The sequence below is a fragment of the Myzus persicae genome, unplaced genomic scaffold, assembly GCF_001856785.1.
Source record: "Myzus persicae strain clone G006 unplaced genomic scaffold, MPER_G0061.0, whole genome shotgun sequence".
Taxonomy (NCBI): Eukaryota; Metazoa; Arthropoda; class Insecta; order Hemiptera; family Aphididae; genus Myzus; species Myzus persicae.
Window position 1 is genome coordinate 72,537 of NW_019102267.1, and position 288,358 is coordinate 360,894.

The window sequence follows — 288,358 nt, forward strand, 5'->3', positions numbered from 1 at the left end:
AATCCCGATGCCAAAATGTACAGGGTGAGCACTTTTCGTTTCTCGAAATTATTTAAGAAAGCAAAAGTGATGGGATAATATAGAAATCGTAAATGGCACTCTTCCACCATGAGTCGAAATGTTTTACAGCCAGGTGTAGATAGCAAGAAATTTGGGATCATTGGCTCCATGTATTTGGTCCCGATTATACTGAAAACTTCATCGATAAGAAGTCATTTATATGACGATATGCAATTTAATTCAAATTTTAACCAGCACCCATTAGTTACAGTTACGTGCTCAATGAAGAGGTAAACTTAAAGGCTAAATCAGTAAAATCGGTTAGTTATTTTTGCACACCTTAAGTATCCCAGTTCTAATCCTATAGTACATAATAATAAAAATATTGTATTCCAAAAATATTTCATAAATTATATGATATTCTATGTGCATGATATTAAATTACATGTAATTAAAACAAATTCCGGGGGGGAGCAATGGCCCGTTAACCCCCCACGCAGGCGCCCTTTTAGTTCCGGTTGCTAAGGTTATGCCTCTCCTTGATGACGTACATAATATTGTGCCATTTGTGTCCTGACCATTACTATTATTTATTAAAAATAATAAACGGACATTATGTTAATCGTTCTACGAAAACGGAAAAAAAAATGGCATATGATTTATATTCCAATAGCTCTTCTGCTAAACCGGTGACGTGGTTAATGGTCGTATCTCTACGCGTACAACACATGTATACCTGCACATTGTAATAACAATATGACTAAATAGCAAATTGTCCGAGCACATGTATTATATCAATTTTATACTTTAGTATTCGTTTGATTCCGGTCGTTAAGTATGGATCCTCGATCGTCATATTATACGAAAACATATTACTTCTCAATACGTATTTTATATTATAAACAAGCACTTTCGTTATAATAATAATAATTAATAATACTTATATATCATGTAATTACATAATTTGCTATCTGTGGCACGTCCGCTACGAGGAAATGGCAATCATTCACTGGCGTCATAATACGACATAATAATATAAATACATATAAATATAGTATAAAACAATGTAATTTATTACATATACATTAATATAGTATCAGACTCTCAAAAACTGGTTTTAAAATTAGTAATTATCTATAGATAACACTATAACAGTGGACAGTGGTAATGGCTAATAATATTAGGGAGTCGATGAATTTTTTTCTTATTAACAATCAAATAATTTGGATTATAGACTTTATGGTTTCCATCGCTCAAAAAGAGCATCAAATACCATCATCAAATTGTGCGTTTTATAAAATTTTTAAAGGCACTTAGGCATTGTTAAAATTCATATCAAATTAAATTAAATGTCTTACTGTATTTTATAGTAGCGATTTCTTCAGTGTTTATGAAGTTTTAACGATTATTATATTCATTTTATAACATCGGATGGTCAGAAGATTTTAATGCACATACACTACTTGTTTATCTTTATATAAAAATGTAATATGTTCCTATATCAATAAAAAAATATTTGTAAACTAAGATAACCCTAGGCTTCCACACGAGTTTTTCTCAGTGAGGCCCAAGTAATCTTTTGATATTAATTTAAATAAATAAAAATAATGATTGATAAACATACCATTTGTTTATTATTTATGAGAATTTCAGATTTGGATGAGCATATAGTTATACAGAGAAACAAAAACCACTGTGTTCTCGAAGCTAAAGAAAATTAAAGGATTACTTATAAATATTTGATAATATACTTTTGAGTTTTAAAGAAACAATTCTATATTATAGGAAAGTTACAAATCTAAAGACTGATCTTTAAAAATTCAAAAACATCTACAGCGACGATAAAAATTATAGTATTAATATTATATTTTATCATAATATATATCCTTCAAAAATGGCCTATGTAAAATAATTTTTAATTTGTCATGTCTGTTTTCTGTCTTTAAATATATTTATTTTCAATTGAACTATAGGGAATAAACAATAGATATTTTATATATATTAAGATTTATGTATTAGGCAAATATTTTTTTAAATTGCAAACATTTCAATATGCAGTACTTAATTTGTTGCTGTCTACAAAGATTATGTTAAATTAATTTTCCCTGGTATAATTGTAGACCAAATATTCATGTTCAAACATTTTTTTTTTTTTTGGTTTATAAGTTAGCAACAAACTAACCATTTATATTGTATCCATTGACAAATGTCTACATAATTATGGGAAAATGTATTTTGTATACAATTGTGTTCTTAAATAAGTTAATAAATTGACTATTAGGTAGGTACAATTATTTGTGTAATATAGTATTCTATGATATTGTTCAAAAAAAAATTACTAAGAAAATATTAAATATATTTCAAAGTGCAAAAATTATACATTAATTATACAAATAACTCAGACCGCAAAAGCAAATACTTAATGATTATTTAAAAAGTATTGAGGTAATCGTAAATCCGTATAATATTAAAGATGAATAATTGGTTACCTATCTTCTTAAACTATACACACAAACCTTCAGGATAAATTTCAGAAGAATAGTTTATGTAAACAATTTTAATGCAATATTAATATAACCATGTAGGTACACCATATACCTAATTGTAGTCAGATAATTAAAATCTTTTTGTCAAAATATTGGATAGCTTATATTAAATTTTGGCAAAATATTTTGTTGGACAAAACTAAGAACTAAAGGATTTTCTAAGAAAAAAAAAGTTAAATGAAATGAATTTATCTCTCGTAGTCTATTTGTTTGTGTCTACCAGTTCCATCAGCAGAACAACTACAACAGTCGTTCGAAGACATATTATTATTATACGATGTATCAGCGAAATGTGCGTAGGCCGAGACCGGTCGTGGCACCATTCATTTCATCGTTATCGCCGCCGTGTGTCACATTGTCACAAGTCACAACATCACGGTCACCGCCGCCGTCGTCGATTTGATCGTTTCGTGGCTCTCCAACAACTAACAACTAGTTAGTAGAGACTTGGAAGTCTACTAAACCATACTGCTGCAATACAAATCTGACGAAATGATTAAATACGATTATGGAATACAATATTATGTATTACTATATTTAATATTTATTACTTGACTAGTTGTCTATATTAAACTATTATAGGGACACAGACACACAGTATTACACGATTTCCAAGCCTGCAACTCCTAAACGAAAAATGATCAAGTGCCAAATAATGACACTAAGATCAAAGATTTGGTAGGATGTTTTAAGCTCTGTCTGCTGTAACATACTTATATATGCAACTGGTTTGGGGGCTTAAGATAGGCAATTTGAAGATTTGATGGTTGTAATGTAATATGAATATTATGATTTATGAATTCAATGGCTTCAATGCGAAATTATAAAAATAACGTTACTTCTCAAAAATGGTTTTAATTTAAGGGTGCTGGTTGAATATTTACCCTGAAGCTTGGGAATTTTTGAGTGTGTGTTTTTTGTTTTTCAAAATTCTGAATGCCGTACAAAAAATATTCATATTTTCAGCGTTTTATACGTGTATTTTATTTAAGGAGTAAATGAGTTTAATTTTGATTATATTATGGCACTCACTATATAGGTACTTATATGTGTAATAATATATTATACTCCGAGTGCACTGTACTTTTTGTCTAATCATTTTAGGTGCATGAGCTTTTTTCTGGCAATTCAGACAGAAATATTAATTTAATACTAACTTGACTTGGTTGGTATTAAATATTATTGATCATAGAAGTATGGAACTACAATATTAAAAATACGATTGAGTGTGAATGTAGCGACGTTTCTTTTAGGACTAATAAAAGTTAATTTCATTTTTCCCTGCACATAATAGATAGTATTTAAGGGAACTTAAGTGGAATATAAAAGGTTAAATATTTATTAATCATGTATACTCGTATTGTGTTAATGTTCAATAATTATATGTATCATTGGAGGGGATAATATAATATGGGTCCCCTCTGTTGGGGATATCCAGACATTTGTTTGTATGATTACGGGGTTGGGCGCTAAACCATTGCTAGAACATTCAATTTTATAACTGCCTCCCTAATCATTTTAACATTGAGCTAATTATAATAAAACGTACCTGTCGTAAATCTTGATCTTCGGCACGCCTCTATCTGCACATCATGACAAGATTTCAGGAGTATTCTGTATATAATCATATTATGATTTATGCAGTCTAAAAAAGAACAGCCGCCGGACTTAAACGGATTAAAAAAAATTGAGTCGGGTCAGTTGGCCGCGACGGTCTATATAATATTATAATACGCGAGTTCGATATACCAACAGGGTTAGGTCAAATCGGCGACAGTCTGGCACTAAGTCACTAACACTATATACATATACACTGTATAATGCACTATAGTAGGTATATAAATATATAATATTATAAGCGTATACAGGAGCCGGCAAATATGCACGCACGTTTACATTCGCATACAACATTTTATTTCCCGTCACAACCTTATAGTTAGCTGGGTCGAAGAGGTGTGCCGTCGAAATTTGTAAGTGTGTGTGTGTGTGTGTGTGTGTGTGTGTGAAATGCGTATAGTATAAACACGTCCACCGTCGCCGTTTTAATGGCAACGCGGCGGCCTCGTTCCGGCCGATTGTGTGTTTTTTCGACAAATCTCAAGCGAGCTTTTACACTCTAATACTTAAAAAATCGTTAAAAACCATATAACTTTGCACACGCGTTATTCTCACCACATGTTTTATTATTCTTCGTACAGGTAAAAATAAATACAAATATACAATCTTAAATCACTAGTCAGTAGTCACTACCATATATTATATTATTAATAGCAATCGCACTATTATGACCAATTAAAAAGTTGTTTACATTTTAATAACACAATAAAAACGATCGTAAGTTATATACATTTTTTTTATGTAAAGGAAAGGCTAGAAAAATTATCTTTCTTCAATCGCATGCAGTGATGGAGGATTCGCATACTATAATATATGCCTACACACATAGGACATAGTTACATATTATATTGTACGTTACAGCCAAGTGTCTGGAATGCAGCTGTGGGAGTATGTAAAAGTTGATAATATATATTATATGACAGTATGACACATTTGTAAATCGTAACTAATATTATGTTTTCTAAAGAAATCATATTATTTTGCATTATAATATAATCATAGTCGCATACTAAATAAACTACTTGTTGATGTTAATTTTAAAGTAGTCAAGTGGTTACTGACTTAATATATGTGTATACATATATATATAATGTTTATACTATTTAATAACAATACAAGTTTGTATATAACTTGTTGATTGCAGATGAAATATTTTGTTGTTCTTTTGTATTAATTTTTTTTTTGCATTCGTTATATATTTTAAATAAACTGTAAACACAAGTAGCGAATATAATTGTAGTAATAATATATTATTATAATAATATTACATTAAACACAAACCGGTTAACGTTTCGTGTTTGGCATTATATTTTATTTTGTGCATATATCCTATCTTTTTATTGTACATACATGAATAATATAAATTTATTCTTAAGGAGTCATAAAGAGTTGGTATTGTTGCAAAATTTAATTTCTAGTTTAATTGTCCATTGTATATTATATTATAAAAATTATATTTATACTATTGATAGGTACGTACCTTCATAAAATTATTACTGCACAACATAGTATCCATTGTATTAAAATGTTAATAAAATACTCGGTCTCTGGAGATTTATAATAAGTAGTCACATTCATTCACTGTTCGGATATGTTTCCTTGCGTTGTCCCTTCGTTTGCAATAGTATAGATATATATCTCCAAGTACATACGAATTTACTCGTGTAGGCGGAAACATAATATTCATTTCTATTTGTAGAAAAGATCAACTTTTTCACATACATACGTGATATATTTTCGTCCATAACCATATAATACAGCGTGTAGTGTGTATACACACATAAAGTAATATTTTTGCACTCGCTGATTATTAATTCATGTACTCCCGAACGGCGTTGTTCATGACGTCCTCATTTCTTGTAGTCATTGCTACCGGTAATGCTACATTATTATATAGTTGTATATATTTTTATGAGATTTCATTCTTTATTTATTCGCACGTGATTCTTGCTTACACGATGGATGCTTTATATACACTGCAACTCAGGTTGTATAATATAATAATAAAAATCTAATGTATTGTAACTATAGTTATTAATACAACAAAAAAACCAGTAACTCTGGATAATTAAAATTTTTAAATTAGAAAATACGCCGTAGTATATAATATTATTATATACGACCGACGTCTTCGTGTCTGCTCAGAGGATAAAAAGAGCGCGAGATATTTTTTTTTTATACCGTTAAGAAATACCGAGAGGAGTAGAGAACTGCAGTCGTCTCTTTTTCGACGACGGGGTGTGATGGAGATTTCGTTACGTTTGCGAAACTGGTAGATATTACATTGTTATATTGTTATAAAGGTTTATATAGGAAGGTAAGTCGGCGACGGTACACACACACATACACAGATACACTGACACATAATATTCCGTAATATTTCGACTCGAAGGGCGCAAATGGGGGACCGAGTCCGGTGTGTCTGTATAGGTTCGTTAAATATAGTTGCGAAATGTTTCCATTTCAATGGGAATTATGCGGTCCGCCGGGCAGCCGTCTCGTGCGTCGATAACAATATTGTACTTCGGCCATAACGACTGCCGCACATAATGTTTTACTTTTTCCTGTATATTATAATAAATTTTATAATACAACTCATGTGTGGACTGCACAGACCATATGGGTGAATATAAGTTTTTCTACAATTTTGGGTTTTTCAAAGCAACAAATTCGGTTATTATCCATAAAAACAAGCTTTTTAAAAAATAGGTTACTTAGATGCTTACTTCTTGGTAGTGCGTTATCTGTACCTTAAGTGATTTTAATATAAAAACATTTATGGATATAAAATATATGTACCTATATTTATATATACATATAAGTGTATAAATACACTATAACCAGAGAACAGTTTTATTGGGTGGAGGAGTCTTATAAATTAATATTATAATATTTTGAGTGCCCTGATATTTCTTTCAAACATTTTGGGATCCCTTATACACCCCAAGTGCACCCTAGTGACGAACAACACTAATAATTAATGCAATAAGCGAATCGAGTTTCGTTCTATAGTACCAGACAAAGGTTGTATTGAGATTACAATGCAACATAATACATAGTATACGAAAGCGGTCATATAATAACGCGCTTATACACATATATTATAATATGTTCATATAATGACTAATACGATTATTATTCGATTGTCAAAACCATCACACAACACCAATAACGATAATAAAATCAAACGACCGTCGTGTCATCGTGCAGAATGAATGTAGAGAATAAAAATATTATATTATTAAATTACGAATTAGGTGCCTGCGAACCGAGTCACGCGGAGGGACGATGACCGTCGGATTTCTGAACAAACCTATATTATATGTTATTATGATCGTTTGTGCGTTGTGCTGTGCATGCAGTCCCGTGGCATTGGACTTAGAATGTAACCTACCTATATAATGCTGCGGTTTCTGTTTTTTTTTTTTTTACGCGCAGACCAATAACGTCCAACTTTACTCGTTATCATTATTATATTATTGTGTGTATTTCTTATTGCCCACACACAAAGTTTAATCACAATAAAACTTGTGTTCGAACTGCGGCCCAGCAATTCATTTCTGCATGTCGCATTCGGCTAATCGACCGTTAAGAACGAAGTAACGGACTGCACCGTGCTTACATATATATAAATATATAATACACACCAATCGTGAGTGTGTGTGCGTGAGCGTGCAACTGCCAGTGCCAGGGACCGCTGTCAAATGCCGGTTTTAAAGGCAGCCTTTGATACATTTTTATCGCAAAAACCTCCCTTTCTCTTCCTCTCTCTCTTTCTCTCCAACCGCACTTTCTGGTCCACCACCACATGTGCGTAATCCCATTGCAGCTACTTTTGGGCTGTTTTATTACGACAACCCCGCTGCCTCAGAAATTGCCTCCCCACGATATCAAAATATATATACGTATAATAGGTAGAAGCACGCATATAAACCTAGTGAGTTTTTTACTGGTGTACACTTTTTAGCGTACAAATCGCTCGGCCCTCAGAAACATATAGCAAAACGGACGGATTTCCACTATATACACCATTCTACGACTACATTTTTTTTCAACGTTTACACTGTTTTGTGTATTATATACATTACTTCAAAGCCGGAGTTTTTCATTTTTTTTTTATTCCTGCTCCGAAATGTGTAGGTACACACATATATACATATATATCATAGCGAGTATTTTATGTATAGCTATATAATATTATAAAATATGTAATGAGATGTAATATTAAATATATAAATTATAAATACATACTGGTTCCTACATACCTTCAAAGGATCTTATGCATTGGTCTACTTGTAAAATAAGTATTTGAATTATTATGCACACTGCATCGTTTCGTTTTTTTGTGCCTATTTAATGTATAAATATTTTAAGTAAATTACTGCTAGATGTGATGAGAATATGAGATACTATATAACTATTATAACTATATTAAGTTATAACGATGATTTATTTCATTTATAAGGTTTTAACTCTGCAAACTTTCAAAATCACTTTATGGTATGGACTTTCAATTGGGTACATTAATATTGAACTTTTTATCTAATTTTTATAAATTCAAATAATCAATCATCTAAATGTGTACTATATCAGTTGCATTATAGATAATGCTTGTGATTCCTAATATCAGACTCCTTTGATGTACCTACCGACTACACTACTACGGAGTAATAATTACACCTTTGTATGTGGTCAGTATTTTAATTTTAATTACCTATATGTTTATTTTTAACACTCTTTATGACTTTAATGAACTGTTAAATATGTTTATTAGATACAAATTACAATTAACCTATATTCAATGTTAGGTATAGGTACCATAATGTTGTAAGCTATAAAGAAAGTACAATAACTAGTATTAATGCTTGTTAACTAATACTTAGAACTATGAATTTAAATTGAATGTAAAAAGACGTATAGTATTATGAAAAACACATTGTTCATAAGGTTATAGCATTTATAACTTATAAGTAAATATAATGGTATTTGATTCAATGACACTTTTAAAAAGACAAACTCGGGTTAGTATAATATATAGAATGTTTAACTAAAATAATTAAATAGTAACAAAATAACATTTAAGCCTCCATACATACATATAAGACGATTAGAAATGTTACTCATATTGTAGAAGTAACATATATTTTAATTGCAGTACCTACATTACAATCGATAAGTTGTTTATAAAAAATAATAATAAAAATAAAAGTAATAAATGGGCATAATTAACAAAATAGCTATTCGTGTAAAATATAATAGTTAATTTATACGTATTTAAATAATTACTTCTTCACATAAGATATTTTCTAGGATAAACTTATCAACTTAATTTCCTTTATTGGCGGGTCAACAAGTCAACAATGATGATGTTAGTGTTTTTATGTTTATTATCAGTGAAATTAATTTAGCTCGTTATTCAAAAACTATTAAATATGCTATAGCTGAATAGCTGATGCAGATAGGTCATATTTGTGGAAGATTATATTTAAATATTTTAGCGTAGAGTAATGTATTAACAATGTTATATTTATAGTATATGGTATTACTAATATATGACTGATGACGGAGTGGCCAAATGAAATAATATTGGCGTAAGTGCCGATGTCGTAACGTCGTCAATTCGAAGTGTTCGAACCGGTCACGGGAGGTCATTCATTTTACAAATTTAAAAATATTAAATAATAACAATATAGTAATAATATTATAATATTATGATTTATATTGATTGAACAACCCAGTACCTGGCAGAACCTGGTTTCAGAATAAATTTGATGTGTTATCAGTGGTTACCAATGATTTTACTTTACCAATGGCCCCTGCTTAGGAAAATTCTTAGGTAACAATTAATTGATATACATTATGGTACAATCGGTAACAAATAAAATTGTAAAAAGTCAACATGCTGCAATGAAATCATAGCACATATTTTTAGTTGTAATTATACTTATTTGTATACTACATGATGGTGACTATAGAAAATGTTTGTTCTGAAATAAACGGAGCAATATAGGGCTGGTATAGGGCTGTATATTGCGTACTTACTCGTACCTATACATACAGTTTCAGTAATTTCAGTATAACTATGACAATCAACATGATTATAATATAATAAATATTACTGCAGGTACGAAAGTATACCGAAAATATTTTTTTACAGACCTATTTTATTCTTCATTGAAATTGTGGACTGTTATAATATTTTTTGATAGTAAACTAATTATTTTGTATCATTGTAGGGCATTGCGAATACCTACTAAATAACCACTATGTATAGTGCCATATTTTTCCACCAGTAAGGGCGTAGTCAAGGGGTGGAGGGGGACATTTTCTCCCCACATATAACAAATATATTAATGTTTAACAAAATTTTAAATTATAGTATAAATTTAAAAGAACACTTGATTCCCCCCCGGCCCCACACTGATATTTAGCAAGACAAGACCTTGTCTACCACTATACAGTTAGGGTAAATAATAAATATAATATGATATATTACACAGTTATTTTTATTGGTCGATAAAGAGTGGTTTGATAATTTAATAATTGTATACATACTATTATTGTGTTATAATTATGTAATGGCTGATAATTAACATAATCGTTCTTTGGTTTTTAGGACATATTTTTTTGTTTCTTACGTTTTATTTTAGAATCAACAAGTTTCATTTAGAAGGCGTGAAAAAAAAACAGTTTTTTATCATTTCGGCAGATTTAAGAACCTTTTAGTTCTCTATATTTTTTTTGAATAACACACCGGCATTTTTTACAGCGAATTACATAATATTAATTATAGACCGTAAAAAATTTAACTTAAATGTATAAAAAGTGGATTTTCAAAAAAACATAGTTACCTTTATTATGAGTTATGACCATATTAGTCTTGAACCTGTGAGTTGGTGAGTCCAGATAGTATGCCTATAATATAGGGTACAGAACAGTGCAGTAGCAAGATAGTAATAATAATTATTATTATTACTATTATTATGGTATCGATCTACGTGCATTTTTTTTTATTATTTATATTCTGTAATTCAGAAAATGTATTTATTATCAAAAGTGTTGTTTTTCTCGTCCGTCGGATGTAATAATATTAGTAGGTACATTGCGTTTGCGTATAATATTATTATGATATACATATTATTTTGATTATTTAACGCGATATTCGCCGCCGCCGCCGCCACCGCCGCCACCGCCGTAATCCACTGAGGCCGACCGGCAACGCCCCCAAGTGTCGGCCGTACAAGACCGCCGCGCCGTCGGAGCATATGGTACCGGTGTACGGTCCGGGCGCGCGCGTACAGACCATTAGTCCGTGTTTGACGTCGTTGGCGCGATCGTGTTTGGATGCGTGTTCTCTGTTTGGTTGTTTATTATTGTTTTAATTTTCGTTTCGCGTAAATAATTTTAACACAATATTTTTAACCGTCTCGTCGCGTAACTACGTTTCGTTTTAATTATTTCAATGCTTTGATTTTTAAACGATTGGACGACTATTTTTTATATACTTTTAGTACAGTTTTTATCGTTTTGTTTTTAAAATTTTATTCTTTTCACGCGACGTGTGTTCATTATATTAATTGGCTCGTGTTTGCACCTATAAAAACGGCAAAACTATTTTACTATAATATGGGTGTAACTGCGAGTGTAATGAAAGGTCGTCGAGAGCAGCAGTGAACCTCGAGAAAACTGTCTTGTCTTAAGTCGTATTTGGAAAAGTTACAGCGAAACGTAAGTGAACAAAATCAAAATTAATATGCGCCACGCGGTACCTTTATATATAATATAAATTTACTCGTACATTATTATAATAATATTATAATATAACTTATGGTTTAAGTCGTCCAATGATACCGGGATGTAATTATAACATTATTATTGCTATTACCGCTGTTGTAGTACCTCGTTAGGAACGTCTTTGGCGAAAAAAATTGTTAACGATACCCACGTACCTACACAATAAGGATCATCGCAACTGGAAGTAATAAATTAATATTTAATGCTGCCGTCGGTGTTCCTATCCGCAGGCTTCATGAATTTTTATAGTTATCAAAAAGACGTTTCGTACAGTTTTAACGATTCTATTATTAATGTCCGGCCGCGTGCGTTTCAATCCATTATTTTTTTTTCGCTCCCCCGACCGTCCGTCATTACTTCATTCGGCAATCGTTGCGTGCGCGCAATTCCAAATGAATTCGTCCAGTTCGGACGGGCGGCGGCGGGACACACATTAATATTATTACTCTCGCCAGTATTATACGTACCTATACATGTGTACATGACTACCTGACTGCTTGTCGTGGCGCGTGTATGTAATGGCACAACCACACTGCGGGTAGTAACTAGTTAATATAACAGTGTGTGGAACAATGAGAGAAAAAGAATCGTGTGTAAAAAAAAATACAAAATTGATTAACCCGGTAATAGAATATCCGTCGAAGCCGTACAATTTTTTTATTATTTTACCGATATGCGCATCCTGTGCTGCAACTTATTCCGATAATGGAGGATAGACACAAAATCAATACCCTTACCTATCTCGAAGCACCTCAACTCGATGATTACGGGGTTTTTTTTAATTTTTAATTTTACGTATCGGCGTGCCATGAGCGGCCGTGTAAACTCACGTCATTTTAATCCCCTCGCGTTGATTTCAGCTTGTAATCGATTCGAAAACATCCACGTGTAACACCGCGACGACATACCTATATCTTAATAAATATATTATATTATCACAGTATTCCACGATTCCGCGACCCACAAAGTATTATTATTTTGGTACGAAGTAAACATTCTCCACGTACCGTCCCTCACTACTACGTATAGGTATAATAATATTCCGTTCTTCGAAAATCGTGCTATCGCGCTTAATTGTTTTGTTCTATCAATTCCTAACATAATGATATTACCTATTCCTGATTATTTTCCTAAAATTAATTTCATGCATGGTTTTCCGTCACAAACGCTACCTATAAAAGTTGTTATTATAAATGTCAACAAAAAAGTAACCCTTGATGTTATTGTTTGATGTAAAATCATACTATATACTATGTCAGCATGGTAGGTATTAGTAGTAGTGTTTAGGTAACACAAAGTATGTATAGGTGTTGTACAATGTACAATGTACATGTAGGGGGTACCTATAATATTATTTTATTATGGTCTCTATATATTTTAGTTTTTTTAGTTCCTTATCGAATTTCAAATTCCCGATAAAATACCTCCGGAAACCACCCAACGCCTGCCACGGTGAGTAGATGTTTATTCAAGAAAGGAATTAGGTACCTATGCATAGTATACACATATTATATAACGACGTTCGTATTTGAATATTGTTTGTAATTTATTGGGTCTTCAATCATTTGTTTCATCTTGGTTCTGTCCAAAACTCCCTTATTTAAACATTTGCATAGATACAAGTAATGCTATTATACCTCGTATTATACTTATCTCTTATACTTTTGTAATAGTTAAATACCGAGACAGTTAAAATAGTATTATATTCAATAAATATATATATCTTTTATAAGCCTGCTGTTCTTTATAGCATTGTTTTCAAATATTATTTAAGGATATTTTTGTATCAGTACTGACAACCGAATATGTTGTAGCTGAACATTAATATTTCATTATATAGATTAATCCTTGACACTAATCCATAATAATTATAATTGTTATCAATCTATCGTATAGTGTTCAGTCTATATATTTATAGATTATTTACAATTAAATAGGTACAGATAACTATAAATTGCTGGACAACATTTATAGAAATGATTATCTGAGGTCATTTGAAATTAAAAACTAAAAACAAACATAAAAAAAATATACATTATATAGAGTATAGAGTATAGACTAACTTTAATTCTTATAGACATTAGTTTTTTTTTTTTTAAAGACATCGCTGTTAAATACATTAAATATTTTTAAACACTCAATTCTTTAGGCAGAAAATTACAAATAAATTGATAATATCAATAAAAATATATTTACCTAATTTTCTGCCTAACATCCTGATTATAAAAATAATTATATAATAATAAATAATATACAATAACTTAATCATACATATATGTATTTGTGACCATCGTAACCATTGTCTGCCTCGACACGTTATGTTGGAGCTGAATTTTAAGTCCACGTGCTGGTCGTGATCGATTGCTTATAATGTTTTTGAAAACTGATAGGTAAAAAATTAAACAGGCAATTTAAAAACTAACACTGGGTTCAAATCTTGCGGATATACGAATGAATGATAATGTTTGGACGTGACAATATACCTAGTGCATATGTATAATGTATGATACTATAAATTAAAGTAACTACTAGATAGTATCTGATTCCATAAAACCTTCAAATAACAATTTTTGTTTTTAACTCATTTGAATTTGTAATAATACAAACGCTATAGATACCCGTTCCCAGGAAGAACATTATTACTCTATAGTCAAAGGATTTAACGTTTTTATCTACTAAAGTCTAAAGCATAAAAAACTCGCCAAAAGCTCCCGATATTGCAAAGCTTTCTTTCCCGATATTAAAATCAGGCCAGCCGAAGTTTTGAATATGAATAGAGGTAGAGCGTTTTGTTATAGGGGGAATGTAATCAAGAGAGTAGGAATGTTGATAGTAATAATTATGATGGACGATAATAAAACAATTAAATTGAAAAATGCCTTTCTTTAAAAAAAATATAATATGTTATGTTATATAATGTGTATAACGTATAACTATGTAAAAATAAAATTGTATTATGATAAATAGATATATTCATATTATATTATGTTTATGACTTATGTATACCAAATAGTTATATATGGCTATAATAGATGAATATTATAACTTATAATTTATAATAATATATTCAATAGCTGAAGTCCGAGTGAAGTGATTTTTTGGTGATTAATGATTGTATATTATATTATTTACAATGAATTAAAATATATCATAGGAAGGTATCATGTATATGTAATATATTAATATACATTATATTTCCCGACAAAGAAAATTACACTTTTATAAAAATGTTGAAATCTTTTCTCATTATTGTTATTAATTTCTCTAAAATTCGCATATATGTATCAAAAATCAAAATGTATTTAGTAGCTTAAGCTTATTTGTGTATAATAATAGTATGTACACATATTAGTAATACTATTTATATTACATATAAATTATGTATGATATTGTATAATAAAGTGGAATATAGAATTTAAATAGAATTTAATTTGTAGTCAATAGCGTTTCACACTAAATAAAATTGTGATGAACATATTTCAGAGGCAACAGTTGTTTTTTTTTTAACAAAAATCAATATATTTGGTATAGATTGGACTTGTTCAGATTGTAACCCTAAGCAAATAATGTTTCTGCAGGCTGACGTTTAGGAATCCAAGATAAGTGACCGAAGTGTCAACGAGATGGCCGTTATCAAACGTCACACCCCACGTCAATTTATTATTTTTTTCATAGCTCAACAAAGATAAACAAAATTTGTATGTGCCGTCGAAGTCAGGCGTGGTCAGTTAAAATATGATAATATGCTTGTATTCCTCCACATTACAATACAAAGAGTAGTTGTAAAGAATTTCTCTTATTTTTTACCTAAAAATAATAATTTAATGTATAAAATATATTGTCTCTACATAATATATATTATACATCAGTTTTTTATCTAGATGGTATAAATATTTTTTAAAGGGAGGTTTCTCAATTTTACATATAATTGATGGTTACTTTCACAAGAAAAACTACCCAAACATGTTGTTAGTGGTTTTAATTTGAGCTAATCTCCAGATTCCAGCTCAAAATCGTTTTTCAAATGTGACAATTTATTTTTGCAAATGCACGTTTTGAAATTTAACATCGAAATCAGTCCATATGACTATGTGGAAAGTGATCGAAGTGAAACGAGTGGCTAAACACCAACGTTCGCTGTATCTTGTCTGGTTTTTTCTTCGTATATTATTATAGTCTTGAATAAACATTGATTTTGTATTAATTTCAAAAACTGTATATTGTATAGATCATGAATAATATTATTTCAAGTTATATATGGAATGTTATGTTTAAAACTAAAATATTTTCTTCGAAAATTCAGTATATTATTTTAAAATATATTTGAGCTGTTTAATTTTACCTGAATAGCTCATTATAATTTATGAATGAAAGCTGTTCTAAACATATTTCTATTATTTTAACATTAAACTTTGAATTTAACGCTGGTAGTGTCCTGCTTACTAGTATAAAATTAGGCTCTATTGAAGTTGATATTCATTTTACAGCAAAAAAAAAAAATAATAGATATCGTTATTTCTAGGTGTAGACCGAGTTCAACAAATATGCCGTTAAAAATTCTACTAATATTAATTAGCTTTTTTTGTTATTTTGGGTAATAACGATTGACGAGCCTTTAATAATTTATACAAATATTTTAAAAACGACATTAATAATAGGTATTGGATATGTATTATAGGTGTCAATTGTCAACCATACAAATGTATACTAAGTTGATGAATTGTTAAACTTATGTCCACAAATAAGTCTATAATTACTGTCGTCACTATATTTATCATATGTTAAAAGTTACTAATTGGCATGGAACAAATGAAACCAGCTTTTTCAAAATGTTTTTTAGATAATATAAGGTAATATAAAATTTAGTTTCAATCATTTTTTTTCTTATTGATGTAAATAATTCTTTATACTTTTATTAAATAACCATTTTGAAGGGTATGAGAAATTCATTTTAACAGAATAAAACATATTACCCTATTATAACCTTATTATAACCTTATTGAGTAACATGCATATCAACCATGGTTGACTATATGGGTAGTTTGTCTATACGCAATACGTAAGTAAAGTGATTAAAACGTACAAGTCAATACTAGTAGATACATCCACGACAAATCTACCTGTAATACCTAGTATCTATTCTGTAAAAATTGTTTTTTCCCAACTGTGGCAATAACTATTCTTAAGTATAGTGTTCATTTAATTCTTTTTCCGTCCACTTTAATTTTTTTTGTCTTTGTTTTCTTAAATGTTGGTATTATAAAGCTATTTAAAATTACTATTTATAATGTTTAATTATGGTTTATACTATTGTTTAAACTCGAAGATCCGGTGGATATTTTTCATTGACGTACATGAATTATGTATGCCGCGTACGTTTCTTTCGTAGAATTAGACCATCTCAATTGAACAATTACATAAGTGCCATACGGTAATATATATATTATTACATGTTTTTGTGTGGGTAGTGGTGTGTGTATTATAGTGTTCATAATATTACACCTTATCTGCGTACGAGTGTGTGGTGAAGATGTGTGTGTGGAGAAAAACTTAATGTTTACTGTCTGACGCCTTTGTCGAGGGGGACTCGAACCTTGGGCCAATATTTGAGTTTTTAAGATGACACGTCCAAGCTTATATGAACTCCAATACGATAATAAAAGTTGGTACACATACAACAATTTATTGGAATAGAAATGCTAGTTGATTTTATTAGTGTTTTATTAGTTTCTCGCCGAGGCCTGGTTTTACAACTTTATAGTATAATAATAATAATAATAATAATATAAACTAAATTCCAAACGCAATAAATAATGTTGACATCGTTGCATAATACCAGAAAGCAGAAAATGATTTTTTTATATAATTTATTTATTATTATTATCCTACTCGGTCATGGAGACGGGGAGTTAACAATATTCTTGGATTATCAACTAGTTCAAATGTCGATAAAACAATAGAGGATTCTACTCTTTTTTTTATCTTTAGCAAGCATTTTTTTTTCCATTTGGAATTATTTATATAATCATTTGTTTTACATTGCGAGGTTGCATATGTATATTATGTAGGCACTAGGCATATATCATATGCAATATGCATTATGTACGGATTACGCGCACATATTGTGAGATTTTAGCGTGCGTTTGTCTGACCCGAGATCCCGACTATACACGAATTTCGATACGACCAAGTCAGAGGCCACACGGAAGCCATCGGAGCGGCAAATCCGTGATTGCGCCCGAGACGTTTTTCTAGTAAAACCCAATCGTTTCCTAAAATCATTGGCGTTTCTTATATTCACCGTCCGTTGCGGTTTTCCGCTATACCTAGTTCCGGTTCACTAATACCTCTCGAGTATACCGCTCGCCGATGATATTAATATTACGATCGCCTATCGTGTGTCGGCAAACAATTTGTCCGCTGGATATCCCGCCAAAGCGGATGGTGTATAGTAATATGTGCTATTTCGGGCGGTCTGGCGCGCATGTCTGAAACAAATCACTACGTGCTGGGCGTGACTTGCTGTTGCGTGGTAGTGTGGTACACTCTTAATTAGCCCGAATGATTGATGAGTTCCTTAGCAATCGTATAAAGAAAACACTGGAAACGTACCAAAAAATATGGGAAAACATAAAACATGCGCTTCGGATGACGTTTGTGTGTTATATATATATTAATATATTACGTATTTGTTGCACTGCTATTGTTTTATACCTTTTATTATACCTTGCCGCGTGTAGTGCATCTTGCGTTGTTTTACGATCATCGTAAAACTGTTTACTGGCAGGCGTATACATAATATTTTGTCGGAAGTGTACACCGGGCGTTACTAAAAAATCCTATGTAAAAAAGTATACGTGCCTATATATTATAATATATTGTTTCACAACAAATATATTTTAAACACAGTTATTTTTTTTTTTACGAAACTTATTATTTATTTTGACCAAACTCGAGTTTGGTTTCTCGAAAACGTATAAAACAATAAACTACGTATATAACGCTTATTTTATTTTTGACTTTTACCAGTTAACTATAGGCTATATACCTACAGGCTATAACCTATTATAATGCCATTCAAGTATTGCAATACTTCGTATTATAACACACACCATTTACGATTACATACGAACTGTTGTGTTTCAATTAATGGCAAATGATCAAAATTAAATAACAATTATAAAGATAACAAAACTAATTTGATTAATTTGTTCGTTGTTGAATATTCCGTTTTGATTGTTGTATGATTTTAATTCTCGGATAACCTCGTTCTGGTTTAATAAAATGTAGGAAGATATTAATGAAAAACGGCAAATAGAATATCAATAGTTAAATATTGGTGGAGCTGCCTTGTAGATATTTTAGTATTGACTGCAGAACTATATTGCTCCCTTTGAAGTAAAACTGTTTGAATTAACTTAATATTAAGATTTATAGTTAGTATGTAAATGAAGAGACAAACCGAAATAATCCACATGTTGCCAATCAAATGACATAATATTTCTACTGTAGTTCTGCAGTGATTGATAACGTTAGAATTGAATTCTGCACAGCACTATTTCTACGTAATGTGCAAACTCCAGACATAAATCAGCTAACTTTGCACAAGTAAAAACTGTTTGTTCGATGTAGGTACCTGGGTATACATACGCGTCGTTATTATTATTATTAAATTAAATATGATTTGTTGCTAGGGACACGCCTACACGATTAGTGAATGCGAATTACAAAACTAAAGAAAAAAACATGTACAATGCTATACTGGTCCACCTATAGGTATAGTCGAACAAAAACTTGGCGTAAGGGGAAAAAATTCACGAGGTTCAGCCGAAACGCAGTCTCATCATTTTGATCAACTGCAGCAATACGCTAACCGCGAATAAATCAATGTTTATCTGATTACTTTGTCTGTTTCGGACCGATTGTGGAACACTGGAAGCCATACACGCGGTATTTCGAAAACGATTATTATGACTCGAAGGCATAAGCAATAAAATTATTATTATCTGCACATACGTAGGAATACAAAAACAAGTAAATATTGGACATTATAAACGGCTGTATAAAAAAACCCATTAAATGTCCGTACACCTTATTTTATGTTACCGCAACTATTATCCCAATTTTTTTTCGCTTTTACGATCACCTTGTTTCCGAGCTCCGTATTTTGAGTGATTCCCAATAAGAATTTACGACTGACAACCGCTCATGACGTGCACAGGTCGGACTCGTAAATTCATCAGCGGTAAACAAAGGATTGGTAGTGTAATTCGTGTTCTGGTGACGATGGCATCAATATTTATTTTTTTTTTCTTAAAGGAACGACGAAAATATTAACCGAGAAACTTACCAGATTACAGTTTAACCCCTCATTAAACATTTATCTGTTATCGTATAGACTATCCTCCTATTTCAGATAACGCGTAGCGCACCAGTGCGTATAGTAATCCATATTGAATAGAAACAGAATATTTACTTCATGTCCAAAGGGGGCTGATATTTACATTTCACTAAAAAATGGTATTTCCACTTTAAACTGTAAGATAACTGTATTCTGTTACAATTTTTCCTCCCTTTATCTTCCCTACATATTATTACGTACTATATATCATTACTATGTTTATGCTCGTTTGGGTGGGTATATGTTGAACGCATATCATCGCCGGTGTTTGTTGTGTAACGAGAGGAACCGGCCGAGGATTGACGAGATGCACACGCCCCGACACCACCATCATTCTAATAATAATATAGCTTATGTAAAACACGGAGTTAAAAAAAAAAACACGCGATATCTTTTATATAATATTAATAATTATTAACTATTATAAATTATAATATAGAATTGGATACATATTATATTATTACTCATACCAAAATTCAGTAATGATATTAATCAATTTTTTTCGGAGATTGTTAAACGTGTTTTGTAGTTAGTTGTAATTATCCCTTATCTGTGTAATTTATTATAGTTTCGAGAGTCAAATTATGAAAATTATAAATAATAAGAATTATAAAAGATTGACAGGCCATAGTCTGCGCGGCGTATAGGCTAAACGTAGTATAGTGACAGTTCTTAACGATATTACATCATTATGCCACCAAATCACTTCTTGGGAATTATTTCAAATTATAACTCGTTTTATATATAATAATATGTAGTGCATGAGAATGAAGTATACGCAAGATTATTACTAAAATATTGAAGCTTATTAATATCATTAAATAAATATTTTTTTTTTTTGAAATCATAGGAACCGAATGATATGTAGTTAGCGAGAGGATGCGTGGATAAATGGGATAATTAGTCAAAGTTAATATTTTTAAAGAAACGAAAAAAGTGTGTATTGACTGTAATAGTTCTTAGTTATTCACAGATAATTATTGTTCACAAATATTATGAAAATTTCGTAAAATGTTTATACGTATTTTCAACAAAATACCATATTAATAAATTAATCGAAATTCGGAAAAATTAGCTAGGTATTGCTTTTTAACCATGCACCATCCAATTATCAGCACAATTAATATATTACCTATGTATTCGATACTATTTTGAGTAAAATATTTTTATATGAGTGTTTGATTTATTTTTTTTACTTGTTAATTAAGACGGTGAAACTATAAAAATGTTTCCTTTTTACTTTTTTTCACGGAATTTTTTAATATGTGTAAAAAAATACATTATCATTAATTTGTCGATTAATAACGTCCATTCAGCTTCACTAACCACGTAACGAGTAACGGACCGAGTAAAACCAAATCATTTAACGCACTGCTACCTCTGTACACAGACGTTGGTATAATTTCCCACAATGTTTTAATCGTTCCGCAGTTGGTATCGATAATAATAATTAGCAAGTATTGTGCATGGCCGGATTCGGCAAGTCATCTAGACAGTGTGGGAATTAGATGCAGTACAGATGAAATTAAAGTTCACTGAAGTTGGGGTGTAGGTAATGTTATATTATACTTATATGTATATATCGGGCACATATTATTTCTATCGACCGGATATAAGCTTATCGTCCGAAACCTATTGTAAGCGCGGGGGAGCAGAAATCACACAATCATCGTACCCAGCTGCGATATTAATTTATTTGTGAGTGGTGTATAATATAATGCACGATATATCGTATTATAAATTATTGCATGAGGGCAGGGAATTTTTTTGTCATCGATAGATTAGAGGGTGCATGTACTAAGTTACATTTTTAAATTTCTATTGAAGAATTTCTTTCCTGCAATAGAGATTTCATAGGACTATAGTAGTGCATGCAACACTCTGCAGTTGACGAAATGATAGTGTTTTTTTATCCTTATGTATAATATTATAAACAGTCATTTTATAATGGAATTCAAAACTATAGTATTGATCATACTTAAATAATAGCACAATTAAATCGATTGTATTCTGAATCCACTTTGCGCTTATACATTATTTGTACAGAATATTATTCATTTCCTAGGTATAACCACTTCATATTTTCTTTTTTGATAAATATTAATATGTTATTTGAAACATAAAAAACCCTTTTTTTTAGTAATCATAATCAAGTTGTAAGTACTATCCTTTTAATTTAAAAAAATACTTAGTCATGTGATGATGGGGTGTCAATATCTAACATAATAATTTTCGATATTGTACTTGATTCTTATATGACGTATTATTTAGTACCCAGTTATATTATCATTATTTTTTATTGCTTTATTCTTATGAACAAATTTTTTAATTACCGACCGGAAACATTTCTATATTTAAAAATATTTTATATCTATTTTAATAAAGTGTATCGTTGAGATTATTTCAATAATAATTTTACGTAGTCTACTCAATGATTTAAAGGCTTCTTTTAATGATTATTTTTTTGTTGTTGCCTAAACTCGAATTCATTGGAATACATTACATTTTGATTTTGATAATACTGTTCAATGTAATTGTTATATTATTCAGAAACAAATACCATATTCTTTTTTTTATGTCTTGTGCGATAAACATAAATGTCACATAAATAATGAGCTGTTTAAATAGTCTTAAAAAATAATGATTACTATACATATTTGAATGCATTGACAAAACATAAAATTTATCAAATTAACTAAGTTTATTGCTTAAACTAGTTAAATAAAAACATATTTGAGTCACAGATATATTGAAATTGTGGCTTTGTTGTTATATTTAAGCAATTATTAATCATCCAGCGTTCTAGACAGCCGATGTCTTCATGTAGAAATATGCATATTTATCAATTTTGATATTGTTATTAAGCGAGATCACTAAAGCCGGTGTATCGTTGAGGTACCCGCCCAGATGTCAAAATATGTATGCCAGTCATTAATCGATGGATACGACCACGGTAGACAAGCTAGCAACCTCTACTACTACTCCTTTCGGAATCCTGTCATCGTGCGTAAACGAATGTTCGATTGGATTATTGTAAATCGGAGTCGGGTTTCTGTCGAATTCCTGGAACTTTTTGTTGAAACAATATTAGGGATACAGAATACCTTTAAGAAAATATTGAATTAAATTCAAATAACATTCCAAATAATAGGATTACAATCATTTAAAATATATAGGTGGTATTATACAAATTTATGTGAGTTATTATAAATCTATATTTATTTTAGACAATTAGTTATTCAATCGATAAGACAGTACCTAAATTAGTTTAAATTACTCTTTGTGACTCATATACGATATTTTTTATGTTAAGTCATAACTCATAATAATTATTGTTCACAAAATGTGAATAATGGCTGTTTGAAAATGTAGAATATAATATACGAACTGTTTGTATGTAAACATCACAACTCATAAGTGATTCTTTAAAGAAGACTAGTAATATTTTGAAGTGTAAAAAAAATAATTATTAAGTTCCAAAGACGCGTTTTAATGACTCATAAAATAACATCATAAAAATTCCTTAAGATCTTAAAATGCATTAAAAACCTTAAAGTTGCTCTTTATATTATATTCTTAAAGTGCACACTTTTATTGCACGACGATGTGAGTTAATCTGCTTTGTTTATACGCCCATTGTACAAAAGAAACTTATCACAGTTTTTAATATTGGTACCTAACATATTATTATCATGTACGTTTATTGCTTAATACTGATACTTTTTATGTATTGATTTTCTTACACTAAACTATCGCTATTGTGAGTGTATATAATATTTTTATTTGTTCAATTCTATATAATTGTTTACTAACTAATTTTGAAACAAATACGTTTATAAGTTATAGGTTATAACCAATTTCCTTAGCGTTTGCTCACATTGTATGATATGCTTTCGGTTCTGAAAATATCATTACTTATAGTAATCTTCAAATTACTTTTCATCATTTCGTTATTAATTATATTACCGTATCGGCTTGTAATAATATCACGTCCCTAATAATAATTGCGGTGATATTGATTTTGTTAATCTCACAAGTAACATGTGTTCAATAAGTTTGTTTAACTACACCCAATTAAAAAAAAAAGGAAAAAATATTAATATTACGAAAATCGAATCGGTATAATATCTAATGTAAACGAATTCGAAACAAGTATTTACATAATACTCGACGGCCCTACGCCACCGCCGCGCCGGTTCGACGGTATTAGCTGAAAGTAACATGTGTTCGTGGTTTTACAATAATGAGTTTATCGGTACACGTCCCAATGACAGATTAGATCGAAAAACATGGGTTTAACGGGTACCCCAGACGGTTATGTGGTATATAGTATAATATTATACCACGTAAGCTTCTTAAAAAAAAAATTCCACCGACACATTATCATCCAAAAAGCTATTTAAGCGGACATACTAATAGCATAAACTATCATAAACCAGCTCATGAGAGATATTATCGCGCCTCCACAATTTCGCGCGTATTATAATTCCGAGTAAAATTGAATTACTATATAAGATACATTATAACGGGTATAGTATCGATTTTGCGATTTTTTATAATATAATTTTTTTTTTAATGTTATTCGTTTGAAACCCCTAAATATTTTGGTATACACATAATATTGTACAGCGAGAGTCCACGCCGGGTGCGTGTGCGCAAAAAACAGCGGGTGGCCCACGAAAAGCGCGTCATGTAGTCAAATTAGCTTGTGCCGAGCGTGAAAGGTGGTGGTGGTGGTATATACGGTGTGTCCAAAGACCCTTCCGGCGGCGGTGTCGGGGGCGGCGGGAGGGGTAGCACGAGAGAAGGGTCGCGTCTGGGGTCACGTGGCCGCCGTCGCCACACAATGGGCACCGCGCTCTATATGCACGCATATTATATTATACGTCGTGCTCCTCGTGTGTGCACGACACAAGAAGGGTCTTTGTGGGGCGTGGAGTCCATCGGTGGCAGCGGCGGCTGCCAAGTATAATCAAACAAATGTACAATATTATTACACATATATATATACCAAATACCTATTACCAAGGTATATACATCGATAAAACACGTTTTGGTTGTAGCAGTACTTGTTTGAACGGCGTTTTTGGTCTACAGCGCTGTACATTTTAACTAAATAGTCCATGTACACATTAAATTATTCTACCCAATTATATTATTGTTGCGAATTCTATTATATTATTATGCAGAAGTCGCGATTTCAATAATGTAATCTGCTGATGTCTGATATAATACATGTATTGTATGCTTGTTTGGACGAAAAGTCTACATTGACGAATAAATCTACATCCGTCGTGCTATTAAATCAAGTTTATATTGTTGGCGTCTACTTAAAGGCATCAGTACATCACCAATAGTAATATTGTATCCAAAATATTGTGTATCTTTAAAATGGTTTACCTATATGCTAAAACGATGAAGTAGGTACATAGAAAGTAGTGCATCTCAAAAAATCAAGTAGTGCCAACGTTTATATTTTTACATATTTTAATGCAATTTATTTCGTGCTGTCATTGAGTTGTACGTTTCTAAATCTCTTGTATTTGAATTTGTAACAAAGGCCATATAGCTTCAAATATGTATGATTTAATATATATATGTTGTCTTTGTGTCTGCTTAATTTGCCCCCAAGTGACCTATAGGTTACGTACAGTAATGATGATGATGTTGCATAGTCTATATTTTGTGTTCAAACAAATAACTGTTTTATTGTTCGTTACTTTCTATAAAGTATTTGAAAACAGTAAATATTTACCAAATACAAACAAAATTGATCCAGTTTATTAAAAATTATTAATACTCGCTTATAATTGTATTTATAGCGTACCTATTTCAATTTGTACATAACTTAAATACCTATCCTTTATTTTTTTCCTTCAAACTATATAATTGTCTATAAATTGTAATAATATTTTTGTTTTTTTTTTTAAGATATAAGGTGAATCTAAGTATTTGACACACGATCATCAAATATCAGTAAAATAATTTTATACTGTTGAGTATGCCGATATACCAACGGCCGTGATGTGTGATCTCGCGCCCCGTATATATAATAATATATATTATTTGTATGGATTACAAACGAGTAGGTACGTTTAAAAACAACTGTTCGGAATAATGTGCATTAGTGTGTCAATCAGACGGTCGAACAAAACGTATTTTACCCCAATGGAACTCACAAAAGCTCATATTATTCGACCAATGTTGCTTCCACAGCATTGGCAAACAATTGGCAAACACGCGCTGACCGTTCGATAAACAAACAGCAACAGCGCACGCGGGACTATACGAACCCTAAATTTTATATTGTCGGTAAATTGATTTGCTCCTGGCGTATACGAGTCGGGGCCGCGACAAAAGATTCAAAAGAGCGGACGTAATGTTTAAATGTTTTCCATTTATTTATTTTTTAATTAACTAATGATCGTAACCGAGACGTTTCGAGTGTGTTAGCCATTATATGTCCGTATATTATAATATGGGTCCGAGAATAATAACGCTGTTCAAATATTACAACGTTTCACGTAACAGTTGGGGGCACATGTGTGCCGGTGTATTCACTTGGGAATCGCGCTGCAACACTCCCACACGCGCGCGGCTTACAAAACGTATTCGGGGTGGAGCTTTTGCATTAGGAAAATAAAAATGAGATATAACAACCTAAAATGAGAACGATGGTAACAACTTACGGTTTGTGTGGCACGCGCGTTTATTATGTGGAACTTCTATATACATTGTATGTTTGAAATTACACATAAATATACGGCCGAGGGTGGAAAAAAAAATTGCAATAAAATCTCGAAACAGCCGATTGGCTGGTAACGAACGCATGACGTATGTATATATATTTACACAGGCGATTGGAATAATGTTTACAAAAGTCTATTGTATTTATATCCATGTATTTCAAGAGGCAGTAAAAGTAGCTATATAAACACGCCTCTTCGATTGGCCGTCCATATGTAGTTTTGGACGTTATCCAAAGGAAACAATTTGCGGGTTAGAGCTCGGTTTCTTTTTCGTTTATTTTTATTATCATTTTTTTTTCATTCTAAGGGAAAAAATATAACGGCTTTTGAACTTTATACAAAGTTTCGAGGACCCGTGACTGTTGTCGATCCCGAATGACATACGGCTTGCGTTGTTCAAGATGTGCAATAAATCTGTTCCCCTCAGCGCCTGCTATACATGTATATAGTAGGAACACTATACGAACCCAGAGAGGATATTGTATGAGCGTGTATTTTTTTAAAGTAGTGAAGAAACTGGTTATCTGTGTGATACGCCAACAACAGATGTATAAAATATGTATATACCTATACTTAAACGTAATATCTCGCGGGAAAAAAATGTTGCGAAAAGGTCCTCTTACATAACGTAGACATTTGAATAAAGGATTTCAATCACTATACTGGTCCCGAGGCAAAGTGAAATCTACATTTTATTAACTTTTTTTTCTTATTATTTTTGTTTCGTATACAGAAGATAGAAGCGATAGCAGTAATTTATAACGGATTACTTACGGATGTTGGGGAGAAAGGGGTACAGTAAAGTTGGAATAATATATCGCTTTGTCCCCCGAGTATTCAGGTATAAAATAACTACTGTTGGGGAGAAGGACAAACATTTTCCCGAAGGCCAGCATTTTTCTCATTTTCAACCGTTTATTTACGAGGCTTTTTAAAAACAAAAGCGCTTGCTTTACTTCACGAGCATTTTTATTTTTTAATAGGGTATTTATTTCAACCGAAAATTCCTAAAAACGAGTCATATATAAATAATATAATAATTTACAAGACCTGCAATGTAATAACAGTAGCGAATCGAATAGGTACTTCGTTGTACATTAAATACATTTTGTATGTTTCTTCACAATTAATAAGTTGCCAAAGTTATTTATGATAGGTAAACTAAGACAATGTATAAGGTAACCGATATGTTGAGTAGGTATACTCGTAGTTGGCTTACCGTTTATACCGATACGGTTGAATTTAAAAAGCAACTTTTGTATTCCCGTAAATATTATTTTATAGTGCCTACCTTTATATTATTATATTGGTTGCTTTTAAATTGATATTTTATATTAAATTGTATTGGTCAATATGGTCCTATATTGGATTTATTGCACTGGTCTATACTACAGATTTATAATGTTGGGTTTTTCAATAATCGTGTTCATTTTGGTTAAACGGTTTTCTATATTATGTGCTGAGAAACTTTATTTTATTATTAAGTATCTACCATTTTTCGTTTCGGGACATTTGTTTTTCAATTCAATAAAATGCCTTTCTTTGTACAAATAATAAAGGTACCTACGTCTGAAACATCTAAAATGTATTTTCTGGGTTTAATGTTCAGATCATAAAAATAAAATGGTTTATCCAAATATCCAATTGACCGTATCAAAGAATTAACAAACATACTACATAAATGCATTTTGAAGTTTACTTCTTTACAACTAGGTTTTGAACCTATACATTAAAAATAATGTTTTTTATTTCTTGTCAAACAAACATTGGGAACACGTTTTAAATTTATTTCCTGCTATTGGTTCGGCAATGTAGAGCAACCACCAACAACTGCTATTTCGACAGTGAATTATATATCTTGAAAATCGGTATGTGTTTGGGCAACAGGTCAGAGGGATTCAAAACTAATGGATTTATTCGCAAAACGGGATCCAATCGTTATTTAAAGGTCCCGACGTCTTGCACGAGCCAGATTTCCCTTTACTTTTTATCCGGTCACAGGAATTCTCTGGAGAGATAGGCTTATTTCAAAAGCTCATCCGTTTTAGTTCTTTTTTTGTTTTATATCTTGATTTCAAACAGAAAATAATAGCACGGTAGTTTTGTAAATGTTTTTTTTTTAACTTTTAAAGAAACAATTGATTTAAAAGGTATATGAAATTTAACTACGATGTTCTACTTGAGATTTTAAATATTTGATAGGGTTGAAATATAAATTATGTATTAAAGATAATAATGAGTATAGTTATATAGGTACACCTACTTATAACATGCAGCTAATTAATTTATTATTATTATTATTATTTTTAAATTGTATTAGTAAAAATAGTGATCATGAATATAATATACATTTTATATTATAATAATATGACATTCGTCCGAGGTTTGAAATATTCGAAAACATTTGTATAAGTTTACTTTTATAAGTTAAATACGATACGTATATACGTTATACAGAACATAATATAATGGGATGGGTATAATCGTAATTTGGAACTTTTGTTGTGAAACAATATGTCAGATAAAATCCAATAATTACTGAGTAGTCATATTATTGCTAAGTTTTCGTGTAAAATCATCCACTCCATGAATGTTTAATAGGCACCTATATGCGCGTCGATTCACGTTTTGTTAAACACGTAGAAATGCGTTTCTGAAATCATTGAACCGTTATAAATTAACCATATATTTTGTACATTATTATTTTATTATTATTGTTGTTGTTGAATTGTTCGTTTGAAAGTCATCATATGCATCGTTTTAATAAGTATAATGTGATGTTATGATACAGCTAATTACACTTTTATCGTTAAGGTGTCGCCCGTGACGTGACGTATACCAGGAGGTAGCTATAATAATATTATATTATATCGTACGATCGTATAAATTATATAATATTATTATATTATTGTGTTCAGCCGGGTCGTCTATATACACATAATACCTACTGTTTAAAAACATAATAATATCGTACACGTTTCGGAGGCATTTCTCGTCCTGAAACAATATTTGGATTCAATTACTGCGTAAATTGTTGCGAGTCATCGGGGCGTGCATTGTTATTGCTACACGGACACGATCAAGAATCGTCTCTATTTAGGGAGGATGGCTTCTGTGTGCGTATATTATTACGACGATGTACAGCAGTAGTAGTAGCAATAGTAGTAGGTAGCCAGCGCATATATTATTATACAATATACATAATGTTATATTATTATAATCGAACGTATGTGGTGGCTAGTCGACGTAGGCACAGGCGCACTGTTTGTGAATGTGACACAGTTTCATTGTGTATATGAGATAGCCAACAGAACGCGTGCTCGACATACGGACAACGACGACCATAGAAGGCCATAATATATGTATAAATTATGTAGCAGGGGGTGAGCACGTTATAATAATATTATAACATTACATATAATGGTATTCTTGAAACGACAACGTGACGGACCAGAAATCCGGAATAGATCGAATGTCTGGTGCGTTCACGGATGGGCGCTATCATTTATCCCAAAATCCGGATATGGAATTCTTTTGTGAAAATTGAAGAAAAATGTCTTCTTAACGATATACTTGCTAATTTGCCCGATTTTTTTTCAAACGCTCTGCGAAACGACATATTGTGTTCGTTGTAAGACTAATCGACTAATCAATTTGTCCAAGTAGTGTGTAATATCCATTTAATATGGCTTTAAGACACTTTTTATGTTGATGGTAAATCATATATATAAGTACCTACTTGCAATATTCCAGATCAGACTATCACATATTTGTATATGCAACCTCAAACGTATAACATTTAATAATAGTAAATGTACATAAACAGTGTGAATATTATTTATTATGGATAATACGACGTGTCGATCCTCATTAATCGTAAAACTTTTAATACTAAAGATCAATTGATACTCGTGATGGTAATGATAATAAGTAATAACATAGTATAGTAGTTTTCCATCATTACTTTCCACCGTGTTTCGAGATAAAATAGTAGTTCGTAAAATAATAATTAGGTACACGGAATTATAATTTTATTGATTAATTAAATATTATCGTGTCTGCAGGTTACCGCTGAATTATTAATAACGAACATTATCCCTGCAGTACCTACTATGCGCGCGTTGTATCAGTTGATTAAATCTTACTATGTATTATATGATATAATATTTAAATTGGATTCAATTAGAAATTGTAGATCCCGAGCCTAAGGCGCATAGATGAAAATCGATCTTTGTGTTCGATTCAGTGGAAAAAAAGATTGTATAGGCCCACGCATCATCGTGCGTTATTATTAGATAAACGCTGATAGTATAATTATTATAATAATAATATGTATTATCATAATATTTGTAACAAATAAAAATTTCTAACCGTTTTCAGTTTGTTGCATACTAATAATATATAATTTCTCTTATGAATATAAGAAAAAAATTAAGAATCGTTTTTCGGATACAACACGCACTTCTTGTGCGCCATAATAATACATCCATATTCCATAGTAGTATACCTATATACTATATAGGTTAGGTACCTTATGTTATGGGCGTCGAAAATGTTACCGCACACATAGGCAGCAACTCACCAACGTTGAACTATATTCCTATCGCATATTGTCGATCTCAATTAGTAATTACCGTATCAGCAGATTCGCCTGCTGTAAGATATTATAATATTTTATAGGTTTCTTTTTCATCTCAATCCGCACCGCCCGTTTAAGGATTGTAAAATATCGTTGGCAATATTAGGTGTACAAAATTATATCTTGGCCGTCGACGCAACCGGACGAAACCAGTTATTTGCCACATTATAATTCATTTATCGTGTGTGCCGAGAGAACACGTGTTTTCCGAATCCTTAGGGAAAACGAGGCGAAACACATCGCGTGCAGAGTGTAACCGTGTGTTTTAATAGCAATTACGTGTAATAAAAGAATTATTATGTACGCTTGTCGAACGCGCGAGCGGCGTTGCACACTGCTCTTATCGATACGGTCCGCACAATATACGGCAGGTCCATATTATTACTATTATATTGTACACGTACGGGTACTATACCTAATATGTAAGACTACGGTATCCGGTTACCACCTCTTGACTTGCAGCCACCTTCGATACAATTCCTGCAGCCTCTTTCTCCACGCTCAGTGAAAACAGTCGATGTTGAGGTCGGGAACAAGTGGTCTCGTGGGAGAGATTTATGTCCTCCTGCCAATGAAGAGCTGCGCGCCTCCACAGGGATGGGTACATATTCGTTCATCCTCGATCTTCCACATTGTTGTTGTATTGTAAATATTGTCTCGGGTTGTCCGATTCAACGTTTTTGCTACCTAGCGGTTCGTTATCACGACAATCGTGCGGTTGCTTTTTTCATTTCCAGGAACCCCCGCTTACGTCATCCACGTGAGTTTTTATATAGTTAAATTATTATTGTGATGACAATATCAAATGCAAATTAATGTCTTATCTGCTGGTTGTCGATTAAAAAAAATTACTTTCTGCCGGCTATTATGATGCTGAAGGCGTTGTAATATAAGTAGTAAATACCCACCAGCTGTTTATGGAACGTTTCGTATTAGTAGGTACGTACTACGTAGTATTGTTATGTTCCCTTACAATAATATCATACAATATAGGTATGATTATATTACATACAACTGATTTGTACGGTCTATCGAAGGACTGTGTTCAAATGGTTTAGCGTAGGTACTTATCATATTTAATTTTCGTATAAATTATCGATTTTGAGTTTTGTTCACAGTTTTCACTTCTATAATTAATAATATTATCAAAAGAAGTAAAATAATACCATGGTGGTTTTACTTTTCTCGCGATTGACCAAAAGATGGATCCATACAATATAACATTTCAGTGTTTTGCCCCTTCTATTTTTTCCCGTGACACGTACAGTGAAGTGTCAATACCAATACACTGCACTCGACTTGGTTTAATGAAAGCTCGTCTTCGCCTCAGGGGAAATTTTTCGAAAAGCTCTGTCGATGTTTTTTCCCCGTTTTTCCTCTCCTGGACGCGATGACAAAAGCCTAAGTATTAATTGCCTTCAGGGCGTGCGAAACCCCATCAACCGCACAAAATATGATACGTGTCGAAAATAGCAATAAGCTCTCTACGAAATACCGAAAATACAACTAATTTTAAACCTCTGCGTATATTAACCCTGCCGCTTCTACTGTAATAAGTAATAACCATCTCTGTCTAGCTGTGTATTCGCACGTGTTCATTATTATTGGTGGTTAAAATAATAATACCGAGGATAATACTTACTGTTTGTTTTTGTTTTTGTATTCTTAGATTACTATCGTGTCTGCTGTCCTATACAACATCGCAATTTCATCGTCGTCCTTTCGAATACTTCAGATCAGGTAATAAAACAAACAAAAAACTCAATTATTCGTTTTATTTATTATGATATTATCATATTTATGTATAAAGAGGCGTTAATGAAAATTCCCAATTTTCCATGGCACACGTCTTATTGTCACCCTTGTGGTGTACACTCGACGGTTGATAATAATATATGCATAGCGCATTATGAATGTCATGTTCGCAATAAACGTCAAGGCACGGGCCTACGACGAAATATTTCGTCCAAAAAGGGGGGTAACCGGAATCCCTTTGTACGGGATAATAATAATGCGGCATGAGCTAGTATAAAAAAAAAAAAAACATCTGCGATTAAATTGTCAACGAGGGCAGCTGCGATTTAGAGACCATTGACGAATAAAACCAAAGCCTTTTGTTTCTCCAAGGGATCCCTTTTTTTCGGTCACGGACCCACGTGGGTTACGTTCGTCCGTATACGTAGTAATATAGATTTTTTTATATTGGAAAACTGCCCTTTAGCTTTTGTTCGTAGTTTTTAGTTATATTTTTTACGAGTGGGTCTGGTGGCTGATGCATTACGGTAATAGGTAGTCGTTCAAATATTACTTGAAGTCACTAACCTTTTCAATTTCAAGCAAAATATGAATAAACATAATTAATTGAGCATACTATAGGTATATAGAGCTTGTTTATTGAAGAGTAAAGGGTTCTCATCGCTGTTTATTTAAAGTGGCAGTGTAACGTAAGAAACAATTTTTGAGGATTTAAAATCACTTGTTTCATTATATTTATGTTTATTATACGATAAATAATTCCTTTCAGAAATGAGGGTGAATTCTTCATTTAATACGTTAAAATAATATTATCTATACTTCCGTATGATACTTTAAATAGTCAATTTCCGTTTTGGAAAATAAATTTATATAAATTAATATTTGCTTTTTATTCATGGATGATAGATTAGGTTCGGAAATAATATCTGAATGATTTGTAAATTATTAAAAATTGACTTTCGAAATATATTATGTTTAATTAAAACGGTTACAATTAACCGATAAAATTATGTTTATTTTTTATTTTTAAGAAATAATGGGTATTTAGTTTCAATAAAAAAACATTTCTTTCGATTATTTACTAAGCTTACTTAATCTTCTCATTAATTGTTTTGAATTATAGGTACTAGACAATCTAAGATTTTCTCTATTAATTTGATTGTTATTATGTAATTGAATTAGTTGTTTATTTTTATTTACTTTGTGTTTGTACTAGTACTGTGAAGAAAATAAACAAGGTAAAAAAACTGTTACGAAATTATCGAAATTATAGTAAACATTACATATTTACATTATTAGAAATACTTATATTTAATGTGCCTGTTGATTGAGTTGAATTTTTGATGTTTTAATTCTACCATAGATAAAGAAACACCTCTACATCATAATATATTATATTCTAATCTGTATAACTAATTTGTTAAATTTAAAAAAAAGTCAAATTATTGGTTTGATTTGTTAAGATAATTTTCTGGATAGTGTCATGTCATATATATTTTTTAAATGAAGAATAATACATAATTATTTATTTATCAAATTATAATCGGCGAGAGGTAATTTATTATATTTTGTGAAACCTCATTCGTTTTTCGACAGTGGTAACATTATTCATAACAGTTGATTAAAATTAATTATGGAAAGCTTTCGCATAAAAAAAATGCATAAATTACTTAATTCCAGCTATGTAAATTTGCTGAGTCAGTTGAATAAAACATTTGTGTATTTTCTTCCGTAGCAGTGCCTAAAATATTTTCAGCTAATTTTCTAATGCCATACTATTCTATTCTATGCCATCGTATAATGAGTAATGACACTATACACATTACACACATTCGTATTATCGTATGTACAGTAGGGTTGTCATTTTTCTGTTCTTTCTCTATTTTTTCAAAGTAATGAATGATGTGTATAATAATAGTATGTACGCGAAAACATTGTGCCTGGAGGGGCCAAACACAATAAATGTAGAACTCGAAGCAGAACATGCATAGTCAAATCCATTCCATTGTTGGGGTCTATGTAATAATTTATGTCTGGTTGTACGTGTGAGCGTTATGGTGGAAATTTACGGCATTTAGCCCGTGTTTTGGCGGTTCAAACGTTACCCTGGGGCGTCACTAAGCCCGATGTACCGAAAGGTGTTGATATCGTATGGGGAAAAAACAGCAACATCACTACGGCATAATAAATTAGACATAATCCAATGGAATCGCAAAAACGGACACATCACGGTAAATTAAAACCACTAGCGAATTCGTTCAGTTTAGTTTATACTGGGAAATTAAAAATTACAACGCTGTCCGATTATCATTGACGCTTATGATTCATTTTAGTCGATTAGTTTTGGATTATTATAACAAATAAAGTAAAAAACATATTGCGCTGCATAATTTACGACTAGATATTATAACATAATAATTAATATTATTAAATCGACATTAAAACTTCCGAGAATCTAAATATTTATTGAAATAAAATCAAAGGTAGGTATAACAGTTTCATCGAAGCAGCCCATCGTAGTATGAACAGTAACTATTTTAAAGTTTTAAAAATGCCATAAGCGGTATTGTACAAATGTGGACTCGGAGTTCGGAGTACCTATATCCGAGTATACTTCAAAACGACTTCGGTTGAAGCGACCTTACAGGAATTTATAAATCTAAGCTATTTAATATATTAATATTGAACATTTGTACCATACATTATTGCATCGTTCGTGATTATTATACCCGACACAATGGGGAAAAAATCAATTTATCAATGTCGTAGGAAAGGATTGTACAGCGTAGGAGGAGGTCCTGGACGTATTGAATCCCTTTGACTTGGTATGATGTCCCTAGAATGCTATCATGTTGAACGATGTAAACGCACTATGACCCTCGGTGGGCCTGCTAGTGACCCCTACTCTTCGGCCAATATTCCGACCGGTGGGCCGGTGGTCAACCCGCATTTAATCTAATAAAACAGTTTCATTGTAAACATCGAGCAGCTGACACCCAAACTAGGTGGCCAGCCGCCAATAATAATAATAATAATTCTTTGGAACCTTTAGAATCGATTTGACAACGAACGTGAGATATGTTTTTAGGAAAATAAAAGAACCCCGGGACGAATTGAATGTGAAATGTGAAAAATATATATTACGGTGATAAATATATCAATTACATGTATACAATGATTTGTGTGTCTGGTTGTCACAATGTACACGAGTTTGGAGCACACGTCCAATGTAACTCGACGCAACTATGATTTTATTGGGGTTATTGATGATTGCATTTAGATGTTGACCCATACCATCCGACAATCGTCGGTACCACCAAATACCGATAACAATAATTTATTCTAGAAAATGTAGGTAATAATTCTTCAAGTCGAAAATCATACTATACGCACACGTGCATCTACCTATATCTTAGAAAATATATTTAATTCATTAAATATTTTATCGCAGTTGATGTTTTCGTGACGTGAATATATTTTGTTCTTAGTAAACGAAGTTGAAACCAAATATTGTATATAATATTATGACGTGCCTGCCTATATCGTGTTTAAAAAAAAGTACATTATTTACATATTATGGATTTTTAGTAAGTGCAGATGTTATTACAATGGTCAGGTGCTTTGTAACATACTATATATTTTCATTAATGATTGCCTGTCGTTGTTCCTTTTGTTGCTTAAGTCGTAGCAGAATCTGTGGCAAAATGAAATATGTTGTATGTACCTATAGGTATATATTATACCTAATATAATATAATATTTCTAAAGTCCTAAATGCCGGTTCAACGCAATCCAGTTTTTAAACTAGTTTATTAAAAATAAATCCTTCAAACCCGGATAATACGTATAACAATATAATATTTAAACATTTTAGACAGCATTTTAGTGCAATCTGATGGAATTAACAACTCTTTGTAAAAGTATTAGGCCTACTCAGAAAAACAATTTTTTCTATTAATTGCAACATCGTTTTTATTTTTATTTTTTTTTACATTTATGTGAACGACCTGCTGATTTATAATAATATTATATTTAATACTTTTTGTTAAACAATCGAAAATCAGTTTCAATTTAAATCAATAGCTAATAAATTGTTGTACACAAACGACAAATGTCACAGTAAAAAAATTCGTCGATTGACCGATGTATAAATAATATAATATACATTGTAGTATTGAATATAATAATAATAGTAATAAATTGTAGAAAAACGTATACGATTCATGGTGTCTGATCATTTTTGATTGTGTTATTCATTTATGTCGGGGTGTAGGACTGGGGGTCAGTACGAGGTTAAAATAATATTATTCGGACCGAGTTTTTTTTTGTTAGGCGTACATTATAAATTATCACAAATCGTAATATTGTGCGTCGGCCGCGTCGCGACGTTATATTACAGTTCAATTTGCATAAAACGTCATTGCTATTATTATTGTCAAAACGATTGTATCTCAGTGCGCGCCCATGAGCACACGCGGCAACAAGCAAATCGCGTGTAACGAAATCCTCCAACGCAAAAGCGGTGTGTTATATACGAAAAACGTATGTAATATTTTACTTGAGATGTGATAAAAACGCAACGTTGAATTATTATTACTATCGATACACACGAGATTATTTTTTATTATCTTTATCTCCACGTTAAAAAAATGTATATTATAATAATATCACAATATTATATATTATGAATTATTATTATAAAACGCCCACGCGGGCACCACATGCGCGCACCTTCGGCGACGATTAAGTCCGTTTTGTAATGCGTTCGACGACAACGGATAAGTACGATATAATGCGCCTATCATGAATGTCTCGGACGGTCGGACCAAGTCATCGGTCGTATCGCGCGTATTGCGTCGTCTATAATAATAATAATAATAATAATAATAATAATATGACTATTAGGTATCGCTAGCTTGTTTTCTTTCATCGGTCCACCATTTTTGGAATAAAATAACCATTACTTATGTCGTGCTTTTTTACGCCCGGCTTATCGCGTTCACCGATCGAAAGTTATGTTCATATTCAAATCAAAAAGAATTATATTTTATTAAGATGTGTAAACCGTTGTTATCCCTCCTCCCTGTATTGCGCCGACCACCAGGTTTGTTTAAATCCCGTAAATAATGTTTCTTAATGAAATTGTCTTGCAAATTTTATTCATAAATAAACTGGAATTCTTATTTTTTATTTACTACTTTATTTTTTCATTTTTTTACGTCCACAAATCCCATGATTTGCTATAATGCAGCTACGCATAATATATATCGTAGTGAATATTATATAGCACTCGTTTGCTGTGTGACAAAACGCATAATAAATATAATATAATATCTACTAAAAATGACAAATAAAAACACGATTTTCGTCTTATCTGAAAATATTTAGTAGTAGTTTAAAAAAAATATCTAATAATAGTCCGAACACTCCGAACAGTTATAATATGTCACCGAGTCACTTATATGCTTATGACTGTACAATGTGTGTTTCATGAATGTTGTAGGTGTTCCATTGATTGTCTGGTGCACTGTTTTCGGGGTTCGATAACACTATTGTTTATATTATTATACTTATCAACACGTTCATTATTTTATGTGTTCGTAGTATCAAAAATATACATTTATTGACCATATTTTTTTCTATTATCACCGGATACGCAGCCCAAAACCTAATATATTTTATCTTGACATATTTTTTATAGTTATTTCAAATATATAATTTAAACATATTAAGCAATATAAACTACATAACATTATACTACAGAGATTTATAATATCATTATTTTACATCCACTAATCATTAAACATGCTCAATTTGATTATTTTATTGTACATTTTCAAAACACATACTTCATTTTGTTTTGAAATTGTTTGACTGTATAGATATATTAAGGATGGCTGTATTTGTTTGTTATTGATAATAATGGTATTTGAAATAATAAGAACCAAAAATACTAGATATTGTGATATCTAGTGTCTACCCGATATCAAATGCCGGTAACGACCTGTTTATAAAAATATCTTCTGCTCTGGTACTAAAAATACCAATAATATATAGGTAGATACATATAATTGTACTCATTTATAATGTTAAACAAAAATATTTGATTCCTGTCGATGGATAACTATTGCATATACTTGGACTAAGGTTTTATTTTTGCCTGTGAGTATTTTTGTAGATTAAACTATTTTACAGTTTTTAAATTAATTAAATTTCACTTTGTGATAGAACTTATGTACACTCTTCGATAGAAAAGTATCTTTAGTATTCGTTTCGAGTGTTTCTTTTTAAAAACAAAGGCCAAAGTGGATTAATACCATTAACTAGATGGCCGATGGACAATAGAAGGTGTGTGTAGCGGAATCGACGCAAAAGTTGCTGCCGTTACATTTGTAAAGTTCCCTAGGAAAAGTGCACCCTTGGGGTCGGCCAACAATGGGCGAACCGCTAAATAATTTGGTGTAGGGGTGAAGGTAAATGACTGCTATGTACAACTGCTCCGCATCAACATTGCCAATGTATACATTTACACACACACACACTGACTGGCATATACACATATACGCACACACACTAACGAACGTTCACACGAAGCTTTTTCTTTTGGGTAATGCGTTTCGATCGTTCTGAACGGTATGGGAAAAGCAACCCCCCCACGATGAGAATTTGGTCATATGTCCGCAGTAGTATTGTTCTGTCCCACACATACATGTATGGTGTATTATATACCAAATTCATTTTAACTCTCCTGCAATCTTTCCCCCTTTCAATGTAATTCGTAATGGGTTTTGGTTATGCAACCTCGAAAATTTCATCGAAAATATTTTAGGAATTCAAAAAAAAAAAATGCTATAATATTTATGTAACGTTTCGGAAATTCCACTTAAATAACAATGATTTATGTAATGCAAAATATTGGCAATTAGGTATTTGAAATTTGTTTTCCCTCAGTGTTTCAAAAATGTTTTTACTTTCCTAGGAAGTCAATCGAGAACCTTTTTCCATTATACAAACCGTATATATAGTCTTATGAAAGTTTAATGGCGGCTATCCCGTAGTAGGTTTTTACCTGCGGAAAGAGCGTGAGGGCCGTGTGGGTTCTATATATATAATGTATACATATATATGAGCGTGTGTTGGTAATAAAATATTCCAAGTTTGAAAGTGTGTAGGAAAAAAGTCGGGGAACCGTAACGTTTTAATGGGCTCTGGAAAGATGTGCACACAGGGGCGAGAAGAAGCAATCAAACGTGTCGGGGCGGCTGTTATACCCTCGAGGGAGAAAGCCGCTGGCGCCAACGCCGCTACAAAAAGGACGGCGACAGAAATGAAATTTCCCTCATAGCCGCGTGTGGCCGCGTATAGCCAATATCACCGAATTCCACCGTATAGCAGCGGTATATGTGCGGTGTGAAAATCAACCCCACAACTAGAATCCTAATGAACCGCTGCCTGCTCGTCCCCTTCAAAAATCGCTTGTAAGACATTTTTTTTTATTTCTTTTCATGTGCTTTGGTGTAACCGTTGACGGCATCTCGAACCTCCGTGTTTTCCGTTTGTTTTGTACGACGATTTCATCGCCATTGAGTGGCTACTGTATAACACGCGTAAGCGTTATTAAACCGTCTCCAAAATGGCGGTGACGAATTAAAACAATCAGATAAACAAAACAATAGAAAATAAATACCTAAATAAAACGTTTGTCACAGTTAATGAATTTATATAAGTAAACGATATTATAGGGTGACTTATTTTTCATCGAAATCATTCCCAGTCGCAAGTGTTTATTTAACAATTTAAACTGATTTTTCTAATATATTTTTAATTTATAAAACGAGTCTAGGTTTTAACATCGTTATGGGGACGGGGTGTGATATTCCGCTCTTTCATTTTAATATTATATAAAGTAAAAGAAAGGTGAACAAATAAAGGTGCATTGATTGTTTGTTTCATCCTGAGATATCTGAAGTTGTCGAGATTAAAATCAACTTTTGACTGAAACCCTTAACTAAAAATAATAACATGTCCAAACACCTGACTTTTGAATCACTAAGTATAATATTATACAACCGTCAGCGACACACAACACGCTTTTGCTTTTGACATTCAGCAACGATTGTTTATTACCTAGTTAATGCTTTACTAACACTCGTTTATGGTGGTACACATGAGTCGCTCGAAAATAATATTGTGTAAAACAAGAATTTGTCTTTTTCTTTTTTATTAAACTTTCTTTTTGTATGGAACTTTTTTTCAAACAAAAATATGCTCGCTCAGTTTCGTGGAACTCTATTCAATCAAAACAAAAACTTATCTTTACTTTTATTTATAGGTAGATCAATGCAGTTGTCAAAAACAACTACCTTAAATTGATGCCATAATAAACTATATTAATTAATGGATGCTTCATATACATGTATTTATATGCTGAATTTCTTAAAATTAAATCGTATTAAGTTTTCAACACACATTAAATTTAATTTGGTCACATTTCATGTAAATATTACTTTAGTTGATAATATGTAAATCACCATTTTCGTAAAAAAATACTATTATAGTTTTTAATTATCACTATATGTGCATATCAGCATATTAGTTTTTGACTATTCACAAAATGCAACAATTGAATGTAAATATTTATAACTTTATTTTAATACCTTTAAATAAATATGAATATTTAAATTACAAAGTTTTGAACTAATAATTATTATGACTATATGATTAGTAATATTTCATGTGTGTGCCCGTTTAAATGATTTTATGCAAATGTGGTGCATAGCTTTGTTTCTATTTATTCTTGTGGGATGTAACTTATTTAAATAAATAAATTATATTATCTACCATAGGAACCTTTGTATTTGTAAGAGTGTACGACTACAAGAACTTGTTGATAGAAACAACTGTAGGTCCAGTCATAGATAATACTCGATAACTGTTTAGCAATATGCATAATCATGTATATAGTCAATAGACAATAGTCTTTCTCACGAGGGGGTTCTATTTAGAGACAATCATATTAATTTAAAACGTACAAGTTCAACCGACAGACGAGTGAAATAATTGTCAGCATTTATCAATTGTTTCTTGAATTAATTTCCACGTAACAAACGGCATTGGTTTTACATTGACTATCGTACAAATATGCACTGTAATAATTCAGTTTAAAACGCTATACAAAACCTTTCCTATAGAAGTTTATACAATTTAAAATCTTATTTTAATTTCGACCTGCATGTTTCATATTTTAGAGGATGATCTGTTGCGGTGATAAACCTCGAACACACAGTGATGTCGAATTGGACCCCCGGAGAGCTTGGCGTGGGCGCTTGATCTCATGTAATCTGATACTTCTCAGCTACTTATTAATATGAAATAAACAGCTTTGGGTGTATAACTTTAATATAAATATAAGTAACGCGTACCTATGTTATCTCTAAACCAGCGCCTACAAATAAAAATATACGCTCACCCTCAACGGTGAGACCAACACAATAATTCACATATACGTTTATGCGTGTTATTTAGAAAAATAAAACTGATATTCATTAGACGTTACTATAATAGTTGCACTGTACCCGAGATCCCGGTCCGTAGGAATAGTTTTCAAGCCGACTATACTGCAGTGCAGTCTGTTTTGACACTCATGTAACACGAACTTTTGTAATTAGTTCTGGTTTAGATGCTACAGTTACCAAATAAGATATTTTCAGGAAAAAGTATTGCATTTTCTTATCAACGTTAATTATAATCACACGTCAAACTTATCGACATAATGCACCGAGCGTCGCTTCTCTTTGTAATTTACCTTAGTACTTAAGAAAGCTAGAGAGAAAGCTTAAATGTACTTGAATTAAAAATAATTTATTATATTACTGGGTTATAGTAAGGTTATACTCTCTGCTGCCCCCAAAATATAACAATTTTGTATATAATTGTATTACTACAGTCTATAAGAAAGCGCAATGCTACAATTCATAAATAATAAAGTACTATTTACCAGCTTTTATTTTTAGGATCGATACTTGAATTTTGATTTATGCTATAATTGTTATAGTTTTAAACTATTGATTTTGCTCGAATATAATATATGCATTTATCTATATATAGATAATTTTTTACGTATACAAAACTAAGTAATAATAAAATAGTATTAACCTATATGTTAAATAAAATAGTAAAATCATTAGTTTAATTAATAACATAATATTAGCTAATCTACGGGCCGAACAGAATATTGTTTATTAAAGCAGTATAAACTATACAGCAGGGTGCAGTAATAACGAGTCACTTATGTATGTGCTGTGCACTGCTGTGCTTAGTAGACGATTATTGAAAATCTGTACAGAGTTATCCATTTCACGCAAGAGTGTATGGTTAATGCCTTACGTTAAATAGATCACCCAGTATAGTGTTAAGTATATGCACTTATATTTAAACGTGAAATTTGTCAAAATCTCTTGACGTTAAGACGTGTCGCTCAGTATAATTATATACTCCCCTGTAATAAACATAAACTAACACATAAAGGTGTGTATAATATTATTGTGTATACACGTCGTAGTCGATCGGAAATAACCGCTAGGAACTTAACGAAGACTGCAACAATTTCTAAAATAAAAACTTACAGTTTTTTTTACATTTATATGAACGTGGTGTCAAACGTGTTAGCGCTGTAAATGTTAAAACGTTGGCTGAGGCCCACCATCATCACACATACGGTCGGAACGACTTGCCGATTAACAGCGACATATATTATGTAAAAGTATAAAGTATTGAGTTTCCATCGGTGTACAAATATGAAATAGTGATGTAGCGTTAGGGTTCTGACAGCGATATAAGAGAAGAAAAAATAATATATACCTTCTCTGAATCCGTTATTGCGGCACGACAACACATACTTCGAGGATGACATTATATTATACTACAATAATACTGTGTACTATCATATAGTAGTATCATAGACAGAACAGAAACAATCGTCTCGACTAATGAGTAAATTCATTTTTTTTTATACATCTAAGGCGTGCCCGGCGCGGTCTGCTGACTGAAAAGAAGAACCCTTTTTTTTGTGTTACGCTGCGTGGAAATGACACAAATTAAAAAGAATCTACACATAAATGCTTCATGGGAGAGGATATCATCTCGTCTACATATGTCAGATTGGACGAGAGGGTAAAAATCTGGAGAGAGATCGTGTTTCACGTCACGATGGTTTTTAAACATGGCGTGAAAATGTGTCTTTATTCCTTGTATATGATAAGTCGCAACTGTGAAAACAAGAGGGTAGGTAGTAATTTTGCAATATTATTGTGTAAACAAAAACAATATGTCTTTTCAAATCAAATCTCGAGTATCTAAACAGTGACAAAAGTGAACCGGACGGTTATTAATATAATATCCCCGAGCCTGAGAAGAGATTTACACAAACACACGTAGGTACATTATGTATTATATATACATACAGGTACAAACATATTATTTTTCATAACCGGTCGTTTTAAGATTTGATCAATGCTATTCGAGTGTTTGGATGATGATTTTTTTTCGGTTAAAAATACCGTCGATTATTATCGTGAATATTATTAATAATAATTTTTTAATAGCCGTGTAAACGGAGGGCTGTTAAGAGTTTGAACAAAAAATGAAAAAAAAAAAATCCCGACAAAGTTTTTTAAACGACGACGTCGACGTGTGGGCCAGAACCAAAGCTAGTAGGGCATTAACAGATAACGTGCAACCCATTAACGTATATAGCTATGACTACAACGCTGTGTCCTCATGTCTGGCGATACAATCTTTACTCCTGTGCGTACCAAATACGCTCTCCTTAATTAGATTCACAATGTTTCGTTGCTCTTATCTGGCGGACGTTAGCTATGAACGCTGTTCGCCATATCACAGCGGCGGAAATACAAAACGCGCATGCAGGTATCGCCCACGTGGTGAATTCCGATCGTGATAACTGTGTTCGACAAGACTATACATAATAATAATAATAATATTACACATAATAACAATATATAATATTATGTAATATACGGCAGACGTTCGCCATTAAGCGCATACAACAGTAATAATAATAATAATAATAATAATAATATCCATAGTGTAATACATTAAAGCGGTGATGATAAACTAATACTACCTATATTATGGTAATAATATTAATATGTCGCGAGTTCAGACAAAACGGATGTCGGTCCGGTTAATTTCCGCTGAAAAGACACTATATATATAATACGTAGGTACCTAGGTATACAATAGTATAATATATTATGTATTTTACGGTTTCGATGTTTCAGTCCGACGGGTTGTCACGCGCGTTTTGTTTAACGTTGTGCGATCGTTATTACAGTGTAACATAGATTCGTGTGCTGCAGCCATCAGGTCTGTATGATGTATAACAAAAGTTTTTGAAAGTTTTTTTTTATTTTGGTAGCTGGAGCAAGGGGGTTACGCAAATGTTACTTTTTCGATTGTTTGTTTCGAAACGCTAATTTAACGTCCGTAATCCTACAAAACAAACAGTGGTTAGTCACGGTTTGTTAATGGCCAAAATATATTTAGGAATAAAAGCTCGGTAAAAAATTGTCACTACCTCGTATTCATTTACGGGCCGTTTTATTACTCGGAATACATTTAAGAGCGGACGTCTGTGTAGTGTTTATAACCATATTATGTGTATACATTAAACCTAACCTCAGAGTATTTTTTTCCACTAGATTTGGTTGGTTAATAAATATATTTATGAAAATATATTTTGTGTAGTTAGGTAATGGTTAAAAATATATGCTTGTGTCAAATAAATGTATAGTAATTAAACTTATATCAAAGGCATAATATAAATTAATGGCAGATGTAGAATTCTTTAAGTCTTTACTTACTATTAAAAAATCTTACGATATAGATGAATCAAACAAATTTTTCTTTGTGGGTGATAGAAAAACTTCAGAGTAGTTATAAATTCTTGGTTTTGGAATCGTGTCAGACCAGTGATTTTGAAACATTCCTTAGGGTTATAACTTATACCACTATACTATGTGTGTGTGTGTGTGTGTGTTCGGTCGGCCCTTTTCCGTAAAATGATTTCTCACCATCACGCAAATCGCAATCCTTGCCCCTCGAATTTCCCAAAGTTTCTGTGGACTTTTGGGGGTCCTAATATGCACTATGTAACCCGCTTTGGCGACATTCCCGGAGTGCCTTTAGCCCTTCCCAACTCTATGACAAGAATCTCCGAGAACCAGGATAAACACGCTCACATTATATATGTATGAATACAATTAAAATATTCTCCCCGCTGAATCCTATACCAGAACGCACCGTAGCGAACTTCAGCCGAGAAGAACGGAGCGAAAAAGAGAGGGGGAAATTACCCTCGTTTTCGCAGCCAATTCCTACCACACGCGCGCGCACACGATTATGCTAATGAAAGTATGAAAATGTCCGGGTCGCACACGGTCGTGTGTCATAAATATTTTATTTCGAGTGAAATTTCAGACTAACGAAACTTGGTCGGTTTAAATATTATCATATGAATTTATTTTTTCCTCTGTGCATTAATAAGAGAGAAAAACCTACGTTAACATCATAAATATCGTAGCCCGTGTACCGTAAGCCCGGCGGCTGCATGATTTTTTTATTTCCGAGTTCATATCGAAACTGAGAAAGTATAGTGGGCAATAAACTAGTATTGTTTCAATATTGTTGTCTGGAGCCCATAGAATATATAGATATTGTAGTTATATATTATCTCCGCGTGGTCGATGCGTATAAGTAGAGTCTATACTCATAGCTTATACATTTTATTTTTGAACGGATTGTTTCGGTCGTTTTGCATTATGAATAATATCAACAATACAGTAAGGTGCATAATGTACACGGTTTTATTATAGACTTATATAGAAGTTCTTGAAATTAATAATTGTATTATTAACAGTTTATGTGTAACGTTTAAGATGAAACAAATATTGAACTGTTTGAATATGTGTATGAGCTTTATTGTCTTTATAATATGGTATACTGTTATATTTTTAGTAAATTGTCTTGTATTTAAATTTTTAAATGACATTAATATGTATAACACATCATTGTTCTAATATTTTTAACAAGTTTACCTTGAAGTCAAAATCTCTAAATGTGCATTATAGTATATATTATATATTATATTATTATATATTTATATCACATATTATACATATACATACACACATCGTCGAAGAATTATTTCTCAATTTCTTGATCGCGTGTAAATTCAAAAAGAGTAACTTTGAAATTTGACTTCATCACGTTTTATATTATTTTTAACACCAGCGTGTGGGATTTTTACTACTCTCTCTTCCGCAAGTCACAACATGTGTGTGTACCATCGTTGGTCCGTTACTTTGTCTATGATGGTATTAAATTGTTATTACGTACCAGTCATACGTTTATGTGATTATAACATTTTAGACGCTTATAACTCTTGGTTATAGATTTGAATTTGGATTTCGGTGTGGATATCATTTCACAACAAGTTGTTTGGTAAGGTGTGACCAACAAGTGTTAGATTTCCTACGAGGCGTCCGGAAGAACCATTAAAGCCGAAACACGACGCTGTGTGTTGTTGATGGGGTTTTGAATGCATAATGTGCGGTGGCGGATGGCGGTTTTTGAGGTCTTCTCCCTTCGGTTCCCCGTGCTTCACCGCCGCCGTATATATAATATGTATATGGACGAACCGGCGGCGGCGGCGTCAGCGGCACTACTGCTGCATAATGGAAACAGTCGTAAATATGTAAAAGGATAGATTGAACTTTGCGGAACACCCGAAATTCAAATTTTCTTTTCCCTTAATGGAATATTAATACCTCTCAGAGGTTTTCAGCATTAAAAAGGTGCCGCTATCGAGTGACTAACGAAAATAAATGGGGGAAATACATTATTATTCGCGATACCGTAGAAAACTTCGACGTTCTGAGAGTATAGCACGTCCTCCGCTAGTTATTACGGGAAACTAAATATTTTTCTTTATAATTCTTTCCTTTTTTTCTCTCTTTCCTTTATATTTTTTCTTATTTTACTTTCTCTATCATATTCCCGTGTCCGTTTTAATTATAATCCAAGATGCAAACACTCTCAATGGCGCAGCGCACCACGTTATGCTTCCGTATTGATTCTTTTTTCTGTATCTATTATATTGAAGTTATTGAACTTTTGAAAACTTGGTTGAGAGGTTCTTCGGTCGGTTTAGCTGTATATACTGACTCGATGAATGGTTTTGCAAACAACCTGACTAATAAAAGACGTGAACTGAACAATATTTGATTAATAGAATATATATGTTGTATACTTATAAGTTATAAACTAAAAAAACAGAAATATGAATCATATGATTATAATCATTTTACGCATTACCTACTTAGTTCTAACGTAAAACATGACAACTTAAATGTTGCAGGTATACAATTTATATAAGTGTATAATATTTTATATTTAACTCATTATATTAATCACCATTATTACACACCATATCATCTGTTTAATAATTATCTTTTTTCTCTTGAAGTATCACAAAAGCAAAATAATAACACTAATTGTTCAGCAGGCCTCATACATATACATCTGAAAAGAACTATAAATCGTTTAAGTGAAATTCTATAATTATAATTTCAGCTTTTATAGTTGTATAACGAATCAATTTAATAAATCCAACGCTATAACATGATGCATGGTATTTCGTAAATGGCTTAGAATATTTTGGCTACGTTAATTTTCAGTTGTAAGTCAATATTGTGTGATAGAATATTATAATATTTTATAATCGTAAGTATTTATGTGTATATTTACAACATTTTAAAATTTTATATTAATTTGTGGACATTACATATTAACTACGATGACTAAAATACTGGCAAATTTGAAAGAATAATCGTGTTTTTAACCTATAAATATTTTACGTCAATACATACTCGTATGTAATCATAATAAACGTAGATTTTCAGTGAAATTAATTTAACTTCCTTTAACTCCTAATATTTTGAAATTATATGGATAATCATTGAAAATCTTGTGTACATTAGTTCAAAATTAAAAGTCAAATTATATTTAAAAAAAATTTTAAAAATGTTTGTATCGATCGTTCATAAAATGATACTTATACCTATTACATAATATATATATATAATGTATTAATATATGTGCAATAAACATGTATAAATATAATATACGTATTATTCGGTAAAAAACGTTAACATTTTATTTGAAGAAAACCTTTATATTGCCATATAGATTATTTTTAATAAATTGTGTTACTTAGATAAGTAAATATTACTTAATATTATATTAAGCGTAATACGTATTCCATAGGCGTTAGAATATGTGATCTGTACTCCATTTGCACTAAATATTTGTGAAATACTAACAGTGCCATTAGTATAATAATGATACGAAATATATACGATACTTTATTCTCCATTATTTGGAGAATATATATTATGATCCCTCTCCCTTCAATACTTATTATATCAGATGTACATGTCCTTATTGAAATTTTTAGGGTTTCACGATATGAAATGTGTGATGAACCCTGCTCTTGAATCTTGACCCTTATTCGATTGTACTTTTGATGGTTATCACCATTTCTCCCCAAAAAAAAAAAAAAAATGTATACAAAGTCGAACCACTCTTGTTCATCATTATGTATACCAGTTCATTGTAGAAGAGTGTCATCGATCCCCCTCGGTAGTTTTTAGTTCATAAATTTAAATCACGCGTCACCGGATCCGCAAAATAAATGCAAAACTGGGTACAAGACACGTTTTTAGATGATTCAGCTGAGCGATGGTGATGCTGGTGGTTTCGTTACACAAGGCGGCCCCATCGCCAGGTAGGTAATAAATGCAAATCCGACCAAGTTGATAGCAGTAGTCCTCTATCTCTCTCCCCCATGCATATATATATATTATAGTACCTATATATACTCCCCTTTTTCAATATATAATGCCACTAGATGCGCATACACCTCGGTGGTTGAACGGAGGGAGTTATTCAAATGTCCCCGTCCTGTACGTATATCGTGTTCGTAATTTAAGCTCTCCTCCCGGTTACATCAACATAACGCATATAATACAGTACATTCGATTTCAAACGTCATCCACAAAACGAACTTACTCCAAAGAATTTACCGTTCAAATGTTCAGTTGGTCGCAATAAATTCAGCTCTTATATTATTCCAAATGCCATAATGTCATTTAATAGAAAATTATAAATACCTCTAATGAATTTAAAACTCAAAATACTGCAACATGATTATTTGCCTGAATGCAAGATTACGGTCTTAAATGTTTTGCAAATAGACATAATATTATATATGTTGTACACTTCCGGAAAGCTGTTTGTATTAGTTTAGTATTTGAGTATCAGTCGTCAGTTAAATATATAAGATTATCGATATAATTATTGAATTATTAAAAAAAAAATCGCTGTAACCTCGAAGGAATGTCAAACCAGCGAAGAGCAGCTACTTGTTTGAAAAATAGTTTTTTTTATTACTGTGAACACCATTTGGTATTATAATGTTTATGTATTATTAAATGACGTGCTCGTCGTAAGCCGTGTATACGATTAAACTTTAAAATAGAACATTTGACACGCACTATTTAAAAATGTTGCATTCTGACAGTTTCAAGTACATCTTGTCCTTCGTCAAACCATTCATCTCCTTCTCTTTTTATAGTTGCTATAATATTCAGGTTGTTTATTCGATAATCGTTCAGTTTATATTATTTATACATTTCAATAAATATATCAAATGTCTTAGGATGATAAAACAAACTTATCGGGTTTGCTTGTTTAATTTAACACAAGATTTAATCTGACGTCTAAGTAGCCCTAAACATCTGAACCAATCTTGGTCTATATACTATAATATATGTATATATTATATACTAAATACTAAGTACTGCTTAAATATAAGTTTGATATGTGTAGTAAATATTATGCTAACAGAGTACGTTTAAATTAATAAAAATTATGTTTTTGTTTACAGGTAAGATTTCGACTGACTTTTAAAAATATAACGTTATCACATTAACCCAGGTAAGACTAACACTAAATATTATGTAATTGTGTTTTAGAAATAATTAATAAAATAACTGTTTAATAATTAAAAACAAAAACACCGATTAACTCATAATTTATAATCTGCACTGCTTGCATTTATGGAAAATTAGTTTCGAAATATATTCTGTTGTCGTGTCAGTGTGCCGTGTACCGTCATGACTCATGATGGTCTTATCATTATATTAAATGCACAATCTATGAGTTGTCGCCACAGCACCGTACAATGCCCACCAAATCGGTCCGTGAAGATTAGAACTCAACTACTTCGGATATTGGAGACCGTTTATAGTGCATAACTGCTGTGGTGATTTAAACGTACTCGCGGTCTGTAGACAATAGGTATACGAGTGTTTTAGTTTATAATATAACAGTTATAATAACAATATAATAATATATTTAGACGCCGCCGGCGGTGTACTGTATACACAAATAATATAACTTGGAGAGATGATGACGACCACGACCACGAGTGCAGGCGGGAGAGGAGTTAACGCTGTCGCTGTTGTAATGTCAAGGCGGGCTGGTTTATTGTAATTGGAATTTAAATTAATTAACATCCGTGTAAAATAATATATTATGTGTGCGTGTACATTATATGTGTCCGTTTAAAATACCTAACGTTGAATTGATAGCGTCGCGTTTATAGCATGTAAACGTGAAGAGTATTTATTTAATAATGAATAATGATAATAATAATCGTAGGTATATACAATACCTATATATTATATGCAATACCTATATATTATATGCAATTGGCTGGCTCCCGTCGCAAAACCCAAACAAGACTGGTTCGTTAAAACGACACTTTTGGAAGGTGTGCGTGACAAACGAACAGAAAAAAACACGACTCCAAAATCCTAAGACCACCAATCGTCCCAGTGGGCAATCTGCAGTGGGTTTTTGGTTGTGACGAGTGCGGGGGGAAAAGTGATGATTATAATTATATGTCCAGGAATTCGTTGAACACAACAAGCCCATATTATGTAATATATATATTTTTATACGTGCAGTATATTTCGTAAAAATTTCGTTCGTACTTTGTCGGTCAACTGTGGTTGCTTTATTTTTTTTTGCCACTTAAAGATGGTTATCTTAAATCAAACAATTTCCTACTGTTCCTAATTCAACGTTCTTCAATTAAAATAATATTAGACCTAGGAGAGACTTGAATCCAACTTTTGAGCTATTGCCATTATTAATATATAAATTCCTGCGATGGTTATCACGTAGACATCCACCGGCTTGAGAAATTAAATCGGGAGCATTCTTCGCCGATGCTGATGAAACCGATAGGATGGTCCATTAAAAAAAAGTAATAATAAATCTGGTGGGTCTTTGACCACGTTTCGATGCAAAACTAAGATTAAATACCGACCGTTTTAAAACAGACTTCCGAATAAATTAATGGGAAAAATTATTACCCCGATAAAATGAAACAATAGAGGTTGCGACAGTTGTCGAGAAAAACGTTTCGCAGCGTACATTCAAATCAATCAAGTAAAAAATAAAATAATCACATAAATAATACTAAGTCTGGGTCTGGGTTACGAATAATATATCAAGGACGAAAAAAAAATATATATCGCTAGAATCGGTTAAATTTATATTATCCCACATTCTCACGAAATGAATCGGTCAATTATAATATTATGTACCTATACGTCCTACATAGGTAGTATTGTATAATGTGTTCTGGTTTAAGAAAACAAAGTAATATAATACGTAACAGTCATTTATTATTATGTATTACCTTACTAGATACTTACACATTATTCTACATTAAAGCATTTAGTAATCGACTGTAAAAATGTAAATGGTAATTTGTAAATTGTATATTATTATGAGCCTCGTTCGAACGCATACTTCATGTTGTTCATAATAACATTTGTAATATCTGTTATTTTCAATTGGGATTTATTTCATATTTATATTCTAATTAGTAATTACATTGACATATTGTTTTCGATGTTAGGGTAATTTGAAAGCCTTAATGCTGTCAGTTAATCGACATTTAGATTTAATTTAATTTTATACTTACAGCTCATTGCCAATACTGTACTTACTTAATGCTCTTGAATAATACAACTGTAAATTACTACTCGCACCCTTCTTCAATCGCTAAACTCATCATTAAACAGGTAGACGAATCCGAAATGGTTGAAGTTTTTTTCCCCTTTACAAGATTGTATCTTCCGATCCACGGCACATCTGTTCGGACAAAGAGGCTTTCTAAACAAGGATTCTTTGTCCCCGCGGAGATGATCATCTGCGAGGAAACCCCATTTATTTTCAACTCGGAGGGTTCTTACTTTTTCGTATTTCGTATTTCTTGTTTTTTTTATTATTCTTTCTCCCTAGACCACCTCGTTTGTTTACATTAAGTTGAGCGACCTAACGCCGAAATCTCTCTGAGCACTCGTTACTTGTGATTTTTACTCTTGAGCACGTTAAAAGAAAGACCTGTAATTTACTGTGCGTTTTTATATGTAGGTGGTATAAACTCAAAAAAAAAAAAAAATATTAGGTGAAATATTACAGACGACTCCCTTTGGACCTATTAATTTGGTTCTCTAAAAACAAGGTATTTATCGGTTTAACTCCGTGACATATCTAAGACATCGTGGCTAAATATGTGCGTGTGTTTTTTAATTTTATTATTATTTTTTTAATATATATATGTATGAAATACTTACGCGCTGCTTGGAAGCCAAAGGAACGGAAGCACGTGGTTTCAATTTGGGATGTTCGGTGTCACGTATAATCGTAGATACCAAACGGTGACACGCGTCATATTACTCACATAGAGGCCAACAACCCTATATACGGCTTGTAGAGTCTAAGGGATACCATGTATGTATGTATGTATGTATGTATGTATGTACGTACCTATGTATATATATATGTATGTGTTGTCGCACAGTAAGCATTTTCTCATTTCTGACAATACGGAAATATTATGTTTTATGGCTCTGGAGTCGATCGGAATCTATTTACGAGAGTATTATATTGTATATATATATATACGTTTATTTATGCGTGTTCTCTTTGAGGATTGTCGGAATACTAGTAGCTTATTCAAATTTCGGACCACGGTTGTATTACTTACGGATTTAATACATATTGTGTTTACACTATATAGGTACTCTCATGGCAGTTACCGTTTCTGTGGAGTATTAAATCACCGATCTATGCGACTGTTATGACCGATGCTATAAATAATTTAGCGCGGATATTATAAATAATTCATGGGCGCGTACTCTTTAAGACTATTAAGCTTTCAGATCAATTCTATACAGATACATAAAAAGATCAACAGCATCGTTCGAACATTATGTCCAGCACATTTTAAAAGTCATTTCAGTCGAGGTGCGTGCGTGTAAGAGTTAATATTGTTCCTTGAGGTTAATATTCTTACTTCTTTTACCATCGTTACCTACATTTAAAGCTGTAACTAGTCTATTTTTTACCTCTGTTACATTTGTTGTATATTTCTCAGTTAGAAATATTATAATGTCCAATGTTTGAAATTGTTTGTTTTTACTTATTTAGTATTAATATTAAGTGTATACTATAATTGTTTAACTTATACCTAACATACAAATATGTTAAGTAATTATTTTATTTTATTCCGCAACCTATTTCGCTAATCTATCTAAAAAATAATTTTTTTTATCCCTGAAAACGAACAACTTAATAAATTATTCTATAAACGTATGCTATTATAATAATATTGACTAGCTATACCACCAAATATGGATGAAGCACTAAACGAAAATAATATTATTAAAACTATCTCTTTTCTAACTCAAATCCACCTCATAAACAAACTTTAACAATGTAAAAACCCTTTCCATAGTCATTAAGCCATATTATTTTTTGTCTTGTACTCTTAATCTAAGCTAGGCTAATGACCTGTGATGTCGAAGCCTTATTTTCTAAATAAAAAAAAAAAAATAATATGGACATGAAAACTCAAAGCAATTTCGGATCATTAATTTCTATAATATATCTATTGATTTGTACAATCCAGGTATTGTTGATTAGTATAGTTATGAATTTAACTATAAAATATATAGTATTGCAAATTATAATATAATAAACGTTTTCATAATTTGCATTAATTATTGAAACCCTCACACATGTATAAGTAATAGGTATGAGATTTTAAATAAAACCTATTGAAACGTACCAAAAGTAAATTCCTGCAAAATACAATTTACTTGATAATCTAAAATAATATTAAAAATACAAATAAAATGATTTATACAAAATGTGTAAGACAACTTATTCATTATTGATGAAAAATGTAAAGTAGGTATAAAAAAAAGAATGTATTACATTAATACTCAGTATCGTTTATGATAACTGATAAGCTTTTCCAAACCCCACTGTATATATTACTGTAACTAATATTTTCCATTCGATTTACCATTTTTTTTAAGATAACAGAGTTAAAAATGTTTTATGTTTTAAGTTGGTTTCTTATTTTTTATTTTTATCTTAAAACTCTGCTGCGTCGACTACTTGTTTGATGATCGGCTATTACCGATTCCTTATCTTGCCAAGAAATAGCCTGTGTGTTTGTTACTGTCTGACGATATTTCATGCGAATCGTTTCCTGGTTTGGAAGTCGCGTGTTAAGGGACGGGCGGGCGGTCAGTCAGACATTAACGTCCGTCTTGGCGTTTCCGGGCCAACGGGCAACGGACGACTTTCGGTTTTCCTGACGCCACAGATGCCAGAACCGCAAACGTTGATGAATGGGATCCCATCGAACGTCCGCCACTTGGTCACAGCCACTACTATATAATAAAGACCTTTTTCCACGGCTCCCTTCATACTCACTCTTAAGAAAACTCCGAATAATACGTTACGTGTATTGAGAAAAAAAATCCCAAAAAAAGAATACATCTTGTTGTTTTTTTTTGTTTCAGTAGATTAGTACACCGTCCGACAGGTATATCGCAGTTTAGAATAAATTATCGATTTCCGTTGCCGTTTACCCTCCACCGGTACGCGTTTGGTCCTCCCCCTAAACCGTGGCGGCCTATAGAAAAATGTCATGTGTGTAGATATTATAATCTATATAGGTACTGTAGGTATATATGTTGAATAGCGCATGTGTGTCCCCATTTATTCACTTGCACTTTGTACGAGTATGTGTTCGCGTATTGCCGGGCACTTTGTGTCCCCCGCCTGCTAACGGACAGAGAGGTGGCAAAACACACTCGTAAATTTCATCTCGCGCATAACGTTTGTAAAGCACGTACGTAGCGGGGTGCCGAGCCGAGAAGGAGGTCGGCAGTGGTGGCGTAAAAACGCGCGTTCCAGACGCTGGGCGGGAGAGAGGAGCGAGAGGCAAAGATATTATGTGCCCACGCGAGTAGATTTGTCAAACTCCTTTAAGGTTCATTAAAAACATGTTTTTCAAAAAGAAAACCGGCGGCGGAGTGCCCGGGTGTATATTAATAATATCAGTTGGTATCAAAACACGATTTCATAACGACAATAATAATAAAATACAATATTGTCCCGGCCTACCTGCGCGTGTATATAATATAGGTGTATATAATAATATATCGGGCCCGGGACAATCAACTTGTCGGCTTATCGGGATTAACTATAGTAAAAATTTATCGCCAGCCTCTTTCAATTAAACCCATCTGGCGGCGCGTACCTGCATTATAATAATATAATATTATTATAATCTCGGCTTGTTGTTATACGTATATTATATTAGGATGTGCATTCAATTCGAACGCCGTAGTTGTCGCATGCACGATGCACCTATATAGCTTATGTAGGTATACATTTACATGTTTATACTGTATTCCTATACCATAACAGTGAATATACATCTTATCAAATCGCGTTTAAAATAAATATTACATTTTTTAATGCTTATCTATATTATATATATATGTACCTATATACAAGTTTTATAATGGACTAATTGATTTCTTCTAAATTTATTGTAATTACCGTCTGCTATTAGACGCATTCGTATCATATGGTATATTGTATATGGAAACGTCGCGTTATCAGCTGTTTATTACAGTTTTTATCGACTACACGTTATTATTGCCTATATTATCACTCCGATCACGAACATATTCTCACACTGCCATTAAACATAATTTCCATGTGTTTGTATGCCAGTTAAAAACGATAAAAATGTAAATTTTAAAATCGGAAACGCGTCGAAACGCATACAATTTATTAATGTATTTATTGTATAAGCGTTAAGAAGTGTTTTCATGTAAGACGTTCACGTGACGAAAACCGTCGACCGGAACAGGTCGCGGGGTAAAAAATAAAATAAAACTCGCCTCCTACCGACGTATTATATACATTATACCATAACCACAAGCTGCAGGTTACATTATTTGATAATATTATAGCAGAAGTAGAGTCGAAAATATATAATATGTCGTTGAACATATTTTATGGAATCTTCGCTTCGACAAAGATTCAAAAGGAATGTGTGCAGTTGCTCACAATACCTATCATATGCAACCACTGCATCATCGTACCTATACGTCAAAATGGCGTGCATTTTAGTCAAACGAGTATAATAATATGCATTATATAATTACATATCATACATACTTAACAAAAAATTCTCAGATGCATTCCGAAAATCCTCGGCAGCTTGCATGTTCTATCTGCTGCTGCGTGACACGCGTATACTGCATACATACAGTCGTGACTTCAAAGGGGAGACGCGAGCTGGTGTCTATAGTTTATAAATAGACTTTATCGGTGCTATAGGTATATCATTTGAACGCGCACTATTCGCAATCCGATCGGACTATTTCTATAACTTGAACAAAATAATAACAATAGAGTGGCGCATACAACCGACAATCATGTATGCGTGAATTATCGAAACTAAATGGTAGAGTAAATCACGAGTACTTCGCAACACTTTATTATACAATCAATAAGCAAACCGTTATTAATATCCACCAGTAATAACACTATTTTCTAAAATAAATGTTGGTGCGAGTCATCGTCTCACATAACAATTTTTAAGGATGATCGTCAATCAGCAAGGTGCAAACAAGATACCTAACCTTCTAATTTGTACAGTTTTCCTGCTCTAATTGTATACAGTTTATTAATGCGATGCCAAATATAGACCCTTGTACCAATTTAATTTTTTTTTTGTGGTCGTGATATATTTTTGTACTTTAAAGATGAGCCATGACCAGATACAACGGTTTCTGGAAGATTTTATGATTCATTATCATCTTAGAGGTACTGTTTTGCAATATTTATACTGCAAATTGACAAACACAACCAGCTATAGATTATAGTATAGGTACCATTGTATCATTATAATATTATAATATATCACTTGCGTATTAAAGTACATTAATCATCAATATATAAACATTACCACGAAAACATATATAATAATATGTACACGCACACGGCCAATGGTGTCTCAACAGCTATGTTGCTGGAAATCAGGTGGCGTCCTGAACACGCCACATGTACCTGTATACACGCGCCTGTTCGTTATAATATAAATAAATACAGCAGAGCTCGGTCGGTCTTATCCATTTTTCGCCGTGTGCGTCGGTATACTCGCAAAACTATACGAGGACGGTTCGGTGAGCGTTTCAGCGACGGCGGTGCATTGTGTGTCAGTCAACGAGCGCCGTTCCAGTCGCACACGCGCGGGCGGTGAAGAGCGTAATACGCGTAATACCTATACACGAACACTGGAGCCGGCTTTGTCCTCCGTATACGGTACACGCGTATATTATAATATACATGTATCGTCGTGTGTACATTATAATATCGGGAATTATTCATGCCGGCAACGAGGTGTCTTGCAACACACGCGGGGCGGCGGCGACGATCGACGTCGGTCGTATTGTATATATATAATATATAGGTATACCCTGGTATATCTGGTATATACCTATGCGGATTTATGGGCTCTCGTCGTCCCGTCGTCTGTTTCGCGGTTAATTGAATACACGTGTACGTGTTCCCCGACGACGACTACAACTCGAAAACAAACCGCCACGAGATCTTTTTTTCCCACCTACTCCTCCTCCTCCTCCGAGCTAGCGAACAGCCTCTCAAACGGCGCGGCGGCGGTCCATACGAGCGTATGTGCCCCTGACGGACCGCTGACAGTGACACCACGCACACGTCGTATAATAATATACTATATTATTATAGAGGTTTATTATAATAAATTTATAGTAGCCTGTAGCTGCACGCCAAGTACCTATATGGTCTAGTCGTCATTCGACGAGGACAGTTTACAAAACTCGAAGGAAATTCATCGCAGCTAAACCGATTTTCCGCGATTTCAAAACGATTATGAGGACATATTTTTTTCTGACGTACATTTATCGGGTTAATGCACGTGGTTTCAACGAAGTCTTAAGAAAACAGAAAATTTCAAATATATAATACCAATTAAAGGTATAACTCCCATATTATTATTTAATCGTGGATTTATTGTTAACTATCAGCATTGAATTTCTAATATTATAAAATTATCCAACGAATATTCGAAATTGAATATGTAATTTATTTCTAATCAGTTCATTATTTTTCATTTTTATTTCTATTCATTTTATATCATTATAGCCTTAACAACATTAGGTTATTGTTGTATTTCTAACATTATAATATTATTGAGCCACCGCTTGTAATTAGAAATTTAAAATTTAATTATTTAATTTAATTAATAAACAATTTAGTTTTATCAAAATACCCAATAACATTATTGGATAATCACTAGAAATTGAACATCAAAATTTCAAAATCAATTATTTGCAATATCGTTTAATCCTTATTTATTATCTTTTATAAGATCATTGCAATTATTACATATTCAAATGTACAAATATTAAAAATAAAACTCAAAATATTATAAATTAATCAATATAAAAGTATAAAGACAATGTTGCTAAAACATTTCAATTTCAAATTTAACGTAAGTACTAACCATTATAATGTCTTAGCTTGGTCACATTGTTTTTATCAACATGCGTCCAATATCCATTACTATGTGTAATAATTAAATAGTGACATTATAGCCTAAAGGATTGCTGACTGAGTATGTCATCATGAACTACTGATGGTTATTACGTAATTTAATTAATACTATGCGTTATAATGTATAATACATTGACACAGATGCTTCGATTGCAATTTTAGAAATTAAACACTTATTATAAAAATACTCTCATATCGGGTTTTAGCTACGTTGAGTAAATTTCGTGAGATTTAATTGTCTAAATTTACTCGTATATTTATTTTCTGTTTTTTATTTTTATATACGATTGTTACTTTTTGTTAAAATAATGTTCAAAAAATAATGTAATGCGTCACGCAACAACAGTGATCTTATCCTTAATTTTCATAATAGGTATTTTATCTTCATATAATTACAGCTCAAATAGCAGTTATTGCCGATGTGTGTTGACGTGTTCTTGTATGTGCTTACATACCGAATATTGCTGACCGTGAGAAACATGCGTCCGCAACGACGAACATAGGTGCGGGGTTACATCTCAAATGTTGGGTGACAATAATATTATTTACGAATATTCACTCTTGCTTTCCCTTCGTTCTGTGCCTCCAGGCACTTCATAATATACACTACATAATAATATCACATTAAATCGACCAAATGTAAGATTACCGCCGTGTCGTGTCGCTGCTGTATCTGGCGCGTTTCGTATGTGTGCGATATCACAGCCGCAATAATAGTTTGTGTTGTTTACGGTCGTTTCGGCTTCTAAATAAACCCATTTGACTTTTACAACTCGGCCACTTTGGGCCTGTGTATGCTGCAACGTTAATTGTCCGAGTTTCTCGCATTTACTTCGTTTTGAATGGCTCATTAATCCTGCCCACAAACCGTTGTACTATACTGTGTTGGTGTCGTTAAGACATTTATTAGTCGTAAATCTGGATACGTCCCCTAAACCGTAATTCACGTCTGGAGTCTGCATGAAGACATTTTGTATTTTATCCATCCAAGCGAACGTATCTCGCGAAAAGATTTAATTTCGCGCACTTAAATATGTATGTAACTCATTATAATGATGAAAAAATAAAATAATAAAATAAAATGCAAATTTCGCATAATATTTAGTTTATTTCACCGCGGAATCGTACCATTATATCCTATTTGGTTGAAACTATAAAAACAACAAAGACAACTCAGATAGTAACTAACATCGCACTTACATCAGTTAATATTTTGTGTACATTTTTTATCAGTTATTATAAGTTCAATCAACGTCATACAATGACTTGTAGTTTATTTAGTGAAAATTATATATTGATAAAGAGCGAATAATATTGGATGTTTAATGAACAAAAATGAATTATATGTATACGTGTGTGTGTATAATCTATTTCCTTATTTTAGGGCAATTACACTGCGGAGTTCTCGATCATTTAAATTTGTGTGTATATACGAAGTATCAAAATTTACGGTACATTAAAAATGTTTTAAGACATTTTTACTCAACTAAATCAAGGCAGTAAAAACAGTGTATAATATACGGCTGTTGATTTTTATAGTGAGAATGTTTAAGTGTATTTTCTATTTACTATACAGTGTACAACTAATTTTGATTTTATTCATTAATAGTAATTTATTTGTAGTTTGCCGTGTGTGCATGTGTTAATGCAAACAAGATTGTTATAATATGGACATGTTCCAATGCGCATTACACATGTTAAAAGGTTTTTCTCCTTTCCATTTAACGGAACTGTAACTTGATCACGAAACAGTTTTGCATTCAATGGCGATTTAATGCAAATGTTTTCGTTTTTCGAATACATCACATGAAAAGAACTGATGAACGCAGTATAACTACAACTCTAACGCCGTATAAGTTTTATAAAATGTTTATTTCATCGGAAAAGACAAGGACGTCGTTTGTGCATTCCGTATCGGTGCATTGTTAACATTAGCCGAGGACAAGGAATTGAAAGCAAATAATATGTACTCAGCGATGAACGATTATTTGAAGAACAATATACGAGTATGCCTTATAGGTATAAATAGGCAGTGTAAACGGTATTTGTACAGGAGATTTATCGGTAAAAGTCTGCAAGACTGTGTGTGTGTGTGTGTACCAATTTATACGTTTGTTATTATTTAATATTTTTTCATGGACCATTTAGACAAGAGGTGTAAATTAAAAACAGTGGCCGACCCATAAAATGCGGTCAATTAGTCATTTCTACTACGTGCAACGGACGGTATACGGTCATTTTTATTTATTTATTTTTTTTTATTATACGCCCTAAAATTAGTATACACACTCTCACACACGCATTAAATGCATATACCTACATATATGATAATATATTCAAGGGATTGCCTCCGAGGGAACCCCCAGCGAATTTATTACAATTTACAAGCACTTCTTGTTGCCACTTGCCACTGTACCCGGCACGATAACAATAAAATATATAGGTGCATATTATGTATTATTATACCAGCCGAGTTTGTGAATCATCTGTCCTGTAATTAATAATTATGGTGCCTATAATACGAGTTAAGTGTTTTCGTCGTGTATGTAATTACATACAGTCAAACCGCGGCGGTCAGAAATCAATTATTCTATAAGTTCAGAGCGTATATAGCTATTATTACATATTGTATATCTGCGGTGTTCCATATATATTAAATATATATTATATAGTGTAGGTAATAGGTATGTATCAAACCTATAAAGTCTTCCCAGCCGACTTGAATTAATCTTGTTTTATGACATTTCAGAGGGGTCATTTATACTCATATTATAATAATAATAAAATATCTGGTCGGATATTATATGCGTTTTACCATTGGACACCGCACACATCGCCATAAATCTCCTCTGTTCAGTGTGTATACGAGCAATAACCCCGTCCCACACTTAATACGCGTCGTTGCCGATAATCGTTTCGAACGATATAATATGTGTACACATATGCGCAGTCGTTGTTATAATGTATAATACCATCGTCTCGAACTGCACGTGTGTGATTTTTGACGAAGAAAAAAACCACTGCACACTCATCGACGTGGTGAAATCCGAAAGTCCTTCGCATCGTGCGTATGTCGTCCGACCGACCGAGGAGTACACCCCTTGTTACCCTCGCGTCTGTGAGAAAAACCTTTTGAAAACCTTTTGGAAAGGTTTGCCTGAAAATGTACCCCGTGCATTTACCCACAGAGTCTATACTCGAATAAAATACGAAAACAGTGAACAACGTTACTGCGGTACAGCAGGCTGCAGGTATATATATTATAATATATTTCAACCGCCCCGACAACGATCGTTTGTATAATGTTACACAAGTATGATATGTATAATTGCGTCGGACTCGCGCGATAGTACCTACCGTGGTCGATTTTTCGAACGTTTCCCACCGTGAAGCCAATATGTACTTACACACGTGCACGCGATACCAATAACTCCTCCACTATGTCGGAACCAGTTTCTCCTCCCAGCGGTAACCCTTTACAATATTAATCGTCTATCCACAGTCCACACACACACACACACATATGCAAGCGTGCACACACAGGGTCGATGAAATATGACGTGCGTATATCGTATATAATATAATATATGGATGTATAATACCGTCCGCCGCAACGACCGTTTGTCTTCCGCGATTGCCAGTTACGTCGTTAAGTTTGTTTTTTACCGACCTTATAACGCCGCCGCCGCAGACGAGACATACGCCGGCGCCTACAGTTTGGGTAAACACCCCGTAAATACGAACGGAATCATAAATATATATATATATTTATTTTTATATATACACACATAATAATATATTGTACGCGCTGCCATGGCGTTGGAGTGGAAGGGAATCGAAAAAAAAATGATTGTAATAAAACACACTAGCTCTATATGAATATATATATATATATAAATGTGTGTGTATGTGTGTGTGTGTGTGTGTGTGTGTGTTTAATGTTATATAGCTGCTGTTAATGATATAATATATATTTTTATACATGTACAGCGGGACCCATATTATATTATAATGAATTCTCTGCTGGCCGCTCGATGCAGACCTTTTTAACTTTTGAAACCACAAAATGAAAAATAAAAACTGACCGTTTTTTTAATGAACCGGCACAATAATGAGCAACGGAGACTGCGTCTGACGATAGCTGCAGGTATATTATATGGATTTAATATCAAGCGTATTACATTTACGCAGGAACATGTATAATATTGTAACAACAACTAAATATATAGCTAAGGTAGTTATAACTAATATAATATTATAACAAGTGATAAAGTACGGGGGGTACCGCATTTTTTAATAATAATATAATATCTAAGTGGGTCGGGTCGATCTATTAAAATAATACGATTGTTATAACTTGTGCACGGACAGGGATTAATCGACCGATTATTGTGTATGGGGTAGTTATATCAACTGTGCAGTGTAATGACGTTATTATAGTATTATATAGTTTCACCGCATCTGCTCCATCGCTACATCGTCGACGTGTAATACGAAACGCGTAATTAGATCAATATATACGTGACTATGCGTAGGTAGCCCTAATTATACTTAATATTATAACCGTATAATAATTTCACGTGTTTTGTATACAAAGGCAATTCTTCTGTGAGCATAAACCTACTTTTTATCATAATAATATGGTGGTGTGCAGATATATTATACCTACGCACTTTTTTTTCTTCAATATTTATAGTCAGTACCGTGGTCGTAAAAAAGAACGAGTGTATAATATACTACACCATTATTTGTTTTAGATTTTATTTTTTATTTGTGCCTTTATATGTTAGGTAGGTATATGTATATAAGTTTATATATTAATATACTTGTGTCTTGCATATACCTATCCATATGTTCTCATTCTCATTTCCCATATATCATATTATCTATATATTAATATACAATTAGATTAAAATCATTTCAATTTCCTTCTCGGCTAGCAAATACCAGGACCATAACTCATAATGCCCAATTAAAACTTTCCAAAATAATATATAGGTATGCCTAAGCAGTAAGATGTTATCTACAACTCAATGATGGTTTGAAATATTATCATTTTTCAGTTCATTAGATCGATTTTAATGATGGAAGTGTCTCATAATATTATTTTGTCTACACTTTTGGTCGCCAAAATATTGTATCCAAATAGATTGTATATATTTTTAACTGGACTTGTTTGACTAAGGTATTCCACGCACCATAGGATCATTTTAAGAAAAAAAATATATTTAGACTTAAAATATAAACTCGAATTGTATTCTATAATTCAAATGGATTGGTTTTACAAAATATATAATATCGTCCCAATTATAATATGGTGTTATTTTTTCTAAAATTGATTTTCCCTTTTTTTTTATTAATATTTGCTAATTACATATTTTCTAGAAGTCTACATATTATATTATTATATTCATTCGATGGTTCAACGTCCGTGTAACTTTTGTGTATGTTCATAAAAAAATATTTTATCCTCATTATTGGTAGGCATATTTCCCATTTTTGTTTTCGTTATATCAAAACCGATTTCCACACGTAGACGTTTTAAAACACATGTTCAATAACAATAATTATAATAATAATATGTATTATATGTATATTGTATAATGTATATATACAATTGGTGCATGCCGTGTATTCTTCGGCTCGAACCAGGTATATAATAAAACATTAATCGTCCCTGTCTAGGCCACCGTTTTCAAAAACATAGGTCGGTTAACATCACTCTGTATAATTAACGGCTTGTAAATCAACCGGTAGACAGTTATATATTTTATATACACTCTTATAGTAGGTACATCTGTACATAAATGCCTCTAAACTGACGTCCGTTTCGTTTTCCCACCCGTTATACCATGCATTGTTTTTGGATTTAATAATATTATATTATTGTGAACCGAACAGCATTATGTTCATGTTTTCGAGGTATTCAATTAAATAGTATTACACGAATCATACGACTAACTAAAGCATAAATATAGTTGTGTTAAACGATACACGATTAAATTAATATAATCGTGTACTACCGTACTATATTATACCCGATATTATACTATATTGCTTTTGTTATTGTTTATCGATTTTAAAACAAAATATAATATAATACATGGCATCTCTGATGAACTCTCGTTTTCAATATTAAATATGATTTCCCAATAAAGTGTTATTGAAATTTTTAATACCGTTCGAGGGTGGTGTGTACACATATATACACGTTTTAAATTTAAAACAACTCTCTGTTATTCAGCTGTCGTCGTCGTCCCTTTTCAAATTGGATTACGGTTATTGGATCAATTCAAACGTCAGATCTAAGCGTTAAATTCAAAGTGACGCGATGTGTTTGGCCTCGTCGACTGTGAGGTTTGGTAAAAAATAAAAAAATAATTTTCTTTTATCATTCACAATTACCCCCCGCTCCCGTGGCCATCGGTCCTCCTAGGCCAACGATTTCGAAATGCGCACCGACACAAACTCTCGCAGTCCGGGATCTAGAAACGATAATATAGCATTGTGTTCCCCGGCGGTGGCCCAAACACTAAGGGGGCTGAAATAAATCTCAAAGGCACACAAACATGCGCGTGCGCTCGCGGAATAGAGTATAATAATAATAATAGTAGTGGTAATATGGTATTGTATAGTGTGCGAGCGACTCGAGTGGTGGACTATATATTGTTAGGTATAATACCTACTGCATGAGTGAGTGATCCTCTCTGTCCTGATCCCCGTCGGTACTTGGTCGTATATTTACACTGTACCAATACACATATATATATTATAAGCATGCGCACATTGCTGGCAACGTTTTGCCCAATTAGGTTCATTATACGAGTACACGCACACATACACACTCGTACCGATATACACGATATATTACGCAGGATGGGCTCCATTCTCTCCGTCCGTCTGTCTGCGTAAAATGTCCGTCCGATTCCACTACAGCAGCCAGGCAGCTGTGTGGATATTTGGCATTATTATTATATAATATTTGAAATACCCTTTCAAGTGCACGCGGATATTATATTATGTCGAAAATCTTCGAACCGACGACGGGCTCTTGTCGCTCTTGATGCACATAGTTTTTCGAGTACCGCCCTAACCGCATGCACGCGGTATCCGTGTACGCATTTTTGGCATCCGCCTAACAACCGTCATCGTCTTTTGTCCTCCGAATAATTATACGATTTTCTGCCCCAACTAGTTGTTATAATATATATGTATATAGACATTTTGTTTTTTCATCACTCAACAGCCTATATATGTTTTACCATAGACTATTATAATAGTATATAATACACTTTTGTGTGCACCGCAAGTCTTATACCTCAATTTACACACCGTATGATTCGACTATGAAATATTACGTCCCTCGACAAATGCAATCATACGGAACAATGGTAATACTTATGTATACATAAAGTAGGGAGAACAATATTATATACAATTTACTATTTTCCTATATATTTATATATATATATATATATAGTGACGACTAGTCGGCGACCGATGCCTGAGCTTTATCGCAGATATACTTGTCCGAGAAAAGTAGCTTTATGATTTTAATATTAACTATCATAATACCTATTATGCGTATAGTATTACGTCGTCCAGTGATCCGTGCCGCCGCTCCGGTGCGACTGTATTTAATAAATCGCAATACGCGTGTCTCCGTCAAATTCGTATAATATTATATAAGGTATATACGTGCGTCACGGTGAATCGCTTGTAAAATAATGGTATGTGTGCGCTGAGAGTGTTTTATTTCAGATTTATGTACCGGGAAATCGTATACTCAATAAAGTAGTAGCCCGTATCCAACGAAATACATATTATTATTTATTTATAAACGCTCGTTCCTTACAGACAAGCCGCCGCCGCCGTCTGCACCGTCGACATCGTCGAGACGTCATTCGTAATATTATGTCGGTAAAGTAATGTGTGTGATGATAATATGTGTTTGTGTCCCTTAGTTTGTGTAATTTATAATACATTATATATACCTACCTAACCGACGGAGGGAGACGTATCGCGGAAACGGCCTTCTCTTTGAAAACCGTTCCTGTATTATACACGGATGCTGCGTTTTATTAGAAACAGATACGAATAACAAAATATTTATTATTATGAGTCATCAATCATTATAATATTAGCCATGGAAAGACGATATTCACCCTGGCGACATAATATTAACAGGTACCTCACTTCGTACTCATCAACTCTATAATACAACACGCGTTTTTAACGAATTGTTTTATTATTACTATTATACATACCTACCCCTTCCCCCTCACTGCTGTATAATTTCGATTACGATAGCGGAAAAGTACAAAAGTATCGTTTTTACTTGCTCGTCTCGGAACGCGTTAGAATAACAATATGGTACATTATTACGTCTTTGGAATTGTTAATTACATAAAATAAAAAATACATTTCTACAATGTTATCGTGTAGACATCGAATAAAATATTTTAACCATTCGAAAATTCGGTGTAACGTAAAAATAAAAAAAAAAGATATCGGGAGTTTATTTATTTTTATTTCAAGAAAAGCATGACGTGTGCGCACATATCAGATAATACACATCTATAAATAATTACACTATAATAAATGATATTGGATAGTAAAAGATTTTCACTCGATCGCAATGACGGCACTAGGAACTGTATAACGCTATTCAGTTACTTTTCAAGGTAAATATTTAAATACGAATTGTATTGATGGGAGCCGGCGCAGTGATTGGAGGAAAGGGGGGGGGCAGTAATGAAATCATAATCGTCACTGTTCAAGCAACCCCGTGGGTAGCCGTCGACACGAAAAAAGATAACTATGTTTATTTTGAGTCGTGATGATAGCATTATATGTGGCCAAAGGTATCTCTCGAAAAACGCCACCGCCGTGTACCGGTATAATACCTCATACGTCGTATAAACTATGATATTATATTATCGGTTTTCGTCGGCGGAGATCGCGTGACGCTCGCACGTCATACGTCGTGCAGCGTGTATTAATAATGCATAGCAGTACAACAATAATATATATATATACATATAGTATTATATACGTGTACCATTATAGCGTATGTATCGCGTGACGAAACCCGTTCGAGCTCGATCGATATAAATCCGCTTTAACGCCACCGCCGCCCTCACGCGGGCGCATAATAATATATGTACGTACATGCATGTACGAATATCGCACCGTCGACGTATTATTATAGTCGGAAGTTTTTTACTATCGTCATCTCCTCTAGTTGTAATAATATAATGTATATATATATTACTATTTCTGTATACAAATTGTATCGTGCGGGTACACACACACACACACACACACACACACACACATCAGTGACGAATTAATTACGTGAGCCGTTCGTGTGTTCGTCACTCGACCGTGACATCACAGCGCACATGTATGATATTATTATTATTATATCTACTATAATTCAAAACGATCTTAACATACGGCTTAAATTCAAATATATGTATGTATAATTCATGTGTGTCATAATAACTACGTTGTATAGACGTTAATATCGATCCTTTGCAGAACGCACTCGGCGGGTGTGTTTGTCGCGGGCAAAGTTTTCGCCGGATATCCCGCCGTGATCACCGAGCGTCATTCGTCATTCAAACATTGCCCGTGTTTTTGAGCTTCGGAAATACGATTTTCAGATCTTTAGCGCCTGCAGGAGACTGCAGCGATTTCATATCCACTGTTTTTTTTTATATACGGCCGGAAGCCGGCGCACATATTACTTTTTTGTATTTCCGGTCTGGTTTGTACGCGTGCCGTCGTATTTTGTCGGATCGGCCGTGGTGGGATTATTGTTTCTACAAGCGACGAAAACAAAAAGACGTCGTAGTACAACAATCGAAAACCGATCGGCTGCCCTTCGAGTCTCAATACGTGCTCATACAATATATTATATACTCCTATAATTCTATATATATATATATATATATATATATGTGTAGTACGGGTGAATACGTCGTCGTGATGCGTTTAATTGACCCCTAGCTGCACCAGCCAGTGTGTGCGTGTGACGGTGGTCATTCATTTTATTGTTACTTTAGCGTCCAACATCTGGCCATAGACGGACTTGACATAGGATGGAGGAGTAGGTATAGCCGAGTAGGTAAAAATACAGACTTTATTTTTCCGCCAACGTTTAATGATAATTTTAGTGCCGAGCAGACGTAAAACAACTCTAAAATCAGGCGTTCGACATGTCCGATATATGTGCGATTTAATACGGAATCGATTTGTCGCAGCGATTAAAATTCACGATTTTGGAAACGCCTTAAAAATGTATCCCGTAAAACCACGGACAATAAAAATCGATAGTTTACAGTGTACGTGTACAGCCACTTAAATTCGTGTTTAAGTTCTGCGTTGAAAACACGATTTCAATGCATTTTCAATGAACGTAAAAGTTTTATTAGGTATTATTATTACTATTATTATTTTGGCCCGAACTCTAGCTCACTAACCGCAACGTATAAAAGTTAATCGTTAAACCCAATTTATTTTGCGAACACGTGGCGAATAAAATGGATCACGGTTAATGCGGGTCTTGTATCTTAAAACGAACTTGACAAATTGCGGTATTTTACACTAAAACCCTACACCGATACTTAATATTTTATATAAAAAAAGCAATAGAAATTTTCTTTAAAATGAACTCTGTTGTATGATATTCGTGCATTTTTATTTTTAAATTAAACCCCGATAAAGTTTTTTGGACCTCTGAGCTATTTAATTATAATTATATGATTTCAAAACGGTAACATTTGCTACAAAAAACCAAAATTCTCATGGAATATTTTTCCCTCGGGTTATTTAACAGACAATATATTATTATTATTTTTTGTTTTTTACTGCGGGTTACAATAAAAAGCACTTTTAACGAACTATAAGCACTCAGTTCAAAAGAGAACACAAAAACTATTTGCTGAAATAAATATAACATCTTTTATGCCCTTAAATAATCTCGGTAGTAAATCCTAAAGAATCTATAGTAAAATGTATTTTATTTTTATAGAAATATATTAAATTTATCTATTTGATATACTATGTCACTATGGTATAGTCGTTACTACTATTTTGTTTATTATCTCTGTATACAATTTGTAGTGGCGGTTACCTAAATTTTGTAGTTTATAAACGGCATTAATGAAAATGCGATGATCGCTTTCTGTAGCGGTATTCACATGAAATACTACGTTCGTGGTGTATATAGAATATAGATAAATGATAAGCATTTGACATTTGCGGTTTAATTTCGAGAAAAAGCCGGACTGGAGCCTTTGGCGAGGGGGCGCCAGATGCATTGGGGAAAGAAAACCGATTAAATTCGTATATGACCAGAAATAGCTATAGGGATGTATGCTTGTGCGTGTATAGCTATATTATATATTGTGCGACCCAAAAGCGATCAATCATATATTATAACGTAACCTCCGGAACCAGTATTACTACCTCCACTCCGCGCGTCTAGGGTGAAATAATAATATATAACTGTCCGACCAAATTTTGCGTCCACAACCTCTGTTTGATTATTTCGCCGTGCTTACATGGGTACATCAAGCCCACCAAGGTAACCGCGTTATACGTTTATTATATCGAGGAATATCGAACCACTCTCAAGCGCCACTGAAATATCGTGATTTCGTATCAATTCCAAAAAAAACGAAAAAACGATATTATATAACTCTTAAATGCAAATATACGGTCTGAAATAAATTCAGCGCTCGGTGGTAGGTATAATATGTACCGTATATAATAATATATGTGCTTAGGTATACTATATACTACCCGGCACGGCACATAACGGTTACTCTGCTGTGTCTGATGGTTTCCCCAAAAGCGTATACCTACTACATATTATATATTATTATTGTGCACTGCAAACAGGCATGGGACGTAAATCCTTCCGAGCTGCAACAGCGATCTTATCCGCAAAACCAGGGATACCGTGCCCCGAACACGTCGGTACGGTATAATACTGCAGAGACGGCACGGGGCTTCGTTTTGTTTTACATTTTTCCCCTCCCGTTTTCCTTCTCGTTACGGACTCCTACGGATTTCCGAGACGACGTCCTACGATAATAATGATCATAATATCGTATTAGATACTACTTGTGTCAATACTATATCGTCTTGCCCCCAACGAACATCGTCTCCGTCATTATTCGAGACAAATATCACGAACTCAAATTTATTATTATTACTTACATATCAAAATGCATCAGAAATATTAGTATGCCTATAGACTACAGGCTACAATACACTATATCATGGGATATCAAGAATACGTGCAGTATTAAAACCATCAGTTTATTACTAATGTTATTCAAATTATAACACATAATTATTATATTATACATAAGGTCTATATTTTTGAAATATGTGTTTTCAATTTTATTAGTCGTTTTATGGTGATTATTTTAGATTATTTTATTCCATACGTAATTCACGTATAATAACACAATCATTATTATATTAATATATCTACGTGACCACAATATGTAATATGTTTTATCGAAAGTCATATTTAGTTGCTACAGTGCATGGGCGGTATGTACACATAATAACATTTATTGAATGTATAATATATTTTTACCTATATACATTATACAGTGTGCAAAAGTGCGCAACTTGTTACTAGACACTATTATATAGTTGTAATCTCAAATAACAATCACACAATATTCGGTATTCGGTACGATTTCTACACGAGTGTACTTTAATTCAATAATTATTATCTATACTATGCATCACATGTATATACCAAATTACCCATATAACTTGTATAATTATTTCGATATTATTTTTCATACATTGTTTTAAAAACTAAATCAAACACCTGTATATTATGCTCGCTAGTTGTATAGTAACCCGTGCTTCAACTAATGTATATAAACGCATTAGCTGCAGTATCGATTTGTTCGAATCACTATGCTGTGATCGCTTTATATATATATATACTTACACGTGGTATAAAATTAACTGCACAGTCGGCCGACGATGATCCGCGCTCAACGCGACAACACCGGGGAATTCGACTGAAAACATTCCACCGGCTCGTCGGACCGAATCCGCCTCGCGACACGCGCGTTTAAGGGCGGCGAATGTACGGAAGAGGGCAAAATCGCGAATGCCGAAACGTTGTTGTTGCAGTACAGCCGGATTCTTGACTTGGGTTCAAGTATTTTCCGGTGGCGGTGCAATGTGGTGTCGGTCGTCTCGCATACATCACGCACGCACGCACGCACGGACACAATATGAACAAATTATACCGCCGAGTCGACTACATAGCCGTCCGCGAAAGTACCGGAACCGATGTACTCTGCAGCACAGCATCTGTATAGCTGGTTTTCTGCTAATGTGTTTTTAGGTGCATCGCGAGTTATGTTTCAGATCTGCCGGATAAACTGCACATCGTTATGCGATGGTCCCGATAACGACAGTAATATTATACAAGCCGAGTGAATCGTACAAAGTACAAAACAATAAGGAGATACATCTCAAACTCGTATTATTAATTATTATATTGGTTGCCATTCTCGAGTACCTATACCTATACCAAATACTGCACACGTGCGTGCGATGGCAGTCGACTAAATATTTACTAAATATATAATACGTCAAGTTCACGTCTCCCGCGATCTCATCCCTAGTTCTAAGTATAGACGCGAGGGTGGAAAGTATATAGTCGCTGCAGTGCTGTGCGGCGGAACGATTATCCGCGTCGGGGAAGCTGCAGGCAGGCGCCGGTCGGTGACGACCCGATGCGCACCTCATTAATACTGTGTGTTATATTATATTATAATAGTATGCCTATTATTATTTTTACAAGAAATACGACCACGGCTGTCTCTCTCGGAAGTCGCTCGGATTTATACTCTCGACTGCAGTGGTATCCGCGAGACAACAAATAGGTACCTACGATTTACCGCCGACGCGTACAGATGTGCAGTGGCGTCACATTCCGTAATGTTGATGGTGTTTATATGGACTGCAGTAGCGATATTATTATCCTATATATGAACCGTATGCATGAAAAAATAATAATAACAGTACGGTTCACGATAAGTTCCTGATCCCACCGGTCCCGGAAATGTATTCGGTATACATAATTTATTATAATATAGGTAGGCAACACAATTAATATTATATAGCATCCGTTTTGCCGAATATCGTGGATAAACTAGTATTAGGTATTATTATTATTATTATTATTATTATTATTATTATTATTATTATTATTATTATTATTATTATTATTATTATCATACCGTAATGGACGACTTGTTTTACTCGTAGATAACATATTAAGTATGTATATAATAACCACATGTTTACTCGAATGCATTTATGAGTAGCTACTAGCTATAGTTGCGAAATATATATATTTCATATATTTGCTTAGTATACAACGGGAACGAGAATAACGAAGCCAAAGTAATTTTAATCGAAAGTGTGTTAAAGAAATAAAATTATCTTTGCGTGCCAACAAAACGCGTTAACGACGAGGTTCAAAAAGAGCTCTAGGGCTTTTTTTTCCCGATGAGTTTAGATTATCATTTAGAAGCGATTTAACACCGAATTAACGTTTCCGGTTGTAAAACGTTTGTCATGCTGGCGGCGACGACAGTTACTCAAATTCGTCCAATTTGTCTGTAATTCACTGACCGAAGATATATGCATCGATACCATCTGGTTTATGTTGCTCTCGTATAATTACTTATCCTTGTGTTTATTGTAATAATAATTCTACGATTGCTTTCGCACGACAACTGTAATCCGCCCACATTTATCGCGACCGGTCCGAAATTATTTATACCGGTGTGAATGAGTTATGAATTTTACAATAAATTTCAACAAACACCTCACTTAAGACAAATTAACACAATAATAATTGTAATTTATGTTTCTAATTAAAATTAATTTAAGTAAAATATACCTAAATGAGTTTTCAACTTTAATAAATCCACTTAGAAGGTAATGAAAAAAAAAACCATTTTTTTTCGTGCTTCTAGTTTTATTTTTATACATGTTTGTTCGTTTAATATTATGATTTTACGCTCATAACAAAAATTAATCTAATTTAATTAATTAATTTTGTTTTTTAATTTTAGAATACCTACTATTATAATCCGAAAACATTAAACGGTCTCTTTTAAAATCAGTTAAGACAACAAATCATTTTAAACTTGATTAGTTACTGAGATTACCAAAAATTGGACCAATTCCAAAAACGCTGGCAACTTCCTCTATTTCTATCATTTGCTCAAAAATAACGATCTGTTTGGATAAAATCGGTTTATATATAAAAAAAATAATATTATTATTGTGTATTCGGGTGGACACACTAGCCGTCTTAATAACGCGTGTGTGGGAATACGCGACCGATTATAAGAAATCCTTTACCTTTCGGCCGACAGGATATGACGTGTTACGCAAACAATTGAGATCCCAGATTGTCGACCTCCACCTATTGTGGACGTTGTTCGGAAATTGAATGGAAGGCCAAACATCAATCATTGATTGTGTCTTTGGGGTTTCGTACAGGAGGGGATGGGTGGGGGCAAATAGATTTTACCGCCGAATTCTTATTTTAATGTATACTGACCAGTGTCCGGCGTACTAATAAAATTATAAACAAATAAAACTATCCTGTTAATATATTAATGTATTTGATCACAATCCCCTATTTTTGACCCAGCCCGTGGGTATATTGGTGATTCGTTTCGGCGTTTTCATAAGTAAGATGTATACTTGAAGAACCGTAAAGGGGCGGTAGAAAATGATGCATTATTCATTAGGGCTGCCACCAGGTACGTAAATTGGCTCTTCCCTATCTCTTTCTACAACCCCTGTCGTCTGCTTCCATCCCGATATAAAAGTTTTTGTCTTGCCGCTGCACCTCTATAGTGTGATTCATAGACGACAAACTTCTTGGTCGTTCAGGGAAACTTCCGAGAACTGAAATCTTTCTGGAACGTCGAATGAAACCATTACCATGGCGGTTTTCAGCTGCAGAAGCAGTGTACCAATAATCGATATATTAAATACATTTAATGTATACATACTTTTATTTGAATATTTTTATTCTCAACATACTATAATAATTCAAATTCGTAACGGACACTGCAGAACTAGTAGCTCGATGAGTTCGGACTATACATTAATATTATTATGTGTACATTCGACAACTAGGTATATTATGTGTTATTACTTTATGTTTATAATGTAATTTATATTTTTTATAGCTCGTTCGTCATGCTAATAATATTATGCTTCAAAGTACAAACTGTTTTTTTTTCTTTTAGATTAGTGCGTTTCTATATACTTACAATTATTAATAGAATTTACAAGTATCTTTACATTCAGTAGCAATGAATTTAAAAATACCTACTTTATTCAATGCCCTCTGCTGTTCCTACAATACTATAAAAACGTATAACTATAATGTAGACATTATTAAAGCATAAAATTGAAATCAATGTATGCACGTTGCACACATAATATGCTCATTAACATATTGATGTTCATGTTACATTATCATTGAAAAAAAGATGTTTATTTAAATTTAATGAGCTAGTTTTATCACATAAAAATTTTAAATTGAGTGTAATTTTGGCATTCGTTTCCGTCTTGCACAACATCTTAGGTTGTTGATCCAGTTTTTAGTAACTCGCGTTCGAGATCACAAAACTATTATCATCTGCCTGTATATGCGGTAACCATCCCACGCTTAGATATTATAACTATTATTTATACCCCTTTTGTGCTGATTGAAAACGTACAACTCTTTGTGCCAAAGGGGCCGGATATTTTAGGTATATCACACGAAGTGTTGAGATGATCGATCTACGGTGGGTGGGTTATTACGATAAATCAATAAACACAAATACTTGTTGAACACTCCGGGAGAGCCCATGGGGCGGTTTCGGAACGTATATTTTTCTATCTTTCGGGACCGCTTTCTTTCGGTGTACGGCATCGATGGTAATCTCCTTCTGCCCCGGGCCTTATATAATGTAGTTAGATGGCCCAAAACATGGATAATTTATGCGTTTTAATTCAAAATATAAAGTGTATATGCATATAACAAATATATGTGCGTACTGTCTATAGTTATACCAACACTGTGGCTAGATGGTTGCTAGAATTTCAGAATTTTCTTTTAGTTTTTTATGTAGGTATACGTATGACTACTTTTCGACCTAATTCGCTTTTGTTTCTCAGTTGAACTTCAAAATTGATTTCAAAATTGTATGAACCTTGTAAAATATATAAAATGTGTATTGTAAGTTGTAACTTATTTTAGCCGTAAACGCAAAATGTGATATAAAATATGTCCGTTTAAAAATATATTAGTACGATTAAAGTGATCATAACCAAATTTCGAACATCAACAATATTATATGTATTTTGTAGAAAAAACGTTGTTGTCATTGAAGCGGTTTCATAAATTATCAGAACATTATCTAACGTAAATTAGTATATCGTATATATTTATTTGAGGCCAAATCCTGCATGTTCAAAACTTTGTTAGTAGAAATTACGTGTTCCGATGGCTGGTTTCCATATAAATGAACGAATTGAACAATGTTTCAATTTTATCCAAAAAAATCTTTTAAACAGGTTTTATTGAAATAGGCCTTCAACAAAATTTGCTCAGTCACAAAATATTCTCCAAACATTTATTAAATTGTTTCTATGGTAACATTTGTTCAAAATAATGTAGTCATATTATTCGGAAAGAGATTTGTTTGCATAGTAACAGGGATTTATGATTAATTATTAGCATCTTATTTTTAATTTTATGTTTTCATCTGGTTCGGTATTTAAAAAAAAAATACGATTACATTTCAATTTTCAAGCTGTACGTCGTACGGTATAATTTGTGTAATGCACGTGGACGTCGTCTTGAGCCGTCGTCGCAGTGCTGTTACTTTTATCGCCGAGCTCAAGTTTAACAGCGTCGTAAAATTAAAAAAAAATATTAACAAAAACGTATAGTTCGTTCAATCTCTTATACAAAAATTAACCCTTTATGTGTGATAATGAATATAAAAATTCATTTTTAGTTCCTCTGTAGTTAGTACACATAGCAACATATTTTTAAGAACTCAATGTCAATATGTCATACTAAGTTCATAATAATCAAAAACCTATTTTAGTTATTGCACCCTCATAAGAAACAATAATATTATAATATGTATATTTTATAGTAAATAGTACACATTGATTTTTATACTGTTATTAAATTATACTTTTTAAACTTCTCACTTTTAGGCTGTTGTAGTATTGTTTCGACTTTATATAGTGCTAAACGAGTACCTAATGAATTACTAAAATTCAGTTATTTTAAAACAGGTAAAAAGTCACATACCTATTCAATGCTACGTATGGTAATAAATTATTAAAATACAATTAATGTTCTTCAAACACGTCCTAATCAAGAATTCCATAAAATAAATACATTTTTACACAATTCATGCAGCCACACATACGTACAATATACCTAGCTGAATATGGAATTTTTACCCGTCGATGCTTTGATCGTATACATTACGCGTATATAAAGATTTCCCAGTGGACCTTAGCTGGATCGAAAACCGCGTTAAGTCTTATATTTATTTATATATATATTTTACGATTCTATCCGATATTTTTTTATGAGCAATGAGAGGGTCGCAAGGCCTATCGTTTTCACTTTTTACGTTTTGCCTTTTCGTTTTTTTATTGCTTCGTTACTGTTCAATTTATTTATACTCACCACGAAAACAAAATGACTAAAACCCTCGGCTACCGTTGATTTTCGGTCTACTCGGTTCGGGCGACAGATGGACGGGAAAACTCTGAAGTGAATCCATCACCGCCAACTGTTCCCACACAGCCTATGTCAATGTGTATGTCAATGTTCTTGCACAGGACTGTTTGATTTCAAATTAATTGCTTGCGTTTGTTATTCGTACACTATATACAATACACAAAATGTGGACAAATCGTTTAATAATCAACTCCAGTGCTCCATAACTAAGAACAATATGTATTACAGTCCCTGCGCGCGATGTTCGCGAGTATAGAATCAAACTTTTATTTTATAAAAATAAAATTAATTGTCCAATTGCAATGTCAAAAACGTTTGTTTGAAAATTGGTGATATTTTTGTGTTATCTATACATCAATTTATAATATAATAGTTTTTAATTGTACTTATATGACACATTTCCCCAAACGTACATCACAGAATCATCCAACCTGCCACGAGTGTTAGTAACGTAGTTATGTTATGTACACATTTCTTTTCTGTGACAAAACGTTTTAAAATATTAAACTAAAGACGAGCTTTTATGCAATCCAAAACCTTATATCTTATTTTACCGAGAGTCGACTTTGATATTTTAGTATAATAGTTTGTGTTTATATTATTTGCCAATAGTTTGGCAGTTTATGAAAAGTTAATGCAGCTACATTGTTTTTGAATTTTGTTTCAATTGTAAAAATGATAATATCAATATTCTGAGAACCGATGTCGATGATTCTCGATCGATTAAACATGATTCCATGCAATGGATCCATTGATGATTAGGTCTATCTATGTATTGCTGTTTTTCTAGGGAACTGATCAATTCTAAAAACAATTTATTTGTTACTTTAAATGTATGATGTATATGCATGATTAAATGTAACATTATGACGTGTATGACTACTGCTCGAAATGGAAAATATAATCCATATACAATTTAAATGCATCTTTTAATATTAAAAACTCACCTCTCTCGCAATTGTATGATGTTAAACCTAATATTTTTTTATTATTATTATCATTGGGAGTAGTAGTCGTAGTATAGTAGTAGTAATAGTAATAGTAGTAAACGTACCGGTGCGGTGTGGGTGCCGGTCATATATATCTCACTCGTATACGAATATAAAAAATAGTAAATAATATATACATAATATAATATGCGCTCCCCAGAGGCTAGTCAGTGGCGGCAGCTAACCAAACGTCCTACAACGTTCCAGCATATAAGCGTGTGTGTACGTCATATATATATTAATATGTGTGTGTGTGTGTGTGTGTGTGTGTGTGTGTGTGTGGTGACTGGTGAGTATATACTCTTTGTAACGATAATAACACTTCAGCATAATATATAATGTTATATTATATCTGGGTGCAGAGGACCGGCCGGGAACGCCTGTACAGTGCATACGGTCCTATTGCTCGTCTTCGTATTATATCGCGTCGTCGGTAACATAAACAAAAATCCGCCGCCGAACTGCGTATACTCATATATTGTATCTATATGTTTCAACGTAGGTATATAGGTATACAGTGGTTGTGGTATACAAACTATATGCTCGGTATACCGTGTAAATGTATTATATTACCGCGTATATAGGTGTACGCGAGTTTTCTGTTCAGCGACAATAAGTCTCGAACCACGAGCGAGGCGTTTGGGTAAATACGTAATGGTAATAATATTATTACTGTTATTTTTTTTTTTCACAAAATATCATAATATTTATATCGCCGACGAGACACCCACCCACCGACGCCTATATACATGCTTGTGTGTACACTCGTATGGTAGGTCCTCGGCACATTTTTATCACATATTACACCGGTTACATACTACGCGCACACGCGATCTTATCTCTCCCCCCCCCGGATAGAGTCGATATATATTATTATACATTACAATATAATATACGAGGTATTTACACGTGTTTCCAAACTGGGTAAGGCGAGGAGAGTGGGGTACGCCGCGTGTCCGACGACCATACTGTATAGGTATGCGCGATTAATATCATCGCTGCGCCGCGCGCCCTATCAAAACGAAAATACTGGTCGTCGTTTTTGGTTTTCCGTACTTCGATGAAAAACCCAACTGTTATTTATTTATTTTTTTAACAAGTCGACGCCGATCTATATTGTTTTGTTTTTAATTTTTTTGTACATCTTAGTACGACATACAAACGCCCGGCGCGGCATTGTGCACATGAAAGGTAGTCGTTCGACGGTTTATTTATCGCCCCCATGCACGTTAGGCCAACACAATATTTAGCCTAATATATTATTTAGTATATAAATAAGAGCTTATAGGTGGATACAATATAATATGATTGTTTTCCTAACGACCTCATGTAAACGGCACGCACGATTTTAGCGAATCACTTTCGTTATATACCTATATATTATATTATATGTACCGCCGACCGCCGTCTTGCAGTATGAACACGATGTACCTACGCGTATCTATAAAATATTATGTATACATAGATTGGGTTATGTATATATGCGTTTTTCTTATTTTGGGAAAGCGCAGAAAAGGGTTTTGCTGATGTAATTGAAAAGTTCGGAAAAACAGAAAGAAATTCGATTTCGTTATGTATTCAAAGCGTGCATGAGCTCATTTTACATTCAGCTCGCACGCCAGACATCTTCGGTTGTCGAATGTGCTCACGCACGTGTTATAAGCTGATTTCTATACCGCTTTCGAGTAAATAACTTTTCTATTTTAAACGATTGCCGGGTGTCCTCCACAAAAATTGACAACACCGTAATTATTTTAAAATGCGTATAAATCATTTCAAATTGCTGCAAATATACTAACAACACACTATAACAATCGTATTCACACAATACATAGCAGATATTAGCTGCTACTGTGGTAAACTAAATTTATACTTATATATTCTTATAAATCTCAAATACATGGGCAGAGATACTGAATTAATACTTTTAAAATGATGACGGGGATTGACAAAAACGCTGTACGTACGTACAAATGTCATGGAAATTGTATAAATAATGGTAAAATTATTATGTGTTTGAATAATACAATCGATCAAGAAAGTAAACACTGCAATCGCAGCAGGGAAGTTCGGGCATAAAAGTCGTCGTGTATAATGCATCTATGTATAGTTACCACGTGTGTGTGTATATACTGTATATGTGTGTGTGTGTGCCTATATAAAATATTAACAGCCGATGTGACTTTTCGAGGGGAGACGAAAAATAATTTCAAAGATATACGCTCGCGATATCGTATGATGTATAAAATATATCATTATTTTTATATGTTTAGCTATAGTTCAAAAGTTATTCTAAGTGTTTCGTAAATACGAAACATGGGTGGGTGTGGTATTAGGGTGTGGGTCGGTGTTTGAATATCGGGAGAGTTGTGATAACGGTCGCTGAGGTATGTAAGGTCGTCGCGGGAAGTAATCCCGGAAAAACAAAAGCTGTGCTGAAGTGTTTCGGGTGGTCGTCGGGGTATCGGCGAGGTTAGTATATAGTGGCAGATGGGTGGGGGAAGGGTGCTTGTCGTTGTGTGATGGAAAAATAACAAGCAGTCGTCGAGTCGAAAACATTTTTTCGGTAATGGAAAAGTAATCCAATATGTATACGTTGGATGGCAGAGAGAGGGTTAACGGTATGGGCTGCAGACGAGATGAGGAGGAGCTGTATAGCGGTGAATATACGAGGTTGGAGTGTGGTAGTAGTAGTAGTAGGATGTGGTGGAAGAGGCGGTGTCGGAGACAGTCGGTCGGGGTCAGAGCGCGGTGGTAGACGCGCGCGTGACGTTAACGAAAGACAAATCATGCGACAAACGGGTGACAGGTGAAGGTGACAAATTACCGCCACCACCGACTGCAGACGTCTCGTCGGCGGCTGTGGCGGGGCGCGCTCTCTACGGTAGTCTTGGTTAATTAATATTATTTTCGGACAGACCTTTCGAGGCGAGTGAATAATAATATATTGTTCTATATAAGAACTGTACATGTATACCGCTCGCCATACTGGTTGTATTACTGTTGGCGGATTTCCTATTACATTTATATAACATAATATACCTATGCAACTTCCGTGCACTGACGTCGATAGGACGAGTTAGAAAAGGCTCGACGGAGTGACACGAGCATTCGGGTTTGGTTCAGATTGCCAAAAGCTGATTTGTTCTGGACGGCCGGTAGAAAACTTGGTAAAAGTGCCTACCTATATCACTATTATAGGACAGAAACCTCGTGATTTATATAGATTTCGACGAAATGACGTGCGTGTTACATCATTTGGACGAAAATAAAACAAATTCTACCGCAGACATGGCTATAACTTAAAAATCAAGAGGGTCACCCCTTTTACACTTATTACACTTTATCTTCCTTAAAATATTGCTTACACGGGGTTTTATTTACTGCAACAAACCACATAATCATGGTCCACTACGCAATCGTCCCTTCACTTCGAACGGCTTTGGAACTACCTTTCAAAAATACTTACTTCACCACGCCACCGTAAAATATCAGTATGTGCGCTGTGTAAATATTTACATTTGCTTTTGTTTACCTTTCTATATTATTGTAATTATGACGATATGTCGTTATTGCGGTCTCGGCGTGTACAGAGAAATAAAACCCTGCATATATTGAATGGCCGCGATTAAATGCAAATACGATTGGGACAATCAAAGGAGATGAAAAAACCATCCATTGATGTCTTTGGTATTGATATAAATACAATGGACCATGGTAGATTTTCGCCTAACAGTACTCGAACATATTAAATATTGTAGTCGCGTCACTGCAGTGATCGAAACGCGTCAATATCGGCAGATACCCGACTTGCAGGTGAGGCGATGAGAGCACTCGGCGTATCCCATACAAATAAAAGTATAAAAAAAACATCTCGTTGCAGGTTCATTAAAATTTGACGTCTGTCCAGTATAAACTACGTATGCGCCTCCACATACGAGTTATTCCGCTACATGGCATACGATGATATTATTATTATTATATGATGTAGACCGCGCTCTCGTGCTTATCCACGCGATTTAGTTTATTCAACGCGCTTTATATTTTATTTTGTATATTATATATTATTATATTATATCGACACGATATCCGAATGTGCGCGCGGGGCCAGACGGATAAATCATTAAAACCGTCCGGTCATGCGGAGGAACGAGCTCCCCGCCGAGATTACACCACGGTTATATAATGTTTTCCAGCCCTTCGAAAAACCGTCGTGTAATATTTTTTCTTCTTCTTCTTCTTCTTCTTCTTCTTCTTTTTTTTTTTTATCTTAAAGACAAACCGCCGAGTGTACGCTCCGCACGCATCACGACGTCCACTAAAAACAAGTCGTTAAAATAATCGATAGGATACGAAGGCGTAGATTTACGGCGGCATCGGTCTTCATCGCCGTAACGCCCGTCCCCTGCTTATACTCGTTGTTGTTGACCCCAACGCCGCGTGTTCGCCGTCTGGCTAAAAAAACATGTTTGATAAGTAGTATTACTTGAAAATGGAAAAAAAAAACTAAGCGCTTTGGACAGTACGTCGTGCATGGTTGTTATCATATCGCACGCGTAAAACAATGTACACGCGACTGCCGCGAGCGCCGAAACAAAAATGGGCGTTTGAATACGAAACGTCCAAGTTGGCCGCGTGCGAGAAAAACGTTTTCATTTATTTCCCTCATCAAATCGGACGCCCGTGTTTCTTCGATCGGCCCAATCAATAATCGTCTCGTGCACACGTAACATTTTATTTTATTATTACGTTCAGACGATTTAAAGGCATCTAGTAGACCGGAAATTGTGAAATAAGGAAGAAAAAAAGCAGAGTAAAGTACAAAAGGTTATATCCCCCGTTTCGACAGTACTTGGTTTTATGTTATTATTGCAGTGTAGGTATGTCCGTCGAAAATAAATAGTATTTTATTTTTTATCGATTATGTATACTGCACAAATAGCAGTCGATGCAATGGCATGTGCCATGTACTTAGGTATATAGGTTTATTATAAGAGGTGCCTATATACTGATATACATAATATAAACAGAGTACATTGTAGACCGTGGTAAGGCGTTATGAATATTCCCGAAGATGCGATGGAGTCTTGTAGAGTATAATATATCGTGACTTGAAAAGCCTCGAGGATTATTATTTTTTTGATATACACCTAAGTATATTATATTATACTCCTGCGTATATAAAGGATACCTGTACAATAATAGTGCACATATATAGTAATAATATATTATGTGGCGGTGTATTATAGGTATATATCGAACGGGTATTTCAGACCTCGGTCCTCACGACGATATATATATATATGTATATTATTATTTATTTGTACGCTGTTTTAGAAAACTTACCGGGCACCACCTATGTACTTATACACCTATACCTATATGTATATTATTATCCATCGCGGGGTATACGTGAACCGTGTTCTACAGAAGGCGTTCTTTAAATAAGCGCGTGTTATCTAAACTTTATTTTCGTACACCCCGAGCGTGTTTCGTCAACATCGTTCAGACTTTATGGCGCGTATCGCGTACCTATGTAATAAACGTATGCTCGCGCCCACGACATTATAATCTGATTATATATTATCACCGCGCCGCTCTAATTATAGACCGAGTTAAAGATTAGTACGATAATAATATCGTATATACGGAGGTGCAATTAGAGTTGGTCTATACGTGTGTAATTTCCAGAGGGTTTTCATCCGCCGCATGTGCTGCGCATACAGTGTGCCACGTTGAAACAACGCGTCGTCACCGTTGCTCTACTTACTTATCAGATCATCCGGGTACAAACACGCGGCCGTGTCTTGTCGACAGCAGCGAGACGAACGGAATATTAATAGGGGTGAAACAAAATAATAATAATAATAATGAATGAAAAAAAAAAATACACGTATTTCATAACTCCCGTGTTATGCGTGATGCGGGGGTCCGATGTCGAGACTAGAAACCACGACGAAAATATCGTCATATCCCCATGCACTCTCTTACCGTCTCTCCCTCCCCTCTAGGTGTACACGTTTGACGATCGGAAACGGGTTGTATATGTATATGTGTATATATATGTGTATATTATAATAAAATGTATGTATGGGTGTGCGGCGCTGCAGCACACGACACTCGTGTGTCTTAACGAGGTGATCTTTTTTACGTAATATGACACTCGTTTTCAGAGACGAATTTTGTTTTTCCAAAAAATCGCCGTCACGTAAAATAGCTGAACACTTAATTAATTTTTTTGAGAATTACGTTTTGCATATGTTTCCATAGGTAGGTGACAAGTTATAATTTGTCTTTGTATCTGGATTTGAAAAATATATAATATGATACATATTACTATTGTTCGTGTATCGGTTAGATGAATACTGAAATCTGTACCCTAATAAATGCATCCTCATCATGCAGAGTAGTCGAGTGCCATGCACCCGCATCGAAAGGCAGACGAATAAACGTGGGAAAATCTAAAACAACCAACATCATACAATATCATATCATATTGTCTTTGTAGATACCGATGTAATGGTCGGAAGTTCTCTTGAAATATAAGTTCTGCATTGGATCTTTAAGTGCGTTCATCTGGTATTATTGTATGAAGTACGTTTAATCTGGCTAATAATTATTAACACGAGGGGTGAATTAAACTAGCTGCGAAAAACTCCGGACACTAGGGTTTTTTTTTTACGTTTTCTATTAATTGTCCGTCCAATCTATAGTTTCATCCTATTTTATAATTCCCCAGAATTTTCAGTGCCCATGTGCCATGTAGGTATATATACATATTGACCCCGGGCGTACATATCGTTACACACGCGACAACGTGCGTTGGAGGTGTTTTCCAATTATCTTAAAAATTATCCATCGCGACCTGTCTGTCTGTCGGCGGCGTTGTCCAAATGGTTCACGTCTAAAAAGGATAATTACAACAAAGAAATTTAATTACCGCAGGTGGTAAACACGGTTACTCCTTCGTATTATAATCACGATTATGATTATTATTATTTTTTATAAACGAAAACGTCCGAATTTCGTTTACCCCTTTCGGATGAACTGGTGTAAACCGTCAATTAGACCGGGCGGTATCCTTTTTCATTGAAATTGGGAAACACCTCGTCAATATAACGTTTACCCTGGTTTGCCACTCTCTCTGTCCGTATAATTACGACCCGTCGCTGTCAGGTATCGTACACACCCAAATACCCAATAATAACAACATTGACGGTCGTCGTCGGCATCACATTATAATAATAATATAATATAATCGAGCAACCGTTTTTGAAAATCTCAACAATGACCGCTGGGCCAGAGGTGATATTTCGTGCGCATTGTGATCGATTTAAGTCGGCGATACAATATTATTATATATTATAAATATAATATTAATTCTCGTGCACTGCACCGGTGAAAGTTCTCATCTGAATGGCTGTGCACAGTATGTAATATTATAGTGATATACTACCTACTATACGTATATTAACATGATGCTCATACGAGTAGTTCAGATTTAATCTCGTAATCGAAATTGTTTTTCGGAGCAGACCGTAATATTGTCGATTCCTGATTTGCTGCACGTACTGTTATATTATTACTATTTTGTAATATTAAACGAAATATTTCGTACGCTAACGTACTATATTCTAGGCACTATAGCTATAATATCACTGCGGCAGTGTACCTACCACACCGCCGATGCCTTTCATCTTTATTCGCATCCGAATACGAGTACCTACCTACGCCGACTGATCGTATATTGAAGTAATCTTGATTCGGTTCACACAGTAGTTTTGTATTACAGCGAAATATATACATACGTGTACGTGTGTGAGTCCGTGGAGGTATATAATATTATTACGAGTACTCTTCTCGTTCCAACCGTGTTATTAGGTGACGTGTTCCGAGTAGGTACCTAGTACTACCTACCTATATAGAAATTCGTTATTTAATAGATATATAGTAATGTACTGTGTAGGGCATTATATTATATTTTATTATAATGCTCGCACCCATTCCATCTGTGAACAATCGTATAGTGCGTACTCACAGGCGCCGCACAGTGGAGAGCCGTCTCGTTTTCGATAAATTAAAATAATATTTCAACCGGTCCGAATGACGATGACCGTTTCCTATATGCACATTTCTGTATAGGTGCGTATACGCACAATGGGGACCGCACTAAATCTTTCAAAACATCCCCCTGGCCGCTACAATAATAACAATAATACCCGGTCAAGAAGGTTTAAAGCTGGATTAAATCACAAAATAAAACAAAAGGGTATTTAAAAGCTGAGTTTTATTAAAATTTAAACTCCGTTCATTTGCATATCACTGAGGTACGGTATACGTTGTGGAACAGCGCTTAGAAACTTGTTATTGTTTTAACAATACACTCGAAACATGAAAAAATATATAATATACGTGCGCGGAGCGAGAGAGAGTGGTGTAGCGCACGGCACAAAAAGAGCACTTTTGTATTGTGTATATATTTTTTTTCCTAGAGTGTAATTGACCTTAATTTTCCATATATAGAACGTTTGTTTTCCTTTTTTTCCGTTTTCGTGTCGTAATAACACAATGAGAACGCACATTATTAATACCTGTTGGTCAACACACATATAGAGAATTTTACAATATATAATAATATAACATATATTATCTGCTATACAGAACACACACACACACACACACACATACCAGCGGGCTTGTGTATAATATTATTATTAATACAATGAACGAGCACCCGTATAAAGGGCGCACAGCAGAGACGTGTATGCAAATGTCATCGGCACTTTATGTATACAATATAAAATGTATATAAACATATAAGAATAATCAATATATAGAAAATCAATTTACGGTAGAGCAGCACACCGGTGTAGTGGAGATAATTATAATGAGCGAAAAAACAACGACGGAAACACAATCCTCATTGTCGACGTGTGTGCCTATAATATATACCTTCAATATTTTAAGGAGTGTGCCGATTAGAATCTCATTGATCTTTACTTTTCTTATTGTTTCAGGTCTTATTATATGAATTGGTAGTTGCGAAGAGTCTGATGGCACAGCAGCAATGATGTCGATCAATTTGGTTTGGCTGTGTTCCCTACTGGCGTTGTTGGGTTACAAATGGACCGACGCTACAGATCTATGTAAGTATAACATTCTTGTGTGATAATACATAGGTCATAAAAGCATGGAATTTTCAGTTTCCCAATGATGACAATTTTAAAAAAAAGTCGTTGTTTACTTATAACTTATAAAAATAAAATCATACAATCATAAAAATGTAATATTAATAAAGAAAAAAGTAATTTAAGTATTACTCTAAATATATATTTGGTGTGTGGGATATATTTAATTGAATGGATTATATTTATTTTATTTTGAACCACAACATGTTTTTGTCGGTCTGCATGATGACATTATAGTAAAAGAATCTTGTTAACGTACACGCTGATGAAATGCGTGCTATGCGAGGATGAACATTCACTGACGACATTTTAATGTCGCATTAAAAAGGCGAAAAAAATCAATGAATATATTTAAACGACTGAAATGTAAAATTATTTTCCTCTCCAATAAACATTTTATTAGCGATTGTTATATCTGAGTGATTCGATCGGCACGGTGAGGTATGGAAAACGCAATCCATTAGTTAATAACTTTTCGGGTAGGGGTTATAATATATATATATTAACATTGCAATATATTAATGGCTGCAGCTATACGTCATATAATAATAGCAACTTACACTTAACTGTAGTCCGTAAATGTAAAAATAAAAGTAAAATGTTTCACCTTGCCTAATGCACTTTACTTTACTTTGCCGTGACACATTTTTTCTTTCATATAATCGCGTTACGTGTTTATACAATGTATTTAATTATCACCCTCGCGTGTGTAATATTACTAGCCATGATGGTACATCGACAAATATTATGTGTAGGTATACGAATAATTTTGACTATAGTATTAATAAATGATACTCAATAAACCAACATTCCTCGTTTCAAAAACACAACGGATTTATCGCTGTTGTATCGATAAAAATTTTGAATAATTCTTTCCAAGATTATTAGTAATTTATTATTATATGAAATACATTTTTATAACTTATATTAAGATAATGAAAATGTACAAATAACAAAAATGGAAAAATGAATTTGTTAAGATATACACAATAAAAAAGACATCTCTTGTATTATGTGTTCAGCGTACACCATAGTCGTATATAAAATTATTATAAATTCGAATAGGATTCTGAATGGATATCGATTTGAAATAGTGTTACAAAAGTAAGTCATTTTTTATACATTTCAAGTGCTATTTATCTTTTGAATTACTCCAGAAAACGTAATAACCCAAAATAAATCGATTTGTTGAAAACCACACATTTTTTTTTCAATATTGTTCACAGTTTCCTTTATATTTATAGTTCTACTGCCGAGTGAGTTGAAAAATTACTAATTTTAAAAAATGTCATAGTCGTAGAAGTATTACATAAATCTTTTCGATTTATATTATCAGAACAAGACTTTCTAGTGTTAAATATAAAATGTCGTAGTACCTAAATCCAATAAATTCTTTTCCTTCCTATAATCAGAATCTAAAATATAGCCAAAAATTAATGGAACCGGAACAATTTTTTTTAATGCAAAACGCAGAAATTTCGATAAATTTAAGAATTTTGATAAAAATGAGCTAGAAATACTATCGTATTATTTTCAAAAAAATCAAAACTATAGTCTATGATAGTTATATAATATTTACATTTATACGAATGTTAAAATTACTCATCTGGAAAATATGTCTGGAAAAAATAATATTTTATATAGTAAAGAGTTGTGCCAGCGAAAACGATCTCAAATTACATAACAGTCATCGTAAAAATAACCATTGCAATAAATATATAATGTGTGTAGGTAATAGGTATGCTGTATGCGTCTTTGGCCTCTGCTATTTCAGAGTTAAAGCATGCAGCGGTAGTTGGTCTGTCTCAATCACAACTTACCGGACAAAAACCACGTCGACCACCACAATGTTATATGATGCACTCGCACTACGAACCGAATAGACGACAAGTGGCGATTGAATTGAATAAAGATTATTGATTATAATAGTTAAACAACAATACTAATACAACGACCATAGCTTCGCGTTTTTTTCAAGCATATTCCAATAATAAATCGTTTTATTTCGTGCTTAAACGTATGTAATATATTATGTATATTTAATATTACTAAGCGCTCATCATTTCCGCAAAAGCTTCGTTAAGTGTAGCGCGCAGACATTTTAGAGATGCCATAATAATGAAAAATATGCTATGCACAATATTCGTATTTTAATATTTATAGCATTATATAATATTGATATTATGTACGTTTAGTGTGCAGGGGTTTCAAGTTTTTAGTTGTTATCAATCGCAGTAATAATTATTATCGCATTCAAATCTGTTATATTGTGTTACGAGTTCGTCGGCTTTCATCGAAGTCCCAGGCGGGGGGGGAGGTCTGCGGCTGGGGGCGGTCGGCGCTTACCGTTCTCTCGGTGTAAGCGCGAAGGGATTCCAATTAAAAGTTGCGGCAGGTGAGCAGCGCCGAGCGAGACGCGGGCAACTCTGCAACGACGGCGGCAAAAACTATTTTATGTACACACCGACTTCACCGTTTGTGTTTTTGCGTGCGTGTGCGTGTTTGTGTGTGCATACGTCAGATAATTAATCGGAGGGGGCGCAGCTGTTCTAATTATACGAGTGCACAGTTTATGCCTCCTCCCACGCCGTATGTTCCGGTCGTGTGCGCAGACGGATAGTGAGTGTGGCTGTGGCAGCGGCGGTGGTCCGATTAATTTTTCAACGTCGTGCGCACGCCACGCTGGATTTTCGGAAATTCTCTCTGCAAATTTATTTATCTGTATATCCATCAATATATGCTTAATATGGATCGAGTGTGAGAGAGATGATGTTATGATGTATACGTGCGTGCCTGCGGCTAATAAGTTTCCGTTTCCGCGGTTCGCCGCAGCTGACCTGCACTCTCGCACGTAATATTCAGATATTTATAAACATTAATCTCGAGAATAATCGCAGCTTAAATACTGTGTGCGGGTTGCGAGTCGTGCAAAAAAATGTCGACGTATTTTTGACATACGTCTGCAAGTTTCTTGGCTCGTGCCAGTGCGTAATTGTTACTCACGATTTCTACCCTGTATATGCATAAAAGTGACGGCAATGTCCGTTGCGACGGTGGAGGGTGGGCTGTACATTGCCAAGAGCAAACACACAGCCGCAGCCAACCACAGTCGTCGAAAATTGCCGATCAGCAATAATTATTAGTGTATACGCGTGATTTCCCCCCCACAAAGGGTAAGCACCTATATATAATATATACATATTATATTATACGTATATTTTGCAAAACGTCTTATATGCAGAGTACCTACTACGTATAATAGCTCAGCTGTATGCCGTATACCTACTTATTTGTATTAATGTGATTTCGACGAATGACATAGGCAATAAACTTTACAAGTAGTCAACTAATAAACTGTTCGCAAAGCTGATTATAAAATGTTGAAGTTGGGGAAATATTAATTATTGTTATTTCTAATCGTGTATTGATTATAATTGTATTACAAGATGGCTCCTGCATTTTGTGTAACACGAAAATTAACAGGAAATTAGGTATACCTACGGTTTTTTTTTTTTAAAAGAACTCGAGTTGTGTTTTCTAAATATTCATCAAATGAGACAAAACAATTTTACTAAAATTAATTTAACATCATATAATATACATATACATATACATATATATCATAGTATCATATAGGAAGGTACTCGATGTAAGTTTAATTAAATAATATATTATCACAATATGAAAGTGGTGTATCTAAGTTGCCTACTCATAACGCCGTGTAATCTAATGTTTTTATTGAACTAAGTTTACCAAACCTGGATTTTTGACTATCTATTCTAACATTACTGTTGTAATATCATTATTATACATCTACCAGTTGTATCTGAAGTACACTAGATGAGTTTTCGCGACTTCAAACTTGTCAGATGTTATTCTAAAGAGATTGTCTAGAACCGTTTTCCAGCGTCTGCTCGATTATATAATTTGTTGGTCACATCGGTAAGACGATAGTCGATAACGTACTAATCACATTTAGTTATGTGGTATAAAATTAGTTGAAATGCTGTGAATGCTAATTTTACACTCAATATATTTCAATATTTGTATAAACTATTGTAAAATAAAATGTATTCATATTGCATTCATATACGACGTAAAATAAATTTAGCTTACTTAGAAAAATAGTACTACACAATCAAATACACATCGATCTGTCTGTATTAAGTAGCTAGTATGATAGTTAGGTCCATATCAATTTTATAGAGTCGCTTAGTACGGTAAACCGTATATAGCAGCCTCCTTGAAATCTCATATCCATCTTCTGTTAGAATAATAAAAAAATTATTGTGAAATTATTTACCTTTTTTTTTTCATTATCATCCATACTATAAAACCGTCGCAGCTGCATACATTTCGTACATCGCATATGTAGCATATCATAATAACACCGGCGAGTGCATACTAAATTATATATTATAATATGTTTTATTATTTCTGCTTGCCAGCAACATACCTACCATAAGCGCTCGCGTCCTGCACTATATCTTTATTTCATAATAATATAATAAAAAATTCAATATACTAGCATAGTGTATCATACAATACATATATCGCACTGGCGCAAAGTCACGCCGCGTTCCCTCTCAGGTGAAGGGTTACGCCCGTGGCCGGCCGGAATTCAATCTTTTTACGGGTGACGTGCGTGCGCATATATGCACGTGTACTCACAGTACATAATATATGCCGCAGCCACAACCCTATCGCAAAACAAACATTTGCGAACAATGGATAAACTAACCGGAACACAACGCTGCCGGTCATTGATAAGCTTTTCCCCGACGCAATATTTTACGCATTCTGCTGCCGTTGGTTTTATCATCCAAAGCGAACGCCATGTTATATATCGGCGGAGGGGGCTCGTCCGCGCACGCGACATTTAATAAGCATATCATTTAAAAATATGCTACGAGCATATTGTATTTACAATTAAAAAAAAACCTCGGGGAAGTAGCTGGTTAGGCGTCGAGTGTACCTCGTCGTTGAGTAGGTCGCACTGTATAATGAATGTGTTCGATTTGAATTCAACGATAAATCGCATTGTACCCATACGAAAAAAAACGATTTTGAACGTAGACGGGTTTTCAGCCTAAATGTATTAGAATATTTTACCATATTGGATTTATATTAGTCATTTATTTTTGTTTAGATGGTAGGTTGAACTAATTTTTCCCAAAAACCAATAACATAGCTAGTATATTATATAGGCAATAATTGATTTTTATAATTTAGTCGTTTTTATTGTCAATACAATATGTAAATATTTTTGTCATTCAATTATGACTCAGTACCAAGAACCGTAAAATGGTGTAAAAAGGTTATTCTTGGTATAAAAAAATTAAAATGAATCTAAATATTTTGAAAAAAAAATCTTGTGCATAGTACCTAAATAAAAAATAATAATGTACGTAGGTAATGGCCAAAAGTTTTAAGTTTCTACGAACAATATTTATCAAATCACAATAAAATAACTAAATTCTTTAATTTTTATTCAAATATAAATTTTTGTCAAAATTGTTATGTCTTGACAATAATTAAAAAATAGTAAAAATTTGTAGGTTTGAAGATTGAAATATTATTATGACCCCAAAGGGTAATGACTGGTGACTGACAAAAAAAAACCATAAACCATATATTATTATAAATTTATATACATTATCTATCATTTCAAAACCTAATACTAGATAGAATACGTGACACTTCAATCGTAGATTTATTAAATAACTATCCACTATTATAGAATTGTGTATACATTACTGGTTGACACCCTGTTTCGCGATTGTTATTATATTATTGATTAATTTATATTCAATATACTGTACAAATACCTATGTTCGTTATGGTATCAATCATCAAAATTATTATTCTCCAAATGATATTCGCAAACTAAACTTCCATCCTACAATTCTGCTTGCTCTACTTCTAATTAAAGAAAACACGAAATTACATTTCTTCAAAAATAACATATATGACTAATGCTACTCATAAACTCTTATAACTAAATTATCTATTCAAAATGTTAACAACATCAGAAATAATATTTAATATATTGAAAACAACCTACACATTTGTCATATTGGACACTTTTTCAATCTAAGTCAGAAAATAATCATTTTCCCATAGATAAGATTTTTATATTCATCTGATATGTATTATATGACAATGAAATATTTTTATAACTGAAACAAGTTATATAAAACATATAATTTTTGATTTAAATAATAATATATTGAATCTGAATAGATTTGAATTAAAAAATATTAATATTATAATAAAAAGAAGTATATAATATTTAATCGGAATATTTTGCGTACATAAGTTTGCCTGTATTATGCAAATTTATAATGTTGATAAAAAATAATCATATTTAAAAACATTCATATTATAGTTAAATAATGTACATGATACTTATTTCATATCATTTATTGTACGTTTAAAACAATCGGTACAAATAAAATTTTACCATCGGTATTCAAATCCAGGTTAAAAATTTAAGATCGAATCAAATTTGTTTTTATTATCCGGTTGTACATTGATGTGTTCATTGTGATGCATGAATCTCTGAAATCACTGCACTTATAATTTAAAATTCATGAAATTATGAAGTTTCAAACAGGTAGAAAACTTTAAGCTACAAAGCTAATCCTAAATCTTACATATTTTAATTTTTGACAGAAAGCCGAGAAACTCGTAATTTTACAAACGCGTTCAGTGTAGGACCATATCGTGTTCCGTATACTTGGGCCGGGAGGGAAAAACACTTTGATTGATTAACGTGGGTAACTCTACGAGCAGTGTAATTATTTTTTTTGTGCTACGATGAATCGCTAACTAACGCGTGTGCGTTCGATTTCCGCAGAAAACTTTCAACAACAAAAAAGTTTTTATAGAAGCATCTGTTTTAACATATTTTATTATAATAATGATATTGCTTTCGGAACGCCGCCAGAATTCAAATACCTCATCTCGGATAAATGCATAATAACTATAATATTACATAAAAATACTGTCAATTTTATTCATTTATTTTTTGTTGTTAAATTGCTTTTTACATTCTTATAGTAATATTTTGATGCGGTGAAGCTATTTCGCATTAAAAATAAATTAATTTTCAAATCAGTTTTGCATCTGACAATCAACAAATTTGTGTAACATTATCATACTTGACGAGGAAGAGCCTTTTTGGTTAAAACTATACTTTCGACTTTTTCTTAAATGCATTATTATGTATTATAAATGTTTGTATTATGTTCCATTCAGATTTTTGAACATAAAAAACATAAACCTACTTATACTAATTTTGTGTTAATCGGTTACACTACATAAAATAAATATATAATTACGTACAAACCATAAATATTATGAATTATACATTCAAATACATACATCGTCTGTTAACTAACTTAAAATGTGGGCGTTCACGTGTATATATTATTTATAAATTGAGGTTAAAAATATTTAAATACGGAACTCTTATGGTAATGCTAAATGTAATATAGAGTAGGTATTAAATCAATTGAAATAGCACAGTCCCCATTATTCGAAATATATTAAATTTAGTTTTCAAACGTCAAAAGATTGCATTGAATTAATTAAATTAATTAGCTTCCCTTCATATTGATATCGATATGATTTAACAATAATGTTATTTTCAAAGAAAATTTAAAATGCAATATAATAGGTATAATATAGATGTATATAATATGACTTGGAAAACATTTATGTTTTAATCTTTAAGAAATAATTCTATTAGCGTCAAAAGTCGTTTTTCTATGAACACACATTTGGTCCTTTGAGGTTTTTAAGAAAATAAAATTAATTGAAATTATCACTGCACGTTTAATTGAACAACTTTCTAGAGTCCAGCAGTAACACGGAGTTCATGGTTTTCTTATTATTATATTCGTCTTGTTCGATCAACGAACGCCGGTTTCTCAGTCCAAATGCCTGCAGGACTATGACAACAACGATGGTAATGATGGCGATGATGATAATAACAACAACAATAATATAAACTTTAAAGTGAAAAGTTCAAAATCCAATTTCAAATTCTATATATAGCTGCAGTACATTGAATCTGATTTGTAAGTTGTTACCCTTCCACCGTCGACTTTTCAATGCCCTATACTCCTACGATGGAATATAATATTTCATTATAAAATAACAATACACGTTCGCCTGGCTATTATATATAATTTAAATATGTAACAATAAAATCTAGATAACGTCAGTTTCACCACCGACGACGACTCATCGCTCCAAAGCCGCACGTTATCGGACCCACGTGATGCTGCATCAGGGACGTATATTTCCTTTTTTTCTCTTTCAATTTTATATTTTTTTTTTTCCATCCGGTCGGTGCTGCAAGCATAATAATAATAATAATAATATATAAAATTGTTCCTGTTGTACAACACATAAAAACATATTTTTTTTACGTCCACGACGTGACCGAATCTTATTCGCATAATTTATTTTATATTATTATGACTATTACTATATAGTGCTCGATCACCGAACACTCGCACTCGTGCAATGTGTATGCACTCTGCATGTGTGTGCTATAATTGAACGACTCGTTACGCGCGACTATATGGCAGAGTGGCTGCAGGTGGGTCCCGGAATAATGCGATTTTGCACCGTCATACAATAAAATATATTTAAAAACAATAATTATTTCACGGATCACCAACTTAAGGTTGTATAATAATATGTACTTTTCTCCCACACTCGACCATGATATTATGAATATAATATAATAATAGTATATATATGTGTTATCGTTAAGGCGATACTTAAATCAGGTAAATCCGACGATAATGTTTCTACTGGAGATTTTTACTTATCACCGACCTTCCGTTACAGCGGGACAAAGGACGAAAATATTATGAAGTAATTTTAATAAAATTATAAAATAGAAGGATATAATCGACGAATAAATCGTATGCGTTATATTATAAATTATAATAGCATACACCACTACCGAGCCTTCAGAACGCACCATTCAAAGTTTTTTTTGTTTAGTATTCAAAAAATAAGAATCCCGATAAATCGATTATTCGTCACCGTTCGTGAAATGCTATGTTTAATGAAGCAAAACGCAAAAGCGTTCGGATGGTGTGAGGTTCATTAACACTCGAACAAAATTTTTTTTTCTCCCTTAAAAAGAGTAATATCCGCAAGAACGCCGTTGTATGAAAATGATCGTGACACGAGAGTATAGTGATGGTTGAAGGAAAATTGAGGGTGGGAAAAAATAAAAATAAATAAATACGTCTCGCGATTTCTAAAGGGGTGGAAAGTCGTCTCGGGGACAAAATGAAGCGGAAATTCGGTTTGGGCGTAATGACGCGTCTGGAGCGGGGTTGGTAGGAAACGGATTTGGTTGTCCAAGCGGAGAGGTGCAGTGTGGGCTGCCGTCTTCGCAGACGTGCATATACAGGGTATAAGAACATCCCGGTGGTGAACATAAGACGAATCGAGATAAAAACAATCGAGGAGGTTCGACGCACCCTGTATACGTAACATGCGCGAGAGTTTCTCCGAGTTTCTCCGAGTTTATCGGAAACTAAACAACGCCGCCGGTGGGGTGACTTTTGCCCGGCCGAAGAAATCGCAAGGGTAAACAAGAGCGCTTGCTGCAGGGCGCTCGCGTATAAAATGGATTATTTATAACGGCTAGTGCAGTCGTAACGTCCGAATCAAATATCAGGTGAATTATACTGCCCCAGCGGCCGGCACCATAATCCCATTCTATGGATATTTAAAATACGACTTATGTGAAAGATCTTTATTTTATATAAGCCCCTCCAGACCTAAAACGCCACAACTAAATATACGTCTTAATATTATTATAATAACTGTAGGTACATAATCGAAGGTAGTGATAATAATTTTGACGCGATTTTTGATTTAGTGGTTCTGCCGTTTTTTTTCTACTCATCTCAAAAAATACATCGTCTTGCACAAAATAAATATAAATAATTTTCACCTTCATACTATTATCGCTATCGCCTCGAGTACAGTGTCGCTCACGTAAACAGTAATAATATTGCACGACGTACGTATTACGAGTATATTATTATAATATTATATTCGGCGACCGACGACGACGGCGCAGTGGTTGATTTACGATCGGCTCCACACCTGCAGCCTGTAATATTATAACGACGTTTTAATGTCGACGGTCGGAGGTGCTAAGCCCAAATACTTACGTACATTATATTAACATCGCGGCGTACAATCATTATCATTGCGGTGTCGATAGAACAATGATACAGAGCTGCAGCTATTATATATTTTGTTATTATTATTATTATTATATTGTGTACGGCCGCGTGTGTAATACACCGGCGAGAACGACTCGCCTATATATATATATGCGTATTGTGTGCTCGAAAAAGAGTTCTATTATACGCTCGCGCATTATGCTATAATATCGTGTATTATACTTGTATATGGGTACCTACGCGTTTCTTTTATTGAAAAAATAAAAACCTCACCAATCAGATCGAGGTGCGTGCGTATAGAATAATAAACGCGCGTGTATTGTACGACTGTATAATATAATAACACGTTGTAATACATTATACAGCCGCGCAAGAACCTCCGCCGCCGCGATAATTGTCCGTTATTAATCAGAGTATTGAATTTACGACGCGTTCTTAATGCTGTTATATAGTGTGTGCGTGTGTCATACGATATTCTGATTCCCGCCGCTCACCGCTACCGCGGTTAGAATGCCGCGCATATACCGTACAGTTTCGTGTAGGCTGGTATACGTTTGACCACCACAACTTTCACTCCCCTCTCTACTCCGCCTTCCCTTACAGGTACGTAGTACCATGGTGAGCGCGTAATTAATAATATTATATTATGCTCACACACGCGCACACACATGTATATATAGATTATATTATAATAATATAATACATTTCTTCGATATGGGGTCCGCGCGTCTGTACTGCGGACAGTATATTATGTTTGTATGGGACTCGGCGACGGGTCGAATCCTTCAAATTGCAAAGTCATATTATGAACGTCATACGACTGCATTTGGACCACTATTATACCGGTGCATCTCTCTCTCTCTCTCTCTATCTATATACATATAGCAACGGTCTACTTCAACGGGTGCAGCGGTCGTTGCATCGCGCATGCGGTTCTTTATTTTATATTATATATAATACGAATTCGTGTCGACCCGGCAATCAACCGCGTATTATGCAAAGTGTAAACGCATACTATAATAGGCCTCGTTAATTGAGAAACCCGGTATAAAGTTTTAATTCCACAGTTTTGTCTTCTGAATTAATTCAGCAATTTTGCAGCTACCTATATATTTATAATATACCTACTGTACAATATATGTGTGTATTTTACGTCCACCGCACGTATACCACCACATTAATGAATTTTAATTTTGAAATTATTATATCTATATTATATACCTATGTATAAGTTTGTGTGTAAGCTATTATATGCATATCGTCATATAAATGTAAAAGTAAGATATTTTTGCTTTTCCTCCTTATTTTCCTTATTTTATTTAAAATCAATGTGGGTAAAATACAATCTTTGATTTTACTATTAATTTAATCCATTTTTTGTATTGCTATATACATAATCGTCTGCATTATATTATTATTATTTGTAATTTAACGGGGTTGTCCTTTTTTTATTCTGTGCTTAAAAAATAATTTACAATCTATTTACTATGTCTGAGTGTATAATAAGTAAATTCGATCGCATACTAAATTTGACATGAAATGTGTGAAAAGGAGGAGGGCCAGAGCTGAGTCGCCCTGAACAGTAGACACGAATTATTAAGTTTTAATTACATGGTTTTTTGTTTGTTCATTGTTGAGTAATAGTCTCCAGACATGTATGGTTTAGGCGCCGTCTTGGATTGCGACATTGTTTTCTTTTAGAACTATTTGTAGTTAATTTATGTTATTGATGATTTTGTTGGAATTTCATACGAGTACTATACATTTTTATACACGAATATGGTTAAGCTTAAGAACGTTAATTTTTTTTTAGCGTCGTTGACTTATTCACGTAATCGCGTTTGGCTACACTTTACAGTAACGTAATATCATTATCACGGTAAATTAATTCCAAGGTAATTAATTTTATTTTTATTCACATATAATCTGGCGGAATACGTTTCTTAATTAAACAAATACCGCAGTACTGCACTTGACGTTTATATTATTCGGTTGTTGCTTGTTGTGTATACCCACGAAATATTATTTTTTTTATATAAAGTGTGGTTACTTGCTGCACCTGTATTATTATTAATATAAAACGCAAAAAGTAATGCGTATTATGCATAAAAATAAAAATCTTATTTTTCCCTTCTTTCGTAATCTCGTTTATAACGGACGGCGCATAAAACTTTGTTAATCGATAAACGGCGTTCTTATACATTCTCGTTGGCCAAGTTTTTGAACATAAATAAAATAAAAATGTACAATATATTATAATATTATATTTGGCAACTTTTGCAGTAAAAATCCAATACAATCGATTGTTTTTCAATAGAGGTTCAATGTAGTTGCTGATATCTGGTCGAGTTTTTTTCCCACATAATAACACATAATATATATTATAATGGTTTGCGAAATTATCGTAATAAATTCACATTGTCAGACGGCGGTAGCGCGGCGGCGGTTTCTCTAGTCTTATTTATTTACATATTTATTTTACGATCACTATGATATTATATTGTATTTAAATCCCCCGAGTTTGATCTCGCGTATAATATATATATATTTGTATATATTGATATATTGGTCTCTATGGTTGTTGTTTAACGTGTATTATGTACATAAAGCATAATAATCATTTTAATAAGGATGATTCCTAAAAACCATCGCTGATGTCCGGTCCGTCGTGGTCGCCACCGCCGCTGGTCATCCGGATGGATGTTCGTAATAGGGACCGCTCATTATAAGTTTTCAATAAACCCGAAACCTAGGACCATATTGGATGACCACCGTTGCCGCCACCGAATCGACTTACAACCACGTTTGTTAGATCGTTGAGCATCATTTCTGCATAGTCGTCTATAAACTCGGGGCTCTTGATTTCTACTGTAGCCCATTAAAATATCATAATATAGATAATATCCAATAATTATGGTCCTTCGATGTGACAGCCACAAAGATATCGATGTTACCATAATAATAGCGTACGTTGTGCTGTTTTCGGGATTGTATAATATCGTCTAATGGCTAATATAAATGACAATACAGCACACAATTAAATGTTCTTTCATTAGTCTAAAAGCTTGGGGACCCAGTGATGGTGTCTATTTATTAGAAGTACATCCGCCAGCCATTGTTTTAGCAGTTTAGTATATCAGTAGAAAAATGTACGCTAATAAAAACTGTGCAATGACGTATGATGTAGTAATCATTGATTCTAAGTTATATGTTATATATTATATGATGTATATAGAGTGCAAAATTGACCAATCGATCAGGTACTCTATTTGCTTGAAATCAAACGTTTACCTTGGCATATATACGTAATTTGCTTAACGGTGACGGTTCTCTTGGTTTACGTGTTATGGCTATTCGTTAATGTTAGAATGATTTCAGTGAAGAATACATACAATAAACATATATCGTAATAATAAACCGAATGACATAAAGCTCTTTGCCGACAAACAGACAATATTATAATGCTCGCACTCTTATTGTCCGCCGTGCTCAAAATCGATTTATATTCATTTATTCTAGAAAAATCTTTGTATTTATAGTAAAAAAATAATAGTAGGTAGGTGCCTATACTTGCGTATATAGTAAACTTTCAAATCCATATTTCCGTCGGACGAACCATTCTGCTTATATTCACTGGCGGGGTCGGACGACGCGACACCCGGCTCTATCGCCCGTACCTATATATATGTAGGTATTGTATATATTTGGCGAATTTATCATTCGGCCGTGACAAATATTATAATAATAATATCGTCTACCGTGCAAATCTCCGTGGAAATATTTCACACGTGCCGCGATTTTACTCACCCGTAATCCCGGCTGCAGTTTGCGTCGGTTTATTGTTTTTTTTATTTTTTATTCTGTTCACACCCTGGCCTGCAGAAGACGACAGACCTTCGCTGCAGCAGTGGTGTCTTCCATAACGATTTTCCGGGAAATAGTTCGCGCGTTTATCATTTAAGCTGCTACTATACGCATAACCCGTATTAAATAATAATATATTGACCTTAAACACTCATAGGAAAGACGTGTATAACAACAGCGAGTGATAATACTATTAATAATAATGTATAGGTAATGCACAAGAAATATTGTGTACTCTGTATTTTCATTTGAGTCACACGCCCACTCGCACTTGTACAGTCCGTAGTGGTTTCGTCAACGAATTTCCTTTCCAATTCCGAATTATTATGGGTACATTAATATTACCTATATTATATAATTAATTTTTATGTCATAGGATATAATTGTAGGCAGGTAAAGACGTAGAGCGTTAAGATGTCCACGACCATCGTGTAATATTATATCATAATAATATTATGGAGTCACGATAATATATTTTAAATATTTTATAAGTCTACTGTAATATTTTAATGTGTATAGCGATGGGTTTATTATGCGAACACCGACACGGCCGGAACAGTGAAACCCGATATGCTATCAGCAGGGTTCTTTCCCCCTCCCATGCGTATTGAATTATGCGTTCATGAGGTCATCGTTTGTAAATTTATTTTATTATATTAAAATTATTTTTATTCTTGTTTTTTTTTTCAGCTCAATGCATGTCGGCACTCGGCATGCAGTCCGGAGTGATAAAAGACGACGATTTAACCGCTAGTTCTTCTTTCGAAATTGGAAATGTCGGACCGCAGAACGCCAGGTGAGAGCCGTTTTTAAACAACAACGCGCGTTACACAATATTTCTCACGCCCCGTTTGCACGCGAAACGCGTACAGAGGGGTATTTTTTTTCTTCATAATACAACGACGTCTATTTTGGGGTTACACTATACGCGTTATTATATGTTGACTGTTGGACGTGACAAAATGTTTATAGTGGCAATTTCTACTGCGAATATTGTCCGCTAAATGGCTGTTTTCCTTATTCTATGAAAGATTCGGTGCAGTTTATGCTCTGTATTATGGGTACACTGTAAACTTTGAGTTTACGGCGTTTTCGGGGAATTCTTTTTGAAAATAGGCGACACCTATATGAAATTGTTTCCATTCTAGCATAAATCCTTCTCCTTCCGATGGAATAGCTATAGGGGACAAAAACAATTTTGCACCCTCCTGCAGATATGTTCATTTCACCTACCCTCTTCTTTTATTGTCGTCGTTCTAACACGCGACAAAAGTACACCTTCAGGCCACCATTTAAAGACCCTCAAGATACTTCCGATACGTCGATAAAAGCTCAGGTGGTTCAGTCTCCCAGCAGCTTAAAACGTTTTTTTTTCCTTTTTAGTACTTTACATGGAAATTACTACGCTTAAAGTATACATTATCCACGTGGTATGCGAAAATAAATTAGCGAACATTTTTTCTTACACGTTTTAAAATATATTTTACCTTCACAGTATACATTTTATTAAAATATGTTTTATGTATTTTACAACTGTGTTATGCTAATATACATATAAAGAATTTCTCCAAAATAGAAATGAATATTTTTTACTTTTGGTTTAGTTTAGCTTAAAAGAAAAGAAATATTCCTATATAGACGTACGCGTCGTTATTTTTCTTAAAATATATATATTGATAGGGAAATGTGTAATACCCCGTTGGTATATATTATGTGCGTATATATAGGTATTCTAACTGAACTTCCCTTTACTGGCTTGCTTGAAATATATATATATATATATATATACACGTTAAACTTATACATATATAAAGTAAGTTATTGGCGGTTAGAAAGGATTGGTGTGAACAAAATGGAACCCAGAGCTTTGTGCTCTTGGTATGGATTTAATAAACGAGAGGGTCAGAATCCCTTGTTTTGAACTCTGACCACTAGTGCCCGAGGAACTCGTTAATTGGAACTTGCGTGTGACGTTTCAATTTGTTTTCATACATTGAGTTAAAGATGGATTAAAAGTTGCACGGTTATATTTTTCCACACGAATGTGTTGTATGTAACAGAGTAGACTATAAATGATAATTAAATCTAATTAAGTAACAAAAAAATACAAAATGTACCTAAACCCATTAAAGACAGCAGCATAGAATTGATGTCTTAGCAGTATGTAAACGTCACTCCAAGTTTCTGTATAGCTGCGAAATGTGCATGTGTGTATTTATGTGCGATGACGTTTTATCCTGCAAAATTAAAATTCAAGAAATATGACTGTCCTACATACATTATACTACTTGACATAGGTAGGTACAACGGATAAAATATTTTCCCTTGAGATGTGCCGCTTGTTAATCCTATATTTAATAATAAACAATATGATACCCACATTATATTATATTATAATACTTCGACGCTGTGATAAATTTAAAATTTGATTCAACCATAATAATACTTTTAAAATTATTGTTGATGAAACAAAATTAAAAATGAATTCGTTAGCAGTCAGTTATTTTTGATTTTTTTACTATTGCTTGAATAACATATTCATGTTGAGTTATACCCAGAATACATTTTATGACATTTCAATTGAAACATTTTAGTAATACTTTTTTTTTATATATAATTTTATATTTTTTTCATTTGCTACTTTTAAAGTGTTATAGTAACGATCAATATTATAATTCCATACTTTTCAATACATTATTATATATATAACAAGGTCTTTCATGATAGATACTTTAAGTGAAACTGGACAGAAATGAGTTAATTTTTTCTTGTTTTTCCTTTCTCGGAAGAATTAAATGAAACAAAGTTGTCATGATTATGTTTCGGGCTCTAAAAAGTTTTTATTAGAGACACGCTGTTTTTGAGCATTATTACTAGTAGATTTTCAGTGAATAATATAATACCGAAATATTATACATATGACAGAATATATATAGTCATATTTAACTCATACCGTTGTCGCACATCAAAAAATATAAAATATACTGTAAAAGGAATCCTTTTCTATCCTTTTGTTAATATTTGTTTTGCTCAAGTCACGACTTTTGTAATCCTTGAAATGTGTATGTGAGTGAGTGAGTGACATCAAAAGAAAACTTTACTGTGAATGGCAATCAGAGATAACTAAATATTTTAAACGGATTCTATAACGCGTGTTTGTATATAGTTTATACATATTTAAAGTGACTTTATTTTAAATTTTAAATCAACTTAAAACAATTAATAACAAAAATAAAACCAAACATTTTTTTTTTTTTACATCAACGGTTACTTTTCTTTTTTAATACGCTATTTGATATGAGTGCACAACAGCTTGAAAAAAAATGTTTTATTTCAAATGTTTCAGATATGTGACATAGGCCTTTTGCTTCGCAATTTTGTCCCTTAGAATGAAAATATTTCAGTTTGCTTTGCCATCGGCTTGTCTGATTTATTTTTATCACAAGTCTTTCAGTATATATATACATTTGGTATTGGGTATGAAAAAACTCAATATTTTTTGGTTGCCCGTAGGCGTCGTGCACATACAGTGAAGTAGCGAAAAGTTTCGTCTAATGAATATTAATGGTCGTTACCAGTTATCTGTATAGGACGAGACCGGTAGAAAAATAAAATAAGAAAAAGGTTTCTTTCTAGTGTATTTTTTACTTTTATTTATTTTTTTCGGTCGAATTACGACTTCAAGACAGAGAAAGCTAGTTTTATCGATACGAACTTTATATTTTTATTCTAACGATCTTTTTCGAATACAAGAGGTTTTGCTTCCTTTTGCAACGTCGTGAGAAAGACAATCAATCAAAACACTAGAGATTTTTTAGGTCATAATTTTTATATATTTATTTTTTAAGGGGAGCTCTACTGAAGGGGTTTTTTTTTGTGTGCACCTAACGACAATTTATCTTCGATTATCGCCTGTTGACGTTTTTGTCGCTTTTTACCAACACCATTACTTGAGCACATGAAACAAAAATAAAATATTGAATCACAGCTAACTGATAGGTTTGATTATATTATGATCTATAAGCTAGTGCTGTATAAACATTAATGGAAAGTGTTTGGTTGTTTTCGAGGAATTTGTTTTTGTCAATTTGTAAGTCACGCACAGGTATAAGGTGTAAATATTGGTACCTAGCTATTTTTATTTCCCTTTTTCGTATGTTTGGTGTTTGCTCCAAGGAAACGCGTCGTTTGCAGAGTAAATAAGACAAAATGTAGCATCGGTGAGGAAAGGAATAAAATAAATATTTCCTGTGCCCGTGATTTCGAAGAGAGATGAAAGTAAAAAGTTAAAGATTACGGCACACGGCGACGGCGGCGGATGGATAAAAATATGTCTGAAAAACTTTCTCAGCCACATATATATACTCGTACAGGATATATACTTAAACTTGCTACTTTTATTTTATTTATTTTTTTCCACCACCATGGGAATACCATGCGTTGACCGCGTTAACAGAAACGAGAAAAAAAAACATCTGGGAAAAAATCTGCCGCGAACGAATATAAAAATAAAAGTTTTCGCCGTGCGGGTATATTGTAATATCGGGCCGACGAACAAGCTGGAATGTATAGGTACACAATGTACATTTAATATAATAAAATGTTGTGATATAAACCTCGTTAAATTCGTTCTTCCGCAATCGGAGCTCTTCTATCGTGACAAGTCTCTCCCAGTGCGATTAAACACATTTTCGGTGATCGTGTGCAGCAGCAGCGCAAAACCATCCGCTCGTCCACACACAATACTGCATAGGACGTAAATACACTCTTTGCGGCTCCCGGCGATCGTTTTCCTACATTGAAAATCCTATTGAATTTGTACCCAATCGGTTTCCATGATTACAGCCGCCGTGGTTGGTAATGAACCCCGGTCACGTTTGATCCGCAGGCATTATCCCAGGACAACAATTCGTTTAGCCGAATATCGGCTGGGTCGATGATTACGAGTGTGTCCAGATTTCCCTCTGTTTCTGCGAGAAGAAAAATAATAGTTCCCCAAGTGAAATAACTCGCGCATTATTATGTTACGAACTTATAACCAGAAACCGTAATATGCAAGCAGTCAGTAGATGTATAGTGTGAAAATGCGAAAATTGTACATTAATTTGTACTATGGAAGGAGTGTTTTCCGAATTTCGTAAAGATATACTTCATGAGATTTATTCTAAACGCATTATGCGGTTTGTTGTAATTAGGTAAAATATTTGAATCAAAATATTATATTAAATTTTGACTTAATTTTACCTTAGTCACATTTTATAAGTCGGTAGTTGATAGATACAACTGTCTTATTAAATGTTTACAAATCTATGTACATATCCATTTTAATTTCAATGTTATAGTTCGTTTGTCTCACGTAATCTAAATAATTTATTTCTTGCAAAAAAAAACAACATTTTTTTTAAAATTACTCGTCTTCTGTATGTGACAAACTTCTTAACCTACAAATCATTTTGATATGCAATGTTTATTCCTGGTATATATGCTATATTCGTGTTGTACAAAATGTAAATTTAATGGATTATGATAGATTTACAATCCATTTACAAATATATACTTTTTACCAAGTGTTTGTTTGTAGTGGATCTGTGAAAATCTGGAAACATTAAGTTGAACTATCTTTCAAATCTATTTTACGGTGTTCGCTGTATCGGTACATACATATCTATATACTTCTATATCGATGTTGTAAATGGATTTTATATGATAGCATGATCGTACACATATATTATATATAAATCTATGTAAAAAAACCAAATTGCCACGTATAACAGAAATGGGTTAACTGTTTGATAGATCATGATGATATATTTCAAAGAATATTCTATCATACCTATAGTAATTCGATAAAATTTATTGCATGGTGTAATAATGTATATAACATATAGAGGCCTCATGATTACAAAAGTTATTCATTCTTTAGAAAATAACTTGTTTGATAATTGATACCAATTTTATTTTTATGCTGTCAATTACGTTTAATAAAATAATTATGTTTCATTAATATTCAACATTTAATTAATTGAAATTTAATTAATTAAATGAGTGTTAAAAAATTGGTTGAAATGTCAAAACAAAAAATTTAGCAAAGAAAAAAATGTTGAATAGTATTACAAATTATTATATTTACATCATTAAATTATGCTGTCATTTTCTATTTACTACAGATACCGATATCAATAGTACCATTTCATTCAATAATATTAGTTCAACCGTATACCCGAAATTTAAATTTGATGAATCACAAATAATTTAAGAAATAATTAATTTATCGTAGTTTATGGAACATTAATATAATTAAGATAATTAATCTGATTAATATTATTTTACAATAACCTACGTATATATTTAATTTATTATGTCCTTACATCCATTAACACTTAAAAATATAAATAATTGGCAGTGGAGATTTTGGTTCACTGAAAACTTTTTATTGTACCTACCTTACAACTTTCAGATAATATTTTTAAAACTTTACCAATTATTATTCATTTTAGTATTTTGTAGACGCAATAAAATGTTCAAAATATATAGACCATTTATGGGATTCTGTAACTTAATTATTTTAATACAACTTTTAGCTCTAGTCGTATTAAGACTTGACATATACACCTATTTATATAAATTTTAAAACATTGAAACAATACTTTTTTAAACCGAACTCTGTTTTTTGTTTTTTTTTTTGAATACAATGTTCTATTAAAAATATACTATATAGGATATCAATGTTTTCGCGCTCAATCGTCAAGACCATGCCATTTTTGTGGTATACCTACGTTCTTTTTTTACTTTTTTTTTGTTCATTACTTTCTTTTCAACAATTAGCTAATTGATTTTTAGACTATAGATCTGGTTTATAGTTTTGGAATGTTAAGTTACCTATACTCCAGTCGCATTTCATTTAAATTGTACACATTTTGTCTGTAGACAAAATGCAATTCATTTGAGATGATTTGGCTTATGCAAAATAATATTGTCAGTGAGATATTACTGTCATTGAAAAATGTTGTCTTAATATTCGCCCTGTGGTGATTACGTGTATGATTGAGCGCCTCTTTAGGGTTGCCAACGGATGACGGAAACGATGCCAACAAAAACGCCCAAGTTAATTTGCCATCCAAGTTTTTATTATTATTTTTGGGGGGACGTCTCCAGCGGTTTATAAAAAAAACATAAAAAAAAAAATACCGTGACTGACAAAATATGGTCGTCGATCCGTTTTGGCTGTCATCTAGACGGGTTTAATTGGTTCCTTGATCATGGGCATCCTCAGTGTTGTAAAAAAAAATTATGTCGTTTAAATCCAACGCAAAGGCGGGCGTATAATATTATTGTGTATACGTTTGTGTCACGTATGTGTTTGTTAAAAATAATATACGTCGCTAGTCGTAAATTATCATAATAGTCTGGCCGTATACAAATGTGTACGAGTAGTGTGCACGTAAGTTACCCGATGATAATCGATTGTCAAGAGACAGTTTTCACATGCATGTTATTGACTATATACCCGTGTAGCATTTGGTCATTGCTTTAAAAGCTGTAAATAAAAGTCGTTCGAGCAAATGGAACAAAATTCGTAGGGCTTTTAAGGGAACTGGAGGTCCAGTAGCATTAAAAAAAAAAAAAAACAGGTAAAAATTCCCCTCCTTACACTCTAGTATATAGTTACAACCGTCACCGCCGTCTACCCATTATTTGGTTGTGCCTTTCAAAACGGAACGAAAGAAAAGGACTTCAGCCCATCAGTTCTGTATTAGGCGTATATATATATATACATAGGATAAAAAGAAGTCTACTCTAAAAATCAGCTTTACGGTCGGCCGGTTTTCTTAAGCCCGGCTTTGTACGGTATTGAGTGAGAGGACGTAGGGTGGGGAGGACTTAATTTCGAACGGACCGATTGTTGTCGCCTTTAAGCGTTTATAAAGCTTCGAATTTTTTTTTTTTATTTCTACTCTTCAGTGCTACAGTTTCCAACAGTCGACTTTACTTATCGTAAAAAAAAAATACAGTGAATTCAGCATGCGTCTCACATGAGTTTAGTGTTGCCAATAGTAAATGGATTGAAGGGGACCGAAAAGAATACCAAAGTAGACAACATTTTATTATCGATTAAGGTATGTGCTTTTTACTATGGCGTAACGCCGTTTCATCGCACAATGTTTTAGTAATCAATTTATATGTTCGACCTGTTTTAATTTATAAAGATGACAAATACCATACTTAAACGTCTTCAATAGTTGTCAAAATTATAGGTACTTATGTTTTCTTAGTGTAAGTATAATACTGCATTATATATAATTTAGTACTATTGTATATACAATTGAACGTCGTTTCTACAATTTTATTTTATTTAAATAAATGTCTTTGAGTGGATACATCAACTAATTTGTACTTGTAAGCTTCTACATATATCTATGTCATGAGTTACCTGGTTTCGTTATTCCCCCGCAGCGATTTTATTCAACTATAATGTATTATAGCATAAAAAATATACGATAGCTGCACTATCTGATACAGCGTGACATAAACATAATCATAATATGTCTTGGAGAATTAAACGAGTTGTATGTATAATGATTTATACTAAAATTTTAACGAAATGCTCTCCGTAAAAGTTTATCAATTTATTACACAATAAGCGTACAGCAAAAGTTGTTTTCGATTAGATGTAATATCTATGCGTATCGCATATTGTTATGTATATCTATACTAGTTTATCCTATCTAAACTGTATAATATGTATGTATATATTCGTTGAATAATATATTAGTCTAAAAACTTTTTATCGTAGTCTTCTCGGAGGAGGAACTATATAATGTAATTGATACTTACTGTTAACGAATAAAACATTTAAAACTGCTCAAATGTTTATAGAATATATGTATTGATTTAACTGGATATCATATTACTACTACCCTGTACTTCTATAAAGATTTTTATTTTTAAGTATACCTACTTTTCAGTATAGTAAGAATATGTTTAAAACATTTTTACACGGCATTCATAAGAACTTGGCGAATAATTTTTCAATATGTTATTAATATTAATGCGTGCATTATATATGCAACTAAAATAAACTACAGCTAATAACCGTTGACGAAGCTCTTAGTGAGTGGAACTTGTGAATAATATTGTGCATAGGCTGATATGTGTCTCACCTTGATACATTGCCCTCGGCAAATCCCCCGGAAAAGCGTGCGGCGACCGGAAGTGTGGAGGTTCGCAAATATTGTATGTATTGAATTCTATAGACTCATTTAGCTGAGCTGGTGTTGTCGCACTGCACAACTGCACTTTGTGCAAGCGAATTGTTCGGCAGCACGTCTGGACGTGAAAAAAGGCTGTCTACCGCGTTTTCTTTGGACTCTGACTAACCGGAAACGTAACTTAAAATTTGTTCGGTTACCATCACTCGAGTATACGATATAATATAATTGTTTCCAATGATCAGTCGCAGAAGAATCATTGTTTGGGAATCGTACGGCTCATTGAAAAAGTGAAGAAAAACGGTCAACCGCCGTTTTCCTTTAACTCCCACCTACGGAAAATACCATGCAATTAACCGCTCTTACCATATATGGTAAACTAGTATCGTTGATGTGCCTATACCAGCAATTTCAGACGATGCATAATAAGCTATACACAATATAATATTATAACATACAATAATTATTCAGGACGGCATAATATACAATTCGTGACTCTGTACTGAACATCGACGCTGTTCCGTTGCCAAAAGATTGGTGTCCCTCGTCATCTGTATAGTCGATAGCGTTACCGCGGTATCCGTATTTTGCTAGGCAGTCATCTCGACTCTAAACTCATTGTAACCTTTATACACGGTTGACGATTAAATGATTTTAAATTGATTTAACATCTAATGGAAATAAAATTATCGTCGACCAACATTTGAGAGGCTAATTACCAACGAGGGAGCTAACCTAATTTACGTACTTGTGTCATCTGTTGGTCGAGGGCCATTAAAATATTTTTCCACCAGACCTCAAAACTGTGATCACGACACTGACGCGTTTTCGATTAGGTCTTTAGGCGAATTACACGTAAATTGATAAGGTCTGAATTAAATGTAAATACGCCTGTATATTATAATATACAGCACAAAGTTATATTTTTACCAAGATCGTGAGGTCTATGATTTAACACCGTGGTATTTAAAAGTAATAATATAACAATAAATTAGTATTCATAATTTGCCACGTTTTTCGAAAAGTTCAGCACGCACACATTTTATGCCGAAATACATTTGTTTTATACTATATATAATATATATATATATATATAATATAATATACATAAATATATATGTGTGTATACATATAATTTGACCCTTAGAAATTTACATGTTGGTCACGTACAACTTTTAGCTCCAAACAATAAGGCCAATAATAGCAGGGAAGGATTTTTTTTGTAGCTCAGCTGTCATAAAACGATGAAATGGATTATAATGTCAGCAGTTGACTTTTTACCGATACGGCAGAAATCCTTTTGACATTTTCAGCCTCTGTTTTTTTTTTGTTTAACACAAACTAGGTCACATTTTAACGATCGCAAAATGTAAAGTTTAATATTTTTCGTTTCAGGGTACGCACAGAAAGAGAAGGGGGTGCTTGGTGTCCAAAAGAGCCGGTCACTAGGGAACCCACCGAATGGCTTGAAGTCAATTTACACGTGGTGAGAGTGATCACGTCAGTAGAGACTCAAGGAAGGTTTGGCAATGGACAAGGTCAAGAGTTCACCGAAGCATTTCTGATTGACTACTGGAGACCAAAGCTTGGAAAATGGGTCCGGTACAGAAACATCACCGGACACGAGGTAAATAAAAATAATATACTAAATTATAATTTATAAATTAAACAAAAGTATAAGCATTTAGGTATTACCTATATAGATACATAAAAATATATTAAGAGTTTAAACTTAAGATGGACAATTTCTTTCAACGGATGATATAAAAAATGGATTAATTTTTAGACACCATTTTAAAAACAAAATCTTTAAAGCAGAAACATATACATATATATTATATTGCTATAATTTATAAATTCAATGTATTATCATTGCCAGTACCTACACACTTGGTATGGTATGTGAAGTAGTTATTAAACTATACATAATAAATTGTAAAGTGTTAGTTTGTTACATTTATAATACACTTTGTAATTAAAATCGTATATTACGTTGTGCCATGAAGTGTGTTTAATTATTCCTACTTTACATTTATTTTAATACAAATTAAAAGTACTCTATCGTACCTATTATTATGATTTTTTTTTCAGAATAAATTAAGATAATTCGGGTTTAAAAAACACCATTTTTAATGATTCACTCTTTCAATCTTTCATAATTGAACGACTAATGAGATTTGATGCCTTATTTTCTTAAATTTTATATCAATTTTATATGCATACTTAATAATTATTTAATCGATGAAAATTTCGTTATGGTTTATATTTATCATGGATCATCAGCATTTTATATACAGTCTTAATAACCATTGCATTAGCTAGTTTGGCGAGACTAAGTCAGTTCATTGGTTGACAAAATATATTATGAATATACTATTGACAGTTGTATTAACCTAATAGACAACTTAAGAATTTATAAATATAACACCTGATAATAGAATATTGTAGTATTGATTGACACCCATTGAAGTTCAAATGTTTTTTTGTTGTTCGTAAGTAGGGGTATATTGCGTAAAACAAGCCAAATTACTGTTTAAAAAATTAATTACAATTAGTGGTCGAAGTGTTGTAAATGAGAAGATTCTATAATAATATTACCCTTTTACAGTGTTTGAGCCTTAGTACGTTTTTCCAGACTTAAATATTATTTATCAATGTAATTAAAATAATGTCTGACATTAAACGCTGATTCACAATGAAACTTAACGGAGCTGTTGATTTTAGAGGCCATTATCTTTTGAAATATAGCACGAAAACAATATAAAAATCTCCCCTGAAACAACTCAACCGTGGGGTTTTTTTTATACATGCAACAAAAGACGTTATAAACTATATATCCTTCCCTGCTATATAGTCACAAGTATACAAAGTTTATGTAACGGTAAGGTTTTTTCTCTTCTATAATATTTCCGAGCTATTGCAGCATTACCGAGTTAATATCCCTATACATTTTAAATATATATACATAAGTCTTACAATAGATATACTAAACAAACAATGATAAAGAATGTCCTCAAACAATATTGAATAAACCCTACAGACTATAATATAACATTATGAATAATTTAAAAAAATCCCCTGATATGATATTTATTTATTCGTCGTAGATCGTTAATGCGACGGGTAAGTGTGTGTATTACGTTATGTACCTAAATACATTATATAACGTATATACTATATCATAATATATAAACTGAATTATATACATATATATATATGGGTATTGACATATGCGTATTTCACCGTCAAGTGATTTCTCGAGGGAAATTCATTTTGGCGGGTCTAATTTGATTATATCCATCGCGATTAATTAACGGACCTTGTTAACCGAGTATTTTCGAATATTAAACATACCCCACGCACTACAACAGTAACATTTTTACGTTCCGAATATTTAACATTAGCCAATTTTAATATTATATTTTTGTATAATATTCATGTACCACTGTATATGCATATATATATATGTATATATAGGAGGTATACACCATAGAATATGATATATTATTCGTACGCATTACGACAGCACTCTGTATTTATTATAAATTATAATACACCCCGCGAGATGACCCATACGATCACTCCAATCTATTTTAGTGTATAACTTATAACCAGTACGTCGAGAACGAATTACAAGACCACTCTATATACGCTCGTATTATGTCCATATTATTATTAGGTACGTGTTTGGAAACTTACAATCGTTTATGATATTCTAACAGTCAGTGTAAATTCGTATAATTTTGTATTTTTGTATTTTAAACAAAAATTGTACCTAAACTATACTAATAAGTAGTATTGAAAATGAATAATTGTAAAATAGATTACCTATCAAATATAATTTTTTTTTTGGAAATATTTTTTTAGCATAATTATGTATTCAAGTTTTTAATATAATATAGTATATTGTACATTGTATAAAAGCTACAAGTTGAAGTCAGAAATACATAATATTATATTAGGACTATTGAATTTTTTTTCAAATGACGAATTCGAAACTTCTTAGTGGCGTCAAAATATGGGAATGCGCTTAAATTTAGTCTATTTCACTCTCGTCACAAATACCTTAGTGACTTTCAGACAGTTATTCCTACTCAAAGTATTTTGAAACGTTAAACGTTGAATTGTTTCTATTCCTATGCATACATAGTTTCGGTAGGTACATGTATACATAATTAAATATGGTATACGAGTATAATTAATGTTTCCGTATTTTGTAATTAATTTGTGTTTGGACTTCCATTTTATATTTTAATTTTTAATTGCAATTAAAATGTCTAAACTATTATTAATTACATGGTGTAAAATGTTTAAAAAACAAAGTTGTAATTTTACATTTTAAGTACCTATGTCGATTACGGTTTTATTCAAATGAGTAATGACCGTATAATTTGGGAGGATAAGAAATAGTTATAGTGAACATTTGTCTGCCCTGTTTTGTGCGCTTACATTTCAGGGATCCAGTTTACCTATGGTGAAAATGAAAATAGCAAAAAAGTTTCGGGAAAAAGTTTTTGTGTATGTATGTTTTCCTATAAATAATACAATATACATATACGAATCAAAACAATAGTAGAGGAAAACTGTGTGACGTAAAATTTCAACTTGTTAATTGTTATTATATTTGCAAAAAAAAAAAAACAAATTAAAAAACTTACATTCTAACAATTCAGGAATAATTTCAAATTATTAGTTTTTAATTCCTATGATCTTTAAATATTCTAAAGACCGATATAGTGTAAGCATACAATACAAATTTAAGTATTTATTATAATTGCATCAAAAATACCTGCAACAACAATATAAACAAAGTACCGAAATCTAATCTCCGATGTTATTGTAATATTTCGTCACGACAAACATTTGTTTAGTTCTTATTTTCTCTCTAATATTATATTACATCGTTCTTTTATCAGTGCAGCTCTTCTCGATGATCTGCACATCACGAGTCATATGTATATACATACGTGGTATATTATATATGGATGTGGTCGTTAGACGTTTTAATTCGTATATCCAGATCGGATAGGTAGGTACTCAAAATGTAAAATTAAGACTGATAGGGAACGGTTCTAAAAACAAAATTCGAGGTTTCGCCTTATGACGTGCGGACGAGCGGGGGCGGAGTGTGTAAATGATTGAGTAGGTATTCACAATTGCAACTTTTGTGCGTGTGTGAATACACCCGTCGATCAATAGGTATAATATAATATACCTCGTCGACTACACACACACACACACACACACACACACACACACACACACACACGCATAACCATTACACAATGTATAGTAGTAGTAGTAGTAGTAGTAGTAGTAGTAGTAGTAGTAGTAGTAGTAGTAGGATAATAGTAGTACAACACTAGCAGTGGCGTATTTACGGGGGGGGGTCCAGGGGTACTGGACCCCCCCCAGAACCTCTCATAAAAAAAAAAAACTAAAATTCTTACATATTTGCAGAACCCGATTTATGTAAGCACGCTCGGTCGCGCGGATATAGTTTTTTCCCGTGAACAAAATATAATAGCATGGTTTTAAGTAATAAGACGTATTATAAATTTATAGTAATGTTATTCTGACGACAGTTTTTCTATGTAACGACCTTATACGAAGTGCGATAAACCGATAAAATTAATAGGTATCAAGTACCCGTATCTTTGAAATATAAACTTTATCACACAGAAAAACGATTATGGATGGATTTGTGTGTATAGCAATTAGCAATATTTGTGTAGCCAATAGCCATATATGGATAGGTATAATAAAATATAAATTAGTGGCTTTTATAAGATATTACACATTTTCTATTAGTCTCATTTTGCCTTCAACAACTATACGAGTAACGTGTGAACCAGTGAACAAGTGTTTATTGTATTTTGATCAATATTAAGTAAGTACACAATATATTGCTTTTATTATGTCTCAGCAAACTTCGTTAAGCCAATTTTTTAAAAAATCAAATGATACAAATGTTCTACAATTTGACCATCACAAATCTTCAGTTTCCGTAACTTCTCCAAATAAACGACCAATTTCACCAAATATAGATAATAATGTCAAACGTATCAAAATGTCAAAAAAATCTGACAATACTGAAACAGAAAATGAACATAATTTTAACAATTTCGATATTGGATTTTATTTTAACCGCTCGTTAACAGATGTAGAGAAAGAAGAAGTTCTTAAAAAAATTTGGAAGCCCGAACCTACTTTTGAATTCCCTAATACTGTTATATTTAGTGGTAAAGATAAGCTGTATTTTATGAAGAAGATTTAAATGGTAATAATTCAATAATAGAAGAGTTCCAACTGTGGCAAAGAAAACTTAAAAAATTGGAAATAAAACCAAAAAATTCAATTGATGCACTGAAGTTGTGTAATGCAGACATATATTCAGGAGTTAATAAGTTATTTCAAATTTTGTCTACACTTCCTATATCTACGGCTTCAAACGAACGGACTTTTTCATCACTAAAACGAATTAAAACATATCTACGAAATACAATATCTGAGGTAATAAAATATTATTAAGACATTTTAATTTTAAAACTAATATTTATGGTTGTTTTGTTTTGTTTTGTTAGAAAAGACTTAACGGATTGGCTATGTTAAATATTCACAGGGATCTTGAAATCACTGTTGATGAAGTGATAGAGGAGTTGACAAAAAAATCTAGACGACTGGAATTTATTTTATAACAATACTTTTCATATGTAGTGCTTAATACAATATATAAATATATAATATTACATAAGACTATACTATTATATATTTTATTCAACTTCCTCCAAAAACTTCATAAGGACGTAACTATTATAAGATATCATTTTTTATATTAATTATGTAAAAACTGAGGACCCCCCCCAGAAAAATTTGAAAATACGCCACTGAACACTAGTGTATCGTCGTCGGGTTAAAAAGATCAACGAAATCATTACTCTTGTGTGTGTGGTCGCCGCACGGGCTCTCGTCAATGCGTATAGACTGGCTGGTATCATTATAATATATGTGTATATAATCTAAGCCCCCCCCCCCCATTATTCTTTTCTGATCGAGTGGATCGCTTTTATATAATTTATATATTTTTTTTTTCGTACTTCCCTTCGACACGACACAACGGCTAACAACCTTTCGCAGAGATTAATGACACGGGGGGGCCGCCAATGCCGCATGCGTTATATGCACACTCTCGGGACCCGTAGCGCTTAGTACAATATTTTACAATATTTGTTTATTCGTAAACAGCGTGTAGGCAAGTCTTTATTTGCCAGTTGCCACATGAGTTCACAAATCTACGAGTCGTAAGACGGTATATCATAGGGCGAGAAGAAGGAAGGAGTCGATAGTATAGGGAGACCTATATGAAGTTGTTTGTGTACACGGACGTGTAGGACGCTGCACGTGATCTGTCCGAAAATAATTTGCTGTTTTTTGTTCTCGGTTTTCCTCTCTATTTTATCCGGACAGCGGGGGAAGGGGGGAGCAGTTTAATAACACGCGACTTGTACATTACCGGTGAATCGAATAAAATGGGCTGTTAAATGGCGGTACGCTAAGCCCGTGGAACACGGTTAGGCATATGAACAATGCTGCAAAGAAAAAAACAAATATGGAATTACACAGATTAATATTATTGCGATTGTTTTGTTGTCGTTAGTGTTTTGTCCGTATAACGATTAAAACAATGTCTAATTATCATAATGGAATTTGTAAACTCTTGTTCTATTGTTTTTTCATTAAACGCAACAAGTTTTTTTTCAATGTTTCTCGTAATTACATTACATATGTTTCGAGTTCGGTTCAAAGCAAATTTTTGATACCGAATTTTTCGTCCGTCAGACTGAATTCATGTTTGCCATGTAAATTTTTTCTTTTATCTACCTAATATATATGTAAACTTAAACGAATAATTTTGTTATTTATTACTCAGCATGGCGTGTTTCGTTTTTTCTAATTGTTTAATTAAAATAGTTATATTTTATTTTAATAATGTATTTTTAGTAAGCATTTAACGAAATAAAAACAAAAAATAAGTTTATTTTGATTTATTTTTTTAATAACGCTCCACGATTTTTTTCTTTTTCCATTATTCATTTAATATATTTCTTTCTTGCGATATTATTTTCTTTTTCGTTGATATAATGACAAACACCGTCGCTTGTATAATAACAAACAGAAACATTAATGGATTTTTCCCCTTGCGATATTTTTCAATAATATATCGCAATGATTTAACATTTTGTACAAAAATAATATCGCTCGGGTTTTCAATGAAATCGTAATTAATGTTTAGACGAAAAAAATACGTAAAATAATTAAATACTCAAAGAGGCGTACCTTTTTATTTTGTTCACATTCAGCAATGTGATTAATTAAACTTCAAGTAAACTTTCCTTTTCCCCGAGTTGTAAGTTATTAATATTTCCCTTCGTGTTTGTATTTGCGTGGATGCACGGTTTTCCACTTGAAACTTTCATGTTTCTTTTTTTTATATTTAATATTTTTTAAGTTCAACTTTTCAAGTAGGTACAAACCATTATTTATAACGAGGTCGGTAAGTAAATAAGAGAAAAAACATAGTAAAGTTTATTATTATACTGGCACCGATTTTTGCTAGGTTGATAAGCTAACAATTATAGTGCGCCGTAGGTACCTACGTGTGTGTCATTCGCCATTCTTCGTGTATCGTATACAAGCTACTGTTAAAAATATGAAAATAGGAATAAATTACGAGACCTTTCCGAGTGTAGAATTCATGCAACGTGAAAAAATATAATACAAACATTTTATAATGATTTTTTTTTCACCCTCTAGAAACAATTATGTTAATCCTCGTGTGTGGCTCTATGTATGCGTGTGCTCAGGAAGTCGCTCAGTTTTTATTTTGCTACGCGTACACGAAAAGATAATATTCAAAATCCTTATTTTGTACTAAAAAATATCTCAAAATCACATTTTGTTATTACAATATCGGATTTTTTTTAAGTTAACAACGACTCGTGGTGTCGCAATAAAGAAATCAAAACGGTATTACAACGCCCTTATTCTTTCGCAGCGTGTACAAAATGTACAACAGCGACTAAAGAGGTAATTAACAATGATTATTTTAATTAAAAATAATAATAATAAGTTGTTCTGGTGGTTATACAATATTATACACGCGAGTGCGTCTAAATATGCAAACTCAGATCTAGCGCTATAGTGATCGGTGTAGAATAAAAAAAACAAGCGTAGGTAGATATACGATACATCATAATTTTACTATCTAAATTCTATTTATAATATATATACACACACCTACCAGCAATGTATCGTTCGCGGAGACTTGATTATGTTGATAAAGAAATATATATCGTGCTTATCTCATGTATTAAATGATGTATACAGTATTCTGAAGCTGTAAGCCAAGTAATTATTTAATCTGCAAGGACATAATAATTTTATGGGTCAATTTAGTACTTAAATGATATTCATATAAATAATAAGTTACAATGTTAGTGAAGCGTAAAGAAGGAATCCGTCTTTTCTCATCGTAGCTTAAATGCTCATAAATTATATAATATTGGATCAATATTCGATGTGTATGCATCATATTATACAGATTATTAAAATATGATAGTATAAAAACATTATGCTTATATTGGATACCTTAAACAATTTATTCTCCAAATAATCAAAAATATGTTAAGGAAAATATATTATATCATTATACTAAAGTTATTTAAAACTCACAAAAATTGACTCGAGTATTGATATGGACACTACAGGAATTATCACATGCGAGTGCCATATTGATTGCAGAATACGCTGTCCTTATGACAAATTTCCTTCCATTCGATTGCAGTGTTTCGTTGAAATAGATCTATATGATTTATATAATATATAGATTAGGAGGTATTTAGGTATTGACATATTTTATATGAAATACAATAACATATCATGACGGAGTGCATCGTTTCACTAGTTACATATAAGTTTTTAACTAAACACAACCTTACCTGTGAATGTGCGTCTAAGTGACCCGTTTATGACGAGCTTGAAAACATACAAGTATACCCGAAATTCTGTGAGAAAAATATTCCATATGTTTTTTTCTTTTACGCATGATGTACCGCGTAGTGCTTAGGTGCACATTTTATCATTATCGTATATAATATATTACATTTTAGTCATTTTACTGAAGGAAACAACGAAATCGGTCCCATATAACACCTCGTTATATTATTATTAAATTTGTCGATATTCATCTCGCCGATCCCGGGCGCGCATTGACGAAACGTTTTTGTTGTTATGTATAGGTGTTACCCATCCGATGGTAATTATTATTATATTATCGATCGTATCTCCTGTAGTGCCGTGTACAATTAAATATTTTATCCCAATCTCATACGTGAACATGCATACTTATGTATATAATATATTATTATAACAAGTACTGCTATATTACACACACACACACACACACACACACACACACACACACACACACACACACACACACACACACACACACACGTACAGAATCCGTTCGTACGTTTCTCTACAGTCGCGGCCAATTTATTCGAGCCCACTCGTTTACCCTCCACCGATTAGTATAGTAGTGTTATTATTTGGCGCGTGATCGGCGGCAGATAAGCAAAACGAAATATTATTATATACTCACGATATAAATAATCATTACGATATATATATAGGTACCATCGTTATAGCACGAATATACCTATATAATACTCTGAGGTGCGATGGGTTTAAGTCGCTCGCTGACAGACGTTGTATGGTTTGGCGTCGCCGACGATTTTTATCATCGCCTTAAAAATATAATATGTATAGCGTAGTAGTACGTCATTCGTTTCGTATATAGGTACACACAATATTATTATTATTTTGTGGTATATAAAATATTATACCTACGCGTTTCACAACGACCGCCAAAATACCATAATAATATTATATACGTTTAATTGTATATATTATAAACGTATAGTAGGTACCTACTGTGTGCTCAGAGCTTTCAAATACCGATATTCCAATTATTATCTGATGTTTGATTTTTGATTTTAATGAGTTTTACCTCACAGCTATACGGAATTTAAACCGCAAACACCTATTCGACTATAAGTATATTATATGACTATATATACTATTATGATGTATAACTGCTAGCGTATACGTCGTGTACTGTGTATAGTATAAGTAACGTCATCATCATAATTTGTATATTTTTTACAGGCAGCCATCGGCATAAACATATTGTTACAACTGTAGTAGAATAAACATCGATTCGTCTTTGACCTTAGTTAATTCAGAGCCTCGGGACTTTTCAAAACTAACGCTTTGAGAGTGTAAAAATCCATGTTCCTAAATCGATGTTGTATGTTATGGACGTTCATCTTATTTTCATTCTTTGTGCAAATAAAATAATATACACAATATTTTATCATGATACACGAGCCACCATCGGGCTATTAACTATTATTTTCATATTAAATAATATATCGGTACGCGATGTTTTATAGTGGTATAACAAAAATTCACAACACTAAACGTGCATATTCAACCTGTAATCAGACTATAATAATATCTACGTTATCGCCATAATTATTATTATTATTTTTTAAATCTTGTAAATTTATATCATGTTTGAAGTATCTTGTTCTCACCAAAAAATTAAAATTCAAAATATGTCGAAATTCGATTTCTTTCTTTTCCATTAGTGGTGAAACGCATATAATAATATTTCGATCGAATTATTTGATAGCGTTGTGTTGTCAAGTGAACAAGAATAAATAAGTTTTTAAAAAAAAAGCTAGAAAACCATGGGCTCCATATTTCGTTGTGCTAAATTTTTAAAAAAAAAGTTGTTTTTTTACAAATGAGATTGTATCAACTGTCGAGCAATAATAATTCTTACGAATAAAAATTTAAATACAATTGTGATATTGAAAACCAAAAACCTCATTTTACAATACGCTTCATTCGTTCATCGATAGCTCAAGGCATATCCTTCTCTAAGGAAAAAATTATATTATCAAGTTAATAATATATGATTTTATATATATACAGGGATGGACGAATCGGTGTACGACTGTGTTTAACCATAACTATAATACATAGTATTTTCGTGTGTGAAATCTGTGCTTGCATAATTTCATAACCATATAATAAATATAGGTACATAGGAATGTGGGCTTCTATAAACGGAGATGTAGTCAAAATATTTTTAGGGACTTATTGGTTATCTACATTAAATAGAATCGTATCTGTGGTGATCTTTTACCCTGTAATTTACCACCCTGCGTTTTTTGTCTATGCAACACGAAGATTCGTATTCCGAAAATGTATCTTATTCTTATCGCAATAATGCATATACAACTCTGCAGTATGCGGCGCATATCACGTTATAACCAATTAACCCGTTAAAAGTTCCATGCCCCTCCTGCCATCGGTCGATAAGTCTTCGAGATACGTGCTTGTTATTATTAAATTACCTGACCCCTACGATAGTCGAGTTCAGCACAATATATTCATTATTTGTTTTCGGCTTTTCGTCCCAATTAAAACGCTCGGAGACTGTAGAGAGAGAGATGAACATCGTGAGAACGTCACGACCTACAGCCGCCCTCCTCGTCACCGCGTCCACAAGTACATGCTGCCCCACACACGCTCTTCTGGACACTGCTTTGCAACATTTTAACTCTTATTATACCTAGTGATCACGCGTTGTCGACTGCAGCCAAGATCAATTTTCGGCCATCTTCTCTGGGCCACAAAGAGGGTTTTTTCGTCGTCCCTCTCAGACTAAGTTATACCGTCAATTTGAATAGGTTTTATAGGTTTCCAGACATAATATTATGTTAAATCAGACCAGATTTTACTAACATTTATAAAAAAAAAACGCACGGGTACTAAATGATTGTATGAATATTAAAAAAAAAGTGCAAGTAGGACATTATTATTGTAAAAAAAACCATCGCTTTTCGTCAAAAATTTTCTTTTGACCACCATATTATATTACCCACATATACACATTATATTATTCTAAAGCTTTGATACTCCCCGCGGCCGAGAAGACGTCGCGGACCTCAAGCGCCTGCGAAAGACGGAATACTGCTGCAGCCGCCACCACATATACGGTTATATATATATATATTAAACGGGCCTCTGGCTTCTAAATCATGCGAGCAACATCTGGTGACGAGGAAACTCACTCCGGGCTAATTTTATCGTGTTTTATTGCCGCTCGCTGTATTTCCCGTTCCGCTCGCATATTGAAGAGAGATCTGGCCACGCCACGAGAATGATTCATAAAGCCCAGTAATCATTATTATTATTATTACGAGGGTTCGGTAGGGGATGGTGCGGGGTGTGAGAAGACGAGGACGTCAGAGCGAGCACGGGGAGAAAGGCGTGTGGCTGCTGTAGTCGGCATACATCTACTGCTGCGGTGTCGAGCTTTTGCTGCCAGCGAACGGTTGTACATTATGATATTTTATGTAATAAATCACTGTAGCGAAATACAAAACTGTGTAACAGATGTACTCTCGTTTAATAAACAATCCGCCGCCGCCGCCGCCGCCGTTGTCGTTGTCGTCGCAGATTCTACGCGCGCGTAACAATACATATTATTATACACTGTGTGCCTGTGTAGTAAATTATAGTGTGTGCATACGTCTTATAATTTTAAGTACTATTAATCTCGTCGAGGCGGTGGCTGCAAGGTTGATGAAAAGAATCGTTAAAGTTAGTGCGCATACAGTCGTATGATATTATAATCGGTTAACTAAAGAAAATAATATAGACATTATTACTAATTTCGTAAACAAGGAGAGCCGGGTCTCAATTCTCTCTCGAAAAAAAATACTCATTATCAAGTGTATATAAGTTATAGATACTATATTATACAGGTCAAATTTCGATCATGCGATACGCCTCAATGCAGTGTACACTTATAATATTATAATATATATAATACTGTCATTCGCTGAAAATATGTATACTTATGCAGTGTGTATTAGGTTCAGTACTACACGCGCGCGATACCTACTCGAGTGAAATGTGTCTATTGTGAGTGCGTATTGTCCTGTCGCCTAGAGGTCTGTGTGTACACTGTACATATTATACCGAGTTCAAAAGAAGAAAAAACTCGTTTCGACTTCTTTTTAGACACACTTCGGGACGTCTTTACAGCTAGCGTACACAACGTATATTATACATGTATAAATGTACGAGGACAACTACAAACAATCCCGAAAGTGTGAAACGCGTTTTTTATTTTATTATAACTTGTATGATTTACATGCGAGTGCTTGAGCTAAATACATTTTATACTACGATCGTGATTTATAATAATAATTCTGCATTATAATATATAATATGATAGGTAGAATCGTTTATCGCCAACCAGCGGTCGAAGTCTGCAGGTGATTTATTTTTATGTGCAGTTAAAAAAATAAACAATATAATTACAGTAATGAAATAGTTTGCATGCATAAATATTACATAATATAACGGATTGTCGAATTCAGCTTTTGTGAAGATATTGAACGGTTCTGGTGTATTATATATCTTGACGATGATAAATTACAATTATTTAGTATTTATTTCAAAAATACTATCGTTAGTTTTAATACTGGCGCATATACGTTAAATTTACACTCAGTTATTATCTCAAGTTCTCGGCCGTGTAATTTCGTTGCGATGAAATCATTCTCACCAATTATTATTTTCGCCCGAAATGTATGTCTGTTAAAAACCATATGCGGAATAATATGTTTTTGGCTTTACAATACTTATTAGGGCCTTGTTAGAGTTTAGAAAGAGTATAATTTATATTATGAATTCTTAAACGTACCTATATAATCAACGGTTGAATCAATCATAATATAAACGAGTTAAAGCCGCGTTGTTGGTCAATATTTTTACATACCTATACTCGATAATAATTGACATTGGTCGATGTGCAAACAAAAATGCGGTCCAACGTTACTCGTAGGGTAAACAAAAATATAATCACGTTTGAGAAAAATATGGGTTCCCAACGCAATTATTGATTATGGCGCGTAATAATTTCCTGTGCGGTCATCTACGACTTCTCTGCAGAGGTAAAATTCACTGTTTCATATCTACGTGTTTACAATGCCTCTGTTGAAATGAGACCAGAAGCCGATATTATATATTATTGTTTTGTAATTTTGTACGGAAAACCTCCCCGTGTAAAACATTAATAATTTCGATTTACACGTGTATTATATTCTCTCTCTCGACGTATTTGAGCTTTATTTTTCGATTTCATATCAAAACGATTTCGCTGCGATTTAAAAGACGCAATGTTCACTATACTCGATTGATCGTAAGCAGTCGTGTGTATAATGTATATAGTGGTTAGTTGGTATCGACTATATTTGTAATACCTATAAACAAACGTTAAACAAGAATGTTATTCGATATTATAGGCTAAATAATATGGTGAACGCTTTTTTTTTCTCGCTCACCGGGTTGTTCGATTTGAATTTACACCCACCTACTGGAAATCATTATAAAATAATATACGGTTGTGATTTAACGTAATTTGTATTATTTACAGATACTGATCGGTAACATCAACACGTACTTAGAACACAAACAAGAACTGAATCCTCCGATTTGGGCGTCGAAAATTAGATTCTTGCCGCACAGCTACCACACCCGACAGGTGTGCATGCGAGTCGAGCTCTACGGATGTCCGTGGACAGGTTAGTAGCGTTGATATATTGTTGTTCTCGAATAAATTGTTCGTATGAAGGACATTTTTAATTTTCATATTATATCATTATCATTCAAATCGATAATAATCCGTATAATGTGGCACGTGTTGTTTTCAGATGGCATTCTTAGTTACTCGATGCCGCAAGGCGATAAACGCAGTGCGGAATGGGAGTTTTACGATTCCACGTACGACGGATATTGGGACGACGAATTGCAAAGAGGTCTTGGCCAACTGACAGATGGAAAAGTTGGACTCGATAACTTTAGAATGGGATACTATGACACCGAAAGAGGTAAGACCTACCCGTAGTTTTTTTTATATTATGAATATTATTTACTAAAAATTACCAAAACAGGAAAATAAGTAGGTAGGTGGATAAATAATATAAGAAAAAAAATTAGTGTATACATCAAAAAAGTACACATATTATGCATATGGTGATATTATAAATTATTTCTGTTGCCGTAATTCTTATTATTTCATTTTAACCCAGTATTTCACATTCGATGAACTATGAATCAATAATTGTATTGGCATACTATATTATAATATCGTTAAAATGGTATAAATATTATTGTGTACACTGAACATTTAAAACTGCTTAAAGATATTTCTATTTGAACCAATAATAAAACGATTTATCAATAATATTACATCTCCTAGTTCAAAAACAAAATTTAATGTACCTTTTTATACATAAATGTTTCGTAGTTTATCATTGAATTTGGCGTTCGACGTTACATCACAGTTCAAACTAATGTATAATAAACTACTTATTCGCCCATATAATACACCAAGTTTTCAAACCTACAATATATTCATGGGACAAGTTTTTTCGAAGTCGGTGTAAACATTCCTTCCATAAACCACAATCGTTATGTTTGTTGCGTATTTCTAGTTTTCATGAATAATTCAATAAAAGCTTTTTTGTAGGAAAAGAGAGACGACCACTTACTCTAGATCTGCGTGGTAGAAATAGTTTTTTATTCCAATTTTTTTTCAACAATGCCCGTGTCCACCATATAACCTAATGGACCGTGGTAAACGATCACTTTATTTTCAAATTATATGAGAGGGTAAAACGTTGATTTTTCCGATTCATATACTCAAACGATTTGGCTAATCGCGATAATGTTATATGTTTACCGTCCATTCTCCGTCGACCTTATTTTATGTAATATTTCATATTATTTTCATTCGGAAAATAATGGAATTATTCAATTATTTTGAACTATGCATCAAAATATTATACCTAAAAAAAATTATCATCCATAACAGTTACAATTACTATATGGTCTATAATAATATAGTTTCTATATTTACGTCATAATTTCATAATACCTACATAAAATATAGTACCAAATAAGAGAATAACAATATTTTACAAACAACATTATAAACAACACGATTGCGGTCTTATTATTATAGTTTAATTAAATTGATTTTTAATCAAATTGTTAATATTCCTACATTTTATGCACATTTCTAATAGAAATATCTGTTTCAGGTCAAGGATGGGTTGGTTGGAGGAATGATACTAGAAATGGTCAAGCAATCGAGATCAAATTTGAATTCGACAAGGTCCGAGAGTTCACCGGGGTTCATATATAATGTAACAACCAGTTTCAAAAAGAAGTACAGGTAAACACTCCTCGTCCACAATAATTTAGGAACAGTTTTACTATTTATTTTTATTCGAGTACACCTATACGGCATATTATATTTAACAATAATTTATTCCTCCTAAAGAATGTCGTATTTTCTGACGTCTAATCGAACCCATTAAAAAGCGCCCTTGTACGCCACAGCGGTAACACAATTATTATTCGACGTTGTCTAACCCCAAAGTGGAAACGAATTCAAAAATCCGATTATAAACTCACAGTCTCCCCGGAGACAGTTGATATATATACTATGCTAAGGAGGTGAGGAGAGAGTGAAATCTGCAAACGAATGCAAATTGTGTCTCGAAATTATTAATAATGATAATAATGACATGGTGAAATTATATTAGAAAATCCGGTAGTAGGTCTCAGGGATGACGTCGACGACGACTACTGAGTCTCCTCTCTCACGTCTAATATAACGATACAAGTACGCTGCTATAAACAGATTAACGTTGTGTATTTCGAAAATTCGACGTGTACGGTGTGTGTTGAAACATCGGGGGACGATAGACGAGAGCAATTAAGGACGTACCTTCTGCCGTCCATCGATAAAAGGGACTTTAGGGGAGGTTTGTACACACCGACGTATAATTGTTAATGGTTGTCTGTATAAAACATATAAATATAAATGCATGTACCTACCTAATATGTTTATCGACCAAGGGGTGTCTAACGTGCGGTCCTCATAGTGAGAACAAATAAAAATGTATACAAGTATAACCTACTGAAGCAAAAATTATAAAAAAAAACGTCCTTATGTTTATTTTTATATTTCATCAATTTTTTTTTTTTTAATGTTAACCATTTATTAATATTCCACAATGCACTGACGCACTGTACATATTAGAATAATCGTGATTTGATGATACGATTTACCCAACGTCCTGAATACAGCAATTCGATACCAACTATTTTCACAATAAACAGCAGTGTAAAACAATTTATACAAGCATTCGTGAATTTAACATCAAGTGTAATCTGATCTATGATAACGACCACAAAATTTTTATTTTTAGAGACACTGAAGTACTTTCATCTTTGGTCACCCCTGGTAAACGCATATACGTTATACATAATCTGTATGTATTATACACAATATGGTGGTGCGCGGGGGATGGGCCGGTCGTGGACGCGTTTTTGTTGTATTGAGTTGTTTTACAAGGGGATTTTACGATAATTAACAGATAACAATCTATATAAGCTGCTCTTGCACCACGTCCTGCACGTGTTATGCCGAGACCATTGTTTTGCCGTATAGGAACACAGAACACACACGTGACCATTCGCACATTGACCTTTAAAAATGTATTATTTTTTTTTCAAACTCATTAAGCCGTACCTATATTAAAATGTATAACAACTATAATAATATATTATTTTTCCAACGATCCGGTCGTTTCTCAGCTGCGGTGCTGCAATCGATTAACGGGTATAATCGGTTTGCCCGTTTTGGAGAGTTCAAATCATGCGCGTGCAATGACAAAATAGGAAATACTACGATCGCATTAACCATAATGTAATCCTTAAATGAAAAACAGTTCACCTAATCACTGTTACAGTTCAGGCACACGTAGTCTGAATCAACGACATCGTTAACGTATTGCAAAAACGGCAAATCCAACTAATCCTCAATACGCAACAACATCACATCCGAATCAATTAATTTATTAATTATAAATTTAAGTCGTAGAAACGTATATTATTAATCTATGTACGTCCGTATTAATAACTATATATTTCACATGGATACCGTAGGGTCGTTGCCAACTACAATATACCAAGAGTTGTATACATTTCTCATAAACTAGTTTTAACATTTCCCATTCGCTGCTTAAAAACGACTTAAACAAGTCGCAAAAGTTTTTTGTGTCTCTAATTGCGTTATTCATTCCCCGTTACAAATCTGAAAACTTTTATGGGCTATTGGCCAAGGCAAACTTCGCGCTTTCTAGATGCCTGTATACACCACTGTCCTAATGTCAGAATTTTTTTTTCTTGAAAACTAATTTCTTAAAACTTTCTCGGAGTATTATTGGCTTTTTTCGCATTACATGTAATTTAATCAACAGCGTTTGTAATCTTAAAGTGCTCCTTAAAATTAGACACACCCTATTATAGCGTTATATCTTACCCTATCACTTTCGATTAGTGATGCAAGGTTCGCTAACTTCTTTAATTTCGCGCACGTATACCGAAATGAGTTTTAGCACATTACACACATACCTAATCGTCAAACCTTATCATGCGTACATGTATTTCAAATTTTGATAAAACAACGCCTCTGCAGCATCAACATGCCACGGTGTTATATTAACAGCAGAATATTACAAGGCCCAATCGAAGTCTGCAGCGTGTAATAATGTTCTGCGATATAACATACAACACAATGAAATTCCTTCGGGACCAAAAACTTCATAATCCCATTATATTCTCATATAGTTTCTGCGTTCTTGTAGTCATAGACTATTCGATTTTGATCGGCACAATATAATATTCACTTACCGATGTAATGTAATATGTAGGCAATACGCGAGTGTGATGTTATAAATTTAAATATAATTTATTGGTAAACTAGTGGGTTTCGTATATAATTTATGTAAGTATTATATGTATTCCACCAAAAAAAAAAAAAACCGTTGCGTATTTATGAAACGTACACGGGAACGAATAACGGACGTTATTAATACTTAATATCGTTGTTGCCCTGATGGCGAGGGAGAGGAAAGGGTGACCGATTTGTAAGACAAAACGTTAAATATTTATACTCCCGAGGATATTGTATATTGTTGTCCCCGACAAAAGGAATTTCGAGTACAACAATGATTTACGTATTATTTTAACAGTATTTTAACCGACGGCACGTGGACGCTATACTAAATCTTCCAACGATGTGTTGACACTACGTCCGCCAGTAATGAAGATTCATGTGGTACATTAACTGAGACCGTCCTACAAGATATTTTGATACGAGAATAAAACCTACTGCCATAGACTATTAGCATGTACGGGGCCAAAACACGCAATAAATCACCGTATGCTCGAGGTCACGATATATATACATAATACACGGACAATACGCCGTAATAGCCGTTAGCGTGGTGGTGTGTACCTCATATATTGTCACATTTCTATATAGTCACAGGTTATTGATTGGTGGTAGGCGACGGGACGCGAAATATATTTCTAGTTTGGTGATTGTCTCGTCTTATAATATGAAAACGAAAGAAAAATCGGTATTCCCCATAGACTCACAGCTGCACGGCTACGTTGGTGTTCACTGTTCTGACGCACGCACGCCGGCGTGGAATGAAAGTGTTGTAAACTCGAAATTGACTTACAATTTACAAACGTCCGTGGAATAAAACCATAGAAGGTTTATTTATTTATTGACTTTTTTTATGGGAAAGCAACTCGTCGTTGACGACTATATTATTATACTTTTCAGTTTATATTGAGTCGTATACCGGAGATCTTAATAGAAACTTCGGATTTCAGGTGTTTTCCGAAGCGAGTATTTTATTCAGCGTGGGAGGAAAAGTGTACTCGTCGGAACCATTGACTTACACTTACATGGAAGACAGGATATTTGAGACGTCCAGGAATGTCAGCATCAAGTTGCACAGGAGAGTCGGCCGTTTCATTAAGCTCAGGCTGTCTTTTGCTGCCAAATGGATCATGCTCAGCGAGATAACTTTCGATTCAGGTAAATATAAACAACATAATAATATACATAGTACCAAATCAGTATTGAAATAATGAATTTTAATAAGACTAACCAGATACATCCCCTTAACAAGGAGTTACTGAGATTAATTACATAGTACGACTACTTCTTTTATTACTTAAATAGTGACATCCATAAACCGTCACCATTCAAATAGGCCCATTATATCATTTGTATGCAATAAAATAATGGCAAAGTTAAATGATGTAAAATCATTTATTATAATATGAATCATCATTGTTGAATGTTTCATGTTCGAGAAACTATTTGAATGATATTGTTTATCATTAAGTTCACAACGATTTTTAATTATTTATAAAAATTCATAGAGAAGTAAGTTACTAGGTTGATTTTTTCGGCTTGAAAAAATATAATGGGGTCGTCTTGCTAGTCCCTACAATACTATTATGTATGCATTCTATGCGTTTGTCTATATATAAACGCATGGTTTCACGAACCCTGGTATTTTTAACACCTATTAAAGTGAACCATTATTATTATATGGTCGACAATTCAGGCTCATATATCACTACTCAGCCGCATTTTAAAGCACAGCTGGATTGATGTGGTCTGTGACTTTTTTAATCCCGGTGAATTTTTGTATTCTGAATTTCTCCTTGCTCTCCGCTTTTAATCAAATAATAAATAATATGGTGAATATGCCAGGTCGGCGTACCAGAAATAACTCGAGTGTGTTAATCGAAAGCATCCGACTGAAAACATGCTTATTTATACCTGCTCGAGTACGTCCTTCCCCTACCCAAAACGCACCCTTCCCGCTATCTTGCGCATTCCGCGTGCAAACAGAGCACTGTATTTTTTTCACGAAAAAAAAATTTTGCAATATAGACTCGCGTCTTGTACGACCCTCATATATACATAAAATATTTTTTTTTTAAGTGAGATGAATATGCATATTATATAAAGGCAATATAAAGTGTTACTACGAGCGTGAATACGCTCTACGGTATACAATATAAAATCAAAATGAAATCTTGACGGACGCGTTTGATACTTAATAAGTATATTTCTTATTAGGTAATAATAATAGGTATATAAAACCTTCTATCCCTCACTGTGAAAAATAAGAGCATATTATTATCATTTTGATTGTTATTAGCTATTTTAAAAAAGCACACATTTCTAAAGAGCAAGACTTGAGATATGAAGTACTATATATTTTAAACTTAACTAAATAAAAATTGTAAAAAATATACATATTTTTGCTGAACACTCGGACAGGTGACTAAATGACGACGGTTCTTAGGAAATTAAAAAAAAAAATAGGTGTTTTATATATAACCAGGAAATATGACATCCCCTCGTCCCATGGGGAACAATAAGTAGTCTGGAAAATGGAAAAAGTAACATAAATCTCGAGAGGGTTACGTATTTATTTTCATTTTTTTCCATCTACTTTTGTCTTGTTTGGTTTTTTTAATATATATATATATATTTATATATATTTTTTTATTACACTGCATAAGAAGATTTATAGCTTACCTGAACGTTTTCGGGGTGTAGGCAAAAGTGGTAATGGGAAAATCGCCCGGGCCCCATGCCGTATGTCTGCGAGGATATATACGAGCGCTGTCGGCGGCAAATGGGAAAAACGGTTCGGTAACGGAAATATATAGTTACTCTGTAGGATACAAATCCCTCAAAGATACATATATATATATATATATACGACGTAGTTGCAAAATAAAATTGTACACAAACGCAAACGCCACACGAAACATCGTCTAATTTATAATATATATTAGTAGGTATATACATTTTTGCGAATGAGAACAAAATGTGAATCGATTTTCCATTCTCATCGACTAAAACATCATTGCCACGCTCTGCTCGATATTTTATTATTATGATTACCTTAAATTTATAACCTTTCCGTGCTGAATACTTGGGTGGGATTTATTTTTTTTTCATGCTCGTTTTATTCAAAATCCAAACGTCTCGTTTAGTCGTTTACTCCCGCATATGATTAATCCTCTTGAATATACCTACGTCAAGCTTGTAATTATTCCAGTAAAATTATATTTACTCGTGTCGTCCCACTAAACAAGTCTGGCTGCTGCCGTTGTTATGTTGGTGGAGAAATAATCTTCCAATTATATTATACACTATTCGTAGCCAGTTTTACGAATCGTTTAAACCACTTACAAACAACCACAAACTCCGAGATTTAAGACTTTAAACTCGTACTCGTTTCAATTACCAAAAACAAAGGTCATAAACGTTGTCGGCGTCTTCATTTGGACACCCTCACTGCGGAGACAGATGTGTGTAATGGGTAGGGGGAAATGGTTAAATGGCTCACGGAAACAACCTTTTTAATATCGACCCTAATAACGGTTTTATTTTCTCTTTCCTTATTTTTGCCCCTGCAAAGGATCCAATGAAAGGCATTTTAAAGGAATTTCTGCCCGCGTGCTCATAATATTATACGTAGTAGGTTATAGTAAGGTGTAGATTTATGAGCAAAGTTTTGCATAAAGATGTTACCATGATATACTTTGATCTGCTCGTACAATGTGTGCTTTACATCATCTTCCTTCTTAAATGTTTCGCGTTGTATGTTGTATTACTTGTAAACTAAAATCTTACAATAGAAGTTTTTAATTATCTAAGAGTGGCCAAACATGTACAGCGTGTATAAATCTGTTTTATTATTATCAGGGATAGTCATAGGTGTGACTAAATTCTTTTCTTTTCAATTTAATCAGTCATATTTCTGTTTTATTCTACCCGAATTCCACACATTTATAGAATAATTGTACTTTAAATTAAATTTAAAATTGGATTTTAATTTTTATCTGTACCTATAATAAAAAGTGCAATAATAATAATTATAATAACGTTTTATTCGCGTCGGTAGTTTTTTATTCACTCGGAAGCAGGATAACTATTATATTTCCATTATTTAATTTTCCTGAATTTTTTGCGTTTTATTCTTATATTTTATTAATTTTTGGTGCTCGCATAAAAAAGTGCAAGAGCCGAAGCTGGTTTTTTAAATCGTCGAACCGAGTATTTTTTAATTAAGAACTTTATATAAGTTGCCTGTCCACTGGGATAATAATGACAACGAAAATTGCGAGACCCTTAATTGCCGCGGTTTTTGAGGTGCTCTAGAACAATAGGCCTACGTAATTGCTTCTGGGCCCTCCTACTATCCCCATTCCCATTATCTCGGTCTACCCGCTTTAAATTCGTTGCTTTTTAACTGTGAAAGACATTCGTTATGCAATGGTGCCAAACCGTGTGCCCCCTTTACACTCTTGTACACATGCAAATTAATTGCCACGCACAATACTGGATGTGAGTACTGAGTATACATGCTTTAGAAAAATACGTGAAATATAATTAGTCATTATTCTAAATTATGACACGAAACACAAAAGTTATACGATATTAGATGGATTTAAATAACTATACATTAAAATATGAAATATTGTTTTTATTGTTAATCGTTATATAATTTTCATGAACCTAAAGTTTTAATTAAACAGTCTTTTCATACATTTAAATGCCCTAACCCGGCCTAACTGTTTTAGTCTCTATAGTAGACTGCTTGTCGTACTCGGCACTAATACTCTTTGAAGTATTATTGCTAGGTATAGTTAAGCTTACTAGTTATTCTGTCAAAATAATTTGGAAAACCTTTGAAAACATTTCCCTGGACTCTAAATATCAGCAAAATTTAAAACAATCGGAATTGTATAAAATAACTTTGAATTATTATATTTTCTTACTGATCATAACTCGTTACAATGTGGTGTTTATTTTTAATTTCCGTCTGTTTATATTTTTCAGATGTCGCACAGGGCAACTTCTCAGAGGAAAGTGTTGTGCCACCAGAGCCACCTATTCAAAAGGACGGAACAGCAATAAAAGATCATCAGGATCCTCTGAGACCGGAACTTCCAAGTATGAAGACCACGAATTATTATTATAATAATAAATAATTACATACAGTACATACAATACATTAGTCGTTAAGTGGATATCATACAAATTTTAAAGAGGCTTTAATCTTGCGGTTTTAAAGAATTTGTGATAAAAAATTACTATCGGCACGATGGCACCTATAGTCATATCTATATTTGATTGCATTTTCAAAGTTATTTATAAGTGTTCCATTGTCGGGACCGCTATTGCAGATTTGTTACCATTATTATTATTGTAACTCAATTCGGTACACATGTATTCAAGATGACATTTCTATCATAACAATTAGATATACTCGTGTTCGTGATTTTAGTTTTTCGACAACTCATCTCAAGCAAACAAATGTTTACTGATCAGTTGTGTTTTTTTTAATACACGTACGCTATCGATAAAATTCAATCGCTACGCCACCGATTTCGATATAATAATATCATAGTTATGTTCTGTTTCTGAACGATATTCATCATTCCGTAAACAATAATAATATATAATTTGCGTAACATAAATCGATGTCTAATTACGTACCTTTGGTTTTTCTTTCTCACTCGTTGTCCAGTCCCCACCGCCAAAGATGAAGATCAGACGTACATGGCGATCATCATCGGTGTGCTGATGGCTGTCATCATACTGCTGGCAGTAGCTATTTTCCTGATCGTGTCCCGGCACCGGCGGAGGAAGTGCTTTGCCAGCCCGTTGGTGGGCAAGAGCGCACTGGCCACGGGCAACGGATGTCCAGGAATGTCGTCTGGAAGCAGCTGCGGCACTGGCGGCAGTTACAAGGAAGCCGGCACTGGCAGCTCGGTCAGCCACCACGGCGGCACCGGTGGAACTGGCCACGGCCACCCGGCAGGCACTGTCAACGCTCATCTGCACGACATGGACAGGCTGATCCAGCTGGACGCCGAGCCGTACCAGGAGCCTTACCACGCGCACACGCCGTTCTACAGTTACAGTACTGTGGTGGTCGGCCGCAACATGGATTCGGGCAGTGAGTATAGTAATAGTACAAGATTGAATCAAATGAATTGGAACCAAATCAAACATTGATTTTTTTTACATCGAATCCGAATCAAAGATATTATTAGATGTTTGATTCGGTTCGAGTATTTACTTTCTGCATGTTCGTTTTTCGAAAAGTCAGTTGCACCACTAATAAATATTATTCGGTATGCCGGACTCAAACATCCGAATAAAACAAAATTATCAGCAACATTCATTTGACACAGAAAAGTTTAAAGTTTAAAATATATTTTATATACACTATTTTTCAAATCAACTTTAATCTATAAATGTCGTCGGTGTAACTACCGAAAAAACGCCGATTTAAAACAATACTTATTGAAAAAATGCTGTGATAAACTATTATTTCCTTGCATTTTTTCAAAAATATTTTATTAGTTCTTAAACCACTTCACTTACCAATCAATCCTCTTTTAAGACTCTCGTCAACTTGTTTTTGGTTCGTTACACGCGTACGAGAAACGAGACAAACTTAACAAACCTCGGCGTTTGTTTAACGTTAGAGTCGGGCGTTATCTTAATAAATATTTGTCGACAAAGCTTCTCAAGATTTCCACTGTTATTATATTAATAGTTGCCAGTAGGTACAAATATTGTCTAAATAATCATTCCAAACGTTCTTCAAATATTTTGTGTTAAGACATTTTCGTCGCTCTTAGGTAGCTACATCCTACAAGAGTCGCGTTTCTATATTATACTTTATTGAGATTTCGGGTCACCATCATATATATCTGTATATTATAATAATACAGGATTTGCCGCCGTGCTTGCTTATTTATCCTACTTGGAAAACCGAAATGCTGCATGGTGGGCCACACCCTGTATGTATGAATAATACATTTTGACCCTTAAACTCACGGAACGTTCAGACAGTCGAACGACTCGTTTTTAACGATGCACAGCGAACGAATGGATAAACGTCTAACTTTCATTTTGTATTTTAAATTCATTAATTAATGTACAAATGAATAGGTACTGTTTTTTTTCTTCAGCAAAAGTTGCAAAAGTTAAAAGATTTAATGAAGTTGTATTGTTTTCCGCTTTTGTTGAAGGCAACTTACTATTGTTTACCTTTCAGACTCTGCGTACGAATACGCTGTGCCCGAGACCGGAACCATGCCATTACTCACAACTTCGCCACCGCCACCACCGCCACCGTCAGCTCCTCCTGTGGCTCCTGTCACGACCGACACGTTCACCAGGAACAAAATGTATCCCACGGACGAAAGCAGAAGTAGTAAAAAAGTAAGTTTTAACATATGTTTTCATGAGAGTGCCAAGTCCGTGTACATAAATCCACAAGTGTTCTTGACTTGAAGGATCTCAAAAACAGTGCCGACACCAACGTCCACTTGGGAATAAATAATAAAACTGATCACAATTTATGAGCCCGACACAAGCATGCGTTTAACTCAATAACGTAACAATTTATTGATTTGTCTTTATTTAACGAATTTCCAAGCATCATAAATAAATTACATTTGTTCCACTTTGTTTACGACCAACACACAATCTAAGTAGGGAGATACTTTGATTAAAAAATACGAGGTATAAAAATATTTGGGACATATTTAATATTATCCGAAGTAAAAAATTAAAGCAGTTATTCATTTTTAATGTCGTTATAACTTTTCAATTATATTGATGATAATATAATATAACATGATAAAAATCAGTTAAGTACCTATATCTTAGCTCTTTACAGTATTTTATTATTCTAAACTAATTACTACGTAGCGACTAGCATTTACTTTTAACCATTATTTTTTATTTCAAATCATACTCTGTTATATTTTATCTTTAAGGTATACATTTATAAGGAAAAAATACTTGGAATATATGTATATATATATTGGTACTTTTAACACGTTGACTCATAATTATATCTTTAATATTATACACAAATTATAATTTTATTTAAATAATTGTACTTTCTTCGTTTTCTTTTTACTCGGGTTACCGCGGGCATCAAATATTCTTTTACCTACATTAATCTTGTTACACTCAATTACAGTATAACAATAAGACTGAAGGTATAATATTTCAGCTATATTTATTCATCAAAATATATACATGGTAGGTACTAGGTAGTTTATAGGTACATAATTTCCAAACCAAGCCAAACATTATTTCATTACTTTGAAGAATAAAATATTTATATTTAAAAATACTACGAAAGCCATAATGAATAATAAAAGTTGCATAATAGAAAGCATGGAATAAAAACTGAAAACAAATTAATAATACTGTGAGAACCACGAATAGATTAGTTATTGCGCTGTGTGCTCTGAAGTAATTAAACCCTTTGTCAGTCGTGGGTGTATAATTATTATTAATTATTATTGTAACATTGAAACACGATTCGCGGTTAGGTTTTAATCGAACAACTGAAATTAAAGGTATATAAAATAAAACAAGATAGGCATTTTAGAGAATTTTAAAAGACAGGGGAAAAAATAAATGAGGTGTTATTTTCCTCACTCCGTCGACCACACGCGTGTCATCGTCGTGCATCGTCCTCTATCCCCACAGTTTTCAAAATAATTTCGCCGAGAAATGATTTATACTGCGGCGGACTCGGCGAGCACGACGACACGCTGCTCCTCTCCACTTCTCCGCCCATGATCTCCTTCCCACCCACCCTTATCAAGTGTCGTTTCAATGAAAAGATTATGAATAATGGGCCGACCACGACTTGTCATGTCTCCTTGAATAGCGCCCGTTTGCCAGTGAGTGCGTGTGTTCGCGAGTGCGTATCTTGCACGTTGACTTCTCTTACATCGTGTATTGTACATTTGTTACCTCCACCGAGTGATTGATACAAATAGCTGTTGTGCAGTGTATTTTGTGATATTGGTACACAATATTATGCTCACCGGCGTTTGTCCGTTTAAGGGCGTATATACGTTTCCCGAGCACAATGTCATTATCAATAATAGACACAATGTACCCTGTCCGCTAAATGTTTACAACACGTCAAATACATAGTAATATACCTACGTAGTAGTATCGTCTGTCGTGTGAAAACGTCATCTGTGCGGACCACCTCGTCGCCATATATTGTCGCCATCCATTACAGATTACAATAGCCGTTGCCCGTTTGTGTAGTATAACATAATGTCATGATATGTATAGCTAGGTGCCCAAACTTGTAATATAATATCGTGGTGATGGCATACACCGTAAACGGTGTGTGCATTAACTGCAGTACACAGGATGATTTTATAGAACGTAAGACATTCGTTTTCCATATCGTTTCGTGTAAAATTATAATTTGTAATCATTATTATTTGTTTAACAACGACTCTTTGTTGAAAAAAAAACCCAAAAATCGACTGAGGGGAAAAACAATCATTCTGTGTATCATAAGAATTTAAGTACTTGCAGATGGAGCCATGTAGGTCGAGTAAAGTCATCGGCGCCAGACTCGATTCAATTCCACTTCAAAAACATCACTGGCCACTACTATGTCTATATTTGCTTACTTTTTAGTTTATTCGTTTGAAAAGGGTATTTTACACGTTTCATAATTGATATTTGATATTATATGGTTTAATATTATAGGTCAATTGGATCCCGAGAGCATTGACGAAAAATCAGATAAAATAGAAACTATTGGGAGGGGGAGACATTTTTTAAAAATCATTCCCGTTTTAAGATATCGTGTAGGCATAGCGGGGAACGGTTTGACATTTTGATCGTCCATCCACCCCCATCCCACTCGTCATTGACGGTGACCTATTAACATTTAACTCTTTACGGACCACGCGCATTACTATTTGTATATACAGTATACAGTACATAAACTACAAGTAATATTTATTTTTTTTGTTTTCGTTTTTTTACAGTCTTCGCAAAAACAAGAATCCCAGACCGCATTGAAACGCCGGCTCGAACAAACGCCTGTGCCCGAATTCCCACGGCACCGTCTGCGTATGTTGTCCAAACTCAGTGAGGGTAATTACGGAGCGGTAAGTTGTTGTCTCTATCCCTCAATAAACTAGTTTTTGACAATACGTTTATCATGTATTATTATTACTATTATTATGGTTAAATTTTTTTTAGTCGAATCCCCTATAGGTTCAGCTTATTTTTAGAAAGTTCATCAAACGACAAACATTTAAGTAACAGCATTTAACGCAATTATGTAGTGTTTTCTATTATTTTTATGCACATGCGCATAATTTTAGATTTTGGCAAATATTTAATAGATAAAACATGAACATTTAAAGTAAAAAGCAAAAAAAATACTCACCTTCAACTTTCTCGTGCATGAATCAAATCAAAAGTTTTAATATCCAAATTTGTCTATCGTGAATTGTAAGCACAGTTTGGTTAAAACAATAGACGGACTTTAAAGTTTTATTTGAATAATAAAAATACACTGTTTAGCCGAGCACCCGTGCATTAAACTTATACTAATTCGAGTTTAACGATAAAAAGTTTTATGTACATAAAAATATCTTTTGCGATTTTGAAACTTGTAGACGAATAAAAATTATCTTTTTTTGTTGTTTTCTATATATTTTATTACATTTTATTATTTTCTATACTATAAATTGTTATAAAACGTTTATCCAAGTTTATTTTGAATAAGTAATAATACATATCAAACGTATTAAGTCAACCAAGTAACAACATTATTCGATTTGTTTTAGATTTATGTGGCTGAAGCAGATGGTATCAACGAATACAACTCGAAAATGACACTGGGCAAGCGGCTGGTAGCCGTAAAATTCTTCTCGCCCGCACTGTCGGAAAAAGAGAGGTACGTTAATATCATGGGTAAAATATATTAGTTCACCATACATAACCAGTTATAGAGCTCAGCATTCAAAATTTAAATCAAATTTTTAATCTAAAAAAAATTATTACCCATTTTTTTATTCGGATTTTAACTGAAATTCAAATATAACGTTTTTTATAAGTGACTCGTGTATCGATTAAGTGACTGTTAACACATCTATTAGCTCATACCGAATAACGTGATTTCTAAATTATATGAATATAATGAGATAGTGAATAATTGATATTACATAAAATAAAATCAATCGCCAATTTATTGTTTTAATGATAAGACATAACAAACGCTTTATATAACATTCAAACATTCGTTGATTAATCATTACGGCGACAAGAGACCGGGATACCGATAAAATGATCCTATCCAATATCCGTACAACAATATTATAACGTTTTATATTTTTTAGAGCTGAACTACAAAACGACGTAAGAATATTGGCCGGCTTGGAGGATCAAAACATCGCCAGAGTGTTGGGCGTGTGTACCGTCGAACAACCACTATGCGTAGTTATGGAGTACAGTGAGCACGGTGACCTCAACCAGTTCCTCAAGACGCACGTACCCGTCGAAGCTGCTCGGAACCTGCCGCCCACTGTGAAAACCCTGAGGTATCTATCCGAAAACAGCGCGATAAAATAACAGTGACACTCGTCTTTATCAGTCGATTTTGGTGTTTTTGAAGGAAAATTATTCCGAACAGTTGTAATTTTTTTGTACAATGAGCAACTCAACGTACACATAACAATAATTGTCGATAACGATTGTGAAACATTACACCAAACTATCAATCATCAAAATTCTTTATTCATAACTGTGCGATTAAAATATTTATTTAAGGAGTCGCGATTGGCAACTGTACTCACATCTACACTTTGAAATAGTATGCGCATCATAAGTGGTTAATTATTTTGTTATAATATTTTATTCATGAAGGTTTTTAGAAAAATAACCCCTGGTCATACAAGTTGACAATTAGATATAACCCACTTTAAAATATAAGAATAATATGTAAAGACATGAAAATTTTCTGTTTTCAAAACACAAACATCGACTGATAAAGTGAGCGCTTTGTGAGTAATAAAACCAAACCCAAGACAATCGTTTTTCCTAACAACCCGTTTTCTCACGTTCGTAATTTTCAGTTTCCAATGTCTGCTGTATCTCGCCACACAAATAGCATCAGGAATGCGTTACTTGGAATCGTTGAACTTCGTCCACCGTGATTTGGCTACCAGGTAAACACAATGTGATTTTTACGTCAGCGCTTATCATTATAATATTTACAACGACGTACAACTGCATGTTATGTCGCTCCCTCGTCGACCGTTATATTTAATTTTCAAACGTGTTTCAGGAATTGTTTGGTGGGAAAAGCGTACAAGGTAAAAATCAGCGATTTCGGCACCGACAACGAAGCGTATTCGGCTGACTACTACAAACTGGACGGCAACCTCGGGCTTCCCATCCGATGGATGTCGTGGGAATCGGCATTCTTGGTGAGTTTAGCCGTTTTCTTGGAATCTATTAGAACATAGTATTATTGTAATAATAGTATGGTATGAACGGTTTATGATATAAATTATATAATAATAAATTAATGGTTTTTAATAGGAATTTTTAATAAAAATTTAAAATAATTTCTTTCAAATTATACTTTACCTAGAAACCCACATCGCGTCAACTTATTCCGAGAAAAATAACCCTCACAAAATATTCTAAATTGAAAAGTCCCTCTTATATAATAGTATTTCTATGAAAAATAATTCTACAAAATAAAATTATATTATACTCTTTGAAAATTACAGTTTCTTAAAATGTAACTGATACCTGAAAATAGAATTCATTGTTGTTAAAAGAAATTATCTACACGTTACAGTGAAATATGTACGTAATGGCCAGTATTACTCCATGAGCGAGTGCACTAGTCAAAAGTTTCAAGACCAATGGTTTCATGTAATATTAAATATTTAAATATAGGTATTGCATTTTAACGAAAATTTAATATAAAATTATAAAATATTATAAAAAAATATTGATTAAGCATTTTGGGGAAATGGGATTGGGGGGAGGGGGCTAGCCTCCATCAAAAATGTCGCCACTGCACTTCACCCAACAGTACTATTATTGTGATGTTATCATATTATATTAAGTGATATCGTTTACAAAACACAACTGAAATTCATGGCAATATTGTAATAACTTCGTTGTGTTTCGATTTCCACAGGACAAGTACTCGACGAAGAGCGACGTATGGTCGTTTGCCGTGACCCTCTGGGAGATCCTGCACCTGGCAAAGTCGCGGCCGTTCGAAGGGTTCCCCGACCACAGGGTAGTGGAGAACCTGTCGCACATGCACGTGGACGACGGCCTGTTCGAGTACCCGGCCCGACCCGCGTGCAGCCGGGACATCTACGACCTGATGCGCGAGTGCTGGAAGCGACAGGAGTCGGACCGACCCACATTCCGGGAAATCCATCTGTTCCTGCAGCGCAAGAACCTCGGCTACGCACCCGCCGCAGCTGGGTCGTCATGACGGTCCGGCGGTGGCAACGGCAGTCGGCGCGGTGAGCCCCGCGAAGGATGGCCGTTCGTGCTCAGGCAAAATGCGTCCTATCTGTCCGGGTCCGATGCGGACTGAAGTGCGCCGAAAACCCCGACGGGACCCACACCACGACTTTGGCGATAGGGTGGGCGACCGGTGGGTCGGAACCGACAACTCTCGCACCGCGTCTGATATCATGATAATTTACTGCTTCGACAATCTCTTTGGCGCGCGGGTTCTACGTTATTATAATAATTAATGGCTCGCGGAGCCGTCACCGCACGTAGAAAGTGCGTCGTTTGTTTATTAATTGTTTGTTTTATCTTTTCTTTCTCTGTTTCATAACCGACTACAATAATATTATGATATCGTGTTATATCGACTACTATCTCCTATATGATGCCATATTATACCTGTGTGCAAGTAATCCACCGAACCAAACTAATTAGTACTGTCCGTTCTTGGTCATTAACGGGCACGTACCTAGTTCGTGAGGTGTCTACTATGTTATCGTGTACATACAGATAAATATTAAAATTATATTATAAATGTATTGTAAATTGTAAAAGCTATATTATATAAATAGACTGATAGAAAAATAGGCAATAACGAATCGCGTCCGGCGTAGTCTTTTATCCGTGTCAATCTGTATTACAGATGATATTATTATGTGTACCACAATACACAATGAATACGGACTTGCGCGGTCGTAATTCGTTTAATAACTGTTGCTTGTTATTTTAGATTCTTCTCGTTGTGATTTGAGTCTCTGTTGTACATTTAACGTTTTATGTAAAACACTGATAATCGAATGAATTAACATATCTGCTATTTCCGGTTTAATCACTTATATTATCATGGCGATTCTAGTGGAAATGTAGTTTGCCAGCTGCCTACCTATACATTGTAATAATAGGCAAATAGTCGAGCGATTGATTTTGTCCCTCACCCCTCACAGCTCCTCCCACCAATCGCTCGATGCTCGATGTTATCCTCAAATGTTTGAGAAACGACAACCGTCGAAAAATATTCAATTGCAATAATGTACCTTTGTTGTTAAGAAATTTTAATCATTACATTATACTGTACATATAGAATCATTATAAATATTAATAATAACTAGTCAAGCCTTTTTGTATTTTATTTTTATTTTTTACTTGAGACGAATATGTACATAAATAATTTGTTCGGCTAATGTACAATATTTTACACCTGTTTAAATCATATTCAACCTGTATTATAATATTTTTTTTCTATAGATTGTGATATTTAAGTTACTTTCAAAATGTGACACTTTTATATAGTACACTCTAGATATTATATTATTATTATATTTATATGTAATATGTTTATTGTTAAGTTCATTAACTTACTTGTTTTTGAATATTGTATATATTATTTAATTTTGATTTATTTATGAAAATGTACACAACATATTTTATATTTCGACATATCATTTATTTTGTTTTTTTCAAAAAGAAACCACCGCTTGACCCGCATCTGTTTCGTGTCAAAACCTATTCCCATCGCAATAACAATATATTATATATCTGTGTGTGTATATAATATATACTATAATACTGTCTAGTTAAATTGTTTTTATATTAAAATTATTAATTGGCCTCTGGTGTCGTAAATGATATAATATACAAATAGCAATACATTGAACATTTTGTTATAAACTAACAATATAGAGATATTATTATATCACCTTAATCGGAATTATATTTTATTGGGTACTATAAATGGCTATAATATAACATATTAACTATTAAGCGCTAAAGGTGTAAAAATAACATAATTTAAGCCAAAATCAGTAAGACTTATTAAAATCTCCAACATAAAACTACCCAATATATATAAAAAACGTCAAAGATATAAAAATATAATATAATTTATGCCAATATTAATAAAATTATAGTTGATTTTTAATTAAATTTGATATATTTCAGAATATTTTAAACCGTCAATACCGTCAATAATCAATATTAGGTAAAAATATTATTATGGTGATAAATTAATAGGTACGTAGCTAATATAAATATAAATAAATTAACAGAATAATATTTTCAATTATATAAACTATCTATTTAAACAAGTTGAATGTTTGATCTTACATTTTTCAGATATTCTATTCTACTTATTGCTTCCATATAGTAAATGTATCGGTTAGGCCCTCATCAGGTGTAATTAATTACGAATTTTAGTGTGACATAAATTACATTAATAATATGAACTGATTAATGACCAATGAGCAACAGAAAATTGGTCTTTAAAATATCGATGATATCTTGTAGTTTGTATAATATCTTTATCCGAAATTGCAGCTCAAATTTCTGAAGGATATGTACTAGATCAATGTATATTGTATATACCTCCAAACGGCAACCACTGACCAATTCTCTTACATATCTATATTTTTGTTCATTAAATAAAATGAATTTATTTGTAATATTAATTGTCTGTATAGCGTACGCAAAATTCGAATGCATACCAAGTACATACCAACAATATAATATTACAACTTATAAGTTATAACACAAAAACATCGCATCAGATAATCAATTTTTCAGGTATCTCAGATTTTGTCTCTTTTGTACGATAAGATTTATTTTTTGCCTATCTCGTATTAGCGTTTATGTTTTCACCGTTATAAATTGTCATTTTGTAAAAAAATCAAAATATTATCGACAAAGAACATTTTTTTTTCAGTATTTCAGTATATTAATTAGCGATAATAGTTTTACAATTGAGCTTAACTCTATGGCCAATATATAAGTATATAAAATAGACTAAAATAATTACAAGCCCGAACATTATACACAGTATTATGTTATATTAATGAAAAATAATAGTAATTAATAATTATATAAGTTATAACAATGTAGAATAATTTATATTTATCACAACCACGATAAGTAAAGTTACATCGAAGCAACCAAGATCAACAAGACACAGATTAGGATGCATTGTTCACAAACTCATCCAGGGAATAACTTAAAATATTTTAACATGTGCTTGAAAAGTTACAAATTGTTAAAATCCAAAATTATTCACAATAAAAATGTCTCGAGTAGAAGCATACAACAAGTATTGTATAATTAAATAATCAAACATTTGAACAGCGATGACTAATAATTACTAATTAGAACATATAAATTGTTACATTTACTTTTTGTTTTGTTGTTGTAATTAATGAATTAATGAATTATTGTTTTATAATTAGGAAAACCAATTTTTAAAATATTTATATATAATTGTATTATTACTACAATACAACTTTAAGATTTTTTCTTAAATTTGATATAAACTTACTGTTTGTTTTAAATGAAGTTATAGAAAACCATGTTTGACATATGTAATAATGTATTTTAACGGAATGTTTCATGATACTATAAAGAGTATATTGGTAATTAGTTCATATTTACGATACAAAGACTAAATTGAATTACTCATTATCTTTATGAAACTGTAATTATAATATATATACAGGTAATTATCGTACTCGTTGCAATAGATTTAAATTTAAATTAGCGTATCAACTTCTAATAATAATAATAATAATAATAATAATAATAATAATAGTAATAATACAAATAATAATAATAATAACACTGTATGCAAATACGAAAGAAGTCTTACAGCAATGATAATAAAAAAAATATTATGTAGGTAATTTACAAAAATACGCTCGAGCCGTCGCTGTCGAAGGCGCTAATCATTAAACATAATTCTTTATACTTTTTAAAAAAAAACTACAATGTTACGTACACATATCGCATTAAATCAGCGACAAAAATTGACAATAATAACTGCAAGATATCGGTTTATGTAAGAAAACGCATCAATCGTCATCCGACCTCTGCCGAATGTGCAGGATGAGCGGCACCGTCCTGGTCTTGATCACCGGAAGCGGCTGCTTGCCCTGGTAATACTGTTGGTGGTGTCCGGCCACCGGCGTCCGGTACACGTACCTCCACGTCTGCGTCTGTCCGACTGGCGGCGGTCGCATCACCAGCAGGTTCTTCAGGTCCTGGCGGCTGGACAGCTTGCGCCCGTGCTTGCCCCTGTTCGGCTTGGTCCCGGGGTTCCTGTGCTTCAGCTGCTGTGGCTGGTAGTGGTTGTGGTGCGCAGACGGTTTGATCGCCGACGACGACACGCTCGTCACGTGGTTCTTGTTGCTGTAGTCCTTGGAAAGGTCGTCGGTCTCATGTACCTGTAACGAAAAACGCCGTTGAAATAATTCAGTGTAAGCTAAAGGTAGTCGCAAAATACCGAAGACAGTTTTTTTGTGGCCGACTAGTTTTTTTTTCAAAATCTCGAGATGAATTCAAATTATGGTTTTTAGATGTTTTATCAATTCATTCAATTCACTAAAGACACTGTGAATGGTAACCAAAATGACGTGTAGTGAGATATGGTAAAGAGAAAACATGCGCCGTTACCAGGATAGTATAGGCAATATATGTGACGTTCCGGAGCACCAAAATCGGTAACAATCTACAGTGAGGTTTAGCCCATGGCCCAAGTGTCGGAGGTTATTTAAAAACAATTTACACAGTGTATCAGTAACATCTTTGGCAACGTTTTAAGGTTTTTTAACGTCATTTCAAATGTTTTGAACAATGAACATACTGTATATTATGGCCGTGTCTACTTTTTGAATTCAGCTACTACTAATACTTGTACTATGTCAAAAACTAACTAAAATAAATCTGCCGATTTTTTTGCACACACAACAATACCTAACCTAACCATTGATTAAATATATATTAATTTATATTTAATCAATGACAATACCTATAGGTTAGATCTTTCGGTCCACTTATACATAAAATAACAATCGATATAAATGCGTTACCCTAAAGAACCCCGTGCCTATTCCCTCACCATAATAATATTGCAACGGGCATTCAAAAACGCAACACGTGTCGAAAAATACGTCAGCGTTTATTTCAATTTAAACGACCAATTATTGAGACAATTTTTATTTTGTAGAAACCAGTAAATTTGATTGCGATTGTCCGCGTAATTTTGCCATTACCTTTAGATTTTTGAGCAATACATTAATACTTCTTATTGAAAATCGCAAAGCGAAATTGGATTGTAAAATATATAATTGAACAAGAATTAATCATCCTAGTTACATCATTTTAACCTTATACAAGCACCAAAATGTTTTTATAACGATTCTACCATATTGTGCCCTATATTTACCAAAGTAAGTTGATATAATGTAATAAAAGAAATAATTTTATTAAAAGTGTTGTTAAAATCGTAATATTTAATCATAATGGTCTCAGATTGATGACAAATCTTTCGAAACACAGAAACCTATAATATTATAGAACTGTTGAAGTATTTAAAAATAATCTATTGTGTAAATAATATTGTGCTTCATAATATTCGTTAAAAATTTAAAATGCCTAATAATATTTTACATCAAACTTTATTGCGAACTCAACTAGTAGTACATTATATAGATATTTAGATATTATAATGCTGATCGGGTAATCTAGTAAAATCGATACTATCAAAATAACTGAGGAAAAGCGAAATACTATGAGTACATCACAGGCTCATTCAAGATATAGTGATATTTCAAAGGTAGTGTTTTAACTGTTTAGTGTAGGGTCGACACTCAAAGTTATGAATTGAATTACACTATAATACAGTCTGTGTTTGCAAAGGCCAATCGATCTATGGATGGATCCATAAATCTATGGAGGCAATGTTCAGACTAGGTAGGATTGGATCAAGGACTAAGGAGTATCATATTAGGTATTCATATTTAATTCATTGGAAACAAACATGACGGTCACGCACCTGGTACTGATGTGGTTCTTCGGGTACTGAGTTAGGAGGGGCCTCGTAGTCGTGATTGTGGTTATTGTCGATCCCATTGCCATAATGGTCGTGCAAGTCCTGGTGCAGGTGTTGAACAGCGTCATCGGATATCGTATAATACGACGTCTCTCCCGAGTGTCCGTTAAAGTTACCTTGATCGTGGTCACCGGCCTGACCTGAAGTGGCCGACGCGGGATTTTCACCAGTACCGCCAGAATTAGAAGTGCCAGACTGGCCAGACCCCCCAGTAGCAGCCACATCACCGACATGAAACTCCGACGACGTATCCACCGAGTTCTGGACAGGCGACGATAGTGATGACCCGTCCTCAATGGTCGCATGATAGTTTTTGGCCTCGGAGAAACCAGCTGAATGCATGATCGGTACGTAAATGTGTGGTATCAGGTGCAAGTGGATCATATGGTTGTGCTTCTTGGCGAGTCCAGCACCAGCACCACCAGCACTACCAGCACTGCTACCACTGACACCTGTCCCATAACCACCGCCATTGTAGCTAATGCCGCCACCACTAAACCCGCCACCGGTGTCTGGTCCAGAGGATAGATGTTCCGGGGATGGTGTCGGCGGCAACCGCAAATGGTTGTCCACGTGGTCCCCTACCATATTTCGGTAGTGGGTGTCTACTTCTTCGTGGAACGATTCATGTTCAGGGAACTCGGTCTTGAGGATTTGCGATGGTTTGAACAGCGGTCTCCACGGACCTATGGAACAAAAAAAACCACATTTGTAAAACTGCAATTTGGCGAAATTAAAACTTTGAAATCAATTTTGGATGTTTAGAAGATGTTACTATAATTTATAATATCATACTAATCGAAATTGTCTGGTTATTTGTTTAAATACTATATTATGATTTATGTTAACCTCAGGACAATCATTCTCAAACGAGGTGACTATCAGAAATATCGGAATTAGTACAAGAGTTATTTTAAAATACATAATCTATACTGTAATATAATTGATTTTAATTGTCAATAAAGTTAAATATGATTAATCATAGTAGTCGTCCAGGTATACAACGCTACTCGTTTAATAGTATAATAATAAATAATAGAACCGAGCTAGTCATAATATTTAATAAAACTAAATATTTATCTACTGTAATATCTATAGACACATGTCAGGTCCTTCACTCTTTCAATATGAACAACTGGTAATAGTGGTAACTAATTGTACGTGCGTATAAACCTCAGTAAAACAATATGTTTAATTATAAATAGCCGCAATTAGAAATATAATATTAGGTACTTTAGTCGTTATATAATAACGAAATATAGAAGTAATATTATTTAAGGAAAAATAAAATATATAAATATTAAAAGTGTAATATTTTCGATAGTAATATGTTTGATAGCTAAACCTTAATACAATTAAAACAATTAATTTTAGAACTACATTAACTACCTTTAGTCTTGCAAAGAGATCAAGCCAAGTCTACGGATTCCTACACTACACCCTGCCATTGAGACCGGTTCTAATATAGACATTAGACAAGCTTGAGGATGCGCAGAATAACCGATTTTCGTCTACCAGTTGAGTGTCTTCTCTCTGGATAGAATATAATGTATATTTTTGTATGGTGTGAAAATCGAAAAAATAAAACTTCATCGGTTTAAATGTATGGTAGCTGAAGAAGCCGACCGCAATGACATTAAATCATAAGAAAGTTAAAGTACATGAATTTCAACCATATTTTACGTAGAAAAATCTATGTTTTTTATAGGCAGCGGTGCAAATGACATGATTTCAAGACTTTGAGACTACCACGAATCGAAACAAACACGTAACTCAATATCAAGCACACGATTTTCGCTATAAATTGCAGTCGAACGAATCGCCAAACGATCTGCTGTACGTGTTAGCAAAAAAAAAAAAACAACACCAACAGTATATTATTGTATCATTATCTATATAAAATATCACGCAACGATAATATTATATATAATTAGATATTATTAAATAAAAAGAAAATTGTTCAGAAACGAGTATAAAATAAAAAATCATCAGTCACAAAACAAGAGATTGTAAACTAAACCTATAAAAACTATAAAATATTATATCATATTTTGGATATTAACGGCACTTTGAATTCAAGGCCATTAGATGGAACAATAAATATTATTATTATTATTATAATTGTTATAGAGTAAAAGATGTTTGAAATATATTTTAATGTTTAATAGTTTAATAAGTCACGGTAATGATGTGTTAAATTTGAATTAAATGATAAATCATAGCATACGAAATACGATTTTGACTGAAGACCGTCAATATGACTAAAGTTTATTCATATTTCTACAGTAGTAATTTATTTAACTATTAGAGTAGTGTGGTATGTTGAAATAATTTTAATAAAAAATAATAATTTTAAAATATGGCATTTATTTTATCATTTATATATAATTATAATAAAAGTATTTATCTATTAAATATTATTCTTATTAACTTTTGAGTCAATGCCGAAAACCGTAAAACGGTGTGATAGGTTCATGGTATAAATATGCAATACCATAAGATAAATCTAAATACTTTGAAAATGTAGCTGTTTATAAAATGTATTAATATACGTAAAAGTTTTAAATCACCACGAACAATATTTTAAAATAACAGCAATTAAACTTTAAATACCAATATAATTTCGTCCAAAATTATAGTAACTTTTTATTAATTCTACTAATAACAACTTGTGAAGAACGTTGTAAATATAAATTAATAAAAAAATATGAAAAAATGAAAATTTTCTAATGTCTATAAAAGTATAAATAGGACAAAAAGATTCAAAATACTTAAAAAAATTTCCATGTATATAAAATTCTAATTCAATTATTCGGTGAAAATTTCAAGTATCTACGGTTACCCATTTTGTCTGTAGTCCATGACAAAATATCAAAACAAATTTTGACCAAAACTACCATTTTTCCGTAATTTATTTTGTTTTTCCAATTATTAAGTAAGTACTTTTCAATTTTAATCTTCCAAAAGTATCAACAAGTTTAAGTTTGCTACCAGAAAAAAATATTGAATTGGTAAATCAAAGTTGTTGAATGGCGAACTGTTTAAGGTTTAATAATTATTAGAAAACTATAATTTATTTTCTTCAATTCCATTCCATGAACTCAATTTATTATCTTAGGAACAGCCAAACAAAACATTTAAAGTGCTTACTTTATACTTTATTTGGGGAAAGATGCACATCTGATTATAATAAATTTAAATAAAAATATTTTTTTGTTCAATTCCTCTTCATTTTATTTATTTCTTTACAAACGTAAAAATGTCTTCAATCTAAATGTGAAGTTGCAGGGTTTTCAAAAAGGTACTATATGAAGTAATAGTGAATACATTACAATATTACACATTATGAACAAACTCTGGAAGAAGCATTGTATTATACTTAATACGTATTACTTATTTATCAGTCAATTCGTAGTAAGTTTATAAGCAGCATAAAAAATAATTTTGGATGATAAACATCTAATTATGTGGTAAAATGTTTTAAAGTATAATTTTAATTTTATCTTCTCAGCCACAAAAAAAATATAACACTATGCTGAAAAAATATTAACAAAATAAAAATTCAAAAAACTGTGTATTCAAAAATTTGGTTTTCCATAGAATAGTAAAGTTAATTAATTACCTAACCTATGCAATATGATGTTTTCTTTTCGAAGACAAATGGAATTACTCGAACTTTATCTGAAGATAAAAAATTCTAATTTTAACTTGGCTCAAATATTGATAGGGTTTAGATGAAATAGCAAAGTACCTTTGTAGCTCAATATATAGTTAAAGAAATCAAAAATCAGGCAACTCGATTGGAAACAATATATTATATTAATAAATAAACCGTGTCCGTGACATTGACGTTATTATACGGACGCGTGCGTGTGACGTAGTATTTTTAATATTATTTCCTACCCGTAAACAGCAGACGTACAAACGGATATTTACATGTGAGTGTGATTTGAAACCGTTTACGAAAGGTCGTCCATTAATATTTACGTATTTTGTCGTCGGAGCTTTCGCCAAACGTGCTAGGTAGTATATTCATAGGCACCTAACCTATGTCGAGTATGTCCTATAAACGTTGTGGTCTAGACCTGCGAAAGCAGAACACTGCACGCACACCGTACACACCCGTGACACGTAAATAATATTATACGCTCGTATGAGTGGGCGAGTGGGTGGGTGGGTAGTGTGGAGAGGTTGACGACGGTCATGATGCGACCACGACCGCGGTAACGCGATATTGCTCGATCGGTGTTTTTGACCGTGTATATCCTCGACTATAAATAATAATAGTAATAAGTAATAACAGTAATAATATTATATGGGTACACAGACGACTGGCTGCCAGCTCGCGGTTTATTACGCGTACGTGTAGTTTGCGGTCGCGTTAAATTACTATACCTATAAGGACCTATCTGTATATACCACACGTATTTTAATATGTATAATATATACATGTATTTTATAGCTATACATGGGGTACACTAACCACCGCAACCGCTGTTTGTTTTTTCACCAAGTCGTCGGATGCGTATTGTTTACTGCGGCGACACGCTTGCGGTATTTATGTGTTATCATTCATAAGTCATAAGAATAAAACATATTTATATATATATAAACCCAGTGACAGGCCGCCGCGAGTCAGTTACGAGTTGCGACTTTACAAGGTATACCTAGATTCTACTCGTTCTCGTATGTCAACGGTTTTAGTATACTACTTTAAGTGCTAAAATATATAATAGTATATATAAAGTTCCGTGTGTCGTCCGCAATAATAGTTCCTTTCAAAAACCTGACTAGAAAAATGGTTTCTAGCACAGCATCATACACACGCATGTAAGTATGTTTTACGAATGAGAACTTACGGCCCGCCCCCAAAAAAAAAAACGATTAAATTGAACATAATATGTTTTATCTACATTGAAGTTGGCTGTATTAGTATAACGACAAGGATGACGTTGCTGTAGGTATCACGCAATGTCGCGATTGCTATTTTTTTTTTTTTTTTTAATGAAAATAGAATTGAAATTTTAATAAAGATGAAAACTTCTTCAATTTTAAATTAATTATAAATGTTGTTGAACCTACCAATATACCTACCTGCCTAAACAAACCGTGTACACTGTTCAAAATGTTTCACCATTCTTGTTCTTTTGAAAAACTATTTTTTCATTAGGGTAGGTTGGACTATGAAATATGATTTCGGAAAATTACTACTGTATTTGAAAATTCTTTACAGTTCTTATAGTTCATATTATTTTTTGGTTCACTTTAATTCAGAATATTTGAGGTAAGTGTAGCCAATTTATAGAGCTAATTCGTGTAAATATTAAACAATTTGAAGTGCCTAATAATGTCAGTTAATTATTATATGAATTAGGTTAATTTAAAACTTGGAAAGTGAAGCTGGTATAGACAAATATGTACCTTCCAATATATAATTTAATAGAAGGTGAGTACGAAGACAAACCTGTACATATGACATAATATATACAATATAATTATATTATCAAATCAAACCAAATGAGCGACAAACAAGTAAAAAACTAACACAATATTAACAAAAATTATAATTAAGAAAAAAATTGATTCCACAAAACTATAGTAAGACTTGCTCGGATAATTTAAATTTCGTATAAAGTTATATACTTATACATAAACTCATATATAGAGAAAATTATATGATAATATAATTACGTTTATATTTTATGGTCTTATATAGATTACAGATAGCCAAATAGGTACCTAAAGCATCTATATGCAATATTAATTTGACGAAATAATCACGGCACAGATACATATTACCTAAAAACAGTAATCTTTTTCGTTATACTCATGGATACAGACAATGGACATACAATATAGGTTTATAATGTTATACATTTTTATTTTCCTCTGTATCTGCAGTCTGTACCCCAGACTGTTTGCAATAGTTTTAGCACATTTTTAAGCACTATAACTTCAGAGGAAGTATGCAAACATTTCACCGTTGGTACCTACACCTGCTATACCTACCCATATATTATAGTTATAAAAAATATTGTACTAATATTAGCTTTGTGGTTATCTATGGACTGTGATCTGAAACATTTTACGCGCTCTCATTCGGACGTTAAGTACCAACTACTAAGTAGGTACGTGTACCTATACATCCAGACATCCAGTATCCACACATCATAATATATTATTATAATTTATATTTTATGTATGCATCGGTGCATGATACAACTATATAAGTGGGATGATCGACCGAGATCCAATATGCATATTTGACACCTACGCAGCAGAAAAATAATAAAAATAAAAAATGTCTGTATACACGGATCTAACCACACGACGAATAAGGTCGATTTTCGATCTGTGATGTTTTGGGTCAACTGAATGAGTAGGGTTAAGTTTTGCTTTTCACTTAATTCCCTAAAATAAAATAAAAAATAATAAATTAATATAGTAAATAATATAGGTAAAATAAATGCATTTATTGTTATTGTTAATTGTTTAAGTAGCTTGTTCTTATATATATATATATAAGTATACATACTTATTGCTGAATCAAAAAGATTTTCCCAAATATTTTCATTACATTTTTTATGGATTTATTAGATAAATAAAATGTTCCTATTATAATTCGAAATATTATGCCCCCAAAAGGTACAAATAAAATGTTTGTTGTAACTTGCAGTATTACAAACAAAATGTTAATATCTACATATTTACTTATACTACTCAATGATTTATACATTAATATATACATAGTTTCAAAAACTAAAAGAGAGTCGTTATTTTTGAAATATTTCATTTCTCATTTATATACCCATAACTTTTTACAACATTGGTGTTAAATATAACTAAAATGTAAAAAATATCATAAATTAATTACATTTTTTCCAACATAGCCTGTTGTATAGTAAGTAAAGTAATAATTATAATATTAAATATTAATTATTATGATTCAAGGCAAATATGTCTTATACGTGATTTTCTTTTATAATTTAGTTGTCGATTAAAGAAAAAAGTGACTTTCATGAGAAAGCGTAAGTAATAAATAAAAACAATTTAAATTAACATAATTAAATAAGATTTCTCAAATTGCAATAAAAGAATAAACATTGCAATAACTTTTAAGAGTGAATAAAAACAAACTTTCAGAACAAGATCAGCCGGAATATATAGTATCAGACATTCGGTTAGAGCCCATACGTATTAGTTACATAAATATAATTTAGAGGATGCTGCGACCGTGTTAATATATACGACGATAACGGAGATAAGTCCGGAGAATGTAAATAGCCTAGATCTTGGCGAGCGCCGATGTATACATTTATATACATATTATATTAATAATAGTGTAGAAATTGCATCGTTCTGCATTTCCGAATTAGGAACCCGGAACCCACGGTGTAACTGCATAAACCTTATATTTTCCGCATGATGTGCATCGGCTAGAAAGGGCGGTTGATCCAACCAAAGATACCGAATCGTGATAGGGGATGGGGGTGGTACGTCATCTACAATATTATTGTTTTACATTGGAAGATTTGAAATAGTATTGATGATGACCTGGGAAATTTAACACTATGTTTCTATCTACATCCTATAGGTAATAATAAATATTAAATGTTGTGATATCATTATAGTTATGCAATTACACATAATTGTATATGAAACTGTGTTAGGTATATTATGATATAATATATAATATACATGCAATACATCCGAACGCTGTTGCCGTTTCAAAAATAATATATAAATGACCCCATACACTTGACGATGAATGTCCCGATGGTATTGTTGTGTTAATAATATTTACTACAATTGTATGGGCAATTCGGTAAAAACACGATCACATTATAATATAATAATAATAACATTTAATAACGACATTATAATAATTGTCTCGTATTTTATACATCGCAAACTCGCAAGACTAACAGTTAGACTGCATGCAGACCAATGTAATGCAAATATTGGTTACTGTTTACCCTTCGTCAAGCTCGTACATAATATTATACATGTATATGTACACTACAATCAACACAGTATATGCATGCTGGACCTACGTGTATTATAAGTACTTAAAATATTATATTATAATACATCGTGGACACGATATTTTCGTGAGTAAGTATACCAATATACTGTATAGATATGAAAAAAAATTACTCGGAATGATTTCGATTAAACGCACTGCGTGAGAAGGTTAAAAACGCGTTTCGCGTTCCGAAAGAGCTGATTACTCGTTTATAATCATAATATAACGTTCAGACATGTTATATTATATACTATCTATAAATGTAGTATATAATATGTGCAATATACCTATAGTAACCAACAAAATTATTAGGTTACTCGATAATATTATTATTGGGAATAATTGGTCATCTGCTGCATATAATACAATACGTACATCATAATGTAGAATATCTTGAATAATATGTTTCCAGTTTATAAATCCTTTTTTCAATACATCTATATTCACAATGTACGGTATAAGATATATCGGATATAATATTACGGTATTCACGGTATACCTGCTGTTGAGAGTTATTCGAACTTTTTAAGATTCTGTTTTTATCATGATTTTCATTATTATTATTTATTTTTTTGAAAAACACGACCGGACACACCTTAGGCTATCACGGAGTTAAAAAGAATTATTTGGCACAAAACAAAAAATATCATATTTGAAACGATTTCGTGAATTACAGCACGCGTCACAAGACGTAATAATGAATTGATACGGATTAAAAACGAGTTAAAAATATCATTGTGGCACAATAAAATGATTCGCTAAATTTAAAACTCCAAGCAAGTTTCAACAAAATAGTCAATTGTTTTTCAAGAATTGCAATCATTAAATCGAAATCGTCTAAAACGCGTAAACTCTTATTTATCTCAATTACATTCTGTCAAATCTTGCGAATTCCGAATTTCGACGAAACACAAAAAATGTTGTTAATGTATACAGTATACGTATAATAACAGCCATTATCGAAATCTTATAAATTATAATGTATGACATAATATTATACCTCTGATACTTTCAAAAATATATATATACATAAAACGCTAAATGCTGTAAGTACCTACTAACACAATACGAGGAAGCATTTCTTATTAACAAATCCTGATCAAATAATATTGATAAAATATAAATCTAATATTGATAGACAAATATAATAAAAGTTGAGGTCATGGGAGTCGCGCAATAATTTCGTTAACGTCGGCGCAGGATAATAATGGCTCATATATAAATAATACATTTAAAATTTGAATAATGATAAATTATTTATCAAAAAAATAGTTTTTTAACCGTTATTTCCGTTATACTAGGTAGCTATAGTGTGGAGACGTTCTTTAATGTTCTCTTACACATACAAAATCCGATCTTTAAGATATTATTAATACTTATTGAATATAATAATTAGAAAAAAAAACTGATCTATAATTGAAAAATGAAACATTTTATAAACCTTTACCTAAAACTACAATAAATTCTAAAAAAAATTCTACAAATTGCCCATGCTAATCAAATTAATATTAAAATCACTGAATAGTATGTAATTAACAAATAACAACACAATAAACAATCACTTGAAAACTAAAAAATTTTAATTTATTGAGATTATTTTTATAATTTCATTAAATATACCCTCGAATAATATTTTGGATTTAAATTTAATCCTCGGATTCGTCCAATGTACGATATCATCATATTGTACATCAAGAAAAGTAATAAATAACAGCATATATTATATATAATTATTTTCTTTATTTTTTCTTGAAATTCTAGACACGATACAATTTATTAACGGATCTAGAGTTTGGGAGACCGCAACGACGAAACTCATCGGCGATCATTTTTTAATAAACGTTTCAATAATGTATTTACATCATATTAAATTAATCGAATACACTAAGTGACCAAAAAAAATAAAAAAAAAACGATAATATTCCGTCGATGGTATAATTATGACGATGATGATATATGTATATATTATTATGACGATGACCCACACAGCAGCTACTGTTGCGCACGAATACACGTCGACGTATTTTATGTGTATGATATTAATATAATATTGTACTCCGTCAGTTTGAGTTCCTGGAGCTTACGACTGGTTTTCATTAATGTTATTTTGTCTACATTTTAATTTGATTTTTTTCTTTAGTTTCCGTCGCCGCAGTCAGCAGCAATGTAACCACCTTGTTATATATACGTTCAACAATCGACGGCGGTCGATAAATGAGTAAAAAAAACAAACACTATAACGCATATCGATGCGTCATAATATAAATGATAAACGCACTTGTTAAATGTAATATATACATGCAGCATGTAGATACTAATATTTTATACGTGTACGATTGGCGTCGTGTTGTCGCCGCGTGTAAATGTATCCATAAAATATCAAACCGTATATTTTAATAGTTGTGTACTGAATACGCGCCGTAGACCTGTAGATTTGTATAATAGTAATAACTAATAATATATATATGTCTGCGTGAAAATCAAAAACGCACTGATTTAATATACATTTATGTATGTACGTACCAGCTATAATAAGTACTATATATATATATATATATATGGTTGTATTGATATCATAGCTGTCATTTCGATGTTGTATTTTGTGCGATTCAATTCCACCTCGTGTATACCTGTGCCTATACTATTATATTAATATGACGTTACCCACGCGAGTTGCAATGCCGTTTTTCATTTAACGCCAAACACGTCGCACGTATTACAGGCGTTAATGTAATATATTATCATCGATCTATCTATCCGATCATTATTTTCCGTCAGAAATATCCATTCGAACCTTTCGCTTGCTTTTTTTTACGGACGCTAAAACGAGCATAGTATTCATTTGCAATTTATTATATGTATCCGTAGTTATACTGCACCGTTTACTCGTTTCTCCGTCGGGTTAAAATTAGTGGCTTGATATTATGCAGTCAGCTATTAGAAAAAAAACATTCGATCATCAAAACAACACCACTTCATGATACACGTATGCTTTACGGCTTGCAGACCCGAGCAATTAGGTTAGAAGATACTCAACATTCGATCCAAACCTCGACACCTCCGGATGTATATCGTCAATCGGCATCGTCAGATTTCTGGTTCGATATATTATCATTATTATAATATCTATTCATCTCTCGATAATCTGATATCATTCACTCCGACCAGATCTTGGGGTAATCTCGTTTGTAATAATATTACATTCAATGATTTTGTGACTCGAACTCATATGGTATACAATATACATGATACACACAAGGGCTCCCGCAGAAAGAGCAAAGTGGGGCATTTACTCATGCAATACTAGAATTTATAATATATCCAATATCCATATACGTCTTGTGGTATATCGAAATAATTAATTCAAATATACTAATTTTGATTCTGCACCGGATGGGATTTTATACTGCGAGCGCGATTGCATACGCACAATATTCGTACACTACTGCAAAACTCATCCGCAAAAAACTGATCGCGGTACACACCTATATATATTATATAGTCATTATTAGAGGTCATCGTGATACCGCGGTGTAAAAAAAAATACGAAGTTCCTAAATTTTCTTTTTTTTTATTTACATATATAATAGACGATGAAGCGCTTTACTGTCTTAAACAGGTCAAATCGTCTACAAAATAATACAATGCACCCCTCCCGTCAACAACTAACACGCATTATACGTCCCCCGAAGCGACAATCTTACGCGGGTGTCGGTCAGAGTCCCGTCTAAAAATATTCAACCGAGTAACGTTCGTGTGCAGTTTATTATAATCCGTGAGTACTATATTTTTGGTATAGGTACGTCATATTTTACCACCAATCGTCGATAAACTCAAACTTTCACTGTACGCATCCTATATATGAGAATAATAATATTATAATATAATTTTTTGGTATAAAATATAACAACACTCAAAACATCATAGCATTAATAGCTAAAAAATATTGTAATATGTTAAACATATACTTATACGTGCATATGAGTAAAATATAGTTTTAACTTTGATTACCGACTAGCAAATCCATTTAGTAACTCTAACGTGGCATTGTAGTATGTGCGAAATCGTGATACACTGTAATTTATATTTTATAGTATTCTAGCAGTGTAAACGTCCTGTTGGCTGTTAACATAATCAACAGGCAATGCACGCGGACCGGTGACTGCTCTCAACCGTAAAACATAATTATTAAAACAAATAGTTAACATGCTTATAAAATACCTATACATAACACGTATATGTATGTATTCGTATAGTTTTGACCAGGTCCAGGACTTAAAAGTTGCAAGACACTCAATCTTTCCGAAATAATAATAAGTACCTAGGTATATGGTGGAAAACAATAATACAATTTCACAAAATTTCAAAATGTATCAAAAAATAGAAAAAAATTACATAATTGTTATGTAATGTATAATACAAAACAGGCGTGTGTATTATTCTGACTCCTGAGTAGGCCTAAATTATAAAAAAGCATAAATATTTTCTTTGCCTTTATATAATTTATTGAAGAAAAAAATCAAAAACAAACATTAGTTTCAAATCTCTAATTGATAATAATATAATATGGTATTTCATAAATAATTATTTATAACATTGAACTTAAACATTTGGAAGGTTTAAATCCTTTATAAAAATGTATGATTTCTGCATATATTTATCATTAAGTGAATTTTGCCTGACTTAGACTCTTGTCTCCTTCTTTTAAAGTTTCCGAATATCACTTGAAAATAGTTAGACAATTTTCATAAGATAAGAAATAATTATAAATACTTTTATTTTCTGAAAAATGTTTCAATACGTGATGATTTATTATTATAACAGTAAACATGAAGAATGTTTCCTGGGCTTAGCAAAAGTCGTTCTCTCCAATGGCTATGCGTGTAGATGACTTATTAACACAGAAAATATTACAATTCACATATAAATATCTACTCCAAATGACTTTTTCTAACCGGTTTTCATAAGCATTGAAACATAAAGTATATCAGTTGAACGTACTGACTTTTATTTTTGAATTGCACGGTCACCCTAGACTCTAGAGTCTAGAGCAGGGGTCACCGACTGGCGGACACTATTTTTAAGAACCCTTACATGGAATAGTTCTTAAATTTTTATAATATAAATATAAACATTATAAGTGTGTCCATAAAATATTACGACAGCAAAATTATTTAATTAATTGATACAAATACAAATTTAAAAAAAAATGCATTTACTAACGTGCGTAAAAGTCATTAAGACTGTTTAGGACCGCGGAAAGTTTGGTAAGTTTCAAAACGAAACTTCATAAAAATTATTTGGTGATCCTCAGTCTAAAGTCTACTTCACCACATCCAGTTTGTACTCACCCTGTCCATTACAATCACAGATAGCCATTGCGTGCGCATGCTTCCGTCCATGTAAATCTTCACGGATCTGGACCCGAGCACCGTATCCACTCTTTGACATGGATATCCGGGACTGTGCTTTTAACCGCATAGGACTGTCATTGTTGTTGTGCATGACCCGTTTTTCGGCCTCGTGATTGGAACATTGCACGCCAGCCACTATCACTGCGGCCAGTACCTGTGAAATAAAAATTGAAGGAAAGAGACTTTAACAACCGTCAAAAAAGCATGTCAAAACGCCCACGCCATTAAAAACGACGCCACACGTCGTAACAAAATGATTGTAAATATTTAATTTAATTTTTTAAGCATATTTAATAAGTTTTCTAAATTGTATGCTGCCAGCGTTTTTATAGTTTAAATATCGATTTTTGAACCGTATTAATTTCGTCTGTTCGGTAGTTTATGTATTATGGATAACAGGCGCAGAACAGAATATAGTGGTAATAACTATAGTCATAGTGTATACTGTATACATACTTAGGCCATAAAATATTCACATTTATTTTTTGGTATAACATAACTAGCCATTTGACGCGTTATTGGCAGGTGAAAACGTTTTATTTGACTACTTTGACCCAGAGAACCGGTTGATCATTTTGCGAGATCATTAATATTACCTACCATCCAATAATGACTGTCTACATATTTTCTCAAATAAATACATTTTTTAATTTAAAATTTGTATTTAACTTTTATTAATAATATAACATCGAAAATATGGCATAATTATATTTTACTGATTTTCTATTCATGTTTAAAACCAACATTAATAAAATTAAAAAAATATGTTTTTTGATGTTGCATAGTCGTATTAATTCTAACAAAATGTGTACAAAAGTTAATTTTTTAATAGTGTTACTCGTGATTATATTTATGAAAACATTTGTATGATAAAAAAAATCATTTAAAAACCAATATACAATAATATGAGTAATAATTAATAATTGTGTCTGAACAAATTATAATGCCAATAATTTAGAGAGTAGATTTTTTTTAACCATACAATTTATAATACATATCGATATCATACAGTTGAAACATAGTAGATCTCTACTACCTGTCTATTATACATGTTTATATATAATTGAAATATTCATTTAGTAATTTCATTTAAGATTCCATTATCGAATTGTGTTTACCGCAGAAATGAATTACTCTTAAACGATTGATCTATTGGTTCGACGCTTTCACAAAAACAAATTGTCATAATTATTTAAGTAGTTTAACTTGAACCTAACTATGTGGTCATATTACGAAAGCATAACATAATTTAACATAGGTCTATAAAAGTACTCTTAAGAATTTAGAACAGAGTGTTAAACTTTGACAAGTTGGGTTATTATTTAATTTCACATCAAAGGCAATCACATAACCCATACATTAAAAATTGCCATTTTAACTGCAATACTAAAATCATGAAGTATAGAATTCTATAAACGAAATCGTATTTTCCGACCAGTAATGGTATACTTAGAACACAGAACACGCACTCAAAATAAATTCTACTAGTAACAAAACTATACGACATTCGCGTCCTTGTAAAAAAAATCGATCTCAATAGTAATATAATACTACTGTGTTAGTGGCGGAAGAATATAAAAATGGAAATCACCCAGTAACACCTTGGTGTTATTTTATAACAGATGTCATATTTTACATTCCATTTTGTTTGTCGTCTCCGTCTGACCGATCGGCCGACCGACCGACCAGGTTTCTAGTTTACGGTGAGAGTACCCCAGCAGTGTGTCGGGTTTGACAAATGAATTTTTACGTGCAATATTGTCTATTTTATCATTGTGCCATCTGTCACAGACGGAATAAACGAAGAGCAGAAAAACCGACGAAGATGATACGACGGCGGGAAAAATAGAAAGTGGTACTCAATGATATTTTCACACACACCAGAACGGTATAGTTCCAATTAATAATTAACTATATCTATAACAACGTGTAGGATACACACACATACACATTACACATATTATTATATTATATGGATATAATATAATTTACAGACCGATGGACTTTTTATTGCGGTCCCCACGCCCATTGTCCGCATCCGGTTCTTCTCTAATGATAATAATATTAAATATAAGCCCGATATATATATATATTATATTTATGTAGGTATAGGTCCGTCCAAAGCACCCGTTCGTATCCAATTCAATTAACTGTTTTTTTTTTGCATACCACAATGTCACGACGTACAAATATAAATAGTAGCTGACAACTTGTAATCAATTCGAACGGTTTTATATTCGCTTTAATGTGTGTATATATACCTAAACTCGGGCCAGCCTCTGCGATAGGGTCTATCATAGAGAGCCAAATGTACGACTGTTATTATAATTTATAATATATTATCATTCGGTGTCCAATCAAATCAATCCTTTAATAACACTTCGCTTAACGTATGTCTTATACACATATATAAGACATATCTTATATGTACACTATACAAATCGTTCGTTTTATTGACCCAACACTACACGTATTCGCGATCTGTCTTCTTATCGCATGTCCACACTGACAACGAGGCGTGAGTTTCTACACATATATTTTGAAAACTTATAAGTTATAACAATCTGATACACATAATAATATGTAGTCTATGACGTTTGCCCTACATATATAATATCAAATGTCGACAAAAGTGTAATTAATCTGTAGTTCAACACGTTAGAAAATCTTAACTTTAAAATGTTAATCTACCAAACGAAAGTTCAATAATAAATTAATAAGGAATTATCGACCTCAATTTTAAATAATACCACCACTTTTACAATAAAAATACTGCGTTAAAGACTTCTATTGTTACTCATTTTCGAAAAATTCCAATAGTTTAAATTTTTCTAGAGTATGCACTGGAAAAAATGTTTTGAATTGTGTCCATTCTTGTTTAATGTTTTAATTTGAGTTTCATTATTCTTTTTAAACAATTATACTTATTAAGTTATTTACCATCTGAAAATTAACTAAGAATGAATTAACATCAAGATTGATACATGAATTTATGGTATTTTTAACAGTCCACTCCTTTACTTTTGTCCATGTTATTTCATATGATTTTTTGAAACAATAACTCACCATCAATCAGTCAATTTTGAAGATTGAATTATTCTATACATCAAAGTTTTTAAAAAAAATCCATCTCAAATTTTAACTTAAAAAAGGGGGTTGCATATAAATATTTTTGCCTTGTTATGCATGTCTGTACACGTGTCTGTACAGAATAAAAACCAAAAACAATTGAGGCTCATATGTTTAAAATACTGTGTAACCATTACATTGGGCACTGTAAAACCAAATAAAAAACCACATCCCCCTAGTATAAGTCTCTGAACAGTTAGTACCTATACACCACTCTTTAGACTATTGTCTTTCAAAATGTCTTAAGTAAATTAATGTTCTAAGCTTTTGTATTTATTAAATTGTGAAAAATGAAATTGGTGATTTAATTTTCTAGATGGTAAAATGGTTATTGTCTACATTGCAATGTAGATGACCAAATAACTAAACAAGTTTAGATATCAGTTTCGCAAAATTGTATCCATTATATTTTTGTGTAATTAAGCGATAGTGGAGAAAACACTTTTCGCGGTTCCATTTCGTGAATTGGATCCAAACGTTGTCCATTTCACGAAACGGATAATGTTGAGGATATGATAAACCTCTAATATTTATATAAACATTTTCAAAATATTTTTATTTCATGATCGAAGTAAAATAAGATCGTACCGCAATTAGCATGGATTTTTAAATATTTGTGTCCAACGTAATTCTTACTACCTGTGTTTATTTATATTATTATTATTTTAACTTGGTACAACAAATCGTTTGTATTTTCTTAATAATTTTTTAGCACATTTTTCTCTGTAGTTTAATGATTAATACAGTCTAGACACTAGTCCAGTTTGGTAAAAAAAAACTCTATTGTAATCAACAATGAAATTTTAAGTTTGATAAATAATATTTTAACGTCATCTTTGGTCTTCTTCCGCTTATTACTCCCCTCCCACGAGATAATAGACATTTTTACGTAGGAAGATATTATAGATACCAGTGAAAGTAATTTGGATCATATTTTATATTTTATAATTCATATACGTCTATGTATGTGTGCTTATAATTTATTATGTATTTTTCTTCTCACAAAAAACAGTACTACAAATTTCGCTGATTATTACTGTTATTATTATTACCTATTATTATTATAAACTGTATATTTACGCAGTACCGTACGGTATGAAATAATTTCTACAAAACAAACGGAAGAGAAAACTAACGTATTAATACTAGTACATGACCAATACAATACAATATAGTATTATGTACAATATTACTATTGCTGAACGTGTAAACATAATAATATTAGTACGAGTGCGAGTATGTGGACATAGTAAGTAGGAATGCATCAACAATCGTAATATAAATATATAATATAATAAATATACATAGTTATTAATTACATGTATTACAAATATACAAACACATGATACAAGTAATATCTTTGAAAATACATGATTGTATAGTGCAACGCATGTTTGTATTACTCACCTGATACATTTTTTTCTAATTATACTATTTTTGAACTAAAATGTTGAAAATTTTCTATTTATTAGAGAACAACATAATTGTTCTAATTTATATAGTTGTTTGGTTTACCTTAGTAAAAATAAAAATATAATTGGTTGGTTTTATAGTTATAATTATTGTTATTTTTTTGTCAAGATAATAATAATATTCCAATGTATACGCATTTGAATGTCTTAACCGTTCGTTTTAAATATTATCTTATAACGTATTTGAAAATTTGATTATTCCATTAAAATCATAGCAAATGTATTTCTTTTTAGCGTTTATTATTTTCAGTTTACGCGTATAAGGATTAAGGAACAACAGTGTGATTTTTTTAAACGTTTAACACATTATCTAGTTCAATTTTAGTGGATTTGAACAAAATTAAACCAAATAACTACATACAAAATAAATACCATGAAGTTCGAAAAATACTTATGTATTCTTTAATTCATTCAAAAACATTAATACTACAATTAATAACAAACAAATACCCAAGATGGAAAATGGTATAAAATCAGATATTATATGTTTTGTAAAAATGTTAATTGTAGTGCAAGTACAAACAAAGTAGGCAGCAGGTATTGACATAATGAGCATAACAGTATACATCAAAGTTGATGTATTATACATATTTAATTAGTTAATGCTAGATAAAATATATAATAGCCTTTGTACCCTATAACAAAGCTGATCATAGTCATGACTCATGAATCTTGGAAGTACGGAACGCGAATTCATTCCATGTAACGCTTAAAACAGACGGAAAAAACAAAGTAAGTAGGTACCCACTTAAATTTTTAAATATTTATGTATTTCCTTTTTTTTTGTAATATTATGTTTTTACAATTTTCTTTTGATATTCTCCGGATTCTTATCATAATTATATTCTAAACTGAATTTGCCATACATCATGCAAATTTAATCTCAAATTCTATTTTATTTTAATACGTTATAATGTATTTACAGTAAAGGTATAACATACAGTACATAGAGATAATTTTTTCCGTCATGTGGTAGGTATGGTACCTATACCTATACGCGTCATACATCGTCTGATATCCAAGCCCAGAACAAATTCATAATTACGTCACTATAGAGTCCATATTATTTATGTATATTGTATATAAATAGCGTTAAATACTATGATGAAATATAATATCGTATACGTTTACTCAAACAATAGAGTTTGGCATTTTGGCGCTTGTCTATTTTTCATAAAGATAATATCATATTGCTGCTAAGTATAATGGCCGACGATAAGCGTGAAAATACTAGTTGTCTATGTTCGTTATTAATTGGTATTCAGTATCTACTGTCACTATTTACATGGTACAATTTTTTGTTGTATTAATAAAAAAAACCCACTGCACTCGTAATAAACCAGCACAAATTAAGTAATGCATAATATTATGTAGGTGCATGTAATGTACTGTGTACATTGTACATAGTCTCGGTACCTATTGACTTTATATAATAGAAAGTCACCAGATAAGTTTTATATATGAATAAGCTTATTTAATTCTACATAATATACAAAATATATTAGATGTTTAAAGTATTAAAATACAATATTTAAAAATTTAATTGTATGTAAAAATGTCGTTTTAAAGAAACTTGTGATCATTTTAGCGTTTAGGAATAGGTATCATATCTATACACACATAGTATGGATTATGTACCTACACGATACTCATTATATAATATGTACTTTAACAAGTGAATGAAATAATGAAGTAACGAATAATAAAGAATTGCGAGTAGGAAGTAAAAAGTGGTATGATACAGCAGTACACACATTTTATTCAAATGTAGAAACATTAAGCCACTTGTCTTTATAGTGCCCCCAAACTCAAGCTAATGTGGTTTAATATTAGGATAATAGACTTTTATCGACGTGCTTCATCCTCGTTTCCAAATAATAGTATATAAAATGATATACATATTTTTAATATCCCTGCATGTAAAGTTTCAAATACACCATGCACTGCTTGAGTTATATTGTCGATAGAAAGCCAATAATGAAGTCAATGCCATGTACGAATAGTTAACAATTATTACTATTATTATTATTTTAGAAGACAGCACGAGAGTACTAGACGTATGGATCGAAACAATACAAAACCAATATTATATTATATTGGTATACTTGAATAAGGTATCACACAATTGAATATTAAATATAATAATAAGGTCGTTTTATAGATACTAATATACCCACTATAATATGTACTTATTAATTTCGCGTTCGACTTTCTATTTCAATTGGAGTTAGAATGACGAGTAGAATAATAGAATTGAATATTATGTATTATTTTACTCTCTGTTGATATTATGTTATCCTTTTTTTGTACTTATATAGGTAGTATCATAATAATATTCCCGCTGTGGGTATTTCTATACGTGTTCATGTCTTCCCCGAAATTATCAAACTTTATTCAGTCGACTCAAAGTATAAATATTATAATAAGAGTACACGACATCAATACCACTTGTTAACAGACCAAAATGAATACCCAACCAAATGTGCAAGTGCGTATGGATATTTTAATATACCTAATTAATATTATAGTATTCAAATGTAACTCTCACTCAAACCACGTATACTTAAAATATTCAATGCACGTACCTCCTAATAGTATAATATACCAGGTACCAGGTTTACAATATAATAGTATACCTATGGTTACATCGGTTTCGTTCCGATTTATTTGCCTATACAGCTATACGACCAACCGTCCCTCACAATAGCCGCGCGCAGAACGATGATTTCAACCTCGGAAGCGGATGCTATATACAATACAATATATGTATATTATAATATACAGTGCTCGTGGAACCATAAATACAATAACAATAACAATAATAATAATAATAATAATAATAATAATAATATAATAATAGGACATACACAATAAAGTATATATGTATAAACATTATATATACTTTGAGTACATCAACAAAAAATCCGTGTGCCGTGTGTGTGCACGTGTGCAAAACTGAGCCGAATAAAGAAGAGCTTCTCTGGAAATCGTGTTTGTGAATAATCTCGAGATGAGGATAATAATAACACAAGGGGAACAAAATGTTATATTGTGCATTTGTGCTACATTATAATATAATTTAAATCTACGTAAAAGTAAAATCATTTCACCTAAAGCCGTTTTTCACGAGTGTATATCGCCTCTAGCTGCTTTACGGTTTTACCTATATGCGTAAACGCTGTCTACGCGGCCAAAATTGTTTAATATAAAATATACACGTGTGCAATTAATAATTATTATTAGTTGTTACATTTACGTCCGTCGCCTGATCAGTCGCGTTTAGTGCCTGCGGGCGTTGAATTAAGATGTGCGGTCTATACATTGCCGTTCAACTGTAACATTTTGTTTTTCCCAGTTATTTTGAATTAACTGGGCATTAAAAAATCCACGGTACATTTACCTTTGACCACCAAAGTAGATATTTTTAGTTATATAACTGATTTTCTATTGGAAAACATCCTCAAAGTTCAAGATTAAACTGACTAAAGCATTAACTTCTTAAAAATGTGATGACAGACACACGAATTATTTTTTTTATAACCACAAAACACACCCATTATTGTAAGACTACTAGGTAGTAGGTACATATTTTATGATCCTCTCAGAATCTGAAATACAAGAATGTATAAAATTAAACTCTACTAAAAGATTCGATCACAATGCTATCATAGTATTAGAATTATTTGAGTTTTTACGTGTGTTTTTGAAGTGCCCTTAAAATATTATATAAATATATCCACCAATTTTCGTATTGCAATCTGTGAGCAATAGACTGTACACTGAGCACTACTGTACACAAATATTATGTATAATATTATATCACAAATCACAATCACATAATATTATTTACCTATAAAATTTCATAATATATAATATGCTATAACACGATCACCTGAAAATGGATACGTGAATATCTGCAATAAAGTGAAGCCGATTAATCAAAATGTTTTAACGGTAATACAAGTGCACTGCACTTTCAAAGATTGTTTTTCGATCGTCGGCATTTAAATGGATAGTCCATAATATTACGTCATGACATTAGACCATGTTTTTTTCTTTTTTCCATTAATTATTTTTTGAAAAAATTAGACCATACTGTACATGTCTATTTTATTTTTATATACTTATCGCCTGCGCATGTTGCACATGCCAAGACTGTGATCCTTGCAGTAAACTCATAAGCAAAGTCTAAAAATTGCAGTGAATTTTAAAATAAGTAAGAAAATAATAAGTAATAACGATAATTTGTTTCACAGCGTCATATCCATTTGGAAAAAACACGCAATATAAAAATTACGGAGTACAACAGTTCGCAAACTACAGTATAATGACTATAATGAATTTGTTATACAATGCTCATTTTCCATTACGTCGATGGTTAGCTCTGTATACGCTTGCACTGCTCACTGATACTGTATATTCTGCAGTCTAAACACAATATCGGTAGCTGTCAGAGCTGTAAGACAATTCGAGTGATATACTTATAATATTTATGGATTATGATTGATCAATGATTATATATAGATACGGTTCATTACCTACTGCAAAAAAACCATGTATAACAGTGGATAAGATTAAAAAAGACAAACGTCAAACAAAGAGTTTGAGCAATAACACCTTGATCAACGTCTCTCAACTCAATTTCAGTTCAGCTGAGAACGACTACATAATAATATTATATACATTATATAAGTGCTACACAAACGCACGAGTTAAAACATCAATTTTTTTTTTCGGTAGTTTGAAATAAAAAAAACCGATATTCAGTTGATCTCTGTTATAAAAGATATGATATTTTCATCTAACACTCGATTACGTTTCACGGTGTATGACGATTATTATTTACGACGATAGTCACCCTTTGACAATAAAAAAATGCGATTTAATCGTTGCTTACCGCGGCCCCAATCGAAATCGATCACCTACGGATGTTGGCAATTTTCGGAAATTCCGGCTGTTACATAAACTTGTCTGGACAGAATCGAACAATGTTCTGTGAAAGTCTAGATTGCTTTCTAGATTGTTTCCCAATTAAATTAGTAGTAAAACTATTTTTGAAGACACACCGCGGCGCGAGGCGGCGGCGTCAGCGGTCACGGGTTATGGTACCTACTGATGGTTACTATATTATATCTTACAGACTGTTGTCCGAGAACGTTCGATTTAAGTCATCGATCATCACCAGCAAATATATTATTGTCAATGGTTTCCGTTTTGCAATTAAAAACCGCAATACAATAATTGTATTTAAATAATCACCTTCGCACGTCGCATTGCTTCGGTGCTTACCTCAATTATAAATTCTGCTTTACTTCTCAATTATTCTCTATAATAGTTAAATGATATTTAGAGATGATCGCTATAACTATTATTGGCCAGTGGCAACTTCTCGATGCGTAATTAGACACACACTCGTTGTATCTTGGAACTACGTTTAGAGTGGGTAATCGCACATATTGGATGATAATTAATTCGCAATGAATGATGGCACGCAATGGCCAGTGGTTTTCATTAGAGCATTTCAAAACGTCACGATCTGAAGAGCAGAATCCAGCTAGTTACATTTGAGTTCGCAATTTTATTCTGTCATAAGAGGAACGTATAAAATATTGTCAGCAATTTAAAGAACAAATAGGTTATGGTGGTCGACTGATTGCGGAAGAAATATTTACTACCACTGTATTTAGTTTAGGAACAATTAAAGATACAACAAAGATCAAACTATCGAAAAATATACATAACGGTCGATATTCCTCTGTACAGACATAACACAAGAGTAAAAATTAAAAATGTATGATACATCATACATCATTAACTAAATACCTATAGTTTAAAACCGGGATATATTTACTTTATATTCGAATGAAGGTTGATTCATTTTACATCGCTCTAACATTTACAGCATAATTTAATTTTTGATATATATTGCTAATTACCCATGGTAACTGTATTTGTAGGTGTGACCCAAGATAAAACGCAAATTGAAATCTAAACTAGAAAGCTGATCAAAATTTAGAATGATCAATCATTTTCATTAAAACATTTAATAACGATTAAACTTTCGCTGATTTATTACTAACACGATATAAAGACTTAAGTTGTTATTTTGAATATTATTTAAAATTATACAATATTTCAACTACCCATAACCTATATACAATTTATAATATACTCGAATTATATTTATTTATATGTGCCTATAACTTATTTTAAGTGAGTACAACTTATTGAATTAATGAGTTTTTGTAGATTTAATTGGAATATAGCTTATAATTATAAATGTACTAATTCAATCATTTATTCTTCATTAAGTTTAAAAGGTACATCAGACATCTCTACCCACTGAGTAGTTACTTATTTTTTCAAAAAGAAAAATATATGACAGATTCAAATACTCTTTTATGATACACCAATATTATTTATTTTTAGCATAATTTATACTCAACTGATTTGTAATGAAAGGTGATAAGTGATAACATCTGAATTAAATTATTATTTCAATCTGGAGTAAATCATTGACAGGTATTTACTATTTTAACTTGTGAAACTAAAAGGTTTCATATTTAAGTGGTTTAAATTATTTATACTCATATGTATGTATGTTGTGTACTTGTGGGTATGTATGTATATAATTAAAATAAAATTAACGAAAACAAAATATAGATTAGATCATAAAACATCATTATGTATAAGTACTAAACGAAAAAAAACTCAAATGTTATAGTAACGTGAAAATATTATTACTATTAAAAACATTATAAATTTCGTTGAATTCGTGATTAACATGGATTGCGGGGCGTGCCTATATTGTTTTAATATAATTTATTGATTATAGGTTCTGTAGGACTTTGTACTTCTAATTAGCGATTAAACTATAACATTTACATGAAAGTTTAGGGGAGTAAATCTAGTTGAGTACTGTGAGGTTCGCGCATTGTTTCAAGACCACTTTTATTTTTGTGATGAAAAAGTATTATAATAAAAAGCAGTACCTAATAAATAATAATGTGCGAAATTCAAGAAAAAAGAGTCTGGACTCGATTTATACACGCATAATGCCTAAAAGGATCGCAATCTATAATATTATTATAATGTTTGCAAATTGTGAAGAGGCGCTCGGAATAGTCGTATATCGTGTGTACACGGCACACAAAGAGACAAGATAATAAACATAATTACGTGTTATTAGGATTTCTTTTAAGTAGTCATTTAAACCGATCGGGCCGCCTTCTCCATATAACGGGAAGTGGATTTCCTGCTGCGGGGAGATTGATTTGTGCGCGATTGACAGTCCGGCGAGTCTGATACTTATGGTCGGCATATATAACTGGTAAAATAATATAATATGAACACATAATAGTGTAAAATAATACGTATAATAATATGTTAACGAACTCGATGGACTGTAATTTATTTTAATGAGAAGTTTGTTTTCTTATAGATACATGATATTGTACAATATATTATAATTTACGCACGCACTTGGAATATATAGTGGTTTTTTTTTCTGCACGATACTAATGACTATTAAAGAGAAATTATGAGAATACTCCGAAATCGATTAAAAACTGCTGCTTTGGCGTAGGTGGTAGGTACCACTATTATAGTATAATATTACATAGGTAGTAAGTACGCTTTAATAATATTATAAAAATCATCGAGATAGTATCCAAACAAAACGTCCTGCACGTTATTTGATCACGCCGTTAATAGTAATAATAGTAATATGATTTATTATCGTAATTATGTCGTCGATAAAAGGAGAGAATAATCGCAAATCACGATTGGCGCCGGAAGGATTTAAGGGAAAAAAGCACGCACACATCTTTTGTACAATCGCACACACAATCCACGTGCCGAATTAAAAGTAATAGTAACAATAATAATAATAGTTACAACAACCAACGACCCATCCATTAAAAAGAAAATATTTATCACGTTTCACCTGATTATTGTGACGACGATGCGGATTTAAAAACACTCGTTAGTGGTACTTTTTTTTAATAATTGTTGTACAATAAAATATATATAACACTGGTATACAAATGCTGAGTGTAAGTAATAATAAATAATAATAATAATAATAATAATAATAATAAGTTTAGTTGAGCCTCGAATAGGAAGCGTAGTACTCGTGGAACTACGTAGTTGTGATTGTATATTTGATTTTATAGGTAGGTATGGTATAGTCAGTATAGAAAACGATTAGGAACAACGATTGAGACTCGGAGGGTTCATTGTTGTATACGACTTATAATGCTCATCGAAAATATGGTACATTATTATGTTTGTTTGTAGTAATACTTTTTAAACTTTTCAGTTTTTTTTATTTTTAGAAGTCAAAGCAAATGCAAACAGACAACAGTGGAGAAAGACGTCAGTTTCTATGTAATGGCGATTGATCAATGCTCATTACTTACGAAGTTTGATTTGAACCATCAATATTTTTTTTATCCGTCAAACAATTTCTGAAACGAGTTAAGTTAAACGTCATAATTTAAATGCTCGGGTTCGTTAATATTTTATATAAGTACCTATAACTTGTTAGGTACTACTGTACTATAACTACATTATAATAAATTTATAAACAGCATCAACGTTTTAACATACCACATGTAATAATAATATGTATTCACACATATATGCATATTATATTATAATGACTTGTAATGTATTTTCAGCAATCGTAAACTGATTAAACTGCCTTAATTTTAAATATATTATTAAATATTAATTATAAAAAAAAATTATCTAAAAATATCTGCAATGGAATATAGATTTATAAGAATAGAACTGTATGTCTGTATCAATTAAAAACTTCAACTGTTGTTTGGATTAACTGATTAACATAATATATCTGAATGAGTGTGTTATGTTTTCACTGAATGATTTAAATTTAATATTTATAGTTGTTCATGCTTAATTTTTATGGAGAAACCTGTGTGTAATACATATGTGTAATGTATATTTCTTTCGTATAAGTATTTTTTTAAATTATTTTTTGAATAATATCTACTTAGAAAGTATATGCAAATATTGCATTACATATTTAATGCAGAATATGTTACACAAACCCAGTCTCCTGATTTTTGAGAAAAAATAACATATATTTAAATTTATTTAAGAAACATTGAAACAACAAGCAACGTATAACAACACAAACAAAATAAATAAAAACGTTTAAAAACTTTTTAAAAATAAATAAGTACCTATACCTGCTTATGACCTATCCTTTTAAAATAACGACTAATAAATTGAGGGTTTGATTGTCGGATAACCAAAATAATACATATATATACAAACGTATGTACAGTTGGTGCCACCTATATATACTTTATTTTAATATATTATTATTTATTATACATGTGTGAACATCATTATAAACAAAAACAAATCAAAATGGCTACAGGTTCCTATACAGTTAATAGACTTTAACGACAGGTTCGTTTTACGACTAATGTTGTGCATATTGTATTTATAGTGCCGTTTTTATTTTTATTTTCCATTTTACGATATGCATTGAATTTTTGGAACCGTTTAGTATTTGACAGCAGCATAGGATGTACGGTTGGATGATATCCGGCAGAAATTTTTCGATCCGACCGCAGGCTGTCTCGGACATTGGAAAGCATTATTATTTTTGTATACTGTGAAATTAAAAGCAAAACACAAAAAAATGTGAAAAATAACTCCCGCGGATCGATTATCGGATTTTTCATGGTAGCTAACACGATTTTAATATGGATGAAATTGAAAAATTATGTCTATCGGAAGGTATAACTATTTAAATGGATTAAACTCCCGGAAAGTACTAACTAAGTACCATTAATAATATTTACGATTTTAAGAATTCACTTATACTACTGTACCTGCAGTTGACATTTGTATAAGTTATAACATTAAAAAAAATTAATCTATAAATGTTAAATTATAACATTTTGTATACTCTTAGATTGGATATTTGGATGTCCAAATTGTCCACATTATTAAATGACATTGGTGTAAGCATAATAAATTAGAAAATAGTTTATACATGAATTATAATACTACTATATTACACTAACTGTAGGCTATAGACCTAATAAGTAATAATATTATGTGCAAGTATTGTTTTAATTTAAATTCTCCTAGAGTTGTTTTTTTATAAAAAAATATACTGGGATTATTTAATTTTTGTATAGATTTGGTCATAGGTATACCTAGTATACACTAATAATAACTGATAAGTTGAAAATATAAATCATATACATTGAAAATAATTAAATCATAAATTTATATTTTTAGATCTCAGAAATCAATAAGATATTTTTAATTTTAGAAATTAACAAAAAAATGTCATTATTTGCAACATTTTTTTTTAAAAACACTCCAATAGTTGACGAGAAAAAAACACTCAAGTTTGTTATAACTTATAAAACATTCCTATTTTAATGTTTACAGGTAGTTATGTTTGTTTCTCTTCTTTGTGTATCGATTTCATTATAAACTAAAAAAGAATTCGAAATAAGTGGATAAATATTATATGAATCTTAAATAATAAACACCCACTTAATAAATAACAGTGCGTTGTAAGTAAGAATATAATATATATTGTCAAAATAGAAACAATTTTTATGTCAACATAACATTATATGACCATAATAAAAATCATAAAGTATAAATATTCTGATTTATGAATATAAATAAGTCAAAAACTTTATTGTATGCATTTACTATTTATAATTTTACAATAATTGTTATAATGGTTATTGAAATAACGATTCGTTTTCAGTTCAGTGTAACAGTAATACGGTAAGGAAATGAGGACAACTATAGAAAAATACGTCGTTTGATCGTTCTTATCGTCTATACATTCACTCGACTAAAAAAATTATTTCTTAAATTTTATCTCCATCTCTAATAAACAAAATAAAAAATTTCTTTTTCTTTATAATTTTATACATCTCATGAAAAAAAAATCTATAAAAAAAAATGTTTGTGTATTTAAATATGTTGAAAGATCCCCTATGTTATTATAAGCAAAATACTTATATCTTTTAAAAATGATTTTAAAATTTTAAAACTTATACAATATTTTTATTTTCTATTAAGTAGGTACAATACACAAAAACTGAAATTGTATCAATTTACACAGACAAGATATGGGTATATTGAATATAATTGAAAAAATCGGAATTCACAAATGAAAGGCTCCATGACTTTTTTTTAAATGTTATTAAGAATGATATTGTTGTATAACGTTGTATTTATTATACTAATTATTAGCATTTTTTTTATGCCTGAAGATGTATACTTGTCTTTTTTTGAAATATTATTGTTATTGGACTAAATAATATAGTTAGTATATTATAGTTTGACTATTTAGGTTGTAACTTTGGCTTCAAAAGTTACAATGAAATTATTAAACATAACGCCTAATAATATGATGTACCAGTAACAGATTGACATTTTTATCAATTGTTTCCTTATATTTTGTAAAATAAAATGTTTGTATAAGTGTATAATAATGTAAACTCACCACAAAGCTCATGATTTGTTGAAGTTTTGACACATTCACTATCATCGCGTCACGTGCGCGCGCACTGGGTACCTATACTTTTATGTATAATATCTGTTTCTTGATCTTTGTTGTTTACGAACACTTGCAGCTCAATCAACTGGCAAATACGCGTGCATTAAACTTTAATAAATATTATATGTTCATAAAGATTATTTTTATGAGGAATACGGAAAGACGAACAAATATTAAATATTATAAACAGCCGAACCGAAAACAAACTAAACTGGCAACATGTTCAAACATGGCTAATAATAATACTTGCACGTTTATGGAAACCGATCGACAGAGTCCAGAATTCAGCAGCGGTCATGGTTGGGCAGCGGACCCGCCGAGTGCGTGAATGGACACCTCGTGGACCGCGGAGACTGCGTCGGGTAACAACTGCGGCTTCGTCGGTGGAGGTGGCGGTGGTGGTGGTGGTGGAGCAAGGTGCTTCGCATCTTATGCCGACACTCCTATCTGTGTACAGTATGTAGACATACCGATACGAATTAGCCCACTTTTAAACGCATTGTTCGTTTCATCAGTAAACGTAAATGGACACTGATACATATTATGACATGTATATGTGTGTGTCTGGGGTTCACGTATTTTACTATAATATTATACAAATTACGAATGCTTGTTTAATGTATTTTTGCAGGTAATAAGTATATAGGTAGGTACTATTTGTATGTGCACGTGGAATCATATACGTAGTGATATAAAAGTCACTCGGGCGCGTGATGATGAATAATGATAATAATTATTTTTTTGCTGTTATACGAATATCGGACTGATGAGGATATTGCGTGAAAGGGAAATACACTTTTATTTTGTAGTTTTCAATGGGACCGTTCTTTGGTTAGTGTTAAGAATAATATTACAACAAATATACGGTACAATACTCCACGCACTCTCGCTCTCACACTGCACGGTCGAACTCATAAATGTATAATAGCATTAAGCTTTTAGATCACTAAGAACTTTGTTGATTTAAATATTTAAAAGTGTTCAACATGTGTCGTTTCAAGTTTCTGAATTTGAAAGTGAGGCTTTTATTAGTTGAAATTATTATAAGGGCTACTCAGACCCACGCGCATAACATAGATAAAACACCATAATATAAAATCGTTTTTTATGATTTTTGAGTAATTTTAAAATTAAACCACCTATTACAAAAGCTATAAAAGATAATATTTTTGAGGATTTGACTTATTGGTTTTATATTTTATTATTATTTTACTTAAAAAATAAAAATAATTGTTTGTAAATTGAAATGGATGTTCAATTGTTTCGAGACAATATTTAGACATCATATCCTCAAAAATATTATTCTCTATAATTTTAGTAATGTGTAACTTAAGTCTAAAATTACTCAAAAATATCAAACAAAATATTGCTTTGAGTGAATGCGTTTAGTGTATATCTCACGTGAGCCAAAAATAGATAATAAATAGTGCGATGGCATCCCCTTATGGCTTATAGGTATACTTATTTGGGAGAAGCGATAATGACCTAATATTTATTATTTTATTTAATTATAATAAATTTTATGCCAGAGATTTATATATTTTAACGCCCTTAAAGTTCGGAACTCACAAATGTCTGGGTTGAATTTGGTGGTTTGGTACAAAAAGTGATCTTCCCCGCGCTTGACGCAACGGTCAGCAAATTACAGAAATTTGAAGTGGACCTATTCGATCTAATTTGGATAGCAATATCGATGGTGAGAAAAGTGTATTTAAAGTTTCTGTATGGTAGCATTTTATAATTTATATTGCTCACATGGTCGCGTATGATTCAAGATAGAATTATAACTCAGATGTCCGTGAAGACGCATAACCAGAAATAAAGATGTAGACTTACACAAGAGTCTATTAGTACCAGTAAATTGTACTTTTTGAATTCAGTTTAGTCTGTTAAAATTCTAATATATATTATTTAAAAATCTCGGGAATTGACAATTTGCTTATTAAGAATGGGTTTCCCAAGATCAATGGATATATTACTCCTGTGGTGCCGAAACGTTTAAAATATAGCATGCCATCGGACATCTAGGAGCCCCCCCCCCTCATCACCTCTTTTTTAAATTTAATTATCAGATGCAAATCAAAGCACTTGCATGATGAAATGTTTAATCATTAATTTTAACATAAATTCTGGTTCTACAGCGGGATCCCTGCAGTACCCTACCGCCAACAGTGCCCCCAGCCATCTAAAAAATCTACTTTTATAGTTAAATTAGGGAATCGGCGCCACTGTATTACTTGACAGTCAGTGTGACGAATACTACGAATTTATACTTCTGCATTACCCATACTAGTCGGTAATATGGAAAATACATTAGGTGAAAAGAATTATTTTGCTATTTTGCCCTATGAAAAGTTTGATAGAAGATGGCAAGTAAGTTTGGGATTGGGCTTGTTGATTTTGTGAAGTAGGGAATAAAATATTCATATTGGGGTGCACTGATTTTGTTATTAAAAACGAGGTTTTATTGTTCATAATATTAGATGCAGTAAACAGTGTTAATGATATAAACATGTAAAACTAGTTTCGATATTGAAAGACCACGATAATGAAGCCAAAATATCAGATAGACAATGCCATGAGTCTGTATAGTGGGTCAACTCAACCAAAAATACCTTAGAATTGTGATGACTGATGACTAATATTAAACACTTATCTATGTAAATAAGAAATATGTCATAACATAAAATATAAATACGTTTCCAAAATTATACTAAACCCTTTATAGTTTTATATCAGAGAGATTAAATATTGTTTTCTAAAACAAAATAATATATTACCTATTAAAAATATATTATGAGGCATTTAAATATTATATTACTTTATTATATTATATAAGATTGATATACATTAAATACATAATCGTAGCCATTAAGTAACAACTATTACAAAAATCCAACTTTCTATTTTTTAGATGAAACTCATCAATGACGTCTGGCTTAATTTTCATATTCCGGTAATAATGTGACATGCCAATAAGGCTGTTTGCAAAATTGTCTATTCTTACCCGGGCGCGATTGTTCGCTTATTAGTGCAGTAAAGCTAAAATTTTATAATTGCAGTAAACCTACCTATAATTTTACATCATATTATAAAGTGTAGTACTGTAGAATATTAAATATTTGACCATTAATTATTATTATTTGACATCGTCATTAGTCATCAAAATATTTGAACACCAGTACGGGTGCATCTTTTTCTGCATAGGTAGCAAAAATACCCATCTATCTATATAAACATACCTCATGTTCTTATAAATTATAAATATTTGTGTTTGATTTTAATTTTGGTGCGATAATTTATTGGCATCAATTATTTGAACTATTTCACATTTTAACTTAAAATATCTAGGTAGAGCACGATCACAGAATATTCTGTGGCACGATTGATCATATACTATTTTAGCAACACGATTCAACATACAGTATTTTATACAACATTGCCACATTCGTGATGCCAAATGTTTGTAATTTATTATTTTCAAATATTAAAACAACTATTAGGACACCAAACTAAACGAGCCATGAGGAGAGTCCAGCTTTATCGACAATTGTATTGAAAAAACTAACATTTAATATAAAAGATTTCGAGTGTTTCGGCCAATATTTAAATCGTAAGAATACGGAATCTCTATGTTTAAGCCAACTTGGAAACAGATACTAAGGTATATCAATTTAATTATCAACCTGTTGTTATAAATTTCAAACCAGCAAGTAAGAATACATTATTATTTTTATAACTATTATTATTATCAAACAGATAAATATATAGATCTATGAAATTTTCCTATCATTAGGTATTGACTATGAAATCATGTTAACTCTTAACATATTTTAAATTATCATAATTATTTAAATAAATATTTTTTGTATAATATAGCTCAAAATTGAAAATGACAACATCACAAAAGTATTGTTATGCTCAATCGTGTAGGTTTTCTTTTGTATTTCTATACCCTTTGATACGCTGATAATTTGCTCAATTATGTCTTAAAAAAAGGGATTTTATGCACTATTGTGTAGCAATATATTTATACCTATAAAAAAAACTGTGTTAATATATTTTTTAGATTTGTTGGTGACAGGATGAACTACTTATTAGAAACCTTATTTTAAATTATCAACCATTTAAGCTATAAAAATTGAACATTTTTTCAATTTGTAACTAAAAAAAAAATTTGTACATTTTCGAAATTTGTATAAATGTTGATCAATTTTGAATTTTAAATGTTTATAAAATAAACAGTTCAACTGTATCTTTTATATTTTCTAATTAACTATAAGAAAATAAAAGCTTCAAATGGCTATTAATAACTCGAAACGATTCAATATAATTTGAACATGAGTAGACATGATATAATAAACATTTGATGACAATTTGAAGTATTTCTTTCATTATTGTGGTTTTACGATCAACTTTTTTTTTATTTCCACTGACAACAACTTATGATGAGGAACAATATATTAAAGTTTCTAAGTTTTTTGACAAGTGAACATTTTTTATCAATAATTTTTAAAATAAATAATAAAATCAATATTATCTAATATCTATAAATAGCTTAAAAAAGGTCAACATTTAATGGTGTATAGAGATTTTTAATTTAAACACATATAGTGAAAATATAATGTATTTACGGTTATTAGTTTGTTAGTTACTTATATTAAAAAAACTAAATTGATCTTTTAAAAATCTCAATTTTTTTTGTTTTTCCTAAAGCTTTTAAAATCTTTTGTGAATTTTCAATTTTTGAAGATTCATTCTCTCTAGATTCACTTTCCCATAAGAAAATATGCTGAAGCTGAAATCTGAAGCATTATTTCTACTAGAAAAATGTTTAGATAGAAAAAAAACACTAAATAATAGTCTGTAAATTATGAAATTTTAACATTGTTTTAATTATTAGTTTTAGTATTTTTTTGGTACTAGCACTTTCCAATATTGCAATACTATTATACATTATACTAATTTAAGCTAACTTAGTTGTTTTAGCTGATTTTTTCTGATAACAAACCTTCAAGTTTTCACAATACAGTTGGGTAGTTAATGGTTATTGGTTATAGACTTGTAGACTTGTAGACTACCAGAATTAAAAATCCATGATTTCAGTCATATATATAGGTTATGTGTATAGGTCGTCATCTGACTTATAACATCATCAGTCAACTGTCAAACTGTACCTATAATAATTTATGAACAATTTCAGTAACTACGGATAATTAGTAAACAGAATAAAAAGAAAATTATTTTTCTTCAATAACTTTTTCAGAAACAGTTATTCAACAAACGTTTAATTTATTGAATATTTGTACATGATTAATAATAATTATAAACGTATAAAATGGGTTATAAGAAAGTTTACTCAGTTTACTACTTGTTAGTTGTTTACTAAATCTGTGGATATAAAAATCAAAATAAATGTTATAAAGTGAAAATGTAGTGTACCGACAGTGTTCAGTACTCGTCTATTAACAGTAGATACTATAACACCTCTGGAAATAGATTGTTATAGTATGTAACCCAGAGTTCCAACTTTCATTTTAAACAATTATCTATGTATAGTTTGCACAATTTAGCCCTATGATAATTAACCACTGCAAGATGCCGTCCCCATTAATAAAACGAAGCTTAAGCTTGAGATGGAAATAAATATAAAATAAGGAAATAAATGTGTTAATGTTGCGTTAAATGTACACGGACATACAGTCAACAGTGGATATTGTATTCGTATGTATAACACATAGGTACATAATATACAAAGTCTTGACTATTCAAACACTGCAAGTATATATCGTTGTTATAAGTTGATAAACTGTCTACAGTTTGGGAAAATTATAAACGGTACTGCTACAGTCTGGTGCTTCCGGATGAAAAAAAAAATTCATAGCGTAATAAGCAGAAATGAAAATAAAATTGTCTTCGACTGTTACATGTGTATCGTGTGTTACACACATCACCTGCTGCACGCAAACAACGGCCGTTATGGGGTACGAAAATTAAAATAATTACCGTAAAAAATGTCGGTTCGTTTCTTTTCGGCGAATATGGCCGTATATGTGACGCATATACTTGCTACAATATAATATTGATACCCGTATAACTATTAATGTGATATAGTGATATACCTAACACGCTTGTCGCTGACGGAACACACGATAGAGTATCTGAAAAACGAATGATTTAAAGATATTCGGCCAGCACTATAGGGTATTACATCGCTGTGTGAAATTAACGAAAATATACGCTATGCACGACTTATATATACAACTATTAGCTGTATATGCAATATCCATTTTTTTTCAATTAATAATGCCATTGCATTTATTTATATTCAGTTCCCTGAAGCTTTTTAACACTGGCCGATTTTAACTAAAATTATTCTACTTCTTGAAAACGGAATACCTAAATTGCCAATTTCTCGATAAGTATTTTTTTTTTTTTTAACAAAATAATTACTAAAGGTCTTATTATTTGTTTTATATTATTAATTATTATTTATTGGTTTATAGAATACCTACTATTGGTAATAACCATAGACATATATGATGTGTATATAATATGTCTATGGTAATAACATAAACATTGAAATATTAAACGTTCATAAAAAAACTATTCACATTTTTTTTTAAATAACACAATTTAACTGTTTACTTGTTTTATAAGTTATAACAAATTATAAGCAAAGAAACAATATAATGGCCGTCCTGAATCCTGTCATAGACATAGGCGGAGATCGGGGGGGAGGCTTACGGGGACTTAGCCCCCTCAAAATAAATAATTTGAAGTTTAAGCCCCCCCTAAATATTTAAGAAACAAAAACATACTTTTATACAGATTACAGAATGTTTTATAGATAATTTATTATTATTATTATTATTGAATAAATACCTAAACTGTAAAAAATAAGAATTTTACATCAAATTTACATATATGTAAATTTGTTTTTGTTTGGATCCAAAAACTATATTTAATAATTAAGAAAGGACTAGTATTTCTTACTGTTGTTATTTCACGAGAAACGATAATAACTAGGCTGATGCCTGATATCATAGTGAGCTATTCTGTCTATTATATAGATTGAAAAAGATAAAAACTAAATCGTTTGTAAATGACACTATTTTAAATATATTTGAAAAAAAGTGTAATAAGTTAAAAACGGCAATTGTATTATATTCATTTTTCCTTTTTTGTGAGTATTCTTATTAGTAGGACAGTAGGTATAATAATGAGAATTTTTAATTATTTTAATGAGTTATTAAATATAAAAAAAGTGTTGGGGGTGTGGGGGCAAAGCCCCCACAGGTTTGTTTGCTACCAACTATTTGAGCCCCCCTCAATATTTCAAAGGATCTCCGCCTATGGTCATAGATGAAGAAAAGACGAATCGTTACGCTGTGTTCTAAGTTATTTCGCCAAGTTATTGTATAATATTATTATGGTTATTGTTACACAAATAAGCAATAACTACATATCTTTGACCTGTTCTATACAACACTAAATAAGCTAAAGATTATTTAATTTTATTAAGTTTACTAATTCATAATAGGTATCATATTATACAGCTGGACGCAATACCGAAATAATCAAATAACTACTTATAATATTCCTCAGTAACACTATACGGTAGAGGTAAAGTACACCAGTTTTGTATTTATTGATAATTTTACTTCCAAATAATCAATGCACAATAGGAAGAGTCTTTTATTTTTGGGGGATTCTCGGGGACTTGTTGCGCCATTGGCATTATGGGTAAACTGTATAGGAATTTGGTTACGTCTTATGGTTCGTGCCTTCGAGCAAGTAAATGAGACAGCCAGCTTTATGACTCGTGATATTATATGATAACAGCAATACAGTATAACATATTAGTCGTTTGCAGTACGAGAAACGTAGTGGAGTTGTCACGTGCTAAGTGTAGAAGTGTGCAATAAACAATACTTAGCGCATAGCTGTATGTCGTAGTATATAGGTATACATATTACAGACACAACGCCGACGTCCGATTCTCGGAAACGGTGAAAATAATACAATATTATTCCGGTAATACGCAACGACAATAATAATACGAAGAATAATGGGGATCGACGTCGTCTGCCAGCCACAGCTACGTGGTGATTTATTATTTCGTTGTAAACGAAACGGAACCAATCGGTAATGTGGCCAACGCGGCGCGCCGACTGCATCATAGACGTCATAATATTGTGCAGTTTAAAATATTGCAACGGTCCTGCGCCGGTGACCAGACAACCAGAGTATCGGACATTCTATTTCAAAACTGTAGCTGAACGTTTATCGCATGGGCGCATTACGTGCTGCAGATATATTTGATATGACCATCGGCATCCATATAGGTAACAAAAATCATTTAAGAATCAAAAATGCAAAGGTAGGTAGATAATAGGTTATAGTGAGTAAGATGCCTACCGTCTTAGTGGCATACCAATAAACGATGGTTACTGCCTAGGCACGTATTATAATTCAATATTTGACTATGAATTACAGCCTACAGGTGCCTACTTGCAGGTATGTTGAAGAAAAATTGTTTTTATAACCTTTCAAATTATTTTTCTAGCGTGTAATATTGTTTTAAATGTAATTAGTATTTAAAAAACGTATCTTAAAATCTATAAAATTATCTTTTTTTCAAAGTTGCCGAGTGAAAAGAAGCATAAAAACATTTAGAACCTCTTTTTTCTCAACGGCGCGGCGCACCCAATGATGAGCGAATATTGGATAGTATGAAGACTATTTTTTTTAATTTTTTTTTTTTATGGTACCTAGTATCTACCTAGGTATTACAAATTATGTAATTTAAATAATAGATTAGGTTACCTCTATGGCTCTATTCAACGTATTTCATTAAAATACGTTGATGTAAGACCAGTAACGTTGAAACGTGCAGGTAAATAGGTGCATGGAGTCTCAGGGGCTGAGGAGCGTAGTTATACAATAGGGGTAGATCTCAGGTTGAATTTGAAAGGATGACTGCATCTGACTTGGCTACCGATATTCCAGGCCGTCTTGTGACAGTAGAAATGTGAAATGTACACCCGAATTTATTGGTTCCCAATATAGACTTTCAAATTGAAACATTATATCATATTAAACTATGAAATATAGAGAAACAGAATCATAATTTATAAGACTGTCTAAAAGTAAAGAATATTACACCTAAAATATTATACCTAAAACAGAAATGGGCAAATTTAAATAAAATAAAATGAATAGATTATAATTTATAACTAATATTTGTTATACATGTTTACCTCATTAAAATAATAAATCTAAAAAAAACAAAGAAAAATTATAATTTTTTTACTATAAAAATTAATTAATTTTAATTAATTGAAAAACATTATCACTTACCTAAGTTGAAACAGAAAAACCGTTTTTAACTATACCTGCATAATATGTAACAGTCTGTATAAAATGGGAAAAAAAATTGTAAATGCTTTTAAATAGGTAACTCTGAACCAATTAAATAATTAAAGATTTAAATAATAATAATAATTCAATAATTCAATAATTCTAAACCAACCTTTCTTAACAACTTGGAAACCAATTCAGAAACAAATACAGTAAACAATACAGTGGACCAAAAGTATATGGTATGTACTACACATTTTGAATTGCACAACAAGATTGGTAATTTCAAAATTTATAATAATTTTAATATTCTATACTCTATACTCTTTCATTATACTTCAAAATGTTACGATATTGAATAAGAAACAATAAACTTTTCGCAGTATTGTCTAGATTTTTCATAATTGGTACCTTTTCTCTTCTCAAAATGCAAGTCCACACAACCACTCAGAACTTATTAAATATGATACTCCATAATCCGAAGGTACTATATAATATTGTTAAGATTGACGGAACATATATTTTTTTTAAGTACAGGTTTGACCGGCGCCCGCCGTCAAGATAATAAATATAATGTATGATGATAGTTATACAACAGGTCGAAGACAATAGTATTATATAAACATAACATTATACATTGTACAATTGTACATAGGTACACTTATTCCAACATAATGTTAATTAAATAAACAAAAAACGCACGCCATACGTTCATATGGCGTAAACACCCACTAACTCGTGTCTTGGCTTTAACTGATTTTGGTCCACGATCACTGCAGGAAACCGGACACATTTTTTAGGAGAAAGGCTAGTGTGAAATCACGGAATGTCCATTGCCGTTATACAGACATATTGCACCAAAGAGAACAAGAGAATTTGCGGTTCATTGTTGGATCAGGACCAAGCCTGCAGGGCGGTTCTCGTTGGTCCGCGACGACGACGACGACGCTATGCTCTATACAACTTAGGGCCGACTGCGGCTCAGTCGGCAGTACTCTCTGCAAGAGGATATAGTGCTAGGCGGTGATAACTATGGCATTCAGTAGCAGCACAGCCCACAGGATCAGGATCAGGAGCAGCTATAGAGGATGATTCTAAAAATCAGCCTTCGCCGAAGGACCACAATCACGGAAATGCTGCCCGCATCCTTGAAACCAACCCGTGATCGTTCTGGCGGTCAGCCGGGCGGTTCGGACAAAAAAGGTGGCTGCAGATCGAAGTGTGCGGTTTGCGTCGGTCCCGGAGTGGTGACAGAGAAGTGACAGTGAGCCATCGAGCTCAACCTCCTGCTTCACCGGCTGATTCATGTTCGGCAGCATTGTTGTACTACACCACGCCAATCCATCGTCACGACCCAAAGAGTACGTGGCCCGGTCGCCGCGCAGGTCCCTGTCCTCCGGCATCAGTCACATGGCATTCCAGTCCGACAGCCCGCCTCTATAATCCTCTCGTGGTCCTTGGTGCAATATGTCTCGTTAGGCACCACTCCGGTTCCACGGGATGAACGTTCCCCGATGGTCTTTAACACAACCAACATTTCTCCACAAGTCATAAGCTTAACTTATGGGGCTAAAGTAGTGGAGTGGCTATGCCCTCAAAAATGATGCATACCTACCATTCTCCTAAAAAAAATATTTTCTGAACTAGGTGGGTGATATAATATTAAACTATAACGATTTAATACAAATTTGAATTTACTATAATTTTATATCAAATTTTGCCTATTTTTTGAACGAATATAAAACGGTGATAAATAGTTACACTGAGGCATTATTTTGTCTGACGGGCCTCAATAATAATAATAATATAAATATAGAAATGTATATCAAATTCAAGTTTAGAAATTAGAATATATTCGTTAGAACGGCGTTGACCGATAGGAAGAATTGACCCAAACTGTGGACTCTTAGTGCAATACCGCAGTCCCAGACCACCTACCTATTGGCTATTACATATAAATAATAAATATAGTATCAGTTCTATCTTAAAGGCTATAGGAGCAAATAAAATAGAATATGAAGACATTTTTCATTCTATACAGTGAATCCAGAACCACCCGAGTTGCATCAATATAAATACTTACGAAGGCACTTGTATAGTCATATATGGTTTGTGAAAAAGAAATCATAAATAAACGTAAAGCCATAACAATATTATACCTATACCTAGACAATAAAAGATATGCAGGGGCATAACTGCATAAGAATGATTTAAATTAATCATTAAAAATCCGTTTATTTTGCTTAATTGTTTCCCACGATGCCCAAATTATGAATTTAGAATTATAAATTATAAATATAAATTTACAATTTAGTCGTCTACATTGCAGCATTAAAATTACGAAGAGAAACTTTTATGTTAAGATACATTATTTAAAGTCCCCACAATATAAAATCGATTGCATCGTTATTTTATTTATTACTCTGTGAAGAATGAAAATATTTCAAGCGATAAACGTAAAAATTAAATGTAAATGTCTTACTGATATGACTATAATATATTATAAATTATAAGTTATAGCGTTTAATATATAGGTATGAGTAATGAGCAACACCTAAGTTCAACAATTATTTGACTAAGTATTATAAAATATTAAATTCCTTATCTCGCATGAGATTCGTACAACAAAAAATTGTTAGCCTTTATATTACTTAATAGGTATTTGATAACTAGGTAATAGGTATATAATAAAGTTTGAATAAGTAAAAATGTAATATATTTTTTACCGTTACGCTAATTGTGAGCGCCCATAGGTAACATTTTAGGGGGGGGGCCAAAATAAAAAATTTCGGTAATAAGGTAATATTGTGGTAATATTTATTGAGCTACAAGTTCATAATATTTTTTTTCCAGGGGGGGAGTGGCCTCTCTTGCCCCTCCCCCCCCCCAATGGGGGGCGCCCATGGATATGGGTAGGTATGGACTATATGGCCAATGACTAAGGGTTATAACGCGTAATAAGTTTTATCGAAATTATATTATAGATTCTATAGCGGAGCATCAGATTGTATATTCAGTTGAAAACCGGGCCAACCTAGGATTAAACAGTTCCGGCAGTGTCGTCGACGCCACAAAAAAAAGGTATAGCCATATAGCAGGTAGGTATTTTGTAATTAGTCTTTTATATTATAAATTTAATAATAATCATACCTACTCAAATAAAATTCTTCGTACACCACTTGGTGTAATAATTACCTATACTGTGTCCAGCGAGAAACCCGCCGATTCTGTGCATCCCCGGCATCACCCTACTATCGAAATCGGTTTCCCTATGGCAGGGTATCGAGTGGGGATGCTCCTCTCGCTGACAGAGTATGGGTATAATGTGTAGGTGCCAATATTAATTATAATAATTTTATTGCACAAATACATTTTTCAGAATAGTTTAAAGTAATAACATAATTAAAATAATAATAACAAATGCAATTATTTTTGTCTTGTAGCTGGTGTCCTTTGGTTTTCGATTATTTTACATTTAATATTTGTTTATTTTATTTAGCTTCGCACTATTTTAAAATTTGCAATGTAAATACCATTTAAAAATACATAAATACTTTATGTACTACCTATTTATAATATTTTTTAGTAAGTATACAAATAAAATATTTTTGGAAATGTTAGTTGATAATTGATTTAAAAAAATTAATTTTAAAATGAAAACGCACTAACTACATTGGATGAAGTCAGAGGCCTAAGACGTGCCCAAAGTTAGCTCTGTTGTATTTTATCAATAGTTCTTAATATTCTAAAATAATTAGTATAAGTAACCATAATCGTGTATAATACGTATCGTCTGTGATTTCATAACATTTCTGTTGCTTCGTGTCTTGGTGATAATAATAACGCTCGTTCGTGTTTGGTCGTTTGACTGTTTGAGCAAGATAATAGAATTTCCATTTAATTATTGAGCAGACGCCAACGCCGAAATCGTGATATAAATCACAGTGGTAGGTACATATAACATATTATTACATTGTTATTATTATTCTAATCTATATACGTTTGTGGTTTGTATAACATTTCATACATTACATTATTATACTTATATTTTATAATACATCGCGTTCACGCTCTCTCCGTACACTTAAAACACAATAATAGCAACAACAATAATAATTCACTGCAGTAAAGTACACAAAGTTATATTATTCCGTATTCATATAATATGTAATTCTCATAATGTATCTCACTACACGCGTGCAGCCAAATTCGTATGTAATAATTATGACACTTGGATACGAACATTATTAACATTATACAATTTTTGTTGACTGTTAAAGTATATATATATATAAAGAAAACGCGATAAAAAATAATAGTATTCATTCAATCGATTACACTAGATTTGACCGGTAATCGTCTTCGATGCGTTCTAAATGAGTACTTAAGAATTCATCCACTGTATCGGTGTCCCATCGTTCGATTGCCAAAACCTATGAATTAAATATTGTGTCAGTATAGGTATTTTCATAGAAATACCTTAATGTATAGTAATAATATTATATTTTAATAAGTATTTGATGTTGATTTTTTTTTAATACTCAGATTTGTATTATATTAATAAAAATGTATAAGATGTATTAAGATGTACCTAAAATATATTAAATCAATTTCGAATTTGTATAAAAATTATTATTACTTAATAGCTCATGTCTCGTATTCTTAATACCAAATAATTAAAGAATTTATACCTCTTGCACATTTCCACTGCTGTCCATGAGTTTAATTAGTGGATCCAACCCACGTACATATCTGATCGTTAAGTTAGGGTACTTATTGGGACGATCGCTTTTTATGAACGCTAAAACAATATTATTTAAATAATTAAATAATTATTTATGTTATTACAAAAATCATGAATGTATTAAATCGAATTAATCTAATTTTCAGTTTTACTAATCAAACATTATAATAACTCTACAAAACCTATATAATATTATAATTTATAACTAATAACACTAATATAGTTTAGTACCACCCCCCCCCCCAAAAAATGAACATTTTTTAAAGGCCCCACTTGTAATTTTTTAGAGAAGGATTTAAGCTCCCCTAAAATTCAATTAAATCTTCGTCTACGTAACTACAAATTACAATCAACAAACAACAAGTCATGACAAATTAAAACAAGTCAAAATATTTTGTTAATGTTATCAAGTAGGTACCTCGTACAGTCGTACCTATATGAATAATGAATTGATTAAATTAACATATGTTATGAATTTCAAGTGTTTTCAGTTATTCGTTTTTAAATTACAACAAAATAAGAAAAAGAAAATAGCTATATGAGAAATCGAGTGAATATCCAATTTTGTAAAAATGTCAACTTCAAACTCTCATAAAAGATTATTGTGGATATGAGCTCAACTTTTTTCTTAATATCCACCAAAAAAAAACTTTGAAGTATCTTGTATTACATTTTCAAGTTATTTGACAGAGTGAAAATTGTTTATCGACATTAGTTAAAAAAAAACAAATAATAATCGATAATATCATGCCTATAAATAGTTTAACTAGGGTCAAAATATTTTGAAAATTGTAGGCTGTATAGACAATGCTAACACAAACATTTTTTTTTTAAAGGTACCTACACTAAAAGCCAAAATCAATTTTTTCGAAAACTGGTTTTGTTGAAGAAAATCAATAGCACTTTAACTGGTCCAAACCATGATCAGAGACACAATAAAAATAAAAAACACGCATCATTGTAAAATCAATAAATTTATCGCTCTGCTTAGAACCTAAAATATGTAGGTACAACATTATGCTGTACAATCATTACAAAATGGTAAGTAATATGATTTATGACATACAATTAAAATTACTAATTAAAACATAGTAACAAGACAATTTTTATGTGGCAATATCATTAGACACATAATACTTCAAGTTCATAATGAAATAACTGACACAAAAACTTAAAATTATAATTCAAAATATAAGGGGTATTTTGTATTATGGCGAGAAAACTGAAAAATGAATTTATATATTTTTTTATGTTATTATAATATATATCATAGAAGGGCACGTCACCTTATAATAATTGGTATGTATTATCACAAAGTTCCACATCAACAAACTACTTTTGATTGCCTTACATCTTTACTAAACAATAATATTGTTTGTCCACTTAAAAATATGTGTAAAATGTAAATGTGGTTTTATTTCATTATTAGACACATGTATTGACCCAAGTATATGACTATTTCATCAGTAAAGTAAAATATTTTAGATTAAATTGTACCTGATATAACTAAGTTTCTTGTCAAATTGTTCACTAAAAAATTTAAATCCTATTGTATTCCCAAATTTTCCCAAAAGATTAATAATGAGTAATAACACAATATGATAATATTACTTTATAATTATTACTAAGTAACATATCAAAATATTTTTTCTTTTAATTTGTGGATAGCTAAGCAAAAAACATATCATATTAGTTATTACTTTGTGGAGATCTCATACCCTATCTTTTTACCAATTAATCTGACTCTTATTATTTTATACATAGTTAACATAAAAAACTTAATTTCTTACCCGGTACATTTGAAACACTAAGTATGTAAATAAATTGTAATATTAAATAAAAATATTTACATATAATAAAATATATCAGTTTGAAATGAAATTAACCATATAGGTACCTTGTATCTGAGGATAAGCACCAAATTTACATGTACAGACTTCCAATCTGGCTTTTGCATATACTTTAATAGACTTTTCTTCATCAATTTGACAACAGTTTGTGCAGTGTTCTCTGTAATAAAATATAATAATTTAAATTTATTTTATAATTTAATCTAATTGTAATCATAATCATGAATGAAAATATGCTTAAGTATATATTATATTCTGTTTTTTTAATTAATATATTAAAGGTATGTTACACCACCATGTGTTGTTTCCACCTAACAAACACACAACATAACACGTCCAGTTCATCTTGACACTCGGCTACCATTACAAAAACTATATATTTTTTCCAATGTAATATGGTTTTTGAATCAAAGTTTTATTAAGATCATAATAATTACAAAGTATCAAATGAATTGGATAGGTTATTACTATGTTATTTTTAATATTAAAGTAAATTAATCAAACAAACAAATTAAAGGTTCCTAAACAACTATTATGTAAGTATAATTTATCTGATCTTTTAATTTTGAAATAAGTTATGTGCATTTTATAATATTATTGTTCATTGTCAGTGAAAATTAATAAATGCGATTACAACATCCACTTAATTTTTAAAATAATATCCATTTTATTTTATTACAGATTGTAAATTTCTTTATATTATAAAAAATAATTTTAATAAAAAAAAAATAATAATAATAATATCCATCCTATTCAATGTACAAAACAGAGAGTAAATGTTCATAATTTTATGTAGTTTTTAATTTTTATAATTGTACAGTCATTTTTTAATTACACAAGAAGTGCAGTATGATTTTTTATATTTCAAACAGAAACTACTATTAGTTATAAATTATTAGATATAATGTATAAATGTTGAGTATTTTTTTCTTCTTCTACATAATATACAATTTTATGTTTTAAATTATTTTATCTCTTTAAACTACACAATTTTTCAACAATCTAAAGGTTGCACTAATTTTGAGATTTGATTTTAAATAAAATGATGGTTATATTTTAAGTGACAAAAATCTAACATTCTATTAAATTTCTTAATTATTGTAATGAATCGCTTTGCATTTAAATTTTATTTTACAATTTAAATTTTTAAACCTACAAATATATTTTTACTCTTTTAAAAGTTATTTGACCTAATGAATTCCACATAATACCAGTTTATATTGTTTTAAACTTAAATACATATTTAAATTGGAAACATCATAACTATAGTCTTAAAATAATATTCATACCTTAATGATGTCAACTGGAACTTTTTAAGTTGATCACAAGATGAACACAAAAGATTTGCTTTATTGAAACCCAATAATGAACATTCATTAGTCGTATAATCTCCATTGCATCCATGTCCCTATCATAAACAGACATTAATTATTTAAAAATTATTATTTGAAGAAAAAAAATGTATAGGTAATAGAACATACAAAAAACATCAATAGTGGAATTATTAAAAGTTTGTTCTGCATTTTGTAAGTAGCTTTTAAGTAGATTTTAAGTATTTTCAAACAAATTAAAAACAAAAACAAACTGCCTTAATAATGGGAATTTATTGTTTTTAGCTATTATACTATCACAATTGCTTATGAATTTAATATATTTTGCAATTTAGATACAATTTGTATTTTATTAATTTATTATTATAATTCATAACAAAAACATATTTTAAAAAATCAAAATTTATATTTGAATAAATTTACTTTTATGTTTTGTTTACGTTTTGGTTATCATTTTTTAACACTGCCGGACTTATCATCAAGAGTGTCGTGTGCTTTTTTTCGTATTGTGATTGGCCGCGGTAAATATTAATCATGGTATCATTCCCTACCAATCCACTTTGGACCATGTTATACCTGGATATTTTCCCAGTTGACCACAGAGGCACAGAATAGATTTCATCATGGACCCAGACCAGACCAGTGCCGAGCTCAACATATTTGATCACCGCACATATTCTAAGGTCGTGGCGATGTAGCCTAAGCTAGCTGTGCTCAGCTTTGAAGTGTGGACCACGGTCCACGATTAAAGATATTTTGCCACCAATCACCATCATAATATTCTGAATCAACAAACCTCGGTCTTTAAGATCTGCTATACTGTGCCGCTTTGAAATATTTTCCAAGTATTGTAGTAGAACTAGTAGAATAATAAATATTTTAATATTCAACATTTATAATACAATTAATATTGATAGAATATCCAATATTACAATTTACAATACGATAACTTAACACTTTAATAGTAATTATATACGTATTTTGAACTATAGACTATAATAGTCTATAGATATTTTTATATTTCATTACAATTTAAAAATAATAGGACCTATAATGTATGAAAAAATGTATAATGTGCATTGGGCATTTGTGCTGTATGCCTGTATGGATGTTTATACCTCCATGGCCCTGACGCTTGTATTCACTATTCAGTTACAATAATTAATAATATTATCCCTGCATACAATTCATTTTCAAAAACCCCTCCAATATAATTGTAAACCAGAAACCATTGAAATGCAACCACTACCACCTATTAGTAATTATTGTAGACAGTACAGTTGTAGTCCCAGACGGCCGAAACATTACAATAATTATCTAACTACAACTGTTAATTAAAACTAAATTAGTTAGTTAATAGCGTGATTGAAATATATAGTAAATAACCATTGACCCGTTTATTATTTTGTTAATATGCAAGAATCACGGACGCTGGTGATCAAAACAAAATAATAAAAAACATCAAAATTAATATTATAAGTTCTTTGATAAATAACCTCAAACATTTATTATTTCCCTTCGACCCCTCAGCAGCCCAAACATTGTAAATTTAATGATAAGAATTATCAAACTTGATACATATTGTAATATTTTAGATGCATGTTCCTTACAATTTTTTCTCTAGTTTGGAGTTTCCATTTTAAGTGGATTTTTCGGACCATTAGAATATTTACTCAACTTGGCGGATAGAAGCATAGGTAATTTTTTACGAACTCCAACCATACGTTTATCCATTTTTCATGAATGCATCATTAAATATATATATTGAATCATTGAATATTATAAAGACGTAAAACTACAACCACGTGGCCTTTTTTGTTATAAACTCGTTTAATGCAAACAAAAATCTTTTTTTTTGAATTGAGTATTAACTATATTTATTGATTTTTAGCAAAATGCAGATCTTCGTGAAGACCTTAACTGGGAAAACGATCACTCTCGAGGTAGAGTCATCGGATTCAATTGAAAATGTGAAATCCAAAATTCAAGATAAAGAAGGTAATTACTACAATATTATACAATTAAAAGGTACTCATGCATTATGATCCTGGTATCAATCAAATTCAGTTGCTCAAAATGTATCTCCCCGACAAGTAATTTTTTCACTTACCAATATTATTTTTGGTATTGCTATTGAATACTACTGTGCTTACATATAAATAGATGAAAGTATATTAACATTTACCTTGATTATTTTTAGTATTTTATTTAATTGTACAAACTATAGCAAATTCATTTGATAAACTACACTTGGTGTATGTCTATTGTGTTTTCAGTAACTTGTCTGCTTTTATATCCTTAATTATTGTTATTAGTTCAAGAGAATAAAATAAATACTATTTCCATCATATAATTGTACAACTTAAAATTGGTCCCATTGAATACAAATATGTTGTATGTTAGAGTAATATGAGTACAACACTTTGGGTGGGTTTGGTGTCACATAATAGAATTAAGAAATCCATTTTTGTAAGCTTATAATAAATTGCGAAAAAAAATTCATTCAGGAAAAGAAGCTTACTGAAAACAATTTAAATTAGGTACATTAGTTATAAACACTCAAGGCTGGGCAAGTTAATGATATTTTTTAACTCCATTAAGTTACATTTGAATTTAAATCAAGTTAATAGTTAATCCAAAATTGTCTATCAGTTGAACTAAGTTAAGAGTTAACCAACATTTAATATTAACTTTTTAACCCAAGTTAAGTCAGTTCAAAAAAAAGTTTCTTGTTTTCATATATGTAATATAAAAATAATCGATACCTAAAATTGTTCATGTTATTAGACCAAAGAACTATTATTATTTTATGTGTTTCAAAAGGTAATGGTACAAATTTTTTAGCATACTTATAACTTAAAAAATGTGTACCAGCAATTTGTATTCTTACAATAGTTCACATAATTTTTAAAAAAAATGTATACTTTTAATAAATAAATAAAATTAATATATATATACATTTGAAATTATATTTATTGTTTTTCTGCAAATATTCCTAAGTATTAACTGACAATTTTATAATAATAAAATAACATTATAGACCTACTTTAAATTATATAAATATAATAAAATATATTTTTTATAGCTAAAAGTCTAAAACTCCCTTGTAGACACAATATAGGTAGGTAATTAAATATTTAATAAAAAAAATTATAAGAATCAAATAACGACGACGATGCTGAAAAATAACGGGTATTGATAATATTTGTAATTTCATTATATAGGTAAGTATTTATATTTTCTACAAATTTGAAAGCATATTACATAATAATTAAAATTGAAATTAACTTAACTTTAACTTATTAACACGTTAATGCCCAGCCTTGCCAATAGTATAATTAAATATTAAGTATTATATAATTCCATAGGCTATTTTATCAGTGTGAGTATTTTTGTTATGGTTAATTTTTCTGACTACCTCTAGGCTCTAATAGTATTTGTTTAAGTTATCTATAAAAGGTATAGCTGAACTTATGTATATAATATTAATATTTTGAATGTTTGGCACAGCATGCTGAATTTGTCCGTATGTTTTTCTTATCTTTGAATATATATTTTTTTTTATTGACTATTATTTTAACCATTTTTGTATATCTGCACGATATTGTTGCTTTATGGATGGGTTTTATAACAGGATAATTATAAGCAATGGGCTTATAACTATATTATTCTATTATCAAATGATATAAGTAGGAGTCACTTAGACAGAGAACAAATAATACAATGAATAGTGGTGGGTTCATAATACATGAGTACACTGATAATTACATTTTAAATAAGGTATAAACTAAATTTCTAGAAATAATGTGTTCAGTGCTACAAAATTTGTTTTTATTTATGTTTAATGGATTTTTTGTCTCCAGTTATTGATTAATAACTATAAAGTACCTATAAACAATACATAATTGATAATAATTGTACAAGCATCTATCTTTAAGACCCCAATAATTTATTGTCATAGTCTTGTGAAAAAATCTAATTAAAAAAATAACCTATCATTTTATTGAAACAATTTGATCTAATGTAATTAGTTCCTTGACTCTAGCACTGAAACATTGTTTTATATCATGACCTTCTCCAAAAATCCATTGTTGTAATTTATCAACAACAGTTGTAATTACTGCCTAATGCCTATACAGTATTACTCACATGTGGTATACTATACAATTTCTACTATTGTTATTATATGATAGAGTTTTACTCATGAAAAAATGTCTCATTTAGTCAAAAATAATTTAAATACTTTTCATGAACAAATATATTATTTTATTGTAAATTAATTAAAAATATTAATTTAGGTATTCCTCCGGATCAGCAACGTTTGATATTTGCTGGCAAGCAACTTGAAGATGGGCGTACTCTGTCAGATTACAACATTCAAAAAGAATCTACCCTCCACTTGGTTCTTAGATTGAGAGGTGGTGCTAAGAAACGTAAGAAGAAGAATTATTCTACACCAAAAAAGATCAAGCACAAGAAAAGGAAGATTAAGTTGGCTGTGTTAAAATTTTACAAAGTAAAAGAAGTTGCTATGAATACATATAATACATATTTGGGTAACGGTCCAATATGCGACCTACATTAATTTACGGTCTAATATCCGACCTACGTTATAAATGTAAAATACAAATAATTTTATCTAACATTTTTTGGAGGATAAACTATAAAGACGCAATTTCATATTTATTGTGCATAAAAGATAAATAATTCCTACATAATATCAATATTTAATATCAACTTATTATGGTTGTAATCATTCGTAAGCAAATGAGCGACCTAATTTTGATATTATAATACAATTTTTTCATTCCACTTCTCAGTGTCGTCAATGACTGTATTATTTCAGTCCGTATTGTTATGAAACGTATTTTTCATATCACTATCAGTCAAAAATTCATCAAAGAAGGTTTTTGGATTTTGACACAATCTCCACCACTCTTCTTGAAGTTGTCTATCTAGTAAAGATCCATTTATTTTGCTATTATATTTGGATTTCACAATTCTCCATAAACCTTCAATTTGTTGAGTGTGTGCTCCTGTTTCCGGGTCAATAAAAAATTCTGAATGGTTAACTGTTTGATGAATATATCCATGATGATTTATTGTTGAGTACGCTCTCCATTGGTCACTATAAATTGTCGTTTTTATTTCTTTTTTAATAATTTGTAAAAGAGTTTCTCGGTCCCGTTTTTCTACTATAAAAAATCGCCGTTCTAATCATAGGTCTGGCCGTTTCCAACTAATTTCAAATACCCATGGGCCTACTATACGATTGCCATAATTTTTATTTGTACGTACTATTTCATTTTCGTTAGAATTTTCGTTGTTGGAATTATTTATTTCTCTTAATGGCTGATGGTCCCCACGCTGTATTCGACCACGGTTATACTTCCTTTTACCTTGAAAAAGGGATTCGTCAATTAGGACAGTACTACCAGGACCACCCATTTTCTCTCTTTTTGAAAAACAATATACTTGTATATCTCTGCATAAATTATACCAATCAATGATGGTGATTTTGCTTCTTCCAGTCCAATTTACAGCTTGATTTGTTGGAACTAAATTAACCCAGAACCAAACTATTTCCATTATTTCACATAATGATAGCTGTCTATTACAACAGCCGTTAAGATCCGTGTAGGTAAAAAGTCATTATTTTTACAAATCAATTGGTAAGTCTGGCAACCCCGTTTTTTACATCGTAATGTTACAACTTTTTTCATAGTGTCATCAGAATTTCGTTTTTTACTACTTCTTAAATATTCGACAAATTGGCCATTACATACAACACCGTCTTTCACCTTTATACATGTCATCGGATTATCGGCCAGTAATAACCCTCAGTCTTTTAAATATTGAACACATACCCCTTCATCTCTAATAATGTTCCTATATAGGTGACCAATAATAGATGTTATGTTGAGTTAAAACATAAAAATTCACACTCACAAAATAAAACTCAAATAAAAAATCACAAAACTAGCGCACGACACATGCAAATGAAATCGGAACTGTACTGACTGAGGACAGTAAAGTATTATAAATGATTGTAAGTAGGTACCTATCGGAGAACAAAAATAGAATAAAATTCCCACAAGGACAATAACCGCGATAAAGAAACCTGTAGATCAACTCAATCGTATCGGTAGGTCGAGTAACATTTGTAGGTCGCATATTGGACCGTTACCCATGTTTGAATAATACTGTTAGTCTCAAAACTTCAAAGTTAAAGAGTGATAAAAATTGCTTTGGGATCCCCAAGTAGAATTTATCCTAACCTATCCTCCTCAAGGGGAATAATAAAAAGTCTAGTTGTTAAGTTTTTTTGAAGTATCACGGTTCAACTGTATTAATTTTAACCTTTTTATAGGTTGATGAAAATGGCAAGGTTATCCGTTTGAAGAAAGAATGTACTTCTGAAAATTGTGGTCCAGGTGTATTCATGGCTGACATGCCAAACAGGCATTATTGTGGCAAATGTTCAGCTACTGTTCCAAAGTAGAGATGACCTATGTATATTTTAAATACATAATATAAAATTTAAAAAAAAATTAATGTTTTAATATTCATTACCTATTTTAAATACAAATCTTTATCCTAATAATAATTCATAAATCCGATTTTTATTACATATCTAATAACTATGTATTTAAAGCTGTCATTTTTATTAACAATAATATTAAACCGGTGAACAATTATATTGCCAGTTGTATCTTAATAAAATAAATGTCCTAAGTATAATAACAAATTAAATAAAAACTTATTGCATAAGAATATTTGATACAAATTTATCTTAAAACTGTCAAGTAATAACATTGTAGGTAGTTAGGTGCTTAAATTATTTATATAACTATATTCAATCAATGTAAATTGTGGTTGCATGCCAGGTATTTAAGTACCCTTTAATTCTCTTGTTAGCCAGAATACAATTTGTAATTTTTTATTGACTTAAAATAATTTACTCTCAGTAAAAATGTTAAAAATCGCTGTATTAATTTTACAATATTCGGATCTTAATTGTGTCACAATAAATATGCTATTGAAACATAACTTAATTAACAATGTTTCTCTTTCTTAAAATACATTCATTTTTGTTAGTGGCAAATACTAAAATATACGTTCTACCAACATTATTTAAAGTAAGTGTGACCTATTAGAGTACGTCACCAGGTCCTGCCTAACATGAGTTACACTTCTAAAAAAATCAAAATCTAAAATTCTGTTTTCGTACCAAGTAAATAATCCATGTCATGTTCAAATAAGAATCAGCTAAAAGCTTAGTCTCTGAAGCACCTCAACATTAGTACTATCAATACTACTTAATATGAGACTTCATTCACATTTGGGTACATTTTCACTGTTGAATACCATCTTTGAAACTCCATGCAACCAGTAATATATTTGATAATATGATCTGTTGGTCACCTATGCGGCTATGCATTAATAGCATTACAGATTAAACCTAAAAGTGATGTCAATTTTAATATAAATAACCCATTAAATATTAAATTTTCATTATACTATCTAATTATTATTCATTTTTTCTTAAATATTTATTGAAAATTGAAGTTAAATTAGTTTTATATTACACGATAATACTTCTTCACAAGTCAGTAGTATACTAGAACTTAACTGCTAGAAATGAAATACAAAAATATGATCTAGGCTACCTATGGATCTATTCTAACTAGTTTTTATAAATATCAGTGGATTTTACATCATCATTAGTTGTTACTGTCGTGATAATTTGTATTTTATTTTATGTACATTAAAGATTAAATTCATTAAGAGACATGTACCTACTTACATTGTACAGATCCTATGCCATAACAAATTTACGTTGAACAGTTTTCATTAAGCTTCATTAGTTTAAAATAATAATATTTATGGGTAAAAGATAAATTTAACGAAGAAATGCAATCTGCTGAAAGTGCTAGGCACTAAGAAGCTGAAGACAATACATACAGAGTAAATCATTAATACTTATTGCTTTTACAATACATTGTAAACATAACACTGAAAGGAAATATTTATATTATAAAAATTGCAGACGTGGCATGGCGAATGGAGTAATCTGCTACCATTGCTTCTGAGTTAATTATGGTGGGCAATTGCCAATGGGTTTTGATTTAGGTAGTATTAATAAGTATTTTAGTGTTTACTGTGACAGGTAGGTACCTAGTTAAAAATATAATAGTAAATCCATTTATCTGGTATGGGTTGATGGGTAAATAGGTAAAGTATTAGACTTTCTCCTGGCAAATGTTAAGTCCCCCATCCCAGTAGTATACCACTGACTTACTATCAATACAATTTCAAAGATAAGCTAGTAGTATACCAGTATCATAAAACACCAAAATACAGCAAAACCTAATTTATTATTTCTTTATAACAAAAACTTATTAAAATGAGCTATATATTAAAAATGAATTAGGGATTTTATACGGTTGAACTTTTTTTTTTGTTTCTTAATTCGAGTTAGATTAGTTAATTAGAATAGTTAATTCTGAATAGTGTTTTGGATTTAAGGACCTAGATACACTGCGGTCGTCAGGATTATAATTTTATCTATGATATAAATTATAAGTCATCTTAAAATGTAAATAGGTACTATGATAATTCGTTTTTTTCATAACTGTCATTGTGAAAAAACATTTTCCCAAATTAAAAAAAAATACATTTTTCTTCAAAGTTACTCTAAAAAAATGATAAACTATGTATAAATAGTATTTACTTTTCTAATATTATAAAAATCATTGTCTATTTTTAGCTGTAACTGAAACTTTAACAGTATTTTGGAATTAGTGTGATAATATTTTGTACATTTTGTTTTATTTTAAATATTTTTCAGATACTTGACCCTCGTTGTTTTGTCGATTTTTAGTTGCGTTCGGATATTGGGTATTCTATAAAGGAGCTGAGAAGTGTGTATTCGGGTGGTGGTGACGGGGTATAGGTGTGCAACAAGTTTTGGATTGTGCGCAACCACTTCTGTCAGTGTACTTGCTAATTGCTGTGAGCTAAAATGTTGTTATGGGCAACATTGAATACTTCTAAAAAGTACCTATTTTGCCTATACAATACGCCGGGCAACACATATAATATTATGTTAGTGCAAAAATTAATGTAAATCAATTAAAAACATTTTTCTAACTTTTTTAGCCACGGCGTTTCTCGGGGATGAATGAAACCATCTGTGCCGATCTAGTTAGATCGACATTTGACTATAATATGAACCTTCTTTAAATTGTCCAAATCGAAAGAAGATTTTTAGTTCGTAAACCTCAACCATACACATTGCCGCCATAATATAAAATATATTAGCTGTTACTGCCTGTTACTCAATTTCATATGCCTTGAATAATAAAATAAATGCTGCCGAATTTTCCTCCAAACCCAAGTTACCAAAAAAAATGTAGTTGTGGTAGTAGGACATGGTAAGTGTTAAGCCTGTTTGTCCTGACGTTTTATAATAAAAGACGAAAACTATGAACCACGATTTCTAACTTAAATAATTAAAAATTAATAAAGTAAATTTAAAATGAATAAAATATGCAGATCTGAAAAACATAATCTATTTATTAGCAAAATAAAATAAAAATTGTTATTAATTAATGTGAGCTCTTATTTGATGGTCATGAGCTTATAATTCAATAACCCATGTTATGTTCCTACAAATATAGAGTAAAAAGAATTAATAAATAAATTTAAAAAAAATAAATTATTAATTTATGTTTATTGTAATAAAAACAAACCTTGTAAAATTACCGTGTACTTAGACTATAAGGGTAAGAAAAAATTATTTTTATTTTTATGCTCAATTAAACTTATATTAAATAGTAGCCCGACGCATTATGTAAAATACTTCTGTAAGTAGTGTATTTCAATTGTGCATTACATAATATAATTTTAAATTATACTATAAACTATACCTACGTTTAAACACCAATGATTGATATGAATTTGGACTCGAAATTATAAATAAGTTAGCGGCTATTTGTAAAATGTTAGCAGCATTTTGCAGTTCGTAGCTCAAAAGGGGTTGTAATATAAAGTCGCCCCCCATCTTATATTTTTTATATCGTGCGGGTAATTCATTTGCAAGTTCTGAAAACCAATCTGCAAATATTTGCTAATTATTTGCAAAATAATAACACAACTTTCAAAGGAATTGGTCATGGTGGAGTGGCCAACTTAACGCACATCTCCATATCGGCGAGGGAAAAGCACCATCGTCCAAGTGGCGCATATGAATTTAACCAATGTAATTGAAAACGCGAGCGTACGATACTCGTCCATGTGAAAAAGCCCTTATTGAAAGTGTGTACTGTTATTTTGAACAAAGAAATGGAAAACTTGATAATTATAATTACATAAACATAATGCGCTTTGTAGTTTATACAACAATATTCTATCGTCACCGGATAAAGATAAACTCATTATACGTGTAGTCTGTGACCGTGAAGTCGGTAGGTACTAATCAGTAATAACTGACCAAACATTATTAATAGCTACCTGCTTAAAGATGGTACTACGGTTATCTATGGTTAGTGGTTACAGCTTAATATTTGTATAAAATTGCTACACTAAAAATAGGCATATATTTATGATTGCCTGGACTTGGGTGATAGTCTAACTTATATACATAATTTTAGAATCATTTAAAACAATTTCCTATCAAGTCTTCAAATTTTCAAAATGATAAAAATCGATAATTTTACAATACACAGAATATTAGTATATGACTAAACATTCATGCGACTTACATATTATATCATAATACACCTCACGTGTCTGATAAAATAAAATAAATAAATAAACTGGTTTTTAGTAAATATTTTTACTCAAAATATTGCTAGTACCCAAATATTTAATAAATAAACATGTCAATGTGTTCATTATTTATTTAATAGCACTGTTCATCGTTTGTAATATTTTGCGGTTTGTGAGGGTCGTTTGTTTGGCCAAAACGATCCTGAAAATACGAAGCCGACATCTTTATTTCCTGCCAGAAATCTATTTCCTTTTAACACAATAAAAATAATACTTCCGCATATAAATGGATGTACAATTATAAAAAACGGTACTGCACTACCGCCAGACAGTATGGTACCGACTGCCGGCGTACAAGCATTATGTTTGGCACGTATTGGAAAACATTTCCATGAATCGACTTATACATCAAACGAAATGGTGTAAAATAGACACTTTAATTCCTTTAAAGGAGACCCGAACCGAACACCTAATCACATAACTAGTCTCATTGACACGTTTAATTAATTTATAAGAACTCATGAATGGATTTCGATAAAACTCTATTTTGAGTAAATTTGAATTAAATGTTTATAATAGCCGTTCTTTTGAAAGTAAGAATGCCCATCCAAGATTTAACCAAGTACCTATACTATATTTTGCAGTTCATATAAAAGAAAATAAACTTGTTATAAATGAATAAACGACATTATAGCATTCCGAAGCTGCAAATATGAGGAATGGCTATGGAATATAGACGTGTACCTATTTTCAAAGTCAAATTTTCTCGTCAACCGTTGACCGTTGTGCTTTACGAATTTACAAGTTATCGAGTAGTGTATAAGGTATTTAATCCTAAGACATAACGATTATTTACACTCACTGAGTAACTTCGTGGTTTTGTGATAATATTTCTGGAATAGCAGTTAGTAGGTACCTAGAGTAACTCATACGTATAATGACCATGGTAATTTTTTTTCATCTTTTTACCGCCATTATTATTTATTACTACCCGTTAAACAATGAATGAATTTTCCAGGGTAATGCTTTTGAATACGAGCCGACCATGGGTCACCTGGATGTTTCACAGGTAATAATATATGCTACATACCTAATAATATTATAAAATAATTATATAATTGTATATAGGTATATAAGTATACAGATATGTCCATAAACAATATTATATAAAATATATTTATTATTTTAGGGTCAGGGTCGCAGTTGTCGAATGTTTACCGCCAACTACAGCATGTAGCCACAGACTGCGTGGCACCAACAGTTATCAAACCTCACAAATCGACCTTTACCGCCATTTGTAGTACTTCACGTTAAAAATGAACAAAAAAAAAATACAACCATGACCGCCCGCTGGCCCAACACATCTGCTTTTACCTACTTAGAATAAGCAGCTGGACATCGGCGTCAAGCCGTCTCGTGTCCAAACAACCAAACGGAACGGTGTATTATACGTTTAAACCATAACGTTGTGTATAAATATTCCAAAAATAATACCCAGTATTTCGTCTCTGTATTATTATTATTGTCGGTTAACAACGCTCGACAATCATCTAGGGATTATTATATTATATTATATTTCCAATTCACCGTAGTACCGTACCATCATAATAATATTCTTTGCTAAGGTTTATACCGACGTTAGCCAAATTAGGATGTAGAGAAAAATGATCAACTCCAAAATATAATATATTGTATATCTGTTAATATCAAAATTCAAAACAATAATACTAAGATAAATTAAAACTCTTGAGTCTTAATCATATACCTACGTATTACCTAAGTACCTATATATGAATGAATACGCACGATATATATTATATTTTAATATTTTATTGTTACTAATCATCGTATTAATAAATAATGTGTTCATTAAAGTCTCGTCACACTTTAACTGGGGGTTATTGTAATACACACGGCGAATTGCTCTTAATGTGACGATGTCGCTGAAAGGGTTAAAAATGACGATGATATAATTGAAGGACGGAGAGACGTCATGGTCATCGAGTCTTCACTGGAACGTGTACCGGTAAAAAGCAATATAAACCGAAATGTATAAAGCAACGTTGGTCACATTTCCGCGTCCATCTGTACCACTTTTCTTTTTCAGACTCGAGTGTCACACGAATATCACATTTGTTATACAAATGTACCGTAGTAACCCAGTGTGTCGCGATCGTGCAATCCTGCAATGGTGGACATGTGGAATGTGTTTTATACATTAACGTAGTAAATATAAGTATTTAAAAACAATCGCGTAGAAACAGCGGCAAAACCGTAGGGATGTTTATAAACTCGAGGATGAAATATACGACGCATGTTATAGGCACGTCGCACGTATAGTAATAATATGTGTGTGTGTGTGTGTGTGTGTGTGTGTGTGTGTGTGCGTGTGTGTGCATGTGTGTGTGTGTGTCTTTGTCTGAGTGTGTGTGTGTGTGCATATGTGTATAGGTACATATTATGTATATGGATATAATACTTTTAGGTAGGTACCTATATTATACTGCGGCCGCAGAGAAACCTGGTTTCCAGAAATACGAAAACCACGCCCTTTGTCCATCGACTCCCCCACCCCTATTCCATACTACCACACGCATCACGCTTACGACCCCCCGCTCGTCACGTCCTGCCATAGAGGACGCCCGTTTGTCTGCCGATTTCCAGCGGCGGCCGGCCGGTCGGTCGGTCGGTCACACGTGTGATGGCTTAGATATATAGGTATATTTTATATATGCGTACACAATAGACCGGCAATACCCTCCGAAGACCCTGCGGTCATCATTTCAGTATCATCTCCTGTTCGATTTGGTCGTGTATTTGTGCTGCAGCAACACTGTGCGCGTCTCGTACACATTACTGTTTCGCGTCGCGGTTCTTCTGCATAAAAACATAATATAATAAATTAATAATATTGTACGCGTGCAGGACCAGTAAATCGTCTGCACTCTGCACCTTTACATTATATAATATACAGCTAGTTGGTGCGCTGAACGGCTATAAGTACGCGTCAAACTACGGTCCGTTCATAATAATACGTTATAACTTATAAATCATAGCACACGCATACTGTCAACTCAATTCGTCCGCATCCACGCACATCCACGGTACATGGTATTTCTTAAACGACATTGCCGGGCCCAATAACATATAATCCACAGCTATATCAGGTAAGCCACGATTGTTATTTATTCATCATAATAATATACTGTATGATAGTATAGGTACACCACATGATACTATTCTACGGTTGAGACTTTAGGGGGAGGAGGAGCAAAGGACCTACTGCCAAATTGCAAAAAAAATAACAGATATTCTACCTAGTATACAATTTATAATTGAATATAATATAGCCTTTTATTGTTACAGTATATAACATTTTGCGATGTATTTGTTGCCCCTCTCCCCCCAAAAAAATCAAACCCTATAGCCACCGCTGCAATGCTATAGGTTAGGCTTTTTTACAGTATAATTTGTACCTACACGAGATAATATTGCATAGTTGTGTGTGGCGCACATCAGTATGTAAATATATTATATTATTATTTATTATTTATTACCAATTGAATTTAATATTATAAATACAGATATAGTGGTCAGAACAAAATAAAATGTCAAAATGTCTTTACAAATAAGTATGCCGCCGTACTAAATAATATCATATTTTGACTAATTTGAAAACGACATAGGGCGATGTAGCAATGTAGCATAGAAAACGCGTACCTAGCACGTGAAAACGGTTTACGAACTTTGTATAAGCTATTTCAATGTATAATGTTTAATAATATCCCTATTATCTATATAGATATATATATTTTAAACAATATAGGAACTTTTTTGTTTTCACTCTAGGTTTAAGAATACTTTTTTTCTTTTATGTTTTTTCTAGAAAACCTTTTTCGTCACTTATTTAAAAAATGAAAGCATATTATATAATATACAAATGGGTAATTTAGGTAGACACGGGTTATCAGTAGATATATAGATACACAATGTGTGTATAGTATTCAATCATACGGTATAATATATATTTACTAATAATTTATATAATACTACAATTTCAAGAAATTATAAATATTAATTTTTAACACATTAGTGGTTTTTGAACATTCTGTTGAGCTTGTATATGTGAATGCCTAAATGCCTTTAAAGCATAATTTCCATAATAATCCAACCTCGCATTTAAATTAAAAATCATTAAAAAGAATTTCTGATGAGTAAAAAAAAATTATACGTTATACATGATTATAACCGTATTACCGGATAACATGATTTCACTTACAAATTAGGTATCTATAAATATTTACAATTTACATAGTTCAGGTATTCACAAACTCACAGTAGGCAATATACAAGGTGTTTTACAGTGTTTCACTAAGATAAATATAATGTAACTGGGTGTTCCTATTTTAATCTAATTTTTTTGATTTTGAACAAATTTACCATGAACATTCATGGTTTCAAACATTTTTGTTGACTACCACGTAGAATAAAATTCAAAAAACAACGACCTATGGCAGTGAAGACCATGGTCGTATACACGGGGGTACATTGCCATATGGGTGATAGATCCACCATGGCCTTTTTTGTATATATAATGAGTGTGGGGGGCACTACACTGCGATTTATTTTAGAAAATAATGAGTATATTATATTCTCTCCCCAATGAAAATTCCTCTCTACGACATTAATAATAACTAATTACATTATAAACAAATAAACAATTTAAATATAATAGAAATGCGTCTCGAGCACGATTGTAAAAATTTGGATCCCGTTTTTGCAGCTTTTTTCAAATTAACTCAAAACAAATTTCCAATTAATTATTAAAGAGTATATCGCTCTATGCCTCTAATCGATATGCTTTAGGCAGTCTGACAGTAACAATATAATATCATTGAAAAAACAAAGGGTAAATGGGTACTTATGCAATAAAAATAAATAATAGAACTAGACGTAGAAAATTAAGCACTAATCCATTCAGTACCCCTCATTTGATGATTTGGTGTAAAATTAATGCAAAACTTACACGGTATTTTATTGTAGATAAATATGATAAATATAATATTATGTTTTAAAAACAATGGTAAATGGTTATATTTCAATTTTAAATAATATGTTACACGTGTATTTTATGCAGCGTTAATATTCATATACTTACCGATTATTTTGAATTTAGGTACAATGATTATTTTACTAATATTGTTGGCTATGCTACACACCGGAAGAGCAGCCATCGCAGGATATGAAGAAGTGGAACAAAATTTAATTACAAAATTAGGTAACATTTATACAGTTAATTACAATAATTAATTAAAGCATGATTGAATTAAAATAATTGTATTTAATTATCGTTTTATTTTTTAGGTTTAACTCGAAGACCTGTAGTAGATAAAAATATGAAGATACCATCTGCCACAATGGATCTGTACAAATCAATGTTAGAAGAAAACAATGCAATGAAAACTCATTTTCCTCTTCCTGGTTTGCACGCGTCGTCTGCTAATACTGCTAGGACCTATACCAACAAAGGTAATTAATAGGTTTTTATACATAGATATGTATTAAATTCTATTTATACAAATTAAAGTTACCTATATTATAACAAACAAGTTATAACTCATGTCTTATATCTTTTAACTTTGTATTAAAATAAAGTAGATTGATACTAATTTATATTAAATTATTGAATATTACATTATCTTGAGATAATATATTTTATTAGAATAGATTTGATCAGTGATGAGAATAATTATTATAATTATATTTTTATAGGATCAGCCCCAAACAGTGCTAAGTCTAAAAGATATAGGCTACAGTTTGATATAGATTCTATACCGGAAGGGGACCAGATTAAAGCTGCCGAAGTTCGTTTTACAATGATACACGATACAATGCTACACAATGAAGAAATTATTCATGTGATTGTACATGATATAGTCCAACCTGGGGTGAAGGGCATAACAAAACCTATTCTCAGGTATAATTACATATTTATATGCGAACAATTGTTGTGTATTCGTATATAAATACATTTTATTTTAAATAATTATTAAATCCATTTAATATTTTATTTATAGAATTATCGATTCGAAATCAATCAACATGTCAAAAGTTTCAAAATCAGAAGTTATCAGTTTTGACGTAACACCAGCTATAGAAAGACTGTCAGAGAACAATTTCAAGGATAACCATGGCATGATAGTACAATGTGTCACGGAGTCTGGTAGTCAAACACATTTACTCAGCGTGTTTGACTTTTTATCACCCGAAAAGACATTGCTATTGGTCTACACCGATGACGGAACAAGTAAGAATAATGTTATTCTAACTATATGGTTAACTTAATATTGATATTCGATGGAAAGATAAGTAAATAAACAATAGTGAAATGTGAGGGCATTCCTAAACGCGGGCGTTGTTCAATACATTTAAACACAATTTTTAATTCAAAATTATTTGTAGCTACCATACAATAATAGTAGTCTCGGAAGTCGTCAATGTATATTATTAAAGACAGTTTTACCTATAATTCATTTTTTTTTTATCGATCTAAGCATCAGCAACTATGATCATTAGCATTTTGTGGGGGAGTTAAGGTTGGTTGAGGAACACTTGTATATGGGGGCGAGGATTTATTACTACAAACCTGAGTGATCACTTCCAGGAACTAACGGCGGCAGATGCTTAACCTCAGAACACTTTAGTGGCTGAAGCCAACCACCGAAGAGCCACACCACGTCCCAGATACAATTTATTATATTTTTGTTAATTTTACCATATAACTATTTTGTTGTTAAATAATTGTGACCTAGAAGTAATTAATATTTTTTTGAACCCTCACACCGCTCCACTAAAAGGTAATAAAAAAACACTTCTAAATACGCTCTTGTATATGATAATTACACATTTTTCCTTACTGAATCGAATACAACTTTATAGACTTTAACACGAAACGTAACAACATTGTTACGTTATAATGTAAATTATAATTATAATAAATTATGATGAATTTGAATCACCTAATAATAATATTGTATTTAATCGTTGTTCAGGTGAGAAGAGCACGCTGGAAGGGATGATGCAGCGTAGCAAACGGTCGGCCGACGAACCGGGAGGGCCACAGAAGAAAACGAAAAAGAAGAAAATCTGCCAGCGGTATTCGATGTACGTGGACTTCAAGGATGTCGGGTTCAGCGATTGGATCCAGGCGCCGCCAGGTTACGACGCTTACTACTGTCACGGGGAGTGTACGTTCCCGTTGGCCAATCACATTAACGCGTCCAACCACGCTGTCATGCAGACGCTGATGAACTCGTACAACCCGACGGTAGTTCCGCGGGCGTGCTGCGTACCGACAAAGCTCAGTTCGCAGACGCTGCTATACGTGGACGATGACGGGAAGTTGGTGGTGAAGAACTACCCGGAAATGACCGTGGATGAATGCGGATGTAGATGAAGGCTGTGGTTTAGCGGCAGTTATTTCAACGTCATACCGCGCCTGCAGTAGCTGTGTTATAATGCCTGAGTGTGTACATATAATATAACATAAAACTTTGTCGTCTCACTTTATTACCCGGGAAATGGTCGATATACATATTATGTAATGCCTCTACATAATATACCTATGTACAGTGTATGCGTGCGTGTTTTCTGCCTCAGAGTCAAAAGCGTTTAGCGCGAATCTATAAAATAAAACCTATTTATCCAGCTCTAGTTCTACCGACATTGATATAAATAAATATGTACACCTATTACAGTTTAAACACGCACATATAAAATATTTTTTTACCAATAATGTGTAAATAATAATGTACCTGCATAAAGAATAAGTTTATAAGTGTAAGTACCTGCAAATGGACCGAATTGTAAAAAAATAATTATAAGTCTAGTCCAAAACCAATACAATATTCAGTTTTAATGTTTAATAACCATGACGATTGTGTATTAGATAAATGTTTGTACACAAAACCCTAACACAAATTGTTGTTACTATTATTGCTATTCCTTCTATTTAAATTATTTATTTATATTTTGTTTTCGTTGTTGTTTTATTAAATGGTACTGCATACTGTATTTGAATAAATATTATTATAATGTATAATATATTAAAATAAAAATGTAATTGCATTGTATATTGTGGTTTATTTGTTTGTCATTTTGATAGCTGAGTGTCACAATGTCAGCTTGACACGATTTTCAAATTAATAGGCATAATTATTAGGTGGTATTAAATTCTATATTCAAAATATGTATTAAGTAAGTATGTATACTGTATAGCCTGATAGTCATTTTATATAGCAATTTGGTACTTTACATTTTGATTAATACAATAACTATACAAATAACAATATTGATCCGATGTGGGTTCATTTGGTATTTTTATGAAGACTCGCTTTTTTATGTTGGATCTAGAAACAGGTAGGACTATAAGAAGTTTAGAATAAAGAGACACACGATTAAAATTGAATATACAATAGGTATGTGTCAAGCCAAGTATATTAAGGAGCGAAATTAAAGCAATTATTTGTAGAGGTGGAACTGAAATCAACACTACTCTCCTATTATTCATATTAAATTACTATTTACTACTACACAGCCACGAGAAACCTGGATGATAAAATGAATATAGATGGTCGAGACATCACTAATTACCAATAATAGATCTAATATTCGAATTACATAATATTATACAATTATTTTTAAACTATTATCAGCAAAAAAATGTATACTCTATACAGTATGTATTGTACATACTTCTTATGATTCTAGGTTATAGTCTTATATTATTATGTCTATAATTCTATAGGGATTAGTCAATTAAATAATTAATAATCCAGTGTTATACTTTAAACACTTATACACTAATTAGTAATTATACCTTTTGTCTACATAAAAAGGAAATTTGAGAGGGCTTGCGATTTTTTTAAAGATATATATTTTAAATATAATATGTTGGGTTGTATAACGTTGGTGTTAGATATAGTATCCACCGTCGACCGGCCTCTCCTGATATTCTAATGGATTCCTACAAGATTAAAGAATGGCTTATGAGTTGTAACAAATAATACCTAAGTTATTTAGTTACCTACCTTTATGTAACTTAAAAAGGACTTAAAAAAGAATTATTAAAATAATGAAAGATAACTCTAGGGGTACTAATAAAAAAAAAATGTAGTATTTGTAAGAAACCAAATTTTTGGTTTAAGCGCAATAATACAAGAATCATTAATTTGTCAATTAATACTTTCCGCATTTTGTTTTCACTTAGACATATGTGGTACCTACATAATACGAATGTATAATATACTGTTAAATGTTACGTTCAAACGCTTTCACGATATTAATCGTCTACAAACCCACTAAAATCCATTGATAAAGAGCCTTTACACTCAAACCATACCGAGAAACCCCGGGCGTCGTCTAAAAGGAACTGGTGCCGTGATTTGTTATAAATAAAAAAAAACAACGAAGTTCTAGCCTCTAAACATCGTTAATTGAGAGCCAAGTGTCACCAATGGATGATTTCTTGATTCAAAATATTCATGTTACTATTATAATATCATATATACTTATTGTGCTACGTTGTAGGTACAGATTGTGTATTTAAAATTGTAAAATAAAAATGTTACGTTCTACGCACTCCTAATTCTTACATATATATATATTTTTCTTGAAACCATACAAACTTGATATTCTAGAACATGATACGCGTATACATTACCGTTATTCGACTGATATTGCGTAATTTAAAAATAAACCAGACAGACATTCGATTTTGCTTTAATTTTAAAAGTTCTATAAAATTTTAATATTTAATATTATGTCATATCTAAAATAAATATTAATATATAAGTATAAAATATATACAGAGTACAGACATGTCTATAGACCTACAGTAGAACAGTCAATAGACGTGCAGACTAAGTACATCAGGGCCTGCATCAGACGTCAGACATAACCAAATAACTATATAAGTACCAAAATAGGATACATGTTCAAAATCAATGGGTACTACTTTCTAGTTACTACTAAATAGTAAATACTTAATTCTTACACGGCATTTAGGTATTATTCCCAAAATTCCTGCATTGATTGAGAATTTACAGGACTGATATCAGAAAAAACCAGAATATGGTCAATAAATATTGCATTAAAAAAAAACGATTGAGTGTGGAGACATTCCTATTATTTCTAAGGATATTTTATAATTTATATATATTACCATAATAGCAACTTATTTTTTATTTAATGTTGAACTAATCTTACTAAATTCATTGAATATTATGTAATAATAGTTATTATATATTATATCATAATAAATAATAATGTACTCATTAGCCATTACTGTTATACTTATAAGTCAATATCGCTTACCTACCATAAAACAATGTAAATAGGCTATTAGAGTCGTGTCTCGTAGTATAAATAGACTATACAATATCTTTGTGTATAGGTACAAAAAATAATAATATACGTAACGGCAAAAAATTAAGTAATCTAACCTGTATGGTCTGGATACAGTCCAATGGCACTTGTCTAGTGTTTTTTTGTAAGACAAAAAGTTTAGGCAATAGTCATCTCCAATGAAAATTGATTTTGAAATCCAACTGCAGCGAATTGGATACTTCGCCCTGGTGTTTTTTTGTACCTACGTCCGTATTTAAAAAAGTGTGAAGTTTTAAAATTTAAGCTGTGATATAGAGTAGTTTATAGTTCAAAATTACATGTCTACATAAACTATAGTTCTCATAAAAAAAAATTACCAATTAGTATTGCAACAATAATTATGGATCTGAAGAATTTATATTATATTATTATGTCGCATCCACAAGCTGAAATCACTCATTTCGTGAATTGGATATCTAGATAGTGAAATTCGTCCAGATCGTGAATTTTGCTGAAAACATATTATTAAATGGGCATCCATTTATTGTGGAATCATATAACGTTTGGTCGTCTGAACACTATATTAATATATTCTGTAGAAATATAAAACTGTATATCTAATAACATTAATACTTTACACTACGTATACTTTGTACGTAAAGTATATATCTTTTTAAAAGTTCTACACAAGTTTATAAGTTTGAAAACATAAAACATAGGTATTATCACTATTATGAACATGAATTAAAACTAAAAACCTTAATAATGATTAATGAAGCCATACTTCACTGGTGTCACGCGTCGCCTACGAACTTTAAAAATGTAAATCAAAAAAAGCTGTACCCGAGAAACAGGACTTTTTAGGATAGGTATAATTATAAATTATTTATAATTAATTGCGATAAAATACGATATCCCAGACAATGTTTATTGTGTGGAAATTAAAATTATGCCAACCTATAAATTTAAATATTTATCAGGTAGGTAAGTACCTACCGGACTATCTACCGAGTACTGACAATATTATTATTGATTGCTTCATAGTATTCATAAAATAATTCTAATTGTAATCTGTTAGTATCTTTAAGACTATACCGAATGAAGTAATTATTTTCTTTCATAATTAATAGTGTAATACATTTATAAGAAGGATATTTTTGAATGATAATGTTATATGTATAGGAAATCTAAAAAGGTGAAAACGTCATGTCTTCAGTCTTCACAGATAGCTGGTAAGCACGAGGTGTTTACTTTACCTTAGGTACATATTATTTAGTAACATAACCATTAACCACATAGGTTTAGGTGGTTAAGTATGGTACCTATATAAAACTGCTCAGTGGTAGTCGTGATACAGACATATTATAATACTTACTTACCTACACATTTAAATGTCAGCGGGTATACACCTATAGGTGTTTGTTTTAGTTCTATAATCATATTATTATATGGGTTCCTATAAAGTTTTTAATGTTTTTACTTCAACTGTTTTTTAAAATTTAATTTACCTTTAAAATACCTAGTTAGGTATGTGTAAGTGTAAGACCTATAGCCTATATGTAAACGAAGTTGAACTAAAAATATAATAGAGGTCTATGATGTAAGATCCCCTTTTCCCATCATTGGTGTATATATTATGCAGGTGCATTGTGATTTCGGCTGATCAACTAGATGGCAGCGTTGCTTCGTTGAATTACTTTCTATTGATTCAATATTAAATTTCCGATTTTTTCAAGACAGGCGTGAGGCGTGGCGATAACTGTGAACTGGACATAGCCACTGACCACTGTTCAGTAGTTGCTAGTCAGTAGTCAGTACTCTCAGCAGCTGCTTGATACCTACTCACTACTCAGTACTTACTCACTAGTCTGCACTCTGCAGTAGGTACCTAGTCAACAGACATCCTAAAACAATGCCTTTGGCCAACATAACTCGCGTTGAGAAGTTTAGCTCCTGTCACCGGCTCCACAGGTGGGTACACATACTCATAGTATTATTCGTTATATGATAATGTATAATTATTAATTTATGCATTTTATACAATTACAGGTAGACCTAAACTACCTATTTCCCTTTTAATGTATTATGTATTAATTCTAGACGATTGTTTTTGTACAGATTAATTCAATTATTATTCATTACCTACTTTAATAGTCTAATGAGTATTATAATTTTTAATAGCTACACTAAAAACACATATTGTATACCTACTTATATGTTTTATATTATTTTAAATGTTTGATCATTTTTGTTCATCATAAAAGGCAATAGGAGGGACTTATATATTTTAAGATCAAGCATCTAAATACTTATTTATACAATAAAATAATGTAGAAAAATGTAATTGTTTTGACAGATAAATCAATAGTGAATAATATGAGGTAATTGATTATACAAAAAATTTTATTTATATTACAGCAACAATTTAAGTGATGAAGAAAATATAAACATTTTTGGTAAATGTAACAATAAAAATGGTCACGGACATAATTATAAAGGTATTTACAATGTTATTTTTACTATATTATAAATTATTCTTCAAATTTTAAGAATAATTAATTATTGCATTAAAAATGTTAAATATTTTGTGTAGGCACATTAACGATTAGTCAGATGTGTAGTTTATGTATCTATCATAATATTATATACCAATCTTTATAGTTTATTAAACAACATTATTATTATTGTGTCTAATTATAAACTAATATTAGTTATGAAATTACTATTTATTACTCATGGTTATATTTACAGTTGAAGTTACAGTTAAGGGCCTAATCGATGAAAACACTGGCATGGTTATGAACGTTTCTGATCTAAAAAAATATATAGACATTGCTGTAATGGACCCATTGGATCATAAAAATCTGGATATGGATGTACCTTACTTTAAAAATCATGTTAGTACGACTGAGAACGTAGCAATTTTTATATGGCAAAGTTTAAAAGATGTTATGCATAATCCTAATTTGTTGTATAAAGTTAAATTATTTGAAACTGATAAAAATATTGTTGTTTATAAAGGGGAATAATTTATTTATTTTTGAGTAAATACTTCCTGGTGGCTGTTTTAATAACAATTGTATTTTTATAAAATTGTATTTGTAGTTTAATGAGGAAATGTATTTTTATCAATATAAAAAATAATTGTATTTACTGTTTTCATATTCAATTTCTTTAGATCATGTACAATTAAATGTATTTAGATTTTGTATTATAATATGATTTACACGTGAGCTTAAAATCAAAATGAAATATAATGTTCAAAAAAATAATCAACAAAACTTTATTGTATTACAAATAACGTATAAGATTACTTTAATGAGAAAACCATTTTATTAGATTCCTAGAAATTTTCAAAAAATTACTTTTAGAAAATGAAATTGAATGTTTTGTCTACAACACCTTGAATACTTTTTTTGGATCAGTTAATAAACGTTAAGTAGAATATTTTACTGAAGTTGGTCCACGCTACTCATATTTTTTTACGTTGCAGATATGGGGGGGGGGGTATATGCTGTGTAATGAATATAATACATAAATAATAACAAAATGTAATTTATTAAACAAACTTAATTTGGTCTAAAGAGTAGAATTTTTTCAACTTTTTATATGATTTTTGAAAAAATGTATAGTTAACATAATATTATTAAGATCATAAAAAATGAATTTGAATTAATTAATCAGACAATTCTTCAGTTTCAACTGTACAATTCGATGGTAATGTTTCTAGTTCTTCATTTAAAGTTTTCAAAATATTCGCTGAAAAAATAATTAAGTTTTTATATAAAATAATATATTAGCTAAATATTAGGGTATTTTACCAATTTCATCAACAAAACAATTTAAATTAATTATATTACATGTACAAAAATTAAACAAATAAAATATTTATAATCATTATAAATTCAATTTTTTTTGTTTGTATACATTTTAACCATGGCTCTCGACGCTCTCGTAAGTAGTCAAATGACTACTAACTACAAAATTGTGCATTTACATATCAATTTTTGGCATTTACATTGATGGTGACTTTTTATTTAGAGTGCATTTAAAATTAATATGTTTTTAATACTTAAAAGTTAAAGTTAACTCATTTTGATATGTGGTAATAACCCTTCACTCTATTCCTTCTCTTTCATATAAATTATACATGTAAATAATTTTTTCTTATTTTGGTAATGGCCAAACATACTAAAAAGTAAATCAGTTACGTAGTAAAATTTTTGTTTTTTTTGTGTGTGATTCATCTTTATCATTGTCATGTATGGGTAATATTTATAACTTTACACTACATTATTTTGTAAATTGTTTTAATGTATGTAACTTCATGAACAATTTTATGTCTCACTGGATCAACTGCTATTTGAAAAATATCAAATATTTAAAATACTGTGACCTATCATGATTGTTTTTCAATAAAATGTTGTTGTCAATGTTTTTCAAGTAATACCTTATATTATTTTTATTTTATACAACAATATAAATTACACACATAAATAGTTATTATCAGTGCAAAGAAACAGATGAAAACATTGAAAAAAAAATTATAATGGTTTATTTTATAATTTATAAATAAAACCGAATCCCTCACCCTAATATTTGTAATTTTAATTATGAATGATTAAATACATATTTTTTTAGTTTAGGCATCCGTTTATAATTTTTTTTAGACTTGATTTTTGCACTAACCTGAATTTACGAGCTCTGATAACATCTCATTCATTATAATGTTATTATATAAGTATTCAGTATTGTTATATCAATTAAAAATTAAAAATGGTACACAAAATAAAAAATATATATACTTAATAGTTAATAATTAATACATATATTATGTGAAAAGCATTGTCTACAAAGTAATTACAATCATTTAAGAGTCACTTAAAATATTCACTCTTCCATAAGTTGTGAGATGATACAGCTATACCAGGCACAGAATACATTCAATTAAAATTGTATCTATTCCGTATTTCCGGGGTACAGGATCGTAGTATCGTAGATATAATATGATATTGTTCAAATAGCAGCGAGTCTGACGAGACATGACAATTTTTCGTAAAGTTAGTTGAGAACATTAAAACACTTTACAGAAAAATTAAATTATAGTATACAAATTTGAATATTACTTATGCAGAATGATAATGAAAAATACATTAAAATTAAGTTGACAAAAACCTTAAGACTAAAAAAAAACATACTTAAGTGTTTTACTTTGTAATAAGTTTATCCCTTACAAAAATAAGGAAAAAGTATTTAAGTATATAATTTATATTAAGGAGAAATAATACAGTTAGGTGTCAATGTGTCATCACCACATATAATATGTTTATTAAAAATTATTGGTTAATTATTTTTATGTAATTACCTTCGTGGTTATCCTGAGCAATCATCTTTCTTAGTTTTTCTTTTTTACGTTTCATCTTATCACGCTTCTTTTTCTTTTTTATCTCTTCATTTTGAGGGCAATTAAATAGATCTTTTTTCGCTGAATTTGGAATTGATTTGTCTTCTTTAATTAAATTAAAAAATATTCCTCCAGATGTTCGTCTACGGTTACCATTCTAAAACAAAATAATAATAGCTTAAATACAATTCTTAACATCAAATTAGCTAATAAGTCAATTAATAAAATAATTTGTATTAATTGAATAATTGTCTAACCTTTATCATTTGACCACCATTAGCTTCTATTAAACAAGTTTTCTTATATTTTTCAAGAATGATTTTCCTGTCTATTTTGGATATCACAGATACTACAAAAATAAAATTGTAAATATTTCATACTGTAAAACATACATATTAAATGTATACATTTAGTATAAAATATTGTTAAATCATTGGTATGGATTCCAAAATACTATAATATTATCATCATTCATAACTATTTTTTGTATCATTAAACTCAAAGTATGATAAAATGTAGTTTGTATTACCATGTATGGGTTTTAACACAATAATATATTATATTTATAGCTAAAATATATGTGGTTATACTTTAATTTGAGTAGTAACGAGCCTAGATTTAAAGGGGGAGGCAGCACCAGATAGGCAAAGTATCGGCCCACGGAGGTTTTTGGATTTCTAATGTTTGAATACTGCAACAGTCACTATACAGTTTAATAATTAGATTAATTTAACAACAAACATTTTATTTTTATTATAAAAAAATCAAAAAATCAGACAGTACTGTTACATACTATTTTCATATGAATATAATTTATACTCCACTCAAAATAAGATCATTAACCGGCAGCGACCAGTGTTTGTCAAACGGGGATCAGATGTATTGTTAGACCCTTCCTCTACCAAGTTGACGAGCAAGACCAGTGCTTTGGAATATGGCCACGCCCATGCACACAACCCGGCCACCGGGTAATGATGTGTCATTGCCAAACCGTAATTTTTACTGTTGTATACTTAAACAGAGTTGAGAAAACGTAACAATTTTATTTTAAAATTTCCAAAAGTACAGGATTTTTTAAGTTTTATTTTTTTTTAATTGAAAATAATTTTTTTGAATTCATTTGTTTAGTAAATAAAAATAAATGTATTTAATGTTATTATTATATTTTTTAAACTCAAACCTAAATTGAGCCATTTTATTGAAAATATTAAATAATGATGTGATGTAAGTAATATTATATAAAAATAAGTATATTTTATGTTAATATTACTAAAGTAAAATTAACATGTTTGTAATATTAAATTATACTATTACTAAAAAAAAGATATAATTTAAGTATTTTATTTTAAATTTAATGAGAGTAATAAACTTATATTTTAGATAATAATATAATTGATTAAGTTTACATAAAATGTATACTTAATTAACCAATGGTGACTGGTGATATTGTTTTTTAACAATGAGTTATATTATAAAGTTATGTGTACACCTATGTGACTAATGTTAATATACTTGAATAAAAACAGGACTAATTTTATTTTGATTGATTAGGCTCAGAGCTAATACTTAGTTGTGGCCGTTATGGGTCTCTAGAGGCTTTAAACAAGGACATAGAATTTTATGGTAAAAAATGCAAATTTAGCAACTATCAGTCTAAAGAAAATATCAAACTTTCAAAATTCAATACAACACAAATATGTAGATTTTAGAAATGTTTTAGAACCACATAATACTTGATAAAATAATCAGTAAACAACTTTGAATATGAGTTATAACTAAAATCAGCTTATCTGATAGGAAGTTAATAGACCTGAAAATATTAAATCTAAATATATTTAACCTTCAACCTAACTTACACATTAAAATCTTATTGTGTTCATAAAGATTTGTGCACAACTCATCCAAAAACTGATCTATAGTCTTTTCTTCAGAATCACAAATATCAAGCAATATCCTAGACTTTGATGTATTGTCATTATTAGCTCTTTTTTCCTCAAATCCTTTTGAATTTCCATATTTATAATTGCATTTCTTAACTCCATCACCATGTGAACATCTTTTCTTCACAACATGATCCAACTCCAAATCACATTCTCTTAAGAAATAAAACAATATAATATTGTGATTATTTTCATGATTCATTTATGATAAGTGCATAAATAATTATTACTTACTTTTCTCTCTTTTTATTTGACTTAGTTGATGAAAAAACACGTTTCCGTTTTGATCCATTATTCCTGAATTTAAATAATTTTTGTTTTAACTAAATATTCATTATTATTAAAATAAAAGTCACAATAAATACTGAGGTAATTGAGACTATTATTTGTTAAATTAAAATGTATAATATGTTTCAAACTCACATGTAATAGTGTAGTAAACTCAAGTTTGTAATTATTAATGCCTAATTCATATTTCTCATATTTTTAAAAAATAGTAAAATTGAAAAAAATATGATGTTCAATAATATCTAATTAGAGACAAATTTAACAAATGTTTTTTTTTAAATATTTAAAATTATGAAAACATAATTTAACATTTAACAAATAGAATGTTTTTTAATAGCAATGATAATAAAATTGAATTGAAAACTATACTTAGGTGCATGGGCAAAACTATAAAACTGTATTAGGACAGGTCAAGTGATAAAATAAGAAAAAAAATTGTAATTTCAAAATTAGTTTTTTATTTAAATTTTAAATGTTATAAAATCAGTAAGTTATCCAGTCAGGTCATGACCTGACTGGCCTGACCCGTAGTTTCGCCTATGTCTGTAGGTATTATATATTTTTTTTTAATAATTGAATTGGTTATTAGTAGTTTGGTATGCCATGCACATGGTATAACATTTATGTGGGATTCATAATTTAAATTACCTTTTTTATTCACTTTTTGAAATTTTGAAATCCTTTCAAACATAACTTAATAATTAGTAAGTAAATGAACATATTCATACTTGGGCTCATAGTTTGGATCATCCATATCAGTGTAAGTAGCTGTCTTGGGGGTTACTTCAAGACGGGTAAGACATCCCTCCATCTGTTCTCCGACAACAATATCTCTCCAAACCGATCCCCCTTTATGATCAACATTAATAGTAGTTTCTTCAACCTTGTCGAAATCATAGTCTGTATCATCATAGTCCAGTTCCAATGTATCTGAAATTGACTACACAAAAAATTATTTAATACTTAAACAACCGTCAATATTTTAAACATTTACTTAAGCTATAAAAATGTATATATTCTACCGTTTAAGTTAATTGTGACAAAAAATCTAAACACATTATACATTTACCTCGTTATCAGAGTTGAGAACTGGAGATGCCGAATCCATTACAAGATATATGAAAATTTAAATATCATACAACTTATTTATATTATCATCAAACAAAGTTTAAGATACGTAAAAACGTATTTTGTCCATTAAGAAGTAATTGCAACAAATTAAGTTCACAATTTTAGACTAGGTGTAGCATGGGAATTTCGAAACTTCGGAAGGGAAGTCTTCAGTTGACACTCTAGATACTTTGATAGATAAGTCTTGATTAGACTTTATATCAATTAAGATTAAAACCGTGCACTAATCGAATTAACGAATAAAATCGTTCAAAAATCGACTATCAATGCAATTACAGAGGTATCATATAATTATGTTTATTTATGACTGCAGCAGAACGAGAACTGTTCCTACCGAGCTCATAATATGTCAGATATCTTTACAACATAACAATACCCAAGGTGTATTATGTAAATATACCATGGAAATATCGCATATTAAAGACATCTGTATCATGTGCTGCCGGGTGGTGACTGGTGGCCGGCGGGTGCTGCAGTTACTTACTGCTATTTGCAATTATTACCGAACGGCGAACATATAAAACGTATAAAACAGTTATCACGGTTATTAGTTATCACAGCCTGCTGTAGTCATAACATTCAGAAATCGATCTTTCCATGTAAAAAACGTACCCAATGGAATAATAAACATCAACAAACATGATTCAAACCGCGTTCACCACGACTGTGTAGGCACAGAAGGTATTTATACATTTATACTACCATAACAGTACAACACGATTACACCAAGTGTATATAATTATTTCTATTATTCATCATGTTTATGTATTATGTATGAAGATGAATGATCTTGTCTACACGGTGGCGTTTACCAATAAAAATAAAATATAATAAGAAAAAATAATTAAACGGGAAGTATTTCAACTGTATTCTAAAACACTAAACAAAACTATTACCTACTTATATCTTTATTAGTTATATTTCCCTTTTTTTCTGTATCCCGTGTTTTGCAGGTATTGAAATTTATTAAGTGTAGTAGGTTTAATCGTATGCAGTAGTTGAATCGATTATTTATGAAATGCAATTGGTTGTTTGGACTTATAGGAGGTAACTGTTGAGCACAAAAATTAAAACGTTATAAAAATTAAAAAAAAAAACTGTTCCAGTGACGTATTTTTAACGGTCCCTTGGTCGTCATTATAGATGAAAATTTCATCATGAAACTCACTGTGCAATGAATTAAGTATCATACGAATTTCATTCCTTTCAAAAGTCAACGATCTGTCTATAGGTATAGCTAGTAACCACAAAACACATGTTCACAGAAAATCAGTTTTTGAAAAATTAGGTACCTAATAATAAATAAACGATTCATTAAATCTGATTAACAAATTTCCTGATTATACAGAAATATAAATCACACATTTAATAAAAATATAACTGAATAAAGACTTTCATAAAAATGTTGAACGAATAAATTTAAGTATATTAATTATTGATACAGATAAGTATATGTATAGTCGTATAAATGTAAAGTGTACCAGTTGAACAAGTTAGCTACACGTGTAGTTCTGTAGTTCTGACTTACAGGGGCAAATTTAATAAATTTGGCAATGGTGCAGCAACCTTACCCCTTTGAGCCTAGAAGAATAAAATAAAATTTTATTTGAGTTTAAAGCTACTAAAATATTTTGAGCTGGGGGATAAATGAATTTATTTTATAATTATGCGTTTTTTACACGTTTTATAGTAGTATAAATGCTTTGATATTTAACTTGAAGAGTGGTTTCTGGTAGTTGGTATATCCTTTTTGAAGATTAAAATAAAACTCAAATTAATGGGGGAAAAAAAATTAGGGGACAATGTGAAATTTTACCCAAAACCAGTAAGTACTTTGTATTCACCAAAGAATTTATTAGAAAACATACATGGTACAATTTTCAAAATATTTTTAGTTATTTGTAGATATTTAAATTTTTTTCAAATTATGTCTGATAAAATGTTAGTTTTCAAGCAAAAAACCTTGATTAATACATATGTTACAATTCTGAAATTAAATTAATATAGTATTATAGTTTGAGACATAAAATAACTTAAAAGTTGAAACGTGTAAACGACGGTACATTATGAGACCGAAAATTCATACTATTTAGAAATCCTATATAACATATGTCACATAAGATATGTGATGTTAATCGTTGTTCGAACTGAACAAAATCATCAAGCGTGTAAACGTGTGGAAAAACTGCAAAGTACAATATTGGTGAGTGGCATGAGTCCCGGCAACTGACGATAGAGACGTCGATGGAAGGGTGATCAAGAGAGATTTAACATTATAACTTATAGACTCATAAGTCTATAACTAATATTTAAGTAAGGACACTACGTATAATATAATAATAATAATATCTACCAAGACTGAAGAATGATTTATTAATTAGTTTTTAGATAAATTACTTCATTATAATAATTTATCTAAAACTAAATTAAATCGTCATTGATTCAAATTCACCTTACTAGTACTTACTTTTAAATCGTAAGAATTTGATGGATTTACCCAAGATATAATGAAAAAAATTAACTAACAGCAGTGGTGGTGAAGTGAAATAGCCTAACTATAACGCCGTGTGGTAATACATTTCAGGTTTCAGTTTTTTACTATTATAATGAGTTCATATAGAAGTTTTTATTCGATTTATGTTGATTGAATTTTTTTTCATAGTCTAAAAGCTTGGCATTTTAATACAAGGTTTCTCATATAAAGTGTTCTTATACATCAATTAAAACATATCGAAAATAAATTGCACATTGTCTTTCCTTTTTGTGCGCGTTTGAAGTTCTATTTTCGACATAAATCGTCAAAAACACGAACATTTGTAAATTATTTTGTAGATAACAATTAATAAAAGTTTTAATTTTAATACATGGATGGCTAAATATTAAAAATGTAACAGTAGATTAATTGTTACACATGTTTCTTATAAGTTATTTTATTTATAGTGTTATTCTTATTAGGTATTTATAAAAAAAGTGAAGCGCTGGTAATGCACTAATACCACATTCATTTTTATGGGCATTATTGAAGTTCACATTTTACCAAACTCGATATTCTTAAATATGGTACATATTGATTATAATTCAAAATATTTTGGCAGAATAGAAACTGAAAAACATATGAAGTTTCTAAGCCACCGCCGTCGATTTTTGAGGTCTGCTGCTTTTTGTTTGTCTAAATTGTCTATCTTGTGATGGAACTATGTAAACCTGCAATTGCCTACTAGGTAGTCACATTTAAAACGTGCTGTGAAAAGGTAATCTACGAAGCCAACTTTTGGTCAGCATATATATACAGACCATATCGACCGAACAGTGTAGTAAATTATAGACGCAAAATGATTCGGGAAAGTTCAGGTTAGACAATAATGGTTGCACCTTGCAAAATAAAACGACCAAACAATGTCCAATCAAGGACCCAAAAAAGGTCAAAATAATTTGAAAATTATATCATGTCTAGAAAATTCTAATAAGTACCTACTTTTAAAAAAGTTAGCCTACATTGGCATGTGTTAATCGTGTGTTAATTGTTCGCTACACATAGATACATTATACGTTTCAGAAAATCAGAAAACCATTTTATAATTAATATTTTCGAGCTTTATTGAACTTAGATATAAATATATAATATATTCATATGCACTGATAAATAATAATAAATAAATAAATAAAAAAAAAAAAAAAACAATAATAAAATACTTAAGTTTGAGTTTCTAACACAAAATTTTTATTGCACAAACCATAAAACAATACGAGACTCAATGCAGGCAAGCAATATTATACTTAAAAAATAACAAAATAAACGATAAATACTCAATGGTTTACGATACATAGTATAAGCATTCGACTATTAAAGCAGTAAGGTTTTAGGACTATTCGATATAACTTAATGTCGTTTTAATATTGGCCATCTATTTGTGCTCCTATAAGCGCCTATATTAAGTTATATAATTGAATAAATCATTTCAGATTACAATACTATAATATTTGAACATTAAGAACAAATGTTGTTAAGACATTATAGATAACTTCCTATGGTGTATATCTACGTGTAAGATATTCTAAACATTAGGTAGCATTGGATACAGGAACGTAGACGTGCTATCTCGGCTTATAGAATTTTCCGCAACACAAGTATATTCACCCATGTCTGACCAGCTTAAGTTGTTCAAAATTAGCTCTCCTTCAGGACCCAACTGTAAAATAAATAAAAAATATCGTAATTAGACTATCGTGATATAAAAAAATGGAAGGGAATTATTTACTTTGCGTCTTGAATCGATCTCAGTGTCTATTATGTTACCAAAGTTGTCTTTCCAATATTGTCTGTACGGTGCACTGTCTGCAACTACACAAGGTATCACTACAGTTGAGCCTATCATCTGCGTTATGATTGGACTCCACTTTACAATTCTAGTTTTACCACTGGAACACTGAACTGCCCTGCCTGAATAATAATAATAATAAGTAAGTAATTATAAAAATATGTATTTAAGTAAATAACTTATGAAATGTTTAATTATATGTATGTTTTTCACTTTTAGATTAATATGAGTGTAGAAGATAGAACAAGTACAATAAGTGGAATGAAATAATAGTTTGATATAAACTTATTTCATTTTATTTTATTGAAAACATAATATATACCTTCAATTGAAATTGCGACTGGGTCACTTGCCATGGTCTGATCCCTTGCTTGACCACTACACGTATAAACACCTTGGTGATGAGGTTGGACACAGTCAATTACATGCCTTACAGTAACTTTACCGACACTTTGAAATTCACCAGAATCTTCGAATTCATTTGGACCTAATGTAATCTATAAATATAAGTATATTACTTATTGGATATAATAAATCATTATTTAATAAGTATTTATAGCATACAAATACTCTTAATAGATTTATAGATTTTGAACTATCTATTTACCTGGTTCAGTTGTACCCCACGATTCCATTGTGCTTGAGGCACAGGACTACCGAAAACCGTACATTCAAGTTCAACCCTGCCACCAGGAGGAACTCGAATAGGGTCTGAAGGCGTTGCTTTTACCATTACCCAATCTTTAAGTTCAAATTTCGCTGTATTTTTTTCATTACCTGATGATAAAACAAATGACATTTAAAAAAATAAAACAAAATTCATTCTATTACTTAATATGTAAAATGACGTTATTGAGTTGAAGTAAACATATTGAAATATATTAAGAAAATATATCAACTAACCTCTAAATGTCGATTCGTCTGAAAGTGAGTTCTGGAAAAACAAAATTTCAAATAATTAGTTTAATAAACATTACATGTGTATGGCCTAATTTCATGTTATGTGAAAAAATGAAAATGTCTAATAATTTATGGTTTAGTTTATCACATGCGTGACTGCTATTAATCCATTCAGTAAAAACGTTTTATTTTATAATATTAAATTAAATTTTTTTCATCAAGATCTATTGCGTATTTACGTATATAACAAGAAAAGTCTTATTAATAAACATACACAACCTTATATATTTATAGCACATACTACATCCTATATACTTTTGAACTATTTATGAATGATGCAGACAATCAAATACTAAAAATTAATTATTATTTATTTCCTAACAGTAACTTTATTTTATATATGTATCTATTGAACAATATTTTAAATTAATTGAATAAATATTTTATAGTACAATATATAATAATTTATGTTAGGTATACATGCATAATATTAATCTATATTTAATATTTATTAAATATTAAATTAATAAGAAATGCGTGATAAAGTAGAAAGTAGTATAACGTATAAGAGCATAAACAAGTCAATTTTATGTTGTAATTCATTTTTAATTACGATGTACATATTACCTACTGTACCTATCAAGATACCTACCTACTCGAACATTGGTTAAAAATGATAATAGTGTAATACAGAAACAAAATATTACTGCCGTATATTATATACTGTAAATGGTATATTATATAATAATAAGTAAATAAATGTAAATAAATTGTAAATCTAATTTAAATTATCAAAATCGTAAAAAAAATTCATAAGTATTATATTCTTGAGTAGAAGACAACTAAGATTAGTTTATCACTCAGGTGGGTTATTGAACAATTTTTTCTAATTTGAGTACCCATAATCTGTTAAATTTATCAATTAACTAATTTAATACGTTTGTTTAATAGACTACATATTAGATTAAATATAAATACAAAGATGCGATTTAAGAACATATAATATATTAAGACCACTTCAGAGTTATATTGGGCACATACAACAAAAATATTTATTTAATAATAAACAGGTAAGTAGGTATATAGTTTTGATTTAACAATAATTAAAATTAATACCCTTTTTAAAATAGCATTATGCAAATTATACATGTATAGTGTATAAGTATATTTGTATTTATAAATTATAATAATACTATTAAAAAATCATTTACCTCTATAATGTGGTTCATCGGCAAGACCGCAGCGAATCCAATACTATTGATCATGACTAACCAGGAAAATCCTAGTAGCATTGCTGAATACCCCATATTGGCGTCTATTTGTGTACTTTTGAAATTAACTGTAAGTTATAATTCAGTATTGAAACGTAAAACGAAATTATTACAATATAATATAACTAATAAAATGTTTTTAAAAACAATTGAACACTAATGAAATTACTAAATAAAAAAGTGTAAATTTTTTAAGTTATTAAAAGGACAAAAGAATGGATCCTTGGTTTGGATTCTTTGTATTGGGATGGTTTTGAGAATTGGATATGCGATGTAGTTGAAGACGTCATGTTTCAAGAATTTGGTTTGTGCTGGTTAAGCAGAAATCGTTATGTGTATATTTAGTATGGTGTCTTAGAAAGGAATGAATACTGCCGCGTCCAGTCGCGCTTTATATACTCTGATATTATCTAAGAACTCTAAAATATTGCATCAGCCAATGCAACCAGATGAGATTTTTATTTATAACAAAGGTCAAGTTTCTTAAATCCAATTTAGATAAATGAAAATTGTAATGTACGTTTATCGAATTGAAAAAAAAACAATATTTGACTGGACTTAATAATATAGTGTTTAGTACTATTGTAATATGATTTGAATATCGACATGGAATATGCTTCATGACAATAAACAGCTATTATAGTATCAATATTCTTCCATAAAGGTTCACTAAGATTTCCATTATTATTATCTTACTTATTCACAAAAATTAAAGTCTTTTTAAAAACATAAATTATAAACTATATTAATATGAAAAATAAAAATAAAAACAATTCTACGTATTTTAACCAGTATGTTATTTTCAAATACCTACGAATAATACTTTTTGATTTAGATCATATTTCGTTTGAGTATCTAATTTAAACTTAAAATGTGTATTAAAAATGATGCTCAATTAACCACACATATATTTGACATTTTTCGGCCATTTTAAGAAAAACGTATGAAGGAACATAGTATTAAAATTAAAATTTTCAAGCTTTACCAACATATTAAAATTGAAAACTATATAAATAATTAATTACGAAATTGTAATATTATGCATATTTTCGTATTTTCATTTATGTGTTTCTTCAATATTTGAACTTCAAATCCTTATAAAAAATGTTTACCTATATCTTTTATAATTTATTTAATTTGCTTAAAGTTTAACATAATATGATATATATAATATCCACTTATACATTTTCAAGCATTTTGATCGAGCAAAACATTTTATATCAACATTTATATAGACAAAACATTAATGACATTAGGTAATTTTAAATAACTATATAAAGCTTAAAATCATTCTAAATATTTTGAAAATGATAATTTAAGGTAAAAATATAATGTATAAAGTGCTTACCTTTAATATTTTTTGAATGTCAACAAGATAATAAAACAAAATTTTTTTTGAATATAAATCGTTATTTTACGTGTGATTATATCCAATGTAATGAACATTTGAACTTTGTAAAAATGTACGTGGATTTAGGCTAAATTTTTTATTTTAATACCAGGAAAACACTTATGAGGAATCTATTCGATTTTCAAGTTATAAGTGTTTAAATTAAAAATTGTATGATTTTTTATTTTTTTAGCTACAAAGTAATTTATATATTTCGTGATTTTGCAGAATTTTAAAAATATTTTAATTTAAACGCTTATAAAAAAATATTGACAGTATGTATTTTCGATATTGTTTAATTGTGGTGACAAACTATTTTGGGGAACCTTGTATTACATTTTTAAGCTATTTTATTTACAATCAACCAGACTTCAGCCTTATCTAAGTACATAAATATTATATAGTATTATGACTATTTTATATTTCAGTTGGTATGTAATACTACTTACACATTATTACGTGTTTACTCACTTTACTATCATAATTCATAAATTATAACATAATATGATGTAATGTTATAAAAATTATACAATGTTAATATAAACATAATCAAAACAGTTATCTCAGAATGACCGTTTTTAATCATTATTTATATGATATGTATATTTGTATAGGTAGGTAATATATGCCAAGTAATATAGACAATATAGTTGATTAAAATACATAAATATCATGGCATTAGCTTATATTTTATAATTAAATGAAATTGGACTAGAGAATATTAACACAATTTTGTTATTTTGAATACGAGGGACCAGAAAGTATGGTTACAACACGTGTTTAAGTAGAAAAGTAGTTTCCAGTCACACATCCCGTTTTTAACTATTATTTCAAAAGTACCAAGCAGATCTAATTTGCTAACCAAAAACCTCCGTAGTTATGTACCTACTAAAGCATTTTTTTTACTTTAAAAAGTGTAAACATGCACAAAAAAGTCTAGGCATTTAATTACTACCTACTTTTTATTTTTTAACACTTTATTTATTTATCTATTTTTTATTAGCTTCTTGTATATACAATTATTATAACACTTTATTTATTTGTGATAAATGAATAAATTATTTTTTATTACTATCAATGAAATTACTACTAATTAATATTACTAATAAAGTAATAAATTATGAAAACCTACTTAATAAAATAAATAATAATTGTATTCATAAAGCCATAATGAATGTTACATACATTTACAAAAAAATCTTTGATTTAACGTATAATATGTAGGTGTGTCATGTAAAAATATGATGCCTACCACCGTAAAGTTTTTACTACAAATGTTACGTCTAATCTATGAAACCATTGAACTATTTAATATACCTATAATACTATCAACATCCAACGTATTGCATTGAGTAGTAAATTAATTGATTACTGTAATATTATATAGTGCCTACCGACCTAACACTTAAATCGATAATATTTCACGTGCAACAGTAATACTATTAAAAGTGGCCTTATTAGTTTATTAATGTATTTTATCTGAAATATGGCGATTAGCGTGATACAATGGCACCATGATAATATGGACAGGAAGTGATTATGAATTTTAAATATATTTAACTCGTCTATCGGTAGTTAAATTAATTTAATGTTGTAAAACTGTCAGCCGTAATTTTAAAAGCATGACTTTGGCACACATCCAATAATTCTATATAATATATTATCTACTCGACTACTCCTTCAAATCGTAAAATAAAAATGTCTTCACTGTATAATATAGACACAAGACACAGAAATTAACAGTTATAAAGGGTCTCGTCGTTATACAAACATTCCTATTCCTAAACCTTTTTCTATCATATAATATAATATATCCTTTAATATATTATACCAGTTTCCAGCCTGATTTACATACATAAACATAACTTAAGTTGTGAATAAGTATTTTCATCCAAAATTCGATTCAACAAATTAAAACAAATCTAAGTTTCAAAAATAAACGAATCAAAGATCTAGATATTGAACAGTCGTACCTAAGCGTCTAGAGTTAAAATTCGAAGAATAAACGAATCTCGATTTTCAAAAGATACCAGCCAATAGTATACTGTGTAGACCAAGGCATATTGTATAAAACCAAGCTTTCTACAGATTTCTATACTCCAGAATTCAGTTGGTACCGAAAAGTAGGTGAGTTCGGAGTTGATACTTTCAATTTAATTAATATGTCGAGTTTACACTTCAGTCCTAAAAATTATGTAAAAGCGTAGTAAATATTAATAATGATAGGTTGATTAATTAATTAAAATAAATTTACCTAAAGTAGAAGCCAGAGAATTGATATATAGGGTGATTCACCAAGTATGATCACCCCCATTTTTTTCTTTAATAATGAAATAATTTAAATTCTGTTTTTTTGGAATTTCTTAATGTAGTCAAAGCCCATATTTTTAAAATTTTTGAAATTCTTGAATTTTTTTGTAATTCTTGAGGAGTGTAATGTAGCGATACAAACTTCTGATTTTCAAATGAGAACTCCAATTTTTTACTTTAAATAATTTCGTGGATCATTTTTTTAAAAATGTCGATACGTCTATTTAAAAATTTGAATCAGTAATTTTTTTAGTTATTAAAATGTTTGCCCTTAGGATAGTAGTTCTTGAAATGATTTCCCGTTAATATAAAATAGACATAAAATTGGATTTAGTATTTATTGTACTTGAGCCATTTTTACAAATTATTAATTGATAGATTAATATTAAAACCTAAAATTTCCAAATTACCGTAAATCCTATATCTTATAGACCTAATAACATAATGGTTTCTATCTACTCGTACGAATTTTCAGAAAAATATCCACTGTATAATTTACAGTTGGGAAGGAGTGTTCTCATTTGAAAATTATTTACTCTTTAAGTGGTACGAAAAATATTAAATATTTTAAAACATGGCTCTGAAATATATTTAAAAATTCCAAAAATCATATTTTGAATAACCACATTATTGAAGAAAAAAAGTGGTGAGTATGCTCGGGGATTTACAATGTATATATAGTGAACTAATATTATTAATTCTTGATTTTTTACCAGATTACCTATGCCATAAAACAATTGTTGGCACGTAGTATAACGACTGACTTTAAATTCCTATATAACTTATATTATTTTACGATCAACCAGTCATAATTAAAGTCTAAAATAATAATAGTATTATAGTAAAGTGGGCACACATTTAATTTATAAATCTGTAGGTACAATTATTTTACCCAGCCACTCAAGTAATTGATATAAATATTCATAATATACCTTATATACCTATCTATAAGAATGAATACAAAATATTTCATTCTCCTATTTCAATAATTAGATATCAGTTTATCACATATTTTTAGAGTTTAGTGATTCTTTTTACTGTGATTCAGAATAAAAACTATGACATCATAAAAATTTAAAGATCATATTAATATTATTATGCTGTAATATCGAGTACTGATAGGTTGTATAACATCGCAAAACATAAATGTTAATAGAAGACCTTTGCCATTTATCAGTATAGGTACTTATTATTACTCATTCACGAGGATTATTATCTTATTCTTATATAAGTGGTATTATTTATAAATTAGTATATTACTATATTATAGTACTTTCGAGTAATTATATGTCTACTATTTTGATTTTCATATTTAATTTAAAATTGGTTTTTTAACGCATAGCTGCATAGGTTGTAGGTAGTATAAATTATAAAATATTTAGATATTTTAGGGGTGTTCCAATATTTTGCTGTTTACCAATTGTATAATAATATATATATTTCCATTTCTACCACGGAAAATTTCAGTTTTTAGATTTTGATAATCCCTTTTTATAAAATATATGTGGAATTATTGATGATTTTAAATAAAACTTAAATAATTAAAAGTAAACGATTATTGATAAAAAAAAAATATTTAAAAAAAACACATTCAAGTAATATTTAAAAAGTTACAAATTAAATAAATATAGTGTATTTTATCATTTTATTACTCTATTTAGGTAAGTTATTACAACAACAAATATAATAAATCTATGTATTTCAAATTGTTTATTTAAATTGTATTCACATAGATCATTTCTGTGGACTGTGGTCTATGAGTTTATATAGAAGAGGATAGTTTATGAAATAATATAAAATATAATCATACCTAACAACACTTTATATTATATGTCACATACCTACGTATATTGCTAAGGTAATATTTCCTATATTTCCAATTTTTTTTTTAAATATAGTTTTTGTACAATCTCTTAAGTTATTTTTTTTACAATAAGCACAAGTGATGTTTTAGATTTTACCTTTCCAATTAATGGAGAAAAAGGTAGAGATTATGAAAATATTATCCCTGAGGTCTATAGAATAATTTATCGATTCTTACAATAAGAGGTTACTAAAATCTAAAAACTGGAATTTTTTGTGGCGGTAAATGGAAATATATACTAATTACTATTCTAATGATCAACGAAAAGATCGATTTTGGCGGAAAACGCCATGAGAGATCATGGTAAATTTTCCAAGCTGGGTGTTTTATTGTAGTTAAAATATTGATATGTGATTACATGTCTGCATTAGATTTTCATATGTATAATAAGGATTTCTTCTGAAATAAATCAACAGTCAAAAATAAATATAAACTGACATATTTTTTAATATTTAAAGTATTTGACAAATGAATTGTTTTTGAGTACAATTTTTCACATAAATGTCTTGATTTTTAAATAATTTACGTTCGTACTAAAACTTAATATACTTACATTAACAATACTATTATAGAATAAAATGTGTACAGTTTACTCATTAAATAGCAATCTTTGTTTATATTTATTTGTGTAATATGAATATATGATAGTTATGACTAATATGATTTTGTTTGTTATAAACATAAGATACACGTGAAAAGAAAGGAACGCGTAAGTAAATTATTATAACTATAAGTAGGTAACCTTAAGTTATGGAATACCATTACGCAGATAAAATGATAGATTACTAAGAATTTTATTGTCGGTGCGTATTAAAATCATGATTGCTTTAATGATAACTGAATTAAACAATTACTGGTGATAAATTCATGTGTTTTCCCAATTAATTCTAACCACCATTTGTAGTTAAATGCATTATGAATTGGAAACAAAATATCCAACTCTGTTAATACTGTTTTACTTCTTTGGAAACAATCTTGTAATATTGTAGACTAGAACAATTAAGTTATAAAGTAAAATCGTTAACACAAAGAGGCCAGAGAGACGATATTTAGAGAATGTAGCTACTATATAGCTGATACCCTCTCTATCAATTTTAGTTGGCAAGTTGGTAGTTTAATAATATATATTTGCATAGACATACCTAAATAGAAATCTTCGTGTACTATTTTCGTTCCACCAGTCAGAAACGTGGACACTATAATTTATAATTTTTTAACGATTAAAATTGTAATCTCTCAAATACATAATAGTATATATTATGATTAGGTGAACTAATATAATTTTTTTTTTATTAAGAAAATAATAATATTGATGTATACCTACCTACAATAAATACAACTATGAAAGCATGACTAGTAAGATAATAATATAATACGTATTATAGGTGAAATATTACCATCGTAAATAATAATGTAGAATTACATTCTTTATGCAGTTTTAAAAAATTAAATACTTAAGCTTAACATTTAAAATTTATAAATGTATATATTATAGTAAAAAATTAATTGAATATAAGATAGATTATTCTGTAAAAACATTTTGATTAATGATCATGAAATGTTATATAAAAATCTGGCTAAATATCTAATTTAAATGTCTAAATGTGAAATTATTGAAAGAACCTACTGTGTCTTATTTAAGCATTCTGATATGGTAAATATTTAAAATTGGAAATATTAAATTATTTAGAAAACATGTCATATGAAATACATATTCTCCGGCTTAAATTGTCCACAATTTAATTTAACATTAATAAGTAATAACTTAAGTAAGTTTGTAAAAACTTTTTCATATTATGCCCGGACATGAACTATAAAACTATTATTATTATTTGTTCAAACGTGTTTTTCATCACATGCGATACCTACCTACATATTTTTAAAATGTTTATATTTTACCTTTATATAGGTTTAATATTTACAAATGGGCGAAATCGTATTTTTATTTTTCAAACTTTCAACTTTTAAACTTTAATATTATTTTTACATAAAAAACACTCATGATTATTAATAATAATAAGATATATATAATAAAACAAAATGTACTTACATTAAATTTATCATAAATTACAACCACCAATGTTTATTATATAAAAATAACTAATAATTTGTAATTCTTATTTATTTTAAAATTTATTTCAAAATTTAATTAATGTTTAAAATTATATTATATATTAATAAATTAGTTATTAAATTATTTTACTGAAAATATTTTTACCATTATTAGGTAGGCAATTAAAAATTAATTGCTGTCAAAATTTTTGAAAATAGTGGTGACAGTACTCGTCTAACATAATTAAAATATAATATCACAAAGCAGTAATTATAATTAAAATGAATATCAAATAAAATATAAACTAGAAAACAGATGAACATGAAAAATAAAAATGAATGGACACATTATTACAATCTATTTTTCTGGATAAAATGCAAAGGTTTTTTTTATCTTAGTTGTAAGTCTAGTCTACGTGGTCTTATAACTTTTTTATCATAGAGCAAATTTTTACAAGTAATAATCTAACTAAATACCATCATTAAATACCAATATGTACAAAAAGATTATATTTTTGTTGATTTTAATTGAATTTAGCTTCGAGCAGACAATTAGTTTTTCATTGCATAAATTACAACTTATTTTTATATTTAATGGTAAATAATATACTAAAAGGTCTTATTTAATTGAAGAATTTGAAACAATTAAATTTAAAATCAAGTATAAATAATCATCTTTATCATTATTATATTTTTAATCAAAATTAAATAAGTATGAATTCAGAATTATTGCATAGTATTATATCGATTTATATGAATTTATTTAAATTAAGAATACTCAAACCGTTCAAATTAAACTAATTAATTAATATAGTATTGATATTTTACTGCATTTTACAACTGTATAATTTATTTACAAAAAATGTATTTAATTAATACTATAAAACTGATAAAAACACAAGAATTAAGAATAAAAACAAAATATAATCAAAATAGTATAACCTAATATAACCTAGCCTATGCATGAACAATGAACATAATAGAAATGCTACTGTCCATCTTTAAATTTTAATAAATTATTTAAAAAATAGAATTGACGGTAATAAAGACACCATTAAATTATATTAAATAATAAAATATAAATTATTTTTAATGATTCAGCTCGTATCGTCTATAGTATTTACTGATGAAAGTTAAAGTACAAACAGAAAACCTACAAACGCTAGTTTAAATTGAAACTAAACCTCGATTTTAACTATCAATGTTTTTCTTACAATAACGTGCTGGTACTCACGTAGTCTACGAAAGTCGGTGCGCCGTGTACTGGATTTGATGCAACAAGTCGTAATGATCTGACTATTGGTCCCTCTAGGCTTTATAAACGATAGTCGCAGCTGTTACGTGACGCAAGCGTCGGATCAGGAAACACAGAAATTCAATATTAATTATCTTAGTGTGTACGTTTCAATTAGTAAACTGATAGTAACCCCCGTGGACCCTTAACAGGATATTAAATCGACATTATTGGCTATTATATGTACTTCACGGGTGGTACATATAATATAGTTGTTCTGTTAATGTATTTGAAAATTGTATTAAATAATAACAATAAAATATGACCAATTTAAAGAAAGAAGACAATTAATAAGTAATATCTGTTCAGATAAATTGTCCGTACAAAAATATAGAGATGGATATTTATATATGGTATGCATTTAATTGAACGGTTAAAAGATACGATATTACATTAAAATTAAAATCATCAAATTCAAACAATACCATAATAATTCGATTCGACTTAGCTATATATTATAATAAAATCGTTACATTTATTTTATTTTACTCTCACATTATTTAAAGTCAATAAAATAGTACTTTAATTGTTCTTGCAAAATCTATAACCTGGTTCTTGTAATATATACCTATTGAAGTTAAAATAATCACATTCTCATAAACTGCATAAGTAGGTACATAGGTAGGTGGTACTCAAAACATATAATCGTAATAAACAATAATTATTAATTATACTAGTAAATCCTCTTCAAAACAGCACGTAGGTATTTAATATTTTAATTAGTTTATCTTACATAAGTAACAAAAAAATCAGAAAGGATGATTATCAAATTGATCAGGCTTTAATTAATTTATACTATAACATAATATGTTTAAAAGGCTCATGTGCTTGGGTAGTTAGGGGTTTCCTCTTTAGCTATAGATTAAAAATAAATGTATAGTATTGTTTAGTTGGCTATTGTAGACTATAGTGAAATAATACAATATAATATTGTAAGCATTAGTAATTTATGTGAGCGGCGAGCGGATAAATTTAAAATGAAAACTGAAATGTGTATATTTTTAGTTTATACCAATCAAATGTATTCGTTCTTTATAAGTTCGTATCACAATTCATTGTTACCATCAACACAAACCACTTGCAAACAAATATTTTTCTAATTTCGTTTAACATAATACTAATGTCACCTAAAACTCGACTTATGAAGACCTAAAATTAGTTATAAGTAAAAGCATTCAAATACTTTTTAAGTGCCTACTCAATAAGTACATATTTTAAATACTTTTGAAGAAAGTACTTGAATAAAGCATTTTAAACACTTTATATAGTATCTATACAGTAAACATATTTAACATAAATTACTAATTTCAAAAACGCTTTCTTTTTAGTTCATATATTTTTTTATTTTCAATTCTACTTACATGAAAATGCTAAAAAAAAATCGGTTCTGTTGATTTATAAGGTAAATAAATATGTGATATAAAACTGTTAAACGTATCTGTATCCTTACTTTTATAAGGCTGCCTAAAACCATTAATTTTAATGTTTGTAGAAAAATATGTAATCATTAAAATTCAAGATCTGATTGAAATATAATAGTAAAATATTCTTCAAAATAATTTTTAAAATACTCACAATATAAGGACTATACAAGAAATATAATATATTTAATTATTGTTTAATTCTTTATGATATCAATATCATGCACTAAACCTTATTTTATTTTATACCTGTAATATATGAATTTTTGTAAGAGAAACCTTTTTTTATTATATTTATGTGAATGAATCGAATACACAAGTGCCACAAGTATTATTTTTATCATTAATAAAATAAAAAATGTATTTAAAATTGGTTGATTATTTTATAACAAATAGATAATATTTTGATTAGTTTTTCAAGGCTTTTTATAGTTTTTTATGTATAAGGCTCCCCCCAAAAAATGCCGCTATGCATTTGGCGTATCAAATCGAGAACTGGAATAAATAAATTTATTTTTGAAACACATTATATAAATGGAAATGTATTTTTTATTGATATTACCTGTTTATACGTGTGTGTGCATGCATCGATAAATTGAACCAAATACCAATTATGAAATCAATTTCTCATCGCTCATTAATTAGTTAGTTAATAATCTAAAATATAGATTTATGATTTTAAAACATTTAATTACGCTACATATTATATCATTTATTAAACAATTATAGTATTGCAATTATTCAGTTAAAACTATGACTAAACATGATTCATATAAATATTACTATAATACTATACAAATTAAAGATGTACGTAATTATTTTTAATTCAATAAATATTTGTTTGATGCTGTATTATCGTGGTCTATATTTTTATAATTATAATTGACCTTGATTGATCTCTAGTAATTAGAAACCCATTAATATTGATAATATTATATTAAATTTATTTTGAAATAAATCATTGAATAGTGGTATCACGTGTGGTTTATTTAATATTATATTTTATCAATAGGTTATCCATTAACTCATTTTATAGCTTAAACCTAGTTCAATACTCCATTTTAATTAAAAAATAATAATAATTTACAAACAGCCAATTAAAATTAAACACCAAAGGTATCTATTTACTGTAGTTTACTTTAATCATTCGAAATTGATCAGTTAAGAACTTCTTAGTAGGTTTTGTAGGTATATAAATATAATGTACCTATTAATATAAATAATATTGTAGTATTTGGTTAAATTTATAGTACTTACATAAAACCTATTAATACTGTCTTATAATTATAAGTATTTGAATCAATAAAGTATTAGAAACATTAATACTAAACGTTTTAGTAGGCATAAATAAAATAAAAATACTTTCAATTGAAATTTACTTTAAAGTAAATTGTGCATTACATTATAATTTGTATTATTAGGTATTATATTATACTTTACTTATATGTACATAAAATATAGATAGTAATATTTTATACCATAACGTTTATCATTGACTTTATGGAACGTTTGATCTAGACCCTATTCTTATAGAGTAGGGAGGCCATTTTTATAAATTACAATTTCTTTATAAATTAATTAAATTTTTTTCTCTTATTAATAAAAAAGAGCAAAAATAAAAAATGAGTTGAATTGTTTTTTTGATGTGACTATATTTGCAATCATAATATTACATTATCATCGTACACGCCGTAAATCGTAATTAAGTACATTTAAAATAATAAAGGATAACATGGGTAAGACCTATACATTTTGTTGTAATAATAATAATTATATACATATTTTATAAAACATATTTCACTTTTTGTGTGTTACATAATAAAGCGCTCTCCCAAGGGCTAGCCTATCGGGAAAATTATCCAATTTCCCGATAGGCTAGTCCACCCCTGACATTATAGCACTATTGTTGAGCAGTAATGAAGTAGGTATATAGGTACTATATGTCTAATCATTCTCATCGAGAGTACATTTTATTCGTCAATCATGATGTATTGATGTTCTCGTCTAATATGATTTATGAAAAATTCAAACGTGGAACACCAATAGTATGCAGTTAAAATGAATAGTAAGTAAAAACAAAAGGTGGGCCAAGGACTAAGGTCCACTATAAAATTAATTTAGCACATAGCTAGTGGACCGTTCTCTTTAATATACTTCAAAAGTTACAAAAATGTAATTTTTTGTAAAGTATTTTACATATTGTATGATATTTAAAAAATGTATTTAATATTTTGAAAAAAGTAAGGTAATATAGTATAATCTATAACGTCATGATGAATACAATTTTAATTTTGATCTTGGAGAATATCCTTTCAGGAGATGAATTAAAATCTCAATTACTTTATCTACAACTTAACCGACTATATTGATAAAATTACCCTTATGATGAATATTATAATATTATTATATATTGTCATTAATTATTACAATGATGATATGTGGCACTTAAACAGTTATACCTAGTAGCCGGTAGTTAGTGTATAATACTATAATTTTATGATGAACCACATAATGCATAGATCAAGATTACTGTTCGTCTGTATGGATACCTACTGTATATCATGATTCAATAATTGTGAATTGTTATGTAGAGGTACTTATAGAGCATTTATTTGTTGCTCCTGTATTTAAACGTTTTCAAGAATATATTGTCTTCATTTTAAAATTTATTACAATAATGTGTTACAACATAATAATTAAAGTTGCTATTAATTACACTTCGACGTTACCGTCTCGGAGAATAAACTATCAATATAGTTTCAACTTTTAACGAACAATAAAAACGATCATTATTTATTAACATTTTTAAAAAGGAATATTGAAAGTTATATAGTCGCCAGTCGTGCACATGCAGAGAGGAATCATCAATGACGAGATGAACCTATACCTACTAATTACTAGTACACCTAATAAAGTTAAAATGATTCAATCCATTAAATGAGTAAAATGATAATACAAAATACTAGGTAAATAGAATTAAGATTAAATAATAATATGTACAATATAAATATGAACATTGAACTGTTTAATTATTTAAGCACCTATACGCCTCTTTCTGATATTGGTGATTTTAAACCTTCAAAAACATTAAGTATAGTGTCATATTATAATGTTATATTTCAACTCAAATATTATAGTTAGCCGTGTTAATTAATTTATATACATATAATATGAAATATTTATGACTAATTATTTGATTATTCGTGTTTATTACTATGAAATTCTGGGACTTAATCGATTCTGCCGTTTTAATAGGTATCAATTCCGCCTCAAATTTGTATATTTTGATTCCTTAGGCTTATAATAGATACAATATTACAATAATATAATACACAAACAAAATAAAATAACTCAATTACCTATAATATTTTTATTTTTATTTAAATTATTGTTGAACATTGTCATCATTTGCGGAAAAACTCAAATATATATAGGTATGTTTGATAAAAAGAACAGCAAACTAATAAATCATAAAATATACCAATAAAAATAATGTAGCTTTTTCTTGAGGAGGGGGGCTCATAATGAGTTTATACGAAGTTGGTTTAACTAGAGTCTCCCTTAAGTTTAGCATACTGATTTTGAAGCTTTATTTTCGGTTTCGGTTCCTGTACTACATTGTACTTGCAGTAATTTTCATACACCGAAAAAGTAATTTTTCAATACGATATTGATACTTATTGGTTCTTCTAGGCCTTTTATCACTATAGATAAAGTACTTTTACAATTTGTTTTCCAATAAACTAGTACAAATATTGATGGTATATAATTTAAGTAGGTACAGCTGTGCAAGTTTAACACTACAACGAATGTATAAATGCCAGATGGAGCATTGTTATGGCAAGTATTTTTATTATTATTGCTGTACAACTTCAATAACTAAAGCTATTAGTTTTTCTACATTATTATAAAGAGTTTATTATATAAACATTAGATTACATTATTATTTTTTTTTTTTAAATATTTTTAGTTATATTATAATAATATGCGTAGTATCTATGACGTACGTTAATACGTAATTTTTATGACTGTAAAAGTCTAATTTCTTCTCAATTATAAGTCGTGTTTCTTGATTTGAAAAATTCAGCGAAAAAAAGATTTTATTCGTTTGTTATTACGAATTTCTTATTAGTTATCAGTTTTTCAATAATAATTCATTTGACATTTTTGTTAGTTTTTATTCTGTTAACACCTGGTTAGTTTGGGATTTGAGGGTTGAAAAACATTATGTAACACCTAGTTATCGGGAGTTAAACATATTGCCACTTTAAGATGACATTCGAATTTCTTGGTAATTTCCTAGAAAATTCCGACGAACTATACTCGTACTACATTGTATAATATAATAAATCGTGAAATAAATATATTTAACCAACACGTGATGGACACAGGCTACTACAGAAATAATATACTCGCTAGTATCGTTAAAACCAGAAGGTTAGGTACCTATATATAAATGAACGATATAATAGTAGATCGTAAAGGAATTATTTAGTTGTTTAAAATATATAAATTATAAAGCAATATATTTAAGACACAATAATTACCTACTTTTAGAAGTATAGGGAAAAAATAATATCAAATTAACAATGGGATATACTGAATATATACTATATATATAAAAAAAACTATGGTAGGTCACCAAAGTCCGTGACTAGTAAGGAAACAATTAATTTTCTATTTTACGTACGTATGTAGGTGGTATAGAACTCAATAAGTACTAACGATTGTCGAATTGTAAGTCAAAATTATATAATATCATTAGTGAAACATTAATTTAAAGAAGTTTTCTAGTATAGTTTCAAAATAATACGAAAAACTCATAAAAAATAACAGTAAAATAATTCACGGGTGAACATCCATTTTTAACGACATAGATTTTGGATTTTGGATTACAGTGAATAATATAACTAAAAATGTTCAATTTTGATAAATGATAATTTATAATTTATTACACCAATGCGCCACTACAGCAGTATAAAATATCTAAATTTACATTCGAATAATCAAACATATATAGTTTAATACAGCACCTAATGAAGATAAATAACCAAGATTTAAGATTTTAAAACTCAAAGTTATTATTTAAATTTAAAAAGGTATAATATGTAATTTATTTATATTTTATGCTCTTAATTATTGACGAAAAAATCAGGAAAGAATTAGGAGCATAATAAATTAAGAGTCTTAACTCTTAAAGCCTTAAACCAAACCAATAAACATGAACTTATTTCAAATGTTGGCAATGAAGCAAAACATAAAATTTAAAAAAAAACAGGGAACTACACAGTATGTTTATAGCCTTGTCATTAAATTACTTTGTTCACTAAATTGAATTTGTCAAATTTTAATTTAATGATGAATCATTGTATATTATGATGAAAAATGATTCTAGCGGAGTTTTAAATATTTTTACATAATTTGTATTATGTTTAGTAAATTAATATTATACAACATGGCGACAAGTTATAAGTATACATACGAGCTATAAGTCAAATTTTTGGAATTACAGCAAAATTACTAAAATCCTTATTTTTTATTACATCCAATTTGGTTGAGATTTTGATTTAAAATGTCTATTAAATAAAATACTGCATTAAAATTTTTGAAACTTAGATTTCACTATTTCAGTAAGAAAGCGTACCTTGTAATAAATTGTCAAGCCATATATCTACTAATTGAAAATGTTATAAATTATTGATTATATACTATAATATTATAGTATATATACTATATATATACTATACTATATATTATATTATTATATTATATATTACTGATTAATTTGCAAATTTTGTTGAAACTGCTATACGAATAACTTATGTGGGGTGTATTATATATTTGCAAGCGTTTTGAAAGATCCTAAACATTTATATCAACGATTAATAAAATTAAATACAAAAACTTCGACAGTTCGAATTGTTTATAAATAGGTTAAAATAAGTCTGAATATATTGAAAATGAAATTTTGTATAGAAAATAACAACTTAAGTAAAAGTGGAACGTTCCAAGTTTCTACGATAAATATTAATTTAAATTTTATCATCCGCGTTTGAAAATCCAATTTCGTAAATATCTGAAATTCGGTTGCTCATAATAAATAAACTTATATGGAGGGAATTATTTGGAAACTTGAATTACATTTTCAAACATAAGTCCTTATAGATATTAAAATTAAAAATGTTAAGTATTTTTAATTTTAAAATAATTTTAAAATTTTAAATAAAGATTTGAACTTTACTCGACTGTAAAAAAAAGTCGTTTATATATTATTGTCGATATTTTTAGTTGCGGTAAGAACAACTAATGAGAAACCTTGTAATACAATTGGAAATTTGTGTATTTTTAAAGTTCTTTTACTCAGAATCACAATTTTAGCATGAGTATCTAAATCAAATATAACTAATAGAAGTTGAAAATTTTAAAAATTCACAATACTCAATATCGTTTTCACAAAAATATCTAAAATATTTTGAAAAGGAAAACATGTTTATTAAATTTTTAAGGGCCTGTCCAGTATGAATATTAATGAACATTATTTTGACTTATCCCCCAAAGTAACATTTAAGGTATCAGAATATCAGAAAACACACTCAAAGACTTAAGTTAAAAATTGAAGTATTTATAGAATAGAAAACACTCATGATTGTAAAATCAATACACTAATATTGCTCCGCTTGGAATCTGAAATGCTATTTTCATGCTAAAAATGATAAAACAATAAAAAAGAAAGTAAATTTCAAATCTTTAATTAGAGTTATTATTATTTGAACCATAACTAAATAATAATAGTTATTTTTTTTTTAACTAATTTAAATTAGTTTAACTTTCTATATCTATGCTTTTGCGATATTTTGTCAGCACTTTTTCATTACTATGTTTACGACTCCTTGTTAAGGGGAACTATATAGGCAATTATTATATCTTAGATACTGTGCGCTACTGGTAACTCTAAAAATCAAATTTTTAGTAACATGACGTTTTGTGATTTATTTTTTACTAAATAAATTTTAATGTTTTAAGTAAACTTTTTTAATTTTTTACTGAAATACATGGAAAATTATATGAGAAATTCAAAAAAGCTGTTAATTTTGGGTAAATAAATTATTTTTAACGTAAAATCACTGCCTTTCACTCTGGCATTGCCCACATATTAAATAAACACAAGTATACAATTATGAAAAGAATCATCAATGTTATTTAGCATTTCTAGAAGAAAATGCAATAATTACAGTAAACAGATAAATAATAATAAATAAAAAAATATTTATTAATCATTAATAATTATTTAAATATTGTTTTATAAATCACTTAATAACGACAAAATTATCATCTATAGGTATCAGTGGTTATTGGAAATATAACTGCAACCATTTGTGTGGTAGTATTATTGAAAGACAATTCAGAAAAAGTATTAAACGTTTTTAATCCTAACCGTGATCGCAGTAACCGGGTGTAGTACATAATATATTATACAAATACAATAAGCATTGTACTATAGGAATTATTGTTTACTGAGTTTTTCTCTCGAAAATGTACGATTTTTGTAAAAGTCCTGTAGAAAGTTACGACATTTTATAATTTTGTTTTTAGGCACAATATGTCGTTTTTTTCTGTATTTTACCTTAGTTAAATTATATGCAGAATTATTTAATCAGCAATATTTCATCAAAATCTCATTTTTATATTTTTGTAGTTATTTGAAGTTTGCCTTTCCCCGATTAAAGCAGGGCAGTAATATTGTGTTAGTTGTAGTAAAATAGTAAATACACATTAACTAATTCTGTGTAAATGCAGTGTGATCTCCACCTGCGCCTTCACTCGCACATGTCAAATACAGGTACAAAAATATTTTTGCTCCAGCACAAACAGTAAGTACCAAAAAAGAAAAAAATACCACTTTGATTAAATTTAAGAGCTTGTTTTTAATTTTGTTTATAACCAATAGATTTTTGGTTTTATTTTTGGTTAACATTGTTGGTATCTGGTATAGTAAGCTTATATATTTTCTCAAAATATTCTTAACTTGGCTAATATTTTAAAAATTGACAAAATGAAAATTTTCAGACAAACCTAGAGGCTAGAAGAGAGTTGTTCCTATACGAATTGACACTAGATTTTAAAATTAAAATCGAACATCTGGAAGTTAATTTATTTTTCTGGTCTAAAGTCTAAATACATGAAAAATACAGGTCACCCGAGCCTCCTTAAATAATATATAATAAGAAAATCAAAGTGACCTTCCTAAAGTACCTACTAATTATTCTTTAGATAACATTTCCAATTGATATAATATAGGGTCAAGTAATCAATTGAAACTATTGGAGCACTCCTTCTAAAAATGATATCAGATGAAACTAAAAAAACAAGCTACATATATCATATAGTAAAACCAATGTATTTGTTACTTTGTTAAGAATCTAAAATAGGAAATTAATTATTTAGTTTATTCTTTCGTCTTGAGCCACTCCATCAGTTGTAGTCATCAACTCGTAACAATAATGTAATCTCAAATTCTCAAATATTTATATCAGATATCTCCGCTCGTCAGCACGTCCGCACTTGAATACCTATAGCGTGTGGGTGCCAAATATGGCGTTTAGAATAGTTATTGTAGTGAAGGTGTAGATGCGTCATTTATGTTTGTTTTTTAATACCTACCTAAGATTCAGGAGTATCTATAAAAAATTTCAGTGCACTCAGGTTTTATTTAATAATTATTATCTACATCATGCTATTACAGTATTACTCCTCGTTTGCCATGCTATAGACACTTGAGTAGTTGGGTACAGTATTATTTCTAACTCCATGAGTCTACAATTTGATACCGATAATCGAGGCACACCTTGATATTATATGTCTTTAATTGTTTGAACCTCTAGAATCTGTATAATACATTTAAGCAATTATCAAAGGAATTATTTATTTAAAAAACAACAATCAACCATTTATTAGTTTATAAATTATTATAGAATAAAAAATCTTTATAGCCACGTTCGTATTTTGTAAAGTTGTTTCCATATTTTCACATGACGGTACTAACTACTAACGCTATACTGTAAAAGAAAAATTGCAGTAAAGTATTATATGAAATAAAAATAAATTATCAGCAATAGACTTTTATAAAATAAAATAAAATCACGATAAGACTCAGAACTTAGTCTCCATTATTTTGTGGAATCGAATGTCAAAGATTAGAATAAGTGGACTTTACCCTTTCACTGAATTATACCTAATCGTTATAGGTATAGACCACAGTGCTAGATTAACGTAGACATGCAATGTATTGGTCCGTATTTCATGCATCGAAAATTCTTTGTTTTTTCAACCCCAAATAAATGATAACCAATTAATTGAATTAACTATATACAATTATAATTATTTAATCATTGCTGATGTAGTTAAGGTAAGTATAGTAAGAGTACCAAAATAATTATAAAACAAAATTTGAATTTTTAAAAAGTTTTTAAATTTTAAATTTTACATGAGAGTTTATTAGACGCGATTCATATCAGACAACGATCATTTTCAATTTATATACATTTTTGAAAAATTCTACATGTAATTATCAATTATGTCAATGAAAGATTTGAAAGCGTTGCAGGCAGTATTTACATCGTTATTAATACAAACAATTAGGCCTCGTTTATACCGCCTATATTCTATTTATTTATATAGATCAAAATATAATAGATGACCCCAACTAATGTTTTTGAATTTTTGTCTGAATTTATACACCTATACATATATATTCATTATTTTTGTATTAAAAGTATATTATATACTATCATAATAATAATTGTACATTTGTACCTTTTAATAAGACTAATGCAGTTGGCCAAGTGTATTACCTACCGGTGCATAGCCATGTAGCCGAAGCAGATAATGAATACTAAAGTTAGTTATACTTTATAATATTTATAAAGTAAATTTATAATAAAATGAATTAAATCGATAAATTGGTATGTCCGATAAACATGTGAAACGTAAATATAAAATATACGTCTGGTTATGATGTCCTATAATATTTAAAATGTACTATACCTAGTTAAAAATATTTAATTGTTTCATAGTGTGAACTACTTACTGAACTGTAGAGTCATTGAGTTACGAATCTGAAATTAACTATTTCGGGTAGGCTTAGTTTCAAAAACACGTCATAGGACTGGTGAGGTTCGTTGGAGTTATAAGTTTTAATGAAAACCTATTATAGGCACTTAGGCACATTGTTTTGAGAAATATTTAAACCAGATCCAATATCCTTGGTCTTTAGGAATTTGGAAATATCATCTTTAGTGTTAACTTTAATATCCCTATGAACAGCCAACAAAGTTATTTTAGGGCGGGTGCTAACGATAGTAACCAGCCTTTTGAGAATGGGAAATGCCCGAAATACGACAATATACGGGTTATCTCCGGCTGTGTCAATGCCGCATAATAGTTCAATTTAATATAATCTGCTACAGTACTTCAAGAATATCTAATTAATTATAAGTAGAATAATATAAATTAATCATACTAAGTGTCGTCAATGGGTGGCTTCTTATTCAAAACTTCACGTACTGTTATTTCTCTTACCACATAAGCTTATTATTGTACATTACCTGTACCTATAGATTGTTTATTTCAAATAAAAAATAAAAAGTTATTATAGTAGTCATTAGTTCATTAGTACGAGTAGAAGATACCTATATTAAACATGTATTAAAACTATATTTTAATTATTTAGTTATGTGCTCACTCGGAAGACAGAAAAAACCAACAAAAAAATTACAAAATTAAAGGAAAAAAGATCACTGAAAAAAAACTACAGAAATAAAAACCAAATTTCTTTATTTTACCATTTTATATCATACTTTATCAGACATAAGTTTAAATTTTTTAATTAACAATTTAGATCAATAATCAAACTTACCAGTTAACCTCTGGTCAGATATCTTGTAATTTAAAAATATTATTCGCGGGTACTTGAAATTTTTAAAGTAGGTTCCTATATTATGAATTATTATATTGTATACACACATTACAATGACACTTTCAAATGCAATTTTTTTTAGCTAATCTACTATATTAATGACTAGCGTATTATTAATGTCAATACTTTAATAACAATAATATCAAAAAATATACTTCGTAATACTTTAAGCTTTAATAGGTATCAATGGACTTTTCTAAAATCTCAAGTTCATCTAGAACAGCTGAATCTATAGGACTTTTATTTTTTTATGGTGTCTGATAGTTCGTTTTAATGACTCTTCCGCTCTAGCACACATCTTGACAAATATTAGCTCCAGAACACTTCACAGTCTCTTTTATTGTATTTACCTATGGGCTACGGCTTTTGCAAATTTTTGATTGTTCAGCAGCCAGCAGGGTTAGGTATCGACGTGTGGATAATAGCTGGACAGTTCAGAGAACTTTTTTTATTACATCTCCATGCATAATAGTTTTTTCCTACATGTCTTATAACAAACATATATAACATATAGGTAGCCTTTAAACTTTAATTTGTCTTTGCATTTATTTGATGTATTGATGTAATTATTTTCATAATCAAACGCAAACTCTTTGAAAATTACAACTTAAAAGTTAAAATCACTTAAAAGACAACAATTCAATGATATCAGTTCAATTTCCAATGTTATACTACTTATACTACACGTCTACACTGCGTAACAATTAATAACTAAAAAATCTGAAGGTATAAAAACTATAGCCACTATAGGTACCTAATACACTAATACTTAATATAAAATGATGCATCAGTGCATGTATTATCTTAACAGTCTAAATAAGTCAAACAGATTTTAGGTCCGATGTCGAATCAAAAAAAGTAGGTATTATATACAAATACAATATAACGAATAATGTTGGTATCTATCTTTTTTTATTCTTATGGTAGCTCGTAATAGAACCGGGTCAATTTGATTATTGATCTAAATATTTAATTAGAAAATTAAAACTTATGTAATTATGTCTAATGAAATATGAGTATATAACATAATTTAGCAAAATATAAAGATTTGGTCATTTATTCTTTTGGTTTTTTTTCAGTAATTCGTCCATTCCGAGTTACTATATTTATTTTCAAAAATATATTTACAAACTATACTGCAGTTTTAAGTGTTTTAATTCGTCAGTACTCGCTGGGGAAGGGGGCAGGGCCATTGTACGTATACATTGTCTCTAATTTTCTATGGCAGATGGCCGATACTAAAAATGTCACTGTTTCAATTTTCCAGATAGATTATTTTCATCTCCTCTACTTAGTAATAAATATTTAGTTATATTGATAATAGTGAAATGGTGGGTTTTTTCAACTTTTCGTAGGTATTTAGTATTTACTAAGTATATTATCTGCACAAAATATTTTAATATCGAATAATTTATTGTGTTTATTTCATATAAATTACAACAAATTTAGTTTTAACTCATATTATTGTATACCTACTATGCCAATGTCCAATAGTCTATTAAAATGTATATTTTACAATATTATATAGACATATAGTGTACACTGCACCTACCTATGTATTATGATGTATAGACAATAGACGTACATCTGAACACTTACATCTTCATAATAATACTACCTATGTTCCTACATTGCAGATAAACCTGTAACCTGCAATAATGGTAGGTATGTCTGTGTTGATTGAATTACACTCTCAACTCTCAACTTCCAAGCCTTACCTTTATGATAAATATAAAATAATACCTATTAATAGGAATTAAAAATGTATTATCTACAATTGTATGGTTTGTAGTTTTGTATCAAACATGAAAATACATGTACGTTCCGGTCGCAAAGTACCATGATTGTTCTCTGATATGATCATACATTTATTATGCATACCTACCTATATATGTATATACATAGGTATAAGAACCTACCTACCTATTAGGTATATTACAATAATATACATTGAAATAAATAAAGTTAGTGAAGTTGTGTATAATAAGTTTAATGTATGATGATTGTAGCTACTTAATACTCAAACTGCTTTAATAGAGTCATAATACTATTATAGGTATAAAACATTTCAGAGACGTATTTAGAAATTTTGCACCCAAGTACTAATGTTTTTTCACCCTCTAACAACTACTTCGACGTTTAGGTTATGTGGCAGCTATAAACCTTAACTCTTATGGATTTGCATCGAAAAGGAGTTAAACAGAAGATAATATAAAAAAGCATAGTTTATTCATATTTAATTTAATATCTACAAATCACAAGATATAAAAGCGGGTAACGCTGCTCTACATTAGGTGTCTAGAGAGTCACTATAAATTATAATGGATGTGTTGAATTTGAATTCAATTATATAAAATCATTGTATACGAAAAACGGTTCTGGGCGAAGACGATCTGTCAGCCTATAATGTTAAAATCAATCTCATGATATTATTGTGTCATTGTGATTGAAGTAATTAATTTTACTAGGCATCAGTATAAAGGTTGAATTTTTTTTTTTGGCAAAATTAATGCATTTGAAAATGTCACTGATGTGTGTGGTGTGTACCTACAGAGTAGATTGTACATTGAAAATTGAACACTATAATAATATAATTTAAAAGTCTCAAGTACTCACGAATAATATTTTTAAATTACAATAAAATAACTTTGATAGTTATTCTTGGTAGTTGGTTTTAATATGTAATTTCACCCAAATTTAAACTTAAAATGTCTGTAAAAAATAACTGTGTTTAAGTATAATTTTAGATTTTTAGTTACAGTATAAATTATTTATGGGAATTCTTGTTGTAAATTTTCAATTCTTGCTTCTAAAAATTAAACATTTTAAAATTTTTTTAATTATACAAAAATGAGAATTTTCAAAATGTAGTAAAAATTTAAAATTTAAACTTAATACGCAGTACGATATTGTATCATTGATATGCCAAACATATTTTTCCATGTCATTTCAAATTTGAATATTTTATAAAAAAAATATGTGCATTACATCAAAAAAATTTAAATGGTTTTCACTACACCACTGCACATTTTTTGGACAATTATTGTAGCGCCATGGAAAAGTTAATAATATGAAACCAATTCATTTACGGTTTCCGGGGGTCATAAGGCGTGGTAGTAATGATGAACTATAGACGCTTTGCTGGCATAAAATTATATAGATTATAGATATCTGATATTGAACATTGCAGTAGGTGTATGGCTGCACGCGAGCACATGGCAGTTAACGTGTTGAATAGGTACTTATAAAAAAAATCGTGCCTATGGATCTTTAATATTTCCCGACTGCTATTATAACAACTTATCAGGAACTTTGTATTATAATTTCAAGCTTTTTGATCCAACAGACCAACAAATAACATTTTATCGACATTTATAGGATAAAAAAAATTGGAAAATGTCATATGTCTATAAATATTTCCAAACGAGTCAAAATATTTTTTAAATGTTATCTTGTAGAGAAATTGATATAATAAAAATTGTTGAAAATTGCAAGTACTCATCTACGGTTAATAGTTTTTGAATAACAACAAAATAAGAAAATCGTTGTATAAGAATTTGTTAATTAACGGGTGAATATCCAATGTCTAATTTTTAAAGCTGCTAAATTTTTTTTATTATTAAATATAGTAGATATAGTAAAGGGAATCTTGTATACACATTTCAAATTTTAGATGGACTTTTTTTATGAATTTAATTTAATTTTTTTTACTCGTTAGTAATTTGCTAATTTTCGTGATTTTGTCAAAATTCTAACTTCAGATGCTCATAAAAAATTATTTAGGATTTACGTTCAAATTTTTTTTTATTTCCACTAACTACAACTTTTGAAGAATGTTGTACTGGGTTTTAAATTTTTTTGATCGACTAAAAATTAAAAAGAAAATGTATCGACATAATTAAAAAAAAAAACTAACATTTTTGCCTTTTTATTTTCTTATGTCTACAAAGAGCTAAAAAATAATTGCAATATTTCGAAAGTTTTATGAACACAGAAATTACTTATACATACAAATTTTATCATATCTAAAAAATGATTACCTATATTAACATTTGGTGACAATTTAAAGTAGGTAGGTATCTACAATTATTAGTTTTTTAGTTGCACTTTTGTAAAAATATAAATTGTACCTAATTTTTTTGTTTTTATTTCTTAACGCTTTTGAAAAATATTGAGAATTTTCGTCTGTTGATTTTTTAAACAGTGCCAGGGGGCAGGAAATACTTCAGTTTCTCGTTGTGTCTATGGGAATAATATTGTTTCATAGATGCCTGTAGCTTACACGTCTTCACCACAAGTTTCAGATATCAGGCCATCAAGGATTTTCAACTTTCAAGGATGGAATCAATAAGACTGGTGTATTGTTTATTACACATGTTCTCACTGCTATGGTAATTGGTAGGTAATACCGAAGCCAACATACTGGTATAAGTGCACAACGCTATTTTTGAGTGTTGTATTGTTGTATAATACTAACAATGTATGTTTCGCTTTTGACTGAAAGTGTAAAGTCTCCTTAAAAAATTTAAAATTAACTCGAAGAATTTAAAATTGGTATTCAAAGTGTTAAGTTAGAATAGATGGTTTTTCATAAGTTCAAAAAATAAATATTTAATTTTCCAATTTATTTCTAAAAGAGTAGAAAACAAATTAAACACAAATATATAATAATAACCCATTATTACAGGTTAATAGTATTAAGCTTATAACTATAATTTAAAAAAAAAAAATTTTTAAAAGTTCAAAATTGTTTTTAACAATACTTTACTTATACATTAACTAATTCAGAAAATAAGTTAGCAACATCATCATCATCTTCACGCTGTATTATAGTTTTTGATGTTTCATTAATTTTTTCATAATTTCTAGAGTCTTGTGGGATAGTTATTAAATCTTCAATGTTATTTAAAATATTCAAAGAGTGCAACCAATTTTTGGGAATTTGTTTAAATAAACATTTTCTAAACACCATACAATGTATATGAGTTAGTTTTTCATATTTGATACGCCAAAATCCTAAATTACTTAAGGATATTTTCCAATTTTTCATTATTTTGGAATTATATGATGCATGGCTAGAATCAGGGGTTGCAATAACTAATAAACCACCTGGTTTAAGAACCCTATAAGCTTTTTCACAACATTTATATCTTTGTTTTGGCAATGGAAAATATTCAAGAAATAAAGAAAAAACAACTATATCAAAATTGGACAGTGGTAATGTTTGACAAACATTATCAAAAATATTTAACTTTATATCCAGAGGTACTGTAAGAAAATCACATTTAACAACATTTTTGATAGCTGGTGCTATATCTATAGGCAACACTTTATATGATAAATACTTTTGAAAAGGATTATAACAACTTCCTACATCAAGTAGATAAAAAGGATTTTCAGGCATAGAGGTTAAATCATCAATACTCCAAAATACATTAAATCGTTGCGCTAAAGATTTTTCACGGATTATTTCATTTACATAATCTTCCTGAAAATATTTTAATATGTTATGTGATATCCATGAGATTCTACAACTTGACGGTTCATTTTTATTATTCGTATCCCAAAACTGTGATGCAAGCTTGTGCATGGTATTTGAATAATTCTGAAATATATAAATATACCTTATATATACAGGCAAATTGTAAACGTCTAAAGTTATAGTTAGGGTGATACAACAAAAAAGCAAGTAAAATAAATAAATATCAACCAAGTATTCATTTGAAGAATACAAAAAAAATTGTTTTACTTTTAAAAGTGAATCATCAGAGCAGTGATTTTGCCATGCTTCGTCAGCACCTATTTTCATAGAGTTTAATCTTAATTTTAGATGACATTTTTTAATGAACTCTGCATGTTGTATGTGCTCGCTATCTACTGGCTTACGGGTATTTTTTTTTCCTTTCTTGTCAATCCTAAAACAAAATTTTTAACTGATAAATGTTTATGGCATGTATGCTATATACGAAAGGTGAGGGGGGTTAGATTTGGTTTAAGGTACCCCATCTAATTAGGCTTATTAATTATTATATAAAACAATAAATGTACAAACAATGTGAGCTACAGACCGATCAACCATAGACATATATTAACAGATATATGGTTAATTTTAAAGCTATATATAATATGGTTGTCACTTGTATTTAACAAGTTTGATCATAAATCAAAAAAATATACAAATTCTAGGATAACATTTTTATAATGATATTTTAAAACTGTTTGGTTAATGTAAGTAATTACTTTATATTGTGTAGTTTTTTTAATATATATACCACCCTCTCCTTGAATAATTTGACGCACAGCATTTTTTTAGGTATATATTTCTCATAAAAAATAATAATTTTGATAATATGAGGATTGAAAACAAAACAAATTAAAGGTAGAACCATTGATTACAAACACTATAGTATACTAAATGAGGATGTGGATGATCGAGATCTGTAGGGGGACGTGGTAAAGGCCCCAAAAAGCCGTCATGGTATATAAGCCATGAAAAAAAAAATAGTATACTATAAAATAAAAGATCACCATAAATTATTAAAACTAGGTGTGTTACAGAAAATTGATAAATGTGCGTAGGCATAAACAAAATTATTGTACATGCCTACATAACTTTTTTATAAAACCTTATATTTGTTCTAATATGTATAATGTATATCAGGACGAACATAGGACTTTTACCATTTTACATTTTTTACTATAGATGCATAGAATACTTACAAAATCGACATGTTAACAACAAGTCGTTATGTACCAAGTACTAATTTTACATTAAAAATTATCGTTATAATTATAAAACTAATCTAAATCTAGACTTAAAAAAAAAAACTAATTAATATTTTAACGAATAAAAATGTATTGAATGTTATAGAACAAAAATAAAATAAATAATAGATAAACTATTAAGTACAAGGATTTCACATTTCCACTTTGATTTAAAAATTCTTTGATCTTTCGTAAGGATCTATTTTTTTAAGATGACGTGATCACAAAAGGATCAATGCTCAAGAAATTAACGATCAACTGAGTATCTGGATTTTGGATTAACTATCAATGTGACAAGGTATAATACCTTGAGGACTAAGGAATTAGAAAAAGAAATCCAAAATCTTAATACTCATTTATCATTTTTCAATTGGCAATTATCACGAATTAATGAAGTAATATTTGATAACCGCACAACTGATTGTTGTATATATCATTCTATGGGTATGATATAATTTGCGCGTTCCATACTTCAATCATACCGGAGTGTCGGACCAATGAGATTTCGCCAAGTCGTGTTTGGATTATATCCCTGAACGGCCTGAACAGTAGAATACCATTATACATGTATTTGATAAGTTCAAAATTTGTGATGTGTCTTAAAAATATGTTGCCGCTTCAATAAAGTTAAAAATTATTAATTGTCGTTCACAACTTTTTAAAAAATACTAAAATAATTCGATAGCTTGAATTCAATCTCTGTACTTTTCTATAATATATGTATATATATCATTATAGTGTTTAGTTAATTTATAAAAATTAATAAATTGACATAATTCTGAATATTGTGCTGTAAAATTATATTTGACAATGGATAAACACATATTGTTCGTATGTGTGTACTTCATTGTTAATGTATTCCAAGCGCAATCGCGAACATTTACTGAAGAAGATTGTCCTGGTAAGTAACTCAATATTATTGTGATTATGTTAATCTTAAGAAATATCTAATTTATAATTTAATTTAAATTTATAGTTTGTGTACTCACAATTGATAAGTTTGCAAAATCAATTGAAGGTGAATTGAAACCAAAAAACATTGAAGAACAGTTCAGAAAGTATTGCTTGTCTACAAAGATTGATAAGGAAAAAAGACTGGTAGGTATTCAAATAAAATATATTTTCACCTTAAAAAGAGTCAAACATTTTAGATGTGTTTTGTTCTCAGTTATTGAAATTTATCTCTGAACAATATTATTTTTGTTTTCTGAGGAAATATGTTTTGGGTAAAAACAGTCCTCGAAAAGTTTCTTAGAGGTAGCAATTTATGCATTTGAAATCTTATTTAATTGAAACTTCAGTGGTTAATTTTTTGTTGTACCTATCTCAGCTTAAAAACAATCTATCAACACCTGTTTAAAAATTGAATATACCTTTTATCATAGCACAAGTTTCAAAAACATTTTGTTAAATCACAAACAATACCATCAGTTCCAATCTTCAAGTACAAATGGCAAAAAATAGTCAGTTCACTAACATTTCTTACTTTTAAATATCCAAAATTTGCATTTAGTTATCAGGCATGTTAACTACAACAACTGTTTGCAAATCCTATATTGTCTCAAAAGAAAACAGTACTGCAACTTATTATAGTAAAATTCCTAAGATTCAAGTGTCAAAAATTGTTTTAACTACTTATCTATATATGATATACCTGGTGATCCATTCATGCGCCTACACTCAATATTTAAAAAATGTTCAACTTTTTGGAAAATATCCTTTAATAGTATTTTACGTCATTTAAAAGCAGCATTTCTGAAGAAAATTATATTTTTTATCTTACAATTTCTTAAGTATTTTACTTTTTGGAATGACACTTTACATTTTTTATTTCATATCCCAAAGTTTAGCCTTCAACCATGACCCTCTCAAGGCATCCAACAGAACCCAAACCTACCTCTACGTGCTCTCGGCATGGTACAAAGAGTGGGGATTTAAACTCAACAAATCCATTCCATCTACTGCACGTTCACACTCAGACCCATAAACTGCCCCTCTATCACATTTAACAAGCAACCTCTCCCAACTGCTCAAAATGTGCGTTACCTAGCCTTATACATTTATCACCGGCTCATATGGGATGCCCGTAACAAAAAGACTAGTACTAAACAATTGTTAGAGACAAATTGTAATACTCAGAATAATATTTTTGCTTAACAATATAATAATTAAAAAGTATGGAGTCATCTAGAAAAGTAAAAAAAAATATTTTTTTCAGAAATGAACTACAAAAATAATATTTTTAAAAAGTTAAAACTTTTAGAAATAATAAGTGTAGTCACTTAAATAGATCACTCTGTGAATTTATAGCACTTTTTTCCTATATTGTAGAAAAAACTGTATTATTTTATTTACAGTGTATAATACTTAATTTACATTTATGTATTATTTCATATTATTCATAATTCTAGTGTTACTATTTGGGTGGATTAGAAGATTCGGCAACTGGTATATTAAGTGAAATGTCTAAACCTTTATCATGGTCTATGCCAGCTCTTAAAATCTGTGAACGCTTAAAGAAAATGGATGCTCAAGTGTGCGATATTAAATATGGTATGTTGGAAATTTTTTTATTTTTTATATTTATACTCATTTATTTTTATACTTCTACTTATTAATATTCAGCCACTTTGCTAACAAACTTTATTTCATTTTAGACAAAGAAATCGATTGGAAAACAGTAAACCTGAAGAAGATGAAAGTGAAAGATTTGAAGAAAATATTGGATAACTGGGGAGAAATTTGTGATGGTTGTTTAGAGAAGACAGATTACATCAAAAGAGTTGAAGAATTAAAACCCTCTTACGTCAAGGAAGAGTTATAAATAATACAAATATTTACCCCATGCATTGTATAAAATTGCTAATTTTTTAATACAATATTGTTTTTTTTTTATTGTGTTCTATAATTTATTTAAGATATAAAATAAAGGGCTGAAGTTATTTAACAAAATTGAATAAAAAACGTCTTTATTTTATTTCAACTTTATATTAATTGCTTTTAAATTTATTACATGATTAACATTTCTTTTATTTTTTTTCTTATAAAATGTATTACTTAGAAAAAATATTGATATTATGATAGATGAGATATTGGATCAGTCGATTTACAATACTTCCATTGGACTTTGACTAAGGCTATTGTCTGCATGGGAAGATAACAAAGATGACACTTCTTCATCCATTTCTTGTAGGTTTGAATCTTCATTTTCATGACAGGTAGATTGTATTCCATTACTAGTAGTAGGTTGTTCGGAGTCATCCCAATTAATCTTAAATCTTGTTACTCTAGGTTCAGTACCCAATATATTTCTTGTCATCTAAAGTAAATAAAATCATATGTAGATTTAAAAAATACATATATACTATACAACACAATAAATAGCACCTTAGAAAATATGAAAAATATTTTCAAATAGTAGATAATAGTAATGAATAGATCAGGGGTAAAAATGTACAAATCCATAATGTTTATGAGCCTTATTGGTTTGAACCTTTTTTTTAAGTCACTAATAGAGTATGTAGGATATAACCTACATTTATTAAAAAAATACTTTATCTAACAGAAATGACAGTACTAAAATATTTAAGTTATACTATAAAGAAGTAAGAATGAATTCTGAAGATATTTATCTGTAATTATTATATACTATAATTTTGTATAAAGAATACAAATCTCAATGTAGAACCATAACCTTAAGAGCCACAGAATGCCGACTCTTGTTCTACATGTTTATATATATAAAATTGGTAGTGATAAAAACTATGTTCATGACTTAATCCATCCAGATTATTAAGATTCAATATTTTAATAAAAATTTAAAAATTAGTTGATGAATGTAAAATGTGTTGATATTTTTCATTTTAAAATAAATCATCATGAGTATCTGTTTGTATTAGTATTCATTATAATTTGATAAAATTACTTTAAAAAAAATGTTAATTCTATAATATATTATATTATTAGTTGGGTTACATTAAATTACTAGACTTTATAATATAAATAATTATTAAATTATTAAAATAAATATTTCGATATCTAAATTCTATAAATATTTTTTTACCTTATCAAATTGAGGTGTAGCTGGAGGATTTTCTTGCAGCTCTGGATCTGTATATTCATTGTTAATAAAGTATCCAACTCTAACAAATTCCTGATTGCGATAGCAACAAGTCAATAGCACAACAGTTACACCAACAGCGTCTTCTACAGGAATTTTAGAAACATCTGGAGGATTTGCCTAAAAAATATGTGAACGTTTAATGATAGAACTAGAAAATTAAATATTAATATATTGAGGTTATTACTTCAAAAACAAACATATGTCTTCCTTCAGGAACCGGACCAACATAAATAGTATCAAGTATTTGATCGTGTTCTTCACTTTCAGCAGATCCAACATAAATCATTTTCCATTCCAAATCTAAAAAACATAATATATGAAAAAGTCATCTGAAATTAATGGGTGTATTTATTCTTTAAAAATACCTTCGTTTAAATCTTCAATACATTCAAATGTAAGTTCAAATTGAAAAGGATTTAAAAATGGAGATGGATTATCTAAGACAACCACATTTGACAGCTGCACTTTAGCCATGATGTTATTGATATCTGCATAAGAGATAAAAAATATATTATATTTTTATAGTGATTTATTTTTGTATTGACAATGCTTAATATTTTTAATTGTCAATTTGTCAATCTAATATTGTGATGTATAATATTTAATAACAATCATATTAATCCATTTAATTAATAGTTAATACACAGTTATAAGTACCTAAGTAGACTAATAGTAGACTATTTTATACACCAAAAAATATCTGCTTATTAATTTAAATTAGTTTAATAATTGATTATCATATACAGAACAATACAAATATATGATGGAAATCACACTCTAAGATGATACTTTCAGTTTAATCTTTTTTTTTTCAATCTCATACAAACAGATATTTATGAATGTACTGTTTCGTGTGTTTTTTATAGTTTTCTTTCAGTTCAAATTTGGATGAAATTACACATTAAATAACTAAGAAAACCAATTTTAGTTATTATTTGTGATTTAAAAATATTATTATTTGTGGGCACTTGAAATTTCTTAAGTATATTATTATATACCACCATAATATTAATTCAACTTACTGGCTACTGTATTAATAATAACAATACAAATATAATATAAAATATGTTAGGCTGACAAACAATCTCTGCTAAGATCGTTTTTTGTATACAATTAAATTATATCACTGGTTACTATTCAGGTAATATCAGGTGGTGGGCTACAACCCCTCTCCTCCCAACATTATATCCCTCTAGCTGTACTACTGACAGGTAGGTATATTCATAAAATATAAAGTAAAAATAATGAAATAATAACATGCATTTAAGTACAGTAACATGCACAAATTAGAAATCATTTACCTATAGAATAGGTAAAGCAATCTTCACTAAACACAACTTATATAGCAATAAACGATAAAGAAAATCATCAATAGAAGAAATAAAACTACTAACAATGTTATACACAAGAGGCCTTTGAGGTTGTTTATAATTAGATTGATAAAAAAAACTATATAGGTACAAACTACCTATGTAAAAAATTAACTGTGAACATTAAAATTATTGACAAATCTCCATGCTTAAAATAGTACATATAAGTGATAATTAATTGCAGGTACACTGTACAAACATGATTGTAACACCTAAACACCAAGTACCTATGATGATATATATTTGAGAATAAAATAAATGCCTAATAATAATAAGCTAATTAATTTGTCAATAGCTTAGGTTAATATACTCACGGAAAGTAAATTTGAAGTAATATGCTGCTTATCCTTAAAATGCTAAAAATAATAGATACTGAAATGCAATTAATCTGCAAACGTCAGTACGATGTATAAATTAAATTAAATGATAATGGTTTTTAAAAAAACTACCTAGATATTCAAAACAAGACGTATTGAATTATAATACACAAAACACAACACTAACGAAAAAACGTTTAAATGTTTATAATGGAAAAACGCCTCACATGTATTTTCAAGTTTCAACACACAAGCTCTACTGAAGCACTCAAAAAGTAATAACCAAAATAGCGATTAGCGACATTATACCAATAGGCAATAGACTAGGTATTAACGTCCATTTGTTGTTACGCCATTACGGAATTAGTATTTAGTGTATTCTGTTAACAAAAAGCAAAATACTTTTTCCCTCCAATCAGCCATTTTTTTTTTATCAATCAAGGCAGATGTTTTAAAAATCAAGGAACTTCTACATACTGCAGTTTATGCAGTTTAAGCACAGAATAGGTGAAATTCACCTATTCTGTGGTTTAAGCATAGGGTTGCTACAACTACTTCGAGAATCATCTATTACGATTTAATAATACACCGAATTTACTGTATTCCTTCATCCATATTCTCTGCTTTCTTTTTCGTTTTTCTTTTTTCTTTTCGGTCAAACAGGCAACAATTATCGCGGCGCAAGCAATTTCTGTGTCAGACATTATGTCTACGTAATATACAAAAACGTACTAATGACTGAGATTCACACAAACCGCTTTACCGTGTATGTACGTGTGTTTGCACATCCATGTTTTTGCGCAAACGGTTTGATCGTGTATGGGCCCCCCGCCTTAAAAGAGTTTCGAGCACGGGATTCAGGCATTTTATCGGGGAATAGTAAGTTCCTACACGAGAGTAGCAGGTAAACAATTACATACGTTAGTTCCTACACGGACATATGTAAGTTCCTACACGGTAAAAAACAGGTACGTATGTTAGTTCCTACACTGCGGAAAGGGTTAAATATGTATATTATACACAGACGTATCGTTTTAATAATAATATGTCCAGCCGTAGCTTACTAATATACATTAAATTAATATACTTCATTTAAAGCAGAACGTATACAAAATTACGGGAAAAAACGATTTTTATTATATTTTTTAATCATTATAATATATTTGTTTTTTTAAATTCGTATATACATATTTAATTGTGTATAATATACATATTTAACCCTTTCCGCAGTAACTAACATACGTACCTGGTTTTTACCGCGTAGGAACTTTAATATGTACCTTTTTTCGTCATGTAGGAACTAACGTATGTATTTTGTGTACCTGCTACTCTCGTGTAGGAACTTACATTCGCCCATTTTATCGGTTCGTTCTTTTCGTCATCGTTGGGAACTTTGAAATGTCTATAAATACACTTTTTTTTTGTCATTATTCTTACACGGATGTAGGTATGTTCTCTATGTAGGTAAAGTAAGCTATGCTTGGTGTTTTTCCATTCAAAATTTTCAATTTTGTTTTTTAACGCTAATTGAACAGAAATGTACGTATACCTATATAATACTAATAGCTGATGAGCTGATGAGCCGATTCCGTTAGGAAACATACCAACAGCTACCTATTGCAGGAATGGTTGATCGTTGGTACAATCTAGGTTAAGCCTAAGTAGGTACCCAACTTATATGCACAATGTTGAGGCATGTTTGAAATCCAGCGCGTACAATTCCGGTAGTGGTATCTACTATCTACTGAGAAATTAAAGGATCAATTTATTGTACGCACGCCATGAACGTCGTGAAACATGTCTACCAATTAGATCATAATACATAATAGTATCGTGTATAATTGTAAATGTTCAGGTATCATAGTATAGCTAATAGAAAAAATAAAATATATATAATACTATATGATCTAAAGGCGCTTCCACACCTGAGCGTATTCAGGGTGAGCATACATGCCAATTGTTAACGATGAATTTGTGTGTGGACGGTAAAGTGAGCAGATTCAAACATTTCAAACCCCGCAAACATGATCGCGGAGAGGCAGACCATGCTGAGCACGAGCCAGTGAGCCACTGACTGACGGTCTCCTGGCCATGCTCAAAAGAAATTGGCGCGCGAGCGGTGCTCATCTTGAGCGTGCTCAGGTGTGGTCGTGTGGACGCGCCTTGAGGTCTACGTCTACTACTATTAAAAAGCATGGAAGCATTATTGTTAGTTCTTTTCGTCAGATTGGCACTGGTGACCGGAAAAGCTGGTATGGTAGCGGCTGTTTATCCGTTAATATTCATAGCCACTTACAAGAGTGGAATAATTTAAATCGTAGACGTAGAGAGTAGACTCAATGTATGAACTATGACTCATAGTTCATAGACTGTCTATGAGGGTGTCTGGGTGTTCTAGTTCTACTGTTCTCATAATTTATTTAGAGATTTGATGTAATAATTATGTAGTATGGAACTATATGACGTATTACATTTTATATTTTATTTTATTTCAATTTGTTGATTAATAAAATATTAAAATTTAATTTTGGATATTAATCAAAGAACTTGTGTCTATAAATTTACCCGGCAACCCACAAAAAAGGTTGAAAAGGCGGTGGTGTAGGGACCTATTAGTCTAGACCAATCTAACTTCTTTTGTTCTTCTTTCTATATCTACCTTGGTTATTTCTACTTATCTTTCCTTATGATATTTACTATTGTAAACATTGTTTAACACTTTTTTTTTTTACATTTTTAACTGTAAGTCTGTAAAAGTGCCTTCACTGGAAGGTATCTTTAATCCGTCCTTCACGCCCGCCATAGTTATCTAATTCATCAATTTCACTTATTGGTCAAAATGTATGTAACAGATTGTGGAAATACAAATTAAGTAATAAAAAAAAAAAATCTTGGATATTGTTCGTACTAGGTACCTATTGGATATTAATTGCTGTGGATATACTTTTGTGATAGAAGTCACGGGCCATAAGTATAAACGATTCCGTGAGAGCGAGATATGTACCTACTCTGTTCCATAGTAAAATCAATATTTATTCAATTAAATATTCATTTTATTATCCTCTGTTTAGTAGTTTGACGTCTTGTAAGCCAGAGTCCGTCTCTCTCTTCTCCGAAGCTAATCGGCAACATTGCAGCACGATTTAAAATAAACTATCTTAAATAGTGATCGACAGGTGATGGCACCTGAAAATAATTATATAGCTATATGTTTGGCTCACTGCGCGGATTTGACGTAGGTACACTGCGCTAAGGCTCCTAGGGCAGCATAGAGCACTAGCGAGCGCGCCCAGAGCCAGCCACAATAAACTTTAGAAGCGTAGGTATTTCGTAAAAAAAATTTTGATTTCAGACGCTCTCATCAGAAAAGTTTGTCAAGTTGAAAATTGAATTATAATTTCGACTGGTATTTATTGTGTAAGCGTACCTAACCTAGCCTGTCTGAAGACAAAAAAAAACCAAAGTTGAATTACCTGTTGCCGAAAATAAATGCATTTGAAAACGTGGTTGTCCGTAAAAAATATAATTATATACTTTAAAAGTGCTCTTGTATTTTTTAATTACAACAAATAAGCTGAGATTGTTACCTATACTTCGTTAAAATATCTAATTTCGTAAAAATTTGAAAAATTTCTATAAAAACGACTTTGTATATTATATATTTTTAAGATTTTTTATTTACAATATGAACTACTTATGACTTTATGAGAAACTTTGTATTCAATTTTCAATCATTAGACATGAAACATTCAACGTTTTGTTCATTTTTAACTACAAAATAATAAATCATATAATTGACAAATTTTCAAATCCTTATTTAAAAAAATTGTACCCATGTTACTACTTAGCCTATGTAGTATGTATCTTTAATATTTTTAAATTACTTTAATAACAATTTATGAGAAACCTTGCAGATTTTCAAATATGTTTATACAAAATGTCTATCGAAATTTATAGAAAGAAAATTGAAAATGTCTATAAATGACTCAAAAAGAGTCTAACTATTATTAAAATATTGTAAACTGGTTTAAAGTAAAAATTCTCTTTTTTTCTTAGATTGTTTTTTGTTTATCACTATGTTTTCAAAAGCTCCTGTGAGCATTTTACTTTTAAAATATTAAGCTATGACTATGCAGTATGCAAAAATGATTTTAGTCTTTAGATGAGTGGTAATAATATTGGATGAGGTAGGTGGATTATTCAAGTTATTTGAACTGCCAATTTCAATTTGGTTTGGAACAATCGGAACCACAGCTGTCTAAGAAACTAGGTATTAGGCAACACTGTCATGTATATTTTTAAATTATAAGTATTTTTTGTACTTATAATTTATATAAATTGTATATGTCTATTGTCTATATTTTGGATCTGCAGTTACCTGAAAAAATAACCGCATACAAAAGAATAATTCATTATTAAAAAGATTTCCAGCACATAGCTCAAAAAATTATTAGTACCTACTATTTTATACCACATATTTTATAACCTAGGTAATACTGTCATTTAACCTATTCTGTGGTACTGTATGTTCAAAATCATCTATTAGTATTTTATTAGGTATTTACATTTTCAAAAAAATTTAACTAATATTCCATTTGTACTAAGAATTCACTTTTAAATAACACAATTTTAATTTGTAGGTTTAAAAAATATAGTACACTATTTAATATAACAACAAATAATTAATTAATACTTTTAAGAAAAACATTTATTATAACTTAAATTAATAGTTGAACTTATGAAATATATTCATTTATAAATGTCTATAACCGGGTCGGTGTCTTAAATTGACCCAACAGCTTTTTATCTGGTGGTTTAGTGTGAACAATGTTTAACGGTGGTGTTTTTCCAAAAGATTTCAGCATTTTTATTCGTTTTTGAGCTGGAGAACATTCAGTTTGAGATGTATTAGAAGTTTTTACCACGGCAATGGGTAATTCACCATATGACTTATTCAATGCGGTTTTAGATTTGTTTAAACATTGCTCATTATTCATTGTTGTTGTTTCTCCGAGTCTTTTAAAAATTTCACTGAGTTTAGTTTGGCAGCATATCAGAAAATTTTGATTCTGTAAATTGATTTTTTCAAATTAATAAATATTATTTTATACTCAATATTAATTCATAAAATCTACAATTTATAAAAGTGAAATCAGTTTATGTTATTTAAGTTTAATATTATGTATCATATTTTATTGAGGCATTTACAATAATAAACACGCTTAAAAGTCAGCTGTTAAACTGTTTTTTTAATAGTATTTATGCTATTAAAGAAACAAGGATAGAAATATTGGGTAAAACAGACGGCAAAATTTGGCTTATAGAATATAACTTGTATTACTTTTTTAAATGTTTAAGCATTTAATCAAAATTATTATTGATATAGTAGACAAAATTAAGAACTCTATCACATATTTGATATTTTATTATGAGATTACTTACATAGTACTATTGTAAGTATTGTTAAAAATAATGAATGTTGTGAGAATATCAAAATATGTACTAGGTTGTTTACTCAAATTGAAATTTAACACAATTAAGATGATGATATGATTGATTAGTTTGTCAATACTAGCAATACAAAAAGTAATTAAGTATTACAATTTGAAATAGGTTGTCATAAAAATTAAGCGAGCAAAAGAGTTATTATTATTGCAAAATGTTGCTTTAAAGCAAGATAGTTCAAAATTAATATATGTTTGTAGCCTGTAGGACACTCTGACAAAGTGTATGCAATAATTAACAAAAAATTTAAACATAGGTACTCATATGACATTTTAACACAGTAAAATAATAATTTATATTTCTTAAACCACTTACTTCCGGCTTTTTCATAAACATTTTATAATCATCAAAAATATTTAAAATATATTCAGTCTTAGGAATTGTTGTAAATAAAGATTGCTCTGTATTATATAACTTAGGTATTGGAGATATTTGATTAAATCCTTTAAATTGAATATTAATTCCCGAAATTATACTGCCAGGGTACATCATGTCATCATAACCATATTCCTAAACAATAATAAAATATATTATAAATTATAAACATAATTTTTAGTTTTGATAAGCTACCTTAATATTGCCTCGGAATAAAATACTGATTATATTCATTTCTTTGTCTGATACATAGATTTCATTATAAGCATTATTTTTGTTAACGTCTGATACTACAATACCGACTAAATCTAATTCACCAAATAATGGTAAAAATGTACAAGACCAAATACTTTTAAAGCTTACTACATCACGTTTGACATATTCATTTTCATATCCTTGAAAATCAAAACGAGTATTTTTATTGGCTGATAATTGTAGTTCACCATTCCTAAACAAAGTATTAATAAAGTTTTTAAGTTAAATTTATACAATAGGTATTGATTTATTTAGACATTATAAGTTTTCATACATGAATCCATTAGTAGTAATATGATGGAATATGCAACATTGACCTTCAGTAGATTTGTTCAAGATCTCAGTCACATCTTCTGATGGATTCCAAATTGTAAGTAATGCAGCTTTAAAGCCAGTAGAAACATATTTTTTATCAACCACGCGTAACTATAATATCAAAAGCAAAATTATGTAAATATTTAGTGATTACAATTAACAATTACTAACAATTATGTGTTCAAAATACAATTCTAAGTAATGTCGGTATCTTTTTGCTATGCTTAGAAATACCATTTGAGCTAAAATGTACAACATATAGGATGCATTAAATTTCTAATTTTGGAAGTAATCCTTAGAAGTGTAAATTACCAATTACCACATACTGAGGGAACAGTTTAGATTCTTTAACAAGCAATATTCCCCTTTACATTGCTGGTTTACGCCAAAGTAATATACCCAAGGACCAAAGAAGGCATTCCTTGAGCACTGAGTTTAACCAATAAAGTGTTTAGAGGACTACGGTACACCCACGACTGCATGCATTGTCTCCATCTTACAAATACATAACATAACATAACAAAATTTAAGTCTTGAATAATCTATTTAACTCTATTATGTGAATGATAGAGAAAATTGTCATATCATTATAGGAATTATATTCATTTTAATATGTAAAATCAAATTTAACATATTCATTTTAATGATCACTCTGGACACCTACTGTACAAGCAAAGTGATACTCACTCCGTAGCAAATCAAGGGGAGGGGAGTGATAGGGTAAATACCCCCCCCCCCTCTTGAGCTTATTGTATTCAAATTTATTACATTATGACTTGAGAGTAATATTAATTATATTCAGGATACAAGGATCAACTTACAACAATTTGTAATTTTGTAATTTTCAATATACAATTTGGTAGGTACCTAGTTACTATAATATTTTAAACATTTTACATCAACATAAAATACCATACAAAGAACTTTATCTAGGATAAATAAAAAGGCAAAATGTATACAGACTATACAGCTAATAAATATATTTTTTTTGTAAAAACTTACTTAAATATTACAATATAAAAATCAGTCTTAGCTTAAATCTAGTGAATACCTTACAGTAGAAATCAAAATATAGGATATAGTTAACAATGGTAAGTATATACAAGCGTAAATAAGATTACATTGTTAAAGGAATTAATCGACTTCTTCAATGGTAGGTCCTCTAGAACCTGGGAATCCATGAGCACCGGCAGGCACATCGCCGGCTTGTCCAGTACCGTGTATCTTCATCATCAGGGCCGAGCAGCTCTTTTGAATTTCCTTTAGTTTGTACTCATACTCTTCCTTGTCTGCCAACTGATTGTTGTCCAACCACTGGACGACCGCGTCGCATTCCCGTTTGCCTGTATTCTTCTCTGATTCGGTTAACTTGTCTCCGGCTTCGTCCAACGCCTGTTTAACACCAAATACGTAGCTCTCCAACTGGTTCTTGGCAGCGATCTTGACTTTTTGTCGTTCGTCCTCTTCTTTGTACCGTTCGGCCTCGCTGAGCATACGGTCGATTTCAGCCTGAGACAGTCGACCCTTGTCGTTCTTGATGACGATGTTCTTGGAGCGCCCAGAGCTGTTGTCCTTGGCCGACACGTTCAAAATTCCGTTGGCGTCCATGTCAAAAGTCACCTCGATCTTGGGTACACCCCTGGGAGCCGGAGGTATGCCGGTCAGGTCGAACGTTCCCAACAGATTGTTGTCCTTAGTCATGGCTCTTTCCCCTTCGAACACCTGGATGGTGACGGCCGGTTGGTTGTCCGCGTAAGTAGTGAACGTTTGAGTTTGTTTGCACGGAATAGTGGAATTGCGATCGACGATTTTAGTCATCACGCCGCCGGCAGTCTCGATGCCTAGTGACAGGGGAGTAACGTCAACGAGCAACACGTCTTGAATCGCAGAACTCGTGTCGCCACTAAGAATGGCCGCCTGTACTGCGGCACCGTAGGCTACCGCTTCGTCGGGGTTGATTGACAGGTTGAGCGGTTTGCCACAGAAATAATTTTGAAGGAGACTCTGGATTTTTGGAATTCTCGTCGAACCACCCACGAGCACCACGTCCTGTATGTCACCCTTGTCCAACTTGGCGTCAGCTAACGCCTTCTCCACCGGCTGCAGAGTCGATCTGAATAGATCTGCGCACAGCTCCTCGAAACGGGCTCGGGACACCCGGGTGTAGAAATCGATACCTTCCATCAGAGCGTCAATCTCTATTGTGGCCTCCGAGCTAGATGACAACGTTCTCTTAGCCCGTTCGGCGGCTGTTCTCAACCGTCTCAACGCTCTCGGATTGGTACGTACATCCTTCTTGGATTTCCTCTTAAACTCTTCGGCAAAATGACACACCAGCCGGTTGTCGAAGTCTTCTCCGCCCAAGTGTGTGTCACCCGCTGTCGACTTCACTTCGAATATGGAACCCTCGTCGATCTGCAGAACGGACACGTCAAACGTGCCACCGCCCAAATCAAATATCAACACGTTCCTCTCTCCTTTCAGGTTCTTGTCCAGGCCGTACGCCAAAGCCGCAGCTGTCGGTTCGTTAATTATTCGCATCACGTTCAGGCCGGCTATAGCCCCCGCGTCCTTGGTCGCTTGTCTCTGTGAATCGTTGAAGTACGCCGGCACCGTGATGACAGCGTCCGTAACGTCACGGCCCAAATACGCTTCCGCAGTCTCCTTCATTTTCGTCAGAACCATCGAACTGATTTCTTCCGGCGCAAACACTTTCCGCTCACCTTTGAATTCAACTTGGATTTTAGGCTTGCCGCAGTGGTCCACCACTTTGAACGGCCAGTGTTTGATGTCCGCTTGCGTCTTATCGTCGTCGAAGCGACGGCCGATCAACCGTTTGGCGTCGAATACCGTATTGACGGGGTTCAATGCCACCTGGTTCTTAGCACCGTCGCCGATCAACCGTTCAGTGTCCGTGAATGCCACATAACTCGGGGTGGTCCTGTTACCTTGATCGTTGGCGATGATCTCTACTTTTCCGTGTTGCCAGACACCCACGCAGGAATAGGTGGTACCCAGGTCGATACCGATGGCTGTTTTTCCAACCATTTCGCCAATAATTGTCGATATAATTCACGCACAATTAATACGAAAATTAATTTGATAATTCAAACTAAAACGTATACGCAGGTAGTACAGCAATTAGATAACGATTTAAAATCACTTTGTGTATAAAACCGCAATGGAAAATTCGTGAATAACACTGAAAGTCGCGTTAAATAGTAGCCAAGTAGTATTATGTATGCCTCGTTCAACGGACAACGAGTCGCACTTTACTGCTTCAAATTCAAACTGTAAACTGAGTAACTGACGGCGGGCAGCGCGCTGCTAACGTTTATATATCTGACCGAACGTTCGAGAAGATTCGATACGATTCACGAGCGCTGCTCTGGTCGCCGTGCCATCCCCCTACCCCCTACTTCACCACTAAGAGCTGTGACACATATTATATAGTTTTCGCTGCTATTACTATATTTATATAAATATAATACTACAATGGTGTAAATATGTTTATAGAACTTTCGTGAATTTTCTCCGTATTTCTCGTTATTTACAATGAGTTAGCTTATAATATTATAGAGCTTTCTGAAACGTAGGTAGTAATTTTTGTTTTTATATACCTAAATGATTAGGAAATTTTTTGGGCGTAAGGTAGACGTCATTAAATTAAACTAATCTGTTTAATTAAACATTAAGTACTAATCGAAACGATGAATTTAATATTTTGCAAAAAAACCTTTTATACTCGTACCTACCTAGTGGAAAACACATTTCAAACTTCAACTTTGCAAGTTGTTTTTGGTATAAAAAGTTTTTGACAAAATTGATTTTAAAATTGTAAATTGTTTGTACATCTTTAAATGTGTTCATAACTCGCTTTAAAATTAAAATACATATAATAAAAAGCCTATGTAGAGAACGTAACACTGGTATTTGTTGTATACGTCTAACAAGTGCGTTGCGTAACATGGTAAATTTACGCTCAGCAGATCACGTATAGCTTCGTTAGCTTAAAAAATAGAGTAAATCGACCTATTAAGAAACTCGATGGTAAAAACATTTGTGTTTGTATGTTAGTTTTTCACGATAGTTCAATTTTTTATTAAGTTATGCGTATGCGTATATAATATAGCGTAAATTAAAAATGATCATAACTCATCTACAAATTGAACTATCGTAAAAAACCAACATACAAACACAGATAATGTTATAATGATAATAATTCAAATTCATACATTATTGTCTAAAATGCAATAACGAAAAACATATATAAATGTTACTTACTTTAATCATAGGTATAACTTTACGAGCATCTTTAAATTGATCATTAAACACTCTATTGACCCTATTTTGAAGTTCATTATAGAATCGATCTTGTTCTAATTTTTTAAAATCTTTAAGAGCTTCCAATTTTTCTTGACTGAGCAATGACTATAAATAATTTTAAGTATAATATTATGAATTTTAATAGTTTTTCCCTGTGGGAAAAATGCCTCTCTCAGGGGGAATTGAGGTACCTACTGCATGGGGGTGGAGGGTAATAATCAAACATCTCACATTAAAATAGAAACTTTTTTTGTACTAGCACTTAATAATATTATTGTAATCATATAGTTTAACTTTTAAAAGTAATTAAAAATTGTTATTAATAATTAACAAAAAAAACAATTGATTAACCTATTTCGTAATAGATCTGTTTTTGTCTTTTTGATAAACAAAAAAAAAACATAAACTTTTTTAAACAATTTTAAGTGATATTAGAGACATGAGATTTTTGCAAATCTACAAGGGGCGTTCAATTAAGAGTTAGGAAACACTGTTTTAATACTAAAATTAAAAAATAAGTAAATTACTTGGATTTCCAAAGGATCAGTGGAGTTCTCTAAAACATTGCTCAATTCATCTATATTTAATTTATCTAAATTTTCTTTTTTCATACTTGAAAAGTATTTTTTTGATACTTTAGTTTTAGAGGCTATTTCAGCAATTAACTCAGTTTTTATCTTATTTGAAATTATTTCTAATGACTTTTGTTGGTATGCTTTATACTTTTCTGCTTCAATAGTTTCCATTTTCTCATTCCTGAAAACTAAAGTAATAAATTAATAGTTTTAACTATCATACCTATTATATATTACATTATATATTCAGTGGTGGGCCAAAACTCTCCATCAAACTTGTCTTACATCAAGGTCCCATAAATTCAAATGTAAAATTATTTATAAAAAAAATTACTTGAGAGCTCATCTATAGGTATTTGTCCCAAATATAAATACATTATTACACTATGTTTTGAAAATAAACAGGCAGATGCAAATTATAAATTGTTTTAATTAAATTGATAACAGTATTAATCATGGTAGGTATATAATAAAAATAAAGATTTTATAAAATATAAATGCAGTAAGCATAAAAGCAATATAGTTTAAAAACAAATACCTAATAATAATATAATATTGATATTGACATAGAAATTACTAAGTTAATTTTAGATTATCTCACAGTTTTTAAACACGTTATAATAGGCAGAAATGAAAGAGTTATCATTTAGCAAATCAGCATGAGACATAATACAAAGTACATGAGATCATGCGGTGTAATTTGAACAAATCAAAGGAATGTAAAATATACATATATTGAGTTAAACACTTGTGTAGGAAAGTGGGCGGATAGTCAATATTCATTAAAGAAACTCACTGCACTCAATTTGACCAAAAAATACTTTATGGAGAAAAAATTCCTGCCTTAACCTCCGAATCAAGTTTAAAAGTTTATAATTGATGTGGTAGCTCATATAGATCAAAGAGTTGTTTTGTGTTACCTATTACATTAGCTTGTAAACAGTTATATATCTATATATATATATATGATATAACATTTTTTTTTAAGGTACGGTTTCCCTGCAACGTCTGGACGCAGCGTCAAGCGTCACTACCGGTCTGGACGTAGGTCGCGTCTAGACGCCGCGTCCGACGCAGCCATGCTGTTCTCGCGTCTGACGTTGCAGGGAAACCGTACCTTTAATCAAATATTTATTTTTGACTATGTAAATTATTAATTAATGGGATACAAAAATCTTCTATAAATCATTTAGGATACGATAAACTGGCACTGGTAACTAGGAATTGTCTATTTGTCTGGCCTTAAAAGTAGAAAATCTTGACACCACCACTTAACATATTTATTTTACAAATACTATACATACTAGATTTTGAATTTGTTTTCTTTTCAAGAAACATTACAGGGTATTTTCTAAGTATTACAAGTGAAAGAGATCCTATTATTCCACCATGTGGTAGAATTGATTCTAAAGTAATAGGTATAGGTAATGTTGAGTTTTTATAGAATCCTAATTTAGCATACCAGCGTACTCTTCGTGTACTGTTTGTTGATATCTTAAGCTTTACACTATTGTCAACCTTATACACACAAAAAAAAAATAAAACATTGAAATTTTATTCTAATTTAATGAAATTAAGGATTAGCAGTATTTAAATTGTACAATATCTCTACATTACATTTATTAACATGACAATATTCAAGATTATAATATAAATATTGTTTTATATCAATATAAATATAGTGTAGTATGAATATAATTAGTACCAATTCATAGTACTTGATGATATTGCAATATTCTTATAGTTAAAGATATTTTAGTTCATCAAATTATATGATGCAACACTGAACCACAACTGAGAAGAAAGATTTTTGGAGAAATTTTTGGTTAAATACTGGTATATTGATAACTAGGTACATTTTAATAAAATGTAATTTTACAAAAGAAAAAATATTTAAACATCGACAAAAATCATAGGTAGAGTGGTAAGGGTGACAGTAAGGTATGCCAAACCAGTGTGTTACACAAATAATAATTAACGGTTTTACTGTAAATAAGTTAATTAAAGCAACAATTCGTATTATTATTTATTTATAGTCATAATATATTTACATCTAATGGATCAATTCCTTCTCCAGCACCAATAAGTTCTGCATTATATGTTATAAGTTTTGTACCAACTTTTATAATGCCTTTATGTAAAAGCATATTCATCTCATAGTCAATAATTCCTTTAACACTATACCAACCATCAGTTAGTTCAATCGTAAAGGTTTCAGCTGAATTTGTCTAAAATACATAACAAATTCAAGTTACAAGAAAGACCTATTTTTCTCTTATACTATTAAATCATGGTTACTTTTTAATTTATTTATTTTTATTTTAAACAGAAACTGATTTTAAGATAGGTGCTTTAAAATGTACTACATTTTATGTTTAGTCAGTAGTCGAATAACTGGGACTTATTTAAGGTTATAAAAAAGGAATGTATTGTATGGTGTAATGTGTAAAGCCTACGCTAAGATGGATACCTACATTACATTTTAAATACAGCACTTGAAACTTGAATTTTGCATTTACTTTTAAAATTTTTTTACCTTTTGTTTTTTGTATGCACAATATTTTAAAATGCTAAACAATTAATATTGTTATGCAATACATTGATTTAAAAAAAAACCCTATTATAATAGTAACACATGTAAAAGTTACATAATTAAATGTCTTAATAAATGATTTACAATAACTGTACGTCTGTACTACAATGGTCGTCTGTACTTTGTCTAGTTAGTAGTTTCTACTTGTTAACTTGTATGTTCTCTTTCATAGAAATTAGAAACAATGTACTGAAATTTAGTAAAACTTTAAGACTGAAAACTCTAAAAAAATAATGTTTAACTTAAATTTGATTAAATTCAACAATATAATAAATTATAACATATTATAACATATTATGTTGACCATAAGATAATACTTATAATGAATATTTATAATCAATGATAATACATACGACCAACTCAATGTCTTAAAAAAGGTAAAACTATCCAGATTCTTTCAACATTGAAAAAAATATTGATTCAATAAAAATATGCTTAGTGAAGATAATAGAATACTTACTCTACTAATTTTTGAAACACATAAAATTATCCTTTTCGATGTAGTTTCATCTTTTTCGAGTATCTTTTTTAATGCAGATCGTTGACATTTTTCTATTTCTCTGTAGTATCTATATAATAGTTGGTGAATTATGTTTTTTGCAGTTAATAACCTAAACATAATTAAACCAGTTAATCTTTAACTTAAACAATAAAATAATAAAAAAAAACTGTCATTATGATCACTTTATAATCACAACCCTATATATGGAATTATAAATTATAATTAAGATTAGACTTAAAATAAATTATATATAAATTAATATTTTAATTTTTTTTTAAAATATAATTAATGTCATTTGGCTTGTTACAACGATAAAATATGAGCAGGGCTTGAAAAGTTTCTATAAAAAGGAATTAGTTCATGCTTACATTCATCTAGTTAAAAGCATAGCCTCGACCTAACCTTAACTAAATTGTTTCTTGTTCCTGGTTTATAGCAAGGAACTAGTGTCTTTCTTCATTCCAAAATAAAAAACATTTTTTGTTTCTCAATAATTTTAAAATTGAATTTTTGTAGTAATACATTGTTTAATTATTAAAATGTTTAATTTATTTATTTCATACAAGTTAAGTCAGCCGTGACTGACTTGAAACTTTCTTAATATTGTCAATATTATCGTACATAGGTTTAATTATATACCTAGTTTATTATATTTACAACATTTAAAAAAAAAATTGTAAGACTTTTACTCTAAAAATTATTAAAATTCTCTATATGTATAATAATATTAATTAATGAAAAAAGGAGCAAATAAAACCATTTGTTCTTCTAAAAAATAAACAATGTTCCTATTTGTTCCTTCGCATTAAAAAGGAACTATGTTCTTGTCAAGTTCCAATGAATGTGTTCCATCTAAGCACTGCATAATTTGAGTAATAATAGATCAGTATAATAAACTTTATATGTAACTAAATGTTAACATTTATATATTTGTTTATGTATTTATATTTATATATATTTAAAAATTCTAAAAATCAGAATTTGAATAAATGTATTATTAAAGAAAAAATGGAGGTGTGCATGGTATAACAACCTGTATAGGTAGAAACTCGCTAAACTAATTGTGAAGCCATTAATCCACCATATATCAATGACAGTATATGATGACTAAACAATAGTACCATACTAATGAACCGCACGGACCAAAGCATTATTGAACACATTTAGACAATCGGGTAAATCAAAATTTGTTGAGTGTAGTTTACTAAAAACTGGTAAACATAAAGCTTTAACAACAATGTCATCAATATGGGGAAATTAAGTGAAGGAGGTACTGGAAGTACTAGACATTGTTAGCAAAAATTGTTTGGACAAACTAAGATTATAGTCAAAATAAATTGCTATACAAGTGCAACGAAAATACATTGCTTTATAAATAATGATATTAAGAGACAACGAATATACCAGATACTGAATATATAAATAGCTTTTGGAGGATTTGGAAATCATCATGAGAACAATTATATGAACAATTTTTTAAATAAAAGAACACACCATGGAGACACAACCGAATTTGTGGTGTTTATAAAAATATCAAATAATAGTGGGCCTAACCTACAAATTGCATGAAAATTAAAATATAATAAAACCAATAAAATATACTAATAATATTCCTAAATTTAAGAATGACTATAAGTTAATTCACTCTAATATTATACCTAACATCACAAGACTGGTTCTGCTGAACACAAATTTGGTATGGTGTACATTTGTATAACTTGTGTAGGTGTGACATCCGCTCAAACTTAAAATATACTTAAAATAACAAAATATTTTGGTATTCATATTTGCCATAAGTAGCCAAGAAGATAAGAAATTAAGGTAGAAATATTGACAAGGTACCTTTTGGGAAAGTTGGTAAGTTTCTTAAAAACTTAAAATTTATGTTTTAATAATTCAAAGTTAAATGATTTCTTAAAAATGATACAACATAAATATTGAGTATTGAATAAAAAGTATTTTAAGCATTTAAAGTTTAGATGATCAGATTAGTGGACTTCAAATTTATGGTAATAGAACCTTAACTCCAACATAATATGATATATCTGTATACATATTTACTTGTTTCCAAAATGATCGGGAAAACAAATTTCAGTAGCAGCCAATTTCCATGCTATAAAACGAAAATGGTTTTCTATCCATCCTTTAGGAATAAGTTTGCCATCAACAAAATTGTGTGATAAAAATAAGTATTTTAAATCTTGAAAACTATACATTTTATTTTTATGTCCATCAGATAATTTATAATTTCTGTAAAATAACAAGTTATAAGTATGTATTTAATTTAAAACTAAGAAAAATCAATATACTTTTCCCAATATAACTTCAAATGTATAGCATTATCAACATTCAATTTGATTAATTCTTTTGCGACACCATTCTCAGGAAACTGAAAAAGTAATATAATGAATATAATAAATTATTTGTTTAATTGTTATAACAAAATTAGTTATACATTAGGGATGGGGCTTAATAATTTTAATATAATACAAAATTTAATTTATAATAAACATTATACAACCCAAGAAGTAACATAATAAACCTATCTTTGATAAAATACCTTGTATTTCATGCTAACATTATAATAATATTCATTCCTAACATATTTAATATTTATGAACAATAAATTGTTACATGAATGTAGGTATGCTATGTGTAACTATTTATATTAAAATAAATATGAATGTACATTGTAAAATATACTTTTACAATAATATTATATTAAAGTAGGTACCTGTTTTAAAGTGAATATTTTTGGCAAGACCCAATCAACAACTTCTGGTAATAATACTTTGGGTCCATTCAATTTGTTTGATAAGTAAACACTAAATGAAGTATTTAACTCATTAATTTCCCATCCATCATTCAGTACTGTTTTTTTTATTTTATAATTAATTTCATGTGTATTTATAGGGCTTCCTGGACGTTTATTTCTCTGCACTGGCTTACAAACAATTTGATCCCTTTCAAACTTTTCAACTGTGTTAATTAAAGACAAATCATCCTCAAATGTACATTCTTCTTCATGTTTTGAAATTTCAAAACAGTCTGATTTTGTTTTTAGGTCATTAGTTAATTTTGAGACTTTGTTAGAGTTGTTGTAATCACTTGAAATAGCCATTGTTTCTAGTGAACTATCAAATAACTGTGAATCATCTTTAAAGGTTGATTGATTGTCTTTTAATGATTTATCTGATTCTATAATAGATTTATCTCCAGCATTCAAAAATTGAATACCAATGTTAGACTTTATAGTAGTTTTGTCCTTTGTAATTGCTAATGAATATTCATCTTTCAATATTCTTTGAACTTTTTGTAAGGCCTTATTTGATACTGCAATAGTTTTACCACCAGCAGTGGCAAAACCATTACATAATTTATTAGGATTTATAGTAATACTATCCTGAGTAATACCTAACGATTCGTTCAGTTCATCATTTAACATTGTTTGAACTTTTTTCAAAGCCACATCTGATACTTTAATAGATTTACCTGCTGCTGTAGCAAAACCTTTAGGTATTTTGGGATTGACAACAATATTGTCCTGAGTAATAATTGAGGATTCATTCAGTTCATCTTTTAACATTGTTTGAACTTTTTTCAAAGCCGCATCTGATACTTGAATAGATTTACCTGCTGCAGTGGAAAAACCTTTACATATATTAGGATTTATAACAATATTGTCCTGATTAACAGTTGAATATTCATTAAATTCATCTTTTAACATCGTTTGAACTTTTTNTAGTTTTACCACCCGCAGTTGAGAAACCTTCATGTTCATTAGTGTTTAAAACAGTATTGTGTTGAGTAATTATTGAGGATTCATTCAGTTCATCTTTTAACATTGTTTGAACTTTTTTCAAAGCCACATCTGATACTTTAATAGATTTACCTGCTGCTGTAGCAAAACCTTTAGGTATTTTGGTATCGACAACAATATTGTCCTGATTAACAGTTGAATATTCATTAAATTCATCTTTTAACATCGTTTGAACTTTTTTTAATGCCTCGTCTGATACTTTAATAGATTTACCTCCTGCAGTTGAAAAACCTTTACATATATTATCATTTGTTAAGGTATCGTCTTGAGTCACAATTGGAGGTATATTCAGTTCATCTCTTACGATTGATATTTTTAACCTTTCATTTGAACTATGTAATGAGTTACTTTTTTTTATATTCACTTTATGATCAATAAAATCTATAGGTGTGCTTATCACTGCATCAAAATCTTTATTAAAATTATTTTCCTTTGTTGTATTGCTGAAATTAGATTCATTATTAGTATATTGTTGTGTCCATTGATCATCAAATGATTCTAATGGTTCAGTTATGTCAGCTATTTCACACATTTGTGTATTTCCAATTGAATTCATTTCTTCAGGATCTAAAAAGTTACATTTGGAATCACTTATACACGTGTTCAACTT

At 30.9% G+C, this 288,358-nt stretch overlaps 14 protein-coding genes and 1 long non-coding RNA gene across 22 annotated transcripts in view; 5 read left to right on the top strand and 10 right to left on the bottom strand.

The window, feature by feature from the left end:
• The first annotated feature begins 11,446 nt into the window (after positions 1 to 11,446).
• Positions 11,447 to 147,431, top strand: LOC111031689 (discoidin domain-containing receptor 2-like). The gene is given in 18 exon segments (XM_022311740.1): positions 11,447 to 11,891; positions 33,416 to 33,486; positions 89,478 to 89,606; positions 104,432 to 104,537; positions 114,346 to 114,577; positions 128,534 to 128,681; positions 128,811 to 128,987; positions 130,203 to 130,336; positions 133,858 to 134,065; positions 137,906 to 138,019; positions 138,597 to 139,028; positions 140,139 to 140,305; positions 142,909 to 143,031; positions 143,719 to 143,828; positions 144,271 to 144,471; positions 145,006 to 145,098; positions 145,218 to 145,359; positions 146,088 to 147,431. Coding segments are annotated over 16 exon segments (2,775 nt in total). The 5' UTR covers positions 11,447 to 11,891; positions 33,416 to 33,486; positions 89,478 to 89,527; the 3' UTR covers positions 146,397 to 147,431.
• A 2,260-nt stretch (positions 147,432 to 149,691) lies between these two features.
• Positions 149,692 to 182,237, bottom strand: LOC111031691. The gene is made up of 4 exons (XM_022311742.1): positions 181,848 to 182,237; positions 165,666 to 165,882; positions 152,232 to 152,974; positions 149,692 to 150,621 (listed from the first exon to the last, which is right to left on the bottom strand). Exons 1-4 carry the CDS (start codon positions 181,890 to 181,892, stop codon positions 150,250 to 150,252), a joined length of 1,377 nt encoding a protein of 458 aa, XP_022167434.1. The 5' UTR covers positions 181,893 to 182,237; the 3' UTR covers positions 149,692 to 150,249.
• A 12,985-nt stretch (positions 182,238 to 195,222) lies between these two features.
• On the bottom strand, positions 195,223 to 199,546 carry LOC111031690 (selenoprotein F). Its single transcript, XM_022311741.1, has 5 exons — positions 199,340 to 199,546; positions 199,148 to 199,266; positions 197,906 to 198,018; positions 195,956 to 196,065; positions 195,223 to 195,697 (listed from the first exon to the last, which is right to left on the bottom strand). Exons 1-5 carry the CDS (start codon positions 199,379 to 199,381, stop codon positions 195,599 to 195,601), a joined length of 483 nt encoding a protein of 160 aa, XP_022167433.1. The 5' UTR covers positions 199,382 to 199,546; the 3' UTR covers positions 195,223 to 195,598.
• A 1,199-nt stretch (positions 199,547 to 200,745) lies between these two features.
• Positions 200,746 to 205,740, top strand: LOC111031686 (ubiquitin-like). The gene is made up of 4 exons (XM_022311736.1): positions 200,746 to 200,886; positions 201,081 to 201,187; positions 203,488 to 203,705; positions 205,560 to 205,740. The coding sequence occupies exons 2-4, from the start codon at positions 201,085 to 201,087 to the stop codon at positions 205,689 to 205,691; spliced, it is 453 nt and encodes a 150-aa protein (XP_022167428.1). The 5' UTR covers positions 200,746 to 200,886; positions 201,081 to 201,084; the 3' UTR covers positions 205,692 to 205,740.
• LOC111031687 lies at positions 203,714 to 205,553 on the bottom strand. The gene has a single exon (XM_022311738.1). The coding sequence runs from the start codon at positions 204,776 to 204,778 to the stop codon at positions 204,407 to 204,409; it is 372 nt and encodes a 123-aa protein (XP_022167430.1). The 5' UTR covers positions 204,779 to 205,553; the 3' UTR covers positions 203,714 to 204,406.
• Positions 205,741 to 212,671: 6,931 nt separating the features above from the next.
• LOC111031692 (protein decapentaplegic-like) lies at positions 212,672 to 218,021 on the top strand. 2 transcript variants are annotated; one of them, XM_022311743.1, is made up of 6 exons: positions 212,672 to 213,129; positions 215,139 to 215,240; positions 215,327 to 215,491; positions 215,735 to 215,939; positions 216,040 to 216,269; positions 217,015 to 217,418. In XM_022311743.1, the coding sequence occupies exons 2-6, from the start codon at positions 215,144 to 215,146 to the stop codon at positions 217,416 to 217,418; spliced, it is 1,101 nt and encodes a 366-aa protein (XP_022167435.1). In that variant the 5' UTR covers positions 212,672 to 213,129; positions 215,139 to 215,143. The 2 variants fall into 2 exon arrangements, with proteins under 2 accessions (XP_022167435.1, XP_022167436.1); XM_022311744.1 differs by lacking the exon at positions 212,672 to 213,129 and having other exon boundaries at positions 215,144 to 215,240; positions 217,015 to 218,021.
• LOC111031694 lies at positions 215,372 to 221,272 on the bottom strand. The gene is made up of 3 exons (XR_002604233.1): positions 220,726 to 221,272; positions 220,465 to 220,610; positions 215,372 to 215,477 (listed from the first exon to the last, which is right to left on the bottom strand). It is a non-coding gene; the product is annotated as an uncharacterized LOC111031694 (long non-coding RNA).
• Positions 221,273 to 222,076: 804 nt separating this feature from the next.
• Positions 222,077 to 223,881, top strand: LOC111031683 (6-pyruvoyl tetrahydrobiopterin synthase). The gene is made up of 3 exons (XM_022311733.1): positions 222,077 to 222,319; positions 222,767 to 222,846; positions 223,100 to 223,881. The coding sequence occupies exons 1-3, from the start codon at positions 222,261 to 222,263 to the stop codon at positions 223,375 to 223,377; spliced, it is 417 nt and encodes a 138-aa protein (XP_022167425.1). The 5' UTR covers positions 222,077 to 222,260; the 3' UTR covers positions 223,378 to 223,881.
• Positions 223,882 to 223,928: 47 nt separating this feature from the next.
• Positions 223,929 to 229,621, bottom strand: LOC111031685 (phosphorylated adapter RNA export protein). Of its 2 annotated transcripts, XM_022311734.1 has the most exons (7): positions 229,050 to 229,614; positions 228,709 to 228,920; positions 227,927 to 227,989; positions 227,609 to 227,847; positions 226,010 to 226,101; positions 225,714 to 225,909; positions 223,929 to 224,107 (listed from the first exon to the last, which is right to left on the bottom strand). In XM_022311734.1, the coding sequence occupies exons 1-7, from the start codon at positions 229,086 to 229,088 to the stop codon at positions 224,025 to 224,027; spliced, it is 924 nt and encodes a 307-aa protein (XP_022167426.1). In that variant the 5' UTR covers positions 229,089 to 229,614; the 3' UTR covers positions 223,929 to 224,024. The 2 variants fall into 2 exon arrangements, with proteins under 2 accessions (XP_022167426.1, XP_022167427.1); XM_022311735.1 differs by lacking the exons at positions 223,929 to 224,107; positions 225,714 to 225,909; positions 226,010 to 226,101 and adding an exon at positions 226,164 to 226,764 and having other exon boundaries at positions 229,050 to 229,621.
• Positions 229,622 to 232,804: 3,183 nt separating this feature from the next.
• On the bottom strand, positions 232,805 to 244,540 carry LOC111031688 (neural/ectodermal development factor IMP-L2). The gene is made up of 7 exons (XM_022311739.1): positions 244,452 to 244,540; positions 235,542 to 235,669; positions 234,334 to 234,364; positions 234,038 to 234,207; positions 233,753 to 233,927; positions 233,371 to 233,552; positions 232,805 to 233,301 (listed from the first exon to the last, which is right to left on the bottom strand). The coding sequence occupies exons 2-7, from the start codon at positions 235,635 to 235,637 to the stop codon at positions 233,167 to 233,169; spliced, it is 789 nt and encodes a 262-aa protein (XP_022167431.1). The 5' UTR covers positions 235,638 to 235,669; positions 244,452 to 244,540; the 3' UTR covers positions 232,805 to 233,166.
• A 16,971-nt stretch (positions 244,541 to 261,511) lies between these two features.
• Positions 261,512 to 264,095, bottom strand: LOC111031680 (probable methyltransferase BMT2 homolog). The gene is made up of 3 exons (XM_022311728.1): positions 263,628 to 264,095; positions 262,657 to 262,822; positions 261,512 to 262,512 (listed from the first exon to the last, which is right to left on the bottom strand). Exons 1-3 carry the CDS (start codon positions 263,636 to 263,638, stop codon positions 261,676 to 261,678), a joined length of 1,014 nt encoding a protein of 337 aa, XP_022167420.1. The 5' UTR covers positions 263,639 to 264,095; the 3' UTR covers positions 261,512 to 261,675.
• Positions 264,096 to 264,248: 153 nt separating this feature from the next.
• Positions 264,249 to 266,567, top strand: LOC111031682 (mesencephalic astrocyte-derived neurotrophic factor homolog). The gene is made up of 4 exons (XM_022311732.1): positions 264,249 to 264,573; positions 264,649 to 264,770; positions 266,084 to 266,225; positions 266,330 to 266,567. Exons 1-4 carry the CDS (start codon positions 264,483 to 264,485, stop codon positions 266,494 to 266,496), a joined length of 522 nt encoding a protein of 173 aa, XP_022167424.1. The 5' UTR covers positions 264,249 to 264,482; the 3' UTR covers positions 266,497 to 266,567.
• Positions 266,568 to 266,657: 90 nt separating this feature from the next.
• On the bottom strand, positions 266,658 to 269,890 carry LOC111031681 (histone chaperone asf1). Of its 3 annotated transcripts, none has more exons than XM_022311730.1 (6): positions 269,615 to 269,890; positions 269,480 to 269,553; positions 268,161 to 268,283; positions 267,980 to 268,095; positions 267,736 to 267,912; positions 266,658 to 266,991 (listed from the first exon to the last, which is right to left on the bottom strand). In XM_022311730.1, the coding sequence occupies exons 3-6, from the start codon at positions 268,267 to 268,269 to the stop codon at positions 266,779 to 266,781; spliced, it is 615 nt and encodes a 204-aa protein (XP_022167422.1). In that variant the 5' UTR covers positions 268,270 to 268,283; positions 269,480 to 269,553; positions 269,615 to 269,890; the 3' UTR covers positions 266,658 to 266,778. The 3 variants fall into 3 exon arrangements, with proteins under 3 accessions (XP_022167422.1, XP_022167423.1, XP_022167421.1); XM_022311731.1 differs by having other exon boundaries at positions 269,480 to 269,521; positions 269,615 to 269,878; XM_022311729.1 differs by having other exon boundaries at positions 269,480 to 269,877.
• A 4,254-nt stretch (positions 269,891 to 274,144) lies between these two features.
• Positions 274,145 to 288,358, bottom strand: part of LOC111031675 (breast cancer type 2 susceptibility protein-like) — a 17,970-nt gene continuing 3,756 nt past the window's right edge. For 3 of the 4 annotated variants that reach the window (XM_022311723.1, XM_022311721.1, XM_022311724.1), the window contains 13 exons: positions 287,680 to 288,358; positions 286,663 to 287,420; positions 286,238 to 286,317; positions 285,990 to 286,178; positions 283,887 to 284,037; positions 282,885 to 283,061; positions 282,138 to 282,351; positions 280,786 to 281,021; positions 280,217 to 280,363; positions 275,892 to 276,043; positions 275,558 to 275,810; positions 275,303 to 275,497; positions 274,145 to 274,551 (listed from right to left, as the gene is read on the bottom strand). The exon at positions 287,680 to 288,358 is cut by the window's right edge and continues 567 nt beyond it. In XM_022311723.1, the coding sequence (XP_022167415.1) occupies positions 274,246 to 274,551; positions 275,303 to 275,497; positions 275,558 to 275,810; positions 275,892 to 276,043; positions 280,217 to 280,363; positions 280,786 to 281,021; positions 282,138 to 282,351; positions 282,885 to 283,061; positions 283,887 to 284,037; positions 285,990 to 286,178; positions 286,238 to 286,317; positions 286,663 to 287,420; positions 287,680 to 288,358 (3,537 nt within the window). In that variant the 3' untranslated portion in view covers positions 274,145 to 274,245. Of the gene's footprint in view, positions 274,552 to 275,302; positions 275,498 to 275,557; positions 275,811 to 275,891; positions 276,044 to 280,216; positions 280,364 to 280,785; positions 281,022 to 282,137; positions 282,352 to 282,884; positions 283,062 to 283,886; positions 284,038 to 285,989; positions 286,179 to 286,237; positions 286,318 to 286,662; positions 287,646 to 287,679 lie in introns of all 4 variants that reach the window. The other variant, XM_022311722.1, reaches the window with a different exon arrangement.
• LOC111031678 (heat shock protein 70 A1-like) lies at positions 276,098 to 280,037 on the bottom strand. Its single transcript, XM_022311726.1, has one exon. The coding sequence runs from the start codon at positions 278,978 to 278,980 to the stop codon at positions 277,067 to 277,069; it is 1,914 nt and encodes a 637-aa protein (XP_022167418.1). The 5' UTR covers positions 278,981 to 280,037; the 3' UTR covers positions 276,098 to 277,066.

Bases quoted from the DNA above. Each gene is read 5' to 3' on its own strand.
- LOC111031688 (XM_022311739.1), bottom strand. From the start codon at position 235,637: ATGGGGTATTCAGCAATGCTACTAGGATTTTCCTGGTTAGTCATGATC. The intron at 234,365-235,541 runs GTAAATGATTTT...TTGTTTTTCCAG, and splicing joins CGATGAACCACATTATAGAG to AACTCACTTTCAGACGAATC. The intron at 233,553-233,752 runs GTATATATTATG...ATTATTATTCAG, and splicing joins AGTCGCAATTTCAATTGAAG to GCAGGGCAGTTCAGTGTTCC.
- LOC111031690 (XM_022311741.1), bottom strand. From the start codon at position 199,381: ATGCAGAACAAACTTTTAATAATTCCACTATTGATGTTTTTT. The intron at 199,267-199,339 runs GTATGTTCTATT...TGTTTATGATAG, and splicing joins TTCCACTATTGATGTTTTTT to GGACATGGATGCAATGGAGA. The intron at 196,066-197,905 runs GTACCTATATGG...ATATTGTTTTAG, and splicing joins TGCTTATCCTCAGATACAAG to CGTTCATAAAAAGCGATCGT.
- LOC111031686 (XM_022311736.1), top strand. From the start codon at position 201,085: ATGCAGATCTTCGTGAAGACCTTAACTGGGAAAACGATCACTCTCGAG. The intron at 201,188-203,487 runs GTAATTACTACA...ATATTAATTTAG, and splicing joins CAAAATTCAAGATAAAGAAG to GTATTCCTCCGGATCAGCAA. The intron at 203,706-205,559 runs GTAAAAGAAGTT...ACCTTTTTATAG, and splicing joins CTGTGTTAAAATTTTACAAA to GTTGATGAAAATGGCAAGGT.
- LOC111031678 (XM_022311726.1), bottom strand. From the start codon at position 278,980: ATGGTTGGAAAAACAGCCATCGGTATCGACCTGGGTACCACCTATTCC.
- LOC111031687 (XM_022311738.1), bottom strand. From the start codon at position 204,778: ATGGAAATAGTTTGGTTCTGGGTTAATTTAGTTCCAACAAATCAAGCT.
- LOC111031683 (XM_022311733.1), top strand. From the start codon at position 222,261: ATGCCTTTGGCCAACATAACTCGCGTTGAGAAGTTTAGCTCCTGTCAC. The intron at 222,320-222,766 runs GTGGGTACACAT...TTTATATTACAG, and splicing joins TCCTGTCACCGGCTCCACAG to CAACAATTTAAGTGATGAAG. The intron at 222,847-223,099 runs GTATTTACAATG...TTATATTTACAG, and splicing joins TCACGGACATAATTATAAAG to TTGAAGTTACAGTTAAGGGC.
- LOC111031691 (XM_022311742.1), bottom strand. From the start codon at position 181,892: ATGATAGTGAATGTGTCAAAACTTCAACAAATCATGAGCTTTGTG. The intron at 165,883-181,847 runs GTGAGTTTACAT...TTTATTTCACAG, and splicing joins AACAAATCATGAGCTTTGTG to GTACTGGCCGCAGTGATAGT. The intron at 152,975-165,665 runs GTGAGTACAAAC...TTTGTTCCATAG, and splicing joins CTGTGATTGTAATGGACAGG to GTCCGTGGAGACCGCTGTTC.
- LOC111031681 (XM_022311730.1), bottom strand. From the start codon at position 268,269: ATGGCTAAAGTGCAGCTGTCAAATGTGGTTGTCTTAGATAATCCATCT. The intron at 268,096-268,160 runs GTATTTTTAAAG...TATGTTTTTTAG, and splicing joins TATTGAAGATTTAAACGAAG to ATTTGGAATGGAAAATGATT. The intron at 267,913-267,979 runs GTAATAACCTCA...CATATTTTTTAG, and splicing joins GACATATGTTTGTTTTTGAA to GCAAATCCTCCAGATGTTTC.
- LOC111031682 (XM_022311732.1), top strand. From the start codon at position 264,483: ATGGATAAACACATATTGTTCGTATGTGTGTACTTCATTGTTAATGTA. The intron at 264,771-266,083 runs GTAGGTATTCAA...TCATAATTCTAG, and splicing joins TTGATAAGGAAAAAAGACTG to TGTTACTATTTGGGTGGATT. The intron at 266,226-266,329 runs GTATGTTGGAAA...ATTTCATTTTAG, and splicing joins AGTGTGCGATATTAAATATG to ACAAAGAAATCGATTGGAAA.
- LOC111031685 (XM_022311734.1), bottom strand. From the start codon at position 229,088: ATGGATTCGGCATCTCCAGTTCTCAACTCTGATAACGAG. The intron at 226,102-227,608 runs GTAAGTTAGGTT...TTATTTTTGTAG, and splicing joins ACACAATAAGATTTTAATGT to TATCTGTGATATCCAAAATA. The intron at 225,910-226,009 runs GTTAGACAATTA...ATTTTGTTTTAG, and splicing joins ATGGTGGTCAAATGATAAAG to AATGGTAACCGTAGACGAAC.
- LOC111031692 (XM_022311743.1), top strand. From the start codon at position 215,144: ATGATTATTTTACTAATATTGTTGGCTATGCTACACACCGGAAGAGCA. The intron at 215,241-215,326 runs GTAACATTTATA...TTTATTTTTTAG, and splicing joins AAATTTAATTACAAAATTAG to GTTTAACTCGAAGACCTGTA. The intron at 215,940-216,039 runs GTATAATTACAT...TTTTATTTATAG, and splicing joins ATAACAAAACCTATTCTCAG to AATTATCGATTCGAAATCAA.
- LOC111031680 (XM_022311728.1), bottom strand. The intron at 262,513-262,656 runs GTAAAACAATTT...TATATATTTCAG, and splicing joins CTGATGATTCACTTTTAAAA to AATTATTCAAATACCATGCA.